The sequence below is a fragment of the Talpa occidentalis genome, unplaced genomic scaffold (assembly GCF_014898055.3).
Source record: "Talpa occidentalis isolate TD23 unplaced genomic scaffold, MPIMG_talOcc4v2.1 talOcc4.4, whole genome shotgun sequence".
Taxonomy (NCBI): domain Eukaryota; kingdom Metazoa; phylum Chordata; class Mammalia; order Eulipotyphla; family Talpidae; genus Talpa; species Talpa occidentalis.
Genome location: NW_023604295.1, coordinates 52,559,071 through 52,800,647, shown reverse-complemented (window position 1 = coordinate 52,800,647; position 241,577 = coordinate 52,559,071). Strand labels below are relative to the sequence as shown.

Sequence of the window (241,577 nt, the reverse complement as noted above, 5' to 3'; positions counted from 1 at the left end):
AGAGAAGAAAGGTCATGAAATAGTGTAGTGGGGCAGGAGCTCTTGTGGCAGGTGAGTGAGACATGCACATGTCCAGGGTAAAGCTGAAATCCCAAAGTTATATAGCTATGCAAGGTAAATCATTAAAATTTGAATTTAAAAAGTTAACCAACATTAAAAACAAGAGTCATCAGCAAGAGTCATCAGTAATGTTGCTGTGTGAATGGGAAATAAATTGTCATTTTATTAAGTCACTAAAATGTTATTTTTGGCTTTGCAGGACCTACGTCTGTCGAAAGCACTCTGTTCTGTGGTTGAGCAGCTGTAGAAGACATGTAAACAAGTGAGCCTGGCTTAGTTCCAATAACGTTTTATTTATTAAAACAGGAGGTTAGATTTGGCCAGAAGGTCACGGATTGCTGACCCCTGATTTAGGGTTGAGACATATTTTCTATGAGCACTGAAGAAAAAATGAGAAAATAAGTAGTCATGGTATACAGAGAAGCATTCATTAGAGGAGTGTGTAGGGGGTTATTTTTCCATGTGGAAATTTTATTCATGACACAAATACGTTTATCATATGACACAGGTTCTTTTATGTAGAATCTTGGGAGCACACTGAATTGGAAGCCAGGACATCAGGCTCTGGATGATTTTCTTATTAAAATTTCAGGGGAGAAATATAAAGTTTTTTTTTAAAGATTTATTTATTTATTTATGCATACAAGAACTGGGGTGTAGACCAGAGGTGTGGGGACTGAGAGGATTCGCCAGAAAGAGTGGGGAGCAGAACAGGCAGGTCTACTGAAATACACTGCTGAGGGGAGCCCGGGTAAGGCAGGAGAGGTCTGCTGCACCATGTGGGTCACCACCCTGGCTGGGGATTGAATTTGTGCTGCAGTGGCTGTGGATAGCTTCATAGTGCTGAGACTTAATCCCTTGCACCACCAGAGAGGCCCCTAAAGGTTTTTTTTGTTTGTTTGTTTGTTTAAATGGGTTTAAATCATGTAGAAAATTATGTAAAACCTGACCTGGAATTTCTGATTTCAACCCAAACACACCATGAGGGTCAATGAGTCAAGAACACTGCAAAGGACTCTGCTGAGAGGAGCGGAACAGGAGGACACTGCAGGAGGCCCCCTGGAAGGCTATGAGCGAAGGCTTGAGTCAGAACACAAGGAATGGACAGCCTGGGCTACACTCAGTATGATGGGTGAATTTTCCCTGTGTCCTCAGAGAACAATGACACAGACATTTTATGAGAAGAGTCTAGACAAAGGAGAACTCTTGTGGCGCACACAGCCATAGAAGACCAGGGGGCCCTTCCCACTACCGAGCAGAACAGCCCATTTCCAAAACAACTTGCAACCAAAGATGGTCACTCCTTTCTCAAAGACTGGTGTGTAAAATATTTGGTTGATCCTTGGCTGTTGGATATTGAGCAGGATCTAAGAGTCTCTGTGGTTTGTCAACCACGTCCTGCAGAGATGCCTCAGGAAGAGCTATAGTGTGTGTGAGGGGGGCAGCTGGAAGGGTTGGGTGCTCCACACCTGCTTCCACCGAAGTCCCCTGCCCCCAGCTTTTATTTGTTGGTGTTAAACAAGGGTTATTCCAACCGCTTCATTATAAATGGGAAAACTGAGTCTCAGAAGAAGGCAAGCGCACACGTGGCTGCTGCAGGGAGTGAGAGATTTTATCAGGCATGAGAAGTTCATATTCCTCTTCTGCAGAAGGTGTGTGCTCGGGGGAGCAAGTCACCCGGACAAGAGAATACTCTGTCTCTGTTTCTCCCGACAACTTTCTGGGCTTCTCAGGCTTGCGGGAAACATTCTCATAGAACTCCTCAGCAGAATTCCCGGATGGCCTTCTCCTGGGGATACTGTGGTGGATGACAGTGTAGCACAGATCCTCTGTGGAACTCTGGTCATCGTGGCCCTGATCAGCAAAGGAGAACCTTATCAAGATTAGCCTCTTTCCATTCCCTTCATGCTTAAGTCTCAACACAGGCAACCTGGGCAAAGTTTTCCACTACCACCTCCCCTCTATCTCTTGGCCATCATTGCTAAATGGCGACCCAACCCAGCCATTAGCTCACCAGCAGTTGCTCATGCTGGCCCAGGGGGTTATCCCATCTGGTTGTTTCTGCCTGGTGTTCTGGAGAGACCCCTGACCTCTCCATATATTCCCAAAGTCTCAGGGTCCTGACAGCAGCCTATTTTGATACCCAAGATGAATCTGATGGCATCTTAAAGTGATTGGTTGTGATATTTAACCACCCATTTAAAGGAATTTGTAGTATTAAAAAGAGAAACATTCAATGGAATCTTGGAAGATAAAAAGTAGAGCAGCAAAGTACAGGGGAAAGAAAGTGGGCTTTGGTCTTGATTCATGCCCTGCATCTTGTCAGCTGTCTGGCTATGGGGGATGACCACTTAGTCTCTCAGCAACTTGAAAGATTAAGTGTGTACTTGGTATGATGAGTGAAGCTTTCTTGTGACCTAGAGAACAATCACAGGGACATTTTATAAGAAGAGCCTGGGAAGGAGAGGTACTTCTTGTGGCACATAGCCATAGGGGAGCAGGGAGCCCTTCCCACCACTGAGCAGAGCAGCCCACTTCCAGAGCTAGCTTGTAAATTGGGAGAAATTACAGTACCAGTCTTACAGGGTTGTTGTGAGGGTTACATGAGATGACGTATGCAAAGCACTCAGATGACTGCCTGGCATAAACCAACTGTTCAATACCTATCAGTTCCTATCAATAAGTTGCATAACAGAAGTGGCTATTGTTTTGCAACAGTTCCTCCATACAGGCCCAGGGCTCATAAACACTGGCATCTAAAGTCTTTCTATATATACACATTGATTCTCAGTGATATACACCTGATATGTACAGTGTAATGAAATATTATCAATTAAATAAGATAAAATACAAATAGACCGCACACATACACACAAACAAAATCTTTCATTCATATTAATATCAGAAGGGACCCTAGAAGTCAACTTCTGCCATCTGGGGTGTTTGCATTTTTACCAAAAGACTCAGAGAATTTATTACCTGGGTGGGAGGAGACGATATTTCTTCATCTGGAGAAAGAAAATACAGTCAATGAATTTTTGCTCATGGGGAGATATGAGGAGGCAGAAATAAGCAACCCACGAGCCAAGGAGCAGCTGCAGCAGCCCTTATCAGCTAATCTTGACCTACGGCACATCTCTGAGGAGCGAGGCACAAGCTAACAGGCACAGCTGCACTCAGTGGCCAGATGGAGAATGGAGGGAAAAATTTTTGATGGGTTTTGCATAGGAAATAATAGTTGGGCCTTTTCCTTCTTCCTCTCTCCCTGTCCCACCTTACATAAAACTCAATGCATACCTGCTATGTACCATGTACATAGGGAGACAAAGAAGGCCTCAAAAACAAAGACAAAACAGTCTCTGTCCTTGTGGGCCTCACAGGTTAACTAAGGAGGCAGACAAGGGCTGAAGAGAGAGCAGAGAAAGGCTCTCCCTTCTACTGTTGATGGTAGCAGTGTGTTGATGGTAGCAGTGGTGCTCAAGGAAAGATTTGCAGAGGAGGAAACTTTTAAGCTGAGCATTCCCATTCCTGAACTTGCAGGCAGAAACAAGACACTTTTTCAATAGCCAATTTACTATTTAAAAACAATGGCCTCTGGCCACTCAGCCAAGAGGTAAATGGATATACTTGCTACCCTCTTGCAAACACACCTATGGAAGCCTCATGAAGCCACCCTTCAGGAGGTGGGGGTGCCCCTGTGAGCCATCTTATTTATCCATACGATAAATAAGGACCGGCATCTCAGATCTCATGCCTGCACAGATTCCAATGGCCCTAGGACTTCCCTGACTATCCCTACAGGAAGAAGGTCCAAGAGTTTTGGCATTAGAGGTCTTACTCCTACTATGTTCTGATCTGGTACATATTGGGGCTTCTGGGGGCCCATGTTTCCCCTGGGTGAAATAGGAGTATGAAGTTTGTATTTTTATTTACATGCATTCCAGAGCTAATTTTAAAATTCAGAGTGAATGAACTGGGCTCTTTTCTGAAACCTAGGAAGGCAATAGCAAGACTCCTTTTGTTTTCTTCTTTAGAAATGCAGTGGCCTGTCTTCACCACCCCCTCATCCTTGAATTCTGTCTCCTTAACTTCACCCTTGATCTGTCACCGAACAACACTGCGTCAGCCTCCTAGGTGGTCTTCCAGCATCACTCTTGCCTCTTGTAGCTATAATCTGTTCTCGGAAGCAAGCTGGGTGATGCCTTTAATCATGCCCCTTGTTTAAATTCTTTCAGGACCTCTTGCATCTGTCCAGACAAAGTGCTCAACTCTGACCTTGACAAGACCCTGTCCAGCCTCTGTGTTCTCCATGCTCACACTGGTCTTTTTGAAGTTCCTTCTAAGTAGTTCTACCCCTACCTTTTGCTTTTATTGTCCTCAGTTAACTTTTTGAGTTTCCAGGCCTCAGGGACTAACCGAGGGATAAGGAGCTCAAGGAGCTCACCGTTGAGTAGAGAAAAAGATACAGACAACTGGACAAATGGCAGCAAAATGTGAAAGAATTATACTAGAATATGCCCAAGGGGCTTTGGGAGCACAGAGAAGGGGCAGTTTGGAAGTGTACACCATCAAAAGTGAAATTGATCTGGAAGCTGTAACTTACTTTCCTTTAGGGAATTTTGCCTTGCTTTAAATATGTGTAATTTTTTCCTGTAAAAGAAAAATAAAGTAAATACGGTATTTCAATCTCCAAAAACTCTCAAAGGAAACTCATCTATAAAAACTTACTTTTAACTCTAATTTTTTAAGGCTGTAGACCTTTTATAGTACCTCCTTCAGCACAGAGAGATAACAGGCTAGAAAAAGGTACAATGAAGGATGAGTCCAAGTGGAAATCTCTTCTGCCCCTTTCTCCTTCTCGCTCTCTCTTTCTTTTTCTCTACCCTGCCCTATTCTGCCTTTTTAAAGTCTGATATGGAATTTATTTATAGGCAGAGAACAATGGTAATGTGATAAGTAACTTTTTGGAGATTTTTTTTCTGATAAAATATCGATTTCCTTGATAAAATATCAAGTGATTTAGGAGCCATGGTTATTTCCAACCCCAATCTCCAATGCAACATCTCCAAACAAGCAAGCAAGCAAACAAATAAGTGCTTCTTCCTAGCTGAGCTCAAAAGTAACTTCCCTGTGTAAATGATCCCGGAAAAACACAATATAAATATAACAAGAGCCTGTTATCATCTCAGGAGACAAGAGCAGCACCTGCTGTGAGGATGACCGCATGTCCTGATTTGTTCAGACAGCTTGGTTAGTGTCATTATCAAGCACTCAGTGACCCTTCGCTATTTTATCACACCTTTCACTTTCAAAATTCTATGAATTATACAATTACCCTGGCTATTAGTTCTCTGTGCTAGAGACAGAAAGGTGTGCTTCTGCACTAGGAGACTCCAGGACTTTCAGTGCGATTGAGGGTCTTTTTCTACATTGGCAGCCAGTTTCATTATTGCTGTCCTGTGAGTGGCACGATCCACCCTTGAGACGACCGTTCCTGTTACCTACTGAACATGCAGCGTCACTTCCCTGACGATTGTGTCTGGGCTAGCAACAGGTTTCCTCTGTGACCACAGCCAACAGGGAGTTCAGAGGCTACTTACAGTAAATACCACATTGAAGCCACACTTAGGGAAGTAACTTCTGAAAACAATTCTCCACTCACCACGGGAGGCAGACACACCCTTCAGCCATGTGGCAGTCCCAGCACCTGAAATACCCGAGAGGTGACACCAGTCACAAGGTTTGTTTCTGCAGGTTGTTAGGGTGATTCCCCCCACTTTGCCATTTCTGTGGAAAATCATTTTCCCCCCAACAGAGTGTTCATCTTGGGTGACTTGGGCTTACCTACCATGCTAGCACACCCCTGACACCCATGACTGTAACTGACACTGGAAATATAAAAATAACACCGTCAACTCCTAGCTAGAAGAGGAAATTTCTGCTGTATTCCCAGTTAAGGGAAAGGACTTGCTTGTTCCCAATCCCAGTGGTTTATTTGGCCCCTTGTGATGAAGAACATTAAGAGTTATCTCCAAGAAATCAAGGTACAAGCATGTGGGTATTCTAGAAACTTCTTTCAGGTACAGATTAAGCAATATTTCTAAAGGACTCCACTGCACTCCAAATTTATGCTATTTATGCCACACTATAACTTCTGCTCATATGTCTATGTCCTCCTGCATCAGAAGTTCAACTTCACAAGATCAGGGAACATACCTATTCATCATGGTATGTGTCATAAACACATGCCACAGTACTCAGAGCCCAGTAAAAATAGATATTTGATAAATGATTGAGTAGCCATGGACAGAGCAACTCTAGCTCAGGAGATCATCCAATGATCAAAAAGCCCTTTGTAAAGATCTGTACATAACAGTTTTACCAGGTAACAACATTTGGAAATTACCATGCAAAAATATCCCCTCCAGTGAACTTTCCCAGGGATTTCCCTCAGAAAGGCAGTGGAAGAGAGGCTGCTGCATGTGACCTTGGCTGTGGGTACTAGTATGGCTGTGTTCTGACAGCCTCCAGGATCTAGAATCATAAGAACCTTTGGGGCTGAGAGGTAGGGAGGCAGTTCTTCCTTTACTTCAGGATATAGTCAGAGTTAAGTGCTTAATTTATATCTTCTGGATAAAGAAAAACTGGAAGGAAATCACAGAAACATTGATGCTAAGAAATCCAGATCGCTGAGGAGAAACAGGAGTGAGAAGGAAAGAGATGGTGGATTTTGAGTTACTGGATGTAGGTTTATGAAGCCACACTTTCTCATTTTATAAAATGAGGATACCTCTGTTGCTTCCCTCGTGGAAGCATTGTGTCAAATAAAGTTAAATATAAATAGCTATTTGTAAGTTGATTATTTTACCCACTTAACTTTTCTGCTATAGTTTCTTGCATTTCAATTTGGATGCTTTAGTTTGGGATGAAGGGGGAATCTCAATGGCACCCGACCACATGCCAGCAATTCCAGGTTCTTGTATCTTAACTGAGGATCTTGGATCCCCAGTCTACTCAGTTTCTCTCTTCTCTATATATGGTCCTTCTAGCCTGTTCCAGCATTTGTATGATTTATCATATGTCTTGTTATGCCTCCCCCAAATACTGATATATGATCCTTAGATTGCACTGTGGAAATGCATCCTTTTCAGGGGGCCTCAATTCCTAACACAGGCCTTGGCTCCTTCTGAAATCATGGGAAGGGTGAGGAAAACTCTATGAGCCACAGAACAATCAGCTTTGCCACCCTTTAGGATTCTTGGACCCTGATACTAGTTTCATACTTTAATGACTCCATGCACTTGAAAGGTTTGATGAGAAAGACTTGGTTTAACTGCACTCGGGTAATCACAAATGATTCTCTCCACAAACCTTTCAACAACTGTAGTGACAAGGGGGATGTGGTTATCACCTCAGAAATAGAAGCTTGGAGCTTAAAAATGAAATGGCCAAGACAGAGCTCGAGTACAAAGGTACATGAGCTAGACAAAGACACAACAGGTAATGAGGGTCTGATTTCCTGTGATAAGGGTTTGGTGCCTAACCAAGCATCACATCTCCTGTCAAAGCTTCAAAATGTTTTATTCTCTGTCTTCATGTGGGTTTGTGAAGTCCAGGATTTGAAGGCTCCGTTCTTCCTGGGCAAAGATGGAAGTCTTTTGTTGGATTTGCTCTTACTTGGGTAGTCTCTGGGGTTTTACTTTCCCAGATTCCAGATTACCTCTTGAGTTTTCCACTGCCACTTAAAACAACAAAGGAATAAGCCAAGCCTTTCCTCTCTAGGTTTCCCACCTGACTTCATAATTTTTCCAAGTTTCCTCATCTCTCTTATTTGTGTTGATACTGGAATCACCTGATACTGGATATTTGTGTTGATACGGAAATTCCCCTTGGCACTCACATTGTTAAATTGCCCTTCTGAAGTATAGGCCACAGTCTATCTTTGATCTGCCCTTTTCTGTATTGCCACAGCTCTAGTCTACCAACGTTCTCCAAAGTCTCCATATGCAATCCATCCTAAATCATTTACTCCCATATGTCTGGAAGACCTTGTGATGATCCCAAGAATATCAGTGTGTGGACAGACCTATCTGTTTGGTGCAGTTTTAGGGGCTGTACTTGGAACACAAAAGGGTATTGGCCTCATCTCATGTAAATCACCTTCTTTTACACAAAGCATGAAGGCTAAAACCTTGGGAACAAAGGTTTAAATAAATAAGATAAATTCATTTATTTCATTGTTTGGGCTGAGTGTCTGTATAGCCATCTTTTCTTTTGCGGGTGCTAGGGTTATGGAGGAAAGAAATGCTCAATTAACACTAATGATATGCTTGCTATTTACTATACGTACCATATATATACTATACTTACTACTTACCATAATATATGTAACACTAAATACACTGCATGTGTATACATATATACCATGTATACTTGCTACTTATACTTCTAACTAAATGTGTACAAACTATATGTTGTATATATTTTATATAATGCCTGAATAAATCCATGAAGTAGATGCTATCATTCTATTTTTTGTTGAGGAAATGGAGGCCAAAAAATGTGAGACAAATTGTCCAAGAACTCACAACCAGTAGTGGGAAAGGCTGGGTTTGGTTCTGGCAGATTCTTTCCTCTGTGAAAGGTAAGTGCCAGTCTACTCTTTGGGGGAATTTCTTCAACTTTATAATAAATATGATCTTCACAGGGCCTCCCTGGTGTTGCAAAGGGTTAGTCACAGCCCTATGAAGCTACTGGCAGCCACTGCAGCACGAGTTTGATCCCCAACCAGGGAGGTGACCCACATGGTGCAGCTGACCTTTCCTGACTCGCCCACTGCTCCCCTCAGCAGTGTATTTCAGTTAATCCTCCTGGTTTCAGTTTCCCACTCTGTCTCTGGTGAATCCTTTCACCCCTACCCCACACCTCTGACCTGTACCCTAGTTCTTGTATGCATAAATAAATAAATCTTAAAAAATATTTAAATTTGATATGCACAGACATGGTAGGGGTATGCTGGATGATAACTGGGTGGTAGGGGTGAAGGTGAAAATGAGATCCAACTAAATACACGATTTTTGAGTATGTTAAGGGAGACATTTTAAATCAGCATGGAAATGAAGATTCTGGGTTAACTAACTTTTCAGAAAAGTTGCATTTGTATCTGACACCACTTATAGACTGTATGGGGCGAAACGAAAACAATGAAGCCATAGAAAGCTAAACTGGGGATTTGTCTCCTGTTGGGATGGGGAAAGAATTTAAACATAAATGCAATGGCAGAAACCAAAGGTTTTCTAGACTTAGTACAGTTTTGTTTAAAATAAAATAAAGTATAAAAAAGAAGACACTATGGAAACATAGTTTTCATAATAATTTTGATAAAGAGCCAATTTCTCCAAAAGTACAAATGCCTTTTGCTATCAATAATACAAATCATAATAAATCAAAATCATAATAAATCAAAATAGACCTAAGTCCAAAGAAAATGGGCAAAAGATGTCACTAGCTCTTCATGGATGACACATAATTAGCCATAAATGGCTGATAGAGATATTAAAATGAAAATAATAAATAGCTGATTTGCTAGTTTATTTTCTTGTTTATACTTTTTCCATTTTTTTTCCAACTGACATATGTTGTCATTATCTTTCACTCCCACACCAAAATTTTAAAAACAAAATTTCAAACATGACATCAATCACTATTTTCTCACTTCGCTCATATTTGTGTTTTGTTTTATTTTTCTTCTCAAGTAATTTATTTCTTTACATTGCCAGTCATTCATCTAACACTTATTGTGTACCTACTGCATGCCAGAAATAAAAGTTCAAAAATGAATAAGAAAAATTTCTACATTTGAGGAGCTTATATTTAGGCATACAAATAAAGATTTATTTATTTTTTTTTTAAAGATTTATTTTATTTATTTATTATATAAGCACTGGGTACAGTCAGAAGCGTGGGAGGGTGAGAGAATTCACCAGAGCCAGAGCGGGGAGCAGAGCAGGCAGAAGGACCGAAGTACACTGCTGAGGGGAGCAGCGGGCAGCAGGAGAGGTCTGCGCGCCATGCGGGACCGGTCTGCGCGCCATGCGGGACCCTCCTCCGGTGGACGGGGAGCAGCTGGGGATCGAACTGCTGCAGAGGCTGCGGGCAGCTTCGCAACCCAGCGCTCAACCGCTGCGCCACCGGGGAGGCCCCAAATAAAGATTTATAATCTGATAAAAATGTAGAGTTGAAGGCTGATAAAGGGCTGTGAAGATCCAGTGGAAGTCTCGGACACATTGACTCTCAGAAAGGAATGTGGGACATTTAGAAGCATTGTTAAACCTCCTTTTAGTGGGGGATATATTAGGTCCCAGCTCCCAGTCACAAACTGAGACTTGGACCAAACAATCTTGTAAAGACCCCCTCTGGCTAGCCCATTCTCCTAGACCACCTCACTCTGTACCTTAAGGATTCCTGTGACCTTGATTGGGGGTGATAATTTTTACAATGGCTGCTTTGATGTTAGTGACGGAATGGCTGAAAGAAAATATCTAATTATTGACGTTTACCACGTGTCTGGCACTATGATATCATTGCATGCACTAGAATCCCTCCAAGGTAGGGATTGTATATTGTTCCCATTTAAAATGAGAACACTGAGGTCCAGAAAGTCACGTCAAGCCAATTTCTTCACCAAATTTGATGGCCTCTGTTTACCTGTTGCCGAGAGAGTGCAATGGACGAAGCCGCACATTGGCTAGAAGCTTGTTATTTATTTTGAACTTTTTTTTTTTTTAAGATTTATTTATCCATACAAGAGCTGGGGCAAAGGCCAGAGGTTCGGGATAGTGAGAGAATCCACCAGAGACAGAGCAGGGAGCAGAACAGGCAGATGGACCAAAAACACTGCTGAGGGGAGCAGCGGGCGAGATAAGAGAGGTCTGCGGCACCACTTGGGCATCTCCTTGGCCGGCTGGGAATGGAACCCACACTGCAGAGGCTGCGGACAGCTCCACAGCGCTGCGCTCAACCCTCTGTGCCACTGAGAAGCCCTATTTTGAACTTTTGTGTGACTGAAAGAGTGGTGGTATCTCTGAACTTCTTGTGGGGCAGTAAGAGCTCAGGAAAGCAACCCTTCCTGGCCTTCAGAAAGTCTTTCATCTCTTGGGTGGTGCTGTGTTCCCTAGACCTCCCTTGATAAAGTTATTTCATCTTTCAGTTGTTCCCCACTCCCTGCTCTCTGTGATTACAGGCAGGAAGGCCAATATATCCCAAATTTATGAAGAATTGGACTTGTCAGGTACAGCACACAGTATGCACTTCATTATGGCCAGTTTTTACCCAATTCCCACTGGCACCTCCCAAGAACACATCTCGTTTTCTTTTTCTGGCTGCATTGACCAGGCCAACCCTCCAGGTATCTCTCAGGGGATCTGGACTCACCTGTTCTCCCTTAGAAGAGAGTTCCCCATCCTCTTCCTCTGGGTGTCTCCCCTCAGGCTGCAGAGCCCTCTGCCTGGGCAGCTCCACACTGAGAGATGGGGCTGTGCTGCTTTAGCCACCAGTGCAGAGAGAGCTGAAAGGAGAAGAATCTCTCTGTGAAGGCGGGGAGGAGCCTGAGGGGAGGCGAATCAGAGGTGCACAACTTCCTACAATGTCAGCGCCAGAAAGACCTGGGCGATTAACCAGAGGTCGCTGGTCAATGAGTGCTTCAAATCTCTGGGGAAGCCCTGGTCTGCAACACATATAGGCTTTGGGGTTCCCCTTCAGGTGCTAAATTTATTAAACCACTTTGCATTCTTAGGAAAACCAGAGAGTAAAACTTTGTTTCTAAAAAGAAAAGGTTAAAACAAATGGAGTCAAATCCATTTGTACAAACTAAAAGCAAAACATGTATTTGATAGAAAGAATTTTATCCACAATATATAGAGATTTCAAATCTCACTAAGAAGAAAACACACACACTTTGGCAAGAAAATATAGACTTGATAAATAAATCCACAAAAGACTGTTCAACATCAGAGGCATTAGGAAAATGTCAGTCAAAGCCACAATGTAGCACTTTCACACACCACCAGATTGGCTGGCACAGAGAACAAGATCAAATGCTGACAGGAGGAAGAGCAATTGGAAGTGCCATACGCTGCTGCTGACAGAAGCGCAGAATGGTTCAACCTTTTTGGAAAACAGTATGGCAGTTTCTTAAAGTGTTAAACATAACCTTACCCAACAAGCTGGCAATCCCACTCCTAGGCATATACCCAAGTCTAGAAGTGGGGTGGTGGCCAGGGGCTGGGAATGTCAGAGGCCAGACGCTGGGGTGGCTCTGCACTTGCAAACTCACTGGATCGACCTTGAAAACCAGTAGAGGCTGCTTGCACAAGCTGACCCTGGGCATCAGCCCCCATTCCTAGGTCCCAGGAAGCTGTCTCCTTCAGGTTCCACAAAATATTTGTTGCCCAGGGATGCTCTCTCGGCCTGTGTATTGTTCATGGAACTAAGAGGCCTGTGCGCTGGCAGTGGGAGGACAGTCCTGACACCTCACTACGTGGGGAGTCATAGGGGCTGTGTGAGGGTTCCCCTGCCATCCCAGGAATCAAAGAATCCTAGAGGGTGCAAGTGGATCCAATCCCTCCTCGAGGGAGGGATCGATGAGAAAGGCAGCCCTGAGCTCATTTTAAGGGAATAGGACTAGAAAAAGTTAAAAATAAGCCTTTAAAGAATTGGGGGGGAAGGGAAACTCTCACGTCTTTGGTATTTACTTTTGTCACTGTGTGTCTACAGCCTTGTCATTTTTAGCCAAAAATACCTTTCAGATTTCAAGAGCCACAGCACAGGTGACACCATCCCTGGAGGCTGGCAGAAAGAATGGGCACATCTGGAGGCTGTAAAGAGTTGAAAATCCATGAATAATTTCGAATCGACCGTTTCTATCCTTGGATTCAACTCAATGACCTTGAGAATTGTTTGAATTCGTGAACAAGGAACCAAGAGCAGAACCTGGGAATCTGTGAAGTTCAAACCCATGTTATTCAAGAGCCAACTCTAGGCCTCAAACTCAATTTGCAATCTCCTCCATCATGGCCACTTTCCTACCACCTAATTTTTCTCATTGTAGTTCTCCCTGAGGCAGCTGAACCCAATGTCACTTTGAGACAGTTTTCTCTGAGAGGAAAGGCGGCGAGAATACATTCCCTCCCTCTTCCTTTCAGATGGGCAACCAGGTGTCCTCCTTGGCTCACACAGCCCTGAGGTGCAGCTTGAACCTGTAGGACCAATTTGATTCTCAGAATCTTTTTTTTTAAAGATATATTTATTTACACAAGAACCAGGGTACAGTCCAGAGGCGCGGGAGGGTGAGAGGATTCACCAGAGACAGAGCGGGGAGCAGAACATGCAGACGACTGAAATACACTGCGAGGGGAGCAGCAGGCATGTCAGGAGAGGTCTGCCGCACCATGTGGGACCCTCGCCGGCCGGCCGGAATCGAACCCGCACTGCAGAGGCTGCGGAGAGCTTCACAGTGCAGCGCTCAACAGACTGCACCACTAGGGAGGCCCTGATTGAACAAACTTCTAAATTGTTTATTGGGCCTGTACACATTTTAGAGATACCTGAAAAACATAAATTTCTAATTGAAATTAATGTTACAAAAGAAAACTATAGAGTGGGACTACAGATTTCTGTGAGTTAAGCACCAAGCCTCAGATTTTTTTTTTAAAGATTGTATTTATTTTTGCATAGAAGAACTGAGGTACAGACCGGAGGGGGGCACGGTGAGAGATTCACCAGAGGCTGAGGGGGAGCAGATCAGGCAGATCCACTGAAATCCACTGCTAAGCCGAGCAGCAGGTGAGACAGGAGAAGTCTGCTGTGCCATGTGGGTTAGCTCCCTGGCTGGGGATCCATCCCAGGCCTTAGCAGTGGCCTTGGTGGTGGTAGCACTGAGACTCAACCACTAGGCCACCAGGGGGGCCCAAACCTCTGATTTGTGATGAGAGTCTAGCAACAGGCAAACTACTAAATAAGATCTTATTTTCTCCCTTTTCCTATCTTCTTCATGGTCCATGAATGAAGTCTTTTGTCTCAGAAAAGTGCTTGGTCTCAGTGAGGTCAAACAAAAACAAATGTCTTTGAAAAACAATCTGACCTTCCTTCCCTTGCCTTTAAAATATCCTTGGATCTTAGAGGTTTCTGGTCATGGATAAATGGGACATTTACTCTACCATGAGAGGATCTTAACTTCAATCTTGTGTTAAAACCTCCTTCAGACAAAAGAAAAATATGCGTATCAAACCCTAACTTGAAATTCTAAGTTATTGAAAAGGAAGGCTCTCTTTGTTTCAAAATGGACATGGTTCTGGGAAAATGCCCACCCATCCAAAATCTCTTGAGGAAGACAATGGTTGCTAGAATACCACTGGCAGGATATGGGTGGCTGAACCCTTCCATAATGGGATAAATGACAACGGCACCTATGAAAATCTGGTCTGTAAAAAATAAAACACCAACAGCAACTGAAGCAACAGCATTTTGCTTGCCCCCCAGTCAATGCTTCAAGAATGTCTCAAGCCTTCTAGTAGTGCAGAATGTTTCCAGATCAGCCCAGACCCTCTTCGGCAGTAGGTTACCTCCCTGCTGTGCTGAGGCAGGAGGCATCTCTCCCAGGTACAGGTAAGCTCTTTCCCCTACATCACTGACTCATTCACACCCTGCAGATAGACCGCATCCTGCTCCCTCAGGAAGGCTGCCTTGACCCCCTTGTGCTGGGAGAGGTCCTTATTGGTTCTCTCCCCTACATGCGGTGCATGCATGTTGGTTGGTTTTGTCTACCCTCACCCTGCTTGTTGGTTTTTGTGTATAGTATTGCTCAGTGAGCTCTGAGTCATGAAGACCAGGTACTCTCAGAAACTAGCACTCTCAGAAACTGGTATTCTCAGAAACTAGCACTGTATCTGCAAGAAGAATGTGGCATTGAATTGCTCTGATAGGAAACAACCGGTAATGGCAGGCCAGAGAGATTCATATTCTAAGAATCTCTGTTCTTTTCTGCCATATTCCTCTTGATGTTTTTAGCTAGTGACAGACACTTGTTAATTAAATCTACAGCTCACTGAGTTGACTGAACAACACTTGGACATGTGAACATGATGATGGAGTGAGGGGCTTGAACCAGTGTAGGGGCAGGATGGGCGCTGAGCCGGTTATCTATGATCCGGTTATCTATGATCCGGCAGACGGGTAAAGGAGAGTCCTGGAGCCCTCAGGGCTTCTCAGGCTTTTATTGGGCCTTTACATGTAGTGTGACAAACAGGGACATGGCTGGCAGGCGTGGGGGGGGTGGGGGGCTGGGGGCCAGTAGGCTGCCAGGCCTCCAAGGCCCCAGAAAGTTTTTACTCCTGGCTTCTCTGGCTTCTTTTCTCCCCTTCTCTCTCCTGCCTCTTCTGTTTCTTCTTCTCTTTTGCTTCTCTAGGTGACTAACTCTATACTCCTCCCATGGCCCACAGAAGTAAACGAGATAGTTTGCACAATGTAACAACTGCAGGTGCCCCATCAAGCAGGGCAATTCTAAAGGTGGGAGGGCAGAAAAGCCTAAAAACCATTTACCAAACCATTTGCCCTACAATTAGTTACAGGAATCTTGATTCTGACTCAATTCATGCATGCAATGTGACTTAATTCATCCATTCAATGCACTAATGCCCCTTGAACACCTGCTATAGGCCAGTTACTGTGCTAAGAGCTGTGGAGATAGATTCTCAAGATAACACGACCCCTCCTGGGACTTGCAAAATCCAACTATAAATTACACTATTTAAACAAAATAGGCAGCTTGAAGAATGTAGTCCTAATTTATTTTGTATCAATGGACACTGTTAACCTCTCTTTCCTTATTGCCATTATTCCTATTTAGGGGATTGGCCCTTGATTACCCATGAACTACTGCCAGTTCATGCCATTTTGTCTTTCCCCAAATTAGGAAATATCGCATCTTCTAGGCAGAGTAGGGGGAAAATGATCTCCTTTGTCTTATTTTTAACTACTTTTACTGGCTGGTCAGAGACAGGATTGTGAACAGGCAGAATGAGGGGCACATAACACCCCCAAACCTGCATGCTCTAAATGGGTTCTGCCCTCCAAAGCATCTAGACGAAACATACTCTAGTGCATGAGATCTTCCTTCAAGAGAAAAGCACTTTAGTACAATCCATGTGCAACAAATGGCATGCAAATAAGAGAAGAGAAAGAATATAGTTAAACTGGTTTCCATACCAAGCTCTCAAAAGTTACCTATCCCTTCGTGGGAAAATCCTAAGCCCAACAGGGTTGGCCCAAAGCAGGGTCACTAAGGCCTGACAGTTGAGAACAAGTCTAGGGTGCCTCCTGGTGAGGGCCCATAGGAAAGGGCAGAAGAGGCCAGACTAGTCTAGAAGGAAAAGAGCAAAATCAAAATCCAAGTCGAGATAAAGGCCACTGTCAGCCACCCCACAGGTCTCTCAACCACGTCTCTTTCATTCAGCTCTTTCCATGTCTGCCAAGTCCCTGGTTCAAGTCTAAGGCCGAGAAAAGTGGCTTCTTCAGATGTCTCCCTGCTCCACGTACCTCCTCTAGGTTTTCTCTTTGTTCTCTCCTGCGGAATAAATTTAGGTGCTCTTTTTCAAATATAATTCTTTCTTCTTTTGATAATGAATGCATTTACTGACAAGCGGAACACAGTGTGGCAAACTTAAACTGAACAGTCGACAGAAATCATGTCGACTTTCCCTTGTTTAAGAACAGTGAAACTGGAGTTGTTATTTAGAGTCAATTGGAGTTTTCAGGATCACAAGGACTTTAAGAGGTTTAGATGACATTTATTACTGAGAATTATCTCTAGGGAGAGCAGTAACCTCAACTTTGGAAGAATTTACATGTTGGGCAAATCAGTTACTTTAAGATGGTATTGATAAGAATGGCATAGGATGGGTGTAGAGATGAAAATATTTCTTGCAGATAATAAAACTTTCTGGTGTGTTTGGTTCTGGTGCATGCAAACCCCTGAACAAGTTAGAAAGAATATATTAAATGTTGACAAGGGTGAGGTGAAATAAGTACTTGCTGAGAAAGATTAAATTAGTATCTGTTCTACAGAGAACTGTGGATTTAGAATATTTACACTGTTGGAAATAGTCTTTCTATTTTTGGAAAATGACCTATAGAAATGCTTTCAAATACAGATAAAATTCTCTATTTGTAAAAATTTCACCACAATACGTTCTTTTTGTTAACAAATAATTGGAAACAATCTAAATGAAAATCTCATGGAATGGTTCAATAAACAATAGTATATACATAAAATGATATGTAACAATTACAGGGTGTATGGTGAAAAGAAAGATTCAAGGGCACAGAAAGGACCGCGATGGACAAGGTGCAGAGAAAAGGAGGAGCGCGTCACCTGGCGGTGAGGACCAATCCTGCGGCAAAAGGGGAGATGAGAGGGCGCAGTTGGGAGGAGGGGGCAAAGCGCACGGGAAGGAGCGATCTGCACACCCATTTATCATTATCAGGGGAGGGGCTGGTTTCTAATTATCTGTGGTCGCTGCTAAATAATCCTAAGCAAGTTTTGAAATATATAGACAGATACATTTTGCCATTTTAATGGCTTCCTGAAATTTCCCGTGGCCCTATTTTTGGAGAAGCATTTGCCTCCTTTTCAGTTTGAATTTCCTAAGTGTCACGCAGTAGCAGGAGGGTCTTGTGGGTGTGGCCACCGTTTGGGCGTTCAGGTGAGTCCCGCCCTCAAACCTTCCTACTCGCAACACCTGCGCGGCCCTCTCACTGCGCATGCGCACGCAGCCCAGCCGCCCCGTTCTGCACCCAGCGCATCCCTGGACTTGTAGTGGGGTGTGCTTCAGGGGGCGGGGAGATGCATTCTCCGCAGGACCCATCTGCGCTCGGATCCAGGAACTTTCTGGGGACAGGAGAGGAGGAGGTGAGCCAAAGGTGACGGGGAGGTGAAAAGATCTCCCTGCGGCGGCTGACTGCGGAGGGGTCCAGTCGGAGGACCCAGTGCAGGAAAAGCTACATGTGGAAAGCATCGAATTTTGGGGGTTCATTTTGGGCCTGGAGGAACAAAGGGGTCCGGGTTCATTCCTGAGAGTGACCCCCTCTGTGTCCTGCCTCCATTGACTGAAGAGCGCGTGGTTTTGCGCGCTCTGCCCCTGGCGCCTTCGTGCTAAATGATGGCACCTGGCGTGGGTTTTCTGGGTTTTCTGTTCACTTGCGTTGATCTGTGTTTGTTTATTATTGGTTTTTTTTTTTTGGTTGTTGTTGTTGTTTTGTTTTTACTACAGTGGGTTCATTCTAGTGTATGGAGAATGTTTTGTTAACATTTTCAGGGTCTGACATCTGCTCCCCCCAACCAGGTCTAGAGGCAGGAGGGCAAAGCCACCCCCAGACGCCTGGTATGAGCAGCTTCCCTTGCGCTGTCAGGGCATCTGCCCCAAAGGGGAGGTCCCGCTCTTCACCCCGCTGTGGACAGAGGCAGGTAAAGGGCGTTTAACACGGGGCGCTCGCCCTTTACCTCTCCCCAGAGCGTACTTTAGAAGGGAAGATACTAAACCCCACTCCACTTCCTCCACATCAGCATGTGTTTAGGTTGGGACTAGTTGGGTCAGAAGCCCCCCAACCCCCAATTATTGCATCTTAATGTGTGAGACTCACTCTTTCTATCCATAGAAACGAAGTTTAAGCTCCTGTTTGGCATAGTGCTCACAGAATAAAATCTGTCTGGCTGCTTCCTGGGTTCAAATCCTCATTTTAATTACCTAAGAAACTAACTCTAGTTGAGACTTTGTGTCCAGTTAACAGTTTGAAATCAGGGAACAAGATGTCTCCAGCTTCACTCTTCAAGAATGTCTTTCATCTTGCTGGTCCTTTGTGCCTCTCCCCACTCCCTCTCCCCCCAATTTCAGGAAGGTTAAAAGTTTCTAAGAAAAATGCCATCAGAATTTTGATCAGGATTGCACTGATTCTGTACTTTGCGTTGCGAAGTTTGCGCCTTTCAGCAATATTAATTATTCCCATCTGAGCACAGAATATCTTCATTTATTTGTGTTTTCAGTAGTAATTTATTTTTCTCTTTCCTCCCCCTTTTTGTATTTTCAACAGGATTTATAGTTTTCCATTGTACCTTTTTTCTCCTTGTTTAAATGTATTCCCAGTATTTAGTTCTTCTGATGCAATTGTATATGGAACTGTTTTCATAATGACTATTATTAGGATGTAGAAACACAGCTGAGTTTTGTGTAGTGATTTGTGTTCAGTAACTTCACTGAATTCATCATTTCTTTTTTTTTTAGTGGGAATTTAGGATTTATTTATTTTATTTATACAAGCACTGGGTACAGTGAGAAGCACGGGAGGGTGAGAGAATTCACCAGAGCCAGGGAGAAGAGTAGAACAGGCAGAAGAACCGAAGTACACTGCTGAGGGGAGCAGTGGGCGGCAGGCGAGGTCTGTGCGCCATGTGGGACCCTCACCCGGTCGCTGGGGATCGAACCGGCGCTGCAGAGGCTGCGGGCAGCTTCGCAACCCAGCGCTCAACCGCTGCGCCACCAGGGAGGCCCTGAAATTCATCTTTTCTAATACCTTTTTTTTTGGTGGAGTGATGTAGATTTTGGAATTTAAAAGTTCCTATTATTTCTACAACATGGTGGGTCATCTGCAACACCCAAGACATAACTGTCTACTAATAGATACTTCCCATAGTGCCCCTTACAGATGTGTGGATGCCTACAAAGACACTGTTCCATGACTTTGGATGGATTGGATCTGGTCAGGGCTGATGCTCCATTATAAATTTTAGTGCCTTCTCTGGAAGGTATTTGAAAAGTAACTTACTTCTAGTCACATCAAATGCACAGAAAACTTTAGGAGTCTTACAAATACTCTTTATACAAAGATTCCCAGCATCATTGTTTTATTGCGTATTTAACCTAACATGAAACATTCCATTAGGTTTTCATCATAATATTCCATTGTGTATTTAACCAAAATACTCCAAGGAGCCACCGCATAAACCCCAATGGGTTTTCATCATGGTCTCCATGTGACAATCCAATCCACAGACCTACTTCTACTTTCATCACCTTCCCCACCTGTGTGGAAATGTTTTATTTCATTTAGATGCACTTCCCTTTCCCCGGAAGTGTTCCTGAGTTCTTCCTTTCACAGCCTTGATGGAGTTAAAGCACACAGCTGAATCGAGTCTGGGTAATCTTTGGTGTATGGCCTCTTTCACTTAGGAGGTTTACAAGTCTCTGTTCTTTTTTTTTTTTTTTTTTTTGCCACCTCCATATTCCGTTTGCTTGAAGGTCTGCTTCAAAGTAGATGTGTTTCCTCTCACTTGGAGCTGACTTCTTCCGTGTTTTTAAACCAAGGGAAAAATGAAACTATGTTCTGATTCTTATGTTGGCTGTACCACAGCCACAAGTAAAGCCGGCCAATATTTCTCTTTCTATTTAAGGTTGTGTCGGGCAACACCACACTGATGAAGAAGCAGGAGTTGTGGAGCAGGCTGCCTAATGCAGTATGCTGCTGAAGAGCCAGATCCCGGCCCTTTTATTTATTCACAGCATCGGTTGTAAAGGAGAGGACCGAAAGGAAGAGGGGAAGGAGATTAAGGGATAGATTAAAGAAAGGAGAAGAGTGTAGAAGATTAGGGATTGTGAGTCTGCCCTCCAGGCACTTCCTATCTGCTTGATGACTCAGTATTGTCACTGAGATCACACCCTAATCCCACCCCCAGGTTTTAATCTTATCAACAAGGCATTCCGATCAGCTTCTGGGGTCCCTTGTCATACATCGGTCCTCGCCCCCCCCCTCCACCCCCGCATTCCCCGGTCATACCTCGTGATGCATAGCCGTGGCAGCGTGATCCAGCTTTGTGCTTGTAGGGTAAGGTAAAAAGTATTAGGCTTTTCTGCTCTCCCGCCATTAGGATAGATGAGGGAACCCTGTGGTCCTGAATGTATGCCTGATGGCGGGCCCCTGGAATGGGTACACTTAGGCTGAGAGACTGAGTTTATAAGGGTGGTGTCACGGGGACGCCAGCAGAAGCCAAGAATGAACAGAGAGAGAGAGAAAGAGACTGGAGAGCCCAGATAGAGTGAAGACTTGCTGGGGGCAGGGAGGCCTGCCAGCCTCCCGACCCCCCAGCACCCCTGCCTGCCATGTGCCTGGTAAATCTAAATAAAAGATCTGCAAAAGCCACTGAGGACTCTGACTCCTCCTTTACTCGAACTGTTACAGGGCAGCCCCGATACAAAAGGGTTGCCTGACTGTGGGTCCTCACCCGCGCGCTTAAAAGGACTTATCAGGGCCACCCTGGTGGTGCAGCGGTTGAGCGCTGGGTTGTGAAGCTGCCCGCAGCCTCTGCAGAACGGTTCGATCCCCGGCTGCTCCCCGGCCACCGGGGAGGGTCCCACATGGCGCGCAGACCTCTACTGCCGCCCGCTGCTCCCCTCAGCAGTGTACTTCGGTCCTTCTGCCTGCTCTGCTCCCTGCTCTGGCTCTGGTGAATTCTCTTACCCTCCCACACTTCTGACTGTACCCAGTGCTTGTATAACTAACTAACTAAATAAATCTTTAAAAAAAAAAAAAAAGGACTTATCAATATATCAATACTTTACTGCAGGCACACAAGAAAGGTTAATAAAAGGTTTATTCACAAGGGAAGGGCAAATGAGGAAATGTACAACTCAGGGAGAAAAGTGGGAGACAAAGTTTTAAATGCCTCCTACCCAATCCGCCGATCAGGAATCCCAAATGGCACTCTGAGAGCTGGCCGCGGGCCAGGAGCTGTGAAGCCAGGAGGGGAGTGACAGCCCCCAAGACCCATGTGTTTGGTTTTTATGCCAAACCTGGCTGCTTAACTCCACCCTCAGGTCCCAGCCGCCTTCCCTTTGGTGGTGACGGGATTTGTCTTTCCTGGTGTCCTGATGGCTTTGGTCTGGGGTGGGGGTGGAGTCTACAAAGCCTGCATGGAATTAGCTTTAGGACAACTTTCCCCCTAACAGGTCTGCTGGATCAGAAAACCTGCTCAGTGCCCTGTTCCTGTCCCTACAGTGCTTTTGTTTGATTTGAAGGGCACCTTAAAAGGGTTGGGCTTCTGTACCTAACTGACCAGGCCATTTTGACCTTGCTTAGGATTTGGAACTATAGGTGACAAAATGGTGGCTGAACAGGCTGCTTAGGAGTAACAGACCCACAATTTAATTTTATCTCCATACTTTTCCCACTGGCCTTATTGATTATGTCCTTGGAAGACATAGAGCCTCCACCTCAGAGCTTTTGCACTGGAGGTTCTCTCTGTTTGAAATGTCTGTTCTCTCCCTTCCTGAATCAGTCAAATACTGACTCAGGGAGGCCTTCCCAGGTCATTGGTCCAAAATCACCACCTTTGGTAACCTTCACCACTTTTCTAGCCTTTTCTTCATAACACCTTTGATTACCTGACACCACGCATCCCTACACTGCACTGTTCCTTTTGTTCCTTTTTTTTTTTTTTTAACATTTTAAAAGGACTGGCTTGTTAGGAAAAGGAGAAAGGAAGAAAAAAGAGAAAGGAAGAAAAAAGAGAAGCCCCCCCCCCCCTTTCCCCCTGCATAGACATAGGTGTGCTGAGAGTGGCTGCTTTGCCAAGGTAAAGGGCCTGTGAGAAGAAACGACTGCAGAGTTGAGAAACCTGGTGGGGGAGAGGTGGTGCAGCTGCCGCTTGGGCCTGGGGGTTTCCAACTTGGGTGGTTTCTGCTGCTTCTCTGAGGAGCGCCCTTTGGACGTGGCCGGCCATGCACTGAATCTGTAGGTGTGCTGGTGGCCTGGGCGTTTTAACGACCTACTTGCCATCATGAGCATGGAGTGTCTTTTTCGTTTACTTGTGCTGTCTTCAGTGTCTTTCACCTCCTCAGTTAGATGTCTTCCCAGGTCCCTGTTCTTTCTGATACAATTGTAAATGGGATTGTTCTCTTGTTTTCTCTTTCTGATGTGTGGTTATGTATAGAAATGTAGCTGAGTTTGTGTATTGATTTTGTCTTCTGCAACTTGACTGAATTCATCTTTTCTGTTAAACAACCTTCGGTGGAGTGATACGGAAAATTGCAAGTAGAAAAATCCTGTTGTTTCAACCACATCTTGGGTCATCTGCAACACTTGCGATCTGGTGGCCACTAATAGAACCTTCCCACGGTGTCTCTTAGTAAGATGTGACTCCTCCGGGGACACTTAGCCTGGCAAAATTGCATGGACAGTGTAAAGTCAGGGCTTGGCTTGCATAATCAATTTTGCTGTCTTCTCTGTGGTTTTTGGAGTGCATTTGAGTGGCTCTCCAGTTACTTCAAATGTCCAGGTAACTAATAAGCAGTGGAAATACTTAATATTTCATATTCATGTTCCCCAGCATTTGTGCTTTACCCCATATATCACTTTCCCCATAAGTTTTACCCGAAACACACACTCTCCTCTCCCAGGAAGCCCCAGCATAACCCAGTGAGGACATCACTACAGTTTCCATGTTATAATCCACTCCACAAGCCCACCTCAGTTTTTACCCCTGCCCCGGCTGCATCAAATGTCTTATTCCATTCTGATCTACTCTTTTTGGAAACTTCCTGATTTTCACAACGCATTTAGTGTGCACCCCTGCCTACAATCTGGGTGGGCATTTCCTTCTGACCTCCATTATGCAGGTTTTCATGGTCATGCTTTGTTTTGCCACCTCTTTCGCCCATTTAGCTGCATGGCTATTTAAATGTTTCCTCAGACTTAGACTTCTTTGGTGGCATTAAACCAGGGGAAAATGAAATTATCATTTGTATGGTAGGTTATAATATAACCATGATCAGAACATGCCACTATTTCAGCTTTAATTTCTTTATTTTTTTTTTCTCCACTGGCACTAGTGACATTGCTAAGTTTTTTTTAAAGACTTATTTATTTATGCACACAAGAAATGAGGTACAGGCTAGAGGTGTGGGGGTGAGAGGATTCACCAGAGACAGAGTTGGGAGCAAAAAAGGCAGATTGACTGAAATACACTGCTGAAGGGAGCAGTGGGTGAGACAGGAGAGGTCTGCTGCGCCATGTGGGTAGCTCCCTGGCCAGGGATTGAACTTGTGCTGCAGTGGCTGTGGATAGCTTCATAGGTTGCGTCTTAAACCCTTGTGCCACCAGGGAGGCCCCGACATTGCTAAAATTAACACACATTTTCAATGTGAGGGCTTTTGACTTGAGGCTGTCTCTGCTTGAAGTGCCTGCTGTGTCACTTCATTCAGGTCATTGTCAATAACTCCTTCCTCAGAGCAACCCCCCAGGTCACTCTGCCTATAATAGCACCTCTGTAACCTCTATCTTTTCCACCCCATTTCTTCATAATGCCTATTAGTATTTGACATTTTTCACTTTGACCCTTTCTCTCCCCTTCCCTCAAACCTTTGAAACCTGACTTTTTTCAGAGTCTGATAGCTTTCATAAGCGTCTTGCTTTGTTTTCTCACCTGCTGTGTAAACATCCAGTATTTGTCTTTGTCATTCTGACTTGCTTTACTACAAGGAACCCCTCAATTTCCTTCCATTTTGTTGGCAAGTATAATATTTTGTCTGTGTATATGGCTGAATATTGCTCCGCTATGTGGGTAGCTCATGTCTTCTTCACCCAGGCCTCTCATGGACACACAGGTTGCTGCCCTGGTTAGGGGTAATTTGGTTATGAAGTGAGGAGGACCGGGGCATGGCATGGTCACTCAGCTGACACCTTCTCAGTCCCATATTTCCTGTTCAGGCTGGTGGTAACTTGTCAGCACTTCATTTATCTCTTTCACTGTGATGAAATTTACATGCCATTTACCTCTAAAACCTTCAATTACATACACATTGTTGCACAACTGTCCCCACCTCAGTCTCCAGAGCCTTTTCATTCCACCCCTGAAACTACCCATTTCGCACTAACTCCCCCTCCTCTTTCCCCTCACCTCCTGGGTTCTGTTTCTGAATTTGAATGCTCTGGATACACACACAAGATGAATTTCTCTACAGTTTCCTTTTGTGTCTGGGTAATTTATTGCCCTTAGCACCATTACTCTAAGGTTGCAGCATGCATCAGAATTTCCTTCCTTGTCTAAGGCTATTACAGTTTACAGATGGACATGAAGTGGCTATTCTTGGTCCAGCCAAAAGATATCACTTCAAAGATAGCTAACAGCCTTATGGACCTGCACCCCAATACAACTTGTCAGCTTGGGAAAGATGTTCTTGTCGTTTGTCCCATTGTTACAGACCCACCCTGCTGTTCTGGCAAGATAAGCAGAAGCATTAAAAGACCATCCTGGCCAGGGGGGCCTCCCCGGTGGCGCAGCGGTTGAGCGCTGGGTTGCGAAGCTGCCTGCAGCCTCTGCGGCACCGGTTCGATCCCCGGCTGCTCCTCGGCCACCGGAGGGGGTCCCACATGGCGCGCAGGCCTCTCCTGCTGCCCGCTGCTCCCCTCAGCAGTGTACTTCGGTCCTTCTGCCTGCTCTGCTCCCCGCTCTGGCTCTGGTGAATGTTCTCACCCTCCTGTGCTTCTGACTGTACCCAGTGCTTGTATAAATAAATAAATAAATGAACAAACAAATAAATAAAAATCTTAAAAAAAAAAAAAAAAAGACCATCCTGGCCACCCCCATTTCAATAGTGTGCAAGTAATTTCCTTTCACCCTGTGCCTTTCTGTCTTCCTGAAACACCTAGTCTTCATGTCGCTGTGTTTTCTTCCCTGTTACAGTAATTCAGCATGTGTTTTAAACAATAGTAATCTTTGCACAGTGAGGCTCTGGGCTGCTGCTGCTTAGCTGGAGCTACTTTGGAGTAATCCGCCCTCAGACCACATGGCTGTAATGACGTGTCTCACTGGTCTCAGGGGCAGCTCTGGAAGAAATGCAGGATGTTTCTACAAATGGAATGAAAATTTAACTTCTTGCAGGTGTAGCAATCCAATTATGTTAATATTTGCCGGGTATATTTTGTGCTACAATATGCACACCTATTTCACGTAAACAAAATGTCATCTTTTTGAAAGCTTTCAAAACATTTTTGGCATGAAGTAAATAGATCAAGAAAACTTAGGAGTATATTGCCCACTTCAGCCCCAGGCAAGGGGTAGTATTTTTTGGATGATAAACCTAGACACTAGGATGGACAGACTAATCCTTTTAGTTAACCATGGTAAGAACATGGCCAACAGAGCCAGCTCCCATTCCTTGAGAGACTTTCCAGGTAATGACCACAAATAAGAACAAACTAAAATGAATGAACCAACAGTAAATGAGCCCCAACAGTTTACTAGGGCCTCATCTCTGCGTGGCAAAAGCAAAATGCTGTTCAGGTGTTAGTGTCTGGGTAGCTTCTCCCTGTCCCTTTTTGGCCTGGCATGTCTGGCCAGCAGAGGCCTTATCTCCTCTAGTCTCTCCCACCACAGACTGGGAGTCCCTTAGTGCAGAGGCCACACCTTTTACCTTAAGCTCCTTCACATCTGGAGCTGGGACCTGGGTGACCTTGAGGGAGGCCCCACAAGGGTGAGGGCTCATCCCCTTCCTTCCCTACCACTGGTGGAGCGTTGCTATGGCATTTCCGCAGCTCTGCTTTCCCTAGAGCCAGACGGCCACTCTTCTTCCTTTCACACTTGGTCAATGCATACAAAAACAGTTTCTCATTGTCAGAAAAGTTCTGGTTCCTTAGCCTTTAAATGTCCCTAACTTACCACTTATCTCCTTCATACAGCTTCACTCTTCAATAATGTTTTCCTGTCTTTAACATTTCTTTCCCTTCTTGTCAGGTGGGAGCTCCACTTTACAGAAGCTCTGCTGGGGTCAGGTGACCATCAGTCTGTCCCCTGCGGGTGTAGCTGCACTGGTGGCCATTTTCAAAGGATTTCCCAAAGGTTTCTGATGCTGGAAAGATCACAGTAGTGCTGCCTCTGCTGTTTGGGAAATTAGCCTCACAAAAGGCTCAGTTCTCATCACCTTACCCATACTTCCCCTCACCTGTCTGGTCCCTCTTGCTCACCATCCCCTGCGCACTTTTTGTATCATTAAGAAGCAGGATCACAGGGCTGTATCAGCAATGCACACTCACAACCAAGGAGATGAAGCTGTCTGCACACCCATGACAGGTATCTGCAGGATGGGGGAGAGGGCAGGACTACCCCAGTTTCTTTAAAAGCAGGACCAGTGGACCCCAATGTTCCTTTTATAGGTTCCTGCTTTGTGTTCTCACTAACCAGGATCTGTTTCTCTTCTGAGGCTGGGTTTCCCAGGATGCAACCTCAGGTCACTGCAACAGGATGTGGAGTCACAGGTAAGCAGGGCAGCCTCCGTGGCCCAGAGTAACTTAGAGAAATCTGGAAAAGAGAATGAGGAGAGAGATGCTAGCTGGCCTGCTAACAGTTTACTATTTCAATGTATTATTAGAGATTACAGGCCGTGGGGAAATTTGTGCATCAAAATGTGTAATGATCCTGATGTCCCTTCATGGTTAGGTCATGGTTAGATTTACTCATTTTTGCCAACAATACCACAGGAGTAACTTCCGTCTGCGTTTATAAGGCGCCCGGTACCCATTTGTCCCATTACCTCGATGTCAGTGCCCTTTGCTTGGCTCAGGGCTTCTCTGCCAGTTTCCTCCACTACCCAGTTAGTAATTTTCTAGTGACCACGAATAAGGGTGATGGAGAGATTCACCAAGTGATGGACGTAAACCATCACGTTTAACCTGAAAAGTCTCTTTAGATTCTGTTTCTACTTTGTTTTGGAAAACGAAGGCTCTCACCTTTGGAAACGTTGGCTTTTTAGTGGAAATAATAAGGCCTCAGTCTAGTATGTTTCCATTACATTATACACCACAGACATTTTACACAGTTACCCTTTGTTCCTTCAGAAAAGACAAATCCTAAATCTTTTCTCAGCATGAATGTTAAAAGAAATAAAACCTGTTAAAAAATACTCAGCTCAATACTCTCGTTGAGTCGATACACCGTCCCTGTTGTGTTTTAAGAAATACAATATTCACAAATAGAATTATCAGTTTCACAAATTAACATGATTTTGTTGATAATTATGTACTCTGTCACTTGTGATGTCTGTAGTGCCATATCTGTGTGTGTGTGTGCATGCCCCTAAAGCCCTTCTCTTTTGGCTGAGACAATAGTCTTCGGGTTCTTGCTGCCAGCTCCCCTCTCTCCCTTCCTTATTAGATGTATCTAGAGCCTACTTACTTTCACTGTGTAGTAATTTTCCCAGTCTACATACACATTTGGTGAGAGTATATTTCCTTAATATTTTCCTTCTTTGGTGGAGTTACATTACCCCTAGGATTTTATATTCTCTTATCATTTAACACTATAACAATTATTTTCCACATCATAACAAACTATTCAAAATTGTATCTAATTGCTGTTATTTATGTACATGCAGTAAATTATTTAAGCATTCCCTGGGATTTTCTTTTAGATTGTTTTCAATCATATTTTACTATACCTAAAGGTCTAGTGGACATTTTCACACAGACTTTTATCTGTATTTCATAGCATTTCCTTAATTCATTTCCCAAAAATAAAATGATTTTCTATTTAACATGAAATAAGATATTTTAAAGGCTCTCTGCAGAAGGGTGGTATTACTTTATTTTCTCAGGAATGACTGGGAATACATATATCTCGTCCTTACCAACAACACATTCTATTTTCTTCAAGGCTTTTGACAAAAACTGCCCCGCCCCTCCCCTTTCACAAAAAGCCTCTCCTTTATATTCCTCCATCTGTCATCTTTAGTCTTTTTAGAAGACTTTGGAAGTCATCTTTAGAAGCACATTACTTCTTCCCGCCACCAGGCGGCGCGCTGCATGGCCGCGCACCCTCTGAGTCAGCACCGGGGGGGCGGGGGGGGCATTCTCCGCCCTTTCATTTCTCGGCGCTTTTGCTGTGCTGCTCTACCTGCGCGGCGCCTCAGGGCGTCTTATTCCCGCCCCCCACCTCCCGGAAGCCCTCAGTCACGTCTCTGTGCTTCGTCCATCGGCAGCCTGACCATTATTCTGTGCGTCGCCCTTTTCCCTCCCTCCCGGTCCCATCTTGGGCCTTACTCGGTGCTTTGTGCACCCCTCCGCGCCCCTTACCAGCCCGTCCGCGCGGTCGTCGTTACCCCGCGCTGGCCCCACATTATCCCTCCGGCCCACCAGACGGCGCGCTCCGTGCCTGCCTCCTGCCCTTTGCCTCGGGACCCGCTCCTCCCTCGCCCGTCAGGCCGCGCGCCAGGTGATGACGTAAGATGCCCAAGGCTAGCCGACCTGTCTGCGGGAGGGGGGACGGGGGACGGGGCGGGGACGGGGGGAGACGGGGCGGGGACGGGGCGGGGACGGGACGGGGATGGGACGGGGACGGGGCGGGGGCGGGGACGGGGACGGGGCGTGGACGGGACGGGGACGGGACGGGGACGGGACGGGGACGGGGGCGGGCCGAGGGCAAATAAACTTCGGGAGGGACACAGAGTGCAGTTTTGTGGACCGCAGTAGTAACGCGGGAAAATCGCTGCCACAGGCGCACGCCGAGGAAGGAGCGACTCTGGAGCGAAGGCAGGGAGGGCGACACGGAGACCGCCGCGCCGTGGCCCGGAGTGGTCACGTGGGAAGAAGGTGGCCTAATGACCGCGGCGGGCGTGGTCAGGAGCGGGGAGCCGCGCGGGGAAGAGGCCCCACCCAGGGTCGGGGCTCATTTACTGTTGGTTCATTCATTTTAGTTCGTTCTGATTTGTGGTCATTACCTGGGAAGTCTCTCAAGGAATGGGAGCTGGCTCTGTTGGCCATGTTCTTACCATGGTCATAAAAGGATGAGTCTGTCCAACCTAGTGTCTAGGTTTATCATCCAAAAAATACTACCCCTTGCCTGGGGCTGAAGTGGGCAATACACTCCTAAGTTTTCTTGATCTACTTACTTCATGGCAAAAAGGTTTTGAAAGCTTCCAAAAAGATGACAATTTGCTTACGTGAAACAGGTGTGCATATTTTGTAGCATAAAATATACCTGGCAGTTAATAAAATAATTGGATTGCTACACCTGCAAGAAGTTAATTTTATATTGCATTTGTAGAAACATGCTGCATTTCTTCCAGTGCTGCCGCTGAGACCAAGGAGACACGTCATTACAGCCATGTGGTCTGAGAGGGGTAGGGGGTTACTCCAAAGATCGCTTCAGTTAAGAAACAACAGCCCAGAGGTCTCATTGTGTGTACAAAGATTATTATTGTTTAAAACACAGATGCTGAATTACTATAACAGGGAAGAAAACATAGAGACATGTAAGTAAGACTAGGTGTTTCATGAAGACAGAAGGACACTTGGTGAAAAGAAATTACTTGGGCGCTATTGAAATGGAGGTGGTCAGGATGGTCATTTATTGCTTCTGCTTGTCTTGCCAGAACAGCAGGGTGGGTTTGTAACAACGGGACAAATGACAAGAACTTCTTTCCCAAGCTGACAAGTTGTATTGAGCGTGCAGGTCCAGAAGGCTGTTAGCTGTCCTTGAGGTGATGTCTTTTGGCTGGACCAAGAATAGCCACTTCACGTCCATCTGTAAACTGTAATAGTCTTAGACAAGGAAGGAAATTCTGATACATGCTACAACTTGCAGGAAACTTAGAGTCATTATGGTAAGGGCAATAATTACCCAGGCAAAAGAAAACTGTAGAGAAATTCATCTTGTGTGTGTATCCAGAGTAGTCAAATTCAGAAACAGAACCTAGAATGTGGCTGCCAGGGGATGAGGGCAAAGAGGGATGGAGAGTTGGTGGGAAATGGGTAGAGTTTCGGGGGATGGTAAAATGAAAAGGCCCTGGAAAGTGGAGATGCCTAGCTGACATACTTATAACCAACTCCACATACTTATAACCAAATTACACCTACGCAAAGGCAGCAACCTGTGTGCTCACTGAGGCCTGGATAAGAAGATGTGGTCTATCCACACAATATAACACTACTCAGTCATATGGGAAGATAAAATATTACCATTGACAACAAAAGGGAAGGAATTCAAGGGACTACTTTTGTAGCAGGGTGGTCTCCAGGAAAAGGGCAGATTCCAGGTTCCCTGCCCCACCCAAGGAGGAGTGTTGCTAAGCAGGGAGGAGGAGAAGCAGGATGGGGAGCAAGAAGGAGGCCTGGAGGAGCATGTGGAGCAGAGAGACGTAAAGAAGCTGCACTTACTCCTTGGTCTTGGACTGGTTGAAACAGATGTGGGTGAGAGGCTTGTGGGCAGGTTAACAATGGCATATTTTATCTTGATTTTGATCTTTTCATTTCAGACTTGTCTGGCTGTTTTTGACCCTTTTCTATGGGTCCCCACCATAAGGTTCTGTAGACTTGTGGCAAGCTCTCAGGCCTCAGTGGCCCTGCTTTGGGCCAATCCTGTTTGGCTGGGCATTTACCCATGAGGGGATGGGTAACTTGATCTGGAAATGTTAGTATTCCCCTTTTCTTTATTGCACACTAATTATATTAAAGTTCCTTTGCATTTAAGGTCTACACACTAGAGTATGTTTTGTCTAAATGTGGTGGAATGGGGAGGTTTGGTGGTTCTAGGGGGCTCGCATCCTGCCCTGTAACACTCTGTAGTAAAGCAAGTGAGAATGACAGAGAAATACCCACTGTTTCCATAGCAGGTGAGAACACAAAGTAAAATTCTTGTAAAAACTACTGGGCTCTAGAGAAGTGAGGTTTCTGAGGTTAAGAGGGAAGCAGCGAGAGAAAGAGCCAAAGGGAAAAATGTCAGGCACTAATATGTTTTATGAAAAAAAGGTCTGGAAAGTAAACTAAGATTACAGAGGTGCTATTATTGAGTGATCGGCGCGGGGGTGGGGGTTGTCTCTCTGAGGAGGGATTATTTGGCAGTGGCCTGAATAAAGTGACACAGTGGGTACTTCACGCAGTGTAAACCTCAAGTGCAAAAGCCCTGACACTGAAAATGTGTGTTTTTCTGGGCAAAGTTAATAGGACCAATGTGTGTGTGTGTTTGGGGGGGGGGGTTAAAGCTGAAATACCTGTTTTTGTCATGATTATATGATAATCCGCCATAAAAATGATTATTTCATTTTTCCCCTTTTTTTTTTTTAAGATTTATTCATTCACGCATGCAAGAACTGGGGCACAGGCCAGAAGTGTCGGAGGTGAGAGGACTCACCAGGGACAGAGTGGGGAACAGAACAGGCAGACTGACTGAAATACACTGCTGAGGGGAGCAGTGGGTGAGACAGGAGAGGTCTACCAGGCCATGTGAGTAGCTCCCTGGCCAGCCGGGGATCAAACTCATGCTGTAGACTCTGGGCATCCTGCAATGGCTGCAGACGGCCTCACAGCGCTGTGCCCAAACCCCTGTGCCACCAGGGAGGCCCTTCCCTTGGTTTAACACCACCTAAGCAGTCAGCTCTAAGTCTGGGGAAACAAAATGTTCAGCAGCCATGCAGGGAAATGGGCGATGGAGGTGGCAAAACTAACTAACTAACTAAATAAATAAATTGCATGGACATGAAAACCTAAGTGAAAAGGATCAAACAGAAGAGACCACCCACATTGTAGGCGTGTGCACACATTTAACCCATCAGTGTTATAAGAATGAGGCACAGTCTCAATAGTTTCAAGTGTGAAAAGTTGATCAGACTGGAGTAAGGTTTTTCACACGGTTGGGGCAGGTGTTGAAAGTTGAAGTGGATTGGATTATCACATGGGAGCCAAGATGATTTACTCTTGGGGGCTATTTGCTGATCCATGGAATATTGTGATGAAAACACAATGGAATGTTTCATGTTAAGTTAAATGTATGGAAAGGAGGAATTTGAGTATAAGACAGAGTGTTTATACTGCTATTAAAGTTTCCTGTGCATTTGAACTAACTGTAAAGTAAGTTGCTTTTTAAATGCCTCTCCAGAAGAAGAGAAGACACTGAAATTCTTTATGGGGCAAAGCCCTGACCAGATTGAAGCCATCCAGTGTTGTGGAGTAAAGTCTTTGGAGGAGTCTGTAGGGTAAATGAGGGTTGCTCAGGCTTTTGCCATTGGCCTCTGTGGCTATCACCTGCGGCCTCGAATGCCGGAGCGCTTGGGCGCCCGGGCTCCGAGTGCTCATGCCTCACGGTGGACACCTGGCGCGGTGCGGGCCTGCGCGGGCCGGCATGTCGGAGCTGAGAGCCGGAGCGTATAAGGCGGCATCAGCGAGGATGGCGCGCCCAGCGGAGGGCCGTCCGGCAGAGCGCGTTGGAGAACGGCTATGAGAGGACAAGGCCATAGAGTAAAGCGTCGCTGGGGGCTGGGAGGCCTGCCAGCCCCTTGGTCCCTCCATCCCCCCACCCGCTCTGCTGCAGACCAGAGGCAGATTCGCGGGGCCAGCTGCCCCTATAGCTGGCGTTGGTCAGCAGGATTCAGCGCAGAGAGGTAGGGAGCCCTCGAAGACCCTGGGAGGGACTGAGGGGTGGCTGGCCTCCTCTCAGGGAGCCTCCCGAGGTCCCGGGGCAGGTGGAGAGGACTCTGCACCCAGCGGGGAGGCACTGGGTGGACATGGCGCCTGCTTGGAGGCAGGGCTGGGGGCTGAGTGTTCCCTCACTGCTCTGCAGGTGGGCTCCATGGCTGTTGGAGACGCCACGGCAGCGAAGGAGGTGGACAAGGTCTGGAAGCCGCAGGACAGGAGCTGTGTGGAGGAGCAGACGGCCTGCGAGGGCCAGCCCGTGACCCCGGAGCAGCAGACTCGTTGGGGCAGAAGGTGGACCACCATCGGTGTTAGGAGCTTGCCCAGTGCTGAAGCAAGGAAAAGCCCACGGACTTGAATTAACCATCCGGCGGGAAGGCGGGGGAACTTGGGGAGGTTGTCTGTGGCACCCCAGGCATGGATGGGATCATCTGCACATCCCAAAAGGTAAAAATTGGGGTGGCAGGAGGGCCTCGGGGGCCTAAGCAACCTGTGTGAGCTTCTCTGCAGCCAGGCGGGAGCCTCTCAAAAACCACTTAGATAAGGCAAAAAGTGGTGCCAAGGTCGGGAAGCCCTGCGAGGTCAAGCAGCTGAGGAGGCTCGAGGAGGCCGGTGAGCTGCTTCATATCACCTGTGGGTGAGGCCCTGGTCGCCTTAGAGGGTGAGGTGCTGAGGAACCTCAGGGGAGGGCGGGGAACATGACGGGGGTGGAGACCACAGCAGAGGGGGCTGAAATGTTCCGCAGGGGAAGATGAGGGAAGGACGAGGACAACAGAATAAGTTTAGAAGGGGCTTTGTTGTGCTCCCGGGGAGACCGTCCCGGACCCGAGGTGGGAGTTAGTGAAGCCGCGCCTGTTGTCAGGGGAAGGCAGGTTTTTATGGGACGGGAAGAGGGAAACCGCGCTTGCAGGTAACGAGGAACAGTTGTTTTCTGATGGTATCGGCAGGTCCTCATTCTCGCCCTTAGGTGGGCTGCTTACCAGATGCCTTTTTGCCCTAGTAACTGATTCCCGCCAGAGCTTTTGTGCCAACCTGTTTACTTATAGAGGGAAGAGGGCGCAGAGTGTGGTCTGGCTACTTCCTGCTGATCGGGGGCGGTGTGGGGTGAAGTAGGTATTAGGTGGCATGAGGGGCTTGGCTGGGCATCCAAGTGTAGGGGTGCAGCAGCAACTGGTGGAAGGTGGTTGTGGTGAACGCCGCTTGGCTGACGAGAAATGAACAGGCGCGTAGGGCCCAGAGGAGTGGAGACATAACCCGGGACAGATGGTGCCAAGATGGCTGCAGCCTTGAACACCTGATCTCCAGGGAGGAAAGGATCTTCCCAGGCAGGTGGAGCCGGCTGAGGTCTGGGTACCTGTCGTGCTTTTTACAAGGGGAGTCTGTGGGGACGAGCAAACCTGTGGAGAGGAAGCGTTCAATGATGGGCTTAAGGCCCGTCCGGTGGGCTGGGGAGAGGGGGAACTGAGAGCGAGAAGGGAAGGTGGTTGGGTCCTTGAGGGAGATCATGACTGGTTGGTGGTGAGAGGCCACAACGGGGGTGGAAATGTCCCAGATCTGGGGACTGACAACGGATGGGTTCTCTCGGCCGTCTATACCCACAGCGGAGACCAGGAAGGACAGATGACACCCGAGTAGGAAGGGAGGACAGAGTAGGCGGCCCCCGTGTCCAGCAAAAAGGAGATGGACTTGCCTGCCATCTTGACCATTACCCTAGGCTCCTCGAAGGTGATGGGGATCCGTGGAGCCAGGTCCCGGCAATCTTTAGCTGCCAGCCCCAGGACTGCCATGGAAGGGGCAGTGAGAGGCGGAGGGACTCCCCCGCCCCCCTCGGCCTGGCGCCAAGGGCCAGTAGCTTCTCCAGTGTCGCGCTTGACCACAGTTGGGTCGTGGCTGGTCTGGGTGTCTGGGGTCTGGGCAGTGCTTCGACCAGTGGCCTTGCTGACCACTCTTGAAGCAGGCTCCGGAGGCTGTCGTGACCCCGGTTGTCCTGCCGTGGTCGTCCCTTGAGAGGAGCCGGGGGTAAGGGCCTCAAGGCAGCGATCAAGGCTTGGTGGGCCTGTGGCTGGAGCCTGACCTGCATCTCTGCTTTTTGCTTGGACCGTGCCTCCCTCTCAGCCTTTTCCTGCTCCTCCTGGTTACTGAACACTTTAAAGGCCGTGTTCACCAGGTCCCGAATAGGGGTCGGGGGACCTTCCTCCACCCTTTTAAGTTTTCTTCTGATATCTGGGGCCGACTGAGAGATAGTGAGTAGCCAAATAGTGACCCTCCCCCGGGGGACTCGGGGTCCATGTGGGTATATTTGCCCAGGCCCTCTGGAAGGCGGCTAAGAAAGGTCGCCGGATTTTCGGAGGGGCACTGGGTTATTTCCCGCATGTGGGCATAATGGACAAACTTGTCAGCCGCCGCCTCGCGCCCCGCCACCATGTCGGTAGTGAGCCTGTCCCCGTGCTCCCTGCCTCGGCGGCCCGCATCGGTGTCAGGTCGATGGTCCCAAGCCGGGGTCTGTCGGGGAACAGCGTCTGCACCGGGAGGGAGAGCTGGGTTTGAGCCAGACCTGGTCCCCATGATTTTGGGCTGACTGATTCCCCTGTCCCGCTCTTCGGGGGGTGAGAGAGGAAGAGAGAATAACATGGACGTCGTGCAGGTGAGGTGGCAGGTCCGTGGGAGATAGCGGGAGAGTCTGGTATAGGAGGAGGGGTCATCCGTGTGCGGGCCCAGCCTTGGTTGGGTCAGAGAGAGATCAGAGCGCAAGACGGGGACGTGGACTCGAACCAGTGCCTAGGCTCACGCCACCTCCCGGAGGGGGGCAAGGGTCGCAGCACCCAACTTGGCTCAGGTGTGGTGTGTGGGGGAGAGACCAGAGGAGAAGGTTGGGGTCTCTGAGACCCTGGGTTGTCAGGATAAGGAGGGAAGTGGGGTGGGGGGTCGGGTGGGGGCACTGTGGGAGGACCAGAAGGGAAATCCAAAGGGTCAGAGAAGGCTGAAGCGGGTCCGGGATTAGGCAAGGGGTCTTTGGATCGTGGGAAGAGGGTGGGCTGGAGGGGGAGGAAGAGGGGCTACCGCGGGCAAGGAGAACTTGGAAAGTGTGACAGGACTCGCGGGAGGGCCGGGAACGCAACAGAAAGCCAGCCTGGACATACGGACTTTCTGTCCGCTTTCCCGTGCGCTGGCAAAAGGTATGACGGTCCCTGAGGCTATTGAGGCCAGAGAGAGTTGCAGTAAGGCTTGGCGGGAGGCCGGAAGACAGCCACGAGGTGTGCCGGGTTTGACTTTGGAATTTGAGGAGCCCATGTCTGGTACCCCCCCCTGCGGCTCAGAACTTGGCCGTCTAGGGAGGCTGGTCTGGCACCCCAGGCAGACGCCAATAGACCGGATTAGGCGTGGGCCGGTCCCGGACATCTCCGGGGAGCAGACACAGCTCAACGGGAGGAACAGGAACACCGAGAGGGAGAGGGGCCGTCTCCGGGTCTCCCCCTGGCGGGATTAGGAACAGGCCACCGATCTTCATGGGCGTCCCAGAAAGAGTCGGTGGGATTTGGACCTGGACTGGCGGGGGCCCACGGCTTAAGGACAGCCCAGGCTAGGAACCGAGCTGCTGGTGGGGCACCCCGACTGGGCCCTCCAGTAAGAGGGGCTGAAGAGGAAACTTACCCTCGTGGCCAACGACTGATGGGTGGGGCAGGCGCCAAGCCACGGGAGAGTGGAGTCCGGGTAGGGAGGCGAGGGAAGGGGGCTGGTCCACGGAGAGCTGGTCGCTCACCAAGTGGGCCCACACGCGCTCTCCTGGGTTTCAGCACCAGAATAAATGAAGTGTCCGGCGGGGGACGACGAGGAGGGAAAGATGAGGACAACAGAATAAGTTTAAAAGGAGGCTTTATTGTGTTCCCGGGCGAACTTCATGGACCCAAGGTGGGGGGTTGGTGAAGCCATGCCTATTGTCAGGGGAAGGCAGGTTTTTTTTAATTCTTTTTATTTATACAAGAGCTGGGGTACAGGCCAGATGCATGGGAGGGTGAGAGGTTTCACTGGAGACAGAGCGGGGATCAGAACAGGCAGACTGACGAAATACACTGCTGAGGGGAGCAGCGGGCGAGACAGGAGAGGTCTGCGTGCCATGTGGGGACCCTCGCTGGTCAGCCGGGATTGAACCCACGCCGCAGAGGCTGCGGACAGCTTCACAGCGCTGCGCTCAACTGCCTGCACCACCAGGGAGGCCCAGGTTTTTACAGGATGAGAAGAGGGAAACTGTGCTTGCAGGTAACGAGGAACAGTTTTTTCCTGCAGGTCCTCATTGTTGCTCCTAAGCGGGCTTCCTAACAGATGCCTTTTCGCCCTAGTATCTCTGGTTCCCGCCAGACCTTTCAGGGGCCAGAGGCACATGTGGAGCTCACTATCCACTGGTCCCCGACCCTTGTTCAGGTGCAAAGGGTTGGCCTTCGTGCAGAGGTGTGCTTGCCACAGTGGTGGTGTTAGGAGCCGAGTGTTGGAGTGACAGCAGTGAGTACACCCTGGCCTGGGTGACTACCCCCAACAGCATAGAGTGTCGCCAATCTCAGAGTGAGCACATCCTGGGGGTGGGTGTGGTGTATGGCTTGTGGCTAGTGGACTCTAGAGAAGTGAGGTTTCTGAGGTTAAGAGGGAAGCAGCAAGCGGAAGGGGGGAAGGGGCCAGGGAGGAAGGGGCCCATGTGTCGTGTCTTACATGCATATTTCCTTTTGAAATTGCATAGGGTCCTTGTGTCGTGTCTTAATGCAAATTTCATGATCCTTCTATGAAAATATGATCATGAATTTATACGAATATAAATAAATATGATGAATGATGAAAAAGTTATGTGAGGAGTCTCTCTGTGGTAAAGAAACTCACCTGTGAATCTTGCTGGTGCAGCTAAAAGGAAGCTCGGGGCAAACTTTCTGAAGTGAACCCAAGGACCTGATTCTCAGATCCCAAGATGTCAAAGAACTTCAGAACATTTAATGGAGGAGGAAATCCTGTAGAATAAAAAAAAAAAAAACTATGAAATATGGTTGACAGAAATTAAAAACAAATTAATTGAAAGATATTTTATGCTCATGATTGGAGTAATTCATTTATTGAAAGGTGCAGACTTCCAAAGCAGAATTTAAATGCAATGATCAAAATCCCCATGGCAATGTTCACAGAAACAGAATCATCCTGAAGTGTGTGTGGGGGAGCACAGAGCACCAGGAAGACCAAAAACTCTCTTAAGAGTAAAACTTGAGGCATCTTGCCCCCTGACTTCAAACTGTTAATTGGACAGAAAATCTCAACCCAAAATTAGTTTTTTAGATTATAAAAGTGAGGATTTGAACCCAGGAAGCAGCCTGACAGATTTTCTTTCAAAATACAAGTTTGAATACAGTTTATAGATAGGAGGAGTGAGTCACTGACACTGAGTTGACATTCTGCAGGGGCGGGATCTCTACTCTAGCCTGTTCCAAGGTAAACACCTGCTGATACTGGAGGGTTTCATCTCTTCCCCTTTCTAAATAATGCCCTGTAGAGAGGCAAAGGCTGAGCGCCCAAGTTTAAATCTTCACCATCTGCTTCCAGGGTCGATAGTGGAGGTGAAGAAACTGGCTTCCCCTTTGGGGACAGATGCCCTGGACAGAACATGGGGGAGCTGCTCAGACCCGGCTTCTGGCCGGTGGCTTTGCCCTCCTGCCTGCTAGATCTGGGCTTGGGGGAGCGAATGTCAGCTCCAGAATACATTCCCCAAACTCAAAAGTAAATCAACTGTGATAAAAACACAGGTCAGTGGCGCAGAACAGAGAGCCCAGAAAACCCGCATCAGGTGCCATCAATTTAGCAAGAAGGCGCCAGCGGCAGAGCGCGCAAAAGATGAGCCTTTAGTCAGTGGAGGTGAGACACGGAGAGGTCACGCTCAGGAATGAATCCGGACCCCTAAGTTCCCCCAGACCCAATAATAAGCCCCCCAAAGCTCCCAAGTTTCCCATATGGAGCCCTTCCCTCACTGGGTCCTCCAAGGGGAACCCCTCCGCAATCAGCCACCCACGGGGAGATGGCCTCACCTTCCCCTGCCTTTGGCTCACCTCCTCCTATCTCCGGACCCAAGGAGACCCCCAGGTCAAAGCAAAATTGACGCCTTTTTCCCGCTGGGTCCAGGAGAGACCAATTTCCCACAGGAACCCAGTCGTCTCCTATGGCGAGGAAGAGCCTGCGCACTGGAGGGGAGGTGATTGGGCCGCTCGCATGCGCGGTAGCAGGTGCTGCACAGGTGCCGCCGGCAGGTTTGGGTGCGTGTGGCCTGACCACCCCAAAGTGCTCTCGGTGGCCACGCCCACCCTGCAGTCCCGCTAGGGCCTGACAGTTTGGTAATTACAGTTGACATGGAAGCAATTACCTCTCCAAAAAAGGTGTCAATGAACACTCCAGGAAGCCACTAAAATGGCAAAATGGGTCTACTTGATTTAAAAAATTTACCCAGGATTATTTAGCAGTGACCACAGATGACTCAACAAACCAGGCTCCTCGCCTGGACTAAAGATACAATGGGTGTGGACTGGCTTCTCCTTCTGCTCTTCGCAGCTGTCCCAGATCCTTACCCCTACCACCCTCTCCCGATTCTCCCTCGTGCATTACCTGTCATCGCCACCAGTAGGCGCACTGTGCCGAGTCCGGCGCTTTGGCCCTCAGGGCCCTTGCCATTTCTCAATCATTTCCGCAATCATTCCTCTGCCCTGCGTTCACCATCCACACTCTAATTGCCACGTGTCATTTATATATATATAAATGACATATGTACAGTATATATCAGTATATATATGTCATTTCTATATATACAGTATATATTTATATTTATATATAAATATATTTATATTTATTATTTTTATATATTATATATTTTATATTATTTATATACTTATATATTTACAGTATATATTATATATAGTATATAAATATAAATATATATACTACTTACTCTGTCCATACATATTATATACGATTATATATAATCTGTATATATAAATATATATAACAAATATATGTATATATAATTATATATAAAATATAAGTATTTATATATATAAAATATAGAATATAAATGTATATTTAAAATTATATGTAAATATGTAATTATATATTTATATTTATATATATTTATATGTACAGTATATACACAGTAATTTATTTAACCATTCCTTGGGGTTTTCAACCAAATTGTTTCCGATTATTTGCAACCATAAAGTGCTGGCGAACATTTTTTATATTTTTATATATTTTATACCATTAGGTCATTCCCCCAAAATAGAATGACTATATCAAGCAGTATAAATATTCTAAATTCACAGTTCTCTGCAGAAGGATGGTACAAATTTATTCTTTCCTCAGGAATGAGTACATATTTCACCTCATCTTTGCCAACATTTCACTCTATATTTTAAAGGTTTTTGTGTTTTTAAAAAAGCATTCATTTTTATTTATGCATACAAGTACAAGAACCGGGGTGTAGGCCAGAGCGGTGGAGAGGGATAAGAAGACAGAGTGGGGAGCAGAACAGGTGGATCTACTGAAATACACTGCTGAGGAGAGCAGCAGATGAGACAGGAGAGGTCTGCTGTGCCATGTGGGTTAGCTCCCTGGCTGGGATCGAACTCATGCTGCAGTGGCTGCCAATAGCTTGATAGTACTGAATTTAACCCCTGTGTCACCAGAGGGGTCCCCTCTTTTAAGGGTTTTAATACAATCAGTGCACTAGAACCAAGTCCACAAAAAGCTTTATTATGTGTTAGAAATACTTAACCACTTTAGACCCTCAAAAAATAAGCAGCATTAGCTCAGTAGTACTAATAAATGAAAAAAATTAAAACACCCCAGAATTTTATGAGATAAAATAGAAAAGGATAAAACTGGAGCAGAATGACCAGATGCTCTCCAAATACACTTCTTCTGATCACGCGATGAGGTCACTGGTCTCCATGGCAGCTGATGCCTGATGGAGTTCTAGCCATTTGAATGGGGACAGAAGAGAAGTCTACTAATAAAACCTCCCACACTTCATCCTGCTTTCTCCTTCCCTGTCCTTTGGCTGCGTGCAGATGACTCCATAGACACACAGGACGGCAAAATCACCACATGAAGAGCCTTACTTCCTAAATGATCACATGGAATGCTGCCCAGCCAGAAAAACACTGTAATGAGAGAGGGATGGATTGTAGAGGATGAAGCACCTGTAATTCCAGGTTTCATGTTATAGCAGCTGGGTTCATTTACTGTGAACATTAAAAATGATTTCTTGAATAATAACTACATCCTGGACACCTTGTCAAATGTGTTATCTTTTCTTACTCAGTCGGTAAACCCATTCTATGTCATTCTTATCAATACCATCTTAAAGAAAAAATTTGCCCAAATATAAATTCTTCCAAATTTGAGATTACTCCTCTCTGTAGAGATGATTCTCAATAAGACTGTCATCTGAAACTTCTGGAAGTTCTTATGAACACAAAGCTCCAGTTGGCTCTAATCATCTCCAGTTTCACTGTTACAATAATTTTTCGTAAAGAGAAATGGAAAATCGATGACATGTGGTTTCTGTCAATTGTTCAGCTTATGCTTGCCACACTGTGTTCTGCTTATTGGTAAATGCACTCATTATCTAAAGGAGAAAGAGATTTATATTTGAAAAAGAGCACCTAAATTTATTCCTGCATAGAGTAATAGGGTGATCTCCACAGAAATGAGAGAGAACAAAGACCTCGAGGAGACACAGGGAGCAGACAGACCTGTGAAGAACCCACTCTTGGTCCTTAGCCTTGTACTTGGACTGGGGACTTGGAAAGAGATCATTGAAAGAGACCTGTGGGGAGGCTGACAATGGCCTTTATCTTGCCTTGGATTTTGATTTTGCTCTTTTCCTTCCAGACTAGTCTGGCCTCTTCTGCTCTTTCCTATGGGTCCTCACCAGGAGGCACCCTAGACTTGTTCTCAGCTTTCAGGTCTTAGTGACCCTGCTTTGGGCCGACCCTGTTGGGCTGAGGATTTTCCCATGAAGGGATGGGTAACTGAGTGCTTCATATGGAAACTAGTTTAATTATATTCTTTCTCTTCATTGCACGCTATTTGTTGCACCTGAATTGTATTAAAGTGCTTTTCTCTTGAAGGTCTCATGCACTAGAGTCAATTTTGTCTTGATGCTTTGGAGGGCAGAACCCATTTAGAGCATACAGGTTTGGGGAGTGTAGAATATCCCTTATTCTGCCAGCTCACAATCATGTCCCTGACCAGCCTGTGAAAATAGTTAAAAATAAGACAAAGGAGATAATTTTTCTGCAAAATAGCATGACTGGGAGAAGTTCTGGAACAAAAGGTAACCAAGGACCAATCCCAAATAGGAGTAATGGCAATAGGAAAGAGAGGTTAACAGTGTCCATTGACAAAAATTGGAATACATTCTTTGGAGGCCTTAATATGCATGTTCTGTTTGCAGGGTGAGGAGGACAGAAAGACCATCCTCAGGCTCCAGGTCGCCAAGTTTACAGGCCAAAGCAAAGGCTTTCACGAGGCAGGTAAGAGGAGACTGTAAATGTGGAAGACCCCTGGGAACGCCTCAGGCCCTCGCCTGCCTGGAGGATCCCCTGCCTGCAGCCAGAGTCCATTCCTGTTTCTGAGCCTGAGGCCTGAGTTTGTAGGTTTTAAACACAAGCCTGACACCCCTCCTCCCTCCTCTGTTCTGTAAAGCTGCCCACCTCCTCTTGCCTTCTTGCCTCCCTCTACATGGCCCAGCACACTCCAACCCTGCCCTCTGCCTCAGCTCCCCTCATCTTCCCCTACCCCAACCTCCGTGACTCACCCATCCACCTCAGAACATTAGTCCACCCTCCTGGCCTTGGCCTTCCTTCACCCATTCCCTCACCACCTCAGCTCACCCACTAGCCCTCCCTTAGATACCTCCTCCTAACCCACATCATCCCCTCACACCCTAGCTCCCTAGTCCCCAACCCCTGGCCTTCCTCACTCTCACTGCTAACTCCCACTGCTCCTTTACATCCTGGCTGCCCTTGATCAAACAGGCCAGACCAACAAGGAGGAAATGGAATGGGCTGAAACCACTTTTTCCCTAAGTACCTTCCGGGATCCCCAGGTCTGAGGGATGTCAGCAGCAGAGACTGAGCAGACAGAGAGGTGGGGAGGGGACTCACTTTCTGTCTTTCCTAAAAAAATTGTGAGAGCCCATTGCACAATAATAATAATGCTGCTGCTGCTGCTGCTGCTGTCAATTTCATCAGCAGGGACACCTCGCCACCAGTCCTGGACTTGGAGCTGTGGAACCTGGGAGGGCAGAGCCTACCTTGGCCAATAGGCCCTTTCAGAACAGAGTTTTGCTGTCACCCCCTGGCTGTGGAAAGACACACTTTTCACTAAGCAAGTGAGCTCAAAACTGGACAATCCGGGCCTCCCTGGTGGCGCAGGTGGTTGAGCGCCGTACTGTGAAGCATAGCACTGTGTCCGTAGCCTCTTCAGCATAGGTTTGATCCCCGTGAGAATCTCACATGGCGAGCAGACCTCTCCTGTCTCACCCGCTGCGCCCCTCAGCAGTGTATTTTGTCAGTCTGCCTGTTCTGTTCCCTGCTCTGTCTCTGGTGAATCCTCTCACCCTCCCACACATCTGGCCTGTACCCCAGTTCTTGTATAAAAATAAATAAAATCTTAAAAAAAATTAACTGGACAATCCTCAAGTGTTGAATTAGATATTCAGAGTCACAGGTGTCCTTGAGAATCATCATCTGGTTTTGCAGCTGAGAAAATGCAGATCAGTAATGATGAGGGAGGCTAAGAGTAGAAAGTATGGGAAGGAGGCATCACAAGACCAGAAACAAGGTGAGGGTAGAATGTTTAACACAGTCATTAAACAAGCTAGCTAGAAAAGTAAAGTATCTGGAGATGCAGACCAAGGTTCAGACTGGAGGTGAGGATATGGAAGTTGGGGACCATTAAAAAAAAAAAACAAACCAACAACAAACCATTGGTCCTTTCAAATCTACCCACTCAAACCTAATGTAGAAAGGCTCCGTAGGCACCAACCCCAGCAATAATTAAGTTGACACCAGTTAACAATCCCACAGGGAATGAGCCCCTCCCAAAGAGAACAAGACTGTGTCAGTGCGATCTCTGCCCTGGCAAGAGGCACCTCCCTTGCCCGCCTATGCTTCTGTGGCACCAACCTTCTCTTCACCAACCTTCTCCCTTCTGCAAAGCAGCAGCGGCCTGCCCAGGACTATGCAGCAGTCTCTATTACCAAACATGGCCCTTTTGGGGGCAGCTGTTTCTGCCCACTTGTGTCTGTGCAAACATCCTTTACTTCCTTTGCTTTCTTTAAAATAAATCTGCCCTTTTGGATATATCTAAACATCTCTTCCTGATGGGGAAGCTCTCCTGGAGACAGTCATGGTGTGCAGCTAAAATGAGAGCTCTGATGGAAATTTTCTCAGAGTTAACCCAAGGAACAGTCTCTGAATCCAAGAACTCGCCAAAGGGGCCTCCCTAGTGTCACAAGGGGTTAAGCACAGCACTATGAAGCTATCCGCAGCTACTGCCGAACGGTGACCCACATGGCCTGGCAGACCTCTCCTGTCTCACCTGCTGCTCCCCTAGCAGTGTATTTCAGTAGATCCACCTGTTCTTCTCCCCACTCTGTCTCTGGTTAATCCTCTCACCTCCCCCGACCCCCACACCTCTGGCCTACACCCCAGCTCTTGTATGCATAAATAAATCTTTTTTTAAAAAAAGAACTCACCAAACCCACATTACTGGGGGTCTGTTTACTCTTACATATAGAGTGTCAGAGCCAGACAACCAGGTCTTCTGGCTCCCACACCAGGGCTCGCCCAGCCAAATGTCCAGAGAAAGGGAATGAGGGCAGAACCCTGCAGAATCTCCAGGTGGAGGGCTAGGACCAGCCAGCCAGAGTCCCTGGTGATGGCCCTGGAAGCAGGGAGTGGGGCTAGTGCCAAAATTTTGCTCCCCAAATTTCATTCTACTGCCTGAGCAGTCTCTGCCTGGTCAGAAGAGAAATGCTGGTCCTAGAGTGGGGGCTGTGCACCTCCACAAACACCGCCCTTCCCCTGAATGCCTCTAGAGCGGAGCTGACTCCAGGAGAGGCTCCTTGTTCCTTTTTCTAGGCCTTAGACAAGAGACCAGGTGCCTACCTCTCAAGCAGCTACCCAACATCAGGACCAGGTGCTGGTTGACCCTTCAGTCCACTTTCACATGTTCTAGAACCTCCTAGATGTTGGTATCAATACATGTCCTGGACTCTGGCTTTTGGGTGGGTTCAGCCAGTGGGGAGTTGGGATAGAAAAGCAAAGGAAAGCAGGAGTGGGGTCAAGGGTGTTTATTGCCTGTGCCCCTCCCTATAGGCCAAGGCCCTGTATCTCCAATTAGTCTTTTCTGTAACCACCTCTAGTAACTGGTTGCATTGCCCCTGCTTATACCTTCAGGTCTAGGAAAGGTACTAGAACCCTGAACCACTGGGCCTGGACCTCTGCTGGATCCCTATGGTCCCCTTTACCTGCCCACACTTTTGTAAAGCGTCTCTTCCTCAAGCAGACCCACATTATACTGATCTGAGTGTGCCATCTCCTTGCTGCTGGGCCCCTGACTGACAAAGGACCGCTCTGAACCTCTGCGCCCCTGCGCCCCTGGTCCCAGGCCCTCCTCCTGAGCCCCGAGACACACCGACCTATGTAGGACTGCCCCTTGGCGTTTCTCTTTCTTCCTTCCTTATCCTCCCTTTTTAGCCTCACTCATCCTCACATCCACCTTTCCCACGAGGGAGACACCACTGCTAATGGGAGGGTCTAAGCTATAGGATCTGTCTCTCTCTTCACTCACTGTGGAACCATCTGGCTCTCAGGCCCGGCAGAAAACCCCCATCTTCAACCCACCCGCTGCGAGTCCAGTACCTCAAGTAGGACAGGTGGCGGAAGAGGCCATTGCTCCGAGGTGCTGCCCAGCAGCCAGGAGCTTCCTGTCCCAAGAGTTAGAAAAACTCTGAGTTGGGGCCAGACAAAACACCTGGACAGGGATGCAAACCCAGCGCCCCCACAGCAGGCTGGTGGCATTGTCAGGAGTTGCTTCTTCTGGAAAGCCAGCAGACAACTCATCCAATCAGCAGTGAATTGACTTGGGCTCCCGGCCATGCTGGGAGCTGTTCTGAGCACTGGGAACACAGTCATGTAATAAATAGCAAGTTAAAAGTGTCTTCCTCCCTGACACTCCCCATTTACCTCAAACATCGACTGCTCCACTGATACTTCCTGATTCTGAACAGCCTCACCAGCTGTCTCCCATCCCTCTCGAGTACACACACTTGCTCTCCAAGCCCTCAGATCACTGAAAGCATTTGTTTCCAGGGTGTTTCTCTCCCGCTGAACTGCCAACACCAGCAAGGTCTGGCACACTCTTTCTCATTAGTCTCCTCCAGCGTAAACAGGCAACCCAGAGATATTTCCAGGAGGAATAGTCACAACAGCATTTTATGTTAGTAAAATAAGTGCTAATAACCAAAAATGATGGACTGCCTGAACACCGTGCATAATAACAGCTGGTGTTCATTGAGGCCACAACTGAGTGCTACATAAGAACCTGTGTAATACTTAGAACAGATCTAATTATTAGAACTATAACTGAGCTCTGACAGAGTTCTACATGAGCACCTTGGGTAATAATTAGAACAGCTGATGGTACTTGCGCTCACAACTGATTTCTATTTGATGATCATGGGTAATAATGATAACAGTGATGCAGTGAAACAGGACAGGTCTCTCTTCCTGCCCCATCAGAAAAGCATTGACAAGTTTGTCTGCTCCCTAGCTCTTGCAATTTCCCCCACTCCTTGTTTAATAGGCTTATTTTCTTGCATTCCAAGGACAAGGGAGTCAAACAGCAGTTGAAAAAGCAAGCTGGCACCCACCTGAAATCTCAGAGATCTTAGGAATCTCTATGCCGACCCTTTTCCCTGTCCCCTTTCCAGATCCTTGCCCACCTCCCCTGTTTCCCCCCTTTGTATAAATAACCCTGCCCCCTGCCAAAGAGCAGGATGGTGGTCTTTCAGACACGAGTCTGCTGCCCTCCTCAGTTTGCCAACAAATTAAACTACTTTCCTTCTCCTTAACCTATTTCCTTTCGTTGGCTGAGGTAAACAGAGGCCGGCGTTTGGTACCAGCGTCACTCATATTAATTGAGATCACTGAGTTCTGCGTGAGCACCACGTATAAAAGGTAGAACAGAGCTGACTATAATTGAGCTTCAATGCAGTTCTCCATGGGCACCTTGTGAAATAAGTATAACAGACCTGGTGGTAATGTTTCCGGAGCCGGGCCCCCTCGGCAGCAGCAGCTGGCACAGCAGTGGTGTTCTCTCCTGCTCCACCAAAGGCTGTTGTGGCATTTGCACCTCAGAGCACAGCAACCACCCTGTCATGGAATGGACCAATCAGGGGTGAGCTATGAGCTGATTGGTACTAAATGGTCCAATGAGCCACAGGATTGAAAATGGTCCAATCATTCTTGTGGTGTGGCACCCTGAAAGAAGAAATAAGCCAGGGTAACAATTGAGTTCAACATGGGCATAATGAGTAATAACTATAAAGGAGCTGAAATTAATTGAGCTATAATCGAGTGCTGTATGAGCACAATGAAAAATAAATAAAAGAGCTGGTCTTAACTGAGGTCATTGGGTTCTACGTGAGCACCATGTGTAATACCATAACGGAGCTGACTATAAGTGACTACAACAGAGTTGGGCATGAGCACCATGAGTAATTATTATAACATGGCTGACATTCATTGAGGTCATTGGGTTCTACAAGAGTACCACGTGTAATAACTATAACAAAACTGAGGATAATTGAGCTACAATACAATTCTACATGAGCACCTTTTGTAATAAGACTATCAGAGCTGACTAATAACCTACAATAGAGTTCTATGTAGCATAACTAGTACAGAGCACCACGTATCATTACTATAACAGAGCTGAAGGTGCTTGAGCTCAGAATCCTCTATGATCACCATGAGTAATAACTAGAACAAAGCTGATCTTAACTGAGATCATTGAGTTCTGCGTGAGTGGCTTGTGTAATGACTGAACAGGACTGACCTTAATTGAGTTTCAGTACAGTTCTACATGAGCAATACGTGCAATAATTAGATCAGAGCTGAAGGTACTTGAGCTCATGATTGAGTTCTATGATCACCGAGTAATAACAGAACAGAGCTGATTTTAATGGTCGTCAATGAGGTCCACATAAGCACCAGGTGTAATAACAATCACAGACCCCACAAAAATTGTAATGCACTAGGGGTCTACACTGCACCTTTTGTAATAACTATAAGAGATGACAGTACTAGAGATCATATTAGAGTTCTACAAGAGGGCCATGTGTAATAAATAATAGAGCTGACTTGCTGCAGACAGGATAGCCGATGAAGTTGTCTGCCATTAACGAAGACTCGGAGTCTAAATTGTTAGGAGTTGGTGCCTCAACTCCGTCCGGGGTTCCCAAAGACCACACGGAGCCAGAGATGCAAAAGCAAGAAGGCTTTATTGCTAGCTTAAGCTAGGGCCCAACTCTGCCTGGAGTACTGACACAGCAGTCTCACCAGGTTGAGAGAGGGACCCTCTCCCAGGGTGACAAGCTGTTTTTATACCTTGTTGACAGGCTCTTGGGGACTTTCCACACCAGGGACCAAGTTCAGCCTGATTGAGTATCTCTCCTTGGCACTAGTTAAGTTTCGTTTACCCTTGTCTTGTGGTTTTTGCCCCAAAATGAAACTAGGGCACAGCTGTGCCCTCCAAAGCGGCAATTATCTCTCAAAATGGCTGTAGTCTTGCTCTCTTCCCAAAATGGTTGCTATGCCTATTTCTTTAATATCTTACAAAATGAATTTGCAATGGGAGGAGGCTGGGGAGAATGCCATCGAGAGTAGCTCTGCCTTTCCCTCTCCCAGCCCAAGCTTTTATTGAAGATATGAACAAAGGAACAAGAAAATAGCACACAATTGTGCTTTGCTTATACAGATTAATAAGTTACTACTGGAAAACAAGTTTTCCTGGTTAGTGGGTGTAGGGGCAGGAATGGACACAGGGCAGGTTTTCTGATCCAGCAGACCGGGTAAAGGAGGAGTCAGAGTCCTCAGTGGTTTTTTTTGGCAGGTCTTTTATTGGGATTACCAGGTACACGGCAGGCAGGGGCGCTGGGGGGCCGATAGGCTGGCAGGCCTCCCAGCCCCCAGCAAGTCTTCACTCTGGGCTCTCTGACCTGCTCTCAGCTTTTGCTTCTCTTGCATCTCTCTCGGCTTCTCTTTTGGCTTCTGCTGGCGTCCCCGTGACGCCGCCCTTAAAAGCCCAGTCTTAGCCCAGGTGAATCCCATCTACCTATGCCCACACCCTATTCCAGGTGCCCGCCATGAGGCATGCATTCAGACTGTAAGGATCCATCATCTATCCTGATGGCGGGAGGACAGAAAAGCCTGACATTTTTCCTTACCCTACAGTGGGGAACATGTGGTAGCTCTGTGTGTATTTCTCAAAATTATAACTATACTGTGAAGAGGATGAATTTTGCTGTATGTAAAATATATCTGAAAGGAAAACAAGAGTTTGAAAAAAAAAGAATGAACTTGGGGACAGGAATCATGGCTATTTTGTATTATCCTTTTATTTGATGGTCATATGTTTTTCCCTTCATTTCTTCAAAAAACATAAATTTAGCACCTATTACTTGCTGGGCACTGCCAGCTCAATGGTAAGCAAACAGATCCAAGCCTGCCTGGGAGCTCCTTGCAAAGAAATAAGCAAAATATAAAATATTGCTGCTCTCCCAGAGTCACATGGAAGTCTTCGGTATGACAGGGCCAACCTGGGGAGAGGGCTCAGAAGAGGGCTTCCCTGGAGGGCGAAGGGTTAAGCACAGCACTGTGAAGCTATCTGCAGCCTCTGCAGCATTAGTTCCATCCCTGGCCAGGGAACAACCCACATGGTGCAGGAGACCTCTCCTGTCCTGCCCGCTGCTCCCCTCAGCAGTATATTTTGGTAGATCTGCCTTTTCTGTTCTCCACTCTGTCTCTAGTGACTCCTCTTACCCTCCACACCTCTGGCCTGCACCCCAGTTCTTGTATGCATAAATAAGTAAATCTTTAAAAATAAATAAATCTTTACAAAAATTGAAGTAACATTATATACATTTCAGATATTTATCATTAAAAATCAACATGTGTCTATAGCTCATTAAATTCATCAGTAACTCTTGTTAAGGCTGAATAAACCACCCAGGACTGTTTCTGCCTAGACCGGGGAGTATTTCTTTGGAAAGTCATCACCAAGGAGGTTAGTGCTTCATCTCCCACTTCCCCTAGGGGAATAGGAGCCTGATTGCAACTGGTGTCTGGCTATAAACTACAAATCTTCAGCCAAAAAGATAAAAGGAATTTTTTTCTCTTCATGTTAAGTAACTACCAAATGAATTTAGGATGCATTTTGTGTGATAAATGGTGCCAAGTCTTTTTATTTGAGAACTAGTAATTATCTCGAGAAAATATGTACAATAAATTGTATCTGCTTGGCTCTATAAAAGGGCAAGATTTGTTTGTTTTTATTATCTCCATAGCGGATTGCCTGTGATTCACATTACATTCTAGTTTAATGCTTACTCACCAATAACATTTTCTTTTTCTTCTACTTTTGTGGATTGTCTATGGTTGCAGGAGATTTCATTTTTAATTATATTTCTTTAACAACACCTCCATTCACTTTTTTTTTTTTAAATATAAATGGTCAATTATTTGTGGTTTTTTGTTTTTTTTTAAGATTTTATTTATTTTATTTATACAAGCACTGGGTACAGTCAGAAGCGTGGGAGGGTGAGAGAATTCGCCAGAGCCAGAGCGGGGAGCAGAGCAGGCAGAAGGACCGAAGTACACTGCTGAGGGGAGCAGCGGGCGGCAGGAGAGGTCTGCACGCCATGTGGGACCCTCCTCTGGTAGCCGGGGAGCAGCCGGGGATTGAACTGGCGCCGCAGAGGCCGCGGGCAGCTTCGCAACCCGGTGCTCAACAGCTGCGCCACCCGGGAGGCCCCACCTCCATTCACTTTTAAAAATTAAACTTTTGGGTAATTAACTCTAGGAAAGATGTTAGGGTGGCAGGTTTTCTCTTATTTGTGAGAAAACCTGAAATTCAGGAAACTCTAACTAAATTGGATGACTCAGTGAAGAAAGAAGAAAAATTATTAACAAAGTTTATGTTAAAAATTAGGAGTGTCCACTCTTTGCTGTCCTAACTAATCTGGGGCTGTCCTAGTTTGTTTTTCCCTTTATCAGCAGGCAAAATTATTTTACCAAGATGAATAATTACAGTAAGTTTATGGAACATCTTCCAAGTTATCTAAAGTCTCTTGTGTATAGAAATCTGGGATTGTAAGAATAGAGCATAACAGCAGCCATTTTAAAGTACAGCAGCCATTTAAGAGCTTAGCTGACAGTGAGGTTGCAATTCCTGGAATCCTAGGGTCCAAGAACCAGCATCTGTAACCATTAGATTACCCTAACAGTCAGATTCCTAGAATCCACATCTGAAGCTGTCAGATTACCCTAAGGGGCCCATTCTGTATGCCTATTTAAACTGCTTAATTTTGGTGCTCGGGGTCCAACCCCATCTGGGCGCGGCCGCTGTGTCGGTTCTACTCCGGGGGTTCAGACCCTAGCTCGAGCTAGCTAATAAAGGCCACCTTTGCTTTTGCATCGAACTTGGGTCTCGGTCATTCTTGGACTCGGCACCGGAGTGCTTTAACAGGGATAACATTCAATGGACTACTGTTTCGTATGTGGAGGAATAGGTGTGTGTGTGTGTGTGTGTGTGTGTGTGTGTGTGTGTGTGTGTGTGAGAGAGAGAGAGAGAGAGAGAGAGAGAGAGAGAGAGAGAGAGAGAGAGAGAATGAACATGTTATTAATTTCAGGAAAATGTGGAAAATGCAATGTAATCTAAAAGACCCCTCTTCAATGGCCCTGCACCTTTTGCGTTCCCAAGAGATCAGTAGCTGGGAGTCAGTTTTTCAGCAAATGGACAGACTGCTTGGCCAGGGAATAGGGCTATTCTACTCCTCACTAGCATGAATTAAGAGATGCCAGACGCTGAGTGGGGCAGCTTGAGCAAACAACTTGCCCCATGGGTGACTGATTCAGTTCCGATATTTTCCGAAGGCCAGTTTGAGTCCAGAATCAACAGGCGTGAGAGTTAAAGATCAATCTGTCAATTTAAGGAATGGCTTTGCTCCCTAAATCTCAAGCGTCAATTTTACTTAGGCCTCTAGGTGGAGAAGTTGAGCTATGGAAGTGTTGACCATGAGTCATGAAAATTTATGATTCTGAATAAGGTCGCAGGACAGAGCAGGGCATTTATGATAGTCACACTGATTTGTGTAAAACCAGCTCTGGACAAATATAAGTACAACAACATGTGTATCAAAAAGAAGCCAAAACAACAAATCTTTGGGCTGTGTGTTCACTTTCCTTCTCATGCTTACCCCAGATTCAGAGGTAAATGACAAAGGATGTGAATTGAATTGGAAATAAAGCCTGCATGTTTATAAACATATGGTGAAATCACAGGAAAGTTGAGATGGTGTTTAAATTTACTTTCCCATCCTTTGGCATTACTGTAGAGAATTAATGACCAATATAAAAACTGTTTGGCTATACATTCAAGATCATAGGATAGGGCCTCCCTGGTGGCGCAAGGGGTTAAGACACAACCTATGAAGCAATCCGCAGCCTCTACAGCTCGAGTTCCATCCCCAGCCAGGGAGCAACCCACATGGCGCAGCAGACCTCTCCAGAATCACCCGCTGCTCCCTTCAGCAGTGTACTTTGGTCTATCTGCCTGTTCTGTTCCCCACTCTGTCTCTGGTGAATCCTCTCACCCCCACCCCCCACCTCTGGCCTATACCCCAGTGCTTGTATACATAAATAAATAAATCTTTAAAAAAAAAAAAAGATCATAGGATAGATAATATAATTAGAATGGCCACTTGATCAATAATCTACATATTGTATTACATGTTTTACATACAATCTCTCATTTACTCATGCAAGAATTCTATGGGAGAAATACAATTACCTTTTTTTTATATATATAGATGAGGACATCCAGGCTCATAGGACTTAAGCAAGTTGCTCAAGGATACCCCAATAGCAAGTGACAGACCTAGGATTTAAGTTCAAACAGCGCGTGGACCACTCAGTATCCTAGTCCATAAGTATTTGTTGAAAGATGAATTTGGCTTTGAACTCTGGTCTACATTACTCAAATGCATCTGGAAATGCTGAAACATTTGCATGTTTGAAGACCTGGAGAGCTAAAACTAGCTCTAGGCTAGTCCTTTACAGATTTTCGTGGTCTAAATACTGGGAGAGCTATTTATGTGTAAGGAAAGAACACACTGTAGATGACAGCTATGATTGGTAGGCAGCACTTCTTCCCTCTCCTGGTGTTTTCCTCTGAATCGAGGGTTTCAACATCCACTGTCTTGAGACTCCTGGTTTATCTCCACCTTCTTATTCATTCATTCGCTCAAGGTGGAGTGATTTATTAGGTTGATGAATCTGCAAGCAGAATCAGTATATTCTTTTTCCAGCCTTCTACCTGATTTCTCATGGAAGTGAACTTACCCTTAGAAATCGTGTATTTTCCACTGTTCTCAGTAATGCAGAAACCTTAATCTTGAATGCCTATGGTAGTCAACCAATCCAGTTGTGGGGGTTAGAAGTCAATCATGTTCTCTACATCAGTTCAGTCACTAATAAAGGTAAGCACACACGGGATGTGTGTGTGTGTTAAGTCTCTAGTTGTCTTAATCCTTTGTCTTTGTTTTCAATTGCTTTGGAACTCAGGCAAGATAGCATACTCATTAACAGAATGTCTCAAACACAGTGACAACTGTCATGTGATAATCAATGGGGAAAAACAACTAGTTGAAGTTAGTTTTGGAGCGAAATGGTAGTAGTTCGATTTGATGTCACAACAGAAACAAACCAAATTATCTTCTCTATGAGGATATTTTGTGAATGGAGTCTTTATACTTGCCTCTGAAAAAGTATCTAACACCAGCTGTAGCCAAGAATAAAGTTTGGAATAGTATTCCAATTTTCTGACCCCTGGTTGGAAGCATAGTCTTGAAGAAGACATGTATATATTCCTGAAGAAGACATCTTCTTGAAGAATTTATTAAGGCTTACCACAATTGAGGACATGTGGTATAATAGCTAATCATAGATTTGCGCTCTCTCTCTCTCTCTCTCTCTCTCACACACACACATACACCTATTTCTCTGCATATAAAAATAATAAACCATTGAATGTTATCCCAGATTTTCTATACACAGATTTTAGATAACTTGGAAGATGTTCCATAAACTTATTGTAATTATTTATCTTGGTAAAATGATGTCATTATATAACTAATCACACACACATGTGAATCTAGGTCATTATACCACAGACATAAGTTATAATAGCTAATCTGCTCTGCCTCTCACTGTGTGTGTGATATTTAGGAAACTACTCATACCCACTCTTTCAGTTTATTCATTTGTAATTTGGGAATAATAGTATCTACCTTACATGGATATTGTGGTGATTAAACAAGTTTATAACTGTATAGAATGTTTTGTATGTCCAGCATACAGAAAGCATGCTACAACCCATTGCAAGAATTATTTTTAAAAATGATGTGCAAGATATTGTGCTCATTTTCATAGATATAACAATGAACAAAACAGACTCTGGAAGTTTCATTTAAAGCTTAGTTATATGGTTCAGTCTAAATCTTGAACTCTCTGAGAGTTGTCAAGATGAGTGAAATACAATGAATGATAACGATTAGTGGGTCAAGAGCAACATTTAAACTATACTTTAATAGTATTTTGTTTTCCATTAAATGAATCAAACAATTTTGACCTTAAAAGTAATATTAAAAAACTATCTAGGTGGCATAAACTAATTTTCTGGCTCTAAAACTAAACTTACTCTAGGATTTTCTAAGATACTTTCGATATTTAAAATAGTAGATATTTTAAATCAAAGAAAATTTGTAAAAACTGTATTTTAAACAGAATATCTGCACGATCCTTTCTGTGTGGCATCAAGGACATCCACGTGGGATCAATCTTCAAGTTGTTCCTTTTGATATGGGAACTGGAGGCTTGTCACATCAGCCATGCCTGCCACAAGTGCTTCTGTCTTCCAAACAGTCTCGTCTACCATTCCTAATGAAAGTGGGAAGGAAAAAAAAAAGATACAAAAAGGCTTTGGAATCTTCCAGCACTGACCTTATGACCCAGCAGGCTATACTAGAAAGTCAGTTTTCCCACAGGAAACATTTCCTGGCCATTATGGTTGAGGCTAAAAGAGGAAGTTGAGCAAAAGAATGTGAGTCACTCAATACCTTGAAGTGGTGGCCTGGGGTCTGCCCAGTGGGGACAGCAGACACTAAGAGGATTTTCCATTGTGGGAAACAGTGACTGAAAAAAGTATTGATGGAGGAACTGAGATACAAGGTCAAGAAACTAATTCACACAAGGAGGTAGGGGTAGAAGGAATTAGTGTAATCCATTAACCCAGTTATAGAAACCAATAGCCTTAGGCATCAACGCCGTGGTCAGGAGGCGCAACACCCAGAATCGTGGTCAGGAGACGCAACACCCAGAATCCATCCACAAAGATGAGGCCCTCCCTGAAGATGATAAAACCTAATGCGGCCCTCACAGCAGGGCAGCACTCTGTCTGCCCGCCTGTGACATGGAGGTGCTTCCTTTTGGCAACTCTCTCCCTCTGCAGGGCAGCAGCCTTCCTGCCTGCCCATGACCTGTGTCATGCTGGGACTTCTCTTCACTGACCTCCCTCAACGGAGGCTGCTCTCCTCAAGGCTGCCTGCCTGCAACCATGCAGGCCGGCCTCTCTTAGCAAACCTGTCCCTTTTGGGGCAGTTCTTTCTGCCCGTTTGTGTCTATACAAGTGTTGTTCACTGTCCTATCCCTTTTCTAATAAACCTGTTCTTTAAATATTACTACTGTCTCTGTCTTGTGGAGAAACTCGCCTGGGAGAATTGCTGCATGCAGCCAAAGTGGGAGCACTGGTGAAACCTTTCCCAGAGTGAACCCAAGGACCCCGCACTCCTAACTCCAAAAAAATGACATCAGTATCACCACTGAGTTCAGCTCTGGCTATGACCACAACATGCCAGCACTATGAGAGCTGAGTGTCATGCATGGTAGAAAGGAACACACAACTTCCAAACAATTCATACTGTAACAGGGTGGTCCCCAGGAAAGAGGAGGTTCCAGGTTTCCTGCCCCACCCAAATGGAGGGTGGAGCTGAGCAGGGAGAGAAGAGGCTGCAGAGGAGACTGAGGAAGGAAGGAAGCAGGAGGGAGCCAGAAGGAGACCTGGAGGAGGCGCTTGGAGCCTAGAGACACGTGAAGAAACTAGAGACACGTGAAGAAACTGTGCTTGCCTTTTGGTCGTGGACTAGGTGACACAGATGTGGGTGAGACCCGTGGGGAGGTGACAATGGCAGCTTTTATCTTGATGTTGATTTTGCTCTTTTCCTTCTGGACTTGTCTGGTTGTTTCTGGCCCTTTTCTGTGGGTCCCCACTGGAAGATGCTTTAGACTTGTGGCAGGCTTTAGGGCCTTGCTCTGGGCCAATCCCATTTGGATGGACTTTTACCCACGAGGGGACGGGTAACTTTGGGTGCTTCATTTAGAAACTAGACTCTTTGCCTTTCTTGTATTGTTTCCTAGTTGTATTAAAGTTCCTTCCCATTAAAGTCTCATATTGTTTTGTGTTGATGCAGCGGATGGCAGAACCCATTTAGAATAGGCAGGTTTGCGGGGTTTGGGCTGCCCCTCTCCCTGCCCTATAACAGAGTCGGTAGAGCATGAGACTCTTAATCTCAGGGTCGTGGGTTCGAGCCCCACGTTGGGCGCCAAAGTCCCCTCGTGGGTAAAAGTCCATCCAAATGGGATTGGCCCAGAGCAAGGCCCTAAAGCCTGCCACAAGTCTAAAGCATCTTCCAGTGGGGACCCACAGAAAAGGGCCAGAAACAACCAGACAAGCCCAGAAGGAAAAGAGCAAAATCAACATCAAGATAAAAGCTGCCATTGTCACCTCCCCACGGGTCTCACCCACATCTGTGTCACCTAGTCCACGACCAAAAGACAAGCGTAGTTTCTTCACGTGTCTCTAGGCTCCATCCTGCTTCCTTCCTCAGTCTCTCCTGCAGCTTCTCCTTTTCCTGCTCAGCTCCACCCTCCCTTGGGTGGGGCAGGGAACCTCCCCCTTTCCTGGGGACCACCCTGTTACAATTTCATTGCAAATAATCTTCACAAATGCTGTTTTATGGTGTTATTGCTAGCCTTAAGTCTTTTTAAAAATATGGCCTTTGCCATAGGAAGTGGTGTGGGAGAGCTAACATTTTTTAAAGTGGAGATAAAACAAATTATCTGAAGGTCATTCTTTAATTCCACGACATGCTGTATGTAACACAGAGTAACACAGAGCACACATGCACAACTGTTTCCCCACAGATGCCCTTTTGAACAGTCAGCAGTAAACTGGTTTCCTCATTGTCCCCCCAAAGTCTTGCTCTCTACTCTGAACATCCTTCTCTTTTCTCCACAGACTCTGTTTATACTCGGTAGCCAGCTATTTCTCTTTTGCATATTCCTTTAACATCAGTTGGCACTATCCATAGTGTAACAGGGTGGTCCCCAGGAAAAGAGGAGGTTCCAGGTTCCCTGCCCCACCGAAAGGATGGTGGAGCTAAAGAGAAGAGAGGGACCTGGAGAAGGGACTGAGGAAGGAAGGCAGCAGGATGGAGAGCCAGAAGGGGACCTGGAGGAGGCACATCTCCTTGACTATCAAACAATCTTGTAAACTCTATACTCCAGAATTTGAGATAGGACACATTTTGAGGCTGCTGGGAAGGGTCAGATTTATGAAGTAAGGATGGGGTCAAATACAGTGTGGAGAAGGGTCTGAGGACAGATGTGTCTGGCAATGGCAGCGTTGTATGCTCATCCTAAGAACCAAAACACTGTAAGGACCTGTTTGATGTTATGCAGACCTTTTCATTATGTAAAGTTAAGTCACGATTCCAGGCTGATCGTGGTGGGGCAAGGGTTTGGGAGTACTGGGCAGGGAACATGATCAGAAACACAGCCAGAATCTAACACAGGAAACAAAAACATCTACAAAATAACACAATTTGATGATATGTATATGTATTGCTAGTGGATGTTTCTACCATTCAATGGACTGTCTCTCACTTTCATACAATGTCTACATTATCAGGCAAGCATTATTTATTGACGAAAAAGCAGCACTTTAGGGGAATATATACAGGAAGAACATTACCTTTTCTGGTGCTATTCTTTTAAATTTGTTATGAAGCTGACTGTTAGAAGCTTGACAGCTGGCCAGAGCTAGGGAGAAAGACAGTCTACTCCATAGGGTCTAGAAAGCATCTAATATTTTATTAAGTGCCTTCCTTCCTTTTTAAAAAAATTATAATTTCCCTGTTACTTCCTAGTCTTCAGTAGCAGGCATGTTTGGGAGAGTTAGAAGAAGTAACTGTATTCATATTTTTAATAATTGTAATAGGGGGAAGAGTATAAGATGGGTGTAGATGCAGTTTACAATGTTCAGAACAGCTACCTGGGAATAGTGGTATTTATGGGCATGGATTGTTTGTTATGTGCCAAACACTATGCAGTGCCTGTTCCATTTCGTTAATCCCCACATCAGCACCCTGAAATAGATATGCTATTATCCCTGCTTTCTAGATGGGGAGAGTGATGTTTAGGTAGTTCAAGACATTTGCCCAAGGTCATATGGCTAATAAATGATGGGACCAGGAGGCAAACTAATAAATTTTACATCCATGACCAAATGTTTAGACCTCCAGGCAAAGAGCAACAGCCAGGGAAGGTCTGAGGAAAACCTTCCCTGAGAAGACTCTAAAATACTTAGGGAGGAAATGACCTTCCTGCTTTCAGGTAGGATGGGAAACTGCTATTAATGAGTGCTGGCTTCTTGGAAACCAAAGAACTTGTACTCATTTGCATGAGAGAAGCATCCACAGAATCTGTCATCCGTTTTCATTTACTATGCACTCACATGCACTCATGAAGGAGCATATATTCTCAGGGTTTTGTGCCTTGTACTAATGGAGCAAGTGAACATAATTGATGTCAAACATATATTCAACACACAAATACACAATTTTCTGGCTTTTGCTGTTGCAGCAGACATTTTTTTTTTTTTTGGACTCTGAGTATTATAATCAAAACATCTTGGAGTAATACAACCAGTAGTCTTAACAAAGACTAGCATTAAAAAAATTCTCTAGGCTATTGTAGAAATCATAATTTACTTTCACTCTTTTCACAACCCAATGTCATTTCAAAATTTGGGCATCATAGTGTAACTGATCCAACTTCGTGGCAGACAGTGAAATTGATCAATATTTGTGGGCCTTTCTGAATAATGTAGCTTAGCTGGGCACAGATTAGATTAGGGCATTTATCATTGAGCTTGGGCTTTGTGACAGGCACTGTGAATACAAGGACAAATTGTATTCAGGTCTGAAGATTCCAGATGCTTAGCTGAGGTAGCAATGAAGTCTTCAGATCACTTCAAATTTCAGCACAAACTGGCAGACTCATGCACTACAACTGTAGCCATTTGAGGGGGTGACTGGTTGTTAATGTGACTCAAGAATATTCTGGCACCTCTTGAACTTTGTTTCTCTCTGACATTGGTCTAACATTTACCTAAAAATATAAATACAATTTTCATTGCACCCTGCATTAAGAGAAAATGTTAATATCAAAATCTACAAAATAATTAGCAGATGAACTTCAGAATAAGAGAAAATCACTGGTAGTTTTCATAAATTCCAAATTCTCTTTTACTCCAATATTTTTTATTTGTTCATTTTTTTGTTCATATTTATTTTTTATAAGTTCATCTGCTAATCATTTTGTAGATTTTGATATTAACATTTGTTAATATTGTTTTAACAATATTAAACTTGTTTAATTGTTTTAAACTTACCACAACATTTTGCTTCATTTTTAAGATCTTCTTCCAATATTTGTTCTTCAACTAAATGGAAAAAAGTATATGTTAGTTAGCACTGAAACAAAGAACTGTTTTAATTAGTCCAACTATCAAAAACTAGGTTAAAACTAGGTTAAAATCATTTACAGTCAGGACTTGTGATGTGAAACTGAGGGCAATCTCAATTCGTGACAAGAAAGGCCACTTTTTAACAAGAAGCGTTAGAAGTATTTTAAGATTATGCAACAAATGTGCGGGAGTGTGGAAAGCAGAGAGACAAAATCATCCAATGTCCCTCATCCCAAATTATTTTATATTAATATGTATTGGGAGTACCAGGCCCATTGGCAAGCAATTGGGATGCATAAGAAAGCAATGAGTTATGGTCAGTACTTTCCTGGGCAGACAGACTCGCAAATATACCAACAAAAAAAGGACAATGTGGTAAAAAGAACTGTGTGCTTAACAGACTATGGGAGCACAAGGGGAGAGCAGTTTTGAGAATTTGGGATGTATCAGTTATGTATCCATGGCGAAGAAGCTGAGATATAAAGGATAAGAAGTTAGCTCCACAAAACGGGAGTTGTGGGGAGGTGTTTATTCAGAGTGTTCCAGGCAGAGTAATAGAAGGAATGTGTCTAGGAATGAGAACGGCCAGATGGCTCATATTTGCTTATCATTAGTGGTTTATTATGACTAGGTTTTAGAGAGAGGAAAGGAGGTGGCTGATGAAAGAGCAGTTAGTGAAGATTCGGATACCATGACCTGTTTTAGCTTGAGAACGCATGCGTTGAAATTATTGTGTGTCCACACTACTACCTCACACCATACACAAAAACCAACTCAAAATGGATTAAAGAACTAGACATAAAACCTGAAACCATAAAATACATAGAAGGAAATATAGGCAAAACACTACATGATATGCAGATCAAAGACATCTTTACAGACACATCACCCAAAGCAGTGATAGTGAAGGCAAAGATAAACAGCTGGGACTACATCAAATGAAAGAGCTTCTACACAGCAAAAGAGACAATAACAAAAACTAAAAGAAACCCCACCAACTGGGAGAACATTTTTGCACACAACACTAATGATAAAGGACTGATCACAAAAATCTACAAAGAGCTGATGAGACTCAACAACAACAAAGAAAATAATCCAGTCCAAAAATGGGCAGAAGAGCTAAAAAGAAACTTCTCTGAAGAGGAAATGCAAGTGGCCAACAGGCATATGAAAAAATGTTCACCATCACTCGTAATCAGGGAAATGCAAATCAAAACTACCATGAGATACTATCTAACACCAGTGAGAATGGCACATATTAAAAAAACTAGCAACAACAAATGTTGGCGAGGTTGTGGAGAAAAAGGAACTTTCCTGCACTGCTGGTGGGAGTGCAAACTGGTCCAACCACTGTGGAGAGCTGTGTGGAGATTTCTTGACCTACTAAACATAGAGCTTCCATATGATCCAGCAATTCCACTCCTAGGTATTTACCCAAAGGACACAGAAACATCAATTCCAAAGAGCACCTGCACCCCTATGTTTATAGCAGCACTGTTTACAATAGCTAAACTTTGGAATCAACCCAAATGCCCAAAAATAGATGACTGGATCAGGAAGATGTGGTACATATACACCATGGATTATTACTCAGCATTCAAAAAAGATAAACACATGCAATTTGCAGCAACATGGATGGCGCTGGAAGGGATCATGCTCAGCGAAAAAAACAGAAAGAAAAAGAAAAATATCGGATGGTCTCACTCATAGCAGGAATCTAGAAAACTTAAATAAGGGACCAGGAAAATGAATATCTATAAGAAAGTGAAAATCATAATCAACCAACAACTATGAACCAGAGACACTTTATGAGGGGGGGGGGAGGGATTGGGGTCAAAATAAAGGGGTTGCAATTGCTTGGGGAATATAAAAATAAAAAAATTTAAATTTAAAAAAAAGAAAGAAAAAGAAATTATTGTGTGTCCACATGGATTATATACTTGTGAAATAAAAAAGATACAATTCATTCAAAATTCACAATGCAATGTTCTATAATTGGTATTCTTATGTGACATATCACCAATTTTTTCTAAGTTGCTAAATGAGAACTTAATTGATCAATGTCTATATACCATTCACTCATGTTGGTTGAGGAGTTAATTTGATTAATAATTTATTGTTAGACATTTTGATTACTTCTAATTTTTATTTCTATAAATAATCTTCAATTACCATGTTAACTTTTTAAACTTTATTTCTTCAGAATAAATGTCTAGAAATTATGTTATTTAATCAAAGGATCTAAAAACCTTTATGACTTTTGGAATTGTGATAAATTTATCAATTCATACAGCATCAACAAGTAAGAATATATGTCAAGATTCACTATATTTTTGTCAATACCTATTATAATTCTATAAAAAGTGTTACTAGTAGACAAAATATTTATTTCCATTTCTTTAACATTAGCAGTGTTAAAGATTTTTCCATATGTTTTTTTTTCCTGTGAATTTTCCTTTCCTAATCTCTTCACTGGTAATATTTTTATTGTTACTTAGGATTTTTATAATTTGGAACATTTTACCCCTTCAGTGAAATGTTAAAAATGATAAATATTAAGTTATTTATTCCAGAATTTAATTCTTTATTCATTTTTTTTAAAGATTTATGTATTTATTTATACAAGCGCTGGGTACAGTCAGAAGCCCGGGAGGGTGAGAGAATTCACCAGAGCCAGAGTGGGGAACAGAACAGGCAGACCAATGAAGTACACTGCTGAGGGGAGCAGCGGGCGGCAAGAGAGGTCTGCGCGCCATGCGGGACCCTCCTCCTGTGGCTGGGGAGCAGCCGGGGATTGAACCGGCGCTGTAGAGGCTGCAGGCAGCTTCACAACCCAGCGCTCAACTGCTGCGCCACCGGGGAGGCCCCTTTATTCATTTTTAAAATCTACCTCAAGCCTATTTTCCAAATTTAAATCAATGGCTTAATAGTAGTTACTATTCATTTATGTTATGTTTTACATTTATTACTGTGAAATTCATATGAAGAATAGGCTTTAAGTCAGATTAGCCATTGAGGTCCAATGATTTAGATCTCTGCTCTTCAGATTGTTTTATATCTCTGTTGCTCTGTTGTTCATACTCCACAACACTTCTTCCATTGTACTTCTATAAAAATGTTTTAATTTTGGGAAAACTAGAAATTTCCTTGTTAATTTTCATATATTATTATTATAATTATATACACGTGTTTATTTTTACAGATGAAATATAGAATACTTTCTAACTTTAACTTAGGTGTTCTCAGTTTGACTTTAACATTAGATGTCACATTATGGCCATTAAAAGGACTCCTCTGAGTCTAGACAGAATGCATACAATAGTTCCTAAATAAATACATGACTATATTATAAATTAAAAGTCAGTTTTCAAAGAAAACTGCACAAAGAAATTAACTCACATGCTGAGGTAGATTTGTGTGCAGACAAAAACTTTCTGTTGCTCCTCCTCCTATTGAGTTTTTTTAGATCAACTTGTGTTTCGACAATCATTACCTTTGTGAAATCTTCAGTGCCTTGTACCTGACAGTTGACAGAATACAAGTTAATTTCTGAGTTTATACAATCACACAATTAAATGTTTCTCTAGTAAGCCACAATCTCACATCTTCTCTAAAATTCTGACCCCAAAAATGAAAAATAGCAATAGATTGCTCTGGCTAGGACTTCCAATACTCTTTTGAATAGTAGTGGTGAAAGTGGATGTCCTTGTCTTGTACCAATCACAAAGGAAGTGGTTTCAGCCTTTCACTGTTGAGTATGATGTTGGCTGTTGCTTTGTCATCTATGGTGTTTATTATGTTAGTGTATGTTCCATCATTACCCAGTTTTTTGAGGGTTTTTATCATAACTGCATGTTGAATCTTATCAAATGCTTTCTCTGCATCTGTTGATATGATTGTATGATTTTTCTCTTTTGTTGACATGGTGAATTACATTGATTGATTTTTTTTGCTGTTGAAGCATACTTGTGTGGCTGGAATAAATCCCTCTTGGTCATGATGTATGATCCTTTGGTTGCATTGTTGAGTTCGGTTTGCTAAGAATTTGTTGAGGATTTTTGCAGCTATGTTCATCAGAGATATTTATAATTTTCTTTTTCTGTGATGTCTTTGTCAGGTTCCACTCTCTTTTATTGGAAAAAATTTTAAGCATATAGAATAATTGAAAAAGTGCCATAAGCATCCACATGCCTACCATCTTTGGATTTAATATTTATTAACATTTTGCAATATTTTTTATTCTTTTATCTGAATAATTTGAAAGTAAGCTGTAGACATCATATTACTTCACCCAAGTCTTCTAGGATGTGTCTCCTATGAAAAAGATACCTCTTACCTCATGATTCCTCTTCCCCACCTCATGTTTTTTTTGGTTCCAAATGTACCATGCAAACACTATTCCAGCTATCAGTGCTTTATTAATATATTCAGGTATTTTTCTTTCCACTTGGCTATGAGATTTCTTTAGGGCAAAATGCAAATCTTATTTGTCCTGAGCACAATAGCATATAGCACACTCTCTGTCATGTTATTTGCCTAGTATATATATACCTAAGTTAAATGACTATAAATTTCTTTTTCAGTTTACTTTCTGTACACGTGTTTTCTTTGCCCCTCAATTTTTTCTCACATATGCCACTCGTACTGTATCCCTGAACATGAACATACACACACACACACACACACACACACACACACACACACACACATTTTGTCTTCCTGCAAAGCAGAGCTTCTCATTTTGATTAGGGCAACAAAACTTAAATATAGGAAGTCATTCGCTTTTTTTTTTTAAAGATTTATTTATGCATACAAGAGCTGGGGTACAGGCAAGAGATGCAGGGGGTGAGAGGATTCACTAGAGACAGAGTGGGGAACAGAACAGGCAGACCGACTGAAATACACTGCTGAGGGGAGCAGCGGGTGAGATAGGAGAGGTGTGCCTCTCCATGTGGGTTTTTCCCTGGCCAGCCGGGGATTGAACCCATGTCACAGAGGCTGCGGATTGCCCCATAGCATGGTGCTCAACCCCCTGCGCCACCAGGGAGGCCCAGGAAGTCTTTCACTTTTACATTCACTTTAAAATTAACTGGGGAAATACACACTGATCATCAGTTCAACATGGGTCTGGCAGAACCTTTCTAGAATACTGTTGATACAGTCCAGACAGGGTTCTTCTGCAATGTGTAAATGAACTTAATAGGCCATCTTGCTATTTATAACTGCATCAAAAGCTAAATGTGACCGAAAACACATAGCTTGACTTCCTGCATTGACGTTGAGCAGGAATAGCTTGGTATTTGGTGTGTACATGCTACAGCAAACAGCAAACATGGTACATGTGTGTATGTATGTGTGTGTGTGGTATATTGATGCAGTGATAGGGGAAAGGGAGAGGATTGGAAGGTGGAAAAGTAACAATTTTTCTAATGTGAATACATTGTTGCCTACATTGCATATTTATTTGAAGATATGAATATATGAATATTTACCTGACAACATGTTGTAGGAATTAAGGAAGGGGCCTTATAAGCTTTTCGTAACTGACAGTCTTCTACAGCTCCATGGATGAGGATGACATAAACTACAGTTTCACCATAGATGTCAGTTTTGGTATTCTTTGGTATATCTTTCACAAAAACATTACAAAGCTTTAGTTGCAGCTTGTAGCTCCAATCCTAGAAGGAAAGCACAGTTTCATAATGGAGTGATTATAAAGCTTACCATAAATTCATGAATAGTTATTTTATAACGATGCTTTAATGCACTGCATTCAGAGAGCAGGATGAGTTTTGTAAACACCTCTTACCTCATAAGACAAGTTCTCCTTGATTTTTCTGGCAGTAATAGAAAGTCCAAGTTTTAGCCACATTTTGTATTCCATGTGAGGATAATATTGATCAAAAGCTTTATACAAATGATTTTTGGGAATGAAATATGTCTGGAGAAGGAGGAGATAAGTTTAATATTTCATCAGTATACTCATTGTTTTTTTTTAACCATAAAAAATTTCTTTTTATAAATTTTATTTTTGTATTCCCCATACAATTGCAACCCCCTTATTTTGACCCCAATCCCTCCCCTCCCCACCCCGCACCCCCATAGAGTGTCTCTGGTTCATAGTTGTTTGTTGATTTTGATTTTTACTTTCTTATAGTTATTCTTTTTCCTGGTCCCTTATTTAAGTTTTCTAGATTCCTGCTCTGAGTGAGAACATCCGGTATTTTTCTTTTTCTTTCTGGCTTATTTCGCTGAGCATGATCCCTTCCAGTGCCATCCATGTTGCTGCAAATTGCATGCGTTTATCTTTTTTTGAATGCTGAGTAATAATCCATGTATATGTACCACATCTTCCTGATCCAGTCATCTATTTTTGGGCATTTGGGTTGTTTCCAAAGCTTAGCTATTGTAAACAGTGCTGCTATAAACATAGGGGAAAAGAAGGTAATGGAGGCATCACACTCCCAGACTTCAAACTATACTACAAAGCCATAATCATCAAAACTGCATGGTATTGGAACAAGAACAGACACACAGACCAATGGAATCGAATAGAAAATCCAGAAATAAACCCACACATTTATGGTCAACTAATCTTTGACAAAGGAGCAAGGAAAGTTTGTTCAATAAATGGTGCTGGGAAAACTGGGTCGCTACATGCAAAAGAATGAAGCTTAACTACTACCTCACACCATACACAAAAACCAACTCAAAATAGATTAAAGAACTAGACATAAGACCTGAAACCATAAAATACATAGAAGGAAAAATAGGCGAAACTCTACGTGATATGTACATCAAAGACATCTTTACAGGCACATCACCCAAAGCAGTGATAGTGAAGGCAAAGATAAACAGCTGGGACTACATCAAATGAAAGAGCTTCTGCACAGCAAAAGAGACACTAACAAAAACAAAGAGAAACCCCACCAACTGGGAGAACATTTTTGCACACAACACTAATGATAAAGGACTGATCACAAAAATCTACAAAGAGCTGATGAGACTCAACAACAACAAAGAAAATAATCCAGTCAAAAAATGGGCAGAAGAGCTAAAAAGAAACTTCTCTGAAGAGGAAATGCAAATGGCCAACAGGCATATGAAAAAATGTTCAACATCACTTGCAATCAGGGAAATGCAAATCAAAACTACCATGAGATACCATCTTACACCAGTGAGAATGGCACATATTAAAAAAAACTAGCAACAACAAATGTTGGCGAGGGTGTGGAGAAAAAGGAACTCTCCTGCACTGCTGGTGGGAGTGCAAACTGGTCCAACCACTATGGAGAGCTGTGTGGAGATTTCTGGACCTACTAAACATAGAGCTTCCATATGATCCAGCAATTCCACTCCTAGGTATTTACCCAAAGGACACAGAAACATCAATTCCAAAGTATATTCATTGTTTTAAAAAATAATATTTTCTTATATGTATTATATGTGTGTATGTATTTCATGCTTCAAGGATCATTTGTTAAAAATGCTATTATAACAAAATCAATTGGCTGCATAGATGTGCCTCTATCACTGGATTTTTTTCCATTCCATTTTTCCATATTGTTTTATCCTTAATCCAATACCACATAATCTTGATTGTAATAGATTTGCAATATCTTTAAATCAGGTGATCTAATGTTATCTTTAATCAAATTTATTTTGCCTATTCTAGGTTCTTTAAATTTTCATATAAATTCTAAAAGTGGTTTGTAAATTTCTATAAGAAAAAGTCCTGGAAATTTTAATTGAGATCTATATAGCTCAATTTGGGAATAACAGACAATTCAATAACATTATGGCTTGAAATCCATGAATATATTTCTCCATTTGTTTAAATTTCCCGGAAAACATTTCTTCTCCTCCTGCAAATTCTATTATACATACATTATACCAGCAGATGAGTCTATACATTTGAAAAATACTGTTCTCTTTCTTTTTCAGACATTATTATTTCTTTTATCTTGTTTCCGGTTTCCTGACTCTTTCTGTACTGCCACCTCCAATCTATTCTCTTCTAAAATTTACATCAGACTTTCTAGATTTCCATATTATGCTTATATTTCCCATCTCTTCTCATTAAGACTATAATTTCCTTTGACTATATTGCTCTTTAATTTTTTAAAAAATCTATTCTTAGTAATAGATTTAGTGCCTTTGTCTGCCTAATCCATTTTCTGAGCAAACTCAATATCGTCTTCTAGTCTTTGCTCCCTTCCCCTCCCCCATCCTCTTCACACTATTTGTCACAAATTTCATGTGTCTTTGCTTGCTTACTCATTCTAATTGCTGATGATGCCTTGTAGAGATTCCAGCTTCTATTTCCATCTCCTAAATATTGTAATATTTTTATGGTAGTAGGCACTTCTTTCACTCTCTAATTGTAACAGGGTGGTCCCCAGGAAAAGGGGAGGTTCCAGGTTTACTGCCCCACCCAAGGGAGTGTGGAGCAGAGGAGGGAGAGAAGAAGCTGCAGAGTAGACTGAGGAAGCAGGATGGAGAGCAGGAGGAGACCTGGAGGAGGCACATGGAGCCTAGAGACACGTGAAGAAACTGCTTGCCTTTTGGTCATGGACTGGTTGACACAGATGTGGGTGAGAGACCCGGGGGGAGGTGACAATGGCAGTTTTTGTCTTGATTTTGATTTTGCTCTTTTCCTTCTAGACTTGTCTGGTTGTTTCTGATCCTTTTCTGTGAGTCCCCACTGGAAGATGCTTAAAACTTGTGGCAGGCTTTGGGGCCTTGCTCTGGGCCAATTCTCCTTGGGTGGACTTTTACCCACGAGGGGATGGGTGACTTTGGGTGCTTGATTTAGAAACCATATTCTTTGTCCTTTCTGTATTGTTCACTAATTGTATTAAAGTTCCTTCCCACCAAAGTCTCATTTGTTTTGCGTTGATGCAGCAGATGGCAGAACCTATTTAGAGCAGGCAGGTTTGCGGGGTCTGGGATGCCCTCCCTGCCCTGTAACAGATTCACCTAGAATTTAAGCTGAACTTTATTTTCTTGAGACCATGTATCTTGGTGGAACTTAACCACCAAATTCTGTCTCCACCTGTAGACCTTGTCTGGGATTGAACTGAGATGCTGTTAGGCTAGCTCTAAAGCAGATGTCACTTTAGGTCATGATGTTTACCCCCAGGAACTATTCATCTGCATGCCTGAGGAATCGCTTTTCCTGTCAGGCAGAACCTTAACTACCCCTAACCTTCGTACTCTAATACCAGGGATTAATACCTCTAATATCTCTGTTCTGGTAAGTTTAGTTCTGTCTCAACCAGGGCGTATGCAGCCTAGCTCTTAACCAAGGACTTGTAGAAAACCATCAGACAGAGTCCTTAGATCTTCTTCTGTGCAACCACTTTTTCTAGGGGCTCCAGGCTGGAACTCTAAGGGCATATCTGCAGCTAGAATGCCGTAACTTCTGATCTCTCCCTTGTCGGCTCAGAGGATCAGCGTAGATTGGGGCTTATCTTATCTCTTTTCTCTTAAGATTCCCAGACTTATGCCACCTGTTTTCCAAAAATGCTGAAAACATTTGCTCCATGTGTTTTGTCAATTTTTATGATTGTTATATGGTAGGTGCTATAGTAGTTTGCTACCAGTAACTCTGTCATGGCTAGAAAGAAGGTAGAGTATTTTAATGCAAATTTCAGGCATCATCATTTCATTAGCACTGCTCTCTTTCTTCTCCCCTCCCCCTTTATATGTTATTGATTTGTTGGGGGAAAAAAAAGGAAAACAGATTATATGTGTAGAACTTCCCATATTCTGGATTTATTTAATTTCCCCCTCCTAGTGTCATTTTCTCTCCTTTCTGCATTTTCTCTAAACTTGCTGGATGTGGGATGCTTCAGGTTTTCTGTATTGTGCGGGAAGACTTTGTGGAGCGCTAATAGTTTGCTGCATTTTCAGATGAGGTACATGACGCCCTATTGTCCCAATTTTAGTCATACTAAGACTGTTTTAGGTGGTGTTGTAAGAGGGTGGTCCCCAGGAAAAGGGGAGGTCCCAGGTTCCCTGCCTGCCTCACCCAAGGAAGGGTGGAGCTGAGCAGGGAGGGAAAGAAGCTGGAGAGGAGACTGAAGAAAAACAGGATGTATGTTTACTTCTTTTTCTTTTAAAAACTCCATTTTCAGAGTAATAGGTTGATATTCTAATGTCCTCATTGGATATTTAAAAAGTTGGCATTGTTATCGCTTATGGATTTTTATATATGGAGTTCAAGTGTCTGCCATTATTTTTCTTTAACGTTCAAATTAGGCCAGTGGAGCACCTGTTGCTTGGAGGCTTTTGTCCTAAGTTACGTCTAGGGAAACTACTATCTACTTTGCTCAACCTTCGTGTTAGTAGATCTTCGATCGTCTTCTTCCTTACCCCTAATTTGTGATTTTGATAGTTAACATATTCCACCCGATTTCTTCATGAAAGACCTCATATAACAGGTTTTTCTGCTTAAATTCTTCTTTCTCTATGGTAGATTAAATTTTGCAAGCTTTTAGCTAGAACATTGTACTCAGGATAAGTATCATTCTGTAACAAGTTCCCATACTATTTCTAGTTTTTAAAAAAGTGTCACTAGACTGTAAATACATACAAAGCACAGGCATAACCTTATATTTGATACTAGATAGCAAACAAAATATAACAGATGATACTTTCTGACCTCCACTACAGTTTTGCAGATGGCAGAATATTTCATGGTTTCTTTAGTTAAGCAGTTTAACTCTCCTATTATTTCCCCACTGATCAGGTAATCTATGTAAGTTAGCTGATCATCTTTTTCCTCTGACTCCCAGAGTACTTTTTCAATTCCCACACGTGGTTTTGATCTTTCAAGCTGTTCAGGAACAAAGAGAGAAAAATACATAGTTAATCTACTAAAACTGTTAGGGGGAAAGGACATGTCCTTTGCTAATTCCATACAGGCTTTGTGGACCCCACCCCCACTCCAGACTAAAGCCATCAAGACATTGGGAAAGACAAATCCCATCACCACCAAAGGAAAGGTGGCTGGGACCTGAGGGTGGAGTTAAGCAGCCAGGTTTGGTTTAAAAACCAGACACATGGGCCTTGGGGTTGCTCTCTCGCGCACCTCCTGGCTTCACGGCTCACAGCTCCTGGCTCGCGGCCAGCTCTCAGAGTGCCATTTGGGATTCCAGATCAGCGGATCGGGTAGGACGCATTTAAAACTTTGTCTCCCACTTTTCTCCCTGAGTTGTACATTTCCTCATTTCCCCTTCCCTTGTGAATACATCTTCTATTAACCTTTCGTGTGTGCCTGCAGCAGAGGATTAAGTCCCTTTTAAGCGCGCGTGTGAGGAACCACAGTCAGGCAACCCGTTTTATATCGGGGCTGCCCTGTAACAAAACAACCTGATTTATGACTTTTCCCCTTTGGTAGTAATAGATATACATATACATACATACATACATACATACATACATACATACATACATACATATATATATATTGTTTGAGGATACTTATTATTTGCACCTTTTAAAGCAAATGTATTAAATTAGCAGTGATTTAGAAATAATACATACTTAAATACTCTCATCTTTCCCATTTGTCCTATTCAGTCTATCTATACTTGCTTTAGAAAGGCTAAATGACCAACTCAGATAAATGTAACAATTTACTTAATTTCCATATCAAGGATCCATCCTTTAATAGTTTCTCGTCATCTATGGGAAATTGATGGATAGTGTTAAACATTGTGTCTGAAACAGAAGATTGTTGCTTGGATAGTAGCTGCCATTCTAAAAAAACCATCACTACAGTTCTTAACATGGAAAGCTATTCATTCTCAATTCTACAAAGTTTTTAACTAATGCTCACAAATGCATTTAAAAGAAACTCTTCCTTACCTTTACCATTCCTGAAACAATTACATAAATTCCTTGGGGCTCATCACCTTCTTTAAATATATCATTTCCACAATCAAATGTTATAACTCTGGCTTCTTTCTAAGAAATATTATCAAATATATGAGACACAAACCTAAAACAATATTTTAGTAATTAGACACAAACCTAAAACAACTATTTAGTAGTTGGGGAGGATGAAGCTCACATTTTAATAAAGTTTTTATATTTTTATTGTAATTGTAAGATCTGAGGTGTTAATAATAAATTTATAAGAGAAAATGGGATTATGAATAGCAAAGAGAGGTGGGTACTCATGGATAGACACAATTTCTGATGAGGACACAAATCATTTAATCTATTAAAGGTGCATAAATCAGATCACCCTGTGATTTCCAGAACACAAGGCATCCCTTGAAGGTGCCTTGCTCTGACATGAAGAATATTTTGAGCTAAAATCTATGGAATCCTCTGAGGCTGGGGATAAGCTTCTGTCCTTATCTATGTCCTTCACCTTTTGCTAGTCAAAGAAGAGATCAAGTCCTTAGCTTCTGACTCTTTTCCTAGTTGAAGAAGCAATTGTCTCCTTTTTATGACCTATAAGAATGTAGTTGGGGGGGGGTCCTCCAGTTGTAGGTTCATTAGTGAATGTTTCTTCTCTGTCTGAGAAGTTCATCTTTATTCTCAGAGTAACAAACTTGTTTGTCATGTGAAATCTCTCCCTTTTCTCTCCTTGATGCCCTAGGTCGCTTAACACAACGTAGGTATCCCTGGTCTGCCCCATTATTCTTGAGATTTTTACAAAAATAAAAGCTCTCCAAATAAATATCATACATATATTATTAAATTTTGGGTTTTTCTCATACTAATCTGTCTGATGTTCATTTGTCCAATCTTAGAAGAACCAAGACGAGGTGGGGGAAATTTCTTCCTATGCCCCAATACTAGAACAGAATGAAAACATGAAACTATCTCATCTAGATGAAAAATAACTAGGACAGATGCAGGTTAATGGCACATGTATATCTCATACATACTCATGTTCTAAACAGCAGGTTGAAAATATAATTGATTTTAGGGCGCCAAGTAGATATAGAAAAAGAATTGTATAAATACAAGTTATACTCATTTACTTGTTTATTCCATAAATACCTATTGAGCACCTATTATGCAATATACCCAGTGCCAGGGACTGAGTATTCAAAAGATGCATGATTTAGACAAATAGTATTTTTTTTTAGGAAAGAGTTTTAAAGATTATTGTAATGTAATATCATGCTATAATAAAGGTGTGTGAGTGTGTGTGTGTGTGTGTGTGTATATTACATATATATATATATATATTATATATATATATATATATAAAATGGATACAATGGTGAAATCTTTGGTCTTACAGACTCATGATGATTGATGGAAGTCTACTGGTGGGGTGTTTAACCCCAAAGCTCATTTTCTTGAGTATCTTTGGGTGGGTATGTTTCCAGAGAAAATAATAAGCAGGAGGGGTTGAAAAACATGTGAAAACAAAGGACCTTCAAGGAAAGTAAATAGCACTCACAGGAGAATGGAATTAGAAAGCAGTGTAAAGTGATTAGGGCACACTTAGGGGTTCAGTATAAATGGAGTGTGGGTATATGATGAGTGATTAACAGGAGATAAAGATGGAGGGGTGGGCGAGAGGAAGGCTGTGGAAAGATTTTGAGTGTCATTCAAAGGGATTTTGATTGAATCTATTCGCAATAAAAGACACTTAAAGAATTTTAAACTGGAAAGTATTACAATTTAATCTTTATTTTTATTTTTTTTTAATTTTTTTTTTTTTTTAAGATTTATTTATGTATACAAGCACTGGGTACAGTCAGAAGCGCGGGAGGGTGAGAGAATTCACCAGAGCCATAGCGGGGAGCAGAGCAGGCAGAAGGACCGAAGTACACTGCTGAGGGGAGCAGCGGGAGGCAGGAGAGGTCTGCGCGCCATGCGGGACCCGCCTTTGGTGGCCGGGGAGCTGCCAGGGATCGATCTGGCGCCGCAGAGGCTGCAGGCAGCTTCGCAACCCAGCGCTCAACAGCTGCGCCACCGGGGAGGCCCTAATCTTTATTTTTAAAAGGTCATATGTTGGTAAATTAGAAATGGCATTACTAGGAAATAGAAATATTACCAGAATGAAGTGTATAAGATGTTTGTCTTTATCCAGCCATGGAACATGGTATAAGACTTCATCAGCAGAAAGAGGTTCGATAGTAGACTGAAAATTAAGTATATCTCTCTTTTTGATCATTATCAACTATCAATAAAACACAAGATTTGAGAAAAGAGATGAATGAAACTGGTGCTCACCAGATATTTATCACTTTGTATTATTTCTTTTTCTTGCTCTTCTAGAATTTTTATTATCTTACGATAAACTTTATGGAAATCTTATGGAAACCTATTATCCTCTGGAAACTTTTTTCTGTGCTATCATTATTCTGAAGTTATGGGCGAGATTTTAAAAGTTAACCATTTAACTGAATATAGCAGATAAGCAACAAATCTTAAGTGTCCACTCAAAGAACATTCACAATGTGAAAATACCTGTGTAACCCACATCCAGATTAAGATATGAAACATCTACTATACCCTGGAAACCTCCCTTATGGTCTCTTCTAGATATGATTCCTATCTTTAGTTGGGAAAGAATTTTGTTGTTTTAGACACAGCAGTGAATTATCCTATTAATCTTATGCCTTTAAGTTAATTTCCTAGGACTTTAAATTCAAGTCAACAAATAAAGGGAATATTTCTAAATGTTTTGCCAACTAATACAATTCATATTTTTAATAGACATTTTTATCTAATTATCGATGGGACTTTCCTTATTAGCCTTGTAAGATCTTTTCTGAGCATTCTGAATTAGATTTAAATTTCATCAAATGTTTTTCCTTCGTTGATCTCTTAAGTGTCTTGTATAGCTATTTTTGGAGGTAAAACTTTTTCACTTATAGTACATTAAGTTTTTAATATACTTCCAGTTTCAATTAGCTATTATGTTAACAAGATTTGTGTATATAATTACAAGCATAGTATATTTATGTTTTTTTCTTATTCTGTTCTCAAATTTGAGAATAAATTTTATACTTAGATTGATTTGTGTTCCTCTATATCTTATTACAAGCCATGATATCATTTAAATAATTCAGAGATATAAAATTATAATTAATGTTTACCCTATGTTGACTGTTTCTTTATAAACATAGTATTGATGGGAAAATTTTATCAGTGTCAGAGATAATTCCCAGAAATATATTGATAACTACTAGCCCAGGATAAGTAATAGATTCAGGAGAAGTAATAGAGTCATAGTACTCTGTTGTGGGGGCAGATCATAACAGGAGATGGTTCCTCACTATGGTAAGAACAAAAAGAGAAGTTGGCCACTGCAGCTGTGGTAAGGAAGCTCTTTCTAGCACGTACTTTCCTTTATTTGTATTTTATTTGTTTAATATATACATTCCTCTTTACTTAATGCAAGAAACATGTAACACATACAGAAAGAAAATCACTCATCTAAAGGGCCCTGTCCCAAAAAATAATACAGGAGTCACCCACACTGAATGAAATAAGGCTCTGGCTTTAAAGGGGATTTTTCTAGCAACACTTGGAACATGAGCAAGGCTATTGCAAAAATAAAAATTCCTGAACTGAAGGGGTATATCTGTGGGGTAGATATACTTAGATCCACACTTAAGAATATTTAAGTCAGCTCCCACATCCAAAATTCATCAGGACTTTATGAAATGTGTAACTTTTTATTGTGGGTTAAAAATTTTTACCTGCCCATCTTTCTTCTTAGAAAATAGCGATGAGAATTCTCTAAAATATACTATATCCCTTCAAGTTATCAAAAATGCACCTCCTTATAAACAAATGCAATACAATCACCAGTGCTTTGCACACAGAGGAGGAGCAATTTAAGCTCCTTCCTTCAAATTGGTCGTGAAACACTTCTTTAGGCAATTATTTTAAGTTAGATATCCATATCTCATGTGCGGCCATACTGGAAAGAGCCAAAAGCAGGTTTGAAGGTCATGAATGACTATTTGCCAAGTAAAAATTTGCTTCGAAAAACAGTCTGCCTTACCTTATCGATTTCAGCCCCTTCGACTTTATGAAGAATTCCTTTTAGCCTGAAAACCTTAACAATTTGTCTAGCTAAATTGAGCATGAAATGAATCTGCTCCTTTGTTTTCATAGTGATAGCAATTTCTGGGTGATCATACTCCAAGTAGCCTGAAAAATAACAAAGTATTTTCATATGAAATAAGAACATTGTTTAAATATTTCATGCATGCAACAAGCTAATACTGCTGCTCTAATTTATGGAGCTCAACCCTCAACGCAGGGAAATGCATGTATCCTACTATGGCCTCTGCAATCCATTGTAATTCACCAGTGTGTGTTTTCTTGTCACCAGCACGTACCTGTGCCTAAGCCCAGGAAAGATAGACAGCCCCAGTTCAAGGTAAATATCGTATGGATTCACCTGCACTGGACCCAGGACCTAGAGATGCTTCTGAGTTGTAGGTCTGGAATTCTGGACCCTCTTTTCTATGCTGTTTAAATCAGGATTTTTGACTATAGACTATGTGCTTTCATCTGGCTTCATATTAAGCCTCTCTCTCAGGCTAGGTCATTGTCCACTCACCCAGTGTGCGCTTCTAGATGACTCATTATCTATGAACTTTTGCCTGTCTGGCCTGGATTCCTGGATGCCCATGAAAATATGATCCACTTAGTCTACATTTAGATTTTCCCTTGGTCACCACCTCTTGTCTGGCCATAGAAGATCTCTCAACCCAGGCCTCATTCTCAGGCTTGTTGTACCCTTTGCTGCCCACTGTCTGCTAGCAAACACCTTTCTTCCTCTGATACATGCACACTGTACTATAGGGGTATGTCTGTCCCACTCCCAGGATCTTTCCTGAGTTAGGAGCATGACCTGAGACTTGGTTGTTGCCAGGTATTGGTAGTGAGCCTCCCTGCAGTCATCACAAAGATTTGAGACTGTTCTCATGTCAACTCATTATGAAACCTCAGATGGTAGCTCTATGGCAAATGGAGGGAAGAAATAACTTCCTTCCTTGTGTTTCTCAGGGAGGTATTTGCACTCGTGGGTTGGCAGAAAATAATTATGTGGTAACCATGAATTGCTAGGGTGTATCTTTGAAACAGACATTAAAAGGCCTTCATTTGGTATAAAGCAGAGAGAACAAGTGTGGAGAGGTAATATCACAACCCTCCGCTCCAGCCAAAGACACAATAATGTTGATTATTGAAGGTAGTCACTTTATTACTAGTCATAAGTAGGTTTCCTCGAAGATCATTTAGTTATATTAACTATTACTTCTCTAAGGTAGTGATTATAAGAGATGCTTGGACTGAACCTTTAAAGTAAGAGGCACCTACCTAGTTCTTTCATAGCATGTCCTGTATTCTTTTTTACTCTCCCTAATAACATCTATGGAACAAAAGAAGTGTTATTCCTGCTGGAAAACAAATTGATTAAAACATCTTTACATTAGCAATTGATGGATTTTTAACCTAAATTATTAACTTTAAAGAAAAATATGATGGAGAAGAGAGATTAGAGATTAGATTTCAGAGATTGGAATTAAATTTTGTGCAATGAAATCTCTTTTGCTCCAGCAGAATGGAGGAGAGGATAAGAAGTCGCACTACCTAGGCCAATTTGAGAAGCCTGCAAAGCGAGCCATGTGTTTTCCCTTAAAGTAACTCTCTTTAGGATTCTATGGAACCTAAAAACGAAGGCACGGCAAGTGTTTTTCCATTCAAATTTATGGAGGTCTTCAAATTTGGGACATAAGTTCAGTTTTCAACCTTCAGTGAGGTAGGAGGTTTGGATAAGCTGTGCGAGAAGAGAAATGAGAACTAAAACTGAACAGCATCTTGGTGATTCAAATCCTTTTGTACTTTCTACTGTGTACCCTCAAATTTCAGTGTAAGTATGAGTCATTAGAAAAGGTAACAAAATTCTGGATAATAACTTTAAAGTTACAGGTGGTGAAGAGAAGAAAGATACTGTTTTTTTGTGTTTATATGAAACGCTCAATTTTCTCAGCTACTAAACTTTGAACATATAATATAGGGCATCCAGATGTTCTAAATTGCCTTGAAAGGTAATCATTTCATTCCACATATCTGATCAACTTGTGTTACTCTTCCTCAATTAAAAAAAAAAGATATCTAGAACATGGGACCTACCTTTGTGTCTGGGTCTAAAAATGTAATCTCTCTTCATTATTCTCATTTATGTAATGAGGCAGACAGGGTTTCTCTTTAGAAGGGCTACTGTTACTTCTTTCCATCTGCTAGAGCCCTGTCTTTTATTTCTTTTGCTATTTACCATGGCAAAATCCGTGATTTTCAGAAAGAAACAGAAGGAGCCTTTGGGAATCGGGAGGAAGCTCTGTTAGCTCAACACTGCCATCATTCTCACCCTCCTCCCGTACTTCCTCTTTCATGCTTCTGCAACATGACGGTGCCTACAACTTGCATTGGGAAGGAATTAACCAGACATGCAGGTTTCGTGATCACAGGGCTGAAAGGTGCTTTCCAAGTGCCTCTAACCTGTTAATGTGGCGCAGATATTTTCAGCAAGGAGATATTTGAGAAACCTAAATGTAGACGGGTTTAAGTTTTTGCAGAAGTTACTTAGCAAACGGAGAGTCAAAGATCCCACACTTAAATACGCAGAAGGGACACCATGGGTCCTCACCCATGGTGAGGGGTGGGAGTGTAAACCTTTCCTTAGTATTTAAAATTTTCCTCACCTTTTTAACCTGTTTAGAGCTTTCAATCTTATCAATTATTGTCATTATGTCTGATTCACCTTGGACATATCCTTTTAGTATAGCATACTTAAGGGACAACTGATGACTCATCTTTTTATCTATTAATTTCAGGATCTTTGGTGTTACAAGCTGAAAAAAAAAACAACCAGGATTACTGTTTAATATATATATAGTACAAATATTAGTTGTTTACATGCTAATTAGTTTAGCTGAAATGTATAATAAAAAGAAATGACATGCTCTCAGTAGTAATTGTGGTAACCTGTCAAGGCTTTTAGTTATTTTATCCATGGTATACTTATAAATTCATGGTTAGAGTGAATTCCTTGTAGCTTATAATGTCAGGCACTTATGTAAAATGATGACTTTATTCTTTACTTAGCTTCCTTTGGAGAATGGATGCAGTTTTCATCTGGTTTAAATTAGTAGTAAATGATGGGTTTATTCTTTTGGATTTAGGCCATAAAGTAACTATCTATAAGGTATTGCCCTTTTTACTCATTAAATCTCTACTAAACTTCACATTAGATGTTCCTTTGAGTTAGAATTCTTCATCCTCTATGCTCCTTGTTTGGCTCTACAGTTAACTTCTCATTATTTCTTTTCTGAGAGTGTTAAGTCTCCTGGTTTTCTGTTATCATTGTGTACTTTCCAAGCTTCAGCAGACTTGGCTGTTCCCCACGCTCCCTACCTCTGCTCTGCGAGCTCCATACTCTGTCTTCTAACCACCTGCCCTGAATCCTCAAAGAACTTATATTCATTCCACAATATTCATTTCAAGTGTCACCTTAAAAAAAAGGAAGTCTTTTCTATTCCACTAGCTGTCTTTGCACACTACTGCTTTGCACCTACTCTCCTATATGACCTTGGGATATCCAGATTACTTGTCTTTGCCCTTCTTCGTTAAGCTCTCTGGGGGCAGAGACTAAATCTAGTAAGTCTTCATATTCTAAGGTCCGACCATTTGGCGTAAGGGTTCAGAGTTTCCTTTGAACAAGCAAACTTCTCTTAGGCGGTTCGCCAGTTTCTTCATGTAAAATATTTGATAGATTCCGTATGTCCTTGTACCAGAAAGTATTAACTGGTCCCTGGAATACACTGAAATTGCCTTCCTCGGGTGAAATTGTATACTAGCATTAGTGGCAGCCTTATATAATACTGAAAAAGAATACGCTATTAATCATATACTTTTAGACCTGGTTGCTTTATACCTCTCAGTAGCATAAGAATTTTTTAAGCACATGTGAGAAAGATCTAAAAGTAAATATTCTAATCTGTTGGCCTTATCACTTGATGAACTATGTCTTGTTTGGCTTTATATCTCCTAGAGTGCTTATGGGTATATATTTTGTTTGTGTGTGAACAGAGAAGGAGGTAGAAGGGGGGTCAGTGTGTGTGTGTGTGTATTTCATATGCCTTGGGATGGAGTGAGTTTCATGTCATTTAAGTAATCATATAGAATATAAATAACTACATATATCACTTGTTATAGAAAGATGTATTACACAACTGGGGTCATTTTGATTCTTTGATTCTATAACAATATGAAATTATATAATACCTAATGTGTATTTTTTGGTCTGTGTGAATGTATTATGCTTGTTTTGTCATTATGAATGGTTTACATGGTTGTTTTGTTGGTTTTTATATTTTATCACAGGTACCTGTAAGAATGAAGATTGCTTCGGAGCTAATTTTGCGCTCATAGTAATGTGGAATTTTTCATGTGGTCTCAATTCAAAGGAAAAGTGGCAATAAATTCTTTTATGTGCTAAGTGAATTCTAATACAACTTGGATATTTGTAGTATAAAACTTATTTTTAAGGGCCTCCCCAGTGGCGCAGCGGTTGAGCGCTGGGTTGTGAAGCTGCCCGCAGCCTCTGCAGTGCCTGTTCAATCCCCGGCTGCTCCCTGGCCACCGGAGGTACACTGCTCCCCTCAGCAGTGTACTTCGGTCCTTCTGCCTACTCTGCTCCCCGCTCTGGCTCAGTGAATTCTGTCACCCTCCCACGCTTCTGACTGTACCCAGTGCTTGCATAAATAAATAAAATAAATAAATAAAAATAAATCTTTAAAACAAAACAAAACAAAAACCAAACTTATTTTTAAAAGGTAACTAAAGTTTAAAATATAAATATCAGGCTAATGGAAAGTGGAAACCACAAAACTAGTAAACTGATTTTCATTCATATTTCATAAGACAATCAGAAGAAATTTGAAATTGCATAATGTAATAGTTCTTTACCTTCAAAATGCGCAATACACGAAATATTTGAACAATTTTCATAAAGAGTGCTGCTTGATAATAGTCAAAAGCATAATGAAAGAAAGTTGCCTCTGAAAGTATTACATCTATAATGCCAATTAATGTAATTACTAATTCAAATAGGTTCCAAGCATGTAAAAAATATTCCTTCCTCATTGCTGCAATCTGTTCATTAAAAAAGAAATATAGAAACCAAACAAAGGATCAGGAGAAAGACAAAACTTGCAAGCTGACCATTAATCTGAGACATATAACTGGAGGCAAGACCTATTGAATCCCAGCTCAGAGCTCTTTCTCTTAAATGGTTTTTGGGAATCTTCACTCTTACCTTAACTCTATTACAATTCCTAACCCTAATTGCTACATCTCCTCTAAATTCTATGAAATCTCCTACAGTCTTTCCAACGCAATCAGAATTTATCATACACATTGTGATTAGATATGACTTCCCCACCCCACCAAATAACATGGATTTTTAACTTCCCAGTAAAGAGTTGCGGTTCATTATTTTTGTCCCATCCTATAGCAGATCTAATTCTTCTATTTAAATCTGGTTAAAAAATACTTTATATTATAGCTAGTTGATGCATGACATAATAATTATCAGTTTGTGGGAGTTCATTTCCATCATTTAGCAACTACCTGTATACTGAATGTAAAAGATCAAATTATTCATTTAAGTATAAATGAATATCAATCTACCTATTCATCTTTATTTAGTATAAAAATAATAAAATGAACATCCATGTATTTATCACCTGGCTAAGTTTAAAAACATTTACAATACCTTTGAAATTCACTCTGGGTTGCCTTGACACACACCATATTAAAATTTATGTAATAAATCCTTAAAGTATGGATTTTTTTAAAAAAACATTGAAAATTAAAGTTCTTTTGTTTAATGAGTGATGGAGAATTTCATACTCTCTCTTAGAAAACTGTAACTAGTGTTAAAATGAAGGTAGGAAATGCCCGTTAGATACTTAACATGAAAACACTCAAGACACACAGACAGACAGACACACACACACACACTTTAGATTACCTTAATTAGGATCTCCAAAATATAATATGAAAGAAAAATGTAGTTAGAATATTTCAATTCATATTCATACATTTTATTTAACATGGATAGCCACATAATTGTAATAGGAAATAGATTCATTAATATCACAAGGTATCCGGCATACTCAAATTCATCAGTAAATACTATTTTATGGCTTATACGAAGAAAGTAGTATCTGTAAAAAAAAAGGTTTTATTTGATGAAAGAACTACGCTGAATTATTTTCATTATATAGTTCTGTTCTAATTATCTAATTAGAACTGTTCTGTTCTAATTAGCAATAATTACAGAATCCAATTTACTTCTGGTAGTCATCACTACCCCTGGTACATTATGGCATCCTACCTCAGATGTCCTTTCAATTTCCTCATAGGCTAAACGTTTTGAGGACAGTTTTCTTCTTTTTCACCAACCTTGTATATATTCTTACTTTTAATACAAATGCTTTGAACCATAAGACAAGGGCAATTTGAACTGGAAATACTAAAAAATAAAACAAAAGGACTCCTCCCACTTTCCAATTATTTTACTTTTCAGCGAAAACTACTAATAACAGTTTGAATACTGCTCCAATAATTTTGCTTATATAATCCTTATCTATAAATATAAAAGGAGTTATATCAGACATGTTCTGTAGACTTTTTTTCTCCCCTTTTAATATTGTGTCATGAGCATCTTTCCTGGAATAAATTCTGGAATGAATCCCACTATGTGTGGTGGTATTATCTAAAATAATAAACATGCCTTGAAGAGTAGTTTCAATTCTATACCAACTATGCTAGACAGTACAATTGTGTATGAAAGGATAATTTTAATTTTTTAAAATATTCAACTAGCATAATGTACTATCGTTAAAACCTAAATAAAATAATTAATCAACTACCAATTGAAAATGGGTAAGTACTGGATCACTCCCCATTCTCCAGGATTTCTAGGTAATGCAGGTTCTGATCCTTTTTAACATTGGGGTCTTACTTAATAAAAGATGAAATTATGAATATAGAAACATATGATCCTGTTATCACATTTCCAGGACCATCCAGGACCTCAGGCAGTGCCTGTGTGAGGGAGTAATGAGGGAGTAATGAGTGTTAGCCCTGTTACAAATATCACTGCAATACCACCCCTGCCCATCCCAGTCATTTCTCAAGATTGCTTTTCTTTTTTTCCCAACTTATTCCTTTCCATTTTTCTTTTGTTTTTTTAAGATTTATTTATTTATTTATACAAGAACTGGGGTACAGGCCAGATGCGTGGGAGGGTGAGAGGATTCACCAGAGACAGAGTGGGGAACAGAACAGGCAGACTGACGAAATACACTGCTGAGGGGAGCAGCAGGCAAGACAGGAGAGGTCTGCCACACCATGTGGGACCCTCGCCAGCCGGCGGGAGATCCAACCGGCGCTGCAGAGGCTGCAGACAGCTTCACAGCGCTGAGCTCAACCACCTGCGCCACCAGGGGAGGCCCTCCATTTTTCTTTTCTTTTTTTTTTCATATTATTGTGGTATGACAGACATATGAAAGTGTAGCTCAAACTGATTTCAAACAAATCATTCCAGTTCCAACTAGTTCAAACCAAACTAAACTATCTCAAACCAGATCAAACCATTTCTAACTGGCTCAAACCTACTCAAGCTGGTTCCAACCAGCTCAAAGCCGATCAAACCAGTTTCAATCAGTTCAAATTGGTTCCAGCAGTTCAAACTGACTCAAATCAGTTTCATCCAGTTCTAATGCTTCAAACCAGCTCAAACCAGATCAAACTGCATCTTAGAACATACAATCTACCAACCTTGAATCATGAAAAAAATGGAAAATCTCAATAGGCCAATTACTAATGAAGAAATTGAGGTAGCAATCAAAACCTCTAATAGAAGTCCAGGACCAGATGACTTTACTGGTGACTCCTACCATCTATTTAAAAACGAATTAATAACTCTTTCTCAAACACTTCCTAAAAAAAATAAGAGAATATGCCCATATCAATTTTATAAGACCAGCAAATGCCTTTTAACATCTATTGAGATAATCATATGATTTTTATCCTTCATTTTGTGAATAATGAATCACTATTATATTCCTGACCCACATGACCATGATGTACCATCCTTTTAACATATTAAATTTGGTTTGCTAACATTTTGTTGTGGTTTCTTATTGTAGGTCCTTGAAGTATTTAAAGTAGCTGAATTCCATAAGTTGGATGTTATGTTTCCATTTTCTTTTGGTGGAGAAGTTTTTTTATTTCCATTTTTATTTTTTCTTTAACTTATTAATTGTTCAGTAGCATGTTGCTTAACATCTATATACTTGTGAATTTTAGTTTTGTTCTATAATTTTTTTTAGCTTAATACTATGTGGTTAGAAAACATGTTTGATATGAATTCAAAATTCTTAAGTTAATTAAAACTTGTTTTGAGGTCTAATATATGATCAGGTCTAGAGAATGTTCCATATGCACTTGAGAAGAATGTATATTCAGTGGTCTTAGATAGAATGTTCTGTAAATGTATTAAATCCACTCTAATATTGTTTAAATCCAATGCTTCATTACTGATTTTCTGCCTGAATGATCTATCCATTACTGAAACTAGGATACTGAGATCTCCTACTAGCATTGTGGTATTGTCTATTCTCTCCCTTTAGGTCACTTAATGTTTATATATTTAGGTTCTCCTATGTTGGATGCATAAATAATTACAAAGGTTATGTGTTCTTTTTGGAATGATCCCTTTATCATTATATAATGGTATCCCAGCTTTCTTTCAGTTTCCATTTGCAATGAATATTTTTTTCTATTCCTTCACTTTCAGTCTGTATTGTCTTAATATTGAGGTGAGTCTCTTCTATGATTATATAGTTAGGTTATGTATTATCCATTCAGCCACTTTATGTGCTATGATTAGAAAATTTAGTCTACTCACATTTAGTTTAATTATTAATAGTTATGAATTTGCTATTACCATTTGTTGTTTTCTGATTATTTTGCAATACCTTTCCCATTCTCTTACTCTCTTTTTCATTTGATAATTGTATATATGGTATAACTATAAAATTGACTATTATTTAGTCATAAAAAGGAATAGACTATTGGTACATGCTAAAAAGAAGACAAACTTTATATGCTACTGTTATATGCTACAATGTAGATGAAAACAATATACTGACTGAAAGAAGTCAGAAAGAAAAGGTTACATATTATATGGTTTCATTTATATCAAATACTCAGAATAGTAAAATCATATACAGAAAGCAGATTCATGCAACTCAGGAGTCGGGGAGAAGGGAGAATGGAGAATAACTGCTTAATGGTACTATGCTTACCTTTGGGGCAACGAAACTGAAATTTGATAGAGGTTATGATTGTCCAATATTGTGACAGAATAAAATAACATTAAAATAGTACACTTAAAAATCATTGATGTTTATTCATGATATGTGAAATTTTTTTCAATAATAAAACAAGTTTAATTTTAAGTAACTTTTTGTATATATATAAGTAATTTAATTTTATAATAGCTCAAAATACTTTACAAAGTATTTAGGATATAAATTTTAGAATACATACATAGGAAATTACAAATGAACATAATATTTCTAGTAAGGTTTGTTCAAAAGCACTTACCTTGATGGGACCCCTTTTTCTTTTTTAGTATTATATACCCAATTGAGTATTAATTTTCTAGTAAAGTTAAGAAATTTGTTGCCCTCAGAATAACTCTTTATTGTGTCAGGACACAAACATCTAAAGAGCAAAAGAAGAGAACTTTAAAATCTTGGGGATAAACTTAATGCAGCATTGTCAGAAAGCAGGAAGAATGTTTTGTTCAGTGATAGCTGGATTTAAAATACTTTCATAGGCATGATCCAAGTAATGAAATTGTGGCTACAAATAGATATTAAATTATAAAGTTACATTGTGGGGCTCAATCATTAGACAAAATATAAAGCAGGAGATACATGCTTTAAGACAGTAGAGAGTTCAAGATTCAGAGAGAAAACAAACCATGGTTCAAATACATGAGATTCAAGACATCTGGGTTTTCACATTGGATCCCACATTGTTTGGGGTGGCCATGGACAAACTGCCTTATAACCTGTTCGCTTTTTAAAATGAAGATACACATTTCCATGCCAGCCTGAGATGATTAAATGAGAAAATACTTATGAAGCATCTAGCCCATCTCACACATCCTTGCATTTATTTTATCTCCTGGGCAAGTGAGAATTTATAGGAAAGATACATGTGGTAGAGAAAGAGTTAAAATAATTGGAAAAGTCAGGGGTCACCAAACTCCAAAAGACATTTCGGCAGCACTTGTATCAAGTGGTTCATAGGTTTCTGCTGGCTTTTCTATTGAGACAATTCAGCATTATGTGCTGTGATTTGCTCTTACATAGCTATTTCCTTTGGTTCCCAGGAACTTAACTGCTGCTGATCAAATATCTTCATGTCTTCATCAGAAGGAAGATAGGACTCGGTCCTTACATTTGGGGCTTTAACTTAAACTGGCTTAACGGAAGGGCACTGGTAACTTAAATTCAAAGGTGGAACTTTCTTTCCTATTGGTAATGTTTTCACTGAAATCTGGGCAATTATTCTGCCACAGGGATACTGACATAATTTGAAACAAAGAAGTCACTCAGTTCTCTGTAATTCAGTATAATGTGTAAATTATATTGAAAATCACATATGTTTATATGATTTGATTGATTCCAAATTAAAAAAAATGTTGAACACCTATTATGCTTACTTAATTACTGGGAAAGTACACCTAGAGTTGCTGTGGAGATAAATATGAGCACTACTGACACAAAATGAGGGATTTAGTGTACTCTTTGGGATTTGGGAAACCTCCTGAAGGAATTAATATTTAAGTAAGAGCTGATCATTTCACAAGTTATCATAAATCCTAAAATTCCTGATGTCAGTGTGTGGTATTTTATAGTGCAAATTGCTAAGTAATTCAGATCCTCAATTCATATTTATATTAACACATCCATAGTTTAGCTTGACTTAGGAAAACAGTATGATCTCTTTAACTACAGTAAGGCAGCTTAGTTTTTAAACTGATCTCTATAATTTATTAGTTAAATTTGGGTAAATTATTTTTACCTTGGGCAAAAATGGCCTTAGGTAAATTATTTTTCTCTTCATGCCTCGCTTTCCTTCATGCAAAAATGAAAATGATAATAGCATGTATTCAACAGAATCTTTATGACATTACTTTGGTGATATAAGGAAAATATTTAAATCTGTGCCTGGCACATCACTCAATAAATCTAAGTTCTCTATTCAAAGTATTCCCTAGTTGATGTAAATATATATATATAAAAATAATAAATTAATAAATTAATTAAAAAACCAAAGTATTTCCTAGTCAATGACATAGGTCCTTAGTGATGGTCCTGGTGTTCCTGTCCCAACACCCCACGCTTTCCTTAGACTTGTTTTCTTACTATAGTACACCTCAATACAAGAGGTTAAGAATAATCAGCAAACAGCAAAATCAACTCCAAGGCTGCCCAACGAAGAAGCAAGTACTAAATACAAGTTTTCCAGGGATTGAAATAGAAACAGACTTTTTGAAACTTTGAACTCCTACTGCAGTGAGAACATGCTCCAGAGTCTGGCTGCTTCTCCCCCCATGCCTGCCCTCACAGCTTTATCCCTCTTCATCCCTTTTGTGGTACCAAAAGCCAGTGCATATGGGTGAACAACAGACTGGCACGTCTCTTAGGTTCTGGGGTGTGCACACCAAAGTCTGGGGTGAGATGATGGACTATAGGAATAGGCCCAAGAAGGACCTAGAAATGAGCTTAAGATCACTTGAATGGGGATGTTTGGTGGCCTTCATAGCAAAAGTGTGGTCTGAGTTTTAGGTGGATATTGTTGCAAATGCATTGCAGTTTAGCCATTTCTCTGCTTAATTATTTATCTTTCATCGCTCCACAGAGACATTCTAAGGGAGTCCTTAATACATTAATTATGAGGAGCTCAATGCCTACTCTGGAGACTTACATCAAAGGAAATCATCACACGTGTCCTCTGAAGATTAAAAGAGACATGCCTTGGGAAGATGCTACCGGGGTGAAGTGGGAGGGGGGAAGTTGAGAAAGTCTCTACCTTAGTGTGGAATACCTTAGTGTGGTATGTGAATAGCCTAAAAGAAAGAGCAGTTTATCACAGCACAGCTTTGGGGGTTAAAAAAAAAGAAAGAGGAGTGTTTCAGTCAAAAGGAACAACTTGTTCAAATGCACCGAGGTGTTAGTGAGTAGAGCAAATTTGAGAAACAGCAAGTATGTTATTTGTCAGGATGGTGGAGTGCAGAGCAGACAGTGATGGGTACACATAGTACTAGGTGATACCAATTTACTGGATCAAAGCAAGAAAACGCACTTGCACAATTTCCTACATGCTGCACAATTTCCTACATGCAGTGGCTTAGAATGAAAGTTTTCTCTTGACAATATACTTACTTTCCTGTCCTTTCACTACAGCTTCTTGCTGCACCTATCAGCATCTGAACAGCTTTCTGAGACAGAGTCTCATTCTTGTATTGTCTGTGGTAACTTGCCTAAAAGAAATGTCGAGTCAAGTCTTTGGGAAAATAATCTGTGGGAAAGACATTGAAATCCCCAAATAACCTAGTCTCTTTACAAAGGGAGTCCTTCTACGTAGTTCAGACCTAGAGATTAGAGAACATAAAGATTTGGGTAGAATCAAACTGATTCTGCAGAAAACTAGGATTCTGCTAGTTGTTAGTTAGGTTACCAGAAATTAATGGATTTCTGTGGCCAAATAAGTGTGGGACTTACTGCAAAGTGTATGCCCATTTAAAAAATTCAAATAGGATTGAAATATCCCCATCACAAAAGTTTATAATGCATTTTAGAGTATTAGAAGTTCTGAGAAATCCCACAGGATTCTGAGTTACATTATTATTTAATTTTATTTCCAAATATTTTGAGAACAAAACTGTTGTCTCCAGTCTATTATAAGCATTGAGTGAACTGCAGTTACTATGAAGAATACAGTCACACATTTATTCTCCATATATTGAGAGCCCACTCTGCTTCAGGCACTATGTTTGATGCTGGGGAAACTGACAAGGCCTCTGCCTTAGTGTGTTGAACTCTGCTGAGAATCACTGTAAGACCAACTTCCTAAATGGAAAGGTCTGATAAACTAAGGAGTCCTGCATTATAGAGAAAACATTCTGTCTGCACAATCCTTTATGGAGATTAAACATGGTTGTGTTTTTAGGAAGAGATAGAGCTAACTTTGAGAAGAGATAGATACTAGGAAGATACTAGAGATAGATACTAGGATAGATACTAGGAAGAGATAGAGCTAACTTTGAGAATGAGGGATCAAAGACTATTTGTCCACAATTATAGGAATTCAATAGATTAGCATTCCCCTTTTTAAACATCACTAAAATACTTATAAAATAATGAGATTAAAATACCTTCAAAAATAATAAAGTTGATATTCTCAAAGATAAACACTATGAGGAAAATAAGAAAATTGAAAATGATATGTAACTCATGAAAGTTTAGTAACACAAATGGCAAAGCAGTTAGATACTAGCGAAGATAAATTCTAAAATGGTCATTTACACCAAAGTATAGGAAGTGTTTAGAGAATGGTTGGTCTCCAAAAATCACTGCTGCTTATTGAGCTCTCTGTACTACTGAGAACTCTCTGTACTATATATTTAATTCTCATAACTTTATGAGAAAAGTATCTAATCTGTGGTTTATAGATGAGAAAGCTCAGGCTCAAGATTTCATATGAAAGCATACTATCTACATGTAATTGTTAGCAAACTTGGTAGAAACAATTAATGAAATACTGTTTTGGATCCAGAGATGGGCTGTGTCATGGAACTTATCACTTAACACATCTGAAGATCAAGTTCAGTTGTAATTCCTGCTGTTGGGACTGCTGAAATTCCCAATTCCTCATAATAAAAAAAAATTTATTTAACTTGAGAGAATTTCTTTTTTTTTCTTTTCTTTTTCTTTGTAGTTAAGTGGGCTCTAAGACAATGTCAAACTTTGCTTTGCCTTTGTGATCAACCTATTAAGCTACCCCAGGTGCACATAAAAGATGTCTTCAGTGTAATTTTACACTTAAAAATAATTTTAAAATAGGAAAATATGGTACTAACTACTTGTGCTGACAAGAGACGCCTGCTCGCCAGCTGTGTGGCTTCAACGTTAAGGGTATGATCGATTTCCTTGTTACAATCAGGACACTTCACCTTTGGATGTTCTGTTATTGCCTCTTGGCTCAACTAAGTAAAACACGAATCAGAAACAAAAAATAGCACATGAATGTTAACATAATGTTTAGCATTAACCTAACGCAATTCACGTAACAGTTCAGTGTGATAAAGTATAGAAAATCTGTTAGACACAGAAAAATGTTCAGATGAGTCTCATCATTTGGCACAGTTGTTGAGATATAAAATAATTGGCAGTTTGGGGGAGAAAGAGACACATCATATTTTTATCTTTACATGGCATCATTGACAGTTTACAAAAGCTGTCAGACATATGATCGCACTTCAAACCAGTGGATCTGAAAGTGTGATACCTGCCACCGCATCAGCATTGCGGGACTTGTTAGAAGTGCATGTTCTCAGATCGGCCCTTGACATACAGAGTCAGAAAACTGGAAGTAGGGTAGCAATCTCCAGTTTTACAAAAACGTTTAAAAATTCCACTGCAGCTAAAGTTTGACACTCTTTAATCTCTTAAAGTAGACTAGAAAGTGAACATGTTACTAAGAACTGGGAATATGGGTAACCAAATTTCACAGATGAGAAAAACTGAAATTTAGAGAAAAAGAAAAGATTTGCTCAAGACTCAAAACTACCTATTATAAGTCCAGATTTCCTAAGTCCAAGATCAATGTTCAATTTGCAATGCTATAAGATCCCTATGTCTACATCACAAAGAGAAGAATGTGGTATTCAATCATCTGCCTTCAAAACAAGTCAAGCACCTAAGTGCCTCAACACTGACTCTGCATTAGAATCAGCTGAGTAATGATTAAAAATACAGATTCCTGTACACTCCCCAGTATCTACATCAGAATCTCCTGGGTAGAGTCTGGAAATTTATATAGCTATTTCAGTTTCTAGAAATATTTTATTTTTACAGAATTTTAAAATCATTTTTTAAATTAAGGTAAGATTGGTTCATAATACTGTATATGATTCAGATATATAGACTCCTGCCTTTTCAGATGTATATCAATCCCTATTTTTAATGTCTGTGGTTGGGATGCAACCACACCAGCAAAAAGCCATGGTCATGTATTGGGAGTTGTTGGAAGTTATAATTATTGGGTGCTACTAGAAAGAAAACTCTCAATCCTTGTCTCATCCAGAAATCCTGGCTGCATTACTATAGGCAGAAGGCTTGTCTCTAAGTCCCCATAAGGAACCTTAAACAATGTTTAGGAGATATGAAATGAATTTCAGTGAATCCTATTTCACAGGGACCAATTATCTTGCATCCATACTCCTAGAAGTTGGCCCTTTATATTGTGTGATGCAGAAAATCTCTGCACTGGAAACTGAATATGACATAGGAGATGAACACAGCAACAATGGCATTGAGAAAATCCCAGAACAATTTCATTATTTCTTCTTTTTGCAACCATGACTGCCTGGTAAATTACACATGTACTCTTAAATGAATAAAAAGTCTCATTCAGAAATTCTAAGATATAGCATAGAAGCAGGTGATATCTCACCCACATTTATACTTATGACATTGTCTTGGAATTCTATATTTTATTAACAAATAATATTAACTTCAAGCTAGTCTAACAAGTTGCATGTACAATAGCCTAAACAAATGTTGAAAAAGAATAAGGCATCTCTCAATCTGGTCAAACAGGAGTCACAGTTTCTAAGACTCACTCTCCTCTTTTTATGCTATCTTTTAGAGGTGTTCCCAGACACTATGCTTACTTTTGAATTTACAAAATATGTTTTCTATATATTCAAAGGTGTTGTCACTTCTGCTTTGCCCCACAGTGATCACAAAATTCCTTAAGATCCTCTCCTTGCTATTATGGCAAAATGAGTTACCCATACAGCTTTTCTAGCAACTACATGTCTTAAATGGTCAATTTTTATTTATGACATTTGTACTTATTTGAGGACAATCACATCTTTTTGAAGGATAAATTTAAACAACAGATATCACTTACTGCATATGGGTTTTGTAGTTTAATTGCTTGCTCAACAGTGTTCCAATCCGCATTAGCAAGATCTTTATCAAATTTGAGTGCAGAGACTGTAGATTTGGTTAGCTCTTGAAAATGTTGAAATGTATGATGAAATGATTTATATTTTGTTGATATGTCATCATGAAGCCCTTTAATACAAATAGCACAACTTATATGGTAGGGATAGTTTTGATATATATTAAAAGCTTCCTCTCATAATCATTCATTTTTAATCCCAATACAAATTGTTTAATAATGAGGATGCTAACAATTTCAAACTTTTCTAGTTTCATACTCCTCACAAAACCTGGGGTGCTTCATCACCATAGTGAGTATGTATTGAATGCTTGAGCTGGAAAAACACATCTCAATATTTTGCATGCATTAAGTGTTTTGAGGTGAGTTTTTTCACAGGTGAGGAGCAGAGGTGTGTTGATTAATTTTAATGTGTCAACTTAACTTGGTGCTCAGAAATTTGGCTAAACATTTTTCTGGCTATGCCTGTGGAGGTGTTTCTGTATGAGAAGAAAATGTAAATTGGTAAACTAAATAAAGCACATTGCCTTTCCCAATTTGGTCTCTCATCATCCAATCCAGTGGAGGCCTGAACAGAAGAAAAGAGCAAGGAAGAGAAGTTAACTCTCTCTCCTCCTGACGACTCTCTAGCTAGAACATTAGTCGTCTCCTGCCATCACATTTTGATTGGAACTTGTATCATAGGCTTTCCTGGTCTTTAGACTGCAGATCTTGGGACTTCTTATCTTTCATAATAACATGATTGCTATTAAAATAATAGAATGTTAGAATAATCTCTTTATATATAGACATAGATATATATCATATATATATATTTCATCAGAGTTTCTTTGGAAAAGCAAAATGTTCCATGAGCAAATGCTCACTGCTCTCTGTGCAAATAAACACATTCCACAGTGAGAACTTTAGTTTATTTGTCCACTAGTAGAATCTACAATGCTCTTTGTAAAACTTTCCCTCTTTAATCTGTTTTTCCCATTTTATAATGTTAGGGCTCAGAGAAAAAAACCCCAAAGATTTTATTGTAAATATAAAAAGGGAAGGGAAACGGCAGTGTGATATTGTCCACAAAGATGAAGTTTCAGATCAATAAAAAATGCCAGTGGTGTGAAGCTCTGTAACAGAAAGGGAGTTGGAGTTGTTAAGAATGTAATGAATTTAAAGCATCAAGGTTATTTTGCTTCTAGTTCTTTATAACTGCCTTTACCTAGTTTTGTGACCTTTGGGTAGAACTTTGAACTCTCTCGATCTCAATTTCCCAATTGTTAAAATGTTGGGGGGTAAAACAGGCATAGTGAATAATGCAATTGCCTCCTAAACTGCTATTTCCACTTCTATTCTCCTCAAACCCCTTTTAGTCATGCACAGAACTAGAGTTGTCTTTTAAAGAGGATAATTGTGTAACAACACTTACTTGTTTAAAACCAAACAAGGAATTTCTTTTGCCCCTAGAATAAAATACTAAAACCCAAGACTCGCCATGATCTAGCTCCTCCTTACCTCTCCATCTGTCCTTTTTCCAGCACCCGCACTGTTCACAAACCTTTCCTAGAAGGTTTCTAACTTCTCAGTTTCTAGATTCTTCAGGAATGGAGCGCCTATTGTATTTTCTGTCTTATTTATACATGATTTGTTTATTGTCCTGCACACACGACTGATAGTAAATACCTTATTTGTTGTGTTTACTATTTCTCTTCTTTCCAAAATAAACTCCATCAACTCAGAAGTCTTGTCTGTTTTCATAATGCGTCACTATTAGAAGCGCCTGGCGTTTTAGGAGGCTTTTCATAAAAGTTTGCCAGATATTTGAAAAAACTTACTGTATTATTTTATTTACATTTCATTAAACTTATATTTGTTCACTAATATAAATAAGTAATCTTTTATAATATTTAGGCTATTGACTTAAACTATTCCTATGTCTTTAGATAGACATTTAATGAGATATCATTTGATTTGTCCTTATATGATTTCTTTCTTCATTGTTAGCAATTCTTCAGCATACTTAGAATGTTTTTCTCTTTATTAAGAATATTATTTAGGAGGGCTTACCTAGTTTATCAACTGCCATTGGCAAAATAAATCTGCTGATAATCAGGTTAATTAAGCATACTGACACTCCATGAAATAATACCTAGAATTAAAGAAAAAAAATCAATGTAAGTATTCATGACAATGTCAAATGCTATATTGCCTTTTTATAAATGCAAGGGAGGAATTTGGATGTCAGTCCTGATGAAAGTACTATTGAGGATTCTCTTCACCTCCCTGCATGTATTTCATCTAAGCTTTTGTAAGCACACCAAACCCAGGACACGTTTTCACAAGTAAACATACAGACACTGGGAAAAATACCTATCCTTAAATCTGTCACTTTATCTCTTGGGCCATGGGAATATCCCTGCTATATCTTTGTCAGTTTTTTTTCACTATGCATATCTGCTTGTACATAGCACATAGTTCTTTGCTTAACATTACCAATGTATTTCTTTTTATTTATTTATTTATATTTTTATATTCCCCATACAATTGCGACCCCCTTATTTTGACCCCAATCCCTCCCCTCCCCGCACCCCACCCCCCATAGAGTGTCTCTGGTTCATAGTTTTTTTGTTGATTTTGATTTTTACTTTCTTATAGTTATTCTTTTTCCTGGTCCCTTATTTAAGTTTTCTAGATTCCTGCTCTGAGTGAGACCATCCGGTATTTTTCTTTTTCTTTCTGGCTTATTTCGCTGCGCATGATCCCTTCCAGCGCCATCCATGTTGCTGCAAATTGCATGTGTTCATCTTTTTTGAATGCTGAGTAATATTCCATGGTGTATATGTACCACATCTTCTTGATCCAGTCATCTATTTTTGGGCATTTGGGTTGTTTCCAAAGCTTAGCTATTGTAAACAGTGCTGCTATAAACATAGGGGTGCAGGTGCTCTTTGGAATTGATGTTTCTGTGTCCTTTGGGTAAATACCTAGGAGTGGAATTGCTGGATCATATGGAAGCTCTATGTTTAGTAGGTCCAGAAATCTCCACACAGCTCTCCATAGTGGTTGGACCAGTTTGCACTCCCACCAACAGTGCACAAGAGTTCCTTTTTCTCCACATCCTCGCCAACATTTGTTGTTGCTAGTTTTTTTAATATGTGCCATTCTCACTGGTGTGAGATGGTATCTCATGGTAGTTTTGATTTGCATTTCCCTGATTACAATGATGTTGAATATTTTTTCATATTCCTGTTGGCCATTTGCATTTCCTCTTCAGAGAAGTTTCTTTTTAGCTCTTCTGCCCATTTTTTGACTGGATTATTTTCTTTGTTGTTGTTGAGTCTCATCAGCTCTTTGCAGATTTTTGTGATCAGTCCTTTATCATTAGTGTTGGGTGCAAAAATGTTCTCCCAGTTGGTGGGGTTTCTCTTTGTTTTTGTTATTGTCTCTTTTGCTGTGCAGAAGCTCTTTAATTGATGTAGTCCCAGCTGTTTATCTTTCCTTCACTATCACTGCTTTGGGTGATGTGTCTGTAAAGATGTCTTTGATGTGCAAATCCCGTAGTGTTTCGCCTATATTTCCTTCTATGTATTTTATGGTTTCAGGTCTTATGTCTAGTTCTTTAATCCATTTTGAGTTGATTTTTGTGTATGGTGTGAGGTAGTGGTCAAGCTTCATTCTTTTGCATGTAGCGACCCAGTTTTCCCAGCACCATTTATTGAACAAACTTTCTTTGCTCCAATGCATAGTCTTTGCTCCTTTGTCAAAGATTAGTTGATCATAAATCTGCAGCGTTTATTTCTGGATTTTCTATTCGATTCCCTGAGTCAAATGTCTGTTCTTGTCCAATACCATGCAGTTTTTCTGATTATGGCTTGTAGTATAGTTTGAAGTCTGGGGAGTGTGATGCCTCCATCTCTTCTTTTTTTTTTCAGGAGAGCTAACATTTGGGGTTTTTGGTGATTCCATATGAATTTCATCAATAATTGTTCTATTTCTTGAAGAATGACATTGAAATTTTTATTGGAATAGCATTGATCTATATATTGCTTTTGTTGAGGATGGCCATTTAATACTTTACTTCCCAATCTTGAGCAGGGGATGTCTTTCCATTCTTTGTGTCTTCTTCTATTTCTTTTAACAGTGTTTATAGTTTTTTGCATAGGTCCTTTACTTCTTTTGTTTGGAATTATTCCCAAGTATTTGATTTTTTTGGTTTTGATAATAAATGGATGGTTTTTTTGATTTCTTCTTCTTCAGATGTATTGTTTGTGTATAGGAAGGCTACTGACTTTTGCATGTTGATTTTGGTATCCTGCACTTTACGACTGAACTGATTGATGAGTTGAATTAGCGGGCTGTGGATTTTTGGGGTTCTCTACGTATATATGGGACCATCTGCAAATAGTGATAGCTGGGGATTCTTCTTTTTCCTATTTGGATTCTTGGATGTCTTTCTCTTGTCTTATTGCTGTGGCTAGGATTCCAGTATTATTTGAAAAGCAGTGGTGAAAGTGGACATCCTTGTCTTGTTCCAGATCTTAATGAAATGCTTTCAGCTTTTCACCATTTGAGTAATATACTGGCTGTGGCTTGTCATAGATGGCCTTTATTGATGTTGAGGTATGTTCCTTGTATCCCAAGAATTTCCAGGGCTTTTATCATGAATGGGTGGTTGCACTTTGTTGAAAGCTTTCTCCAGCATCTATTGATATTTCATATGGTTTTTATATTTCTTTTTGTTGATGTGTTGGATAACATTGATTGATTTTGGATGTTGAACCATCCTTGTTGTCCCTGGAATGAATCCTACTTGGTCGTGGTGAATTATCTTATGGATACATTGTTGGATTCTGATAGCTAAAATTTTATTGAGGATTTTGCATCAGTGTTCATTAGGGAATTGGCCTGTAGTTTCTTTTTTGTGTGTCCTTGTTCGTTTTATTACCAATATATATCTGTCAAGTGATTCTCACCTGGGAAAAGAGAGCAACTCTGATGCTTTAATATGCTTGCTCAACCTCGTACTTTGCCTCCATCACTGTCATTAAAGAGGAGTAGTTAGTGTCTTTGGTGTGTGACTTCTTCTTCCTCCACCTCTATCCAAGTTGTTGTCCAGGTGAGTGGAGCAATACTTATCATTCTCACACTATTCATTTCTGCTGAGTTACAAATTTTTTTTTTTTAAAGATTTATTTATTTATTTATACAAGCACTGGGTACAGTCAGAAGCGCGGGAGGGTGAGAGAATTCACCAGAGCCAGAGCAGGGAGCAGAGTAGGCAGAAGGGACCGAAGTACACTGTGAGGGGAGCAGCGGGCGGCAGGAGAGTCTGCGCGCCATGTGGGACCTCCTCCAGTGGCCGGGGAGCAACCGGGGTCGAACTTAGCTGCAGAGGCCTGCAGCGTTGCAACCCAGCGCTCAACTGCTGCACCACCGGGGAGGCCCTGAGTTACAAAATTTTGACTTTCATTAAGTTATGCTAATGCCCTTGCTGGTTCTCTGCTCTATTGTTACAGATAGAGGTTAGGTAGGGACAGAGTGTGAAACCACATCAAAGGCTTTGAAGCTTGCACAAAACTAACACTTGGGAGAGGCTAAAGCATTGGTGGCCTGGGAGGCTTCATTGAATATTCTGATTTAATTCTTCAAAGAGGTAGTCCAAACATTGGTACTTAGAAAAACCAAAGTAAAACCTACATTCATTGAAATGTACTTGTGTACTATTTGATGTCTTGATGGTGCATACATTCATAAAATCCTCAATCTTATTAACATGTAGAATATTTTCATATGTCTTGAAAAATTCTCTAATGCCCTTCCCAATCAAAGCCCCACAACAGAATTCTGAATTCTGGACCTATAGATAAGAATTGCTAATTTTTTTTTTAAAAATTTATTTATTTATTTATACAAGCACTGGGTACAGTCAGAAGCGCGGGAGGGTGAGAGAATTCACCAGAGCCAGAGCAGAGCAGGCAGAACGACCGAAGTACACTGCTGAGGGGAGCAGCGGGCGGCAGGAGAGGTCTGCGCGCCATGTGGGACCCTCCTCCAGTGGCCGGGGAGCAGCTGGGGATCGAACCGGGGATCGAACTGGTGCTGCCGAGGCCTCGGGCAGCTTTGCAACCCAGCGCTCAACCGCTGTGCCACTGGGAGGCCCAAGAATTGCTAATTCTTAAACCTTCATGTAAATGGAATTCTATGTCTCTGTAGCGGCAGGAAGGTCACAGAGCAGGATATCTAGGATCCGAGCAGACCGAGTAAAGGAGAGTCGTGGAGCCTTGGTGGCTTTCTTAGGATTTTATTGAGCTTTACATACATGCATTGCAGCAACCAGGTACAGGGCACGCAGGGGTACCCCGGGGCCCAGGGACAGGCCCCAGGCAAATCTTCACTTTGGGCTTCTCTGGCCTCTTTGTTTCCTTCTCTCTCCTGCTTCTGCTTTTCTTGGTGACTATCTCAATACTCCTCCCATGGCCCACAGAAGCAAGTAAGATAACTTGCAACAATGTAACAATGGCAGGTACCCCATCAGGCAGAGCAATTTTAACAGTGGGAGGGCACAAAAGCCTGAAAAACAATTTACCTTACAATCCACCCCCTCAGGGTTTTCTGCCACACAATATATATACAAGTATATACAAGTTTCCTTTAACAAACAAACACAGCAGCCATGGCCCACAAAGAAAATACAACAGAACACAAATAATCCCAGGCAGGGTACCAACCTAGTGGCAAAAGTCGATTATTGGCACCAGCAGATGATCCACCACTTCTGCTGTGGAAGGCACTGCTCATACGAGGAAGCAACCATCCGGCTGAGGTCTCTCCACAAGCCACACACCGCATCCACCCCCAGGATGCATTCACTCCTGGATTTTGCGATTCTGTACTCTTTGGGGGTAATTGCCCAATCTTCAGGGTTTTCTGTCTGCGGCCACTCAAACACTCGGCTTTCATAGCCACCAATGCGACACGCAGACCCCTGCACTCAGGCCAACCCATTGCACAAGCACATGGGTCCGGATCCATGGATACAAGCTCCACATGTGGCCTCTCTTGGGTCCCCACTTTGGCTGTGGGCTCCACTCCAAGCCATGTTCCCCACCTATCCCCCACGGACGGGTTCCTCAACTCCTCACCCTTACTCAGCAGTGAGCAAGGCATCACCCACAGGTGATTTTAAGAGACTCGCTGGCCTTCTTTACTTAGGCTGCTTAACAGCCGTTCAGGGATTCCCAATCTCAGCACCAGCTTTTGCCTTTCTAAATAGGCTTTTTCCCTCTGCCTAGCTGCTGGGCAGTACACAGGCTGCTTTTGGCCATCAAGGCCCACTGGCCACCCCCAGATTCCCATGTCCGGGGGTGTACAAACAATACCATCCTCCCCCAGGGTCCCCAAAACAGAACATTACCCTGCCGAAATTCCTCCACCTTCTGGCAGGATTGTAAGTCCAAGTCCATTAGCCTTTCCCTGCATCAGCACTGGCGAGCTCGGAATCGTGGTCCTTTCTTCCCCGAGGATCTGCTGCCTCAGGGGTTGTTGGCTGGTACTCGTAGGGCCCCTCCTCCTCCACTTGAGGTCTTGTCCTGCAGCTCCCAGATCTTGTTCACCTCCTGTGCTCCTGCAGTGTCTTCAGACCTTCTCGCAGCTCCTGATTTCTGGTCACGACCTGTGCTGCCATGACCTGTCCAGCGTTGTCTCACAGTCTGCTCCTCAATCTCTTCTGAGGTCTTCAGAGGGCTCCACACCCGTCTGCATCAGACCATCCCGCCGACTTATGCCAATTGTAGTGGCAGGAAGGCAATAGATCAGGATATCTAGGATCCAAGCAGACCAGGTAAAGGAGAGTCGTGGTGCCTCGGTGGCTTTCTCAGGCTTTTATTGAGCTTTACATGCATTGCAGCAACCAGGTACACTGCACACAGGGGTGCGGGGGCCAGGAGGCCAGTGGGCCTCCAGGTCCCAGGCAAGTCTTCACTCTGGCGTTCTCTGGCTGCTTGCTGTCCTTTTCTCTCCTGCCTCTCTCCTGCTTCTGCTTCTCTTGGTGACCATCTCAATACTCCTCCCATGGCCCACAGAGGCAAACAACACAACAATGTAACAACTGCAGGTGCCCCATCAGGCAGGGCAATCCTAATGGTGGGAGGGTAGAAAAGCCTGAAAACCATTTACCCTACAGTCTCTTATTGTAGTTGTAATTTGAATTTCCCTGAAGTAATGGTGTTGAGCACTTTTAACGTGATTAAGTGAAATATATTATTCTTTTTGAAGCATGTATTTAATTCTTTTGCTTATTTAAAACACTGGGTTGTTTTTATTACAAAATTGTAGAAATTTGGAAAATTTATTTTGTCTGTGTATATGTAAAATATATATGAATCCTGGATATATTTTCTCAGTTTGTGCTTATCACCCATTCTGTAAAATTAACTTTTGGTGAGCAAATATTTTTAATATTGATGAAGTTCAAATTTATTTTTTATGTTTAAGAAGCTTTTGTTTACCCCAAGATTATAAAGGTATTTTCTTATGTTTTTTCCCAAAGTTTTAGAGCTTTAAGTTTTATATTTAAGTCTATGGTCCATCCTAAATCAGTTTTACATGTAACTTGAGATTAAAATAACTTTTATTTTTTCTAAATGAATACCCAGTTCTTCAGCACCATTTATCAAACAGACTCTCCTTTCCCTGATTGAACTGCTTTGGTATATTTGTTAAAAACAATTGACTCTATGTGAGTCCTGGCTGGATTATTTTATTTTATTTATGTATTTTTATGACAACCTAATCAACTTAAATACCATATCTTTGTGATAAGTCCTGATATTAAGTAATATAAGTCTTCTAATTTTGTTCTTACCCAATATTTCACAGCTATTCTAGGAGTAAAAGTAAAAACATTTGTTGACTTCATATTCTGTATCAGATATTTTTTCAATGATTCCTAAGCTTTAATTCATTTAATATTTATTATAGACCTATTGATAGGAATGTGGTGAAGGAATTTAAAGATCCATAAGGTAGAATAGGGAAGAGGAAAGTTGTTTTTCTTTCCTCCCAATCTTGTCATCATAGCTAAGTCTCCACCACAGCCCAAGTAGAGTTGAACTACCTATTTACAAAAATTTATATTAGCACAGTAACAGTTTTTATAAAATATTTCAAAAAATATAGTTTCCTTTACTTGAGATTTTTCTCTCTCAGATCCAAGAGCAGTGTCAGAGTAGGCAAACAGAAGGGCCATATTTATATTAGGTGTCCCTTTCATTTCACTCCAGACCACAATGAATGCCCAGCGCCAGCTGAAGCCATGACCAAGTCGAGACAAAAGAGGACTCATGAATAAGAAAACCACAAGTCTAAAAGACAAAAAAAAAAAAAAAAATTATGCCTGTCATAGAAATTCCTTTCTAGTTTATGCCTATCAATTCCCTGTAGAATCACCCACTTGAAGACAAATAAGCTATCTTTCACAGACATTTTGGCATGGCACCAAAGGAGGGCAGAGGACATTCCACAGAGAGACATGCCAAGAGAAGGACATTATTCATTGTTCCTTCTGCTAGGTGAGCTGTACAGCAATGCAAGTCATCATTCAGTGGTGCATCTTAATGGTGCAAAAAAAGAAGGGCTAGAGAGGTTTTGTAGCTCTATTCTGAATCCCAAGAAGAAATAAAAGCAAACTGATTGAATGAGAGAAAAATTTCCTCCTTTTCTTTTTTTCTATAGGTTATAGTCTTGCTGAGTCTGTCCAATATAGTTTATTTCTATTTATTCTTTCAGTCACACTTCGTTTCCAAGTAATTTGGAATTACCATACCAAGTAATTTCCACTTATTTGGCACCAACTGACTTGATGTCAACTCCCAACTAATTTTCTTAGTGGAAGTAGAATGTTAGTAACTTGAGTGATGGAGATAAAAGAACTGTGAAACTCCAGTTATGGCGTTTATCCTTTTATCTCATTTTCGGTTACTTGGGTAGATTCTTTCCTTAACATTGCAAAAAGGGGGTTATAAAAATCATTTAAAAAGGAGACATTTACAGAGATTTCCTTATCACTGAAAAAAATCTAGTTCCAACTATAATTTAATTAATAGGAAATTATTTGTTATACAGTATTAAGCAAAACAAGCTAAATTTTTATTTTATGATTGATTTGTTTAACTTCATGAAATTTCATAGAGAAAAAAACACTGGACAAGTGTATATAGATATTAATAGTGGTTTTTTTGTTAGTGAGATTATGAACTTTTTTCTTCATAATTTCAAAAAAAGTTAATGTACTTGCTTGCATTGCTTTGAAATAGTTTAAAATAAAAAAATTACTAAGCACTAATTTGCTGATAATTTCTTGGAAAGTGTTAAGAGTCAACTTTTCATTCAAACGTATGAAACATTTTTATTATATAAAATAATATAGTCAGGTTTACTCAATTTCTTACAAATCCAAAAGTTCAAAAATCACTCTTACCTTAAAACAGTAAGTGTGAAATAGATGTTTAATGAATAATATATATCAGAAAATGATATATATAGGTAGGTACGTGCAGGAATTAGAAGTCCAATGAAAGTGAAAACCATAAGAAAAGCAACAAATGAGAGACAATTCCAGAATCTGCATTTTCAGAAAAAAAAGTTAATTGTAGCTAATTAATCTAACATATTGCAAAGCTTATCTTTGCATTGTGCTAAGAATTATATCAAGAAAATAAAGATACATATAAAGATACATTTACCAACTCTGTGTGAGCTTGTAATTTAACTGGGGAGAAAGCAATAAAGTAAGTAAATAATTTTAAAACAATTTAAGCCAGTTTATATTGCAAGTAAGTCAGTGTTTTTCTTTTTGAAGTCACTGAAAGAGATGGATAGGTTGCGGCTATGCTACTTGACAGAACTCAATTGGCACCAGGGTTGACATAGCTGAAAATACTGGCTATATGCAGTCCTTGTATCATTGCAAAGGGTTAAAACCATTTATTAAAAAAAAAAGTGTACTGAACTGCTAGTTTGATTTACATAGTGATAAAATTAAACACTGGCCTAAAATCTAGCTAGCACTTAAAATATGTGAATTAATCTTTTATTCACATTAATGCCCTTTGTCAATTCTTTGAGATTTATGAGCATGTGCTTTTTTCAAATACTCCAGAACCCAGGAAGACTCTGCATCAATCTCAGGCAAAGCAATTTGAGAAAGTGCACTCACATATCAATATTGATCAGTTTTGGGTGTTTGTACCATAGCAAGCTACTTAAAACTTACTTCTTGTTATTCTATATATTTCATGTGTTTAAAGTCAACATGTTAGTTATATTTATAGCAAAATAAATAGAAAAGATTTAAAAGGCATGTGAATAACATCTTATGAAAGCAGGGTAGCTTGTTTTACCTGTATACGGCCAAGCTCTGTTCCTGAAACCCTTTCAAGATAATTTTGCCCCTTCTACAGAAGGACTGGCCGCTTCTGCCAGTATACAGAGAAAGAACACTAATATATTGAGTAAGCACATTTCAAGAATAGAAACACAAGAGCACAAAGCCAAATAGGCACTGTGTTTGAGGCATGTCTTGAGACTAGTAAAGTCTCTTCATAATCTTAATTTCAAGAAACTTACTAACGGTGTGGCTAGAGCAGGGTGGGAGAGGTAGGAGAGGTAGAAATGAATCACAGATGTAACAAGTGGGGCATATAAGAGAATTCTGTCTGCCATTAAAAAGCTGACTTGTAGCCAAATAAAATGAAAATTTATTATATGGCTTTAAACAAAATAAGTGATCTGGGTAAGAACGAAGTGAGGCAGGATCAGTGAAAAACCATTAACCGATGCATTATCATTTCAGTGTGCTTGCAGAAATGTTAGAAGTGGAGTGCAGACCTAAAGGGGATAAGTGGAAACGAGGTGGAGGATGCATCTCCCCTTCAGGGAGCAGTGTGAACCTGCTGTAGATTGTTGCAGGAGATAGTGGATTTACTACTCTTGTCTTAGATTTCTACTATCTTGGAGAGCAGCAGCTGGTACATATCATATTTTAGATAGTAAGTTTCTTGAAATTAAGATTATGAAGTGGTTCTTTCTTTTTTAAAAAATATTTTTATTTATTATTGTTACTAGCAATAAAATATAATTGCTAGCCCTGTGCACAGGTGTTTGAGGGAGGCTTGATTCCGTGGGATTCAATGACCACACCGTATTAAAGGAAAAAGGATTTATTGTGAACAACAGAGGCGATGTGCGAGCAAAATTATAAACAGTGCCCCAAACCCAACCAAACCGATGAATATGCATACATACTGTACAGTTTCCTCAGAAATCAACATCACGGAGGCAAAGAGTCAGCACTTCGGAGAACAGCACGGGAGACGTATTCAAGTCCAGCAGCTGCGAACCGCAGCAGCTAGACGACCACTGTGTTTTTATCTCCCGAGGTCGGATATGGCCAGTATCCAAGCTCAGGGATTCATGGTGGGCTGGTCACGTTTCTGTGCACGACACCCCGGAGTTACATAACCAGCCATGTTTCTTGGTGGTCCTGGACATCGCGAACAGTTACATAACCAGCCCTATCTTTTGGCTCCTGGTCCGGGCGCTGGCCAGGCTCCTGGATCAAGGGGCCAAAAGGTTGTCGCACATCTTCCGATGTCCCCGGCAAAACGACATTAACACTTTATTTTCCTACAATTATTTATATATTTTTTAAGATTTTTTTTTTTATTTATACAAGAGCTGGGGTACAGGCTAGAGGCTTAGGGGGGTGAGACGATTCACCAGAGACAGAGTGGGGAACAGAACAGGCAGACTGACGAAATACACTGCTGAGGGGAGCAGCCGGTGAGGCAGGAGAGGTCTGCTGAGCCATGTGGGAATCTCCCTACTGGCTAGGAATCAAAGACGCGCTGCAGAGGCTGCGGACAGCTTCACAGCGCTGTGCTCAACCTGCTGCGTCACCAGGGAGGCCCAGAAGTGGTTCTTTCTATGACCATGTAAGTGGATGGCTGCTGAAGTATGGCGGTAGATCTGTTCTTAGAGGAAAGAAGGTCCAGGAACTGAAAGAGGAGGGAACGGAAGAATCACCTATCGCCTGACATCACTAAGAATGGTGATAGGGTAATGATGGGGAAAGTTACCAGGACAGAGGAGCCAAAATCTTTATAAATTGAAAGGTGTTGACTAAGTGACTTTAGAGATTATTAGAGTCAAGACAGTGAAGATGGTATAATCTGATATCATGAACTTTGAAAGTGGGTTCTTCTGTGGAATAAGGAGAAAGAATAAAACTTTGAGGTACAGGGAAGTCACCTACCTCAACTCTAAATTCAGAGTGCCAGGGAGGCAGATGCGAAAGAAATCATGACTTGTAAAGAATACATGGAAAGTGATATCTTCAGGGGAGATGCAGCTTTCAGTTGGAGCAAAAAGGGGACGGGAGCTTTCAGAATCATTTCCCTTGGATAAACAATTTCACAAGATTCTTAATTCTTCCTATGAATTTAACCCAATTCTATTTAGCTGCTGGTGCAATTGACTGCCACTGTAATTGCCATGATATTTTAGTGAGGTGATCCAAAATTTTCTAAGACCTAACACTTCTAAGCTTCTGACTTATGAATTTATTCTATCTTTTATAACATTCTCCCAACCTCCAAAAAACATTGATAACATTAGGGGTTGTGGTAACACATATGTTGCCATTGTGTGATTTATGTCAAGTTCCCACCTTGTGTATAGGAGCATTACAGAAAGCACCCTTGTAGACTGACATATATCCCTCTAACCCTTCAGCTAGGTGCCCTTGAGCAGGGACAATTTGTACATTTCTAGTGAAATATGTCTTACTTACATTTAATTTGACTATCCTTTCTTTAATAGCACTGCCAAACTTCATCAAATGCCCTAGATTCATTGTTTAATTTGTTTTGCATGCCACCTTTTCATTGTTTGTAAAATATTTGTCTTCCATTCTAGTAGCAGTGCCATGCTGAGATAAATTGGACCCTATGTCAAAAAGAATTATCTGTGATATTTATCTCATCTTTATTTACATTTTTAAAAATACTTTCACCATGGCTTTTTGCATTTATTTTAATTTTTAAAGAAAATATCACATTAAAATATTTATCTTGATTACTGATTTTTTTTTGTCATCCTATTAAATTTTGTGTTTGTGAGGAGTGTCCCATTTGCTTGAGACTTGAGAATCAACATGAACTCCAGGTGAATTTATAAAATTTTGCTAAAATACGAAGATTTGAGGCACAAGCAATAGTTTTCAGTTAGTATCTTACTTACACCATGCAGATATAGATAGTTACTATTACAGTATTATTGCTTCCAATGTATTGAATATAAAACCAAGTGAAAATGTCAGTCACTCACTCAAGAAGAAATGTTTCAACTCCTGGTTTAAGACTTGCAGAATTTAAAAAGAGTCCCATGATTGCCAGGGTGAATATTCCAGACATTCCAACTAGTTCACCTATTTTTAAAAAGAAATGAAGTGTTAATTTGACATCAATAGTGGCAACAATTTTATCAGAGGTAAAAATAGCACACATCTTGATAGTACTGTGACTTTATAGAGAAGTTACTAATTGGTTTCAATAGGGTAATACTACAAATTATTGTTACCCATCTTCACCCTACTCCCTCCTTCCACTCCACCTCCTTCTTATCTGCTCTTCTGGATGGAAGAACATTTTGAATTGTTTTATAAAATTTCTAAGCCAAAATAAATCTTTGGTATCATTGTGTGTGAGTCATATAATGATACATTTTAATTTGATGAAATTAGATATAATAGTATTATTATCAAACTGTTGGGTCTTCCCATCCAGCAATGGGAAATTACAAGATTTGTATTTTTTTAGTCCTGGCTGTAATTGGTTTTTAAACTAGAAACAAACATTTTTGTTAGTCATTTTGAGTAATTAAAGAAGGGGAAACAACTGCAGACATAGGTATTTGAAGGACATCAAGTACTGGACTACTGATAGTACTGTGTCAGGTAATGGTGGAATTTGGAAAATATTTATGATTATTATCTTAAAGGTACTAGTAACAAATACTAAGTTAGAGCGGCATGAAAGTCCTTTTATATTAGGATTATATTACTCTGTCCTCAGTTCATGAAACTCTGCCTTAAAAATTTTCTTACTAATATATTATTGAGATGATATTTTGACTTTAAAAATTTTATATAATTTCCTTGGATATAACCCTTAATCTTAAGTCTATGTTTACTGACTAAAGGAATTAGAAGAAATTATATTTGCTGCGATATATTTTTGTAGGCATTTGGGTGTAGACATTTGAAGTATCATATGATGAGTATACTTGTATTGACTAATCATTCCTGTAACCCTACTAGATTATAATTGACTTTAATTAATTAGGAAGCCTTGAGATCCTATGTTCTACCTTCCTTCCTCAGATATGAAAATAATGAATATTTTTGCTCTAGAATTTCTAATAAGTTTATCTCTGTCTCAACTTACTCAATTTTGTATTTTGCAGCAAACATTTGTAGTTTTCTATGTTTAAGTCCAAACTCTTAAATTTCTCTCTTTATACTTTGTAGTTTTTTACCAATATAAAGAGAATCAAATTTTCATTATATTTTCTAAGTAGTTACTGCTAGTTCCTAAGAATTCTACTCAATTGAGAGTGTGTGTGTGTGTGTGTGTGTGTGTGTGTGTGTGTGTCGGTGTGTGGTATCTTACTCAAACTATTCAAGAGCCTTGATGCTTTACTTTACTAAGTAACTCACTTGGGTTTTCTATGTAATCTAAAATGTATGAACATCATTTTCCCCCTTATTGCATTATTTAGTGTTTCCAGATTAATTTTAATCATGAATATAAAAAGTTGATTTTATTCCAAAATGTAATGGAAAGACAGACATGGTCTAGGTGTTACTGCACATGCTAACTCCAAATCATTTCTATGAATTAACAGCTGAGTTGAACTTGATCTGATTCTGAAACAGTGATGTGGCTAATTATCAATATTAGTGATACTTCTCTGATGAGGGAGTGGTAGTAAATGGATTAATAACATTAATAATTTTTCTAATATTTAGTGTCACTCAATCTGTAACTTGAATATTGATTTCTGATGTGATTGAAGAGTAACCCAGAAAAAATATAATTTAATTTCAGGCACTTCAAATAATTTTTTAAGGCCATCCTTTTCAAATCAGCATTTAATAACATTGTGATTAAACAATGTTTGGAATTTTATTGAAATATTCTTCTAGTCTAGTCATTTCTAGAAATGATCTACATGTATATTGTAAAGAAGATGCATTCTTCTTTGGAGGTAGAATTCTTTATGTATCTTATGAAATAAGCTTTTACCTGTTTATCTTTTACAATACCTATACTTATATTTTGCCCAATTGGTTATAAAATTCTCTGGGAAAGTCATGACAAATTATCTCATTGTAATAATGGTTTTGTCAAATTCTTTTGTCTGTTGTAATGGTATTTGATATATATATGTGTGTGATATACATATATATCGGTGTATTGTTTTTTGTAGTGCAAGATGAATATTTTCCATGTTTTGATGAATTATTTTAACAAAAATATTCCTTCCAGATTAGTTGAATATTTTTTGACCAAGTTTTCCTTGATGTATATTACCCCATAATTTTATTTTGAAATTTTCTATGTCATTTGACTTCAGGAATAGGCCCCTCACTTACTAATATAAAAGATAAGGTACATAGTTGAAGAGCTGAAATTTATATGATGGACATCATCAACAAAAGCAGTAGCCATCCACCGTTGAATCAGATTTGAACCTATCATTCCAAATAATGCACTTGCTATAAAATTTGACCAAGTGCTCTCCACGACTTTATAGGCTGCAAGAGAGAAAAGAAAAAATAATTAAGAACGTAAATGCCCTTATTTTAAGAGATATTCTGGGTCAACTTTTCTTTCTGTCATTATCTTTACAAATGGTTCATTGCCTTTGGAGTAGATTTCTGTATTTTCTTATTCCTAAATTGGAGTTTCTTTACAAATGCTGATAATCACACTTAAATCTGTAAAATTTAATTAGTTTATTTTAAGAGATTTTTCCAGTCAATATGTAAGGAATATATATATTTATTCATTGCCAACCAGTATAATAAATTTTGGAGCTATGGTAATGAACAAGAAGTAGAACATCTTTAAACTCAGGGAACTTGCCTTCTAGATCTAACAACACACACAGGAAACAGGTGACTGAACCTCCTGTACTACCTTGACCACCACACTGACTGGCTCACTATTTCTGGGCACTTCATTTGTTTCCAATTCATTTCCATGACAAACAATGCTGCAGTGTGTGATCCTGAAGAAGAAATACTCCACGAATAGATTGTTGCTCTTTTGTTGATATTGCTATATTTTGCCAAATTGCTTTCTATGATCATGTTGTTGCTCTTCCCAGGGAATAGGAAGCCTAAGTAAACCCTTCCTTGATAGCCTCAGAATCAGGCAAACATAGTGAGATGAAGTCCTTTATTTATTTATTTATTTGTTTATTTGTTTATTTATTTATTTATTTTTGTGGGACCCTCACCGGAGGCCGGGGAATGAACCGGTGCCTCAGAGGCTGCGGGCAGCGCCACCAGGGGAGGCCCAAGGAGCAAAATTTGATTCCCAGAGGAAAGTGGGTCCTGGAGTCAGCAAGACCTGAAGGGTCTACTCCCACAGAACAGGTGGAGAGCACGATCAAAGCCCACACAAGACCCGCTGGCAAAAAAGCAGCAAGAACCACCACAACAAAAATAAAGCTCAGTTTGGGGAAGTAAACCCTAGCACTGAGCTCAGAGGTGGCAAATTGTAGTAGAAAGAATCCTTTCATGAATTCTTGTCCATAAATGTCTACTAGTGGGGAGAACACTAAGAGAGCTGAGAAGATTTAGATTCTTATCTGTCTTATCCCAAGGCTGAATGAGAGCCATGATTTCTAGATTGGTCAAGAAAGCTGTATCACCTGTACAGATAGTGTGAACCTGGGAGGAATTTTATGAATGAAGCTCTAGGACACATCTGCTTTAGGCATGGAGATGGGCATGGTGATAATTTTGGGAGTTCAGCACCTCCTACAACTGAAACATAAGGATGGAGACTGACTTGGGTTTCAGAAGGATGCAGGGAACTGGAGGTAGAAGGACCAGCTTGAAGGGTGTTTGCTCCTTTAAAAAAGGAAAATAGTTTTTAATCAGTAAAGACTTTGTCGGCTGGATTTATTAGGTCAGGACAAACCTCAAAGCAAATACATTATTTCTTACAATGTCCCTAACCTGGAAGAAGCTGGAGTGGAGACTAGAAAAGGAAGGAAGCAGGATGGAGAGCAATGAGGAGACCTGAAGGAGGCACATGGAGCAGAGACAGATGTATGAAGCAGATGCACTTGCTTCTTGGTCCTGGACTGGTTGAAACAGATGTGGGTCAGAGACTGTGGGGAAGTTAACAATGGCAGCTTTTATCTTAATTTTGATTTTGCTCTTTTCCTCCCAGACTTGTCTGACTGTTTCTGACCCTTTTCTGTGGGTCCCTGCCAGAAGGTGCTTTAGACTTGTGGTAGGCTTTCAGGTCTTGCTCTTGGCCAATCCCATTTGGGTGGACTTTTACCCACGAGGGGATGGGTAACTTTGAGTGCTTGGTTTAAAACTATATTCTTTGTCTTTTCTGTATTGTTCACAAATTAAAGTTCCTTTCCATTAAAAAACAAAACAAAACCAAAAAAACAATGTCTCTGATCTCCTAATTCTCAAGTTGGAAAGGTAAGAATTCTTAGTGCAGTGATTCTTTTTATTTTTCCCTTATTATGAAATTGTGTTAACTTCAAAGATTAAGCAACACTGTTTAAATAACTATATGTTACAAAAATAATAGTTCCTATGAAAATTGTTGGTTTAGGATGATGTAATTGATATAAATAAAATGCAAATGAAATACCAGTAAATTATATCAGGCATATTTTTTTAATTTAATTTATTTTTAATCTATTTTCTTTTTACATCATTGATCAATTTTAAACAATATTTGCTTCCCCCCATCCCTTCAGGTTGAGTCCCCATAGAATTTCCTTCACTAATGCACCCATGAACCATCACCAGAGTCCCCTGTTCTCCTCCCTCCTCCTCCCCTGCAGTATGTCTCTGATTTATAATTTCTGTTTTTGCTTTGTTGTGTTTGGTACTATTATTTTTTTTACACTGATGTCTTATTTGGTTCCCCTATATTCCTGTTAAAAGTGAAACCATCCGATATTTTTCTTTTTCCTTCTGGCTTATTTCACTGAGCATAATTCCTTCTAGCTCCATCCATGTTGCTGTGAATGGCATGAGTTTATCTTTTTTTTTTGATTGCTGAATAATATTCCATGGTGTATATATACCACATCTTCTTGATCCAGTCATCTATTTTTGGGCATTTGGGTTGTTTCCAGGTTTTGCTTATTGTAAATAGTGCTGCAATAAACATAGGGGTACATTTGTTCTTTTGAATCAAAGTTTTTGTATCCTTTGGGTAGATCCCTAGGAGTGGAATTGCCAGGTTGTATGGTAGCTCCATTTTCAGTAGACTGAGGAACCTCCAGACAGCTTTCCATAGTGATTAGACAAGTTTACACTCCCACCAGCAATGTAGGAGAGTTCTTTTTTCACCACATCTTCGCTAACATTTGTTGTTGCTTGTTTTTTTGATATGTGCCATTCTTACTGGTGTAAGGTAGTATCTCAGTATGGTTTTGATTCGCATTTCCCTGATTATAAGGGATGTTGAACATTTTTTCATATGCCTGGTAGCCATTTGCATTTCCTCTTTGGAGAAACATCTTTTAAGTTCTTCTGCCCATTTCTTGACTGGATTGTTTATTTTGTTTTTGTTGAGCTGTGTAAGTTCTTTGTATATCTTTGTGATCAGTCCCTTATCAGTTGAATGGAGTACAAAGATTTTTTTCCCAATCAGTGGGGTGTCTCTCTGTTTTGGTTAATGTCTCCTTTGCTGTACAGAAGCTTTTCAGTTTGATGTAATCCCAGGTGTTTATCTTTGCCTTCACTATCACTGCTTTGGGTGATGAGTCTTTACAGATATTTCTGAGATGTATGTCTTGTAGTGTTTTACCTATATTTTCTTCTATATATTTTATGGTTTCAGGTCTTATGTCCAGTTCTTTTATCCATTTTGAGTTGACTTTTGTGCACGGTGAGAAGTAGTGGTCTAGTTTCATTTTTTTGCATGTGGCCGTCCAGTTCTCCCAGCACTATTTATTGAACAAACTGTCTGTGTTCCATTGCATATTCTTTGCTCCTTTGTCAAAGATTAGTTGTCCATATAAGTGTGGTTTTATTTCTGGGGTCTCTATTCGGTTCCATTGGTCTGTGTCTGTTTTTGTTCCAATACCAAACTGTTTCAATTATTATGGCTTTGTAGTATAGCTTGAAGTTTGGAAGTGTGATACCTCTTTTCTCCTTTCATCAGTAGGGCTTTGGCTATTTGTATTTTTTTGTGGTTCCATATGAATTTCATCAGTATTTGTTCTATTTCTTTGAAGAATGTCATTGAGATTTTTATTGGAATAGCATAGAATCTGTATATTGTTTTTGGGAGGATGGCCATTTTAATAATGTTAATTCTTCCAATACATGAACAGGGGATTTCTTTCCATTTCTTTGAGGCTTCCTCAATTTCTTCTAACAGTGTTTTATAATTTTCTTTGTATAGGTCTTTCACCTGTTTTGTTAGGTTTATTCCCAAGTATTTGATTTTTTTTGTTTCAATTATAAAAGGCATGGTTTTCTTGATTTCTTCTTCTTCTGGTTGATTGTGTATAGGAAGGCTACTGATTTTTGTGTGTTGATTTTGTATCCTGCTACTTTATTGAACTGATTATTTTGAGTAGTTTTTCTATGGAGTTTTTAGGGTTCTCTATGTATATTATCATATTGTCTGCAAATAGTGATAGTTTTATTTCTTCTTTCCCTGTTTGGATTCCTTGTATGTCTTTCTTTTGTCTTATTGCCCTGGCTAGGACCTCCAGTATTATATTGAAGAGCAGTGGTGAGAGAGGACATCCTTGTCTTGTTCCTGATCTTAAAGGAAAGGTCTTCAGCTTTTCACCATTGAGAATAATATTGGCAGTGGGTTTGTCATATATGGTTTTTATCATGTTAAGGAACCTTAACATGTTCCTTCTATCCCGAGAATTTCAAGGGCCTGATAATTGTTCAGAGTATCCTCATACTGCTTCATTTGCACTTCTCTCTCCTTTTCTCTTTTGGCTCTTTTTATTTCTGTATCTTCAATAGCACTGATCCGTTCTTCTATTTCATTGATTCTGTTTTCATTGCTTTTCCCAGAGTTCTTTATCTCCTCTAGTAATCTTTTAATCTCCTGCATTTCTTTCCTTTCTTAAGGTCTCAATTTCATTCTTCAGTGCAGTGATAATTTGTCTCAAATAATTTTTTTTCCTTTTTGTTTTCTTTCTGCTTTTTAATCATGATGATCATTAATTCTTTATCTGATAGGCCGAGAAGTTCTTCTATGTCATTGTTGAGCTCTGGTGATTGTATTTCTTTTTGTGGTGTGTCCTTCTCCTGTGGGCTTGCTTGGTAATTTGTATTTTTCCTTCTCCCTGCTGTTTGCTTTCTAATTAGTTTTATGCGTTGGGATGTTGTGCCACTGGTGTTGGTGGGCATCTCTTTGGATTGCTCCTTCAGGGGTGTCGGAAACTTTACCAGACTGAGACCAGCACTGGTAGGCCAAAACTCCACGAGGGTGTTGATGCTGTGTTGCTGGGCACTGTCCCTTAACATTGCCTTCCCTCTGTATTTACTGAGTTCCATCAGGGAATCAGCTAGCTGGTGATTTTGTTCTGGTCACTAGGTGGTGCCAGAGACCCATACTTGCTGACCTGTGCTTTTTCCCAGTGGTTCTCTGAGAAATGGGGGGGGGGGGGGGGCGAAGGGTAGCACCTCAACACAGGGGCATTTATTCAAGCTGGGTGCTGTGTCTGCCCCGTTCACCCAGGGCTGTACCTGCAGCTGTATGGATCCCACGCCCTGAATTCTGTGCTCTAGGTCTCAGTTCCAGGGCTATCAGATCCAAAATGCTGGCTGTCACCCTGTGAAGTGCCCACTGCTATGGCGCGTCCCAAGCCCCGGATCTTGCACTAGGCTCTCAGTTCCAGAATGGGGTCTTACTCCACGCCTTGTTTCCCTTCTTACCCCCATTTGCGTGGCCCACCCTCTCTCAGAATCTGAGGGTGTTTTGGGGATCCCTGGTTTCCAACTATCAGGATGTTGGTGATTTTGTTCTGGTCACTAGGTGGCACCAGAGATTTTTTCCTAGTGTCCTTCCAGAACTGTTTCCCCCACCCCAAAAGGTCACCGGGGAACAGAGTGGGGGTGGCGTGGAGCTCCTCAATGGTGTGGGGGTGCTGTGTCTGCCCTGTGCCTTGCCATCGTGGGGATCACATGCCCCGAATCTCATGCCCTGAGACTCAGTTCCGAAACCCTCAGATACAGGATGTGGGTTGTAGCCCAGTTCAGTGTCTGCAGAAATGGGTCCTTTTGCACCCCGCTCCCATGCCCGGGCACCTGGTTTCTGATTATTCAGTGAGGGGCATTCACCTCAGTGACAGCTCCCACGTGTCTCCCCACCAACCTAGGTCACAAGCACAGGGACCTGGGCAGCTGCGATCCGTGTATGCTTTTCAAGCGTGTGCTGCTTTTCTGAACAAGCTTACCTGCTGGCCTTGAGCTATTTTCAGGTCTCTCCATGGAGTCCTTGTTTTCCTCTAATGGCACCTGGAGCAGATCCTCACTCAAGGATTTAAAGTGCACTCATTCCAATTACAGGGCCTCGAAAGAAGGCCCTGTTATTTTTCATCAGTACCTCCCTGGGTCGGGAGTGGGTAATTTGCATGTCTGCCGCCTTCCTTGGATATGGTAGCCATTTCTCAGGCTCCCTCTCCGGACTCAAACCCTGATTCCCATCACCCGTGGTCACCATGGTAGGCATGGCGACTACCATAGAAAGTTGATAAGGCAGACATTTGAATGGGTCGTCGCCGCCATGGAGGGCATGCGATCCGGCCGAGGTTATCTAGAGTCACCAAAGCTGCTGGCGCCCACTGCCCTGCCGGCAGGAGCCGAAGACTGACCAGGTTGGTTTGGGTCTGGTAAACGCATGTGTCCCCCTCTAGAAAGGGGGTCGGCGCCTGTGGGCATGTATTAGCTCTAGACTTACCACAGTTATCCAAGTAGGAGAGGATTGAGGACCAAAGGAACCATAACTGATTTAATGAGCCATTTGCAGTTTCACTGCACTGGCCATGCGTACTTAGACATGCATGGCTTAATCTTTGAGACAAGCATATGCTACTGGCAGGATCAACCAGGTATCAAGCACATTTCTTAAGAGAGAATTTTCTGGGCTTCCCTGGTGGTGCAGGGGATAAGATGCAACCTATGAAGTTATCTGCAGCCACTGCAGCATGAGTTCGATCCCCAGCCAGGGAGCTACCCACATGGTGCAGCAGACCTCTCCTGTCTCACCCACTGCTCCCCTCAGCAGTGTATTTCAGTCAATCTGCCTGTTCTGTTCCCCACTCTGTCTCTGGTGAATCCTCTCACCCTCCCACGCCTCTGGCCTGTACCCCAGTTCTTGTATGCATAAATGAATAAATCTTTTTTTTAAAAAAAGAATTTTAAGTTACCAAGAATGTGGAGAAATTCTGACAGTTAAGAGAATAAGGGCACTGTGCTCTTCCTCTACACCTTACCCCCTCTTTTTTTTCAGGGGGATGGCAGATAGAACAATATCATGCTGCAGAAGACCATAGAATACGAAAGACACCCTGTGAATGGAGTAATATATGTAAATAATTTTCTCAAGCAAGACTGTAATCATTGCTTTTCCAAAAGCAGTGCAACTGGTAACATATAACAAAGGTAAAAATGCTTTTCAGCAATATTATGGAAATATTTTCACTTCTTGGACACCCTGAAAGGGTCCTGCAGTGAAAGAACACCTTCCCTCCTCCCCATCCCAGAGACTACACTCTGAGAATCACAGTTGCAGGAGGGAGATATGGGTTTGATCAGGAGGAGCCCATAAGGTGCTTCTGGGTTACTGGTAATATGTTATTTCTTGTCCTTGGTGATAATTAGCCATCTGCATGCTTTATAATTTTCCACTGTAGTGTGCATATATTACTGATTTTATGCACATGCATACACACACAATAAAGGGAAAAAATGGTCCAGAGCTCTCTGAACGGGGTAACTTGCCATCTCTCTGCTTACAAACACTGCCCTCAGGCCCTGTGAAAGGCCAGGGGAGGCACACTTCCTTCTGGTGCTGTTAGCTTTCTGGGTTGCCTGCAGGGAGCTACAATGGAAAGGGTGTTCAGAAGGAAAACTGCTCCCTCACCACAGGTGGAGACACTACCTGGCTTATCTTCTGAGTTCGTTTCCAACACAGGAAAAGCAGTATTTCTTATTCTAGCTGTCAAGCATTTGGGTTTACTGCAGGCCCATGGAATGTTGTTCTTTTTTTTTTTTTAACATTTTTTTTTTTTTTAAGAGGCACGTATTTTTATTTATTTGTTTGTTTTGTTTATACATGCACTGGATACAGTCAGAAGCGCGGGAGGGTGAGAAAATTCACCAGAGCCAGAGCAGGGAGCAGAGCAGGCAGAAGGACTGAAGTACACTGCTGAGGGGAGCAGCGGGCGGCAGGAGAGGTCTGCGTGCCATGTGGGACCCTCCTCCGGTGGCCGGTGGCCAGGGAGCAGCAGGGGATCGAACTGGTGCCGCAGAGGCCGTGGTCAGCTTCACAACCCAGCGCTCAACCACTGTGCCACCGGGGAGGCCCGGAATGTTGTTCTTATAAGTATCTTCATGAGAAGGCCCAACCCAGGCTCACCACAAAATTACAACTAATGTTAAACAAGGATGTCTGGTAGTATATTTGCTTTGAGTCTTATCGTGACCTAATAAATCTATTCAACAAATATTTTATTGTTTAAAATCTATTTCATCTTTTTTAAAAGGGTAAATCACTATATTAATACTATTGAGTTTGTACAAGAATATCTTGTGGTAAAATAATACAAAACCCATATCAACTTTCAGAACACACACAATTCTGGTTTTTTGAAATTAAGTACAAAATAGGTCCTTACCTATGGAGCTGTTCACATGAGATTTTAGGGTGGTGTTAATTTCCACAATACTGGTATACAAAACGAAAGAAAGTACAGAAGTTATCAGACTTTCTCCACTAATTAAATCAACGAGACTTCTAGAAAGACCTACAAAAAGCAAAATACTTTTTTTAAAGGTAGGACAAACTTCATTAATATTAAAGTATTTTATTAACAGGTAGGAGGATATTTTTAGGTATGGATTTATGTAACATAGCTTCCCCTACAATTTTAAATAGAACTTTTACAAGAGCATACAAGAGCTGGGGTACAGGCCAGAGATGCGGGGGTGAGAGGATTCACCAGAGACAGAGTGGGGAGCAGAACAGGCAGATTGACTGGAATACACTGCTGAGGGGAGCAGTGGGCGAGTCAGGAGAGGTCTGCTGCACCATGTGGGTTGCTCCCTGGCCTGCTGGGGGATCGAAGTCGTGCTGCAGAGGCTTTGGATTGCTTTGTAGTGCTGTGCTTAACCCCTTGCGCCACCAGGGGGACCCTTAAATAAAACTTGGATTATGTTTGGAAACTCTCTTGAAGGAAATTTGATTATATATTAGCTATAAGTAAAATCTAAACTATCATAATATGACAACAATTAGCTGTGGTCAATAATGGTTTTTACAAATGAGATCATCTATGTGAGCTCTCATTCATCATTTCAAAGCAGAGATGGAAACATGAAATTCGTTATTTATTAAATTCAGTAATCTGGCCTATAAAAAACACATGCATCAAAAAGTCAGATGTATTTAAGATAAGACAAAAAAAGAAAGATGATGGAGAGACAAAGTAAATTCATAAATTAAGGCTTTAAAACATGGCATCTATTAAGGCAATTGTCCAATCAGTCTCACTGTAATTATACGGTGTCTCCCACCAGATACTATCTACTTCCAGCACCAGATATTATCTATTTCCATCTTAATCCTCCATTTATTGTGATTATTTAAGTTAAATATCCATCCTTTGTCATTATTTTCTGCTGTTAAATGTGCTGGTAATGGTAAAACTGTAACTTGGAGCATGTGTACTGATTTTGTAAATGTCCATAGGAAGGAAGTGCTATTACAAGGTAAAAGCCTTTCTTGTGAAACAAAGACTGAACAGCTGTGATCACAAGCACTGTGATCACAACCTAAGTACAATTAAGAGAAGGAAAGCAAGACAGACTGTTCCTATAGGAGCTCAATGGCCATGATGGTCAGTTCTTCCCTTCTCTCTGTATCTTGTTTTTTTGTAGGACTTTGCAGTTTCTGTTATCAAGAAAGATTTCTGGCTCCTCTCCTTTCCCCCTGCCACCATCATGGCAGTATACTCTGGCTACCCTAATGGAGGGAATGTGAGAAATATGTGGAACTGGGCCTCCCTGGTGGCGCAAGGGGTTAAGTACGGCATTATAAAGCAATCTGCAGCCTCTGCAGATCCCTGGCTGGCCAGGGAGCAACCCACATGGCGCAGCAGACCTCTCCTGTCTTGCCCGCTGCTCCCCTTAGCAGTGTATTTCAGTCAGTCTACCTGTTCTGTTTCCTACTCTCTCTCTGGTGAATCCTCTCACCGCCCTGCCCTCCCCCCTTGCAACTCTGGCCTATACCCTAGCTTTTGTATGCATAAATAAATAAATCTTTGGGGAAAAAAAAGAAATATGTGGAATAAAGATACATCTTTCAGTTGAGGCTATCCTAAATCACTTAGCATCCAGATGACCTGCTGAGTGATTGTAGATTCACTAGGGATGTTCAGCCAAGTTCAACCAAGCTGAATCCTTATCATCAGAACTGCCAGAAATAAGAATGAAAAATAAGAAATAAGAAATAATTGTTTTAAACTACTGTGTTTTGGAGCCAATTATTACTTATAAAAAACATAACTGATACAGTGTATAATATTTCACTTTAGAAAATGGGACTATAATAACATGTGAATATTTGGAAATAGGGAATAGATAGGGGTCTATGAGGAGTCCACAAACCATAAAAAGCTCAAGATAATGTACATGGACTCAAGGACTCACTCATAGGTCTAATCAGATTTTTTTTAATTGATTTACCATTGGGTTACAATGTCATGTAAGTTTCAGAAGTAAATCACACCTTGGTATGTGCCTATACCACAGCGAGCGTGCCCACTACTGAAGTTCTAATGCTGTTCACTCTCAAACTGTCTTCTCTGCCTGTTCCTCCCACCCTGTTCCCCTCCCCCTCTGAGATATTTTTTAAGGATAAAATAAAAATATATAAAAAATCTTTCTTTGATAGTGCAGGCAGAGATGTTACCAAGACAAAAATACTTTGTTTTAAATGATTCAAAGTGAAGAGAAAAATAATTCAAAAGTAATGACAGACTGGCCCCAATTTATTAGAATAATCTTATAAATTAACATCCAGAAATGACTTAAATTCAACAATGGCAGGCTGGAAAATCAGGTGAATACTAACTCATATGAGATTAAACAGTTAAGAGAAGTATGGAAGGCTCTCAGGAAGCAGAAAAAAGTTTCAGCAGAAAGGGAGCTGGTACTGACATAATCACAAAGAGTTTGGGTTGGTGATAAATGTTGGCACTTTCTTTGTCTAAAGTTGTACCTCACAATCCCCTTGCTTTGAAGACTTTCCTTTAGTTGTATATTTACACATGATGTGTCTCCCCTGAGAATGTGAGCAAATACATGGGTGTGCTATATTTCAACTCTATTTTCAAATAAATATTCAAGTTCTCATTAGTAAAAAGTGGCTGTTATGTTAACTTAATGTGTATTTTGTTTTTAAATATAGATTTTTTTTCTCCTAAAACAGTACACTCTGAAAACATTGATTAGTGATTTTAATGTCTTAACAGAAAAATTAAAGGATTTTGGTCCTAATGATGACATAGCTTCAAAGGCATTTTTTTGTGTTTAATTTTTTTTTACAAATGGCATTATCCTAATGAATGTTTTCAAAGGAAAAGAAATGTTGGGCAATATAAATGTGACCCCAATGTATATGCAGCATTATAATCCCTATAGAACTGTTCTATTGGCTCAGGTAGAAGTATGTGTGAAGTCATTGGTTCCATACAACTCCCTGACCTAGTCTACAATTGGATAAAAGACTGAAAAGAATATAAAGTAAGCACATCACTGGCCTTTCTTTTGTTCTTAGCATTACCACTCTTGACTCTATGCTCAATCCCCCTCCAATTCACAAAGTGAAAAGCTAGTGAACAAAAGATCTTAAAACTAGACAAGTAAAATATGTAAAATGATATTTTAAATATAGAAAAATAAGAAAATATACCAACCAAGGTCTCTTATAGCAGTTGCAGTCAGCATGGGATCTGAACTCATGAGGATAGTTGAAAATAACAACCGTGGGGTGGGTTGCAAAAGTAATTTATCCACAGATGACAGATACCAAAGAATTAATAGATAATTCACCAAAAAGCCAGGAATTGAAATTAACAGTAACTGCAAAGAAATTTTAGAGATAGAAAAATCAGATGCCTTTATATTCCATTTTTAAAGCAGATAATCAGGATTATTGGCGAGGTAGAGCCATACTCTACCCATGAATGGGGAAATTTAAAGATTAATAATTTTGTTATTTTATTTGCCAAATCTGGAAATAAGGGACAAATATTGCAATGAGATTCCTAGGGCCTAAGAAATATAGTTATAGAAAATCCTATCTTATTACCTAGTTTGGAGCAAGATTAAAAAAAAAAACACCAATAAAACTCAACATATAGCAGATCATGAGTGAATGATATTGAAAAAGAATACTTCTCTTACCTGCCAGAATAATTTCTGAAGCATGTATATATCCATCTCAAATGCAACAGTAAAGATAATTACTGGTGTAAATATACCAAAAAATAAGTCTGGGCTCATTGATTGTATGGCATCTGCATACCTTTGTACCTAATAATATAAAAATATGTCATTTTCTTATTTATCCATATTTCTGTTAGCAAAGAATTATATGCCAGGCACTTCTATCTCTAGCACAAGAGAAAGAAGACATCACAATGTAACAAATGTGTTACCTTTGTTGGATTTTCATACTTTTTCATCACATTATGATCAATTATAATAAAAAGTTAATGCACATATCTATACCCACTTTTTTTTTTTTAAGGAGAAGGTATAGGAAGTACATTGACATATGCTGAAATAAGCACATAACATATTGTTGGCAAAAGTAGTAGCAGTAATTTTGTTCCCTAAATCCATACCATTGGGTAGTTATCTCCCATAACTCCCAAAAGATGTAGGAAATTTTCAGGCATACAAGAGGAAGAAAAGGGTTTAATGTAGATGGATTGTCATATACAAAATCCACAAAGGAGTAAACAATCATATCAAATTTCAGAAGCTACAAATAATTATTCAAGTCTTCTATAGAAGATGTATGTAGAAAAATAACAGGGAAAAGGCCTGGGAAATTACCACAGATCATTAAGCAACTAATTGATGGTGCTTATTACAAATAATTTAGTAGACATTTTAAAACCTTATAGTGGGCATCCACTCAATATTCATTGATGAAGGAAATGCTGAGTTCCTACTATATTAGGAAATATCTGCGTTTGGAAGATCATTTTCCATGGGTCTCTTGGAATTTCTCCATGTCTTATGAGTGGAGGCTCTGATTGCTTTTCTTCCAGACTATCTTTTCAAGATTATTCTGATGGCCATCAAATTTCGAAGATACAGCAAGTGTCTCTATCTTTGATCCTCCAGAGCAAAGAACAGGTATTCTATACTGTCCATTGTATTAAAGTTTCCCTCTGGGACAAGAGGGAAGATGAGTCTACAGCCCATCATAAAACAGTCTCTAAGTTCTGCTTTCTTCTCCTATAACCATCCCAGTGTGTATGTGTGTGCACATTTCCCCTGGTCATCTACTTCTTCTTACGGAAACTGGGGCTCATGGAACAGACACAAGAAAATTCTGATACTCTATCTACTACTATTTCTGGGAGTTACAAAACTTGTTTATGACAAAGTAGTAACCTGCTTCTGGTTCTTACGTGAACATGCTTTCCATAACTGGCCGAGCAATAAAGAGAAAAATAATTTTATAAATTTTCCTAAGCCATTTTTGTATTATTATGAATCACATATATATTACAAAATACTCATATTTACTAAACATACCTGATCAGATGTAAAACTTAGCATTTCAAAACTGCATCCAATTAAAAATAATATCACAGGGAGAGGAATTGGAAAGTCTTTCAAGTGTAGGTTCAAAAATGCTGTAAAAAAATGTCTTTACTGAAAGGCAGTTAAACATCACACTTATAAAAATTTAATGTGATAGGATTTCTTAATAGTTAGAACAATATGATACTGTTTCTTTTCTTCCTGTATTCCTGCAACTGAAACCCTCCTTCACATAAGGAATCAGTATAACTATGAATCCACTGGTTTCCTGCTTTACCTCTTCTATGAGGTATCTCATTTCTTTAGAATTGTTAGTAAATATTGCTAGCATCATTGGCTCTTATTACTACTAAAATATTTATAACAGTTTTCTACATGCAATCAATCAGATAGTTTCTTCAGCACTCCTAGAATAAGAAGTTAATACACAACTGATCTTTAATGAAGTTGACTGATTCCCAAGATAATACTGAGAAACTATTTATAATAATTTGCCCAATGAGAAATCTATTGTTAGCTTCACATTATATATGAAGATAGACTATAATGAATATTTAACTTTGTTCATCATTATTTTCAAAGTGCAATAAGCAATATTACAACTCTTTCTACAAGTTAATGCTTCCCACTTTATAAAATAATTCCAAATCAAGTTTAAGGATGCCAAAAAAAAGTTTCTTTCTTTTGATGTGTACAATGCTATTTTCTTCTCTTCAGAGCTAGGCATAAACTATCATTTAAATAACAGAACACACTACTAAATGTTCAGAAAGTAATAACCCATTCAGAGGAACTATTATTTTGAACATTGTTTATCTAAGTGCAGAAAGCAGTGGGAGAGGTAAATTCAAGATATGATTGAAACTATAATTTATAACACAGATAACAGTAAATTCTCCAAGTCTTGATTTTCTGCTTCAATTCTCCCCATCCATTAAATCTAGCCACATGGTTGATCAAGTAAGAAGTTGTGAATACTTTCAACCCAACTGAGGTAAGGAATAATGCTCAGATATTACAAATCTCTTCTAGGATCAGATTATTTTTTGTATTCATTTGATTGAAAATCTAGGGATGAAATTATGAATTTAGAACACAATTTTAATTTCTTACTACTGTTACTTTCCTTTATTCTAAATGATAGCACATGTTAGATATAGTCATAGAATAAACTCAAAGAAAGTTATACCTACCTCCAACTGCACAGATCAAAGACAATATTAGAATGATTTCAGGGAGGTCGTCAGCAGTTTTCATGAACAAAACCCTGAAAAACTTCACCCATGAACCACTCAGTCCTTTTCTAAGAAAGTTTAATTTGTGTTGCAAGGCCATCTTGTGGTTTATCACAATCCAGCTGAATCCAACTCTTATGACTTAGCAAAACTCACACGGGATCAAAAGAATGTAAGATTTGCCTTTGTGGTGGTCCTCCAGTGCTTTCTAAAACTAAGTAAAAGAAAACAAAAAAGATCATACTTCTCCTTTATTATTATATTACTAGTGATATCTTAGGGTTGGACAAAATTAGGGATGCCTCCCCTTTCTGTGATGCTTTCAGATTAAATGAGATAGAAATTGTATAATCCCAAGTGACAGAAACTAGCCAGTGTCTTACTTATAATGCCAACTACTATTTAGCTATTATTCATGCTGCACCTAACCAAGTGTCTGAAATGATTTTTAAAATCTAACTATTCACTGACACCACAAACCAGTAGAGATTACTTAACTCTGTGGATGAACAACTGAGGGACTTGGCCTCACATTATCTTAACCTCTGGAATTATGTTCTGGCAGCTCTTCCAAAGTGGGGGTGAGATGGAGGTAGAATATTTGGATTTTTTTGTTGTTGTTCTATTCTGACAGGTTAATAGACCATGAGGACATTTATTTGATCTCATTTGGAAAGCTGAAAGGCCAGAGTTTCCCTAAAATTTGATGCATACTTCCTCTCATACTAGCAGCTGCACATTTTCTAGAGTCTGCTATTAGCATCTTATTTGGATGCCTTGTTGAGCAATCATTTATCACTCAACTTTCTCTCATAAATCAGCAGTTTCATATATATAATTTCTAAACAGAAAGTTAAATGAATACATGATTAGTGTGAATATAGAAAATGATCCAGAATCACATCATCTAGTTACTCTTACAAGTTTTATTTACATTTGAGCTCATCCTTACATAATTATACTTTATGCTCTTTCCATTTGGCATTGTATCACCAGCCTCACAAAGCCTTGTAAGGGCCTCCCCGGTGGTGCAGTGGTTGAGCGCTGGCCTGTGAAGCTGCCCACAGCCTCTGCAGCACTGGTTCCATCCACGGCCACCGGCAAGCGTCCTACATGGTGTGCAGACCTTTCCTGTCGCCTGCTACTCCCCTCAGCAGTGTACTTCGTCAGTCTGCCTGTTCTGTTTCCCGCTCTGGCTCTGGTGAATTCTCTCACCCTCCCACGCTTCTGACTATACCCAGTGCTTGTATAAATAAATAAATCTAAAAAAAAAAAAACCTTTAAAAAAAAAAAAACCTTGTAAACAACATTTATAAAGGTTATGTCGTATTAGCACTGATGTAATAGCTTCCTAGTGTGTAATTTCTCTTATCATATGTATTAAGAATCAGATAGGGAGCAATAACGGATAGGGAGCAATATGTGTGGCCTGGGTCTTATTTACACTTAAATCAGTCTGGGTGGCTGCCTGGGCTCCCCAGGCAATTTTATTGTGTGGCCAATGTGAGCAACTCACCAAATTAAAGGCAACATTGCTCACTTTCTAGTCTCAAAATCAGCTCCTTTCCACTATTCTTAAGTAGGGATTTGAAAAAAAGGGTATCATTGTTCTTTAGGAGAAGACCACCAGACACTCATCTGAGGTTGACCACGTTTAATTTATGGTTTGTTGCAATGAAGGAGAACATTCACCTTGGGGAACTGTGGTATGTTTTAATATAAGAGATGAGCTGAGTAATTCTGAAGAGGGTCTAAGGAAGTGAGGATTGACTAGTTTGGCTGCTGTCAGAAAGTAAGTTCATTTTTGTGCTTGGTTATCTCAATAAATCTTATCTTTAGGGAGGACAGACTAGAATGAAGCTAAAACTGTGATGGCTTTCAGAAGCAGAAGCCACTCATTTTCATAAAGGGAGGGGATGTTTGGAATTGTATTAGGGTTGCTCCAGGGCTTTGTTAAAGTCTCATCTTATTATGGTCTCAGTTACCTCATCTGATGTTGATGTTCTGTTAGTTTATGTCCAACAGAAAAACATGGACTAGCTGTGAGCACAGATCAGCTTGTAGTAACCTGGAGCAAGACCTAGTACTGAATGTCTGAAAATGTCAGAGCTGGTTTATTAGTTATTCATTTTGTTTTGTTTTTCCCTAAAGGATTCCTAAATTCTTTAACCTCACTTTAACATAGCAAGAGCTGGAGGTAGACTGGGGGATTTTGCTAGTAATACAAGTAGTGGCAAGTTCAGCCACCACTCTAAGACAGAGATTCTCAATCTTGGCTACACAATGGAATCACTTAGAGAATTAAAAAAATTCAAATGCTTCTCTCTCTCTCTCTCTGTGTGTGTGTGTGTGTGGGGGTGGGGCCACCCACAGTGGTGAATTGAGTTGGCCTGAAATACAGCCTGGATTTTGGAAAGCTGCCCTATGATTCTACTGAGCAACCATAACTTATAAGCACTGCTGTAGGAGAAGTCCATGTCATGAAAAAACATTATGATAGACTAGTGATATTTGATCTGAGTTAACACTAAACTATTTTGGAATACATTGTCATTGTCACCTATTAATTTGCCCACTGTTACTCCAAGACTAAGTAAGCATCCTGGAGCAAACATGCTTGACTGAAAAAAGTATTTTTTGCATCACAGCTATGCATCTTACATTCATTCACTCCTTTCAAAACTTAACATAGTTAGGAAACTTACAGTTTTCCAAACTTAAAGTAGGGTACCTGTTCCCACAGGCATTTTTCTCATTTCTAAAATTGTTATCTAAAAACTTTCATAGTAAGTGTTTACAATCCTACTAAATATTAATCAGTCTCATGTTTTAAGACAGGAGTAAAGAATTAGCAGTGAGAATAAACAACTGGGGTTGGATTGTCTTCTCCATAAATGCTCCTATCACACAACACAGCTGTGGTCTTACAAACACTGAGGAGTGCTTTCTGTAGTCTTAATGCTTCTTCATTCAGATTAAGCCCTTTCTCCTCCTCAGATCAGCTCCATATACCTGAGGAGATTCAATGTCCCGGTGTGCTTTCCTGTCAGTGCCTTACTAAGGCCTAAAGGGGACAGACACAAGCCAGGGGAAGAGTTTGGAAAGTTGGCATGGGAAAAGCAATGGAGGAGAGAGGGGTCAAAGGGGTAGAAATTCACATTGAGAGGCTGGTTGATCTTTGGGTCCTTGATAGCTCCAACAGGGATGGTGGGAACTTCAAAAAGGAAAGGCTAGCTGAACCTGTAGCTGGAATACCATGGGAGCTTTCGTTGCTCTCCAGAGGATGAGAAAGTGTCAGAAAGGAAGGAGGATCTTCTTCTATGGGAAACTAAAGGAGGACTCACCATCCAGAGCCTCTGGAGGAGTACGTTTGCCATGTAAAGGAGAGAGGAGGCTAGCTATTGTTCTCACCGCACAGCCTTCACAGCCAACTGCAACCAAGCTGGCAGTTACTTACTCCAGGTCCCGCCCCTGATCTGCACCAATTGGCTTTGTGTTCATTACCCCTGATTTGATTGGCTGATGAAATACAATCTAGACGGAGTTCCACAGCGTCATTGCCCCTTCACCCCTAAGCTAACACTTGAATCATTAAGGACCTAAAAATAAAGGACTTTTCAGGTGAAAAGAAACCTCTTTCACTTAATCTGACTCATTATAAATAAACTTATTTACCGCAATTATATACAAGATAATGGTCAAAAGAGGTGTTGGTGGTGTTAAAACAGTCCTCATAAAAGCACTAATTCTAATTTCTCTCCTAGCCATAAGCCATAGTCATAACACTCACATAAGAAAAGCTAATTAAATTTTCTTGAGAGTCAACCTTTTAGTTTTCTTAGCTTGTCCGTGAGTCATCATGACAGCTACAGAATAACAAGCAGGTATTTCAGGAAAACTATATTCATTTACCTAAAACTGTTAGAATCATTATGTATTATTGTTATATATCAAGCAGACAAGGAAGTAGTATTAAAGTGTGCATGATGACTAGCGTAAATGGTTTTCAGACTTTTCTGCCCTCCCACCATTAGGATTGCCCTGTCTGATGGGGCACCTGCAGTTGTTACATTGTTATAGCTGTGTTGTTTACTTCTGTGGGCCATGACTGCAGTATTGAGATAATGGCCCAGAGAAGGGGAGAAAGAAAGCCAGTGAAGCCCAGAGTGAAGACTTGCCTGGGGGCTTGGAGGCCTTCTGGCCGGAGCATCCCTGCCTGCTGCGTACCCGGTTGCTGCACTACATTTTTATTTTTGTATTTTTTTAAGATTTATTTATTCATTTATACAGGCACTGGGTACAGTCAGAAGCAGGGGAGGGTGAGAGGATTCACCAGAGCCAGAGTGGGGAGCCAGAAAAGGCAGACTGACAACGTACACTGCTGAGGGGAGCAGCGAGTGCAGCTGTTGTGCCACGTTGCACTACATTTAAAGCGCAATAAAAAGACTGATAAGGCCAGGAGGGCTCCAGGACTCCTTCTTGGCCCATCCTGCCACTACAAGACCTTGCCAAATATGGTTAATACATAAACCAGAATTGAGGAAATTGGGAGACTGGTCTTTTTTTCATTTCAGTGTTAGAGCTGTGTTTGAACATGAAGTATGAGGACTTTGTCATCAAATCTCATGAATTTTCTATTCCATCCCATTCTTCAGTTGTTCATACTTTCCAGCTGGGTGCAAGGATCAGGTAACTCTTCACTTTTTCTCTTAAATGCACTTAGCTGAAGATTAATGTTAAACAAATAGCAGATTGTGGTCTAATTTTATAAAATTAGGTGAACAGGGCATTATGTTTGGATCTTGTGTTAACCATGTAGCCCTCCCATGTTGTAGGCATTTAGCAAAAGTTTAATTGAAGCATATTTGAAATAGTGAATTAGCAAACAGAGAAGGAAAGAAAGGTAACTGGGACTGCTTCTGAAGTGCTTCCAAGTGGGTCACACTAGAGAGGACTTAAGCCAGAAGGAAAGAAATGAGTTCTTTACAAATGAGTTAGTTTTGCATATTTCTTGCAGTCTCTTTGCCTTTGAAATTGAGTTTGACTTGTTTTGAGGCTCATCCTGTTTATTAAGAAGTTACTTGTTTTTATATTGTCAAATATTTGTTTCCTTTGTGGATTTGCTTTTTTACCTAAAAATAAAGTCAAGAATGAGAGACAGTTAAATATTTATTTGGGAAAAAATAATTTTAATTTGGGGCACACAGTTTCATCGAGAAGTCCAAAAGTAGTCTGAGATGGGATGAAAGTTGAGGGGTTTTATGGGAAGAAAAGAAAAAGATGAGGTAAAGTGTTAATTTGGGCTAAGAGGTTTAATCTATTCTTGGATATACATAGTTACTAATTCTATTCTCTACCAAAAATGCACAATCATAAATTTTGTGACAAGGATGTTCATTTACCTGTTGACTTTTCAAACAATGTTAAGGATAATTTCTGCTCACCTAGTCTTTTGCCACATTACAGATAACAAACTTTTTCCAACATGACATGGCTGATCCTATTTTATAATGGCTCCACTATATCTGTTTCACATAGATGATTTTTCAAGTTGAGGTACTCCTGAAACACATTAAGGATTTAATAAAATATTCAAGTCTTGTTATTGTCTAGCCATTTAAAAACTATTTGATTAAAGCTATTTAACTTGAATCCCTCTAAAAGCATTTTGGTTCATGGTACAGGCAACCCACATGGCGAAGCGGACCTCTCCTGTCTCACCAGCTGCTCCCCTCAGCAGCGTATTTTGTCAGTCTGCCTGTTCTGTTCCCCACTCTGTCTCTGGTGAATCCTCTCACCCTCCGGCACATATGGCCTATACCCTGGTTCTTGCATAAATCTTTTTTTAAAAAAAAGGAATGAAAGGAAAGCTAACAGGAACTAAAGTGGAGGTCACCATTGTTCTACCTACATGGGTTAAGTTTCTGATAAAGTGTTTTCTTCTGGAGAATAGGTCTTCTAATGGAAAATTCACTAGACTTACTTCAACATGGTTACTTTGTTTTCCCTTTATACAAGATATGAGGTGTTTTTTCCTGGCTCGCAGCATGAGACTAGTAGGCTTCCTGCTGCTAAAACCTACACAATTTTTAGTCCTCCATCAAACTGGAGTCATCAGGAATTTGTCACTCTCAAGTCAGTTCAGCTCAGTCTCCAATTCATTAATATTACCACTGATCATCTCATATTGGTTAATTTATATTTCAATTTTACATTCACAAATATTTGTTGATTAGTAGAACTATCCCAGAAACACATCTAGAAATGAGTTATCAATAGTGAAGAAGGTTAGACAGTTTATTTTCTTGTGAAGAAGAGATCCAAAAAAAAAAGTAATTATAACCCAGAGTTAAGTGCTATTATAGGATTAAGTCCAGGGGAGTTTGAAAGTAAATTTCTTTTAATCCATACTGGGTCTCATTTTCAGATTCTGCACGTGGGATAAAGCACAAAAGTAATGAGACAGCTGTATTGGGAGGAAATGTGACAATTTTCTGCAATTTGACATCTCCAGAAGAGATTATACAAATTACTTGGCAGAAGATCCAAAACTCATTACCATACAATATTGGCACATACAGCAGTAAATATGGAGAAAGGATTCTTCCACCATATATAAATCGACTGCACTGCAAGTCCATCGAACCCAATTCCTCATTCATAACTATCCGTGAAGTGACATTTGAGGATGAAGCCTGCTACAAGTGTCTGTTTAACGTGTTCCCACGTGGCAGCCATGGAGGACAAATCTGCCTTAACATTTTTAGTATGTAAATGTTTTGTGTAGATTCAAAATCATGGAAATGTAACTTTTAAGGTTTAAGTCCAGAATAAGAATGTTAGAGAAGGAAAGATCCAGGCAAATTCTTACTATGCAAAAGAAAAAAAAAAGCAATTATGGTTACACGACTTGCCCATTTTCAGAAAGTGCTGGACCAGCCATAGTACTTAGGTCTTCTGTGCTCTCATCTAACTTTTTTGCACTGCACTGCACTGGTTTTGTCCGGTGCATAAAATACATGAATGGCATCTAGTTTTTCCCTATAAAAGATAGGAAAAGAAAAAGAGAGCAGACGTGAACAAGAACACTTTAACAAAACTAGAATTTCTCAGTCTTCAAATTCACAAAGTGTTTAAGGACTAGTGATAGAGTCACAGTGTTGCCCATTGTGTTGCTATAAATGTAAAGTATTGTGGATGTATCCAGTGCAATTTTAAGACTGAATGAAAGTGGAGATATCAATTGTTCCTCTCAGTCTGGAGGATAGATGGTATAGGCGATGGAATTGTTGAGTAAAATACAAGGAGAGGTAATGTGAGGACATATTTTCAGTAATTTAGCTTCACACTGAAAGATTGGGAAGTCCCTATTTAATACAGTAGAAAAGTGAGTGTGACATATTTTTATATTTAATTTTCTTCTTCTTCATTTCTTTTTTTTTTTTTTTGCCTAGCTGAACCTGAATTAAAAACTGAACTCCAAACCAACCTTGACTCTGCAGGTTTTGTTAGGTTTATTTACTCAGCAGTGGGTAAACCTGCTCCTCAGATATCTCTTTTCCCTGCACAACTCCTGGTGAATCTGTCAGAGGAATACCATGCTCAGAACCCAAACGGCATAGTGACTGTCATGAAAAAGTATAACATCTCCGTGGAGATAGTCAAGTCCCTGAGTCTCCCGTACCTGATTGTGAAAATGGTTCATCCTGTGAAGCACGAGGAGAAGATTGTCACTCTGCCATTGCAAGAAGAACGTAAGTACAGTGGTAATCAACAAGGGAAATATTTACATATAAAATTCACAACCAGGGCCTCCCTGATGGTGCAAGAGGTTAAGCACCGCACTATGAAGCAATCCACAGCCTCTGCAGCATGAGTTCGATCCCTGGCCAGGGAGAAAACCACATGGTGAGGCAGAATTCTCCTGTCTCACCCGCTGCTCCCCTCATCAGTGTATTTCAGTCAGCCTGCCTGTTCTGTTCCCTCCTCTGTCTCTGGTGATTTCTCTCACCCCCTGTATCTCTGGCCTGTACCCTGGCTTTTGTATGCATAAAGAAATAAATCTTAAAAAAAAAAAATTCACAACCAGAAGTGTAGTCCTCTAATTTTGAAAATGTAAGTCAATGGAAAACACCCACATGGTGGAAAGAATCAAACAATGAGACAAAGAAGTCCCCTGCCCCAGCCCTGCTTCTAGGGTAACTCTTCTTACATGGCTAATTTTCAGTTGATTTCCTGTATGTGCTTCCTACTGAATTTCTGCCACAGTTCATGAAAATTAGGCTCATTTATAACTCCTTCAATGTTTCCTCCTCCCAATAAATTTCTTTTCTTCCCACTAGAGTTGCTTTTCTGCTTCCCCCTGTAACTTTTAGCAGCCTGGTTAAGCCTGCTTTGTCCTCTCCTATCTTAGCTGCCTTTTCCTTCATTCACCTTCCTCCCAAGCTCTTCCAAACACATCTTCTGTTTCAAAACCATAGTTAAACAGGGTGTGGTTCCTATAGGATACATTTTTTTAAAAAAAAAAGATTTTTTTTTTTTTTTCAAAGATTTATTTATTTATTTATACAAGCACTGGGTACAGTCAGAAGCACGGGAGGGTGAGAGAATTCACCAGAGCCAGAGCGGGGAGCAGAGCTGAGGGGAGCAGCGGGCCGCAGGAGAGGTCTGCGCGCCATGTGGGACCCTCCTCCAGTGGCCGGGGAGCAGCCGGGGATCAAACTGGTGCCTCAGAGGCTGCGAGCAGCTTCGCAACCCAGCGCTCAACTGCTGCGCCACTGGGGAGGCCCCCCAAAAAAAGATTTATTTATTTATACAAGAACCGGGGCAGGCCAGATGTGCAGGAGTGTGAAAGGATTCACCAGAGATAGAGTGGGGAACAGAACAGGCAGACTGACAAAATACACTGCTGAGGGGAGCAGCAGGCCAGACAGGAGAGGTCTGCTGCACCATGTGGGTTGCTTCACAGACAGCGGGGATCAAACTGGCACTGCAGAGGCTACAGACAGCTTCACAGTGCTGTGCTCAACCACCTGCGCCACTGGGAAGGCCCTCTATACTTTTAAAAGTGAAAAAAATCATCCTACCTAGTCATTTTTATAAACTAGAGCATTTAGTCTCTATATTTAGTATCAATACAGATGTACTTAGGTTTTAATATCATTTTCAGTTATGTGATCTGTTTTATGTCCCTTTTTTGTCTTCCTGACTTCTTGTGAATTAATCATTTATTTTTATATCACCTCTCCCCAGTTAAACTATACTTTCATATTTCCTTCTTACATGGTTAACTTGGAGATTATAACCTATATCTTGACTTATCAGAGTTTAATATAATTTAGTACATTCACTTCTTCCTGGATAATGTAATAGCATTTATCAATTCTTATCTTTTGTGTTACTCCTCTTTTGTGCAATTTAATTCCTTATATATATTTAATACAAAGATACATTATTACTGTTGTCATTCTTGTTGTCTGTAGTAATATTCCTTTCTACTATGTATAATCTTTACTTTATTCTTTCTGCTGTTTTTCTTTGTCATGTTAAAAGTTTTGTTTTTTTTCTGCCTAAAGAATTCTTATTTTTTCTTTTTAAGAGCTTTTTTTTTTTCTCCTCAGTGCAGGCATACAGGTGGCCAATATTTTTTATTTCAGTTGCGAATTGTTTTGATTTTTGAACACCATGTTTGCAAGATTCATATTTCCAATTTCATAGGCTTAGTTCATCACTTCGACAGTGTTTTTCCACTGATTTCTTACCTTCATTACTTTTGCTGGAAAGATCTCTCAGTTTCACTGCTGCTCATTTGAAAGAAACGTGCCCTTTCCCTTCTCAGTTACATTTAAAATTTTCTCATTGTATTTGTTTTATAAGTTTTATTATTGTGTACCTTGGTGTCATTTTCTTTGTATGTATGCTGCTTCAGTTTTCCCAAAATTCTTGAGTCTGAGTTAAGTCCTTCATTATTTTCAAAAGATTCTTGCCTATCATTTCTTCAAATATTGCTTGTATTCTAAACTCTTACCTTTTTCTGGGACACAAATTACAAATGTGTATTTAATGTATGAAATAATTACATGATATATATTTTAAATTCTGTGTCTGAGAATTCTAATATCTGAATATTTAGTGGGTCACTTCCTATTGTCTATTATTTTAAAATCAGGTTTAAGTCAAAATGAATTTTTGGGTATAATTATCTTTGACTACATGCTATACCTTTGGTCATAGTTTTATAGAAATATAATTCACAGGAAATTCATCTATTTAAAATATATAATTCAATGATTTTTGTATATTGACAAGATTCATGCAGCCATCAGCAAATCATATGTAGAACATTTTTACTACCACAAAGAAACTCCAGACTCCTTAGTGAGAACTTTGAGTTTCAGCACACTGTGGTCCTAGCCTTAGGATCCCACTGATACTTTATGTCCCTATATATTTACCTATTCTGTCATTTCATGTAAATGAACTCATACAATAGGTGTCTTTTGTGATAGGTGCTTTTATATCCAGAAATCATTAAGTTTTGCTTCATTTAGCTAAAAACGGAGATGATCTGAAATAGACATTAGTCCTTAAAAAGTCAAGTGCATATCTGATTGAATCTAATCAAAATAGAGTTCCAGTGCTTCCCTGGTGGCGCAGGCGGTTGAGCGCTGCGCTGTGAAACTGTCCACAGCCTTTGCAGCACAGGTTTGATCCTGGCCAGCCAGGGAGAATCCCATGTGGCGAAGCCCTCTGTCCTGTCTTGCCCGCTGCTCCCCTCAGCAGTGTATTCTTTAGTCTGCCTGTTCTGTTCGCTTCTCTGTCTCTGGTAAATCCTCTCACCCTCCCAGGATCTGGCCTGTACCCCGGTTCTTGTATAAAATAGTAAAATAATAAATCTTTAAAAAAAAATAGAGTTCCAGTTTTAGCCTATAGTGGATACCAGAACATTTTGTCCTTGGCAAGTTTTTATCTCCAATTTTTATTACCCTAACCCTTTTTAATTGTTGAAATTCATATTCAGCTTCTCAGTATTTTAGCACATGCCCAACTTCTCAGCACTTTCACTGTAATTGTTCACATTTTTATTTGGGCAAAAGTATATGCAGATGCCTGGCTTACTTTTCTTGGCTTCCCATTTTTACTGGATCTTGGCCCTTGAATTCTTAATAAACTTGAAACTTTTTGTGCATTCAGAATTTTAACAATAATTTGTCTAATTTTTGTGTGTGTGTTCTCAGGAGGAGGATTGGTCTTAAACACCCTGAATCATTGCATTTTCAAGTCCATTAAATTTTTTTTCTTAATCCCATCTCTTGAACTTCCTTTACAAATGTTTTTAAACTATGGGCTACATATCTGACTTCTGGTAATTAAGGAAGACATGTACATGTTCTACTGAAATTACCTCTTCTATTAAAGCTTTAACCTTTTTAAGTCACATATTGCCATAAAACATAATGGGTTAAACAATATCATCCCTCTTTTCCTTCCTGCTAAATTCCCTGGTGATTTCCCCTGAAATCTTGTTTGATTTGCCCAAGTGATGTCTGTCAATCTTTCAGTGCATATTTAATACTGAAATTTGTGCTGTGTATGTGCAGGTTGACATCTGATATGGGACAGACACAAAGACCCCAGACTCATAATGCCTATATTGCATGCTTGGGGATGTAGAAATGGGTGATTTTTTAAATTATTTAATTATTTATTTTTTAAATGATTTATTTATTTATACAAGAACTGGGGTACAGGTGAGAGAATTCACCAGGGAAATCGGGGAGCAGAACAGGCAGACAGACCAAAGACACTGCTGAGGGGAGCAGGGGGCCAGGCAGGAGAGGTCTGCCATGCCATGTGGGTTTCTCCCTGGCCGGCCGGGAATCGAACCTGCGCTGCAGAGGCTGCGGACAGCTTCACAGCGCAGCGCTCAACCTGCTGCACCACTGGGGAGACCCAGGGGTGATTTTGACTGTGATGTTTATTCTGTGATTCTTTTGCCATCTGAGTCCTGAGCCTTTCCGGAGTCTACATCACTTTCTCTGAAGCCGTGGCCTCCTGTGTGCACACACATACTTGCAGCCTCTTTCATCCTGCTCCTTCATAAGCATTCTTCTGTCCACTTTATGTCTTTCACAACTTTCTTTTAAGTTTCTTGCTAATTTTGAAGGCCACGCTTCCATTTGCTTGTTTTTCACTTAGGCATTTTCTTTTTGTAATTTAATTTAAAGGAGTTTCAGGAAGTAAAGGTAATTTTTTTGTGTGTGTCTTGAAACTAATGTTAATAAGTTGATATTTCCTGTATCTTTCCATAAATCATGGATGAGAATATGTCAAACGAGTGTCATATCTATTTCCCATCAACGTATTGACTAGATTACTCTGGTTAACTTGGCTTCTCACTGAGATAGTCTATAAAGAAGTAACATCAATTAGTGGGTTCATCCCTGTTTAGCTTTGTAGTAAATATCAGGGATATAAATCCCTGATTCTGCTGAAAACATAAGGAGTTTCCCTCTCCTACCCCATTGACCCCTGGACTGTGTTCATAATTTAGTGTTAAATTCCTCTTATTATGCCTCCTCCACCTGTGTTAAATGAGTTATGAACGTCTCATTGAAAAAAGACCATAATTAAAACCAGGAACTGAGACAAAGTGCTGTACATTCTAAAATATGTGGCACAAACTTCACCTAAAATGCAGACTTTCCTAATCTACCCAAAGGACACAAATACATTAATTCAAAAGGATACCTGTTTATCGCAGCCTATTTGCAATAGGTAAGATATGAAAACAACCCAAATGCCAAAAAATAGATGACTGGATCAAGAAGATATATACACAATGGAACACTATTCAGCAATCAAAAAAAGATAAACTATCCTATTTGCAGCAACATGGATGGAGCTGGAAGGGATCATGCTCAGTGAAATAAGCCAGAAGGAAAAAGAAAAATATTGGATGGTTTCACTTACAGGAGGAATGTAGGGGAACCAAATGAGGGACTGCCGACGACCAGCCTCGGCAAAATGTCGTGAGAAGACACTGACACTTGATGAAGTACAAGTATCTTCTACTGAGGGACTCAGCAGGTCTTTATTCATTTTTTGCAAGCAGTGAGATGACATCATCATATGCATAGAAGCAAAGCAGAAACAATCAGTGCTTTCTTTTCCCATAGACTACTGGCTCCTACGGGTCTCAGCAAGATGGTAGCCTTCAAGGTTAATAGATAAAAAAACTAAACCTCACACTAAAACTCATTATTTTAGTTTAGACAATTACCTAAGACAGTTGATAGTGGTTAGTACACTCTATCAGCTAAAGCCTAAGCATCAAAAGATTCTTCTTATTTGCATGGCCTTCAGCTGAAGACCGGCTGTTTTCTGGTTATCAGCTAACAGGGTTTTCTACCTACAAACTTCTTAACACAGTTAATTTCATTTAAAAACTTTCCCAAGAAACTTCTAAAAAAAAGCAAAAGAAGGACTTACTATAATTGTTGTGCTGGATTGCTTGTCAGGCATGTACAATAAATTGCCTCCCATTGTCAAGTGGGCCAAGTTGTTTAATAACTAATTTTTAAACAGATAATTTTCCATACCATTTACTTACAGTATGCCGGTACATATAATTTATTGCCCAATGTATTTTCTGAGAGGTTTTTCTCTTTTTGTGACCATGATCAAGAACAAAAAACAAAGGGATGTATACAGGTTATAGATTAATCTTTAGCCCCACAGTGTGAGGCACAAGGAATCTTCAGCTCCACGGTGTGAGGCCCTTTTTCTTCAGCCCCACAGTGTGAGGCCCTTTTTCTTTTCTTTTTTTTTAGATTTATTTATTTATTAATACAAGCACCGGGTACAGTCAGAAGCGTGGGAGGGTGAGAGAATTCACCAGAGCCAGAGCGGGGAGCAGAGCAGGGAGGCTGAGGTACACTGCTGATGGGAGCAGCGGGCGGCAGGAGAGGTCTGTGAGCCATGTGGGACCCTCCTGCGGTGCTCCGGGGAGGAGCCGGGGATCGAACTGGTGCTGCAGAGGCTGCAGGCAGCTTTGCAACGCAGCGATCAACTGCTGCGCCACCGGGGAGGCCCAGTGAGGCCCTTTTTCTTAGCTGCTTGCCAGTGTCTTATCTGGCTGGGGCAGCAAGACCCCTCACAAGGGACCAGGAAAAAATTATAATAAATTAAAAAACAAAATTAACAGGCAACCATTAATCAGAGACACTCTGCAGGGGAGGGGAAGGGAGAGGGACCAAATCAGGGGAGGGAATGTGTTCTTACACAAGGGACTATGGTGATGTGCAGAGGTGAACTGGTGGTGGGAATTTTGTGGGGACTACACTTGAGAGGAGAAAGCATGCATTGTACAAAAAGGAAGAATGATGTAAAAAATATATATAATCAAATTAAAATTTTTAAAAATGCAGACATTCCTAATAGTATCTCAGGGAAGAAGTAATTGCTAACAAGAATTTCTCTTTTCCTTCAGTGGTAATTAAAAAATTCAAAGTAGCAAAGTAAAAAACGGTGAGAGGTGAAAGTGAACAAAGAAATAATATCAGTCTGACAATTACAAAGAGGACAAGAACACCTATCACGAGCAGACCTATGAATGTAAAATGTACAATAGTTCATGCCGCTTAATGTAAGCACAAATTTCTTTAAGGTTTATTTACAAAGAATAAAGATTCATTTTTATAGTATCTCTAAGAACTATCACTGATAATCAAATAGTGGCCTTTTGCTAAACTTCAGTTGTAATGAAAAATGCAAGTTATGTTCAGAAAGCTACAAACAAGTAAAATTTGTATTGTAACCTAGGAACTTTGTAGTCAAAATAACTGGTAAAAATGTTGATAATCAAAATTTACCATTTTCTTTTCATATGCATGCAGGCTCTGGAGTAAGAATTGTACTCATTTCACTGTTTTGCCACCTAATTAATCTCTGTTTATCATTGAAATTTTCTGAACATCTGAGTTTTCATTTATCAACTATACCTAATAATTATAGTGACCTAGGTGATGTAAATAATCCTTACAAAATGCTTATCACATTGTTTAGAACATTAATCTTATACACTGTATATGTTCAAGGAGTACTGGCTCACACCTCTTCGCATGTGTGTTACTGCACCATGCCCACCACAAAAGTGCCAGTAACCCTCCATCACATTTCACTGGACCCCTCTACCTTTCCTGTTCTCACCCCCACACCCTCTGGGAACCTGGTAACCTCAGTTCTGCAGTTAGAATCCAAAGGTGTGTTTTGGCTTGGTCTGTGCCTTTTCTTTTTAAAATATTAATCTTAAATACATATTATAATTAAAAATTAATTTCTGAGGTTATTACAGACCATTGGACATTTCAGTTTTGACTATATTTTGCCTAACATTACATTGTGATGAATATTTTGTGGTTGTATCCTTTTTCTTATTCTTGAGAGTGGTAAGATGATATTGATGAGCGTATTCTTCAATAAAATGGAATATGGCACTTAATCTTTTTTTTTAAAGATTTATTTATTTATACAAGAACTGGGGTACAGGCCAGATGCGTGGGAGGATGAGAGGATTCACCAGAGACAGAGCAGGGAGCAGATCAGGCAGATGGACTGAATAAACTGCTGAGGGGAGCAGCGGGCCCAACCAGAGATGTCTGCTGCGCCATGTGGGATTCTCGCTAGCCAGCCGGGTTCGAACCCGCGCTGCAGAGGCTGCGGACAGCTTCACAGTGTGGTGCCCAACTGCCTGCACCACCAGGGAGGTCCTGGCACATAATCTTATATCAATTTGAATGTCAACAACAATGAAAAATCAAAAGAGCACTGAGATTTATGGAACAGTGTCTAGAAATGAAGTATAGTTATAAATGGTATTCTTCTGGTTTGTCTTTTTCAGATCCTCCTGATTCTCCTATTATTTGGGCAATTACTTTTGTTGTTGTACTCATAGTTGCTCTATTGCTTGCTATTTTTCTTTTTTGGAGATGCAAAAAGAAAAAGAAAATGTAAGTGAAATTATTGCCTGTCTGTGATAGAGCTCAGGTGTGTAAAATGGGAGTGGTTTCAAATCTGAAAAGAAAAATCCAAGTGCTTTGGCAATATTAATCATGGAGAGCGAGTCATCGTGGGAAACTGTCCATATCCTTGGTCACTCCTGCAGTCAGGATTTGTCCTAATTAAAATGATACCCTACATAGTATTGTCATGGAATACACTGTTAGTAATAATTCATCTTCATGGTAAATTGAGTTTAGGATTCTTTCTTAAGGACAGATTTTGTTAGGAGAGAGCTTATGAACTTCAGATTATTCGAGAGGGTTGAAAAAGTCTAAGATTGGAAATTTAAGGTAAATTTTTCTGACATACCATAGTAAGATGAAAGTGATCGTATTTTAAAAGACTCAAAAAGTAAAATTTGTACTCATTAATCAAGTACTTCTTTAGTGCCTATATATGGCTATGCGTTGTTCTCATAGACGTGACTACAACAAATAATTCTTTCCCTTCAGAAGCTTATGTCCTAACCTGGAGAGAGAAACAATAGAAAAATACAAGGAAACAAAATAATAGTGGTAGTTATAAGCCTATTTCAGAAAGTTAGCAGAGTGATATAATGAAAGAGACTAATGGACTAATTCAGGTTGAGTGATAGCTCTGAGGAGGTGACATTTAAATTGAAGAAGGAGTAAGAAAAAAAGTTGTGAGGGAAGTTCTGGATGAAGAGTGTGAGACAAAAAAGGAGGGTTCATGTAGGTATCAAGGCAGAAATGAGGTTGGGTGTTCCAAGAAAAGAAAGAGATCATTTGGCTAAAATGATTTAAAAACACAGATGGGGATCAGAACAGGTAATGACCATAGGCTTGGAAAGGCTTTTGACTTTTCACTATCTACAATGTTAATTCCTGTAAGTATTTAAAACAACAGTACAAGAATTCAATTTACACTTTGAAAGGATTTCTCTGGCTGGAATGTGGACATGTGGTGTTTTAAAAGTCAAAGATGAAAGGGGAGTTTGAAAGAAGACTGTAGCAGTCAAGGTGGGGATAATGGTGGTGTGGACTAGGGTGGTAGCAATGGGGACTGAGTGGCTAAGGAGATGTTCAGGAGAACAAGATGTGTTGATGGATCAGATAGGGGGAAAATAGAGTGAACAGGAAGAATTATCCTGATGATACTAAACTTTTTCTTATAGATGAAGGGTCCTTTCATAAAAATGGGAAAGATTAGCAGAACAACAGACTTTGGAGAAGGATAAAGAGTTCTATTTTGAACATGTTAAGTTTGGAATGCACAGTTGATATCCAAGAGTATATGTTATTTATCTATATATGAGAATCTGGAATTTGCAAAGCAGATAAAGACCTGCAGCATACATATGAGAATATGGTGGATATGTTCTCCCAGAGGACAAACTATAAATGATAACTGACTTAGAGTAGAAATAACATGCAAGTTCTTTATTTGGAGTACTTTTGTGTTGAATTAAGCATTGGAAGATACTTTGATTAATCTCTCAAGAGAATTTGAATCTGAATCTCCCAATATTTTTATTCCCAGTACACTCTAACAATAATCTGCTCTTAGGGGGAATGTTTGGCTATAGTCATCTTATGGGTACATCGATATCGTTACAGGAGTAAAAATAAGGATGACCATAAGCCTGATGATACTGAACAAGACACACCCTTGCAAGGCATGACAGGGGCATCTAAATGAAAGACTTTGTTCTTGCACACAGGTAACTGTGGTGTGTAATTTTTGCTGCCATTTGTGTATAAGTCAAATGTATGATAACCTTCCATATCAAACCATATATTTAATAGTAACATCCATCATTTTTGAAACAACGTTTCATTTATATAATCCAGTTTCGTGAACTTGTGGTTTCAAGTGAAGGTATATTAATATTAATGTCTTTGAATGTTTCTCTTATCCTGTGATTCAGGACCCCTCCCACCATCACCATTTGAGTGGTTTTTTTTTTTTCTGATTTTAGTAAGTATGAGCATATCTTCACATACTTGTTAGCCATTCAGTTTTCCCCTTGTGTGAAGTTCTTGTCTACATCTTCATATGATTTTTGGTTGGTTGTCTATATTTGCAGAAATTCATAATACCCTAAACGGTGTACACTAGATGCTATTTCTATTTGGCATCACTTCATTAAATTTCTGTTATATCCTTGAAAGACAAATGCCTAATGCTTTAGTGTTGTTAAATCCATCAATTCCTCACCTAATAGTTTGAGCTTGGGATCTTATTTATAAGTTCTCGTCCACTTAAATTCACAAATTGCCCTCTTATAATTACTAGATTTATATTTTTCTACTACATATTTAGGTATTTAGAACTTCATACATAATGTAGGATTGATACATAATTTTCATCATATAAGGAGCCTGATTACCTAACATCTGCTACTATATATTATTTTTTCATTGATGAGATCAATTTTTCAACTCTCTCCAGTAGAAATGTTCCCAAAGATAAATTTTAGGTTTCTTCATAATTGCACAATTTTTATTACTAGGGTTGTTTTGTTATGTGTTGAAAGGTAGTAGGGAAAAATAATTTCTCTCTTTTATTTCTAATTTGAAATATCTATTCAGGGTTACAAATGCACGTACATCATGAAACCAGTATATTAAATTCTTTGAAAATACAGCAAGAATTTGGTTCACCCAATTTATAGATTAATATGGGAGTATTGATTTTGGGAGAATTTTCAGTATAATAATAATTTGTTAAGTGACTTCGATACTTTAAATTTGTTCACTATAATATAGAATGCTATCTTATTTTAAATAAATTTTAAATGAAATTTTCTTAGTTTTATTTATTTAAAAAAAATTTTTTTTTATAGAGGCATGTTTTATTTATTTGTTTGTTTGTTTGTTTGTTTGTTTGCTTATACATGCACTGGGTACAGTCAGAAGCGCAGGAGGGTGAGAGAATTCACCAGAGCTAGAGCAGGGAGCAGAGCAGGCAGAAGGACCGAAGTACACTGCTGAGGGGAGCAGTGGGCAGCAGGAGAGGTCTGTGCGCCATGCGGGACCCTCCTCCAATGGCCAGGGAGCAGCTGGGGATCGAACTGGCGCTGCAGAGGCTGCGGGCAGCTTCACAACCCAGCACTCAACTGCTGCACCACCGGGGAGGACCAAATTTTCTTATTTTTAATGAAAAAATAAGACATTTTAATGAAATGAAAATCTTTCTTTTAGAAATAAAAACATCATTTTTATTTAGTAGTTTAGGAACATTTCTGAATTTTGCAAGTTAACCTGGATTTCAAAACTTGGTTAAACCCTATTAATTCAGTTTTTCTAATGAGCTAATGGTTTTCCATATAATGATTATCTATCCTGTATAAGATGACAGTTTTGCTTTCCTTCCTGGTCTTTAGACCTCCTGTTGGTATTAACTAACAATAAAAACCAACCAATAATAAAAACCATCTTATTTCTAAATTTAAAGGTTTATCTTTAAATTTAAATTTCTCCGTGGAATAGAGGTATCACACGCCCAGACTTCAAACTATACTACAGAGCCATAATAATTAACAAAGTATGGTACTGGCCTCCCCAGTGGTGCAGCGGTTGAGCGCTGGGTTGTGAAGCTGCCCACAGCCTTTGCAGTGCCGGTTCGATCCCCGGCTGCTCCCAGCACCAGAGGAGGGTCCGACATGGCACGCAGACCTCTCCTGCAGCCCGCTGCTCCCCTCAGCAGTGTACCTCGGTCCTTCTGCCTGTTCTGCTCCCCGCTCTGGCTCTGGTGAATTCTCTCACCCTCCCCGCGCTTCTGACTGTACCCAGTGCATGTATAAACAAACAAACAAAATAAATAAATAAATAAAACATGCCTCTAAAAAAAAAAAATAAATAAGTATGGTACTAAAACAAAAACTAGACATAAAGACAAATGGAATTAAATAGAAAGCCCAGAAATAAAGCCACACATATATGGAAGACTAATCTTTGACAAAGGAACAAAGACTATGCACTGGAATAAGGACAGTTTGTTCAAGAAATGGTGCTGGGAACACTGACAACCACATACCAAATAATGAAACTAGACACTATCTCACACCATGCACAAAAATCAACTCAAAATGGATAAAGGAATTGGACATAAGACCTATAACTACCATGGGGATTAAATTGGTAATCAAAAACTTTTCAACAAAAAAATGCCAGGAATAGAAGGTTTCACTTGTGAATTTTACCAAACTTTTCACAAAATTATGGATAGCTTCTCAAACTCTTGCAAGAATATAAAGGGGAGGGAATATGCCTAAGTCATTTTATGAGTGCAGTATTACCTTGATATCAAAGCCAAAGATACCACAGGAAACAAAATAATGGGTTAACATGCCTAAATAATACAAATGCAAAAAATATCATCAACAAAATACCAGCAAACCAAATCTAACGTATCTAAAAGGATCATACAACATGACCAAGTAGGCTTTGTCCCTGGAATGCAAGAATGGTTCAACATCTGAAAAATTAATGTTACACAACACATTAACAGAATAAAGGCTAAAAATCACACCATTATCCAAATAGACGTAGAAAAAAATTGACAAAATTCAACACATTGTCAAAATAAATATTCCCAACAAACCAAGACTAAAAGGAAGTATCACAACATGATAAAGATCATATATGAAAAGTTGATAGTTATCAATACACTTAACAGTAAAAAACTGAAAGCTTTAAAGACCAAGGCAAGGATGCCTACTCTTGCCACTTCTTTTCAACATAACACTGAAATTTCTAGCCAAAGCAAATAGGCAAGAAAAGGAAAAGGCATCAAAATCAGAAGGAAGAATTGTCCTTTTGGCTGACATGATTTTATAGGTCAAAACCCCTAAAGATTCTGTAAAAAATTATTAGATCAATATAAACAAATTCAGTAAAGTTATAGAATACAAAATCAAGTTGTGCTTCTACACATTAACAATGAAATACCTGAAAAAGAAACCAGGGAAACAATTTTATTTATAATAATATTCCCCAAATTACTTAGGAATAAAATTAACTAAGGTGATGAAAGATTTGTATACTAAAACCCAAAACAAAGGAAGATACAAACAAATAGAACAACATCCATGTCCATTTATGGGATGATTTAATATTGTTAAATATTAATTTAAAAATTTTATGACCCATTTGTTCCTTTTAGAATTTTATACATTTTGTGGTGAAAAGTTGAAAGCATTTCCATTAAGAGCTGGAACAAGACAAGGATGTCCACTCTCACCACTGAGTTTTCAATATAATAATGGAAGTCCTAGCCAGAGCAATAAGACAAGAGAAAGACATACAAGGAATCCAAATAGGGAAGGAAGAAGTCAAACTATCACTATTCACAGATGATATGATAATATACATAGCGAACCCCAAAAACTCCACATAAAAACTAATCAAACTAATCAATCAGTAAAGTAGCAGGATACAAAATCAATGCAAAAATCGGTAGCCTTCCTATACACAAACAATAAATCTGAAGAAGAAGAAATCAAGAAAACCATCTTGCAGCAACCTGGATGGAGCTGGAAGGGAACATGCTCAGTGAAATAAGCCAGAAAGAAAAAGACAAATACCGAATGGTCTCACTCATAGCAGGAATTTAGAAAACCTAAATAAGGGACCAGGAAAAAGACTAATTATAATAAAGTAAAAATCAAAATCAACAAGCAACCATAAACCGGAGACACACTGCCCGGGGTAGGGGGAGGGTGGAGAGAAGGGAATAGGATCAAAACAAGGGTGGTGGGAATTTTTAGGTACCATAACAATGAAAATGAAAATGCATACATTGTGCAAAAATTAAAAATGATGTAAAAAATAGAGGGGAGGGATTGGGGTCAGAATGGGGGGTTGCAATTGTATGGGGAATATAAAAATAAAATTTATTATTTAAAAAAAAGATGTAAAAAATATATAAATAAACAAGCAAAAAAAAGTAGAACTGCAAAATTATATAGTTGTAGATTCCCTAAAAAAAAGAGGTTTATCCATTTTGTATAAGTTTTAAAATTATTATGATTGCTCATACTAGTGTTCTCATTTTTTCTATGTCAGTATTCTTATTATACTATATTTCTTTTTCTCTTAGACACTCTTGCTATAGGCTTGTTCAATTAATCTCTAAAAATGTCTTTTTATATTTATTCAATTTTGTTTATTTTTAATTGTTTTTGTCTTCAGTTTTATTTTATCTGCCCTACTTATCTTACTGAAACCACTGTTTGCTTCTTTGTTCAATATTGGTATCTGATAAATATAGTTAAGGGCCTCCTCGGTGGCTCAGGCGGTTGAGCGCCACACTGTGAAGCTGTCCGCAGCCTCTGCAGTGTGGGTTCGATGCCAGCGGGCCAGCAAAAAATCCCACATGGTGCAGCAGACCTCTCCCCTTAGCAGTGTATTTTGTCAGTCTGCCTGTTTTGTTCCCTGCTCTATCTCTGATGAATCCTCTCACCCTCCCGTGCATCCGGGCTGCACCCCAGTTCTTGTATAAATAAAATAAATCTTTAAAAAAAATATATATATAGTTAAGATGATTAAATTAGATCTGGGTGCTGCTTTAACTGTCCAAGAATTTTAAATATTTTTTCTTTTTTGCAAAGTGTTACTTAAGTTATATGAGTGCATTCCTTTTTTTCCCTCAAAGAATATTTAAACAATGTTTATGTTCCAGGAATATTTTCACATTTTGTTCACTATAATATTTGTGTTTTAAACCTGCTGTCATAATTACTCATAAGTGTCATAATTACTGATATGACATTTTTATTTCCTTTCATTATTAACTTTCATATTTCATATTAGTAATATTTTCTTTCTTCTTAAGTAAAATATATTTTAATTTTTTCTCTTTAGGTCATCTAACATTATTGTAAAAATTATTCTAATAATATTGTTATTAGTTTGTGCCATAGTTTATGCCTATTCTTCTAATACATTCCCCTAACTTACTTAAGGTATTACTTACGTTTATTTTTATGTTGATTTCTTAAATATAACACATTAACATAATTCTCACTTATCTCTCATGCTCTCATTTCCTAACCCTTGTCTTCCTTCCATGTAAGTTTCATTATTGAATTATTTTATTTAATGACAATTTTAGAGACCTCTCTTCTTCTAAGCAATTATGAACTTTGATGTTATTTATTCTTTCTGCATATTTTCCTGTGTAACCTTCTCCTGGATTAAATTTTAATTTTATGAAAATACCACTTTTGAAATTTTTTTCAAATTCGGTCATGACAACACATTTGCTGAGAATTACATGTTTGACAATATCTTAATTTTTTTCTATTCTCTTATAATCTAGGACAGAGTTTTTCAGTGGATTTAAAAAATTGAGGTCAAACATAATATCAAGGTTAAGCAAAATATCACCTACCAAATATTATCTATATATAGGAAAAAATAGGAAAGATTAAAAATAAAGCAATAGGAAAAGCTATATTTGGCAACAATAAAAAATTATCTAATGTAATAATACATATTCACAAAAATCATGTAGGAGAATGTTTGTAGAACACTACTAAAAATAACTCAAGCTGGAAAACAAACAAATAATCTAAAAGAGAGACTTATTTTAAGGATTGTTTGTTAAATATGCAATAATATCATACCCTAACATAAAATAATAGTGACATTATTGATCTTACTATGTAGCAGGAATTACCCTCAGAATCTGCATGTTCAACTAGCATCAGATTGAAAACATGAACTATAGGGCCTCCCTGGTGGTGCAAGGGGTTAAGCATCAGCATTATGAAGCTAGCAGCAGAAACTGCAGCACGAGTTCAATTCCCTGCCAGGGAGGTGACCCACATGGCACAGCAGACCTCTCCTGACTCCCCTGCTGCTCCCCTCAGCAGTGTACTTTGGTCAATCTGCCTGTTCTGTTCCCCACTCTGTCTCTGGTGAATCCTCTCATCCCCCAGACCTCTGGCCTCTACCCCAGCTCTTGTATGCATAAATAAATCTTTTTTTAAAAATTAAAAAAAAAAAAGAAAACATGAACTATATAGTTTAGTTTCAAATGGTTTTGTCTGTACTGAACATATACAGACTCCTCCTCCCCATCGTTAACCCCAAAACAAAATGATATAACAACTATTTATAAGACATTTACATTGCATTAGGTATTATAAAATCTAGAGATGATTTACAGTATTTGGGAGGATGTGCATAGGTGATATGCAAACTCTAAGTCATTTTAATAAAGAACTTAAGCATCCAGGGATTCTGGTCTACTGAGGGTCCTGGAGTCAATCCCCCTGGATAGTGAGGGACAACTGTACTTAATTGTTACAAGAGGTTATGAATTTGTTACATTTCCATTTGGCTCCTCTGCCTGAAACATGGAGTAATTCAACAACTTACCCAAGATCTCATAGCTGCTCAGCGAACATATAGATGGGCTCCAGTAGTGAATTTCTGTAGTGCCCCCTTAATCACGGTTTGCTTTTCAAGGTTCTGTTACCTGTGGTCAACTGCAGTCTGAAAATAACAGGTACAGTTAGATATTTTGAGAGCCAGAGAGTACATTTATTATAGTTAATTGTTATACTATTAGCTATTACTGTTAATCTATTACTGTGTCAAATTCATAAATTAAACTTTGTCAGGGGTATGTAAGTACTGGAAAACTTTTTGTTTTTAAAGATTTATTTATTTATACAAGAACCGGGGTACAGGCCAGATGGGGAGAGTGAGAGGATCCACCAGAGACAGAGCGGGGAACAGAACAGGAAGACTGACAAAATACACTGCTGAGGGGAGCAGCGGGCGAGACAGGAGAGGTCTGCTTTGCTTGTAGGTTGCTCCGCAGCCAGTAAGGATCTATCCTGCACTGCAGAGGCTGCGGACAGCTTCACAGCGCTGCCCTCAACCGCCTGCACCACCAGGGAGGCCCAGTACTGGACAACTTAAGGTATAAATAAGTTTTGATACCTCCATGGTTTCAGGCATCCAGTGGGGGGCGGGTCTTGAACAATATACTCCATGGCTAAGGTGGACTCCTGTGTAACCACCCATTGTCTTGGGTGCTGTTTTTGTGGGACACATAAAAAAGATTCCCTCTGACTAACTTTTTAACTCATTTTAATTTGTGACTCATTTTCCCACACATTCATTTTCATATGTAAAATAAATGTGAACATAAGTAATGGTGGTCCCCTAACACATAGATCATTTGTCTAACTGTAAAAGTAACAGGAAAATGTTGGGGGGAAATTATGTGTCAAAGTAAAAATTTCCAAATGTCTGTGGTATTTCAGTTTCATTTTTAAGGCCCTTTTAGCCTATGCCAAACAGGGGGACATGGATTCACCCCCATTTGAAAAACCGCCTCTGAAGGTGGTGGCAGGAAAACAGAAAAGGCTGTAGGAGGTGAACATTTCATTGATCTGGGTGTTTGTTTTGTTTTGCTTTTTTCATTTTTTTTTTTTTTTAAGATTCAAGAAATGTGGAACTTGTCAGACTAAGAATATTCATCATCCTTACAAGTGGAAGAAAATCCCCACAATAATAAGGAAAAGTCGGGTTATAAAAGAGGAGCATTACAGAAATCATTTCATTTTGTAGAAAATAAAACTTCTTTTGCCTTTAAAAAAAGTGTATATTGGTCAAATTCAACTTCAAAACGTTTTACATTTCATAGGTGACATGAATAGCATTTCTTAAAAATCATTTCTAACATGCCTGTTTGTAGTGCGGCTTGTCTGTCCACCAAATGCTGAGGCAGTGACGTAATCCACACGCCCCCTCCCTCCCCTTTCTACTATAAAAACGGAATAAAGAATATATTGTTTTTCTCAACACGTTTTCAGCTCGCCCACTGAACTTCTGAAAGATGCACAGGCTAGAATGAGTACAAGTAAACTGGAAATTCACTTTGCCTTCGTGCCTTTGCAGAGGGTGATGGGGAGCCCGAGGTGGGGAGCTTAAAAGGAGGGGCTGCAGGAGGCACTGGTGCCCGCTAGTGGGCCGTGTAGCGGGGTGGGGCTTCGCGGCGAGCAGAGGGCCCCGGTGGGGGAGCCCACCGTCGTCTTTTTACGCCTCGGCGCTCCACGGGAAACCAGGATGAATTCGCTCCAGACACTGGTGAGCCGGGACGCGCGCGCCAGGGTGAGGGCGCGGGGCGGGGGTCGCGCGGGGGGTCCCGGGGGGCGGCGGCTCCCCACAATGGACTCCGGAGCTTGGTCGTGGGGTTTCTCTGCCCTTTCGCTCTCAGAGTTTAAACCTCGCTGAGAAGCAGATGTTGCCTTCTGAGAAATGATTTGCGGGTGGTCAATCAAAAGCCCTAGAAAAAGGCTGTTGCTCGGCAGGTTGCTCGGTGGTCTTTGTTATTCGAGGGGAGAGCTGGGCAGGAGGCGCTTACAGCTACCAGGGTATTGGCTAAGTGTTGCCACAAAAGCTGGGGTGGGGTTGCAGAATTAAGGGTTCAGTTTCCGCGGTAGCTTCCTTCCTCCTTAATGCTGAGGGGGTCTCTCTATCTTCTGGGTTTTTGAGTTCAGAAGCCTTAAAGGATCAGTGAAACCCAAATTTCCAAAAGTGACACACGTTGTGTTTATTCAGGATCTGTTTACATGACTCCAAAGGAAGAGAAGGGCTTTTATTTATACTGATAGAACTAACCAGAAAAAATTAGCAATTAAAAAAAAATTAATATCGAATTGCATTAAGATAATTCGAGGTGTTTTTTTTTTTTTTAACAAGCAATTTATTGGCAAGATCTGTACACAGCCAGTTATTTCAGTATCTTGCCACGAGGTATTTTTTCCATACACAGTTTATGGGCAAGAGGACACAGCCAGTTATTTTAGTGTCTTGCATCGAGGTGTCTTTTTTCATAAACAACTTTATTGGTCACACCTCACAGCCAGTGATTTCAGTATCTTTCTTCGCAAAGGAGAGGGGCGGACTGCTATCCACTGTCCACTGCATTCCAGATGTTTATAATCTTCATTAGGATCCTTCAAAGCAGGACTTTACAAATAAGGAAATAATTTTTCCAAGTCCATGCACTAGATCAGGATTTGTTTTAAAAACATTGAGAGGGAAAGGTATATAGAGAGTAATGCCAGATGGGCAGCTGTCAGATAAGAGGGAAGACCTTTGGGACCCCCGTTTTGGCAAATGATTGAAGTGGAGCCTCCATTTCCATATTTACATTCCTTGTATATGATTAATGTTTTTATTTTTTGCTACCCCTTATTAGCATTTAGTATATCTTAGGCACTGCATGGAGTGCTTTCAATGCTTAATCCTCATAGTTACTCAAATAACAACACTTACTGAGTGCTAATTTTATCAGTCACTATTCTAGGAGACCTTTTAACAAACAGGCTGTACTCTTCTGTTTCCTGTATGTCAAGAAGTGTAGGATGATTTGATAAAGTTCACACATCCAGAATTTTTGATAGTTCAAACTCAAGGCAACCAGAAAAAGCATTAGCAAGGCTTCCTTTCTCTTACTGCTTCAATCACTGTGTATTTCTTTCGGAATTAAACATTGCTGGCTCCTAGTTCACATGTCGTTTGTTTTGGTGAGCCTCTGCTTCCTCTTTTGTCTGAACACAGAATTCTTACTGTGAGAGCCAGTCCATGCTGCATTCCTCATCATAGTCTTTGCTGGAGTCTGGGTTTCCATGTGAGAGAGAGGCATTATGATTTTTTAGAAAATGGTGTGGAATTAAATTGCCAGGGAAGACATTAGTTTCAAAAGCCAACGTTTTGAGATAGTAAGAGCCTAAGTTTTTGAGTTTTAAATGTCTAAAGCTGCAACACCAAGGTCTTAATATTTATTAAAAAAAAAAAAAAGAGTTGAGGGCCTCCTTGGTAGTGCATGGGTTAAAGACAGCACTATCAAGCTATTGCTGCCACTGCAGCAATTGTTCATCCCTGGCCAGCCAGGGAATAACCCAAGGTCTGCAACAGACCTCTCCTGTCTTGCCCACTGCTCACCTCAGCCATGTATTTCAGCCAGTCTGCCTGTTTTGTCCTACTCTGTCTCTGGTGAGTCCTCTCACCCCCAACCCGCACCAGAAATCTGGCCTGCACCCCAGTTCTTGTATGCATAAATAAATAAATCTTTCAAACAAATTAAATAAATGAAAAGAGATGATGGGAAGAATACAGAGTGGTGGGAGAACGAACTTTTCTGACCTTATGTGAAATAAGCATTTTTTAAGCTGGGAGGTGGAAGAGGGACTGACCAATACCTTTGTTCAGACCCCAGTGTCCTGTTCAAGAGGATAGTAAATAGGACTTAAAGGTGGGTGTTAAAATTCAAGATCAGAAAGCACCTGTTTCTGGGGGGAAACTGTGGGAAGTGGCAAGCCTACCCATCATGGCTAGGAAGAAGAAAAACAGAGAGAGACACATACATGGCAGTGAGGTAGAGGGCCTTAGAGAATTTACCTTTGCTCAGCATAGGGAGAGTCCAGGAACATGGAACTGGGAGAGTGGAGAGAACATGGGAGAATGAGAGAGAGACAACATCGTAAGTGCATTTTAGTGGCACATACCAAGTACAGAGATAACCATATTCAAAGAGGAATACAGTTATCTTAGGAAATGCCAATGTGGACAAATGATTGTAAGTGAAGATCTGTAGTCCTATAACCTGGCATCAAAGCCCCAGAATTTAGATGTGATGCTAAAAGATTGAGGCAGTCATGAAGCTTTGGTGATGGGGGTTATTTCACAGATTATGTGGAATTGACTTAAATCTGTACCTCTACTTGGAATGGCTACATCAAATCAAAATGAAGTTCAGTTAAATAAAAATAGAGGGGAAACCTATACGTCTTAAATACCTGTTACAGAAAAATAGAGAAAAATAGGGAAAAGTTACATATCTTGCCTATACCCCTTAGAATGAACACAGACAGGTAGAACAGGGGGAGGGATCCTGGGGTTACTGTGAAAAGTTCATCTGTCTATATTTCTTTGTGTACCTGTAAGGCCTGGTGAGGGCCCCAGGCCGCAGGCACAAGGAGGCGCAGAGAGGAATTCCACCTTTGCCTCAGCTCCTGGAACCAGAGGCCTCTACCCCACACAAACAGGACCTGAGGGTAACGATCAACCAGAAGTTACCAAAAAAAACTTTAGTTCGCATACCCAGTTTCCTGCCTAACCTTTCCTCACCCTATAAAAGGACATCTCCCCCCACAACTGGCACGACTTCTCTGACCCCTATGTGGGTCAGTGAACCTTGCCTGTAGGTGCAATAAAGTTCCTGCCTGTCAGAAACTTGGCCTGGCTCTCCTCTTTACCGTGGTAATCCTTTTACTACCCTCTCATTTTACAATGATTCCCAGAATTCCATTCCTTTAAACACCACTGTGATTTGTAAAAAGGGCAAGGAAATTTTGTGCAGGCACTTGAAAATAAAGTAATGAAAGAAAAAAAAAAGCAATAAAGCCATTACTGGTGTTTGAAAGGTACAATTTATGTAAAATTTGCAGAATTTGCTGGAAAATCTGCCTACAAAAGTCAAGGTAGTCACATTCCTGAAGTGGTTACTTCTGAGTTCCACTTTAAATATGATCAGAAGTGGATTATTTTACAAGTGAGTGCTCTGAACATTTGTGGTCTCTGTTCTCTGTGTATATTCCTGGCAGTTTGTTTTTTCCAGAAATCCATTGTCTTGGAGACTTTGTTTTTGACTATGGTGGCTTTGGGAGGAAGGCTTCAAATTGCTAAAGATTGCTCTATTGAAGGAGCCATGTGGTTGCTGTTCCCTCTCATATCCCCAGCACAGTCTGTTATTTCTTCCATTTATAGCCTCTGGGTCTGTTTCCCCAAACCAAACTCCTGCAGTTAAAATGTTAGTTGCAAGACTCCTAGAAATAGTGATCAGACTGCAGCTTCCATGGCTTTGTCCACACCCAGACCCCCATTGTTGTACTTTCTGTCCTCAGGTGCTCAGAAGGCCTTTCTTTCCTTTGCCTATCTACACACTGATTTGGATGTTGGCAGTGATGAGGCTGTGCAAGACACAAGGTAAAGATACATGATACCCCTGCTAGAACTCAACAAACACAATTTCTGGAGTGGAGATGTTTGACCACTGTTTATGCTGTGCTTGTTCATTTGTCTGCATGGATTATTAAACATGTAATTTGCTTGAAGGGAGTGGGAGTGGTTCTTTCTGCTTTCCACATTTTGTCTTGAGTGTGGAAGCATATTTGGCTATTTAGAAACTGTTTCCATGGATAAAACCAGACATGAAAAATGTTTTTTCTAAATTAAGATGTTGTTTTTCACATTTGGATCAAATAACTTTTAAAAATAGTAATTTCTTAGTTTTTTTTGGCTATGGGAACACTTGAAGGAGTATGAGAAATACAACTGTTTGGGAGGTGATCTGAGAGTAAGCCTTAGCAATGAGTGTGGCTGTCTTTTACAGCATGCATATAGCTATCTACTTACTACCTACCTACCTACTACCTACCTATCTATCATATCATCTATCTATAAAATAATGAAATCACATGTTACCTGATTTCACATGTTCTATTACATGAAATAAGTCTCTGTATGTACCTCCCAAATTCTTAGTTGTGCAGACCTTCTGCTCTGTCCATGGAAAGCCACCCCTCACTTTCCCGTTGCCTTTCATCACCTTCCCAGGGTGCTATGCGGTGAAGGAAGGGCAGACTTCGCACCATCTACAACACAGGATTTACTGACTGACTGAAAGATCTAAATAAAATTCCATATAAGCAGCAAAGTCGTATAAACTTTCTACCAAATCATTTCTTCCATAGTTCAAGAGAAAAAATACCCAAGAAGTCAAAATTTTAGTTTTTTCTCCCTTTTAGTCTCCATCCTAAAAGCAGCAATTTTTTTCAAATCTTTCTTCTTAATATTTCAACAAACATTAGGAAATACAATCCAAACAGCACGTACTGTTTCTGGAAATTTCACAACTATCAAGAGCACACCTCATTCAACCTACACTTATGCACCACTCTGAGGTTTCAATGTGTACTTGTTACCAGGCCCATTATTTCATTTTTATTGTTCTTGGGGGTGTGTGAGAGGATATTTAAGGAAATACAATCCAAACAGCACATACTGTTCCTGGAAATTTCACAACTACCAAGAGTACACACCTCATTCAACCTGCACTTATGCACCACTCTGAGGTTTCAATGTGTACTTGTTACCAGGCCCATTATTTCATTTCTAATGTTCTTGGGGTTGTTGAGAGGATATTTTTGCTTTTTGTGTTACATTCTTTTTTTCTCTGAATACATTAATCAATATTTTTTTAAAAACCCAGAATTTTGTATTTGATTAACTCAACATTTCGTGTACCATTTTATTAATGTGTGCTTTTATTTTTATTAATTCACTCCCATTGTGGATTTTTTTTTCCTAATGAGAAGTTAGGATTGACTGTTTCCCTCTGAGAACTGCTTTATCAATTTCCATAGATATTAATATGTTGCATTCTAGTTGTCATTTATAGAATTATATAATTCTTATATAATATTTGGTATAATTAAAGAGTGAAAAGAAATATGTACATTTCTTTTTTTTTTTTTACATTGTGATCAATGTTCCAGGTATGAGTAGCAAATTTTCTTTTATCCTCATTCAAGTTCAATTTTAGGAATGTTTCACATGTGTTTGAAAAGATTTGTCCTTTTTGGGTAAAAGTTTATAAACACACACTTACATATACATTTATATAAATTATATCTTTAATTTATAAATATTTATCAAATCTTTTATATTTGACTTACCTCATGTATTTTTTCAATGTATGGAATTGAAAATTCTGAGAGAATTATTGAAACCTCTCCCATTATGATTGTGGGTTCATGCATTTTTCTTTGTAGCTTTTTATATATATCAGAGTTATGTTGTTAGGTGAATGTATGTGCATGATTAACAGATCTTATTTTAGATTGCTCCTTTTATCATTTAAAAAAATAATTTTTGTCCCTGGTGGATTTTTGTCTTCATTTTTATCCCTTTTCTTTCCTTTCAAAAGTCTTTCTGGACTGATGATTGAACCGTCACAGATTTTTGAATTTTAAAAAATTATTTATTTATGTAATATTTTATTAAGGCAACACTGGCTTCAAACACTGTATATGATTAAGATATAGAGAATCCCACCTCTTTAGGTGTGTGATAATACACCATACCCACCCCCCACCCCCACCAAGTCAATTGGACCAGTGCTCCCTTTCTACTCCTCTTCTCTTCTCCCCTCTGGTAGCCTGCTTTACAGTTAGATTTCTAGGGATTTTGGTTTGGTGCTTTCTGACTCTGTTTCTTTATATTCCACATATGGGTGAAACCATTTCAAATTTGTATTTCTCCTGATTTATTTTGCTTCCCAGAATGCAAATGTTGTCACAAATGCCAAGTGTTCATCTTTTCTTATAGCTGAGTAGTATTTCATTGGGTATATGTACCACATCTTCTTAGTCCATTCATCTGTTCTTGGGCACATAGGTTGCTTCTCTAACTTGGCTGTTGTAAATTGTGCTGCAAAGAACATAGGCATGTATATATCCCTTCAAATCAGTGCTTTTGCATTATTAAGGTAAATACCAAGGAGTGGAAATGCTGAATCCTAGGGAAGATCTATTTTTAATATTTTGAGAAACCACCATATTGTTTTCCATAGGAGCTGAATCAGTCTATATTCTCACCAACAGTGTACAACAGTTCATTTTGAGAACACTTTTCCAGAGTACACATACATGAACAACAGGTACATGAAAACATGCTCATCATCACTTGTCATTAGAGAAATGCCAATCAAAATCACAATGAGATACCAATATGAGTACCCAACATTGGAAATGGAAAAAATTATTACCATGCCTTATATTCTGAACTATACTTCTTTACCTATTTCCCCTGTATTCACCACTGCTTCCTCGAGACAAACAAAATTGTCACTGCTCCTGTCTTTGTAGAATATTGTGTGAACCATATAAGACTACTACATTTCCTCATTAAGCTAATCTGTTGGCCTATTGATCTTTGGCCCTTCCCTGCCCCTGGCATCTATCTTTCTGGGCATAAAAAACACTTCATTGCTTCTAACTTATTTGGCACTTTCTATCTTCAACCTTATTCCACCTACTTTTTAGCTTAAAGAAATTATTTACATAATTTCTGGTCACTGAGAATTGGCTTTCTTGTTTTTGTATTCTGCTACTTTGAAAGATTCAACAAATATTTGAATTTATATTTCTCTAGCAACATCAGGAATGTAGATAAATGTTGTTTTCTTCTTTAAGTTTTTCTCTAACTTTTCTACATTTGACTTTGAATATGTATTTTTTTAATCAGAAAAATACTTATTTGTGTATGCACTAAAGTTTTAAAATATAAATATTCTTTTGTGATTCCATGCTTAAAGTGTTCACTGAAAATAAAAGAGAGCTGTTGAACACACCTGCTTCCTTAAGATGCTCTCTGAAAACTTCTAAGGAAGTGTTGATTGTGACATGGCAGAAAGTCAAGGCTGGAAGCCCAGAAAACATGGTTACCTTCAGCGATAAACATGGGGTTGTAGTCCAACCTCCTTACCAGGACAAGATAAACATCACCCAGCTGGAACTCAAAAACTCAACCATTACCTTCTGGAATACCACCCTGGAGGATGAGGGATGTTACAAGTGCCTCTTCAATACCTTTGGTGCTGGGACGATCTCGGGAGAAACCTGCCTTACCCTCTCTGGTGAGAGTCTCTGAAATACATTGCCTCTGGCTAGAAATGTCATTTTCAAGAGAGCTTGCGACATGATGGTAGTGTAGTTTTTCATGATCCCAACCCAAGAAGGGATCATGAGAAAATATTTAGTCTTTCATGTTTACTCTAGCTAAGTGGTTATGATTATTTGGAGACATCGGAGAGTTGCATTGAGTCTCCGCTAGAGTGAACTTTGCTCTGAGGAAGCCTATTGTAAGCAATTGAAGACCATGGGAAGGGCTAATTCTCCATAAGCAATGACATGATTCAGACCTTGTTTTCATTAGCAAACCTGTGACCCCAGAAGAGTCCTGACCACTGTCTTCAAAGAATTTGTTTGAAAAATGAATGTGAAACAGATCATCTTTATGGCCTCTAAACGCTTTAACTTTGGGGGGATTTAAGGACAGAGCCAGATTGGGTAACCTGGAACCAGTTGGGATAGTTCCTCTCATTTTGCATCAGTGCAGTTCCCCAGGATTGACCAGGAAGCATGTAGCCGAGGCTCATCCTACTTGATGTTTATTAGTGATGTAACTGGAGAGTAAGCATTCTTTCAAAATTAAAAAGGGTTGGTTTGACAAGATTAATTTTCTCAACTGACACATGGCTGAGATCAACAGTTGAGAAATAGAAATAAGGAGTAATTTTGGAACGTGGTTTTAGGTAGAGAAGGCTAACTTAGACAGGGTTGTTAGGAAAAAGTGAGAACTTGAGTATGCCAAGAATAGTAGAGGAGACTCAGTAGATAAGAATGTTAGGGAGTTATGATAACCACAAATACAAGCTTTTTTCACTTATGTTGCCTTTAATGAGTCTATTCTACAGGGTATTCCACAGGCTCTCTTCATGCCAGGGCACCACTTCAGTCTAGTCCTCCCTTTCTCTTTGCTTTTTGCCTCTTCTTTCCTCCACTTCTACCTACTCCCCTCCCTTCTGTGTACTAATCTCATTTTATTGTTTTCCTTCTTGTCATATTTTTTCACTTCTGTCTCGTTTTCTCTTCTGTCTTTTTTTTTCTCTCTCATCTTTCTCTCTCTTCCTATTTCCCCCTCCATTGTTTATAATATTTTGCATTATTTTTCACCTGAAAACAACACACCTTGAGTCTTCCAACTAGTAATACTATTGCAGTTTTCCATACTGACCCTTTCTAGTCACACCATACAGCTTTCATCTAAGTCATTTTCGATACTCCTGAGGACCTTGCCACCTATCCTGGCCATATCAACCAAACTTCTCTTCCTTTTATCTTTCTTCACCCAGTGCTCATGGGCATCAGTAATCTAGACACTGTTTGGATAGTCATCGTTTAAAGCCCTCTATCCTCCAACCCACTACCATCATATCTTGAAACTCTAAGGAAAGACCAGGCTTTCATTTAGCACTGCCCTCTAATTATCTTGTGGATTCTAAAACCAGCCACAGAAAGGCAAGTCTGCATTTGCACAGCAGAGATAAGGTCATATTATAACGGAAAGTGAACTCATTAGTCATAGGACTTTTAAAAACCTCAAAATATTGTCTTTTTCCCATAAGCTAGTTATTTTTTCTTAACTCCATAAGGTGATCGCCAAGATCCCTCTAACTGTTCTTATGTGATTTTCTGGTAATGATTATGGGTTCCATTTTGTGTAGATTCCAAAAAGGGATTTTCTACCCATCTCATTCACTGGTGCCAATCCAAGAAGAAAGAGGCTCTCTCTTTACAGCAGCCCCTAGATTGGCTCTTAGCTCTGGTTTGAGGTGCTGATTGTGGAGGTATCATAAAGCTCTTTAGAGGAATATTCAGAGGAAAGCAAAAATGTGGCATTGCCTATGGAAATGGAGGCCTTTTGGGAGAGAAGATTACCTCTGTCCATTCAGCTAATGGGTTCTTTCTTGTCTCAGGTTGTAGTAGTTCAATTTCCATCCTACAGTATAGTAAATTAGACACTGCAAGAATTAGATGCAGGAGAAGGTCCTAGTTGGAATTGGAATGCCACCTTAATTTTCTGGCCCCCACAGCCTTTCTCTAAGTTTCTTTCTCTTAACTCTCTGAAGAAAGTGTGGGACTCAGGTCAGGTGCTGAACTGATGGCAGACCACCTTTGCTTTTTGTCCCAGTACAGCCCACAGTATCCCTTCACTATAAATTCTTTCAAGACCACCTAAATATCACTTGCTCTGCCAATGCCCGCCCAGCTCCCGTGATCTCCTGGAAGGTCTCAGGGTCAGGGATGGAGAACAGTACTGAGATTCTCTCACATCCCAATGGGACCACGTCTGTCACCAGCATCCTCTATGTCAAAGATCCCAAGAGTCAAGTGGGGAAAGAGGTGACCTGTCAGGTGCTGCACCTGGGGACTGAGACCAACTTTACGCAAACCGTGAACAAAGGTAAGAGAAGGTGGGCAATGACGGCTGTGTGCACATACCTGGACATTGTTGAATGCCCTGCATAAACAGTTAGCCTCTTAGCAAAGGTGCTAGTTGGGGCAAGAATGGAGTAGATAGGGAACAAAAGGAAGCAAGTAAAGCCAATTTTACTTTAGTTTGGTGTATACTACTTGCATACCAAGTACTGTTGCTGACAGCCACTCATTCATTAATCGTCCACATTTATTGTCTGTTGTGTGCCAGGTTTTGTGTCACTGAAATTTGACAGTAAGCAAGACTCAGTCCCTGCACTCAGAGAGCTTCTACTCTACTATGAATATAGAGAAGGGAGTGGGCATTCTCACACTGCGTGTCAAATGCTTTGATGAAAAAGCTCTGGTGCACCATGGGAGGACTGAGGGTGGGAGGAGCTTGATCTGGAAGGACTAGGAAGATTTCCCAGAAGTGGCATCTGTGATGAAACCTTTGCATAATCCACACTGTGCAAAAGGTGCCATAGACTTTTTAGGCAAGGGGCTGATCGGTGCTGTTTTTCTCATCCTTTTAAAAACATGCTGTCTCTTGTATCACTTGTATCACTCTTGTATACAAGGAGTGAGCATCAAAAAAAAAAAAAAGAAGAAAAGTGAGCATCATGGGTGAGAGAACAAAGGGGGCAGCCTGGGAGACAGAACATGTTCATGATAACAGCTATAGCTTTCCCCCCTCTATGTAGTAGTGAAGTAGTTTCTCTGGATGAGTAATAAGCCTCCCAAAGTGATATTGCTGCTTTCGTCAGAAGGGACACCTTGAACAATAAAACCTGGATAACTTTTCCCAGTTATGTGTGATTATGAGACGAACTCTCCTGTAGTCATTTCTGGGGTCCTTGAAAAAACAGGCTAATCAAAAAGTCAGCATTGAGATACATTTGGTCAAAAGGTTTGTGGTATTATATTTGGACATTTGTGAAGAAATGCTTGATTCAGCCAGAGCACAAGGTAAATTTCCCTAAAATACAAGAACATGAAAAGGAGTGTTTTCTCTTCTAAAAAAATACCAAAATGGACTTGAATTTCCTGTGTTTATATGTCATTTGCATTATTGTTCATTCTGTGAACAGTTATGAAAAAGCTTTGATGTTTAAAGCACTATATCAAGCATTACAATTATTGAGATTGGACAGATGCAGGTCTAAAGGTGCTTAGCTATATTATGATGTGACAGATTCCATTATGGCATACAGAGAAGATGTTGGGGATTCCCAGATCAGGGATCTCTTCCTCTGCCTATTGCAAAGTGACACCAAGGAGCTTATACTCAGGCTGATTTGCATTTATTGCCTATTGAAAAGAGAGTTAATAACAAAGGCATATATCTGAAGAAATACAATGAAAACATAGAGATGAGTTATTTTGGGGGGGAGGTTTGAATCATGGTATTTGAGATTTATGTTTTTTCCTTTATACTTCTATGTATTTTCCAAAAATTGACTCTTGAACAACTTTGGGGTTAGGATGACTGACCACCTCCCTCCAAAAGTTGAAAATCTGAGTCTAACTTTTAACACTCCCAACACTTAACTGCTTGTAGCCTACTATTGGCCAGTGGCCTTAACCAATAACATAAAGTTGATTAATACGTATTTTTTTATGTTTTATGTGCTATATTCTGTTATGACAGTAAAGTAAGCTACAGAAGAGAAATTGTTATTGAGAATATCATAAGGAAAAGAAAAAAAATTTACAGTTCTGTATTTATCAATACTGTAAGTTTACAAGAAAATTCATAACCAAGTGGATCCACACAGCTCAAATCTGAGTTGTTCAGGGTCAACTCTACTTTAATAGACAAGGAATATAGCATCGGAGGCAAACAAACCTTTGGCCAAATCTCGGTTCTATTACTTAGTACTTTGATTTGTACTTCCTTGTCTGAGTGTCAAGGTTAGATGATAATTAATTAGTTAGATGATAATAATAGTACCTAACCTGGGCTATTTTTACTTAAGACATTCCGATTTTATTTCACAGTAACCACATAAACCATTAGTGATTATTATTTGATTATTATCTCAGTGTTATTTATAATATGAAGTCACAAATATAGACCTCCATATGTATGTTGATGTGTGTATCGTCATGATTTTTTGCTCTGTGACTTTGTGTTTCCTTTTCTCTTTGATATCTATAGGCTTCTGGTTTTCAGTTCCATTATTGTTAAGTATTGTTTCCTTGCTAATTCTTCTGGTCTTAATCTCAATCTTATTATACTGGAAACGTCATCGGCACCAGGACCGAGGTGAGTTGTCACAGGAAGTACAAAGAAGGAAACAAATGATTGATCAATGGCAATCTGGGGATCATCTGAAGATAAAAATAAGGGGATGGCAACAAAGTGTTTTGTTTGCTGTTTCCAAAATGCATAAATGTTGATGCTTTTTTAGAGCACTTCCATGCCATCTTCTTGCAATTGGATATTAAGCTGGACTTTCATGTTTTTCATTTGCTGAGGGCATTTAAGAGCTAATTATTTTCATAATAGAGTAAAAAATGATAGGAAATATGGGAATACTTATCTGATCATTAGGAATTCATCTAATGGCAAAACCAGAGAATGAAAACTCAGAATCAAGTCTTTGCTCTTTCTATGCTATAGTGAGGACAAACTCTTCTCTTTCACAGCATTCTACAGGCCAGCTGCCCAATTTAAGAGACTGTGCAATTTAAGAGATTATCCAATATGGTCACTAATAAAGTAGTACTTTCATATTATGCTCTAACTATGTCTCAAACACTGTGCAACATATACACGATCCATACTTAGAGCAGCTGTGTCACTCATTCTGCTCTTACAGATTCCACCTTTTTCTCTAGCCCCTCCATCTACTAGTGTCTTATGTATACCAGATTCTTTTTTTTTTTTAAGATTTATTTATTTATTTATAAAAACACGGGGTACAGTCAGAAGTGCGGGAGGGTGAGAAAATTCACCAGAGCCAGATCAGGGAACAGAACAGGCAGACTGACGAACTACACAGCTGAGGATAGCAGCGGGTGCTGCAGGAGAGGTCTGTTGCACCATGTGGGACCCTTGTCGGCGGCCGGGGATCGAACCGGTGCTGTAGAGGCTGCGGGCAGCTTCGCAGCCCAGCGCTCAACCGCTGCGTCACCAGGGGAGGCCCTGTATACCAGATTCTTAATAAATTTTCATTGAAAGAGTGGATGGATGGATGGATGGACAGATGGATTGATGAATAGATGGATGGATAGATGGAAGGATAAACTTTCAAAGTGATTTTCTTCAATTCCCATTTTCAGTACCTCATAAATACCGGGTCTAAAATATTGTGAGTTCTAAAACAACGGAAGTCAGGCATGTGAGAGAGAACTAAATTCCTTTGATTTCTGAAAATAGTACATAATTTAGTAAAGTTTTGCAAAGCTGCAGTTAATGTTGTGTGTAATGGGAATTTCCTAGGGTGAAGAGATGATGTGGGAATTTTCTCCATCTCTGATGATTGAAAGATAAAGAAGAAAAAATTTTGGCTTTGAGTGTTATTTTGGATTCCTACTAAAAATCTCACACAAATGTTACCTTTTCTCCTTTTTATTTTATGGCTTTTAGACTAATATCTTTTATGTTCCAGACTTTGAGAAACTTAATTTTGCAAAACTTTCATGGAACTACCAGATTAATTTTTCTGATTTTATAACAAAAGCAACAATTCTTCAGTGTCCACAACCCATTTGCAAAGGTAGATATAGGTATTTGTTTTGTATGGGAGAGATTACTTATCCAACACTGCATTTTTCCAGTTAGGCACTGATGCCCAGAGAGAAGTTGACTTACTTCCTTCAGGTCACACAGCTAGTTAAATGCAGACCTGGGACTGGAACTCTAGTTTCCTGACCTGCTCAATATTTTTCCAGTGATGATGTCCCTGGAATCCTGACTTGAAAGTTGTTATTATCAGTTACATTTATTTTAGTTTGTGCTTTCTTTTACCGCTGTGTTCATTTTGGAAAGCACAAGCAGAAATATTTGAAGTGTTCAAATTCATTTTAAAAAATCCCTTTTGGAAAAGAACCATATAATAAATGTATTCAAGCCTAAGGTGAATTCCACTAGGAAGGGGCATTTGTAAAATAATTGTTCTTTGTTCATTAAATGACTTTAACATTTTCTGGGAAATATAACTTTCAGTGCCTTATCTAGTTCCTGAAGCAAATAAAACAAACTGTCTTTGTAATCAGACTTTTTCTCATTTATGAAATAAACACACTAACCTACATTGAATCTTGCAAGTGCTAGGAGTGCCATTCTTGACCCTTGTCTTCATGACATATGATTAATTCCATTAATTACATATAATGTTCAGTGGCATACATTGAGTGGATGGATTTTTTGACTGTTTTTGAAAATTTTAAAATCCAGATCATTCACTCCCCTCTACTTATAGTAAAACCAAATGTCAATGATGCTGATGACTTAAATGCTCAGGGCTGAGAAAATACAGGTTAGTTAAAACTACAACCTAAGTTATACCAAAAGTTGGCAGAAAGGGGAGAAAATCATAGTAGATACTAACTTTTTTTAAATTTCTTCGAGTATCATTTTTTGCTTGTCAATTTGTGATGCAAGTGAAGAGTCCTATACATGTGCTTTTCATCTTTCCTTACCCCTACTTTTCTTTTCTTTCCATCAATTCCTGAACACAAAACTTTTGGACAGGCAGGAAACATGATCTGTCAAAAATGACACGAAGAGGACCTCCCTGGTGGCACAGGTGGTTGAGCACCACACTGTGAAGCTGTCCACAGCCTCTGCAGCATGGGTTTGATCCTGGCCAGCCGGCAAGGGTCCCACATGGTACGGCAGACCTCTCCTGTTGCGCCCGCTGCTCCCCTCAGCAGCGTATTTCGTTAGTCTGCCTGTCCTGTTCCCCATTGTGTCTCTGGTGAATCCTCTCACCCTCCCACACATCTGGCCTGTACCCTGGTTCTTGTATAAAAATAAATAAATCTTTAAAAAAAAAATGACACCAAGATTCTGGGCCTGGTGACATGAAAGATGGTGATGCGAACAGAAATATGGGAGTGGAGATCAGGGAATGAGTGTGTGCGTTGGGGTATAGAATAGAGTTTGTGGAGAGACAAAAAGGAGAGATGAATTCATTCTTGAGCTTATTGAGTGTGAACAGACAAAGAATCAGCTCCATGGAGCTGCCCAGTAGTAAGAAAAATCTGGTAAATAAAGAAGATCTGTTAGGTAAGTTTCATCTCTTTGTTAGATAAATGAGAAAAGATAAGTTTATTTTAAATCAGCCTCACTTCTTCATTGCTCAAAAAAGCAAATTTATAGTTTTGGACAGAGGAATAATCTATATGACTAAAGTTATTTTTACATAAGCCAGAAAGAAAAAGAAAAATACAGGATGTTTTCACTCTTAGGAGGAATGTAGAGGATCCAAATAAGGGAGCAGGGAAAAAAAAAGTAGTTATGATAGTGTAAATATCAAAATCAACAGGCAACGATAAATCAGAGACATTCTACAAGGGTGTAGAAGGGAGCAGGATCAAAATGGGCGGGGGAGGGGACGAGCACAAGGGACTATGGTGATGGTACAAGGGTGAATTGGTGGTGGGAATTTCACAGGGACTGTAACTGAGATGAGAAAGCAGATATTGCACAAAAATGAAGAATGTTGTAAAAATTATATAAAATAAAGTTATTTTTACGAAGAAGTTAGACTCCCTGTACTTCTCTTATGAGTCTGTGTAATGCCAACGAATATGAGGTTGGGTTTTTAGCTATTTTGCTGCATTCGGGAGGTATGATGAATTCACAGCAATTTTTCTTTGCCACATTCCTAATGGAATCATCACAGTTACTTCCCATGAGACCACCACAATGAGAGTAGCTTAATAGGTTTTCAAAGAATATAGAGTTTTTTTTCATGTACCAGTGCTTTATTACTTAAATAGAAAGTAAGGAAAATATTAAAATTTCCTAGGGAAAATTTCCACCATTCTAAATTAGTTCTTTCTTAATACCAAGTTGATGTCATAAACTTGTCCCTTCCTTGTAGTCAATAATCAACTTAAATTTGGGTAGAGAGTTATCATTTACTTTTATTATCATTAACCAACCACCAGTGATCACATGCTTCTCAGAAACAAAAAACTCACTTTACGGCACCTGATCATAGATAATCACATATTTTTTAGAAAACTTTATTTTCTGAGTGGTTTCTTCAGTTTGATAGAGTTGAGGCTGAGTGGGGAAAAAATAGAAAGCTTAGACAAGCTCCTGCAAGAAAACTTGAATTTCAAGTATCTAGCTATTTCAGACAGAAGTACCTTTTTACCCCACTCACATTATCTTAATTACCTTAATTTCTTTCCCTTTGCAGTAACAACCTATGAATAAACTTTATTTATTTATTTTTTTACAGTAACAGTGGCAATATTAGTAAAATACCATGTCTTGGACAGGATCTTATCACTCTCCCCTATCTTAAGCTAGATACCTTGTCAAGCAAAGATTTGGGGTAATGAACTTGGTCCATTATTTAGAAGCATATAAAAAAATGTTTCCAAAAAAATTGGTCTTTTCATGGCTGATTGTATTTATGCTTTTGAGATGAGGGCCGGATGGGTGGTAACCCTTCCCTTTACCACAGTTTCCTCACAGAGCCAAGCAGAAAAAATGCTATGCTTTATATGAGAAAAATGAGTTTCTTAAATGTCTGTCAGAATTACAACTAAATCTTACCCTTGAATGGGTATAAATGCCCCCCATCATAATGAAATGTCATGACAATCTCATCACAAAGTCATTAGCTAACAGAGCCTCAAGGCTGAGCATTCTTGCCTGAGCTATTTTCTTCCTAACTCCCCAGTCCATGTGGGCTCAGTTGGCACAATTTTGAGTTTCGGTCTATGGAGGGAGAGCAGCTCTAGGAGTGAAGGTACCTCAGTCTCCTGCCAACCCACTGAATACCAGCTCAGTTCGCAAACAGTGGGCTGATTCCCCTGGCTTTGAACAATGGAGCTCTTTTTTTTATTTTTTTTTTTTTTAATATTAAATTTTATTTTTATATTCCCCATACAATTGCAAACGCCCCATTCTGACCCCAATCCTTCCCCACCCACCCCCCACCCCTAATGGAGCTCTTTTAAATGAGATCAGACATCAGTGTTGTGGTCATTATTAGACTAATCAGTGAGATACTGGAAGGAGAATAAAACCCTCTAGCTGAGCCACCTTCTATCATCCCTGTTCCTTTTGCATTTTAACTCTGATGTGGACTTTAACTGGTGTCCCTTACCTGTTGTGTTGTTTGGAATCCTTAGTACTTCAAAAGCACAGCTGTACCCAAACTGATGACCTTATCTCTGAAAAGATCCAAGTTCTTAGGCCCCACTAACCATCAGGAGCTTGGTTTGTGGGCTTTAAACTGAAAAAAAAAAAAAAAAAGAAAAAATCACGTGGCTTAACTAAGGAGAAAACATAAATGCTGCAATAATTTTCTATTCCTTAATTTTCAAGTTTTCACAAACATAGAGACTTAAAGCAACATAAATTTTTTATTCTATAGTTCTGGATTTTATTTTATTTTTTTAAAGATTTATTTATTTATTTTATACAAGCACTGGGTATAATCAGAAGCGCGGGAGGGTGAGAGAATTCACCAGAGCCAGAGTGGGGAGCAGAGCAGGCAGAAGGACCAAAGTACACTGCTGGGGGGAGCAGCGGGCAGCAGGAGAGGTCTGCGCGCCACGTGGGACCCTCCTCCGGTGGCCGGGGAGCAGCCAGGGATTGAACCGGCGCTGCAGAGGCTGCAGGCAGCTTCGCAACCCAGCGCTCAACCGCTGCGCCACCGGGGAGGCCCTAGTTCTGGATTTTAGAAGTCTGGCATGAGTGTTACTGGCTAAAATCAAGCAGGAAGCAGGACTTCATGAGAAGTTCTTGAAGTCCCAGGGCAGACTCCTTTCCCTTTCCCTTTCCGGCTTCTAGAGCCTGCTCACACTTGTCATTTCTATTTTCAAAATCAACAATGGTCAATTGACATTTTTCTTACATTAAGTCACTCTGATTCTCGTCCTTCCCTCTTTCCCTTAAATGGACCCATGGACTGACTACATTGGGCTCATATGGATCATCTAGGAAAATCCCTCCATCTCAAAATCTTGAATCAATTCACATCATTGTCATGTGCCGGCTTGTAATAGCATTGTTTTGTGATGCTTGCCACTCTGAGGGAGACTACCAGCTATGAGGCAGAGACAGCAAGTCAATCAAATAATGAGTATACACTAATAACCCATGAGAAAGTATAAGTAGATGATGAATACCAATCAATGAGAGAAAATAACTTGGGAGGTGACTACTTATTCGTATTTTGCTAGGGAAGACTTTTCTGATGTGATGATGTTTCATCAGAGACCTGAGTAGATAGAATGAACCAGCCATGGAGGAGAGGAAAGAGGAGTAATACTTAGCAAAAATGTGTATAAATGTGAAAATTCTAAGGCAGAAAGTCCACTGGTAATTTAGGAGGAGTGTTCCTCAAAGTGCTGTTCTAGATTGGTTGCTCAACCAAGAATTGTCATTACAAGTCTGTAGCAAAATCAGTTCAGAATTGACAATAAATGCTTAGCTGCTACTATAGCATTTCAACAGAATAATTTAAGCTGTAGTCATGGTCTCTCCATATCAAAGAACATCAGAATGTGGGCTGGCCTTTATTTGCAGAATTCACTAACTTCTGTGATGGATATATTCCTACTGTGGACATGTCAAGTTACCAAAATTTAACCATCATGCAAGTCAATAAGGCTCCAGCAGACCCATACATTTCCAATAAATGTAGCTGTTGCTTTTTCCAACTGTAAAGTGTCTTTGTCTTTATCACTGTGTATTTTCATGAACTGCACCAGTGCTAGGGGAGAAGGTTAATGTTATTAAGAGATAGATGGATAGAAAGATATGGGAATTGTAGTGGTAAGGCAGCTTTGAGGAAGATTTCAGAAGCTATCTAAATGTGTTTAGACTGATGGGCAGGAGATAAGCAGTAGAAGTCATATCAAATAGCAACTTTAGGAAAAGTCTGAGGTGGAGATAAGCTGAATGGGATTTCTGTCTTCCCATTGGGAAGACAGGAAATATATTTATAGAAAACCTGTGAATATGAAAATAAACTTGCCTAAAATTGATTTCCTGATATTTGTAAATACATTTCCTTTTTTTAAAAAAGAAAAACATTTTTTGTTTGTTTGCTTTTAAGTGAGAAGTCACTTCTCAAAGTTAGCCAAGTCAAGGAGCAGATTGAGGTCAGTAGTTATTGTAATGATATTTGTTGTAATGATATTTGCAAATAGGTTTCCAAGAAAACTGCACTAATTTCATGACTGTTGAATTTAATAATTGAAAAATAGATTGCATTTTCTATGTATGTTATCTTATTTCCTCATTGTAGTCATTCATTTTTATTGTATATTATAAAAGTATTGATTCACCTTGGAGAGGTCTTATCACACCTGATTTTGAAAATGTTGGCAAGATTAAAACAAAACTTTGCTTGTTCTGGCAAATAATTATATGAAGTACAGAGAGAGTGAGAAGTGGTGCCAAACTGAAAATGAAATCTCAGTTATTTTATTTGACAATCTACGTGCCTCATTTATGTGCTAGAGCCAATAGCCCTGAAAAGAACCTCCATATATCTCCTTTGTGACCATTCTCTACTTTGTGTTCAGTAGCTTAGTAGCCACAGGAGACAAAGTTCCAGGTCTTATAAATAAAATACATTTAGATCATTTGGAGTTCTTTGACCTGTTTCCTTGCTTTTAGTCTTAAGTGATTCTGCAAACAATTATTTCCTGGAATTACCTAGGTTCTTTTATTTATTTTTTTAAAGATTTATTTATTTATGCATACAAGACCTAGGGTGTAAGCCAGAGGTGCGGGAAGTGAGAGAATTCACCAGAGAGAGTGGGGAACAGAACAGGCAGATCTACTGAAATACACTGCAGAAGGGAGCAGCAAAGGGAGACAGGAGAGGTCTGTTGTGCCATGTGGGTTGCTCCTTGGACAGCCAGGGATAGAACTTGTAATGTGGTGGCTGGCAATAGCCCCTTTAACCTCTGCACCATCAGGGAGGTCCCTACCTAGGTCCTTTTAAAGAGAATCATAATTCCCTCATATCACAGTGGATCAGGAATGTTTACTTATCTATCTTTGATGAAATATACACAAGGATAATTTGATGTCTCTTGATCCTCCTGTTATATCTCTTCTTAAAATCTATTAGGGTAGGAATCATACATATTCAAAACTAATATCTTGTTTTTTCTTTTATCCAGAATTGTAGGGGAGTCAAATAGAACCCTGAAACTTATTCTCTGGTCTACTAAATATGACTCAGAAAGAAAACGGGAGGAAAAGTACTGTTCTCCAAGAAATCAAATGAGCAAAAAAAGGTGGGCGTTAAAGGCATGTGCATTTGAAGACTTTTCACTGCCATCTAAGCTACACTGTGCTGTGTGAGTTCCAAGAGGAAATGCTTTGACCTCTCAGGTTTTTGCAGATTTTGTGGAGTAATGCAGAGTTGAGCTATTGAAAGGACGCTGGACTTAGAATCAGGAGCCACAGCGGAGGGGTTGTCTTGACACTGACTGGTAGCAACCCTCTGTTAGTCAAGGAATCTCAAGAAGCTTCCATATCTGTGTTTAGAAAATAAAGGCTTTGGATCAGATAATTGGTTATTGAGCTCTAAAAATGGATGTGATACGGAAGAGAAGCAGAGAGAAAAGAAGTGAACAAGAGAGAGAAGAGAGAAAGATTAAAGACCAAAGAGCCTTTGTGAAACTGTTAGGGGGAAAGGATGTCCTGAGCTAATTCAATACAGGCTTTGTGGACTCCACCCCCACTCCTGACCAAAGGGATCGGGACATTGGGAAAGACAAATCCCAGCTCGGGTGAGGACCCACAGCCAGGCAACCCATTTTGTATCAGGCTGTCCTGTAACAAAACTACACTACCTTTGCTTGCTCTTGATGTTATGTCTCTTCTTCCCTTATTGTTCTTAGGCCCGTAAGTCTGTTTCCTTGTAGAATCTCCAACCCTCCTTGTTATTGGGGCTATTGTCCAGCACTTGTTTTCTATTCACTACTTAGCTCTCTGGTTTCTTTTCACTGGAACTCTTCACATTCTTCTGCGAGGTTTACCATGATAAGGGACTGAATTTATAATCAATTAACATTGGCAGCCTTAACTTAAATATTTTTACAGCAGAATAAAAATTGTTAGTCTTATCAGCTCACATTTTTGACAAAGCATGCATTTTTTGTCCATCTCTCATAATCTAGCTCTATTTCAGTCATTCTGAATTTAGTCTAGTATGATGAAAATATATCGTGAAGACAGACATTTAGGAGGTCTCTTGAATAGCAGTGAGCCAATTCCTATGTTTTGTCTTTCTTGACTTCTTTTCCCAGGACTTAACTTCTGACAATAGCAGAGGGAGCATGTGTGAATATACAAATCCTTTTGTTTTAGGGGAACAATTTTGAATTATCGAATAATCATAAGAGCAAATTAGTGACTTTTCTGGTATCTTTTCTTTTTCTTTTTTTTTTAAAGATTGATTTATTTTTGCATACAAGAACTGGGGTACAGGCCAGAGGCTTGGGAGGGTGAGAGGATTCACCAGAGACAGAGTGGGGAACAGAACAGGCAGATTGACTGAAACACACTGCTGAGGGGAGTAGCAGGTGAGGCAGGAGAGGTCTGCTGCACCATGTGGGCTGCTCCCTGGCCAGGGACGGAACTCGTGCTGCAGAGGCTGTGGATAGCTTCATAGGTTGTGTCTTAACACCTTGCGCCACCAGGGAAGTGCCTATCTTTGCTTTGTTGTCTTTGTCAGTGACCTAGGAACTAAAAGTTTTGTTCTGTTTTTTTTTTTTTTTTTTTTACTGTTGCATTGGATATTTATATATTTAGAAAGCTTTTAATATGGTATTTAATTCTTTATAATTTCTTATATTTGTATTAAAATACTGAATAATTAAAAACATCAATTCAAAATATTTGGCTTATGATGCTCTCTTGAGAAATGTGCAAATTAATGGTAATTCCTGCATTTTTCCTGTGTGTATGAAATCCTCTCTTACCTCTTATTTCTTATCCACTAAAAGATGCCAATGACATTTATTGCAGTCACAAATCAGAATTTCCTTCTTTGGACAGTGGGAACTCCTGCAAGTTGGTGCCTGTGTCCTTTTAACATGACCTGGTCAATTCTGGAGCATTTCCCTCTATGTATTTCTGATTTTGCTAATAGAAAACAAGCTCACAGAGTTTTGAATTTAGTAGTAGTTACCAGCATGCTTCTATATTGGTCTCATTCCTGAATTTCACCAGAATAGGTGCCAGATCAGGCAGGATAACTTAAAGCAGCACATTTAGGTCTCAGGCTTTTGTATGCTTGAAAACGTTATTGAGGGCCCTCAAAGAGCTTTCAGAGAAAGTAAACTATATCTGTTGATGTTTTTCATATTTGAAATTTAAACTCACACATCTTAAAGACAAAGATACAAGCATGCACACATTTAGTCATCAGAATAATGCCAACATCATATATCATGCAGCTTCTGGAAAACTTCACAGCACTGTTGTAAGAGAACAAAAGTGAAAAGGCAAATAATATATCGGCATTAATTATGGCAATAGTTTGACTTTGTGAACCCCTGAAATTGTTTAAGGGACAGTGGTGGAAACTGCTCTCTTGAAGTATAAGCAAACAAGGAGAAGATTTGATGAGTTGCTCTCAAAGAACACCTTACTAAACAGCCATCTTCCCAGTGCTGAGGTATTCTACCTCACCACCATAACTTTTGTTAGATCATTACCTTTCTGGGAGTTCCTCCGAAAATCAGAGCATCTTAAGACTAATCTTTCATTACTAATAATTCAGTTTAAATTGACTTATTCAATGGCGTGTCAGTTACTTTGCAGGATATTGAGAGACTTGGACTTAAAATAAGTTGGCTTTTATGGAAAAGACTTAGGAGGGTAAAAGAGAAATGAAAACAAGAGGGCACAGGAGCATTTCAGAGCATGTGGCTTTGCCTGAGAAAGCTGGTCCCTGGAGAGCACTTCTCTTTCCCTACAAACTCTTGCCCTCTTAACCCTGAGAGGGCCTCAACAACTTCCCCTACATTCATCCTGAACCTTTCGATGAGAGGTACTTCTTGGGAATTTGTGAATTGGAAAGGGCTTGGCTTTGCATATTTGAATAAGATAGAAAGTTCCCAACATTTGAGTCAATCTGAGTAACTCAATCAGTAACTCAATCATAAACATTTAGAAAAATTCCAGGCTGGTGGTAAACCTTCATGGAGATACAGGAAAACAAAAGAAGCCTTTAGGTGCTTAAATAAAACTAAAACTGAAGATAAAGATGGGGGAAGTAGCCAGAAGATAAAAAATTCATTATTAACAGATTAGATGACATTTCATAAGTCAATGTTTGAAGAGTATAAAATCCATATTGTAACTAGGGATCAATCACTTTGGATAAAATAGTGTTGTTTTCTTTTTTAAAGATTTATTTTTATTTATTTATACAAGCACTGGGTACAGTCAGAAGCGTGGGAGGGTGAGAGAATTCACCAGAGCCAGAGCGGGGAACAGAACAGGCAGAGTGACGAAGTACACTGCTGAGGGGAGCAGCGGGCGGCAGGAGAGGTCTGCGCGCCTTGTGGGATCCTCCTCCGGTGGCCGGGGAGCAGCCGGGGATCGAATCAGCACTGCAGAGGCCGTGGGCAGCTTCGCAACCCAGCGCTCAACCGCTGCGCCACCAGGGAGGCCCTGGATAAAATAGATTTATGAACCAGCTTTCTTCTGTGATTCATCTTGGCTCAGCAAGAAAGAGATTTAGTTTTTTAAAAAATGAACCTTCCTAAATTAGTTCTTCTCAACTGTAATGTTTTGTTTTTAATGTTTGCTTTCAAGATATTCCAGATTTGAGCTCATTCTCTCTGCCACAGCTGCCCAGGCTAATTAACCTGCACAAGGCCACACAGCCCAACTTTGTAGATATGAAAAATGAGGCCCCAAGTTTTTCAGTCTCTTTCATTTGTGAATACTGGAAATGTGAAGCACAGTTGAAATTCCAACTCCCAATTCCAGGTTCCTCGCCCAGAAATCTCTCTGTCCTTCTACTCCTACTGGGATTCATGTGCTATGTGCTGTTTGTTAATATTATCACTCTATCAACATATTTAGAATCCAACTCCTACCTCCAACTCCCTACTACCTGTCTCAAACCATCCTTATTCCCCCCCCCTCAGATTGTTGCCATCACCTTCTAATTAATCTCTGCTTCTGTTTTCTCCCTCTTTTAATCTACTCTCATTACTGTTTCAAAATGTAAGTCAAGACAAATCATTCTTCTGCAAAAAATTTCTAAGTGTGTCCCTTGGTATTCAGAGTAGAAGCCAAAGTCTTCACATAGGTTATGAGATGAAGTAATTGGCCTTTCTTTACTCACTGAAATAATCTCTGACTCTCTTCCTGCAGATCAGGAGGGTATTTCACTAACATGCAGACATGCTTCCACCACAGGGACTGGCTGGCTGTCACTCTTTTCTCTGTCTGAAGTGTTTTTCTTGCATCTAGATAGCCACATAGCCTAGAAGTCCTTTCCCCTGACAAATTCTATCACCTCCATTGCACTCATCCCTTTCTAGCAAGCTATATGCTTTACTTACTTATTTTTTTTTATATTATCTGCTTCCTTTCATTAGATTGTAAGCTTCATGAAGGTAGAGATTTTTATCTGTTTGCTTGCTTGCCTGTTTTTCCATATCACCCTGGTATAAGCTGTCAGTAAATATTTCACAAATGAATTGATTTTATACTCATGCACTATAGGAGAGGAGAATAGTCCAAACATCTTGTCATTGAAACACCTTTTCTAACCCATAAGAGAGTGTGATTGAACTAGGGAGTGGAAAAAGGACTTTTAAGACTTGGTCATCATGTGGCACAGAGATGGCCATGGTAGATTTAGAGCCCAAAAAAGGGTTTTAAGTTCCATCCCTGGCATTTAAAGACATGGTGACTTGGGACAGTCACTTGATCTCTTTGAATTAACATTCTCTCCATTACAAATTGGGTGTGTACCAGCTATGTCTTACTGAGTAACTATAAGATTCAAGTAAGAAGGGATGATTCTCCAAATCTGTGCAAGTTTATGTGCTGAGGCATGTCTGCCCTGTGACTTTAAAACTTCCACTAAACAGCAAGGCCTCATGTTCTCAGTTTCTTTCCACTTCCTTCTAAACCTTACTGACATTCTTACTTTTGTCCAGAAGTGCCTGTGGAGCTGACCAGGAGGTAAGAGTGCTGCCCTTTGGCTGAACAACAGAAAACCAACTGGGCTTTGCTTCAACAGAATCAGAGACCCACAGTGCATCTTCAGGATGATTTGACTTTTTCTTGTGCTGATGATAAGATAAAACAAATGAAACTTAAATTTAAAGTCTATATAGCATTGACTAAGTACAGTTTTGCCATTTTAGTCTAGAGTATTAACAACCAGAACCTGACATCATGGATGGCAGAGAAGCCTCCAGAATACTTCCCAAGGATGCCAAAATTGAGATTCCCGAATTCTCTACTTAGAGTTTTGCTTTACTAGATCTAATAATAGGTCATGATAGAAATACCTTGCCAAAACTTGAAAAGTTCCAGAGCACTCAAGAGGTACTTTGATATTTTTAAAGTAAGTCATAAGACTTAGATGCTGGAATACTCACCAGAAAGAGCAGCAACTTAAAAAGGGCAGACCTTTCCTATCTTGCCCACTGCCCCCCTCAGCAGTGCATTTCGTCAATCTGCCTGTTCTGTTCCCCACTCTGTCTCTGGTAAATCCTCTCACCCTCCCGCGCCTCTGGCCTGTATCCCCGATCTTGTATAAAAATAATTTTTTTTTTTTTTTTAAAAGGAGCTATGCGTTACTGGAAGTAGCTCTTAGTTTTCATTCTATTTTCAGGAAGTCACTGAAGGCTAGCTTTCCGATGATGCACTTTAAGTACCACATAATTCTGGACCTAGGGTTACTATATCTAGAAATTTCATAGACAGTTGGCTTCCATTTTTTTAAAATACAAGACAGTAGTATAACTATCTCATGTGAAAATAAGTCCAGCAATGGCTTTAATTAAATGCTGTTAAGAAATATATTGATTAATAGGCCAGATGGTTCTCAGGTAAGCAACATCAAGGAGCACTAAATTTTCATCAACAGTAAGCATTCTGATGAAAACACAGTGACTCTTTGTGTACCTCTGAGTGGACATGTCTGGCCTAGGCCGTGTTTGTGAGGTATAGCTTAAAGACATCCTAGAATTTCATTCCCCCTTCCACTTGTCCCAGTATTTCTGAGAAGCCTACTCAATTCTACAGCTCCCCAGATGTGGTTGGAAATACCTAGGGAAAGGATATGCTTCTCTCTACTTCATATTATACATAACTTTAATTTGCAAATCCCTTGAAAAGAGAAATTATTGCTTAAGTCTACTCCAGGTCTATCAAGTGGATATTGCATTTAGTTTGACCAGTGTCTATCCTCAAAGTGTCAACATAAGACACCATCTGCGTAAGGGAATGTTAGCAACAGTTTGAGAGGTACAGCCTCAGGTGAATCAGTGTGGTAGAGTGCAAGAGTCTTAGAAAATGAAATTCAAAATGACTTCAGAGATGAGGAAACTAGAGGTCTGGAAATGTTAAATGACATTGTATTATCACTGACGCCACACACGTCTTACTATTTTACCACATTAGACAGAGAATACGCAGGAGAAACTCCCAAAGTAGCTACAAATACTCTGTGACCTCACAGAATCTAGTTAAGGGACAAAAGGGGACAATTCCACTGAGAAAACCATTTCCTACATTTAAATATAGCTTTGGGATTTCAGAGCTTACTGGAATCCAAAACTTTCCGAGCTGCCACCCCTATATGAGATTTAAAACTCGATCAATTTGGTTTTTGATGACAGAGATGAAAGAGAGAGAGAAAGAGAGAGAAAGAGAGAGAGAGAGAGAGAGAGAGAGAGAGAGAGAGAGAGAGAGAGAGAGCATAAACGCACATTCTTTGCCAGGGAGTGGAAAGTTTCCAGATATATTAGGTCAGATATAAAAGCAAAAATACTCAACCACTTAAAAAGCTAACACTTATGAAGACAAAGCTGAATTTCCGTTCATGCTCATTAAGTTTTAAAAGCTTTCAGAGACCTTTTCAGTGGTGTTGAAAAGAAAACACGTGGTTTCATGTTTACTTAGTTTATCAAAAGAAAGAGATGGAATAGAGAGTATGAGGTCATTAGATGAAACTCATAATAAAAACCCAGGCCTCCCGACACATTACACACTGAAAACTTGAAAGTACTTAAAAAATAATACGAACAGCTAACATTTATTAAGCACTTTGTTATTTTACCAGACACGGTATCATCTTTCATCTTCACAATAATCCTATGGAGGGGTACTGCTATTCTGTTTCACAAACAATAATACAACTAAAATAAATACCCTGGATGATTGGGAATAATAAGTCATTTTTTCAGTTTAAACTGGCAGAACTAGGTATAAATTGATGAAAAGAATGTTGATGTGATACAAATTTTTGAAATACTTGGAACAAAACTTGTGGGAGAACTTCTCCAGAAAGTAACACTATATAGCCCAGCCTTTGATGTTATTAATCATTCCATTTCACCCTTTTGTAAGGTAATCCATAGTACCTGAAAATGGGAAATTACTTGGAAAATGGGTGTATTAGATATATTATTATTTACCAGCCCGAGATAATGGACAGTGATGTGAGTAAAATCTGGAGATTCTTGAGAAGTGATTCCAGAGAAGGGAGTCCAGAAAACTGTATTTAGAGATACATTAGAAAAAATGCATCATGACTTTTCCAACCATCCCATAATTTAAGATAAGAACCTTGTGATGAGACTCTCCTGGATTATCTCCAAACCAAGAGCAGATTGTCCATTGAGCATTTGGAGGGTGTGTAATCCTGATTGACCTTGATTTTAGACTTCTAGTCCCCAGAAGCATGAAAGAATAAAATTTTGTAGCTTTTAGCCACCAAGTTTGTGGTAATTTATTATGGAAATCATTAGAAAATAATACAAGTATTCAGAGAACGGAATTAGAACAAACTGAGTGAAAATAATAGGATGAGCTTGTTTAATTGTTGAAATTGCTCAGAAGTGTGAGAAGCTGAATTAAGAAAGCTTAACCTCCAGCAACTGGAGTTGTGATTTAATAGTTGAGTGGTCAGGAAGGAGAGACAAACATATTTCTAGATATAGTTTTCTGGACTCCCTTCTCTGGAATCACTTCTCATGAATCTCCGGATTTTACTCTCATCATTTTCCATTATTTCTGGCTGTGTAAACAATATATAGTTAGATCCAAAGAGGAAGATCCCAAGGTCCCAAGGGAAGCTAAAAGTTAATTTCAGTCATGCCTGGAAAATAGATTGGGAGTGTCTGGCACAGCTTCCTATCTTCAGCCATCTCCCCAGTTGATCACCTGATACTTTTCTATATGCTTTCCTACAGGCAAATAAAGACACCGTTTTCTTTTACTATTACAAACCCTTTGTACCTCTAGAAGCTTAGGGAAACAAAGCTTGCATAATTTCATTTAGCCTTAAAGCCATCTAAAAAATTTTTTCTTATCTTTTTAGAGAGAAACAATCGAATCCAGGCACAGGTACTTGATGCGAAATTGCATCAAACCAGCAGCTGTGTTTGCTGCAGTTTTGTATTCAACTTCACGAAGTTTCCCTTGGTCGAAAATGCACTAAATCAACCCCAAGCTCAAAACATCAGCAAACAGACAGAGACAGCAGAAAGGAACACCTGATTTCCATGAAAAATATAGTAATACTGTATTAGCTAGGGGAGCTCCTTTTTGTGTTGCTGTATGGTTGCACACGACAACATAAATTGGTCTAGAATGGAACCTCCCCTTGTTGGCAGAGTCACCCAAAGGAATGGAGAGATCAATAATAAACCCAGCTGGTGTAATATTGAATTGTTGCAAAACCAACTCATAATGGATAGCAAGTAAAAACACTGTACCCATTAAAATATGGCATTATTGCCATATGCAGCAACATGGATGGAGTTAGAAGGGATCATGCTCAGTGAAATAAGTCAAAAAGCAAAAAAAAACATCGATGGTCTCACTTATGGGAGGAATATGGGGGAAACAAATAAGGGATCAGGAAAAAAAATAACAATTAAAAAATATAACAAAACCAAACAACAATAAGAGACAACTATAAATCAGAGACATTCTGCAGGGGAGAGGAGGGAAGGAGACCCAAATGAAGGCAGGAAGAGCACAATCGACTACAGTGATGGTGCACGGGTGCATGGGTGGTGGAAATTCTATGGAGACTACACCTGAGAAAAGAAAGCAAACAATGTAAAAAAAAAAAGAATAATGATCTAAAATATATATAAAGTATAATTTAAATTTTTTTTTAAAATATGGCATTATTGAGAAAATCAAACACATTTGAAACATAAAGTAAAAAGAATGGAATCCAATTAGATGATCTGATCAGAGGGTTTTAAGAAACCAATGCAGTTCTTTTTTATTTTAGATATTTTTTACATTTTTCATTTTTGTACAATGTACGCATTTGCATCTTGGTTATAGTCCCTGTAAAATTCCCTTGTTTTGATACTACTCCCTTCTCCCCCCCGTAGTGTGTCTCTGGTTTATAATTGCCTGCTGATTTTGATTTTTACTTTATTATAAATAGTCTTTTTCCTGATCCCTTATTAAGGTTTTCTAAATTCCTGCGATGAGAAAGACTATCAGGTATTTTTCTTTTTCTTTCTGACTTATTTCACTGAGCATGATCCCTTCCAGCCCCATCCATGTTGATGAATATGTGATGGGGTAGTTCCAAGAAGCTCTAGTTTTGGTATGAGCTGGTAAGTGGAGACCACAAGAAACTCAGGCTGTGTCATCAAGTGCATGACACAGTCATTGAGAACACAGAAATTTTGGAGAAGTAGGCTGGGCTTGCTTTCGTTTTCCAAAAAGAAATGATAACATTAGCATCTAGAACTAAAGCTCTAGTTTCTACAGTAGTGCTGCATTAAGACTGTTCCCTGATTCATTTTTTACTTAACCCTCAATAACTGTTTTAATTTTATTTACTTTATTATTATTGAAGTAACACTGGTTTATAATATTGTATATAATTTAGGGGAATAGGTCCACACCTCCCGCATATATATCACCACACCTACCACCAAAGCACCCTTATTTCTTTACAGTAGTCCACTGAGCTCACTCCTCCTGTCCCTCCCTCCATCCTCCCCTCTACTAATTGAGTAGCCTCAATTCTACAGTCATATTTCTAAGGTTTGTTTTGGTTTAGATAGAGAAATTCAACAAATGAACAGGTCCCCGATTTATTTCCTCTGTGGACAAAACTAGGACTGGTCTACAGGTACAGAAGGGGCAGGAACTTTAAAAAAAAGGTGACCAAAATTCTTCCCAATCATGAGAGACATTGTATTAATTGCCATCACCATTCTTCAGGGTGTTGTAGTGTAAGTGATAGGTCTCTTTAGGAAAAATGACACATTAACTCAAACTGACATTAAGGAAGGAACAGTTGGCATCCAATCTTGAAACCACATTCTCTTAGTGGTTTTGGATAGCATGGGCTTACCCGGTTCTGGAGGGTTTCAATTTTTGAAGGTAGAGATGATACTAATAAACTTTACATCATCACCTTGTACAAAGCAGAAACTTGAGGGAAATTCCTGTGTGTTAGAGGTGAAAGAAAAGCAAAAGGGAGCTAAGAAAAAGAATTTTGTCTCCCAAAGTCAAATTACTGGTCTGTGATTTACCCAGAGCAGATACCCCTTTCTTGGTATTAAAAGCAAAGTACCAAGACACCTGTTGGTATTAAAAGCAAAGTCTGTCTCTCAAAAATAATGACTGATGTCTTCATTGCAGTAATAAGTAATGATACAAATTGGCCTTGACCCTACGGGTATTAATTTTATGTGAAAAGTAAAGCAAGAACATGCCGTTTGGGGCTTTGTGAAAAATGACTCTGAATATCCATCATCAGATAGCGAGATGGAGCACCAAAACTTTGCTTAATTCTGGCAAGAACCCTCCCCTACATCTCTTAAATATAGCATCTTTGTCACGTCACTGCCACCTAGCAGCAGTTACTAAGAGACACCCAGGACTGATTTGTTGGAAAACACTCATTCCTCCTAATACTGATCTTTAGAAGCTGCTGTCAATCTCCTTTCTTAACACTACCTCCCACAGATTTCTTGTCCTGAAGTCCTTCATCTCTGCTCTCTGGACTCATGACAAATCAGCAAACTCCAGGGTCCCTGCCCTTTTTTCTATAGGTTTCCTTTCATCTCTTGCGCTATGTAAATCCCCCTCTCCTAGCCCAGGACAGTGTTTCCCGTAGACCTCTGCAGTGGTCTTGCTTTTTTTGTAGCACTGCACAGGGGCATGACTAGGGGAGGTACCTTTTATATCCCTCTTTGCCTTTCCTGGTTTGTTTTTATTCTGATTCTTTGAAAAGTCCCTTTCTTGAACCCCAAGTCCTCAGTTCACTAGCCTTGTTCCTTTTATAGTCATCTCCACCACCATCACACTTGCTCATTCCTTGAAGGTCTTAGTTTCTAAGTGTCACTGTCTCCAAAACTACTTCTGTTATAATTATTTGTTCTATCAATAGAAGGAAAAAAAAAGCAGGTACAGGCCAAAGGCGCGGGAGGGTGAGAGGATTCACCAGAGACAGAGTGGGGAGCAGCAGGTACAACAGGAGGGGTCTGCTGTGCCATGTGGGAATCTCCCTAGCTGGCTGGGAATCGAACCCGCACTGCAGAGGCTGCGGACAGCTTCACAGCGCTGTGCTCAACCCGATGAGCCACTGGGGAAGACCTCTGATACTATTTATACTAGAATATTTAGTGACACACACATTGCAGAAGCATTTGGTAGTTACTGCCTATACAGTTGTGCTCTGTATAAAAATTTGTGTTTGTTTATTTTGGGAATTATTTACCTTTCTTCTGTGTTTCTTACCAAAACTCTAAACACTCTGGTTTTTTGTTTTGTTTTGTTTTGAATTCAACTATATGACTGGCTCGATTTCCAAGATACATCTGCAGAAAACAAAAAGAATTGAATATACTAAGTATTTTTCTGATTCTCTTTCAAACTTTGGAGTAAAAACAAGCTTTAGTCAATAGCATGTGACCATGAAAGTTTCTGAATGAGAAGAAAAAAATAGACAAATAGATGATGAAAAAATAAATATGGTATTGTTGGTTTAAATTTATCTTAATGCAAATAAAACAATTTTAAAAATAATTTTGCTACTTTGTATATGCTTTGTATTAAATATATTTAAGAGAGACTCACATAGTGGACAAATGATTTTAACTGACACACTTAGAGGGATTTATCCTTTGTTTACTGTCAATTTTCAGTGCAGTAGATAATCTGATTTACTCAACTCATGAGTTTAAGTTTAAAGAAACTGAAATTAAAAGCATCACATGTAAATATACAAGTTTCATCATTAGTTATATTAGGAAAGTTTTGTGTGTGTGGTTGGCAGGTTTGCTTTTGCAGTCTTGAGGTTCTTGGGGCAATCCATCAGGAACTGTGACTGCAGCTGGAAATATTTACAGGAATGTAAATAACAGGTGTGCAGCTTAATGTGTTTAAATCTATAGGCACACACAAAGTTCTGGATTTATCCATCTATTTGGTGAATTATAAGCATTTAAAATATAAAGTTTATATACAAGTATCTAAAAGATTATGCACATTGTTAGGAAATGTAAACTACTCTAATGATAATAAATAAACACATATCTTGCTTAGTTTCAATCTAAAAATTCCTGATATACTAGATTTGCTATTGTGTTAAAAAGCTTAAGAAAAGCAGCATTTTCAATGTAGAGCTGCTGTAGACTGGATGTCGGGACAGCACAGTTACTGTAAGCATTGTCCTTAGCACACAAAAGCCTCTATGAGACTTAAAAAAAAAAAGCCCGAGTCTCTCCCGCCGAGCCCGAGCGGGAGCCGGCCGTGCCCTCCCCGCCCGCCTGGCGCACCGGGCCCCGCGCCCTCCCCGCCCGCCCTGCGCACCCGGCCGCGTCCTCCCCGGCCGCCTGGCGCACGGGGCAGGGGCGCCAGCATGCAGGCCCCGCAGAAAGAGCACTTGTACAAGCTGCTGGTGTTTGGTGACCTGGGAGTGGGCAAGACCAGCATCATCAAACGCTACGTGCACCAGAATTTCTCCTCGCACTACCGAGCCACCATCGGCGTGGACTTCGCGCTCAAGGTGCTGCGCTGGGACCCGGAGACCGTGGTGCGCCTGCAGCTCTGGGACATCGCGGGTCAAGAAAGATTTGGAAACATGACTAGGGTCTATTATCGAGAAGCTATGGGTGCATTTATTGTCTTCGATGTCACCAGGCCAGCTACATTTGAAGCAGTTACAAAATGGAAAAATGATTTGGACTCAAAATTAAGTCTCCCTAATGGCAAACCAGTTTCAGTGGTATTGTTGGCCAACAAATGTGACCAGGGGAAGGATGTGCTCATGAACAATGGCCTGAAGTTCTGCAGGGAGCATGGTTTCGTAGGATGGTTTGAAACATCAGCAAAGGAAAATATAAACATCGACGAAGCCTCCAGGTGCCTGGTGAAGCACATACTTGCAAACGAGTGTGGCCTAATGGAGTCCATTGAGCCAGATGTTGTGAAACCCCACCTTACACCACCCAAGGCTGTCAGCTGCTCTGGTTGTGCCAAGTCCTAGCAGGCTTCTTTGCTGGAAGATCCTAGATATCATCTCATCATCTCCTGAATCGTGCCTCATTTTTTACCATTTTGGGTAAATGTCAGGATAGGGCTACACATGTGACAAACCAAAGATCTATGCCTGTGTCTTTTGTGTAAGAGAGAGAGATAGCAAATGTTCTTTTTATGTATTTCCCAGCACCAGCACAGTGTTTACAATCCTTTTAAATATTTAGTCTGTTACAGAATTGTGTTGCAGCAGCTGACCAAAAATTCTGCCATTCCAAAGCCAGCCCTGCTATTTGCTTCTTTGAACCAGTCGAGGCCTCAGGTTTTAGAGAAAGGGCAGAGTAGCAGACTGGCTGTCAAGTTAAGCACAGGCATTCATGTTGCCCCTGGTGTCTTTGTCCAGATTTCTATACATTGTCTGCTGGTTTGACAGGCCTATTGAGTAGAAACAGTATTTTTTCCAAAGATAACTTCCATTGTCTACAGAGCTAAGAGCTATCCCGATTTAGCTCTCAGAGTCATGTACACAGGCTTCCTGGGCTTTGTTGCTGTTATTGTCTGTTTAACTGAAAACTGTATGAAAAGATAGATGTGCCCCTTATATGTGCCCTTTTGTTAACTTTCTCAGATTCAAGTTGTGGGACTCGTATGTATGTGTGATATATATTATATATATTTTCACAAGTGAAAACTAAAACATTAAAAGATGTTGAGTTCCTGTTAAAAAAAAAAAAAAAAAAGCCCAACTGATGTCAGCCTGGGATGGATCCAGAATATCTTTCTGATGGGAGTGACTCTGAGGCTGGAAATAAGGAATCTGAGTTAGCCAGAACAATAAGAACCTGAGTGGAAGAGATGAATGATGCTGAGCAGGGGGCCAGAAAACTTCAGTAAAAAAGTAGATACCAACTCTTTAATTTTTTTTTTTTTTAAGAGATTTATTTATTTATTTATTTATTTATAGAAGCACTGGATACAGTCAGAAGCGCAGGAGGGTGAGAGAATTCACCAGAGCCAGAGAGGGAAACAGAACAGGCAGACTGATGAAATACACTGCTGAGGGCAGCAGCGGGCACAGCAGGAGAGGTCTGCGCGCCATGAGGGACCCTCGCTGGCCGCTGGGGATCGAACCGGCGCTGTAGAGGCTGCGGGCAGCTTCGCAGCCCAGTGCTCAACTACTGTGCCACCGGGGCGGGGTGGGGGGGGTACTCCTTAATTGAAAAAGTTTTCAAATGCAGCTAAAAAAAAAAAAAAGCTCTTCAAAATGCCCACAGCTTCCAAAGTACAGCCATCCGTGCAGACATGGTATGGTATTCATTGCCAACTGGGAGACAAATAAGGTTTGTGCTTTCTTCAACAGAGCTGGGCTACAGCTCAGTGGCTCAGGAAGCAGCTCAGTTGTCTCTCCCTTTCCTTCCTTCCCTTTTGAAACTAGCAGAGCTTTTCTGATGGGCAGTGAAACCATGCCAGGTGCGCCCCTCCCCCCCCCACTTCTGGCTCTAAGTTGTAATTCTGCACTAAGGTCAACACACCTGCGTGAATGGGAGGAAGTGGACATCGGATCAGGAAGAGACATATTGAATGTAACACAATGCCAACAGGCAGCCACCCGCCCTGCCGCTGGCCTTTCCAGGGCACCCCCTCCTGCCTGACCCTCTCTCTGCAGCGCTTCTTCTGGACTTCCTACGGTTGGCCACACTGGGCGCACCTAGCTACTTTCCCAGCTCAGAGCCTCCGTTCTCACTTGCTGTCACCTCTCCCTTGAACATGAACCTTCTCTGTCTTGTCCACCCGTTTTTGCAATGTCCAGAACAGAACATTCACACTCCTGAGAAAACATCTGTGGGTGCCTGAATGGAGTACAGGGAGTACCAGAATGCTGATTCAATGGCCTCGTCAGCACTGGCTTTAAATCACCCACTGGGCAAAGACACTTCTGGGAACTGCCAGACTGGCCTTTGCCTTCCACACAGGAGAGGCCTAGCCAGAGTCCTTCTGAGTTCAAGATAGTGGAACAAGCAACCTTCTGGAATACTTACAAAGCACAACCTTTTAAAGGCACAGAGACCATCTGTGTATGCAGGCTTTTTTTTTTTTCTCATCCTTGGTCTCCTAAGTTTGACCCAACCCCCTAGTGTAAGAGACCAGAATAAAGAAGTGCCACGTTGGCAGGTAAGAGACTGATTGGCACTGTCTTTTTTTATTTACCAGCTCTAGGTCACTGAGCAACTTGATGGCTTCACCATACATTTCTTTCCTTATACATTAAATGAATTAAAGACAATACTTGGCCTAGAAGGTTGCAAAGAAAATACTTCAAAGATTTAGTTTATCCCCTGAAGAAGTGTGTGTTCAATCTATGTTAACTGTATTGTGGGTTTGGATAATGTTATTAGTTATAAAGTGAAGATAACTTTCACTTGGTGGGTTCAGACTCTTTGTATAAATGAGGTTTGGCAAATGTTTAATTATTTTTTAGTAGACTTTCCTATGGTAGATTTTTGAAAGTAGATTTTGATTCTAGATTCATAGCAAAATTGAGCAATGGTAGTTTTCCATATACATCTTATGCCTCCTCCCCACACTCAGCCTCCCCCGCCACTGTCAACATCACACTCCAGAGTGACATCTGTTACAAATAATGAACCTAAAGTGATAATCATTTTCACCCACAGTCCATACCATACATTAGGGTTAATTCCGAATGTTGTACCATTCTATGGGTTTTGGCAAAAGTAGAGTGGTATATATTTACTACAATAGTATCATATAAAATATGCTACATTATAATATAGTGTAATATAATATAGTTTCACACTCTGTAAACCCTTTGTACTTGGACACCTATTCATCCCTCTTCCCCTATCCTCTAGCTGTCACTGATCCTTTATCCTCATCAGTTTTGCTTTCTTCAGAAGGTAGTAGAGTTGGAATGTCATAGTCTATTGCCTTTTTGGATGGTATCTTTCACTTAGTTGTGTGCACTAACATTTCTTGCATGTACTTTCATAGGTTGGTCACTAGAGTCTTTTTAGCACTGTATGATATTCTACTGTCTGGATGAACTACAGTTTGTTTATCAATTCTCTAAGGATAGCAGGGTTGCTTTTAAGTTTTAAATTGTTACTATTAACATGCCTGTTCAAGTTTTGGGGTGGAGTTATCAACTCCTTTGGAAATAATACAGCATGCAATTGTTTGATTATATGCCAGGCTGTCTTCCAAAGTGACAAAGTCCCACCAGAAGTGTGTGGGGGTTTCTTTTGCTCCACATCCTTTCTAGCATTTGGTGGTGTGTTTTTGACTTGGGCCATTCTAACAGGTGTTTTACTTACAACGGTACCTTGTTGTTTATACAGATATTTACTTGCCACCTGCATATCTTCTTTGATGAGGTTTCTGTTCGGAATTTTGATCTTTTAAAAACTGAGTTGTTCATTTTCTTCTTGCTGAATCTAGGAGCTTTTTATATATTTTGGATAAGTTGTTTATGCAATATGCATTTTGCAAATATTTTTTCTTAGTCAGTGACTTGTGTTGTCATCCTTAACTGTGGCCTATGGAGAGCAGAAATATTAATTTTTTTTATGTTATAGAGGCATGTTTTATTTATTTGTTTGTTTGTTTGTTTGTTTGTACATGCACTGGGTACAGTCAGAAGAGCAGGAGGGTGAGAGAATTCACCAGAGCCAGAGCGGGTAGCAGAGCAGGCAGAAGGACCGAAGTACACTGCTGAGGGGAGCAGCGGGCGGCAGGAGAGGTCTGCGCGCCATGTGGAACCCTCCTCCAGTGGCCAGGGAGCAGCCGGGAATCGAACCGGTGCTGCAGAGGCTGCGGGCAGCTTTGCAACCCAGCGCTCAACCGCTGCGCCACCGGGGAGGCCCAGAAATATTAAATTTTAATGAATGCTAACTTATCAATTATTCTTTAGTGAATTACCCCTTTAGTGTTATTTCTAAAGTATCACCTTTGCAAGGTCAATTTTTCTCCTATATTAACTCCCTGGGCTTTTATATTTTATATAAAGTCTAGATCCATATTGGGTTAATTTTTTGGGTATAAGGTCTGTGTTTAGGTTCATTCTTTTGTATATGCATGTCTGTTGTTGCAACATCATTTATTGAAAAGACTATCTTTGCTCGAGTATACTGTCTTTTCCTTTGTCAAAGATCATTTGACTGTCTTTATAGGAGGCTATTGTTTTCCATTCATCTGCTTGCTTATTCTTTCATCAGTACAACACTGCTGTGATTACTGTGCCTTTATAGTAAATCTTAAAGTTGGGTAGTGTTTATCTTTTGGCTTTGTTCTTCTTCTTCATTTTGTGTTGGCCATTCTGGGTCTTTTGTTATTCTTTAAACTATAAGAATCAGTATGTTGATAGCCACAAAATTGCTTGCCTTAATTTTGATTGGGATGATATTCTTTAAAGATAATCCTCCCAGGAAATTTCCCCCAGACCAGTATTTTCTCTTGACTGGTCACTAGACATGTGAAGAACTAGAGATAAAGGAGAAACAATATAAGGGTCTCAAGAACTAAGTAGGGTTCCTAGGAAACTTGGAAGAAGAAGAGGAATTATTTGGGGAGCAAAGTTTTTGATTCTAGAATGGAAACTGCAATCTTAAATACTTTCAGGAGACTGAGGAAGTAAATTGAAATAAATCATTTAACGAGAATAGAGAATTGTAGAATTTATGTCAAACAAACTCAACCACTAAGTAGGAAATGGAGTGGTTAGGATGGTAGGAAAACTGCTTCTGTAGCGCTAGAGTATAGTTTGTGGCTGATGAAAATTAATATTTTTTAAGTGTAAGTCTTGGTGGTATTGCTCAAATGTCCTTTGACTGAGTCCAGGGTAATTTTACCCAAGTTGCTCAATGAAGTATCCAGTCTCTCTTGAAGCTCTTGGGAACTTCAGCTCCTCTAGCCCATTTGGAGTTGAGATTCTCAAGTGAAGAGTAAAGTAGTTAGAGAAACGGCAGTTAGAGAAACTCTCGAACTTTTGAAAAAGGGACTGGTCTCTACCTAGGGTAGGTTTCAATAAAACTCATTCTATGCCTTTGCAGGCACTTGGAGGTGAGCCCTTCTCTTTCACCTCAACTAGGTCCTAGCCTCTTGGCTTTGCAGCTGGCTTTGTCCCATGACTTACCTCCAGGCTTCTGAACAAATTATTTATTTTGACAGATTGAACCTCAACTTTCACCAGATTTCTGCTTTCAAGTCCCCCTTTGACCTACAACCCATTCCTCTGTGAAGCATTATGTTGTAAGATTGTGTTATGAAATTCAGTGCTAACTTTTAAAACTCCGGCCAAGAACCAAGCTCTCAGGTTATATGATAAGGAAAGGAATTTAGATATGGGTAATGTTGAAAGAAAACTAATGCAATTGAGAGAAAACGTTACCAAGCAAAGCAAGAGTTCCCTATGATGGATGAAGAAACAGAATCTTCCACTCTGGCAATGACAGCCAACCAGTCTGCACTTGCAAGTTAGGTTCAGCAGCATTCCAAATAGCAGCAAGGTTGGTGCTCAAATGTCCTTTGACTGAGTCCAGGGTAATTTTACCCAAGTTCCTCAATAAAGTATCCAGTCTCTCTTGAAGTTCTTGGGAAATTCAGCTCCTCTAGCCCATTTGAAGTTGAGATTCTCAAGAGAAGAGTAAAGTAGTTAGAGAAATGGCAGTACTTTCAAACTTTTGAAAAAGGGACTGGTCTCTACCTAGGGTAGGTTTCAATTAAAACTCCTCCTTCTATGCCTTTGCAGGCACTTGGAGGTGAGTCCTTCTCTTTCACCTCAACTTTGTCCTAGCCTCTTGGCTTTGCAGCTGGCTTTGTCCTGTGACTCACCTCCAGGCTTCTGAATGAGGCCATAACGAGGTGGGGAAAACGGGAGAACATGTCTCCAGGACCAGAGAGCTCAAACACATGTCACAGTGAATATAAAACATTCTACATCCTCCGCAAGAACAGAAAGGAAATGGGGGGAGTGACTTTTAAAGTCATTGGTAGAAGGAAACTACTGTCAAAGATCAGTCTCTGTTATCCTTCTCTGATGGTCTGCCTGTGGGAAAGAAAGGCTACAGATGTTTCCTCAACAGAATACTCTGAAAATGGCAGAATAAAACAGTTGTTTTGGACATGGAGTCAAAAGGTCCTGATTTGGTATGACCATCACCATGCTCTCTCCCACAAGACAAACGTTTCTCTAAACTTTGATGGTACAAAGATACCATAGTTTTTATAGTTTTCATAGTTTTTTTGAGAGAAATGCAAGAGATACATAAAAGAACTTTCAAATACTAAAGCACCTTATTAATTTGAAGTTGCATTATGTCCTTTTAATATATTAGCATGAATGGTACTCACACTAAACCATTGGTATTTAAATAGTACAGGTTACAAAGAAGAAAAATTGGATATTTAGTCCAAAATGTCTGGGTATTGTAAGAGCTATCTAGCAGCATAGAAATGAGTAGCATAGATCAGATCTCAGTGCAAATCCATGATCTGCAACATACTATGTGACCATAGGTTAACATTCTTCATGTCCACATATGTGAATAATTCTTTGCATTGTTTTTCAGGATTAAATAAAAAAGCATTGCAGAATATAATGTTGGTTTCTTTTCCTTTCCTACCATCTACTTTTTTTTTTAAAGATTGTTTGTAACTAGACTATATATATATATATTTAAAGATTTATTTATTTATACAAGAACCTGGGTACAGGCCAGATGTGCAGAAGAGTGAGAGCATTCACCAGAGACAGAGTGGGGAACAGAACAGGCAGACTGACAAAATAACACTGCTGAGGGGAGCAGTGGGCGCAAGACAGGAGAGGTCTGCTGCACTATGTGGAATTCTCACAAGCTGTCTGGGATCGAACCGGCACTGCAGAGGCTGCGGACAGCTTCACAGTGTGGCGCTCAACTGCCTCTGCTACCAGGGATGCCCACCTTCTACTTCTTGATATGCCTTCTCAGTCTCCTAAACTCATTAAATCCCGAAGAAGGAAATTTATGCTAGTGACTCCAACCCACTGGCATGAGACTCTCCTGGGACCAAGTGGAGAATAAGTTTCTTCTCTGGAAGACAATGTCAGACTCTTCGTTTACCTTCTGTACCTATATCTTATCTCATGTACTCTCATAAATCCATAATACGTACATTTAAAAAATTCTGGTAGTGTAGAATTAAGAGCATGCAGTTGTTTTTTGAAGAGGGATTCAAGGCTACATAGAAAATTATGTAACTGTCAATTGTGACATCAAAAAATATTTTTTTCTTGTGCCAAAACTCACAAAGATGTACCTCCTGAATTTATGGCTTAAAATTTGAGCAATCTGGCAGATCAACTAATTGATTTATTTTTGTTTATCCATGGTTTTGATACTTTATTCATGAGTTTCTGTTAAACTTTCATCAATGGAGAATTGACTAAAATGTGGGGCTTGTAGATTATGATTCTACATGTAATCTGGATTGCTAGAATCTGCAGTGGGACCTGAGATTTGGCTTTGCTAAAAAATGATGCCAATGTTTGGGAACCATAAGTCATGCTTTGAGTAATGTATATAATGTTTACTTTGGGGGGGAGTAATTCCCATATTTTTTCATCTTTACATAATACCTTACCATTTCAATATTAAATTATACCCAAAGACAAATATAAAGGACTATAAATTCTCCTAAGTGAGTCTTTGCATTGATTCTTTACTTTTTCTATATTGTAAGTTATATTTAGGTGATCACATCAGTCATTGATGTAATTAGTCATGATAATGATGATGTTTTTCATCACTGAGAAATTCAAATGAACCACTTAGGGAAACTGCTGATGTCCCACCTGAGCGTGACTGCTCACCCTAATAACTACATTAACAGGTTGTCCAGTCATCAGAAAAACTCACTTTCCCCATCCCCTTTTGTCAATTTATTGCTGTTATTGAAGGTAACTTGGACTTACTTTTCTCTCAAAAAGGGTAAGTAACTATTTTCAACCATAGTCTCTTTAGGTTGTGAAATGTTTAAAAAGTAATAACATAAAATTGATATAATAGTTAAAATGCAAATGATTTACATTATTTTAAAATGATAGTCTATTTTCTGAGTTATCATTCACCTGTCATTCTTAGACTTAAGTATCACTTAGAGTCAATTGAAGAACAGTAAAAACAAGTGTGGAGTCCCCACCCTCAGTTTCTGCTTCTTTAAATCTGAGTGATACTTGATAATTTGCATATACTTGCAAATCCCCAGGTGATGTTCTGTGCCACAGTTTTTCAATATTAGTGTTAGTAACATTTTGAGATGGATAATTTTTATTTTGGGGAAAGGCCTGAGCATTGCAGGGTATATAGCAGTATGCCAGACCTCTTCCCACTAAATGCCAGTACACCCATTTCCTGCAGTTGTTTCAACCAAGAATGTCTCCAGACAGTGACAATTGTCTTCTGAAGACAAATCCACCACTGTTCTATGCTGTTGTTCTCCCTAACAAGATTTAATATGCCAAGGATTTGCTAATTCTGGTCCAACAGCAGGATTATGGTAAATGTGTTCAATATTTCTTCAGAGTATTTCTGTGGTGAAATTGGCTGCCAACTGTGGGGTTAAAGGAACAAAAGAAAGTGATGATTGAAATGGTAGTCAAAGATTAAAACTGTCTTTTTTTTTATATATATATATGATTATATATTCCTCTTCTTTTTTTTTTTTATAGAGGCATGTTTTATTTATTTATTTCTTTGTTTGTTTTGTTTTGTTTATACAAGCACTGGGTACAGTCAGAAGCGCGGGAGGGTGAGAGAATTCACCAGAGCCAGAGCGGGGAGTAGAACAGGCAGAAGGACCGAAGTACACTGCTGAGGGGAGCAGCGGGCGGCAGGAGAGGTCTGCGCGCCATGTGGGACCCTCCTCCGGTGGCCAGGGAGCAGCCGGGGATCGAACCGGCGCCGCAGAGGCTGCAGGCAGCTTCGCAACCCAGCGCTCAACCGCTGCGCCACCAGGGGGGCCCTAAAACTGTCTTTTGTGGCATTACCCATCAAAAGGTCAAAACTCCCATAGCTTTTCAAATTTCACTCTCCTGGGTCCCTTCTTTAGCCTGTTCTTATGCATACTCCTCTTCTGCCAGTTCCTTTCTCATTTTCATTCCACAGACTCTTGCCAGGTCATGATGTCACCACCAGGAGATTGCCCTACTACTAGTGTACAGTATATGGGGAACTAACTTCCCCTCTAGCATGCAAGACACTTTCCTGAAATCCAACGTTGTGACTTTGAATATATTTTTATTCAATATCATAATCACATTGCTAATAACTTACTGCTGTTCTGGAACTTTAGGCATGTTAAAGGTTAAATAGGTTATTACTGAGGATTGAGAACATCATGATCATAACACTGTTCTAAGACAAACAAAAGAACATGAATTACTGTTTGGAACACAGTGACTTCTCAGGAACTCTCTAGATATCAGATATGTTCACGAGAAAACACGTAACTCATCTAAGCTCACATTCTCTCATTCTTTGTTTTTGCCTGGCTCTGGCTCAACTGTGCATCCCCATGTTTGGACAGCAATGTTTTTAATCTCCCTTTGGCTCTTATGTGTAAGTTGTAATCAGGAAGTGTTGTGTAATCTTTATATCTTCATTATGACTCCCTATTTCCTTCATTAAAGTCATGAATTATTTTCCAGAAAAAAAGAGCTACAAAAGGCTCATAGAAAACTCAATGAATAATGATGCTATTGATAATAAACAATTTTTTGTTCATTTACTGAAAGAAGTCCATTAACATTGGATTCAGATTTCTATGGAAGCATGGAAAAAGCTATTTTAATTTAGAAACTGTGATCTGACAGCACAAAATGAATTCCATTGTCACATGAAGAAGACATAAAGGGTGACAAAGAGACCAGTCATCTGCTCTCTTCCTCTTGTCCCTACCCCTAACATCCTCACTCTGAGCCTACCAGGCCCTCCCTCCTACGCAGTTCCAGCATTTGCTAGCCCCTCCTCCATTTTCCTTTTGTATTACCCACCCTACTCTCACCAAAGAAAAAAGACGAGTCAGGATTGAGTAAGAAACCATATGAAATGGTCGGATCTGTCCCCTAAGGAAACGGAAATTTTAGACCATGAGCAGGACAAGGTTGAAAGAAGACAAATAAAATTCCCTGTAACACAGGGTAGAGAAAAGAACTCTGATTGATAAGCACAAATGGTAATGGGAATACCAGCGCCAAAAAAGCTGCTACATCAAAGAAAAGCTCACACGATGCTCTGGGGCTAAAGGAATTGATGTTGAAGGAGTCAGCAGAGTTAGCAACACTAATAATTCATATTGGAAAGATAAGGTACATTTTATTCAACATTTTTTAATATGTAAATAAAATTTTACCTTTGAAATATTGTATATATTAGCTGTGTGGGGTTATTTTTTCATTATGAAAAATGAAAGGACTTTTAAATACAAGTCTAGAATTTGGAAATGCTGAAATAAATGCCTAAATATTGGCATTATGATTTTTCTCCAGCATTGTGGTCACTTTTTTCAACACATGTAAAACTGAAGCGATACGTCTCACAAATTCTTCCTCTCCGTAAAAATCTTCAGTTTGCTGGAGGGTCAGACTTCGTTCTCTTTTCATCTCTGACATATAATCCCAATTTTTGTGTATTTTTGAGGAGGATGATCTCATCTATGACATAAGTAGTTCCAAGTGATTGGCACCAGTCAATCCACACACAGCTTTTCTCTGGTTTGGAAAACAAATCCCAGTGTGAAAAAATGAGACTAGAGGAGGTCTCTGCTGACTTCTTAGAAGGAAATAGCTTTCTGCTCTTCCAAGGGAGTACTGGGTGAGATTTTTTAAAAAAGAAAATCTTTTCCTGGATATAAACAGAGATGCACAGAACCCCTTGGCATACTGGGAGCAACTACATGAAAAAGGGAACCACAGTTACATTGATGACACTGTAAGATACTTTCAAAAGCAAGAGAGGGGGTGATAAATTAGTTCCTTTGGTCAATATTTGAGCTGCTCTATAAATCCTTGCCTAAAACTCACTTTATTACTAGAATTTTCCATTATGATATCCAATAAATTCATTTTATTGATAAGCCCATTAGAGTTGCTTCCTGGTTTCTGCCCACCTGTTTAGTCTCATCCTATCACTCTCAGTAGACAAACTATTAAAAAGTAAGGCCGATCTTTCAGCAAATTGACCACTTCTAGCATTTTTCTATTGAAGGGTTTCCTATATGTTATTTCTTTTGCTTGAAGTATTTACCTCTGTGCCAACCACCAATTTATTATTAGCTCCAAATTCTCTATTGTTGCCTAATTTGTGAATATGAATCTGGATCCTTTAAACATTTTGCTTTTGGCATCTGATATGGAGCTAAGGCATATCAACTGAGGGTCCTGGAGAGATCCTGAGAGAGAAAAGAGTCATCCTTCCTGGCCTCAGTGCATCATTTGCCAGCTCTTAGAGAGCATAATTTTGTTTTTCACTGCTTGATCCATGTAGTTTTCACTGACTCTGGGTACCTGAATACAGCAACTTTCTCCAGCATTTAGTCACATGTTTTCTCCAATTCCCAACTATAGCAGCAGCTCACTTACTGTGGGCCCAGTGCCTAGCTGAGATCACCCACTTCGTACCCTCTCTCAATCCCACATGTGCACACTTTGGCCCAGCACTGCCCATTTATACTGAGTGTACTGAACTGAGTGATGAAGAGATACCAAATATGCTCATGAGAAAACATATGATTAGTAGAGGATCCTCTCCACCTCAGTAGTACCCCAACTCTTGCTGTGGCCCCACTTTCTCTGCATGACTGCCTGCTTCCTATAAAGCTGCTCCTTATTGCTCAGAGACTGAGGACCAACTCCAGCCAAGGCAACCCAGTAAACTTCTTTATCCTCCAGTATGCTACAACTCCAGCTCCTTCAACTACTTCTCTTTCAAGGGGAGCTGAACCTTCCTGGCAAATTTGGCCTTCCTTAGTATTGTTCCTTCAGCCCTTTCAGAATCCACTTTCCATCAATATAGTCAATCTCTGATCTTAGCTTATTTTTTTTAATATCAAACTTCTCCTGGTTAAATTGTTATGTGGTTTCTGTCTCCTGATGGAAATCAGACAGATATGTCCCCTCTTCCATGACTACTCATGTCCCTGACATCAAGGTAAAGTCATTTTCTCCAGAAACTACCCCCAAACTCCAGACTAAGTTAGAATCCCATATTAATTAGCTGTTATTGCATACTGCACTATTTCTTATTTGTAATTGCTTGCAACCATAATTAATAATTGTGTGGTTATTTGCTAAATATCTTACTATGCTGGGAGATCAATGAAGAAAGGAACTATATATTTCTTGTATTCCAATCATCACACAGTGCCTAGTAAAACATAACAGGCTTTCAGAATGCTGGTTATACATATACATATATATATTCATATTAATTTTATTAATCAAGGAGTCAAAAAGCCCAATGTAATTAAACTAGCTGTGAATGGGAGAAACAGTGCTTATGAATTTATGTGTCATTCTTTTGCTATTTTCACTCAGGTCTGATGAAAACATTTTAAATGTTCAATAAATATTAGCTAATTACAAAGAAAGTATTCTTCCTCTTACATTTTGACAGCACTCCCTTGTGCAGTCTATGTGCTTAGGGACTAATGTGCTTAGGGTAGCACTTATATTCTGTCACCCTCATTGCTCTAATGATTGCATGACTAAAGAAGGCCCCCCTCTCTTGTCAGTTCCTTGAGAGAGTGCCACTCAGCATATGTGGAGAGCTTTCTGCAGAAACTTTAGCATTTACAGTGAACAAATTCAAGTGGTACAATTTTATTTGATCACTGGCTGACTGTCAGATATTGCTGTTCAGAATGCTAACAATTGTTGAATTAAATAACCTTTGTTGCTGCTCAGCAAGGAGATAACTCTCTTCTTAAGAGGCAGCTCAGGGATGGACCAATGCAGGACAGTTGAAATAGCTGCTTTTACTATTTTTATTTTTGGCTTACACAGGAAACCAGTGCTTTATCTCTTAATGGCTCAACAGTCTTTGGATGTCTTGCTAGATATCAGTTTAATATTTCCTGGAGTATGATTCTTTCTTTCTGAGAAGCCCCCAAAGTGAAATTCATATGTACCACGGAGACCACATTGTATATTAGGATTTCCATACTGGACATGTGTTGGTTTTGCTACCCAGATTCAAGACTCTATTTGTGTTAACAGGACCCTACTTTCTCTTGAGGAGTCATCCTTCCTCATCCTTTTTTCCATTTGTGTAGGGTGAAGTTGACTTCAAGCCTGGCTCTGGGGATGTACTTATAGCATATACTAATTCAAACAATGTACTTTATGCATCACAGCTTGTTCTGGTCAAAATTTGATTCAGGAATGAATATGGTATACAAGTCTGCAAAAACCATTTATGACATTCAACTCTTAGTGAGCTGCTGCAGCCAACTTGCAACTACAGGGACAAAGCTTGCCTAAGAATAGATTCAAAATAGCCTTGAGCAGAACCAGACAATAAACAAAGATAATCTAGGTTCTGAAGTTTTAATATAATCTTCTCATCAAGCTGCTTCAGAAACCATAGTCCAGACATTTCAATTACAGTTTCTGTATAAATATGTATCATCTTATTGCATAATCAATTTGTTAGGGGGAAATGATGTCCTGAGTTAATCCCATACAGGCTTTGTGGGCTCCACCCCCACTCCAGACTAAAGACATTGGGAAAGACAAATCCCATCACCACCAAAGGGAAGGTGGCTGGGACCTGAGGGTGGAGTTGGGCAGCCAGATTGGATATAAAAACCAAACACGTGGGCCTTGGGGGGGGCTTGCGATCACTCTCCTCCTGGCTTCACCACTCCTGGCTGGCGGCCAGCTCTCAGAGCGCCATTTTGGGATTTCTGATCGGCGGATTGGGTAGGACTCATTTAAAACTTTGTCTCCCACTTTTCTCCCTGAGCTGTACATTTCCTCATTTCCCCTTCCTTTGTAAATAAACCTTTTATTAACCTTTCACATGTGCCTGCAGTAGAGCATTGATAAGTCCTTTTAAGCGCGCGGGTGAGGACCCACAGTCAGGCACCCCGTTTTGTATTGGGGTTGCTCTACAACAGTTTGGCGCCCAGCGTGATTTCCAAGTTACACCTGCGGTTGACCAGCCCAAAGTAACATTCCTTGCGTTGGTCACCATAAGCGCACTAGTTCTGCAGGACTCGCAGTATAATATTTATACTGCAGTATATTTATACTCGCAGTATAATATACTCGCAGTATAATATAATATAATATTTGTCTTGAGTCCTGAAAAGTCTGTTTTTTCCCTGTGTGTACAGCCCTTGTGGGTGCGTTTTTGACTCAAATATGGCCTCAACCATGAGCCTATACAGTTTCATCCCTAGCCTGAGTTTTTTCAGTTTCCTTCCGGCCTTGAATTTAAGTAGCCTTCTTCCATTAAATATCACCACCAGTTTCATTAATATAAATAATTTGATGAAGCCTGGTGTATGGCGTGTGATTTTACTATTGTATACATACATGGGTGGTTTACAAGCCATCCCTTTACAGTCCGTGCTTCTGGGTGGTTTTTTGGTAATATGTGTAAGCGCAATTTGCTACATTCTTGTTTCTGTGAGAGGTAGATGTTCTATTTCACATACTGAGAATGTGCAACAACACATTCAGGCTCTTAACTTAGCCATGCAACAACAAATTCAGGCTTTTAACGTGGCCATACAACAACAAAATCAGGCCTTTGATTTAACTATTAAGTGCATGAGGGATGAGAACCGTAACATCTTTGAGTCAGTTTATAAAAGCATACACAAGATCAAGCTTTTAAAAGTATGCAGGACAGGATAGAGGCCGCCCTCCATAAATTGGATATGGCGGAGGCTTTGCTTATGGCACAGAGAAAGGATAAACCTTCCCCTTTCCATGAGGACTGCCAGTGGGCAGAGTTAGAAGAGGAGGAGCATATTTTAAATACTTTAAATACATCAGGACAAAATCCTCTTCCATGTGACAAGGCCCCTCCCGTGCAGACCCCTGAGGTTGCACAGCCTCCACTGCCCTCTGGGGAGGACACTAAAATGGCGTCTCCTCCCCACACTAGACTCGTCACCCATTTTGGCAGGAAGGATCACCCTGAGGCAGGACAGTTTCCCCTTTGCCAGATGCCAATGGGTGGCTTGAATGAACATGGGAGACCTGCTGGGTACTTTTGGTCGCACCATCCTTTCAGTACTGCGGACCTCCTAAATTGGAGGAGCTCTGTTCCCTCGTACCGGCAGGCTCCCAAGAGGATGGCGAACTTGTTTGCCTCTATCTTCGTCTCCCACCGCCCTAACTGGGCAGATATACAGTCCATGCTGCATACTTTATTAACGCTGGATGAGCAGAGGATGGTATTCAGGAAAGCCAGGGAGGAGGCTGACCATCTCCACCAACAGGATAGGCAGTCCCCAGAGCCGGAGGTTGTTGTCCCAGAGCAAGATCCTGGATGGGACCCTAACAATGGAGGAACGGCAATGTTGGAGCTGTATAAAAAATGTTTATTGGTAGGACTGCAGCAGGGGATCCCCAAACAAAAAAACTTTAACAAAATATTGCAACTCGAGCAAGGAGCTAATGAGGATCCGTCAGAGTTCCTTGAGAGGATTGTTCAAACTTACACTAACCACACAGATATAAACCCAGATGCCCCAGAAAACGCTCGTCTGATCACTATGGCTTTCATTACCCATAGTGCCCCAGACATAAAGAAAAAGTTAGCTAAGGTGGACGGCGTCACAGAGATGAGTCCGTCCCAGGTAGTGGACTTGGCATTTAGGGTTAATAATAATAGAGAGGACAGGAGACCGAAACCTGCGACTGTTTTCTTACAAAGAGAACACAGAACTGGGTTTCAGGGAAACAATAATGGACAGAGACGTGAACCCCCAGTGTGCTTTCTGTAGGGAAGAGGGACATTGGAAGTACAGTTGTCCCAGGTTACAGGGAAGCGGCAGACGCAATAATTATAGAAGGCAGGATAGAAGACAAAGAACACCAAGATATGATGATTCACGCAGGGGTTACAGGAGGGAATATAGGAGGAGGACACAGAACCAGGAACCAAGGAGAGAGAAAAGAAGACAGATGTTAGCACAGAGTAGAGGCTCAGATGATGACAGGGAACACAGACAGAGGAGGAATCGAGAGCCCAGCTCAGAGGAAAGGAGACAAATGACAGCACAGGGTAGAGCCTCAGGTGAAGATAGGAGGGAATATAGACAGAGTAGAAGGAATCTAGAGCCCAGTGCAGAGGAGAGGAGACAAATGATAGTTCATGGAGAAGGTTCAGATGCAGAATAGGGATGCCCAAGGGCTCCAGTAGATCTAAAGAAAGCCCCAGGAGGAACTGACCCAGAGACGAAGTCCCACTGGTCTTGTGAACCCATTGAGGACTTGAGATATTTAAGAAACAGAAAAAAAAAAACAAACTTGAATGTTACTGACTTCTTTTCCAGTTATTGTTGCAGGATACCCAAGGACTCATTTTTTTCTGAAGAAACCCTGAGAAAACTAACATGCTCTAACCAATCTTCTTCCTTTCAAAGTTTAGGAGACGTGAAATAACATCTAGGATCATGCATATGCTGCCAGTATTTTTTTTTACACAGAAAGGCGTTCAATCTTGATTTTGGTATTTCTTTTTAACTTTTGTTTTTAACTTTGAGATTTTTTTCTTTTCTCTGCTTGTTTTTGTTACTTTGGCCTATGAGTGAAACTGCAGTTGTATGAGATATCCCACGCATGATAAATGGTAACTAAAGAGCTCCTTGCGTCTATATGTTGTTTGTCTGTATGTCCTTTCCTTGTGTCCTTGTCTTGACCTGCAGTGGTTGAAAAATTGGTACACATGGTGCCCATAGACATTGAAGGAAAAAAAAAGTCTCCAGTTATGAGGAAACATAAAGGTTATGGTTTCATTGTCAACATTGTGCTACTGAACTAAGCCGGTGCCTTCATAGAGATTGAACATTGTTGTTTCTGTTATTTTTCTGATATTTATGGCAAAGCTTCCCAGAAATCTAAATTCAAGTACAAATTTGGTAGCCTGTCATTTGGCTGATGCAAGGAAATTTTGTAGAACCTCAGTAGAGCTCCTGAGACACTCCACAAAGTTTCTCCCTTTCCTCCTGGGAAAGACATTAGATGAATTTGTTCTATTTGGCTCACCTAGTAGAGTAAAACTAGAAGGGAAGCATTGTCACTTGGGAAAACAGGTAACACCTTGACCTGATATGGATGTAAATTGTCAATGATGATTGTCACCTTGTAATATTGTATACTTTAATTGTTTAATATCTACAGGAATTGTTTCTGGAAATATAGGGAGGAAAGGTCTCAACAGATTCCTATTTATGGAACTGTTGAGAGTAAAACTTTTCTACTAATGACTGAATAGACTTGAAAATACACCTGATATTTACTAAGTTTTCCTTGACATAATACTGATGATTTTTTTTGCATTTTGTTCTAAATCCACAAAGTTTTCTTGTTTTGGTGACCAGGATCTGCAGCAAAGTTGCAATTTTTTTTTCCAACAAAGCTAACTTGTGTTTGCATTTTCTCTCCCCTTGATAGCAACACAGCATAAAAATAGTGGTAGTAATCTTTTACTACTTATCTCAGAGTCTGTTTTTGCATAACTTCCATAGGGATTTTGTTTGCTTAAACTGAAAAAAATTGGACATAAGTTTCATTGTCTGGCTTTGTGTGGAGTTCTTCCAGAAAGTTGAAACAGAGCTGAACTAAGAAGAGGAGAACCTGTTTGCTTTGTTCGTAGGGTTCCAGAGTCCTCCAAAGAAGGTGAGGAAGCTTGCCTCCATTGTCAGGACTGGAAAGCCCAGCCAACGAAATGTCCCTGGTACCCTCGAGAAGAGGAAAGCCCAGGTTGAGTCTGATGAGACCAACTTGTTCCTGAAGCCTACACTGACCGGATGTCAACAGTTCGCTCTGAATCCTATATGGAGAATTCCAACGAAGCCAGCTAAAATTGCTGCTTAGTTATTCTGCCCTGTGATTTTATGCAAAAATAGGCAATATGGTTTAAAAGTAGATTTAGTTTGCAAACTTTTGCTATGCTGTTCAAAAAAATTTGGGATCAAGGTTGAGAGAATTTGTTTTTACATAAGTTGAACCATTTTAAGATTTTTTTTTCCTGTGATTTTGACATATCTGCTGTCTTGTTCTGGCTAATGCCTCCAGATGTTTTCTTTCGGCTTGGACTGATGAACTGTTTTTCCAGGAATGGAGGACTTCTGCTTTCCACAATGGACAATACCTGGAGGGACTCGTTTTCTTTCAGACTGAAACCCTGGAAAATTTTCATCTGAGACTGTATCCCAGCATCCATATGTTTGATCTTCATTACCATGGAATTGGTGGCAAAAAGTGAAAGGGGGGAATTGTTAGGGGGAAATGATGTCCTGAGTTAATCCCATACAGGCTTTGTGGACCCCACCCCCACTCCAGACTAAAGCCATCAAGACATTGGGAAAGACAAATCCCATCACCACCAAAGGGAAGGTGGCTGGGACCTGAAGGTGGAGTTGGGCAGCCAGATTGGATATAAAAACCAAACACGTGGGCCTTGGGGGGCTCGCGATCTCTTGCCTCCTGGCTTCACCGCTCCTGGCTGGCGGCCAGCTCTCAGAGTGCCATTTTGGGATTCCTGATCGGCGGATCGGGTAGGACTCATTTAAAACTTTGTCTCCCACTTTTCTCCCTGAGCTGTACATTTCCTCATTTCCCCTTCCCTTGTAAATAAACCTTTTATTAACCTTTCGCGTGTGCCTGCAGTAGAGCATTGATAAGTCCTTTTAAGCGCGCGGGTGAGGACCCACAGTCAGGCACCCCGTTTTGTATCGGGGATGCTCTACAACAAATTCACTATGCTAAACATATACTCTGACCTTGATATAAGTCTTTCCTGCTGCTCTCAAATGTAAACTTATGAGCATGGACCAATGGAAGACAGAAAATTAGTTTCGGTTATACAGATGGGAAGGAGTGAACAATGACCAGGTACTCCAATTAGACATGCTTCTGGCTGTTTCCTGCTGTGCCCTCCCATGGCAGAAGGGATGTGCGATCTCTCTGGGATCTCTTTTATAAGCCCAATAATCCCATTTCCTGAGAACTCTATTCTCCTAACCTAATCACCTCGCCAAATTCTCACCTCTAAATACCATCTCATTGGGAATCAAGTTTGAACATAGAAATTTTTCAGGGGGCGGACAGGGAACAACCATTCAATCTATGGTAATAAAGGTATGCGCCTGTTAAGAACATACCTACTAGACACAAATTATTCTTTAGATGATCCATTGTTTAGGTAGATGACAAAAAGAAATAGAAGGAAGGAAAAAGTAAAGGAAAAAGGGGAGTAAAAACATTATCCAGGCCTCCCTGGTGGCGCCAGGGGTTAAGCACCACTCTGTGAAGCAATCTGCAGCCTCTGCAGCATGAGTTCAATCCCCGGCTGGCCAGGGAGCAACTCACATGGCACAACAGACCTCTCCTGTCTCACCCACTGCTCCCCTCAGCAGTGTATTTCAGTCAATCTGCCTGTTCTGCTCCCCACTTTGTCTCTGGTAAATCCTCTCACCCCCCATACCTCTGGCTTGTACCCCAGCTCTTGTATGCATGAATAAATAAATCTTTAAAAAAATTATCCAACAATATTTTCTAGGTATTTATCTGGAACCAGAGTTCTGGGAAAGTAACAAACAAGCAAAAAAGAAACAAACATGCAGGAAAGTAGCAAACCAGCAAAAACTAAGCCACAGCCAGAGCCATTCCTTGAGAAGCTGAATGTGGTGTAATGTGGGTCTGCTACTCCTAGGCAGCCTATTCGGCCGCCATTTTGTCACCTAAACAAGGTCAAAGTGGTCCGGTCAGTTAGGATCAGGAGCCCAACCCTTCAGCCCTTCAAATCAAACAAGAGCACAAAGCTGGATCACACTGGGAAGGTTATGCATCACAAGATATGCTGGGAATGCCCGGACATACATCACAAGGTATGTCTGGAACATAACATGTGCATCAGGAGGTATGTCCAGAACACCCCAGGGGCTGAGAACCCATGCATAACATGTACCTCACGAGGTATGTCCGGAATGCCCAGGGGGCTGAGGACTGACGCATAACACATACTCCCGACTTATACATCAGGAGGTATGACCGGGAACGCCTGGGGGGCCAAGGACTGATGTATGACAAGGGACCCCAGAAGCTGATCAGTGGAGTGCCTTGTTGATAAGATTAAAACCATGGCTGGGGGATTAGGGTGTATCATCAAGTAGATAAGAAATGCCTGGAGGGCAGACTCACAATCTCTAATCTTCTACACCCTTCCCTTTCCTTAATCTCCTTACAACCAATTACGTGTGTCAATAAAAGGGCCAGGATCTTGCTCTCCAGCAGCATCCTGCATTGTGCAGCCTGCTCCATGACTCCTGTTTGTCAGTGTGGTGTTTTCCGACACAACGGTGTAACAAATAAACATTAAAAAAAAATCTCTTTCTAGTAGGTATGTGGAATACAGATGTATGTTCCACACATTGTATGTACAAAGAAGCATAAAGAATGAATCATGACTAGAAAAGGTCTCATAGTGGAGGGTCCCTTAAGCCAGCTTCTAACCATTGAGTAGGAATTTCTGAGACAGAACAGCTTCTAGTCCCCTCAACCAGCACAGATACACATGTACAGAGTCACACGCATGGAAAATAGTTTCCAATAAAGCAGAAGACAGATCAGACTTCTCTGCTGAATGGAAGACAAAATACTCCAGAAAGGATGAACCAGCCAAGTTGCCTTTCTTTTCTCAATTTACTAATAAAATCAGACAAGTCTCAGGGAGTGACAAAGACCAGAAAACTTAAGGCAAGGGTAATATTTTTTGTTTTATTTAAGCCTTGAACTTAAAGATTAAGCCAGTGGGAAACCAGTGGTATGAAATCTGTCTTGGGGAAGAAGACTAGACATTTACAAATACAATCTTGTCCCTACGTTCATGAAATTGCTTCCACCAAATACTAACCACACTTTACATGAGGAAAATTAAATAAGTAGTTAAGTTAAATATTAGTGAAGCTATTATTGTCTTACTATTGGGCAACATTTGCAATCTAGTAACAAAACTAATATTGTTATCTGGTCAAATCTACCCCTCGATTAAATCTATTTTTTTAAAAAAGATTTATTTACTTATGCACAGAAGAGCTGGGGATACAGGCCAGAGGTGCGGGGTGGGGGTGGGGAGGTGAGAGGACTCACCAGACACAGAGTGGGGAACAGAACAGGCAGACCAACCTAAGCACACTGCTGAGGGGAGCAGCAGGCAAGTCAGGAGAGGTCTGCTGTGCCGTGTGGATTGCTCCCTGGCTGGCTGGGGGAATAGAACTAGTGCTGCAGAGGCTGCGGACAGCTTCACAGGCTGCGTCCTAACCCCTTGAGCCACCAGGGAGGCACTTGATTAAATCTAGACTGGGGGATTGACAAAAGGAGAATTATTTATATTTCTAAAATCCCAATAGGTGAATTTAAATAGGAAAGTGACAGGAGTAGGGTTTTTTTTTTTTTTTAATTATTCTGGCTGCTGAGTGAAGACTGTATTTTAGTCAAGGGAGAAAATAGTGTTGCCAGGAAATTCTGGGTTCTTTTCCTGCCATATGCCAACAAAAATGGCAAAGGGCAGAGACTGAATTTTTAATATGCATTTTTATTAGATTTGCCAGCAAATTGTACTTCATGCTCCAAAGAAACAATAGCTGTTTCATAGTGAGTTAACCAAGTGGTTAACAACTTGTGGGAGTTTTATGGTGCCCCATCTCCCTGGCAGTTCCCCCTCTGGCGGCATCTGGATTTAGAGTATTTCACACCTGGGATGCCCAGGGGCCTCCTGGGCTGGGATGTTAACTCAGAGCAAATAAGTCATGGGTCCAAACAATGTGTTATATGCAGATTCCTAAACTATGCCTGGTATCCTTCTCATGCCCCTCCCTAGCCTCCATAGGAGAGCTGGGAAAAAGCTACCACAGCATAAAGAAAGTAGAGTGATTTGGAATAAGGTGATCATAAAGGGCATAGTGAGTAGTAGGGAGAATGAGGATATATTTTTGAGGAAGCTTAGCTTATGGATTGAAGGAACAGAAAAAAGTCATGGATTATTCCTATGTTTTTTACATTACAGAGTAAATGGGGTGTCATTTACTTCAACAAGAAAAACAAGCAAAAGGGCCTCCCTAGTGGTGCAAGGGTTAACACCGCACTATGAAGCTATCCACAGCCTCTGCAGCACAAATTCAATCCCGGCCAGCCAGGGAGCAACCCACATGGTGAGGCAGACCTTTCCTGTCTCCCCGCTGCTCCCTTCAGCAGTGTATTTCAGTAGATTTGCCTGTTCTGTTTCCCACTTTGTCTCTGATGAATCCTCTCACCCTCTGCATCTCTGGCCTGTACCCCCAGCTCACGTATGCATAAATAAATAAATCTTTTTTAAAAAAAAGGAAAAACTAGCAAGAGCAATGTGGAAGAGGAAGGAAATGAACCATTTTGCATTATATACATCAAGTTTGAGATTTACATAAGACATCTAAATTAAGATTTCAAGCGTACAGTTAGATCTGTGAGCCTGGAGCATAGATAAGCTGGGGAGTTGATGAAAGCTGGGGAGTTACTAGCACATCAACAACTTATAAACTATAAATCCAGTTCTGAGAATGTAAGAATAATGTACACCTTCCACACTTGAAGTCATTCATGTAAAGCAACACAAATGAAAAGATATTTTAGACATTGTTTTTAAGAGAAGTTAAAACTTTGTCTTTCTGGCCTCCCTGGTGGTGCAGCAGGTTGAGTGCAGCACTGTGAAGCTGTCCAGTCTCTGCAGTGTGGGTTTGATGCCCAGCTGGCCAGGGAGATACCCACATGGCACAGCAGACCTCTCCTATCTTGCCTACTGCTCCCCTCAGCAGTGTTTTCTGTAGTCTGCCTGTTCTGCTCCCTGCTCTGTCTCTGGTGAATCCTCTCATCCCCCACACCACTGGCCTGTACCACAGTTCTTGTATAAATAAATAAATCTTAAAAAAAATTTTTTGTCTTTCTGAACTTGTTTTCATGGCATTTTATGACAATAGAATGACACTGTGAGGACTACTTGAGCACTGCAGTTTAGGAGGAAATTTAAGGCAAGAGTTTAATGATAATTGATAAACATATGCACATGTGTCTCCTGTGCACACAGGCACTATGGATGGTACCTGCCAGCCTGGAGGGGCACAAGTCTACAACCCCTCAGCTGAGATAGGGTCTCTTCAAGAAATACACAGATGACTGCTGAAAAGCATGTGCTCCAAATGTCTGCTAATCTCCTTGATGTCCTTTTGGAGAGGTATGGGGTTCAGATAGTGGGGTACTTGGGTTACCTCAGGAAAAAGTTTCATCAGAGTTCCACTTTTAGTGGCACATGAAGGGTTTCCCCATGAGGCAAAACCTTTTGGTTATTGTCAAGGAACAAGTTTTTTTATATTAAGAAAAATAGAAGAAGATGATGATGCTTGCTTAGAAACAAGTAGACAGAACAGCTGCTGTTGCTATTTTGCAAAGGAAAAAAATTTGTGAAAAGAAGCACTGCACAGTCACAGGCAGGCAACAGAGTTGCATCTTGCAAGTGCAGAAATTGTTCTAATGTAGTGGTCTTTTTGGGAGGGGCTCATTCCTTTGTGGAATTGTTATCTTTTGTTAAATTAATTACTTCTGGGGTGTGACTAGATTGATTTGTAAGGACTGAGGATGGCCCTCAATCTCCCTATCCCACCTCTGGTCTGCGCCTCTGGATATTTGCTGTAGCTTCTGGTACTTGCTCTGGCAGTTGGGGCCTTAGGATTTTTCACTTCTATAGCTGGTTTAACAACTATGTTAAAATGTCGACCCTTACCTCCAGTTTCTGGTCTTATAATGCCTTTATCCTATATTTTCGACTCTTAACCTCTATCATCATGACTCTGTTGTTACACATGAGGTAATATTAACATTGACAATTTTGTCAACTGCTCATCTCCTCATGCTTGACTCAGGACCTTGTTCAGACCTTGCCACCTTGTCTCCCTAGTCAAAATCTCTTCCAGTACTTCTTGAAGTATCTCTCGGAAATTTCTCAGAGGTGATTAGAAGCATGTGTTCCTTTAGACTGATATCTGATACACGAGGTCCACATGTGAGAGATATCTCTGAAAGACCATTTTTGCTGACTAATTCAAGAACAGTGCCCCCTGCTTTGGATGCTGTCTCCTGCGGCTCCCAAAGCTACAAAGCTTTTGGGTGTTATACCAACCCCTACACCCTTCAGTTTCTCCACAATGCCTGGGCTACACAGGGGCACTTGTAGAAATAGACATATAATCTAAACATTTCTGAAAGGAATATCCAAATATATAATGCCTTCATGGTTTAGGATCTAGTTTTAGAATCTTCTATTTTTCTAAGACACAGTGACATTTTCCTCTGACACTGTCATTATCACAGAGGAATGGAAAGCAGGGCATGTATGTGGGGGACATACAGTAGGGGAGTACATAAGAAACTTACTTTGGGAGCTTCACAGAAAGAAACAGTCATCCTGCAGGAAATATTAAACTGATATCTAGCAAGACGTCCAAAGACTGCTGGGCCATTATGAGATAAAACACTGGTTTCCTGTATAAACCAAAAATAAAAATAACAAAAACAGATATTTCAACTGTCCTGCATTGGTCCATCCCTGAGCTGCCTCTTAAGAAGAGAGTTATCTCCTTGCTGAGCAGCAACATAGGTTATTTAATTCAACAACTGTTAGCATATCTGATACTGCAAAGTTTCTAAAAGAAAACCTAGAGAAGTTTCTTGACATTGGTCTTGGCAATGATTTCTTTTTTTTTTTAATTTTTCAAAAATTTCAATAAATGAAAATAAACTTGTGATGATGACAACTTGTTAATCGATACATCATGTGAATGTGGTGAAGTGGGGCAGGGTGAGCAAACATTCATTCTTGAAAATTAGTTAACAAGCAAAAATTTAAAATTTTTATATAGTGTTCTGGCTTTGTCAGTATTTTGGGATGGGTTTTAATCCTCTGTGTAGCCACTTTTGGTTCTGTGAAACAAATTAAATTATTCTCCTGCATTATGAGTGTTATATTTCAGTTCCGTTCCCTGGAAAACACTCTTTTTTTACTATTTTATTTTATTTAATTCTGACATCATCTTTCAATTTTGCACAATGTATGTATTTTCATTTTGTTTATGTTCCCCATATAATTCCCACCCCCCTTATTTGGCAATGATTTCTTGAATACAACACCAAATATAGTTCAACAAGTAGAACTACTTTCAACACAAAAGCTTCCACATACATTTTTTTTCCACAAAGGAAATAATCAATAAAATGAAAAGACAACCTATGGAATGGGAGAATACAATTGCAAACCATATCAGATAAGGGTTCATGCCAAAAATAAAGAACTCATGTAAATAATAGCAAAACCCAAAAAAATCTGATTAAAAAATGGGCCAAATAACTGAATAAATTTTTACAAAGAAGATATTAAATTACCAACAGGTACTTGAAAAGGTGCTCAACATTATAGTCATCAGGGAAATGCAATTTAAAATCACAATGAGGTATTGTCTCATAACTGTTAAAATATCTATCAATAGAAAGAAAAGATAGGGGTTGGCTATCATGTGGTGAAAAGGAACCCTTGTGCACTGCTGATATAGGGATATAAATTGGCACAGTCACAAAGTAAAACAGTATAGAGGTTCCTCAAAAAACCAAACTAGAACTGTCATATGATCCAGCAATGCCACTTATGGGTATATAGCCAAAGGAATCAAAAGCTGGATATGGAAAATGTAGTCCCATGTTTATTGCAGCATTATTCAAAATAGCCAAATACAGAAATAATATAGTGTCCATCACAGATGAATGGGTAAAAAATGGAGCTTATCAGTTCCTCCAAAGCAAAGACCATATGTGGGCAGTGAGAGCCCTAAAGCATAACTGGCTACCTCTCTTGTTTTCACAGTGAATACTATCCATTAATAAGCCCCAGCTACACACACAGAGTGGTCAAAAGTCATTGATCACTGCCAGTTGTCTTAGGAAGTTTGAAATATGAAAAAACGTCAAGTAAACATACAAAAATAAAACTAAACATTTAATGGGAAATTATTTAGGAAGCACAAGAAAATTTAAAAGCAAACAAAATGCTAGTTAATATCTGTGGAGAGATTAAGAGATTATTATTTACATAAAACAAGCATAGAAGACTGTGAAAAAAGAAAACCCACTTATTTTGAAAGGTCTCTTGGCAATTGAGCAACAAAACAAAACAAAATGCAACAAAAAAAATGTGAGTCCACAAAAGGGTTGAAAGAAAAACCTAGCCAATCTCTGGAAAGAAGGGGGAAAAAAACAGATGGAAAATCTGGGGAAATTATGAAAGAAATGGAGAATCCATTCAGGAGATTCATAACAAACTAAAAGAACGAAATAACAGGAAATATCAATGAAGGAGACCATCAAAAAATGTAGAAAATATTTCCCATGTGTAAAGGATGTCACTGAAATTGAAAGTTACCACTGAATGCCAAGAGCAACAAACCAACCAACCCTCATGTATGTCCACACCCAAGTCTCCAAATGACAGTGAGAGGGAGGGAGCTCAAATTGCCTCCCAAAGTTAAGAATCAGAGAGCACTGGGTTTCTTACGGATACCCAGAATTCTTGAAGTACTTCAAAATCAAGATTGCACTGAAGTTGAGAACTTATGCAGCTATAAGTGAGGGAAATAAGAAATAATAAATGTAGAAATAAGCCATAAGAGAGTTCCATGTAGTCAACTCAGTAAGTTCCATTTTTCTCAGTTAAGTCAAAATATAGATAATACACTTATTTTAAATTTCTTCTTTTTAAACATATTTTCAGATACTTTTAAATTGGTCTCTCTGCCCCTAAAAGCCCTCTAGGAAACCAATAAGGTTACTTTTCTCAATAAATACCATAATTGCATGTGTCTAAAAAGAAAGTTGATGGTTGGAGGCACTATTTTATGATTTTTTTATCTTTTTTAAAGTTCATTGATTTGAAACAGAATAAATTTATTTTCATTGTCCCGGTTTTCCATCCCTCCTCTTCTCTGTATTTTCTTTCCATTCCTTCCCCAACTTTACAAAAGTCATTCACAGAATAAATGTAAAATTTCCTCTGCCTCAGTATATATTTGATTTTGTTTAGTTCTAGTTCACATCTTTTTCTCTTTCTAAAATTGAGGAAATTTGGCTTTTAAATTTATAACAAGCTTCTGCTGCCTACCTGGTCTAGACTAGTGTCTAAAGAACTAGTATATGTTCATAACTTCTTACAGACAATGGCACACTCAATTGTCACCAAAGATATGTCCATCTGCTATTTTCTGTAATAAGCTTGTCCCAGCCCACTTTCAGCCTCAGTACACTCAACTGCAAATAGGCATCAGGATTCAGGCTCAAATGGCTGTTGTAACAATCCAATGAGAATGCAAGCATAAAAACTCAGCTACTAGGGCCTCTCTGGTGGCTCAAAGGGTTAAGATACAACCTATGAGGCTGTCCACAGCCTCTGCAGAATGAGTTCAATCCCTAGCCAGGGAGCTACCCACATGGTGCAGCAGACCTCTCCTGACTCACCCACTGCTCCCCTCAGCAGTGTATTTCAGTCAGTCTGGCTGTTCTGTTCCCCACTCTGTCTCTGGTGAATCCTCTCACCCCCTGCACCTCTGGCCTGTACCCCAGTTCTTGTTTGCATAAATAAATCTTTAAAAAAACCACAGTACTAGATATGACAGATATACTTGTTTTCATGCCTTAACAATATATTACCTTATGGGGAAGACAAAAAATAGGCACATGAACAGTAGAGTAAGTAGTTTGGATTCAACTTAGAAGTTGCCACATGATCATTTGATCTGACATCCCAAAACAAAAAATAAGTGAGTCCCTCAATTAAATCTAATTCCAAACCCACAACCACTGTTGGAGGCTTTGAGGTGGTAGAAACTAGAAATACTGAGATGAAAGGAATGAAGTTCCTGACCAAAAGCAGCACCATACAAATCTCCTTGGAGCTTCATGTGTTCACTTGATTCGTTGTTGCAACAGATGTTTGTTGACAGTCAATGCTAAATACTCTGACGACAACAAAGAGCAGGACACTTCATTTTTGACAATCTTGTAGATTTCAAAATAGAGCAAAACACTCTGGCTTTTCTTCTATTACAAAAAATAAACATTGATTACCTAAACTTTACCAGCTGCTTGTTCTTCAGTTGCTTTCAGATGGACTTGGCAGGCCAATGAGTAATCTAAAAAAATTATGACCCCCATGTGTGTATGTATGCATACCTATGAATAGAGTGTGTTCAAACTTGCTGATCACCACTTTGTTCTAAATATGTAAGTCTGTTTAAGTATTATTTCAGGACTTTGTAAATGATTTTTGCTAAACACTATAATTTTCATGTAGGCTTCGGGTCTCTGAACATTTCCAGTTAAATGTTTGCTGCTTCTTTTCTTTCCCCAGGCCAAAAGAATGAGCTATTCTTTCCACTCCCCACCACAGTTCATTGTGTACTAATTTGACTGGGCTGCTGCTGCTGCTGATTTTCAGAATTCTGAATTTTCACACCATGCATTATTTCTAAGGTAACTGAAAAGAAACGTAGTCTGAATTTATTACTTACTACACCTTTAAAGTAGTATCAGGGCCTCCCTGGTGGCGCAGTGGTTGAGTGCTGGGCTGCGAAGCTGCCCGCAGCCTCTGTAGCACGGGTTCGATCCCCATCTGCCAGTGAGTGTCCCACATGGCGTGACAGACCTCTCCTACTGTGCCCGCTGCTCCCCTCAGCAGCGTGTTTCGTCAGTCTGCCTGTTCTGTTCCCCACTCTGGCTCTGGTGAATTCTCTCACCCTTCCTTGCTTCTGACTGTACCCAGTGCTTGTATAAATAAATAAGTAAATCTTTAAAAAAAAAAATAAAGTAGTATCAGTTGGTGGTAGCATTTTCAAAGATTTATTCCATATGAATAAATTGGTTACTTCTTGGACAAAAGCTATAAACTCTGGAAAAACTTCTAAAAAATCTAGACAAATACAGGCATATATCACATAATTTCTAGAATATATACACATGTATTTTCTACCCTCTGCTTGGTGTATCCATATATTCATCCCATGGTGTTTTGGTTCTAGTATACTAAAATCAACAAATGTTCAAATCCCTAATATATAATGGCATAGTATTTACGTATAACTTATACAAGTCTTTCCATACACCTTCAATAATCCTTAGACTATAGTACCTAGCTAAAATGCAAATGATGTATAAATAATTGATATACTGTGTTGTTTGGGTAATGACAAAAAAAAAACCTATGTTAAATACAGATACAAACATTGGAGGCCTAAATATATAGTGTGCATTTTTGATCTGCAGTTGGTAGAATCTCCAGATATGGAGGACTGATACCCATCTTCACTACAAAGAAGAACGAACCCCTCCTGAGCAACGAATGGGATTGCTTGATGGGCAGCTACATGACGCACAAAATATCTAATTTCGTTATCTTAGGTTATTTGAAGATATGTCAGAAATGTTGTTCCTATTATATGTAAACCATAAATTCTTTTTAAAAAATCAACCCTTATATCCCCTTGACCCTTTATCACTCCCCTCCCCCGCCTCATTTTTTTTGGTTTTTTTTTTTTGTTTTATTGAGGTCACATTGCTTTAAAACACTGTGTATGGGGGCCTCCCTGGTGGCACAGGCGGTTGAGCTCAGCTCCGTCAAGCTGTCCGCAGCCTCTTCAGTGCCGGTTCGATCCCGGCTGGCCTCGAAGCAACCCACATGGTGAGGCAGACCTATCCTGTCTCACCTGCTGCTCCCCTCAGCAGTGTATTTCAGTCAGTCTGCCTGTTCTGTTTCCTGCTCTGTCTCCGGTGAATCCTCTCACCCTCCCGCGCATCTGGCCTGTACGCCGGTTCTTGTATAAATAAAATAAATCTTTAAAAAAAAAAAAACCAAAAACCAAAACACAGTGTATGATTTAGGGGAATAGGTTCATCTCTTCAGATTCATGTCACCACACCACACCCACCACCAAAGCGCCTACAGACAGGCCTTTGCCACGGACCATTGGACCCAGTTGCCCTTTTATCCCACCCCCACATTCCCTCCCCTTTAGTAGCCTCAATTCTTCAGTCATATTTTTAGGTTGTTTTGGTTTCATATCAGTTCTTTTGTTTCTCTGTATTTCACATATAAGTGTATGAAATCATCTGATATTTGTCTCTATCCTTCTGATCTATTTCATTTAGCCTACTCCCCTCCAGTTACACTGTGTAACCACAAATGGCAAGAGGCCACTTGATTATAAGATTGAGAAAAATGGTCTCAATGAATGGATTGCTGGCTTCTTAATGCTTCCTTATTAAGGAATTACATTGGAAAGAATCCATATAATTGTGAGAACTTCTAATAGTACATAATATAGACAAATAAAGATTTAAATAGTAATTACTATTTTTAAAGAAAAAAATTTGATTAGAGTTTAGAAACTGTAAATGTAACAGGGTGGTCCCCAGGAAAGGGGGAGGTTCCCTGCCCCACCCAAGGGAGGGTGGAGCTGAGCAGGGAGAGGTGAAGCTGCAGAAGAGACTGAGGAAGGAGCAGGATGGAGCCAGAAGGAGACCTGGAGGAGGCGCATGGAGCCTAGAGACACGTGAGGAAACTGCGCTTGTCTTTTGGTCATGGACGGGGTAACACAGATGTGGGTGAGACCCGTGGGGAGGTGACAATGGTAGCTTTTATTTTGATTTTGATTTTGATTTTGCTCTTTTCCTTCTGGGTTTGTCTGGTTGTTTCTGACCCTTTTCTGTGGGTCCCCACTGGAAGGTGCTTTCGATTTGTGGCAGGCTTTGGGGGCCTTGCTCTGGGCCAATCCCATTTGGATGGAGTTTTACCCACGCGGGGACGGGTAACTTTGGGTACTTGATTTAGGAAACTATATTCTTTGCCTTTTCTGTATTGTTTCCTAATTGTATTAAAGTTCCTTCCCATTAAAGTCTCCTATGTTTTGTGTTGATGCGGCGGATGGCAGAACCCATTTAGAATAGGCAGGTTTGCCGGGTTTGGGCTGCCCCTCTCCCTGCCCTATAACATAAACAAGCAAGTATTTCAGAAGCAAGATTACAAAGATTAAATAGATATTACAAAAGAAGAAACAAATTGCTGTAATACCCAGCTCTCCAAAATTGACTATTAGTATAATGCCAAACTAATAAAAATACTAATAGATTTGTGAGTAGTGGGGATGATGTTTTTGTTTTTGTTTGGTGCATTATTCAAAAACTCAATCCAAATTTATTCAAATACATATGATGTAACCTTTTCAGATTTTTTTAAATAACTCAGGGTTAGACAAAGAGTCTTATTGCTTCAAATACGGCCATGTGGCCAGGTCAAACTTTAATTATGGTTTATGTAATAGTGACTCATTCATTCAAATATAATCTGTATACTCTTCACTTCTAGCAGATATAATGAAAAGGATTTATATTTATAAAAATTATATCTAAATAATTATTTTTCAAAAAGACTAGCAAATATCCTATCAAAATTCAATACAAACTGCAGAATTAAATAACTAATTTAATTTACTGTAGTTAAATTAAAGAGAGCTACATCAAACTTACTTTTAAAAAGCGATTACAGGTCAATGTCCTGTTGTGGTTTGGAGTATTTGTGGTTTGGTTACTGAAACGTCCATGCAGGAGGCCAGAATGCAAAAACCTACCAGGAAACCCACCTGGGGGCAGGAATGCAGAAACCTGCCAGGAGGATTCAGACAATGAGCCGCCCCCCACCCCCTACGGATCTCTTCTCAGACAAAGAACTTCTACCTGCCCCACGAATCTTTTAGTGCCCTACAAACTTCTTGCCACCCTGACCTCTCCTAGCCCTATAAAGGCCTGCATCCCCCTGACAACGTGCGCGGCTTTACTGACCCCCACTTTGGGTCCGTGAGGTCCGCCTGGGAGCAATAAACTTTCCCTTCCCCTGAGGAAGCTTGGCCTGGCTGTTCTTTACCGCGTGGTACCTTTCAGTTACTTTGAAAACAGAATTAGACACACATGGGATTCTGGATCCTGAGACTTCACAGTTTAACCCTCCTGTTCCTCTGGAACCTCACGATCCAGGGACCCTCTGAGACCCTAGGGCCTGTGCTCAGGGATTTGAACGGAAAAGGAGAGCTTAAAGGGCCTCTTGGGAAAGCTGGGATTGAAACTCTACTCAAAGCAGTTTTGTTTATTTTGACCATTTTACTGATATTTTTAACTCTGAACTTTTCCCTCAATCAACAGAGCTGTGGAAAAAAGGCTCTTATTCTCATGGGAGATATCCTGTTTTAGTTTTGTTATAGAGCAACCCTGATCCTGTTCTCCCTAACAGTTTTTTGAAAAAAAAGTAGATTTTTCTGAATCATTCTCAAGGTCTTTTACTCCAGAATATTTACATAACAAACACCCTTTGCAGACAGAACCCATGTTTACAACCCAGTAAAAATATCAGCTTCCCTAAGTTTGGAATTCCTGTTATGCAATCCACCACTTGTGAGTGGTGAGAGGAGCTGACACAAATATGCTGGTGATCATACTGTGCCATGACATTCTTGCTTTCTGATCCAGGAATCGCATGCCTTCTCTCTGCATCCATAAAATTACAGCTGGCTAACTTGTTAACAGCAAGTAAGATTAAATCTCAGACCCTTTACTGCTCTTGACATAAAATTAAAAGGGACATACTGTGTCATTCCACTTACATCACATTCAAAAGCATTAAAGCTACTACATGGTATAAGAAATCAAGATAGTTTCCTTGTGGAGTAGAGGTGTGATACAAGGGGCTTTCTCATTTGCTGCTCATGCTCTGTCTTAGTCTGAAAGGAACTGATTACCTAAAGGTATTTAAGAATTTCAAATTCAAGAATGTTTGCACTTACTGTTTACTTTTTTCTCTAAAATGTTTTACTTCTATAAATTTTCACTTCAAGTTTAAAAAAAGGCAAAAAAAAAAAAAAAGCAGAGGCAATGGATACTGCAGATTGCTAAATCAATGAATTTAAAAAAACATGAAACTAATGATCTGCTACTCAAAAAACAAACTGAAATGATTATCTAAAAGGAAATGGAGGGGCCTCCCCTGGTGGCGCAGCAGTTGAGCGCTGGACTGCCAACCTGCCCGCAGCCTTTGCAGAGCTGGTTCGATCCCCGGCCCCTAGTGAGGGTCCCACTTGGCGCGACAGACCTCTCCTGCCCCGCCCACTGCTCTCCTCAGGCAGCGTATTTCATCGGTCTGCCTGTTCTGTTCCCCGCTCTGGCTCTGGTGAATCTTCTCACCATCCCGCGCTTCTGACTGTACCCAGTGCTTGTATAAAATAAATAAATAATTCTTTAAAAAAATATATAAAGGGAAATGGAGGGGAGATGCCAGAGGAAAAATAAGTTTTTAGTTGAGATTCCAAAAGGACAGAAGAGTCAAGAACAAGCACTTATCGAAATGGTTTATTTAAAATTCAGGATAAAAAAATTCTGCAATTATCTAGCCACGAAAAACAATTAAATTACCTGTATGTGTAATATACTCTCTCCCTCTACACACTCTCTCTTTCTCTCTCTCTCTCTCTCTCTCTCTCTCTCTTATTTACTGGGGAAAAAATCTATTGTAAGAAATATTCCAGGGGCCTCCCTGGTGGTGCAAGGGGTTAAATCTCAGTACTACGAAACTATCTGCAGCCTCTGCAGCACAAGTTCAATCCCCAGGCCAGGCACCTCTTCTGCCTCATCTGCTGTTCCCCTCAGCAATGTATTTCAGTCAATCTGCCTGCCCATTCTGCTCCCCACTCTGTCTCTGGTGAATCCTCTCACCACCCCACACCTTTGGCCTACACCCCAGCTCTTGTATACATAAATAAATCTTAAAAAAATATTCCAGCTAAGACACATAAACCAGTATAATTTCTGCATCCCAGGTCTCCGATTAGCCCTATAATAGCATACACTTTAAAGAATTCTGACCATATAAGTCAGAAAAATTCATTAGATTGAAAAAAATCTGCTACTGGAGTTGTGAGCCAGGAGTAGAATTTTGACCTTCCTGTTACCCTCTCCTGCCTGCCTTCTCTGTAGTGTTGAGCTTATCTTCCCACTTATGCAGCATATACAAACAACTGGTATCAAGCAACCACAAGACATTTCCCACAGGTGAAGTGAAAATCAATTTCTGAGGATCATTCTTCTTCAAATTTAGGCATAGCTTTGCATGAGGTCCAATCCTTCAATTACATCCCTCTGAAGTATTTAGCCATCAGATATAAGCTAATCCATTCCCCTATATTGTGCTCCAAAGGAACACTGGTGATGCAGATAGAAGGCAATTTTTATCATTCCTGGCCCAACATTCTGATAGATACTAAGGTGAAGAGGCCCGGTAGAGGGCTCTGTCCAATTCCTGCAGCAGCCTAAATCTAATGTCTATCTCACTGACTACTTTCTATTTAAGCTTACAAATGCTATTTTGAGTGACCAGTTTTCACTTCTATTTTTAAGTGGTTTTTAAAAAGAAGAGACACCTGCCACTTCCTGTTGTTGAACATGTGCACATGAAGGATAAGAATTTATATGAACCATCCCTGTCTTAATCTGGTTGATCTACTGTGACAAAAATAGCATACATTGGATGGCTTATAAACAAAAAGCATTTATTTGTGACGGTTCAGGAGACTGGAAGTTCAAAATGAGGGGTTCAGTATGGTCAGGTGAGGATTGTGTTCAGATTGTAGACTTCCTGTTGTGTTCTTACTCGGTGAGAAATCTGGGAGAACTCTGCCAAGTCTCTTATATCAGGCCCAATTCTATTCATGACAGTTCCACCCTCTTGACCTAACCACCCCCTACAGGTCACCACCTTTCCAATAATATCCTCACTTCTGGGGATAGGTTTTCAGCATGTGATGTGGAGAGACAAAAATATTTAAACCATAAAAATCCCCATTTCTTGGAATTTTAAAACATTCTAAAAATTACTGAATCCTTGCAGCTGAACCTTACATTTGATGAATGTGAGGTTCTTCATTTATTTCATTTTTTTTCTTCCCAACCAAATCACAAGTGCCCACGAGGCAGAAACCATGGATTAAACATTTTTGTCTTCTCCTTCAGACCAGTTATAGAATCAGAGTCTTGGAATGCAAGAATTAGAAGGGAAATAATCATCCACAGGGCATACAGCATAGAGGTTTTGTCTTGAAAACAAGCTCATTAATATAAATGACTTCTCAGAATGTCTTGTAGATTGAATTGTAAATGGGTATGAAAGGAGAAGGGTAGCTCGAGAGACAATTTTTGTGTTATCTTGATCTTCATTTTTCATCTGAAAACTTGGTACCCAGAGAGATTAAAGTTAATGCCTTGTTCACAAACCATTCAGTCACTCCCCAATGTCTATTAAGGAGATTTCAAATGTGATGGCCTGCCAGTTAAGATCCACCATAGGGATACAGGAGGTTCAATGATATCTCAGTCTTAAATTATTTTTAATTATCAATACTTCATTTGTCCTCTTAATTTTCTCCAGGAACATTCTAGGAAACTCATTTTTTTTTCTAGCTCGAGGTGTAGCCCAGTTAATAAAGTAGCTTCTCCTTAACACATAGAAGGGTAGATAAATTGCTCTGAGGATTGGTTTGGGGTACCATAAATATATAAAGAGAAAGAAACTAGAAAATTAAGCGTAACTGGAAATAGGACTTAGGGAAAAATAATCTAGAGACAAGATTAAAGCTTCAGTCTAACCTGGAATGTCTATTTAGTCAGACTAAATAATCAGAAATTATTCTATTGGCAAGCTTTAAATATCGAGATAGTAGATATACAAGGCAAAACAGAGACCCAGGCATGGAAGACCATTAAATTACAGCAGGAATTCCAGATACACACATATTGCATTTCAATACAAGATAGATTGTACTGACAAATCAGTTAAACCAGAATTTTAAAATAGTAATATCAACTTAATGAAAACCATTGATTAGCTGGATTTCTAAGTATAACATTTATTCTAAATAAATGTTCACTGAGATTCCACTATATTTGCCAGGCACTGTTTCAATAATGAATATGCAATAAATTAAATGAAGAATATAATCACTGCCCTCAAGGTGTAGATGAGTGAAGGGCTCACGACACTCTCAGAACACAAAGAAATAATTATAATCCAAAGTTCTGAGGAAACACAGAGGGAGTATAAATAATTCTTCCAGAGAATTTATGAAAGAGCTTACAGGAAAGTGACAATTGAATTAAATATTAAATTAATGGGAATTTTCCATGTGCAAAACAGTAGAAAGCATGGGATGAACAAAGAGAATATAAAGCTAGAAGGCTGCAGATGTGTAAACTGTACTGGGAACATAAAGAGTACAAAGATTTATGGGGTTTGGTTTATGGGGTGTGGACCAGCAGGTAGGCTATGGAGAAGGGAATGTTGCTCTACCCACAGTCTCTAAAATTAAAACTGGTCAGATTTTTAAGGTTCTATGCTATTATAAAGAATATATACACACAAAGGCATGCAGAAGGCAGTGTGAGATCTAGTATCACTTCCTTTAGGATTCAACTGAGACATCAATAATAGCCTATAAATTATGTAGAAAAGACAGTCAAATCGAGGCCCCCTTTCTATGTTCTTGGGATGCTTTAGAAGACTCAGATCTTCTAAGGTTAAGCTGGTATATGTTCTATTATTTTCATGTTAGATTCTAACTATGCTTCTATTATCTACTAGAACTGGAAGAAGGTGGGTAAAATAAAGCAGGGGCATAATTGGAACTAATTGCAAAGGCTTTAGAACTTCCTGTTGAGAAACTTGTAGATCACCTTCATCATGACATATAAAGAGCCAGAAATCAGTCGACTTAGAGAAGCATGAGAATTTAGTGAAAATCACTGTTAAAACAGATTCCAATTATATAGCAACATTCAATAGAGCATTTATTAAGAACTTAGAAGGAATCTAATTACTGTAAACTATAATCAACAATTAAAGGGTGCCCCTCTCCCTGGCCTCAACTAAGCTATGCAAAGCTAACGAGCCAAGGAACAGCTTGCCCAGCCTTTCAAAGAAGCTATGTCAGCAGCAACAAAAAGCTGTTTCCAATCAAATCAGCAACTTCAAAAAGAACAGATTTCTAGGCTTATGGCATTGAGGAAACTCCCAGCTCCCAGAGGCGAGGCCCTTGTTTTCCTCAATACATAGTCAGCATCAAGTAGCTATATTAAACGGACACCTCCCTGAACTTTTCTTTATAAACATCTTTGAAATTATAAAATGTTCTCCTTGCACACACAATAAAATTCTCACTAGGAGGCTCAGAATTCAGACGGATTTCTCAGAACTATCTGGATGCCAACCCCAGGCTCAATTCCTCAGCCTCAATTTTTTAAATAAACTTATACTTTTGTTTCACTTAATTTATATGTCAACACTGTTAAATCAGAGCAGAGAAAGAAATCCTGGCAAAGGAACTAAGATTCTTCAATGCACTCCAGACCAGTGTGAAATAAATACTTCCCAATCCGGAGATACACGTTTACCCAAGCAATGTCCTATTTGCACGAGAAAGGAACTTACCTTTGGACATCAAATCGGAGAGACTGAACCGCACACAAGGCAAGTTGAGACAGCCATCTCCTTGGCTAAGGACATAACCAACAGGGATCTTGAAGACCCAATCACAAGTGTAAAAATCTCCCATTTCTGGCTGCAGTTCACTGACAATGTGTGCCTTTAGCAGTGTAAGGCTTACGAAAAATGCTGATCTGAACTGAAAGTCACTGTCACTTTGATATTGGAGCTGAAAACCCTGGGTTCTATTTTCAAGCATGAAAATCCAAAAACTGGGAGTTCACTACAGATCTCCTGGAGATGCACACCACTCTCTAGCCTCACCTGAAAGTTTTCCTCAAGCTTCTCTTCCATCCTTTGCTTCAGGTGTTCCACTCACACAAATCTAGTTTTTTCTCCATTACCCTCTTTCTACTCATTTCCTCCAGTCAGACAACCTGGTTAGATCATCTGCTTGGCCTTGCCCTGAACACTACTCTTAGTTGCCGTTTCAGACTCACATGCAGCATCCCTTGGGCAGCTAGAGCTTCTGTGACACAGTCTGGGGCTATTCTCCTTGGGGTCTCCACGGGAGGGATGGGTGTCTCGCTACTGTTGAGGCATCTGCTTGTTTTTTAAATTGGGTTGTAGTATTTTATAGCTCTAGTAGTTCTAGTTGCAGCAGTATCTTATTTTCTTGATCTTTATTATTTTCCTGTTTTTGATCATCCATTGTTTACCTTAATTCAACAAGCACAGCTATTGTTACCTTCAACTCCACATCAGGCATGTTCTGGAATTCTGCTAAATTGAGACTTCACTCAGGGTTTTGTTGCTCCAGTATTTGTGATATGTTCTTTAGTCTGTTCATTTTTAGTTTTTTTGTAAGGTAACGTGCTGCAGGAGGCCTTGATGCCCCAGCCAGATAAGACACTGGCAAGCAGTGAAACCCAAAGGGCCTCACACCGTGGGGCCGAAGCTAAAGGGCCTCACACCGTGGGGTTGAAGATTCCTTGTGCCTCACACCGTGAGGTTGAAGATCTAACATTCCTTCACTTTTTGTTCTTGGTCATAAATAAAAAAAAATTTCCCAAAAAGGTACATTAGGCACTATATTATATGCATCAGTATATTGCAAATAAACGACATGGAAAATTAGAAACTAATTATTAAACAATTTGGCCTACTTGACAATGGAAGACAACTTATTAAATATGCCTGACAAGCATTACAATACAATAATCATAGCAGGTCCTTCTATTTTGTTTTCTCTTGAAGTTTCTTGGGAAAGTTTTTAATATAAAGCTATTTGAGTTAAGGAATTTCTAGGTAAAAAAAGTTCTGATAGCTGAACAGCAGCTGGTCTCCGGCTGAAGGTCATGTAAATAAAATAGTCCTTTGATGCTTAGGCTTTAGCTAATAGGGATGCACTGGCGGTTATTCACTGTTTTTAATAATTGTCTAAATGAAAAAATAAGTAGCTTTAATGTTAGGTTTGGTTTATTATCTGTTAACCTTGAAAGCTGCCGTCTAGCTGAGACCTGTAGGGGCCAGTAGTCTATGAAAAACATAATATACTAATTGTTTATGCTTTACACATGATAATGTATTTTCTTATTATTATTACTAATAATGAATAAATAAAGACCTGCTAAGTCTCTCGGCAGAAAATACTAGCACCTCACCAAGTGTCAGTGTCTCCTCATTCTACCTCATTCCCTTCCCCTCAGCCCTTAAGTTTTCAGTTCTTTCGTTTTCGCCTAGGCCGTGTCATCCTTTCAGGAACCCCTGACAAGACGTTATGTCGGAGGCTGGTCCCCGGCAGTAACGGGAGTTTCTTTTTCTCAACTTGAGAAATTGGCTCTATACCCTTCTTACAAGAATCTGGGTATACCTAGCTTTCTTACCCTGATGTCTAGGCAACCTATTTCATAGATCAATGCCTTTGTACCTCTTTAGATGGCGGGGCACCGGTGCCAGTAATGGGTAACAGGTAGGGAGTAGCATGAGATAGCAGGGCCCCCAAAAGTCATCTCCAATGAGCATCAAGGGTTCAAGTTTCCTGAGTGCCAGGAGCCTGGGCTGTGTGTGGAAATCTCCTGCTCCTCTCCCCTAAGGTAACTACTCAGTCAAGACATCTCACACAGTCACGTGCCAGTCCAACCTCTAGGTTGTGTGTGAGCGACATATGCAGTCCTGGGAAGGGACTAAAATTGACACAAACAAGCTGGGAATTATTCTCTTCATTTCTGAGGATGGAGCATTAGACACTTTTGTTGCACCTTGTTAAGCTCCAGATGTGTCAAAGTCATAAGTGAGAGCATTCAGTTGTCTTGGTTTTGGTCCTGAGTGGGGATAAGGCAGGTGTTTCACATGTTACCACCTCAGATTTCAAATAATATATAGTGTTTTCTGTGAAGCTACGTGGGTGATCCCATCTGACTCTCGCAGCCAGGTAGAGCTCCCACTGTTCTGCTGTGGGAGCCTCAGGCTCAAGGTAGTATTCACCACTCTGCACCCTTACTCCTAGATTTCTCCTGGGGTGGACCCTCTGTGCTTCACACCAACTTGGAACGCCATTTTGTAGTGTACTGTCCGGTCTAGTGGCAACCAGGCACAGGGTGGGTGGGGGGTAAGGGGATAGAGAGGACTGGATAGAGGCTAGCCACCAGCCTCCCAGCACCCCCCTCCCCCAATCTTTACTTACTCTGAGTTCTCTCTGGCATCCTCTGCAGTCTCTCCTCTTCTGTAATCACTCCTCTCCCGCAGCGTCTGCAGTCTCCTCTCGGGGAGTGATGCCACCCTTATAGCCCTGATCTCTAGGCTCAGGTGCGCACACTTACGCATGCTTACACACCCATGCTCCAGGTATCCACAATCAGGTGTATCACCATGGGTGCGCCACGCCCATGGTCCCAAGTGATTTCTGCTTCAACATGATCAAGGCCGCAGGTGATAACCATAGAGGCTAGTAGCACAAAAAGCCTGATTAATTCCATTTACCCCACACCCAGTTTTTTTTTTTAATGATACACTTTTTTTTTTTTTAAGATTTTTTTATTTATTTATGCAAGCACTGGGTACAGTCAGAAGCGCGGGAGGGTGAGAGAATTCACCAGAGCCAGAGCAGGGAGCAGAGCAGGCAGAAGGACCGAAGTACACTGCTGAGGGGAGCAGCGGGCAGCAGGGGAGGTCTGCGTGCCACGTGGGACCCTCCTCCGGTGGCTGGGGAGCAGCCGGGGAGCAGCTGGGGAGCAGCCGGGGATCGAACCTGCGCTGCAGAGGCTGCGGGCAGCTTCGCAACCCAGTGCTCAACCGCTGCACCACCGGGGAGGCCCTACCCCACAACCAGTTTTTAAAGTTCCTGATGTGGCCTGTGCCCTCAAGTTAACAACAGCAGCTGGGCTCTGTAGAGCAGCACCCCTCGCTCTTATTGGCCTACAGCTCCAGTATCACTCTAAATATAGTTTAATTACAGTTCTTCCTACCCCTTTCCACCATGCCTTTGCTCTGAGTGTATGCAATAGTCATCCATTTAGCTTTCAGAGACTGTTGTCTTTGTTTTGTCATAATTTGGTTGTGAATATGGGGAGAAGGTGATTGTCAGGTCTCCACTCTGCTGCCATCTTGCCAGATTCTCATTGTACTGTCTCATCAACAACATATGAAAGTTTCAGTTGCTCCATATCTACACAAACATTTAATGGTATCAGTATATTTAATTTATAATCAGTTTAGCCATTATAATGTATATAAAGTATAGCTTGTGCCTTTCATATTTTCTTGTGATAAATGTGTGTAATTTATTCATGTACTCATAGATTTTTTCAACATTTTTTTGTAAAGTGCCTATGGAAATATTGAACCATTTTTTAAATTGAGTTATTCTTTAAATAATTTAGACATAAAGTATTTGTGAAATATTTAGAATGTAAACAATCCCCCACTCCCAATGAGACACCCTACCCTTCAGTTTGCTTCAGTTTTGCAGTTAAATGTCAAGGGCCTGTTATTGGTTTGGTTTTGTCTGACCCTTTGATTTGTTTCTTGATATCCCATATATAAGTGAAAACATCCAGTGTTTGTCTTTCTCTTGACTTATTTCATTTAGCCTATCCAGCTCCATCCATATTGTTACAAATGGCAAGAATTCATCTTTTGTATAGCTGAATAGTATTCCACTGTGTGTGTTTATATATACATATATTCATCTAATGTATATTTACATATATGTGTATGTGTATATGTTTTGAGAAACTTCCATACTGTTTTCCATAGGGACTGGACCAGTCTATGTTCCTACCAACAGCATGCAATGGCTCCTTTTTCTCCACATCCTTGCTAACACTTGTTGTTTCTGCTCTTTTCAATCTGGGCCATTCTTAGAGGTATGAGATGGTTTCTCACTATGTTTCTCATTGACATTTATTTTAGCCATTTCAAGGTATACAATTCAGTAGCAGTAAATGCATTCATGATGTTGTATAACCATCACCACTATTTCCAGAAATTTCTCTGTCCCGACCCGCGGGATTCGGAGGCACGAAAAGAGAAGGGCTGAGGATTGAAATGAGGGGCTTGACAACTTGACGCTAGCGTTTTGTAGGGTAAAGAAAATATCAGGCTTTTCTGCCCTTCCGCCATCAGGATAGATGATGGATCCTTGTCCTGAATGCATGCCTGATGGTGGGCACCTGGAATAGGGTGTGGGCATAGGTAGATGGGATTCAGCTGAGCTAAGACTGTGCTTTTAAGGGCGGCGTCACGGGGGGACGCCAGCAGCACCAGCACCAGCAGCAGCAGCAGCCGAAGCCGAGAAGCAGCAGAACGAACGCTAGAGAGCCCAGATAGAGTGAGGACTTGCTGGGGGCTGGGAGGCCTGCCAGCCTCCCAGCCCCCCAGCCAGCACCCCTGCCTGCCATATGCCTGGTGAACCCCAAATAAAAAACCTGCAAAACTACTGAGGACTCTGACTCCTCCTTTACCCGATCTGCATGGGATCAGAAAACCTGCCTTGTGCCCTGTCCTGCCCCTTACAATTGGCGTAGTCGGCAGGATCCATGCAGACGGGTATTGGAGCCCTCCGAAGACCTGGAGGGACTAAGGAGAACAGACTTTGCCTGTGACGACGCTGGAGGCACCATGGCGGTATAGAAGATGGATACGTCCACGAGCTATAGGATGAGACCTGGCGTGAAGGAGACGCCCGAAAGGACCAGCCAACGACACCGGAAAGGACCAGCCAACGACACCGGATAGGACCAGCCAACGACACCGGAAAGGACCAGCCAATGACCCCTGAGGCAGCAGGCCATTGCTGAAGCAGGGAGAGGCCAATGGACTGATAGACTGATGAACTGATGATTTTGGACTGACAATCCCGCCAGAAGGCGGAGGACCTTAGCAGGTTATGTTTATTTTTTGAGAATCTGGGGGTGGCCAGTGGGCCTAGATGGCCAAAAGCAGCCTGTGTATGCCCAGTGGCCAGGTGGAGGAGAAAAGCCAACTAAGGTGGCAAAAGCTGGTACTGATGCTAAGTTGAGAAGCCCTAAAGCGGCTGTTAAGCAGCCTGGGTATGCTGAAGCCCTGTGAGTCTCGTAAAATCACCTATGGGTGATGCCCTGCTCATTCTTGAGTGAGGGTGAGGAGCTGAGGAGCCCGTCCTTGTGGGACGGGTGGGGAATGTGGCTTGGGGTGGAGCCCAAGCCAAATGCAAAGTTTGGATCCCCAACCCATGTGCTTGTGCAGTGGGTTGGCTTGAGAGCAGGGGTCTGTGAGTCGCATGGGTGGCCATGAAGGCCGAGTGTTGGAGCGACTGCAGACAGAAACCCTGAGGGTTGGCGATTACCCCCAACAGAATAAAATTGCCAATCCCAGAGCTAGTGCATCCTGGGGGTGGATGCTGTGTGTACCTTGTAGCTGAGACTACAGCCAGAGAAGGCCAGGAAGCCTGACGGCTCCTGGTGTGTTATAGCAGATGCCGTGTGTGATTTCCCCTCCCTCGTATGAGCAGTGCCTTCGGCAGCAGATTTGGTGGCTCATCTGCTGGTACCAATAATTGTCTTTTGCACTTGGTTGGTGCCCTGCCTGGACTTATTTGTGTTCTGTTGTATTTTGTTATGTTGTATTTTGTTATTTGATGTATTTGCTTTTGTGGGCCATGGCTGCATTGTTTGTTTGCTTAGAAAATTGTGTATATATGTATAGACTGTATGGCAGAAAACCCTGAGGGGGTGGACTGTAGGGTAAAGAAAATATCAGGCTTTTCTGCCCTTCCGCCATCAGGATAGATGATGGATCCTTGTCCTGAATGCATGCCTGATGGTGGGCACCTGGAATAGGGTGTGGGCATAGGTAGATGGGATTCAGCTGAGCTAAGACTGTGCTTTTAAGGGCGGCGTCACGGGGGGACGCCAGCAGCACCAGCACCAGCAGCAGCAGCAGCCGAAGCCGAGAAGCAGCAGAACGAACGCTAGAGAGCCCAGATAGAGTGAGGACTTGCTGGGGGCTGGGAGGCCTGCCAGCCTCCCAGCCCCCCAGCCAGCACCCCTGCCTGCCATATGCCTGGTGAACCCCAAATAAAAAACCTGCAAAACTACTGAGGACTCTGACTCCTCCTTTACCCGATCTGCATGGGATCAGAAAACCTGCCTTGTGCCCTGTCCTGCCCCTTACACGTTTGCTTCTTTATTTTTCCTTTATCCTTTTCCTACTTTTACATGTTTTCCTTTTCCCTGTCTTTCTTACTTCCCTGGCCTTCTCTCTGCTCCTCTCGCAGTATCCCTTGCCGTATCTCCTTCTCACAGTCTCCTCACAGTCTCTCTCTCTCTCTCTCAGAAAACGCAGGGGTTTCTCCGAAGGCGAAACAGTAAATCGAAACCTAATTCATCGAGCACATGTGCAACACGGCGCATGCTCCAGGCGGCTCCGGACATCTCCCCCTTTTTTCTTTTAAATGAGACACCTGGCCTGTCTTAGGTTGGCGCATCCCATAACCAGCCTTACCCGTCATCGCTAATCCGGCGCACTTGGTCCGGACTGCTGTCTTAGGTTGGTCTGGACGGGCTACGCTCTTACCTGTCTTTGGCTTTCAGGTTCTCTAGGGCTAAGCTGACCCATCCGGATGCCACTGGGGAGTCCTGGTCAAGTACCATGGCGCCAAGTACTTGCCTGACTGCCATAGCACAATAGCTCTTTGTTTCGCCTCCGTAGCCGACGGAGAAACCATACACTGAAGGCACAAACAGCCAAGAGCTAAGGCTACCACCCTGCCCCAAGCTTGCAACTCTGGGAGGAGTCCTTTAAACCAGGCAATGAGACCCTCACCCGTAACAGGGGTAACACAAAACTGTACAGAGGGTTACAAGGTATGTGAGCGGTTAACAAAAGTGTGTCTACCTCTTCTTACATGAGCTAACTGCTGACTAAGCATAAAAAGTCCATTTCGTAAATGTCCATTCATATTTTGCTGTGTTGACAATGCAGAAGCAACACCGGCAGCTAAATTGTCCATAGTGTCCGTATTTGCAGCAGCTTGAGTGACAGCAACAGTGGCAGCAGCTGCAGCTGCGGCCACCACTATTGAAATGGCAACAATAGCTGCAGTGATGCTAAAATCACGTCTCCTCCTAGGTAGAACAGGGGAAAGATGTGCAGAAGCATCCACGGACATGATTAAAGTGGAAAAAAGTGGAAGGCAGACAGACGATCACAACCCTCTCCGCACTCTGGGTCCAGCAGGCAGAGAGGGTGCAGGGCTCCGCTGAACAGTTCAACACAGTGGCATTTCCTGCATTATTGGGGAGGACAAAAAAGAAAGGAGGGGACAGACAGACAGCAGTAGACATACTCTATAATCTATTATTCTGAATACTAACAGATTGTTCAGTGGTAGAACTAATGTTTGCAGAAAAATGCCATTAAATAATTTCACCTCACCCTGGCCCAACAGGGCACTATCCAATGGCTTGGAAGCCAGACCAATAGTAAGATTAGTGGCAAATACTTGCGGAAAAGTGGAATCATGACGATCAATGAGGAGCAAAAAAGGCAGCTGATGCACAATCGCCCATCGTACTAACATCTGGGACGCTTGTGTCATCAAGGTTAGCAGGGTCAGGTATACTGACAAACTGAACCAATCGAGCAGGAACCCATCGGGGTGCTTCTGCATCCTGTGGGAAAAGACAAATGCTGCCGGGCAGCTGTATTAATACTGGCGCGGGTGGTTGCCACTCATTATTGACCTGATCCTTCCATCTCGCTTGCAGCATCGTGACCTGCCGAGGGTCTGGCAACCAGTGCCGATCAGCAGCTGACTGCCCCTGGGTATCTAGGGTCAAAAAATTAAGGGTAAAGAAAGCTGTAGTCAAACGGTCCCTGGGAGAGTGTTCTCCCCCTGTTTGTTTTAAAAGCATAGTTTTCAGAGAACCATGGGCACGTTCAACTATACCCTGCCTCTGCGGGTTGTATGGAATTCCCGTTTTGTGCACAATACGATGGACCGCACAAAAGGATGCAAAAGCCTTACTGGTATAACCAGGACCATTATCTGTCTTAATGACACGTGGGTGGCCCATTACCGCAAACGCTTGTAGCAAATGTGAGCAGACATCAGAAGTCTTTTCACCGCAATGTGGGGAGGCGAAAAGAAAACCAGAGAATGTGTCAATGGAGACATGGACCAGGCTCTGTCGTCCAAAAGAGGGTACATGAGTGACATCGGTTTGCCAAATATGGTTAGGGAGGATGCCCCGGGGGTTAACTCCTGGGGGAGGCACAGCAGCTGGAGCAAAAGGTGCACACTTGTGACAGGCACGAACAATGTCACGAGCTTGACGACGAGTCAACCCGTAACGACCCTTAAGTGACGTGGCGTTGGTATGCAAGACTGCATGTTCTTCCATAGCACTCTGAAGTGCTGGACAAATTAGACGTCCCCTAGTAAGAGAATCAGCTGCGGCATTGCCAGCCGCTAAAGGTCCTGGCAATGGAAGATGACCTCTGATGTGACCCACAAAAAGGTGATGAGTTCTCTTACGAATCAGTGTTTGCAACTGATGAAGGAGGGGTGCAATGGAACTATGAACAGAAATACGAGCAACAGTTTCCAACACATTTAAAGCATGTACCAAATATTTGCTGTCAGAATACAAATTGATAGGTTCTTGTGAGTAGGTCTCGAGAGCCGAGAGGACGGCGGTCACCTCAACGACTTGGGCCGAACCACTGGGCACCGAGACCACCTTCTGATCCCCTTCAGAGACAAAAGAGGCTGTACCATTACTGGAGCCATCTGTAAACACTGTCCGCGCCCCCGCAATAGGTTCAGTAACGAGGATCCTGGGGAAACAGACTGGATGATTTTGTAAAAATTTGCATAAAGGGCTGCTGGGATAATGCGAATCAAAAAGTACTGAAGTGGTAAAATAAAGGATACTCCATGTTTCATCGTGGCGTATTAACCACTGAATTTGTTCTTTGTTATAGGGGAGAATCACTGCTCGTGGGTGAGTACCTGAAAGATGTAGGCTAGAGTCCAGAGCCGTTTGTACAATTCTGGCAACCGAATGAAAATAAGGCTCTAAGACTCGTTTTGGACAGATGTTAAGATGGATCCAATAAATGGGACCATCTTGCCATATAAGTGCTGTGGGAGTAAGGTTACTACAAAATACCAAGACATCAAAAGGGCGAGAGACAGACAACCTATTTAAGGTCACCTGGGCTAGAGCCTTTTCGACTCTAGTGATCGCTTCACGAGCTTCCTTCGTAATGACTCTAGGAGAAGCAGGGTCTGCTTCTCCTTTCAGCATGTTAAAAAGAGGCTTCAGCTCTCCCGATGTAATAGAGAGCGAAGAGCGTATCCATGCTAGATCGCCGCATAGGCGTTGGAAATCATGCAAGGTGCGAAGGTGAGCTACTGCCAATTTTGGTACTGCTGGAGCATAACTGCCTTTACTCAAATGGTATCCTAAATACTGAAAAGGCTCAGCCATTTGTAACTTCTCAGGAGCGATCTTTAGACCTGACATCAGTAAATGATTCTCCAGGTCCTGGAAACAGGCATACAGCAGGTCAGACGTGGGAGCTGCCAGTAACAAATCATCCATATAATGATATACATGCACTTGCGAATGTTTGACTCTAACAGGAGCAATGACTCTGGAGACATAAATTTGACAGATGGTGGGACTGTTTGCCATACCCTGAGGAAGGCACACCCATTGATATCTATCATGTGGGGCAGCAGCATTAATGGCCGGGATAGAAAATGCAAAGCATTTGGAATCTTGATCATGTACTGGAAGAGTGAAAAAACAATCCTTAAGATCTAGGATCAAGATATAATGATCTCGTGGAATGGCACTTGGAGAGGGAATGCCAGGTTGCACTGGTCCCATAATCTCCATAGTTTCATTCACTGCCCTAAGGTCCTGTAATAGTCTCCATTTTCCAGACTTCTTTTTGATAACAAAGATGGGAGTATTCCAGGGGGAGGTAGACGGGACTATGTGTTCCACCTGTAGCTGTTCTTCTACTAACATTCTTGCAGCCTCTAACTTCTCTTTCAGCAGGGGCCACTGTGGTACCCACACAGGTGTGTCAGATTTCCAGGTGATAGGAATGGGCCTGGGTGGAGGCCTAATCACAGCGGCCCCTAGAAAAAAGGGTAACCGAGCCCTCGTTTATCCCTTGCTTCCCTCGTCACTTCCTGTAGATTAAAAGAGGGATACCCTTGCTGTTTTTTACCCAAACCTTGTCCAGGCACGTAGCCCTGATTAACCATCATTTGGCCAGCTGGACTATCCGTGACTAATGAAGCCCCCATCTCCACCAGAACTTCTCGTCCCCAGAGGTTCATGGGGATTCCGGGGAGGACATAAGGTTGAAATTGCCCACTATTGCCCTCATTGTCCCTCCAGCGGAGCACAGTAGTACTCCTGGAAGGATTTTGGGATATTCCCAGACCCTGCAAGGAGGTGTAAGCGGTAGCCACGGGCCACTGTGCAGGCCAATGCTCCTTGGATATAATGGAAGTGTCTGCCCCAGTATCCAAAAGGCCCTTAAATGTTCTGCCATTAATTATCAATTCAATTAGAGGCCTCTTATCTAATATCAGAGCCAAATTCACAAGAGGGTTGCCTGAAGAGCCGAAACCCTCAGCACCGCGAATTACACGATGGACTTTTCCATCACTGGCTAATCTTGGTAATGGTATAATTTGAGCTATTCTGTCACCAGGGGATATAGAGATAACTCCACGAGCAACAGACGCAAGAATCTTAATTTCTCCAGTGTAATCAGTATCAACGAGGCCTGGGATGACCTGAAGGCCTTTAAGGGCACTAGAGCTGCGGCCAATTATTAGCCCCACAATTCCATCGGGGAGAGGACCATACTGGCCCGTAGGTAAACATTGCACTCCCATGTTAGCAGTAAGAACAGTATATGCAGAGACACTCAAATCGAATCCGCCACTTCCTGGAGAGGTGCGGAAGAGGTCAGAAAAAAACTTTGCCTTATTTGAGGATTGCTCTGAACTGCCCCTATAATTGGCTGAGAGGGTCGCCGGGGCTGCGCCCTCCCCCACGAGTTTCCCGGCTGTCCTCCCATACTGGGGGTCAGCGGATTTCCCTGATAATCTTAGACTGACACATGTTTGCCCAATGACTACCCTTTTGGCACCGTGGACAAACTCCTGGTTTCTTTTGAGGGTTAGCAGTTCGTGGTGCCATAGCACCCCCCGCTCCACCCCAAAGATGGGCAGGAGGCCTTTATATGCCCTTGCTGACCACAAGCGAAACAGACACGGTTTCGGGGTCCAGTTACTGGACCACGCAAGGCCTGAGCGATCACCGCACCGGTAACTTGCGCTTCACAAATATCTTTACAAAGTCTCACATAATCATCCAAACTAGCCCTAGCTTTCCAGGGTCTAATAGCTTCCTGACACCATTTATTAGCATTTTCAAATGCAAGCTGTTTAACTATCGGTAGGTAGGGAGGCATCAGCGTTACCTAGAATTCTGCCAGCTGCAGTCATCAATCTTGCTAGGAACTCCGCATAAGGTTCTGTGGACCCTTGAATGACCTTTGTTAATTGAATGTCGGCTCCTCCTCTATCTCCTATTGCCTTCCAGGCTGACCGTCCAGCTGCTGCAACTTGGGCAAATACAGCCGGATCATAATCCTCTTGTCAGTCATTACTATTATATTGCCCTTGTCCTGCTAACATATCCTTGTTTCTAACCGGAAATCCAGCATCAGCATTGAGTTTAGCTGTATAGGTGCAGTTCTCTAAAAATATACCTTTCCATACCAAATAATCCCCTGGGGAAGTCACCGCTCTGACTAGCACCTTCCAATCATTAGGAGTCGGATTCGTGCCGATCCAGCTATCCAATACGGTATGCGTAAAAGCGCTCTGGAGGCCATACTGAGTAACTACCTCCTTCAAAGCCTTCAAATCTTTAAAAGATGTGGAGACTTGTACTCTAGTACGCACCCCCTGAGGATCTGTCCCTTCCACTACTGGATAAGCATAATTAGGGGCCTAGGAAGCCAGAACTCTTTCCATCATAGAGCACAGTCTTTCCATTAACGGAAGATCAACCCTGTCGAGTGTTCTAGGAGGTGGCTCCCCAGGTGTTTTCCATCTCCTTTTACGCTTCCCTGCCTTATAACAACCAAGGCCTTTCTCATCCTGTTCCTCCTCTCCTCCCGACTCATCAGTAGAATAATCTGGAGAAGGGGCTGTTGTTATTTTTTGAGTAGAGGAAGGGGGACTTACCGATGTAGAACTCTTAATGGAACTTCTATCTTCTTCCTCCGTTTGTCTCACTGTCCTGACGGCCTCAGTGGCTGCGTGGCAGCAGTGCCACTGGCATTAAGAGCATCTCCCACCACTCCCCAGACCGTCAAAGTAGTGCCAGGAAGAGACTCAAGGCCATATAATTGCTGATGCAAGACAATATCTCCTTTCACCTTATTCCAATTGTCACTATCGACCTGATCCTGCTTCAGAAACCATTTACTAGTGATACTAAGGGTCTACAAATCCTTTAAGAATTTTTCTACTGAGAGGAACCCCAAACTCTTTTAGGAGAGCTTCCAGGGAAATAACTAACTGCCCCTTGGACATTGAATTGCCCATGAATCCCAGCTACCTTACCTTACTTTACTTTACTTGCCGGCTCACCACAGCTGGTCCTTCAGCGGTTCCTTCGTTCTTTTTCGTGCCCCGCGCTGGGCGCCACCTGTCCCGACCCGCGGGATTCGGAGGCACGAAAAGAGAAGGGCTGAGGATTGAAATGAGGGGCTTGAGACAACTTGACGCTAGCGTTTGCTTCTTTATTTTTCCTTTATCCTTTTCCTACTTTTACATGTTTTCCTTTTCCCTGTCTTTCTTACTTCCCTGGCCTTCTCTCTGCTCCTCTCGCAGTACCCCTTGCTGTATCTCCTTCTCACAGTCTCCTCACAGTCTCTCTCTCTCTGTCTCTCGTGGTTCCCTTCTTATACCCCGGTCGCTCCTCCCATTGTACCTCTCAGTCTCGAGTGATTTACAGGAAAACGCAGGGGTTTCTCCGAAGGCGAAACAGTAAATCGAAACCTAATTCATTGAGCACATGTGCAACACGGCGCATGCTCCAGGCGGCTCTGGACATTTCTCATTATCCCAAACTGAAACTTCATGTTCATTAAACAATTATTTGCCATTTCACTTTCCTCCCAGCCCCTGGTAACCTCTAATACACTTTCTGTTTGAATGACTTTGCCTATTCTAGGTGCTATCTATGAGAATGATTTCAAGCATTCTTTCACCTTTGTGTCTGACTTGCTTGTTATGATGGCCTCCCAGTTCATCCTTGATATGGTGGCCTCCGAGTTGATCCATATGGGCATTTCATTTCTCATTAGGTCTGGGCAATATTCCACTGTATACACACCTTACATTTTATTTTTCCATTTACCCATCAGTGGACACTAGGGTTGCTTCCAACTTTTGGCTTTTGTGAAGAGTGGTACATGAGTGGTTAAAATGAGTGTACAAGTACCTATTTGAGTCCTTCCTTTAAATTATTTTGGGCATAAGCCTAGAGGTCGAATTTCTAGATTGTATGCTAATCTCATGTTTAACTTTTTTTTTTTTTTTGTGGGACCCTCGCTGGTGGCCTTGGAACGAACCGGCACTGCAGAGGCTGCGGGCAGCCTCTCAGCCCAGTGCTCAACTGCTGCGCCACCAGGGTAGGTCCTCTCATGCTTAACTTTTTGAGGAAGTATAAAGCTGATTTCCACCTTGACATTACACTTTACAGTCTCTTGTTTTTTTTTTAAACTGCTGCTTTTCTTTTTAAAATAAAATATCTTTTATTCCAAAATAGTGTTTTGATGAACAGAAATCTGAATTCTGATGAAATATAAGTTATCTTTTTTTCTCTTTTATGATTGGTGCTTTCTATATTTTACAAAATATTTGCCTACTTAATGTCACAAAGACATTTTATTTTAGAAGCTTTATAATTCTTTTTTTACTTCTAGGTCTTGAAACATCTTGAATTTATTTTTATAAATAGTGTGGTGCAGAGCTTGAGGTTTATTTTTGTCCATGTGCATATCCAGTTTTCTAGCACCATTTATCAAAAACATTCTTTTCTCTATTGAACGCATTTGGCATTTTTGTAAAAAAGAACTTTTTCCACAAATGAATGAATCTTCTTACAGGCTCTCTCTTCTGTTCCATTGACTTGTGATTTATCCCAGGGGTTTTCAAATGGGGTGTAAGTTTTGACTTTGTCTATTGTGCTCCTTACATCTCCCAGTTTTTGTTTTATGTATTTGAAGCTCTCATATTAAATCCATATACTTTTAAGACTATATTTTCATGATTCCAAAGTTAAAATTCTAAGAGTTGTTACTTGTTTTGAGAGGTTGACCCTTAACATTACTAAGAAATGTCCCTCATCTCTGATAACATCTTGTCTTGAGTTCTACATTCAGAAACAATTTGTATATTCATTTTGTATTTAGGGGAGTATTACCAGGACAGTAAATACCCTGTCCTAAAGCGCATGCTGGGAATAACCATCCTTGGTACTACAGAAATAGTGAATTTGCCAGGAAGTCTTGTCAGAAAAAGAATGCAGACACCACAGGATTGTGGCCACCCTGGACTAATTTGGGCAAGGAAAGCTCCCCCCACATATTATTTTAAAAACAACAATATCAATATAACCGAAAAATACCAAATGCTGATAAAAATATACAGTTACGTTTGTTTTCAATTTGGGGAATTACTTTTTTTCATTGTGAATTATTATTTAATTTTGCAAGTCATTTTCATGATTCCCAAGTTAAAATTCTGTGCCAAGAATTGACATCTCATTTTCATCCTTGATTATTCCACACTCTTCTTTCCTCCCACCGAGTCATTTTAATTAAACTAATAATAATAAAATTAGTTTTAGTTTTTATTTTTAAATAGGATTGTATTGTACACATAGGCTTATATTTATAGGCAAACATGTGTATATGTGTGTACATGTATCTCCTGCTAACATTTTCAAGGTTTCCGAGATGCTGTAAGAATGCAAACATGCTTATAGTGCAGAAGAGGGCAGTGTGTATTTTACAAAAATGAATAGCAGCAGATTGTTGGAATTTGTAGATTGTTCTGACTTCCTGTAGAATCATATACCATGAGGTCAGCATATGTTAAAAAGAGTTGTCAACAAAAACAGGTTAAAATTAGGACATTTATTACGTGGGGTTTAACAAATGGGATACTGTCTGATAGTCCTACTGGCACTAGGATGCTTATTTTAGTTCATGGATAGTAGTGTTAGGGGGAAAAGGATGTCCTAAAGCTAATTCCATACAGGCTTTGTGGACTCCACCCCCACCCCAGGCCAAAGCCAAAGACTCTGGGAACTCCAAATCCCATCACCACCAAAGGGAAGGTGGCTGGGACCTGAGGGTGGGGTTAAGCAGCCAAGTGAGTATAAAGACAGACATGTGGGCTTTGCGGGGGTCCCCCATTTTGGCTCTCCAGCAGCTAGCAGCGTCTGGCCAGCTCTGAGAGTGCCTTTTTGTTTCCAGGTCAGCGGATCGGGTAGGACGCATTAAAGACTTTATTTCCCTATTTTCTCCCTGAGTTGTACATTTTCCTTATTTCCTTTTCCCTTGTAAATAAACCTTTCATTAGCCTTTTGTGTGTGCCTGTAGTGGAGTATTCATAAGTCCCTTTTAAGCGCGTGGGTGAGGACCCACAGTCAGGCAACCCGTTCAGTATCGGGGCTGCCCTATAACAGTAGAACTTACCTTTAACTGAAATCTTGGTCTCATCACTATGGTTTCTGCCAAAGTGAATAAAACATGATCCTTACATGCAAGGAACTTAAGATGTTGCTGTAGCATTTTGCATTTTTGTCCATGATAGAATCCAGCTATGAAATTATAAGTCTTGTTTAGTTTCTACTTCTTCATCTGCACTGTAAGCAGTGGTAGGCAGGATTGAAATATTTCTCAATCACGTTGCCTCAGAACCTAGCAGGTTTCTCTTTGCGCTGAATCATATTTCATTGTCTGGATGTACCAGTTTATCTAATTACTTTAATAAGCAATTAAATTACTTATTACCAGTTTATTAATAAACGTATTACCAGTTTATCTAATTACTTACTAAGCACCCAGTAGGTACTTAGTAGGTATTCATTGGTTGTTTATAAATAAAGCAATTCCTACATGATGTTTACCCTGGATAACTTCAGAATAGGGCCAAACTTTAAAGTTCTACCCCCATAATTTTCTTTTAAAGCTAGCTTAGGATTTTCAGTTCCTATATTCTTAATATAGGAACACATTTTGTAAAGTGGTAAGTTTTCTTCCTCACTTGCCATTTTTACTTTCTAGGCTAAGTGGCTGCTGATAGCTTCACAGTGCTGTGTCTTAACTCCTTGTGCCCTAAAATACATATTTGATAAAGGAGTATTCGCAAGCTGCACAAAGACCTCTTAAAACTCAACAGCAAGAAAACAACGTGATCTAAAAATGAATAAAAGATCTGAAAAGACACCTTACCAGAAGATATACAGCTGGCAAATAAGTGTATAGAAGATGTTTAACATTGTACTGTCATTAAGAAACTGAGATATATCTCAGACCTATTAGAAAGGCCCAAATTCTAGAACACTGGTGACACCAAATGTCAAACAAGAGGAATGCTCATTCATTAAAGGTGGGGATGCAAAATGGTATGGACACTTTCGATGACATATTGGGAGTTTCTTACAAAACTAAGTATACATATGATCTTATGATACATGCATATGATCTGGTAATCACACTCTTTACTATTTACTCAAATAAGTTAAAAACATGTGTACAGAAAACCCTGCACATAGATAGCTTTTCAGCTTTATTCAAAATTTCAAAATTTGGAAACAGCTAACATGTCCTTTAATAAGTAATTAGATAAACTGGTACATCCAGACAATGAAATATGATTCAGCGCAAAGAGAAATGAATTATCAAGTTGCAAAAGACATGGAGGACCCTTAAAACCATGTCATCAAGTAAAAGAAAACAATCTGAAATGGGTACACACTTTAAGGTTGCAACGACATGACATTCTAGAAAAACAAAGCAAATGGAGACAGTAAAAAGATCTGTGGTTGCCAGGGGTTTAGGGGAAAGGAAGAATAAATAGAGCACAGGATATTTTTAGGATGGTAAAACTACTCTGTAGGTTACTATAATAAGGGGTACATACCACTATACATTTGTCAATACCCATAAAATTACAGTACCAAGAGTAAACCCTAATGCAAACAATGGACTTCGGTGGATGATAATGTGTTGGGGTTGGTTCATTGACAGTAACCAAAGTGCCACACTGGTGCAGGAGGGCAATGTGCACTGTGCTTGTGGGAACTCTACTTTCTGTTCAAATTTGCTGCACCTAAAACTACTTTCTTAAATATACATATATAATTTATATAATGTCCATGTTATATACATAGAGCAGGTTCTCAGATATGTCATTTCATTGTAATGCTGAGGAAAAAGTTATCCTGGCAATATTAACTGGAAAATGACATTTTTTGAGGATCTGCTTTCCTTAGGCATAGTTTTGCTTTAAGTCACAGTTTTCAAAAACCTGTTTACAACATGTAGTGAGGACTTAGTCTTTTTATAAATGTAAATTGATATAGTAAGACCAGAGAATCAATTCTGGGACTCTACAGAGAGTCATAATTTTGTGGCAAAACTGATCAAATAAACCAATATACCAAACTAGCCTCTAGTTCAGGATTTCTCAGTGTGGACACTGGGAAATGTATATGAAAATCATCTGGGCTGTCCTTTTGTTGTAGAGCAACCCCGATACAAAACGGGGTGCCTGACTGTGGGTCCTCACCCGTGCGCTTAAAAGGACTTATCAATGCTCTACTGCAGGCACACGAGAAAGGTTAATAAAAAAGGTTTATTTACAAGGGAAGGGGAAATGAGGAAATGAGCAGCTCAGGGAGAAAAGTGGGAGACAAAGTTTTAAATGCGTCCTACCCGATCCGCAGATCAGGAATCCCAAAATGGCGCTCTCAGAGTTCACCGCCAGCCAGGAGCGGTGAAGCCAGGAGGCGAGCGATCACGAGCCAGAGAGACCCCAAGGCCCACGTGTTTGGTTTTTATATCCAATCTGGCTGCCCAACTCCACCCTCAGGTCCCAGCCACCCTCCCTTTGGTGGTGATGGGATTTGTCTTTCCCAATGTCTTGATGGCTTTAGTCTGGAGTGGGGGTGGAGTCCACAAAGCCTGTATGGGATTAACTCAGGACATCATTTCCCCCTAACAATTTTTTTTTAAATATTTATTTATTTATACAAGCACTGGATACAGTCAGAAGCGCGGGAGGGCGAGAGAATTCACCAGAGCCAGAGCGGGGAGCAGAGCAGGCAGA

General features: G+C 40.6%; 5 protein-coding genes across 10 annotated transcripts; 3 read left to right on the top strand and 2 right to left on the bottom strand.

Moving 5' to 3' along the window:
- Nucleotides 1-342: 342 nt before the first annotated feature.
- Nucleotides 343-27,454, bottom strand: GCSAM (germinal center associated signaling and motility). The gene is made up of 6 exons (XM_037525568.2): nt 27,341-27,454; nt 11,494-11,626; nt 5,723-5,767; nt 4,664-4,710; nt 3,040-3,068; nt 343-1,914 (listed from the first exon to the last, which is right to left on the bottom strand). Exons 2-6 carry the CDS (start codon nt 11,520-11,522, stop codon nt 1,603-1,605), a joined length of 462 nt encoding a protein of 153 aa, XP_037381465.1. The 5' UTR covers nt 11,523-11,626; nt 27,341-27,454; the 3' UTR covers nt 343-1,602.
- Nucleotides 27,455-55,463: 28,009 nt separating this feature from the next.
- On the bottom strand, nt 55,464-128,185 carry SLC9C1 (solute carrier family 9 member C1). 2 transcript variants are annotated; one of them, XM_037525565.2, is made up of 28 exons: nt 128,073-128,185; nt 124,687-124,942; nt 123,485-123,585; nt 122,117-122,245; nt 121,627-121,792; nt 118,327-118,455; nt 109,838-109,999; nt 107,509-107,608; nt 103,601-103,744; nt 102,311-102,485; nt 95,191-95,272; nt 93,085-93,251; nt 91,028-91,153; nt 89,331-89,428; nt 86,476-86,595; nt 82,829-83,024; nt 81,763-81,948; nt 79,497-79,646; nt 78,112-78,163; nt 76,787-76,935; nt 74,825-74,950; nt 72,667-72,765; nt 71,459-71,632; nt 66,602-66,733; nt 66,285-66,470; nt 64,192-64,312; nt 60,718-60,768; nt 55,464-55,865 (listed from the first exon to the last, which is right to left on the bottom strand). In XM_037525565.2, exons 2-28 carry the CDS (start codon nt 124,826-124,828, stop codon nt 55,762-55,764), a joined length of 3,567 nt encoding a protein of 1,188 aa, XP_037381462.1. In that variant the 5' UTR covers nt 124,829-124,942; nt 128,073-128,185; the 3' UTR covers nt 55,464-55,761. The 2 variants fall into 2 exon arrangements, with proteins under 2 accessions (XP_037381462.1, XP_037381464.1); XM_037525567.2 differs by lacking the exon at nt 118,327-118,455.
- A 1,006-nt stretch (nt 128,186-129,191) lies between these two features.
- On the top strand, nt 129,192-150,272 carry LOC119258126 (OX-2 membrane glycoprotein-like). The gene is made up of 6 exons (XM_054700603.1): nt 129,192-129,417; nt 131,156-131,494; nt 132,183-132,482; nt 140,630-140,738; nt 142,368-142,471; nt 150,212-150,272. The coding sequence occupies exons 1-5, from the start codon at nt 129,330-129,332 to the stop codon at nt 142,447-142,449; spliced, it is 918 nt and encodes a 305-aa protein (XP_054556578.1). The 5' UTR covers nt 129,192-129,329; the 3' UTR covers nt 142,450-142,471; nt 150,212-150,272.
- A 309-nt stretch (nt 150,273-150,581) lies between these two features.
- On the top strand, nt 150,582-183,290 carry LOC119257525 (OX-2 membrane glycoprotein-like). Of its 5 annotated transcripts, XM_037525559.2 has the most exons (7): nt 150,582-150,860; nt 154,685-154,766; nt 158,158-158,478; nt 160,596-160,868; nt 163,041-163,148; nt 170,140-170,185; nt 171,218-172,892. In XM_037525559.2, exons 1-7 carry the CDS (start codon nt 150,840-150,842, stop codon nt 171,399-171,401), a joined length of 1,035 nt encoding a protein of 344 aa, XP_037381456.1. In that variant the 5' UTR covers nt 150,582-150,839; the 3' UTR covers nt 171,402-172,892. The 5 variants fall into 5 exon arrangements, with proteins under 5 accessions (XP_037381456.1, XP_037381457.1, XP_037381458.1 ...); XM_037525560.2 differs by lacking the exon at nt 163,041-163,148; XM_037525561.2 differs by lacking the exon at nt 170,140-170,185 and having other exon boundaries at nt 171,218-171,260.
- Nucleotides 183,291-184,152: 862 nt separating this feature from the next.
- Nucleotides 184,153-185,471, top strand: LOC119257527 (ras-related protein Rab-38-like). Its single transcript, XM_037525563.2, has one exon. It carries the CDS (start codon nt 184,153-184,155, stop codon nt 184,777-184,779), a length of 627 nt encoding a protein of 208 aa, XP_037381460.1. The 3' UTR covers nt 184,780-185,471.
- Nucleotides 185,472-241,577: the final 56,106 nt, after the last annotated feature.

Excerpts from the sequence above, each read along its gene's own strand:
- GCSAM (XM_037525568.2), bottom strand. The coding sequence starts at position 11,522 with ATGGGGAACTCTCTTCTAAGGGAGAACAG. Across the intron at positions 5,768-11,493 it reads TCTCTTCTAAGGGAGAACAG|GTGCTGGGACTGCCACATGG; the intron begins GTGAGTCCAGAT and ends CGGGTATTTCAG. Across the intron at positions 4,711-5,722 it reads GGGTGTGTCTGCCTCCCGTG|GAAAAAATTACACATATTTA; the intron begins GTGAGTGGAGAA and ends TTTCTTTTACAG.
- SLC9C1 (XM_037525565.2), bottom strand. The coding sequence starts at position 124,828 with ATGGCCTTGCAACACAAATTAAACTTTCTTAGAAAAGGACTGAGTGGT. Across the intron at positions 72,766-74,824 it reads ATCTTATACACTTCATTCTG|AAAGAAGCCAGAGTTATAAC; the intron begins GTAATATTTCTA and ends AATATTTCTTAG. Across the intron at positions 66,471-66,601 it reads AGGAGAACTTGTCTTATGAG|GATTGGAGCTACAAGCTGCA; the intron begins GTAAGAGGTGTT and ends CTTTCCTTCTAG.
- LOC119258126 (XM_054700603.1), top strand. The coding sequence starts at position 129,330 with ATGAGGACTTTGTCATCAAATCTCATGAATTTTCTATTCCATCCCATT. Across the intron at positions 129,418-131,155 it reads CAGCTGGGTGCAAGGATCAG|ATTCTGCACGTGGGATAAAG; the intron begins GTAACTCTTCAC and ends TCTCATTTTCAG. Across the intron at positions 132,483-140,629 it reads TCTGCCATTGCAAGAAGAAC|ATCCTCCTGATTCTCCTATT; the intron begins GTAAGTACAGTG and ends TGTCTTTTTCAG.
- LOC119257525 (XM_037525559.2), top strand. The coding sequence starts at position 150,840 with ATGAATTCGCTCCAGACACTG. Across the intron at positions 160,869-163,040 it reads TACGCAAACCGTGAACAAAG|GCTTCTGGTTTTCAGTTCCA; the intron begins GTAAGAGAAGGT and ends TGATATCTATAG. Across the intron at positions 163,149-170,139 it reads TCATCGGCACCAGGACCGAG|TGAGAAGTCACTTCTCAAAG; the intron begins GTGAGTTGTCAC and ends TTTGCTTTTAAG.
- LOC119257527 (XM_037525563.2), top strand. The coding sequence starts at position 184,153 with ATGCAGGCCCCGCAGAAAGAGCACTTGTACAAGCTGCTGGTGTTTGGT.